The sequence below is a fragment of the Camelus dromedarius genome, chromosome 6 (assembly GCF_036321535.1).
Source record: "Camelus dromedarius isolate mCamDro1 chromosome 6, mCamDro1.pat, whole genome shotgun sequence".
Taxonomy (NCBI): domain Eukaryota; kingdom Metazoa; phylum Chordata; class Mammalia; order Artiodactyla; family Camelidae; genus Camelus; species Camelus dromedarius.
In genome coordinates, this window is record NC_087441.1 from 33,093,494 (window position 1) to 33,381,851 (window position 288,358).

The 288,358-nt window shown below is 38.6% G+C and overlaps 3 protein-coding genes across 8 annotated transcripts; 1 reads left to right on the forward strand and 2 right to left on the reverse strand.

Moving 5' to 3' along the window:
- Window positions 1-490: 490 nt before the first annotated feature.
- HDDC2 (HD domain containing 2) lies at window positions 491-17,368 on the forward strand. 2 transcript variants are annotated; one of them, XM_031456266.2, is made up of 6 exons: window positions 491-627; window positions 1,882-2,003; window positions 3,700-3,802; window positions 8,846-8,914; window positions 14,279-14,417; window positions 17,018-17,368. In XM_031456266.2, exons 1-6 carry the CDS (start codon window positions 541-543, stop codon window positions 17,113-17,115), a joined length of 618 nt encoding a protein of 205 aa, XP_031312126.1. In that variant the 5' UTR covers window positions 491-540; the 3' UTR covers window positions 17,116-17,368. The 2 variants fall into 2 exon arrangements, with proteins under 2 accessions (XP_031312126.1, XP_064342787.1); XM_064486717.1 differs by lacking the exon at window positions 491-627 and adding an exon at window positions 782-967.
- Window positions 17,369-22,038: 4,670 nt separating this feature from the next.
- Window positions 22,039-100,135, reverse strand: TPD52L1 (TPD52 like 1). Of its 5 annotated transcripts, XM_064486720.1 has the most exons (9): window positions 74,873-74,891; window positions 51,641-51,756; window positions 43,561-43,709; window positions 35,054-35,155; window positions 31,787-31,801; window positions 30,352-30,390; window positions 27,281-27,341; window positions 25,778-25,859; window positions 22,621-22,683 (listed from the first exon to the last, which is right to left on the reverse strand). In XM_064486720.1, exons 2-8 carry the CDS (start codon window positions 51,686-51,688, stop codon window positions 25,815-25,817), a joined length of 459 nt encoding a protein of 152 aa, XP_064342790.1. In that variant the 5' UTR covers window positions 51,689-51,756; window positions 74,873-74,891; the 3' UTR covers window positions 22,621-22,683; window positions 25,778-25,814. The 5 variants fall into 5 exon arrangements, with proteins under 5 accessions (XP_031312119.1, XP_064342788.1, XP_064342789.1 ...); XM_031456259.2 differs by lacking the exons at window positions 25,778-25,859; window positions 74,873-74,891 and adding an exon at window positions 99,933-100,135 and having other exon boundaries at window positions 22,039-22,683; XM_064486718.1 differs by lacking the exon at window positions 25,778-25,859 and having other exon boundaries at window positions 22,039-22,683; window positions 74,873-74,904.
- Window positions 100,136-132,173: 32,038 nt separating this feature from the next.
- RNF217 (ring finger protein 217) lies at window positions 132,174-240,593 on the reverse strand. Its single transcript, XM_010988600.3, has 6 exons — window positions 239,605-240,593; window positions 168,592-168,825; window positions 155,105-155,269; window positions 138,908-139,109; window positions 134,315-134,386; window positions 132,174-132,878 (listed from the first exon to the last, which is right to left on the reverse strand). Exons 1-6 carry the CDS (start codon window positions 240,475-240,477, stop codon window positions 132,805-132,807), a joined length of 1,620 nt encoding a protein of 539 aa, XP_010986902.3. The 5' UTR covers window positions 240,478-240,593; the 3' UTR covers window positions 132,174-132,804.
- Window positions 240,594-288,358: the final 47,765 nt, after the last annotated feature.

The following is a 288,358-nucleotide window of genomic DNA, read 5'->3' on the forward strand; positions in this document are numbered from 1 at the left end:
GATTGTTTTCATTCCTTAGTCATTGATCCTAATCTCCAAAGTCCTCTAGCTATATGGCTAGCTCCCAAATCCTCCAAAAGGTAAGATTTTGGTGTATTATGGCATAACTCTCCTCTTCCTCCTCCACACCCTGCTCCCTCTGTCCTTCCCCAGAAAACCACAATCCTTTTAAATGTTTGATGGAGTCCAGTTGAGCAGAGTTTAGCAAACAAGTAATGAGTACTCGGGTGCTCCAAGTACAGTGTCTGCCAGGGATGGTGCAGTGCCCAAGGGCAGCCGTCAAGGCCAGGAAGGTGGAAGACTAGACAGAAGGGTCAGGGAAAACCAGGGTGAAGAAAAGGAGGAGGAGGACGAGAAGGAGAAGACAGAAGGAGCCAGGGAAGAAGAGGTGGAGAGGGAAGGCCGAGACGGTGGGAGGAAGAAGAGGGAGACGCTTCGGGGGCGGGGCTTCGTGGGAGGAGCTTCGGGGCGGGGCCTCGTGGGGAGGAGCTTCTGGCGGCGGGCGCGCGGCCGCTCCGGCCTGTGGGGATCGGTGGCCGCATGGCTTCTGTCTCCTCTGCTGCGGCCCTTTCGAGCCGCGGGGCCCGGAACCTGCTGCAGTTCCTGCGGCTGGTGGGGCAGCTCAAGGTGAGGGGGCGTCGGGCGGGCCTGTGGGGCTAGGGTGGCGGCCGCGCGAAGAGTGGCCGCTGCTGGCCACGGGGACACCGGGCTCCAGTCCCCGCCTGGCCCGGGGCGTGCCCTCTTCCTCCGTCCTCCCGCCTCGCGGGGTCGGGAAGGGCAGCACCGCCGGATGGATGCGGTCGTGCGGCCGGACGCGGGGCGGCGGAAGCCAGTTGGCGGAGGCTGCGCGGCGCGGCCGGGATGCGAGGCGCACCCCAGGCCGGGTGGAGTCGGGACCCGCTGTGACTTGTGTCCGCCTGGTGCTCGGACTCGGCCCTCCCCCCGGGCGGCCCTTCGTTCCCGGAGGGTATGCGGCGCCGTGGTGTGCGGCTGTCCCGCCCTCGCCCACGTCTGCCCCGAGTACTTCTGGGGCTCACGACCCCACAGCTGGACGGTAGGGGTGGGGTTCTGGGCAGCAGGTGGAAAGAACAGAACCCATTGGTCCTGCAGGGTGTAAGTGAAGTGCTTGAAATCTGTCTCACCGTTACTCACAGAAATAACAGGTGCTTTTATTTTTAACAGAGGATTTTATAATGTACACACTGGCGTTACATCACGGGGGGGTCTTCTCCCCACCCTCGCCACACTCAGTGATTTTGCAAGAATTTCTCCAAGTTCAAAACAGATGATCTACTCCATGCCACTGTTACTGCAGTTTATTAAATTCTTTAGAGATGTAGACTTCTGAGGAGGAAATACAGCTTCACGGGACCACGTCATGACCTGAGTGTAAAAGCAGGAGTCATGCCTGGTGGTGGCATGAAGCCGGCAGCGCTGCCTTATCCCTTCCGCTTCGGAATTTGGAAGTCTGTCACTCGTTCAAATTCAGAGCTTTCACCACAGTGTCTTCTACTTGCGTCTAATGGGTTGTTTGAAGCAAAATTTACCAACTCGATACTTTGCAATTTTGGTTTTTTGTCTAAGGACCTGAATATGTTCTGTGTACATCAATACGTCAGTACGACAGAGTAACCTGACCTTTGGACTTCGGTGTTGTATACCTGTGAATTATTCCTCCCCCACCTCTCTTTTTCATTCTCTGTCCTCACTGGTTTATTTGGTTCCACATATTGATCATTTAGGTTAGTTAAGCATTTTTTAGTATGTACTGAAACCATGACCCTGCTTCTGTGCCTTATTCCCTGGACTTCTCATGAAAAGCCAAGTAGATAGTTAAAATACTTATTTTTTTATAACCTTCTTTCTCTTCATTTTTATCAGAGAGTCCCACGGACTGGCTGGGTGTACAGAAATGTCCAGAAGCCAGAGAGTGTATCAGATCACATGTACAGGATGGCAGTTATGGCCCTGGTGACCAAAGATGAACATCTTAACAAAGACCGGTAAGCTGTGGGCTTTGGTGCCAGTTAGGGTCTCTGGTCTATGGGTATGCATGCCTCTTCATGACTGAGGCCTGTGTCAAACTCTTGTAGGTTAGTTTATACATCAAGAAAAGTTATTTGAGATAGACCATACAGATTCAGGATTTGGGAAGAGGGACTGTGAACTGATTGCTTCAGTTGTTGTAAACCGCACTCTGGGTTTTCTCTTGGCAAGTCAAAGAGCCTGCCTTGGCCTCCAGGAAACATTAAGTGTGATATAAGGGTTTCCAGGGCCTTGAAGGTAAGTGTTAATGTCTAAGATTGTATTTATACATATGTACTTTTATCTAGCCTCTTTTCTGAATAGTGTGGCACTCATTTGTAAAGTGGCTTTTTGGAGTGGTATGTGCAGGATGGAGCTGAGAAAAAAATTCTCTCTCCCTTCAGTCAGTGAACAAGTGTTTAAAATGCTTTTTGAGCGCAAGACAAAGTTTTCTACCAATACAGTACAAGATAGTAAATAAAACCCAGATGAATTACACAGGTCCAAAGTGGCTTCTATGCAAAGCACAGAATAAAATATGTTAGAAAATTATTCTAACAGGACAGATCACCCGTTCTTGGGTGATTTTGATGGAGGGGGCAGAATATGAGTTGACCTCTAAAGGGTTGATTAGGTAGAGAAGCAGAAGACGCAGCACACACAGAGGAGGACATAGAAGCCAAAGGTCTCATGGGAGCCTGTAAAGGTGTGTTTTGGAAATGATAAGTAGATCAATTTGATTGCAGCAAAGGTTCATTGGGGAGTCTCATGAGCCCTGAACTCTGTAAATACTGTAGAACTGAGGAGATTTTTGGCAAGTAGTACAAGATGAACATGGTGTTGAGTGGAGATTAATTTAAGAAGTTTGAGATTTGAGTTAGACAAGAGAGCAACTGTAGACAGGGACACCTATGAGGAGGCCCTTAGGCCTCGTTCTGCCATCGCGATAGTGGGAACATAAAACAGACTGGTCCTTTGGGGTGTTTATCTCGTGATCTGCCTTTGTTAGTTTGATGATGATTATCCTAATCATTAATCATTATCACTAATAATTATAGTCATTTGTTGAATAAGCAATGCATTCCAGGAATGTAATTTATTAAATTTAATTTTCATACCAAACTTATGAAGTATTATTATCCCCTTTTTACAGACAATCGAATGAAGGCTGCAAAACTTAGCATTTCAGGAAATTAAATACTTGGCAAAGATCTCACAGCTAACATGTTGACTGCTGGATTCAAACTCAGATCTGCCCAGCTCTACCCATTTCTCTATAAAGGGCCTCATTTTGATATCTAACTAGTACATTGGGGAAATGATTGTTTCTGAATTTTGTATCAGTAAGTAAATGCTATACCCGGATCACCTTCTGGCTTTTTAATCTAAAGTTATCAGCCTTGTAAAGTGACATTTGAGTAAATAGCTATTAAAAAAAATTTTATGCTAACAATTTCCCCTGCACTCTGTGTATTATGTTGAATATTAACTAGCAGTTTTGATTCAGAGTTGTTACAGGCTGGCAGAATATAATTACTTTGGAAAATACTGCGTTAAAACATTCTGTAAGGCTGGACAAAGAAAGCTATATTATGTAACTTCAAGATGGTATAGAGAAGGAACCTGTAGTGAATATAATTCTGTGTAATTATTCACCGTTTCTTGCCTGGTCAGATGTGTACGCCTAGCCCTGGTTCATGATATGGCAGAGTGCATCGTTGGGGACATAGCACCAGCAGATAACGTCCCCAAAGAAGAGAAACATAGGCGAGAAGAGGTCAGTGTTGACTGTTGACTCCACAAAAGACCACCAGAAAAACTCACTGCTGAAACAAAGCTAAGTTTATTAGACTCCTACTTCAGGAGAGTACCTTCTTAACAGAGTCTTAGTGGTGTCTCATGGAGGAAGGTCAGGGGAGAGTATTTATAGCGTATAGAATTTAAGCTCCTGGGCTGAAGGATGTTTGGATGGATCTCACAAGAGGGGCTACTCTCTTACATATGGGATTGCACAGAGCTTAGGACGTAATAGCTTTGTATTGGTGGGGCTGGGGAGGCAAGGTCTTCACAAGGGTCTTGCCCTAACAGCTTACTCTATTTTGGGTGGTTTACAATCTTATCTTCCAGAAGTACGAATTTCCTGGAATAAGCAGTGAATCAGTTTTTACTTGCTCTCAGCCTTGTTTAACGCAGGGACAAGACATTATATTGGTTTCAGTTCTCAAGGAGGGCACAGAGGGGACCTGAGCCCAGGACGTAGACAGGGTGGCTTTCATTAGAACAATGGAAATAGCTGGAACTTGAAGGAATTCTCCAAGCTAGTTAAGCTCTTTGGACAGAAGTTCTATTAATTGCAAGAATAATCATTATTAAAATTATTATTTAGTAAATTTTAAATTAGTCTTTTAATGATTAAAAGTAAAGGGGAAAAAACTGTATTAGTAAGAAGTGAATAACATCAGTAAAACATTAAGTCTGTTGATTTGGACTCTAAACCCAGAGCCCAGGGACAAAGACGAAGACGTTTTTGAAGCAGAGGCTGGAAAATGTAGGAAGGCTTTTTTTTTAATGCGGATGGCTGGTTCCCAATTCAGGGATCATTGAAAACTGCTTTTATTGTAGGCCAGAGAGTTTGGTCCTGAATGACTAAGTCAACAGATCCTGCATCAAGTTGGTTTAGCAGGGCCGGTGGGCTTAAATAGCTGTTCTCAGAGCTAGGGGGAGGCTAGAGCTCAGTAGCCAACAGCATTTTTGCCCTTCTAGAGGCAAGAAGATCCACAAGGAATCCTGATTTAGGAGTTTCAGCACACCCTCAACCATGGGAAAAGGGCTGGGGGTGGAAGTGTGTCAGGAAAGTGTGAGGAATGTGTTCTTCCCATAAATAAAGGTCCAGAGCATGTGAGCTTCCTGCCAGTGAAAACGGAGGAAGCTAAGCAAGTGTTTCTCTGTCGGAGTCTAGACTGTTGTGAATAAAGAATTCCTAGATTGATTGGCAGAATGAATACAAAATGAAACCAGTTAGCTCAAGATACGGAGCAGCAGAAAGGAAGTAGCCCCGAACCAGAGGATGCTGGGTAATGACATGTGACATAGAGGAAAAGAAGGGGGAAAGAGTCCTCAGTTACACAGCACATTTCAGGATGTGTGATAGCTTCCCTCAGGGGGAAGTGTAGACATTGTGGAGGAGAAATCACATACTGAAGTACCAGAGGGTGATCAGAGACCTTAAAGTGACTGCAGAGAAAGAGACATGCTGTCCCCATGTGGGCACACAGGGACTGTGAGGTTTACTCCAAAGAGGAGTGAGTCAGAACCTTCTGAAGAGAAAACTCACTGGGAAGGATCTCCACCCACTGGAGACAGAAAACGTACTGCTGTCCTGACAGGAGTTGAGTCCTGACTGGTGATGCCCCCTCGAGGGGCACGGAGGGCACCTGAAATCAGAGTGCTGCTGCTTCACCAGTGGCCTGGCAGTGGTGAAGCCCCTCCGGCCTCATTAAACCTCCTGCCGGCTGCTGCCCACTCCTTCTGATTCACAGAAGAATGTGTATCATCAGAAGGGACAGGAAAAACATCTTAAAGAACCACAAGTTCTTGGGCAAGAAACCCAGGGCTTGGAGAGTGCTGTTACTTCATTGCCTCTTCCTGCTGCTGGATAGGGTTTGGGAACAGAGAGGAAGATGTGAGAGGTGAACAATTCTTCATGCAGATGGTGTTTATGAATAAGATCTGGATGTCTGAACCATGCCTGAAGGTAATTGAATGAGGGTTTCTTGGCTCCTTCGAGTGGAATGCAAATAATGAGAACCAGAAAGCATCATTTGCCCAGAGGCTGGCCGACGGCATCAGGAAGGCTTTACACTGAAGTAGGAGGGTTGGACAAGACTGGATAAACCTGGCCGGCTGGTTGTCTTGGAGGAGAGCGGGTACTAAGATGAAAGGGAGAATGAGGGCACAGAAGACAAAATGTAGGGGTCCAAGAGTAGTGCTTGTGTTGTGACCCCCACCCCAAACAAGATAAAATGAACTTTATATTAACCTGAATTGGTAAATGATGCCTGGTAGGGATCATCAAGAATAGTGGGGTGGAGCTTGAGGCTGGAACACAGCAATTGCAGGTTATATAACTTTGCAAAGGGAAGACTTACCAAGACAGAAGGCAGAGTCATGGTATGTGTGTACCTGAGAGTAAAGTTGCGAAAGAACTAGAGGTTAAAAGGAGAAGAGCCACACTTTATAATGGGAGTGAATATGGCAAGGTGGAGAAAATGAAGAATACAGTGGGCATTTTATGGAGTACTTACTCTGTGCCAGGTAATAAATAAATATTTATATTATAATATATGTATAAGTATAAACTGTTTAATCCTCACAACAATCCTTTCAGGCAGGTATCACTATTAACCTTATTTTACAGGCGAGAAAACTGAAGGACAAAGAAGTAACTTGCTCTGAGTTCCATAGCTAGTCAGTGGCCAGCTAGGTTTCAAACCCCGTCTGCCTCACCATGATGTGTGAATGATGAATTCTGCTTTCTGGGTGCTTCTCACAAAACTGACAGACGTTTGCTGAAAGCACATTCAGCTTAGAACTTTAGGCGAATTCTTGGCATGCTTTGCTGTCAGGAAGAAGCTAGGGAAATTATCGCTTTAAATCTGTGTGTGAAACAAGGCAGAACTCAGAAATGGGAGAGGCAGGGCTCAGTGTCAGGAAGGGAATCTGGCATCTTCAGCATTGTATCCTGGGGATCAGCCAGGGCCATTTCAGAGGGTGCATTTAAAAAGGTAGGAATGTTTCATGAGGTCTCAAAATGCAATTCTGATTGTATAATAACAAGTGATATGAATGAGTTTCGATCCAGTAAATCATTGCTCAGTTTCAAGAAGAGAGCAACAACATGTTTGTTTATGTTTTGTTTTTTAAAGGATATGGTGATTTTAGTCAACAGGAAGCGTATTAATAAGTCAGTAACTGGACATAATTTCCAAAAGGCCAGTTCAGTCTTAGTCTGCATTTACAGAAATAGAGCATTTAGAGTGATGGAAGCTTTGGTTCTATTGTGTTCCACCTGGGTCAGACCACATGTCAATCACTGTATTCAGTGCTGGTTGCCTCACCTTAAAGGGAGTAAAATTATCCCTTGTCAAAGCAGGACTTTTATGTTTGTATTCTAAAAGTTTGAATTTTGATATATCTGTACAGATTTGTTATTCAGTTTATTCTTTTCAAACAAAAGCAGTGGGCAAACTTGTGTTTCTAGAATAGTGTAGAGAAAAATGATCTGTTAGATGCTTTTAATATTTGAACATGCAGATTATTTTCTCGAGTATTTTGCTGAGATTTATGAAAAAGTAACAAGGGAGAACGCAGGCACAAAATACCTTAAATCTCGTATGTGGTATGATGCTATAAGCCACTCAAGATAGTGACGTTACTTAGAAGAGCAGATTGTAGACACTGGCCAGTATTGCCTTGCTCTGAGTGTGGTTGTGTTGTAGAACATTTCTTTTTCTCCCAGTAATGAATAATTGTATATACAAATATTCATTTTTATTTTCGTTGCTTTTCCCCCAACTCACCATTTGATTTTATGTAAGACCTTTTATATAACCACTTTGCCAAAAGTGGTTCTTACAACTGTGTTCTTTTCAAGGAGCGTAAGCTCTGATTAGAAGAACTGGAGCAGATTAAGAGGTGTAGGGTGAGGATGGTGAAGGAATTTGAAGCCATTCGAGAGTAGGTTACAGACCTCATGCCCCCAAAATGGTACTTTAGGATGTTGGAACAACATGGAAATGAAGGAACGAGAGTGGCTCCTGGAACTTTGGAGACTAGAAATATGTACCAGACACCCTCCACACTCATTCTCTCATCTCTGTTTTTCTTTGGGGTTTGGCTCTCTCGGACTCTACTCATGTCCAGCCTCTGCTGGACAAATAGTGCAGATGGTCCCTAGGTGGCTGGTTTGAGTTACAGGGCCATCCTTTGGACCAGTTACTGTGGCCGCAGAGATCCTGGCCCAGCTGGGTCACTGCCCACCTGTTTGACATAGTGTTTGTGTGAGGGAGGAAGGCAGGAGGCGGGTCAGGTGTGGTGCGAGACCTACAGAGCCGATTTTCAGCTTGCTGTAAGGAAGTGCTTCTGTCAGTGCTGCCTGAAGCCCATCTGGGCAGCCTCTTGAGGTGCTGGGTTCCCTCTACTGGACATGCTTGTGGAGAGGGTTCATGAAGTACCCAGTGATGCTGCTGAAGGGTTCAGATACCACATGGATGGTTTGGCTCATCACCCTTTAATATCTCTTTTCAGCCTGTGAGTCTGCGAGCCTACAAAATGCTATCTAGCGATTTCCTTTGTGTTAAGGACAGTAACTGCCCATTTGTGTAGTGCTTTACATATTGCAATAAAAACATTAATAATAGAAAATGAATATTATAGTATACAAAAAATTTCTTTGAGCTTTGTAATACAGAGTTAGTTTCCTTTTCTGCCCACCTTCAGGTTTCGTTTGAACTCAACTATGCTGATGATTGAAATTCCCCAGGGCATCCCACTAGATGTAAATCTTTGGCCTTACTTCTGATATTTCTATAATCGTCTCACACCCTCCTCATTGTCCTTTTTTTGTGTCTGGTATGCTACAGGTCACAAAATAAGTGCTCGTGAATAAAAACATATGAATAAATACATTTATTTAATGTACACAACTGCCCTCCTATTTATGTAAGCCCTTTAGGGAGTTATTTGTGAGAGTTTGAGCTTTTGTAAAATAGTTCACTTAGATAAATGTAACCATGATTATAATAATGATTTGATGTTTCAGGAAGCTATGAAGCAGCTAACCCAGCTCCTCCCAGAGGATCTCAGAAAGGAGCTCTATGAACTTTGGGAAGTAAGTGTATTTGATGAGTTGCTTTTTATTTGTATGGCTCATCTATGTTTTAGTTGACCTAGACTATCTTAACTGACTGTCTCTAACTCATTGCTTTCTGGGTTGTATCTGTTTCTCACCTCCCAGCTGCTGCAGGAATTTCTCAGGTCTAATAGAAAATTTTCTTCCTTCCAATTTCCCCATGTCCTTTGTCAACATGATGCCTGGTATGGATGCTGACTCACAGCCCCTGGATTTCTTGATGCATTGCTCCCAGCCCGCACCCTTCCAGCCTCGTACCCACCTACCCATTTCTGGTCCTTGAAAAGAGCATGGGCTTTGGGCAGCTCAGAACTGGGTTTAACTCCCACCTCACCACTTTCTGGCTCCGTGACCTTGGGCTCATTCTCCTTCCTGAGTCTGTTGCCCATCTGTGACTCTATTAAGTGTTGTTAGGGCTGAGTGAGGTCAAGGTGAAGTGCTGCCACGAAGCGCAGCACAGAACAGGGACTCTGTCGTGCTCAGTCCCTCCCCAGTGCTGCTGCTGGTAGCAAGGATGCAAGGCAGGTTGGCTGGAGGGAAGGGGCGGAAAGAGCTCGGAAAGCCCTAGTGCTTCCATTGCTCCCTTCCTAGTTCTGTGTTTCATTTGTGATGAGAAAAGAACGACAAACAAACCCCTGCCTGTGGCGGTTTCTCACTTCCCTCCAGTCCCCTCCACCCTTCCTTGTTTGAACCTCTAGCCCCACTCCTTGCTCTCAGGTAGTCCTGCCTCCTGCCTCCCACTCCTACTTCTCACGATTCCTTCAAAGCCCTGCTCCCTCCTCCTGGCTTCAGAGCCTGACCTTCCACCTTTCCTTTCACATCCTCCGGCACTCACCCTGTCTTGCTCTTCTCTGAGCCTCAGAGCTGGTGGAGTTCTCTTCCCCTTGATTCGTGGGCTGGGCCAGGTCTTTCCTGGATGTGGGACGACGGGAACAAGATGGGAAGTAGCCGGGGTCGAAATCATGAACAGATGTTTCTCCTAGAAATGCCATTTACTCAGTGGTCACATGCTTGCTGTGCTGTCGTTTCTGTGGTGTAGCTGGATTATGGATGAAATAACCCTTTTTAGGCTTCAGAAGGGTGTGGCACAGAGCAGGGGCTTACAGCCAGGGAGATGTGGATTTAATCCCACCTTCTGGCTACACGTCCTTGGGTGAGTTACTTGGCTCTAGTCAACCTGTTTCTCCTCTAGAACATGAGGATAATACAGCTCCACATACCCTCAGCCACAATTAGAAAATTTTCGAAGTTCAGAGAGCCTTATTTTTTTTTTTTTTTTTTTTTGGTAAAAACTGACCTAACCTGAACTCATTCAGCAGCGGAATCTTACCTGAATCAACATGAGTCCTCGTTCATCTGCCCTGATGGGAAAGTTAATATGCTTAGGTGTAGAAATATTCATCTGTTTGGTAACCGAGTCTGCCTCACACCCCACTGGAGGTTTTCCATAATATATGCTGTATGTACTGTATTGTTTTCTAAAGTTAAAAAGTGCTGAAAACGGAAACAGTTCTGGCCTCAGAGTTTAAGGTAAAAGATTGTGGGCCTTTAATACTTAGCTTGTCAAATAATTGTGAGAATTAAATCTGGCAGAGTATGCACGGTATCTAGCTGGAGCCTAGCTCAGATAGTGTCTGTTACTAGGTATAACTGGGTTTCTTCAGGGAAGAGTCCCTTGTCCCAAAGGTACGTACTTCCCAGTGAACTTTTTGAGTGCTGTGAATTGAGTAATAATGGAGTGGAGTTGGTTGCATTTCATACATAAAAAGAAAAAACCTGCTTCTGAGCTTATGAAACTGATTTTGCATGTATTGTCTCTTGAGGAGAGCCCCTCATAATTTGAAAACCTCTTACAAGAATTTGTAGCTTTGTGCCTCTTAATTCTTGAAAACATGGGGGCAATTCATCTGCTAAATTATTTTCTTGGCCATCAACAACTGGCTAAATAAAGCTTACTGCAAATTTTGCTTTAATTGCAACAGTATCTTCTAAATGAAAACAGTACAGTAGTCACTTGGAAAGACTTTGGTTTGGAAAAATATAAAGCACAGAGCATTAATGATTTGATAACCCCCAAGCAGGTAACAGTTTTATGATCTTGTAAAAGTCACTGGTTGAATTAATTAAGCTTTTTAAAGAGGATCTCAGGACAGGTGCACAGTGGTCGCCCTCAAGTGTGACAGTGCTTCTTTAGAATTGTTCCTGCCAGGCCAACCAACAGCTTAAAAGCAGACGGCAGTGGGCCAGGTGTCTCGGTTGGTAATGCTGTGGGATGTTGCTGACTGATGTCGAGCAGGAAAACTGTGAACTTTTTTTCCTTCTGACATGAACCTCATCTTTGCATCTTTATAGAGATGATCAAGTTAAAATGAGGTCATTGGGGTGGGCCCTGTTCCAGTGTGACTGGTGTCCTTATAAAAAGGAGAATTTGGACGTAGAGACACACACTGGAAGAATGCCACGTGAACCTGAAGAAGGCCATCTGTAAGCCACGGACAGAGGCCTGGGGCAGCTGCTCCCCTCACAGCCACCAGAAGGAAGCACCCTTGCCAGTGCCTTGATTTCCCACTGCTAGCCTCCGGAGCTGGGCGACAGTACATTTCTTTTGCTTAAGACACATAGTTTGTGATGCTTTTAACAGCAGCCCCAGCAAACTAATTCTGTGTCTGTGTGTCTATTTCTCTCTCTCTTCCTCTCTCTCTGATGCAGTAGCTACTATGCAGTGGTTACTTCTTATATTCTTACTTATTTATCTCTATATTCTGTCTCTTTGGCTCTTTACTGTGTCTGTTAAAATTTTGTACAGTTACAAATGAAAGAAAACCTATTTGCAGCTCCCTTATTTTATGGGTAAGAAGACTGAGGGCTAAGGAGCTTGGCCTTGCCCAGGGCCTCTGAGCTGGCGGGTGGCAGAGCCAGGCCACCACCTGCCGTCCGGGTCAGCGTTTCCTTTACGTCATCATGCTGGATGTTAGCTGAGCAAGCGTTTATAGTTCTGCTGTATCATGGTACCGTGCTAGTTATTTATTATTAGTAAGAGTTTTCAAAGGCTGCTATAACAAACTACCATGAACTTGAATGGCTTAAACGGCAGAAATTTATAGTCACAGTTCTGGAGTCTAGACGTCCAAATCATGGTGTTGGCAGGGCCGTACTGTCTGAAGGCTCCGGGGGAGGATCCTTCCTTGCCCCTCCCTCGCCTCCGGAGCGCCTCTGCTGGCTCTGGCCTTCCTTGCCCTGTAGATGCACCCTTCCAGTCTCCGCCTCCATAGTCAGATGTCTGTGCCAGCTTCTCCTCTTCTTCTGAGGACACCAGTCATTGGATTAGGCTCCATTCTAATCCAGCATGGCTTTATCTTAATTTGATTACATCTGCAAAGCCCCTATTTCCAAGTAAGGTCACATTCGTAGGTCACAGGCAGACATGAATTTTGTGGGGACGCTGTTTAGTGGAGGACACAGACTCTCATATTAAATTAATCATTTTAAAAATTCATGTTCAGCATTAGTACATTGGCTTTTTTTTATTGAGTTATAGTCATTTTACAATGTTGTGTCAAATTCCAGTGTAGAGCACAATTTTTCAGTTATACGTAAACATACGTATATTCACTGTCACATTTTTTTTCGCTGTGAGCTACCACAAGATCTTGTATATATTTCTGTGTGCTACACAGTACAATCTTGTTTATCTATTCTACATTTTGAAATCCCAGTCTGGCCCTTCCCACCCCCCGCCCCCTTGGCAACCACAAGTTTGTATTCGATGTCTTTTCTGTCTATGAGTCTGTTTCTGTTTTGTATTTATGTTCTTTTTTTTTAGATTCCACATATAAGTGATCTCATATGGTATTTTTCTTTCTCTTTCTGGTTACTTCACTTATAATGACATTCACTTTTTCTCCTCAAAGTATCATAGAAAGATGTCTCCTCTGTCACCTATATTTTGCTTTAAAGAAATACCCCTTTGAATCCCAAGGCATAGCAGGGGCAGCTCCCAGCCACATGGCAGATGCCTGGCACACCTGTCTCGCCTGCCCTGGGTGGTTTCTCATCTTGCAATTGAAGATACAGTTGGGTTAACAAGTACCCCTTAAAAAGTGTCTCCTTTTTCTCTCCTTTGAAGCACAGTGCAGTATTTTGGTGGGGAAGTTGTGTATGGCAGCATGAGGGTCCTGGGTCCCAGAGGGAGATCACCAGGAAGTGGGAGAGCGAAAGATGCAAGAGAGAAACTTCATGTATATCAACACTACAATCAGGGCCAGCCTTTCCCCAGGGGTCAGGGAAGGAACTTTTGATCTTCCTCTCCTTTCCTCTCTTTCTCTTCCCTTCTGTCCTCCATTTTCGGGACCTAGAACTTGTATCTCTATCCTGCTTGAATCCTCATCCTTCTGTTGCTCTGCAAAACCCCAACCCGAGCTGCATCTCATAAAAACCAAGAAACCTTCAGTGATGCACATCACATCACTCTCTGCCAAGAAAGAATGACAGGCTCATTATCTGAACACATCTGGGGTGGAATTATAAATGAGAACTTTGCAGGGAAATTGGTTGGGAACACTTTGGTCTTAATAGAAGAATGGTTCCATGTAGTGTTAATTGGGACTTGTGGTTGTGTGACACGTGTCACGCCCCAAGAAGCAGTTTGTCTGTAGCTTCTAGTTTCAGGTCTGCACTGAGAAGGGAGGGGCCACTGGGAAGAGGAAAGGGAGAAAAGCTGCTCCCTGTTCACTGCCTCCACCCTCTCCCTGCCACCAACACGTGCACATGTACACTGTGTGAAGAATTCTCCGATGCTGGCTGTATCCTCAAGAGTCGTAACCCAGAGGGACTAGATTAACTTGTCCCCTATGTGGGGAGCAAGGACAGAGATTCCCAGTGTAAAGTGGTAACCAGAATTAAATGAGAAAACTAGAAATTCACGTAAAAGGGAAAAGGAAATCTGACATAAAATGGAGAGGGAAATAATTTGAGAAGCCTAAGATGAAGTACTAGCTTGAAGTTTAAAAAGACCCACGCCCCTCAGGTAGATTAAAGAATGATGATCTTGAAATGAAGACAAGTTACTAAACAGGAAGAAGAATGCTTGGAAGTGTCTCTATGAACAAATGAGACTTCCCACAGGCGTGGGACGCGAGCCCAGCCTTACGCGGAGCGCTGCTGTTACGCTGTGGAAGTGTGGTGGGGCGTCTCTGTGACGGCTGTGTGTGCAGTGGAGAAGTGTGGCCAGTACCGAATGTGCTTGTAGCTGTGACTCTGATTTCAGGTACCAGAATCAGAATTTTCCTGGCATAACCGATCATGCGGCCCTAATTATGCTGCTTTCATTGCCCCTTGACTTAGGAATATGAGACCCAATCTAGTGCAGAGGCCAAATTTGTGAAGCAGCTGGACCAGTGTGAGATGATTCTTCAGGCATCTGAGTATGAAGACCTTGAGAATAAACCTGGGAGGCTGCAGGACTTCTATGATTCCACGGCAGGTACTCAGTGCTGTTTTCAATAAGCATCATTCCAGCGTGGCTTAGTTAGTCCTCGTGTAATGACTAATATTATGTTAGTGAAATCCACAGTTGTTAACCTCTTCTGACCCTTTCATATGGAGCATCTAAAAAGAAAAATGGGGTTGTGGGGAAAGGTATAGCTCAGTGGTAGAAATGCATGCCTAGTAAACACAAGGTCCTGGGTTCAATTCCCAGTATCTCCATTAAATAAACAAACAAACAAACAAACAAACCTAATTCCCCTACAATTTAAAAAAAAAGAAAGAAAATGGTGGAATTCATGGTTTGAGGCAACCTGGGGCTTGAGAGCATTGTGGCCCAGGAGTCTGAGCACCAGGTTCACATCATACATACCAGCTGTTGCTGTGTGCCCCCGGGCAATCTCCTGACCTCTCTGGGTCCTCTCTGAAAAATGGAAGTTATAATACTTAAGTCCTAGGTTGGTTTTTAGATTCAAAAGAGATAATGTATGTGAAAGTGCATTTTAATCTCTAAGTGCTTTTTAAATATGTAAGTTCATGTAAGTTAGAAGTAGAAATAGAGATTTAAAAAGAGAAAACCCCAAACAGTTGAAGTCACTGTTGTCATTATAGCCCTTCATAGCACAGACCTGAAGTCAAACTGCTTAGACTTGAAACCTAGTTGTGGCACGTATAATTTAAGTAACCTCCAGTAAGTTAATTACTTAACTAGGCCTTTGTTTCCTTATTTTTGTTTTTAAAATGAGCATAATTACAGAATCTACTTTATAGGGTTATTTGAGGTTATATGCGCAGTGCTTAGAATAATACTTGTCAGCAAGCCTTGGCTGCCTTTATTTTGGTGCCGTTTCTAGAGTGAGGAGCCAGGTGTACACCGCATTGGTGACAGCCGTGCCCACGTTGCTTCCTGGAGTAAAACTCCATCTCTCTGCCCTGGGAGTTCTTCAGGCCCAGTGCAGCTTCCATCTCCCCTGAAAGTCCTCTTAGAGATGGGCTTTCTGGGGCCTCTCAGGACCGAGTAGAGGAGAGTCTCAGCTCCAGAATGTGCTCCAGAATATGATTTGCGTTGTGATGAAGTTGATTCAGTTTTCCTTCTCTTTTCCAGCCCCTCTACCTCTGCCCCAGACAAGGCCCTCACTGTTTCTGTACTGGACTGCTGTTATAACCACCTCCTGTAATCTGCCGGGCTCTCTCTCTAGTTCATCCTGTATGTCTCAGTGTTTTCCTCCTTTGTAGGTATTCGTGTCATCACATCTTTGTTTTTAAAGCATTTGTGGCTTTCCTCTTCCTTAAAATAAAATCTTGACACTTTTTAAGTGGCATAAAAAGCTCTGCAGTCAGGCTACTCAGCTTTCTGGCTTCCTCTCCTGATCCTCCCTGCTAGATTAAAAGTCACCGCACTTTCCACCCTGGTGCACTCCTTCCAGTAAAAAAAATCAATGTAGACAGTGTAACTGTACTATTTCTTATCCTGATTTGGACCAGGGTGGTAATGGTAGAAAAAGTAAGAAGTGGTCAGATCCTGGGTTTATTTTGAGGATAGTGTCAACAGGACTTGTGTGTGAGTCTGAGGATTTTGGACTTTCCACTGGATGGGAAAGATGGGGGAAGAATAGGTTTGGGGGAAGAAAATCAGGGGTCCCAGAAGCCAAGGGAAGAAAGTATTTCAAGAGGGCAGGAGTAGCCATCAGACTTAGCAACGTGGAGCCGACTGGTGTCCTCGGTAAGAGCACTTTGGTGGAAGCATTACCTTTACAGAGCATGACCTTTACAGCATGACCTTTACAGAACACAGCCTGGAAGCAACAAAGACCGTGGAGGGCAGGCCCAGCCCGGTGGTAAGAGCCATGTGAGAGAGAAGGCAGCCGGTATGTGAGGGGCTGTGGGGAACGCTGTGTCCTCAGGACAAGCCAGGTGTCAGTTAGGGCAAGAAGTTGAAGGGAACTTCTGAGAAGAGATTGAGGATAGGGAATAAATGGAGTAGAGTTAAATGTGGGTTGAACAGTAAGCAGCAAAAGGCACTGGCAAGAAAAGACAGTCAGGGAAGAGGTGGTGGGTTTAGCAGTCCCCCGTGCTACCCACCATCGACCTAAGGTAGCTTGGAGCTTGGATGCTGCCCAGGGAGGGCTGAGGAGCAGGAAGACAGTGCAGATAGCTGGCTTCAGTGTAGACATTCTTGTTTGCATCCTGGGAGAACCTAGACCCCCTGGTCTTCATACTGATCTTTTTATTAGTAGGTGCTTTGTTTCCTGAAATTAATTGCAGATTCAGAGTGGACAGAGGTTTTTCTCAGTTCTCGAGCTCTGTCCTCCCTGAGTCTCCCTGTAGTTCCTGGTAGAAGAATTCAGAGGCTGCCTGGTGAGGATTCCCCAGCTTTGCCTGATTCTCATCATTCTGCTCGGTAGCATCTTAGGTGATGAAGAATAAGCTCCAAGTGTTCCCCTGTGGCTCCTCTCCAGGACCTGGAATTGTATTCTTCTGTGTTGGAGTGAAGTATGGGTCAGACTACAGAGTGGAGCCCCTGGAAAGCCCTAGGACCAACTTGGAGAAACTGGTGTATTCTCTTATTATTTTGTCCCCCGTCTTCTCGCCTTGCAGGAAAATTCAGTCACCCGGAGATAGTCCAGCTCGTTTCTGAACTTGAGGGGGAAAGAAATGCTAATATAGCTGCCGCTGCCAGCGAGCCACGCTCCTGAGATGTCCTCTTGGGTCCTGCATTCCTGTAACAATCTGTTTCATGGTGTCATGTTTGGCCGCTGTTGGTCTGTTGATTTCCCCAGATGTGAGTCTGCTTATTTTCAGTTGCCTGGACTCCGGCAAGAAACATGATACAATTTGGGCAATAAAGGAAGCTACAGAACGGGATGTGGTCATAAAAATGCCATAGATGAAGACCAGGGTGGGGGGTGGCTTTCATTAACTAACTAAATAAATTATAAAAACCTTAAACTTCGGAATACTTATCGGAGATTTTATATCATCTCATTCTGAGTTAATAACCTACATCCCTGAAGGCCATATTCATTGAACAATAGAAAATTTAACTATGATTGCTTTTAAAAAGATTCTTCAGCTGGTTTAGTGATAAGGATCCAGGAAAAACAAAAGTATTATAATGCATTCTCCCTTCAGATGAAATGCTGCTTTATTCAAATTCTGCAGCCAGATTTTTAATTTCACTGTGACCTGCTTTATGCGCCCAGTTGTAGACTCATAAACCTGTTAACTGATTCTGCCCCTCTCTGCCCTTTCCTCAACCCTTTTTGTCATATGAGGATATAAATTAGGGCGTGCAGTTTCAAAAGGCACGTATCTTCCTCTGCTCAATCTTCAGACCTTGATTATAAGATTATTTATCATCACGTGAGAAATATATAATAAGTTATTGCTGGGATCACTGGACCTTATGTAGAGAACACATCAGACCCAGTTTCTTCCCCTCATTTCCCTTTCACAGGATGAGTAATCTGCCTGCTTGTGTTTAAATGATGCACAGCCATTGAAAAGTGAGGAAAGGAAGGCTGTCCATGCAAACCTGCTCAGTAGTTTGGTGGGAGCATGATGCCTGTCCCTTTAATTCAAATGTCGGTTTCCATTTGAAGAAGGCCTTTTAGGCTGGCTTGGTGAGAATTCTAGGCAGCGTTTCTTTGGAAACTCTATGCGGTATCCATGGATACTCAATCTGCCGGAAGCAAGGTGCATGATCTCTTCAGAAGCAGCACACATAGAGCTGATCTGCACTGAGGAGAGCTACGCTTCTCTGCTCTGAAATGCTGCTGCATCATAGCAACAGTGTGTGAAAAGCAGTAAATGGTTGAAAATCAGCAAAGTTGGGTTATTGTTGATGTGGTTTGTAGGAAACAGAACTATGTCTATCAGTGTTTTGGAGTTTTTTCCTCCTGGCATGAAAATCTGCACACAAAACAACCCCAAATAAAGTTCAGTTATTTATAACTAGAAGGTTTTCTGTGGCTCTGGAGTTTTATTTGGGATGTCTGTCTGCTGTAATCTTCATAAATCCACACACAGACTTTGGATGTCTTTATTGGGTCAAACTTAATACTGGTCACAATTATCTCAGTTTCCCACTTACCTACCAAGTGAGGGTTCACACTTGGTCCTACCCCTTCCTTACTGAGGTAATACATTTAAAAACAAAGAAAATGTAATGGTTCTATAAATAAAATACCCTTAAATAAGGATAATGATGAAGATCAATAAAAGAAGATGGCGGCTGAAATCACCAGCCAGTTGTCTACAAATATTTAAGCACTGCCACTTTAAAGAAATGGGTTTCCTTGTTGCATACCTGTGCTATTTGTCTGGAATTGGTCTTCTGAATAACAAACCCTAGAGCTATGATGCAGAGTAAATAATTGTTCTTAGCTTGAACTGTTGGTTCGAAAACTGGCTCCTTCCATGGAAGGCAAGGAGAGACTGAAGAGGCAGGCCACTCCTGATTGGTAGGTGGCAGGTTTAATAAACAAAGCAACTTATATACGAGGCTTGTCTGGGGTGGCCTCAGGACAAGATCTCTGCACCTGCCTGCTGGAATCTTTATGCAGAAGCCTCCACTGGTTTCAGTCACATACCGTCGAGATGTTCTCAACAACACATGACTCTTTCGAGGCTGTGTCCTTGAAACAGCTCCTAGTGCAGGAATGGTAGGTGGAACATACATGCATCCCAAAGGTGTGATGGGGTCAGGAGCTTCCAATTGCCTGGGTCCAGCTCTCTAGTCAACTGATGGTCACATCTCTTGGATGACCTCCTCCAAAATGAACTCAACAAAAAATTCTTTGTTACCTCTTTGTAATGAGGAAGAGACCAACCCCTCTTGCCAGGAGGATTGGGTGGAAGGGCAGGGCTGCAAGGAACACCTCCAGCCAGTTCTCCTGCCCGTCCCTGGGGCGGACTGGGGTTGGGGGTAGCAGTTCCATCTCCAGAACAATTCCTTGTTTTCCCCTTATTTGTGGATTGCCATTTCCCTAACTTACATAATTCTCAGTGCCCTTGTATTTGAAAAATACTGATTCTAACAGAATGTCCAACTTGTTCAGCTCAAAGCCTTGTAATAGCTGCTCTGGGATAAGTGACTGACGAAGTGCCTTGGGGAAGAGCATCATCTGTAGCTGGCATTTTTATTTAAGTAATTTAATATTCAAAGTGAAATTGGGGATGATTTATGTGGGAGATGTAGGATTATGTTAGTTCTGTTTTGCCTTGGTATATACTCTGGTGTAAACTGAAAGCTAAGTAGAAATGTAGAATAAAAATTTTACCATTTTTAAATAAAGATTATCAGAAATAATCACAAGATTTTGCCAAATATTATGTTTTGAAATTATATGTGAACAACAGGTTTGAAGAAGTTCCTTTATATTTCATATTTAAAACACTTTTTAACCTTATCACCATCTTCCTTTATCGCACACACCCAGACTCCCAATTTGAAAATAAGTGAGAAGAGAGGGTTGGGGTTAAATCACCTTATGCCGTATTTTCTAGTGCAGTTCAACAACTTTCAAGTTGACAGGTAATTCCTGAACCCTGGCAGAGGAGCCGCTTAGATACGCAGTGTTCTCTTCACGTAGGCCACTGTGAGTGGCGTGGCTTGTCATGATGGACCATAGTAAGGTACACAGATTTGTTTTCATTAGTTCAAGAGCAGACTTATAAGGAAATGTGTAATTTAGGGAAGGATGCAGATTGCTTTGCTGACATAACCTACCGATAGTCATAATCTGTGAGAGACGAGTTTAGGATAAAGTTGCAGCATAAATCTATGAGTATCTTGCATTAAAGCAACAGTATTTAAAAGGTGGTAAATCATTATGTTACAGAATAGCTTACTTTCTTAATCAGCTTATTTTGTAATCACAATTCACACTGGAATTTTCGATTATTGAGATGCATTGTCAGTATCATACGTGTCGTGGTATCATTTCATGTATATGATGCTGATCTGACCTGAAGTCATTTTGCTTTGTTAGCAGAAGTTTATGTCCATTGTGTGCAAATACCATTTAGAAGTTGGGGAACACTTGAAACTACCACCTGGGAACTGGGCCCAGTTGGACATAATAGGGCAACTCAGCAGCCAGTCAAGTTGGGATACGCCTGCACATGCAAAATCAGGGAGACACAGGCAGCTCCTGAGTGATTAGGCAGCGAGGAGATGAGACCTCTAGGCTCAGACTCCCACCTACAGCAACTGATTTAATTATTTCATTCGAGTGATATGGCTTATCACGCACATTCATGACAAAATGAAAACAAGATTACTCACACCATGGCCATTACATTACTTCCAGATCAGAGGGAGTAATTAAAAAACTTCTCAATACAGGAGACATGAATGTAGTTTTTACAAAACTGATGACAATTTTTGAAGAATAGCTTAAAATAAACAGCTAAAATATATTTTACTTTAGTTTTGAGGCATTAAAGCTAATTTTCTTGATTATTTTCTACTAATTTTAATATTGTGTTTTCAGATTGTAAGACTGACACTATTGTATGCAGAAATAGGTTGGTGAAGGAAGATATTTGTTTATAGCACCATAACTGCATCTTCCAAATCCACGCAGTGTGCTGAATGTAGTCAAAGAGAAGATGGCAGTGAGTTTACAAAAGGTGACCAGGCAACTGCAGACTGGGCACAGAGAGACCAAGGACACACCATGCAGTGGGAGAGCAACACAGCTACAAGCCAGCTGGACGGGGTTTGGCTTCAACCACCAGGCTGGAAGGATAAATTAGGGAGAATGCCAACTCTTCTACTGGCAGGGCTCCTTTATCCACATTTGTCTTCTCTGGTTCAAATTTACAGCCCCATACCTACTGCTCCTAAGATCCCAAGCCTCAGAGATTATGCGGCCCTCAACAAACTTGATTTTCAGTAGGTGTACAGATTGTCCTACTCCATTAATTTGAATAGAATTTTTTAGGTTGACTTTATTTCACATATACCCACTTCTATTTAATAATAAGTTAAAAAATGAACAATGAACATAGTAACAATATAGATCTATATTATGTATATTACATGGATGATATATTATATATAACATGCAGTTGTATGTTTTATATATATTACTATATATTTAAATTGTGATTTTTTTAGTTAGTAGGTCTATTCTGTGTATATTTAAAAAAATTATCTATATGATGTATCTCTGCTATTTAATAACAAATGTATGTTCCCATTTAGAAGAAAAGAGAAACGTATGATGTGGAAGGTAAACGTTAGTGCAGAAATCTGATTGTATTAGTATATGCTTTTTTCACTCACGTGTGAGCAATTTGCAGACCAGAAGGGGTTGCAGAACTCTGCTTCCCCCATATTCTAGCTATTTCCTTTTCAGCTCTCCGTTGCCTATTTACTCAGTAGTTACCTGAGTTAACTACTACTCTACGTAGATCAGAGAAAATTTTAGAATTGGACATTGTTTCAGCATCCTAAGGTAGCTGAGGTTATAATTACTTACATAACCTCTCTCATGTTCACCAAATTAATAGAAGTTGATTTAAAGTAGCATCTGCAGTATCATAGCTACCACTTTTAAGGTCATCAACAGCCCCGAAGTGTAAAGAAATTAAGAATTCAAAAGTCATCATTAAAATCAATTATTTTAATTGCTGAAATAAACATAAGGAATTGAAGTAAGTGAGGGATATCACAAGCAATTTGATGAAATGTGCCCATTCATTGCTGGAGATGGTCAGAAAGAGCTCCATCCCGCGGAGAGAACTGAAAGGGGGTACTCAGCCTTCTAAGACATGCACTTCGTACAGGAGTCCAAGCAAAACTCATAGCAAATAATAGCTACGTTTTGGAAAATATGTTGAATTACACACAGACAAGGGCCATGGACAATTGTGTACCTGCTGAAGTCAGGACATTTTAAAAGATGACAGTCTATGAATAATTAAGTGTGACGGTCAGGTGGTCCGCCATCAACACAAATACAAATGAAAATCATTTAATTAAAATTTGAAGAGAAGCCATTTGAAGAACAGGGTCGAGGCCTGGGTCTTCCCAGTGGGATTTTGGTCTTGGTATCAGGATGCGGGCGGGCGGGCGGGCAGGCGGGGAGGGGCCTCCGGAGGCGGCGCAGGCGCAGGGGGGCGGCCTAGCACTGCAGCTCCTCCTCCTCGGGCCGCCGCTGGCCGCCGGCCGAGCTCTGCGCGCTGGCGTGGGCCGTGGAGCTGAGCACCTCCTCAAAGCTGCCTCCGCCGTGGCTCGTCCCGCCTACTTTCGTCTGAAAGGGGCAGAGACGCAAGGGCGCAATTAATTCTTGTATCTGCCTTGTTTTGTAAGAGCGATTACTTTCAAGTTCAGAAATGCATTTTTCCTTGAGAGGGGGTGCAAAAGATGTCCAGAAGTTAGTTTCCTTTAGCAGAGGGCTAGGATGTCATTCATATTTGGGTTCTGGGATTGGATTCGAAACTCTTACTTTTATACAACTTTATCAGCGCTCTCTTCATCTCCCCTACATCTGAAATTCTCAATCCCTTCTGGAGATGCTCCAGATCTGTGGATTTGCGCCATCTACGCAGCCACCGACTTCATAAAAACGGAACTGGGTATTAGAAAAATTCCCCCAATTTTACAAATGGATGAACGCCTCTAAGTGACTTCAGCTTAAGTTTTCAATTTGGGATTGAGCAACTTGAGAGTTGGAGAAGAATCATAGTTTAGGCACTGGTCACCTCACATCTTTCCAGGCAGTTGTCTTTATAGGCGGAACATCCCTTAAAATGTAAAGTTAAGATTCTTTGCGAGGCTCCCTTTCTGTGTACCTGTTATTGGCTAATAAGAATATAATCAGAAAGAAATCAATTACAATTAAGAAATACCGTTAAGTATTTTGAAAAATTATTTATTAAAAAAATCCTTTAAAGGACTATTCAATGGTCTACATGTAAGCTTATTTATGGTCACATTGGCCCTCCTTTAACCATTAACGATATGGAAAAACACTCTGAGAAAAAGAATGGTATAGAACAGATAATGTTGGCACTCCCAAAATGCTGCCTACACCTCACTGTCACCAAGGTGATCACTCACAAGGACAGAAACCACACTGAGGAATGTAGCTACTTACTGCCTGACCTGCCCTTTCTAAAACCTTAACCCGGGTTTAAAAGCAGGTCAACCATCGCAAATCACACACACGTTTTTCTCCCAGTCACTAAAACACTTCTCTGCCTCTGTAAATTCAGTTACTAAAGTGAATTTTTCCACTCTACTTGGGGTTGGAAAACTCATTCTGGAAAGTGACAGATTATAAATATTTTAGGCTTGGGAATCACATAGTCTCTGCCACAAATACTCAGATCAGCCACTGTAGAAAGCAGATGAGATAATACGTAAGAGACTGAACACGGTTGTGTTCTATACAGGCTGTATGTATGGACACTGAAATGGGAATTTCATGTAATTTAATTTTCATGTCATAAAATGCTATTGTTCCTTTGATTTTTTTCAGTCATGAAAAAATGTAAAACCACCATTCTTAGCCTATAGACCATTCAAAAATAGGCAACCAGCTGGATATGGCCCACAAGCCTTAGTCTGCAGACCTCAGGCACAGAGCATGGAGTTCTCCTCCACTCTGTGTTATCGCAGCCCTGGGAAGAAGCAGGGGGTTGGTTTCAACTATGTGATTTTTCACTCTGCTTATTTCTTTTCCGAGCAAGACAAGATTAATTCCATGTAATGGATTCTATTAATAGTTCCCATCCTTCTCTTTATTTGGATTCTCTTTTGCAACAGAAGTCACCCATGGTATCGAATTGGGTGAATACCAATGACTGATGTTTTCTTCTAGGTTTTGTTTTATTCTTCTCTTCTAGTTCTTGATTTCTCAAATCAAAATAAGAAAAATAAAGAAGGAGGGAACCACTTTGAAATAAAGCAATTAGCCAAGAAGGGAGTGGACTAAGGGGTTTCCTAACCATGTGGGTTGAATGACTGCACACTACAGTACTTCAGGCAAGGATCTGCTTAAGGAAAGATGTGAACAGTAAGCCTCTCCTGGACCCTTCCCTTCAAAATAGTTTTTCATCTAAGAATTTGTCACTTTGTCCCCAACATTATAATTGCTCTTTGCAAAAAAACAAAAAAACAAACAAACAAAAACCCCCAAAACCTTGAATTACTGAATTAGGCATCCTAATCTCTCATAATAAAATATCTGGTTGAAAGGACACAAAGAAACAGTAAGTATAATATATCTCGCCTTTTACTTTTTTATAAAGGTTTTTAATTCAGGTTTAATGTGCTCATCAAAAATTAGGTGCACTAAAAATATGTTCTCCTTGACACGAGTACAGAACAGTTTGGAAGGGATGTGGTTGCTCATGAATCACTGGAACATGGTAGAACGTTCCAAATATGGTTTCGTAGGAGCTGATTCTGGGTTTGCTTTCTGTTTGCTTGTTTTAGATTAAATAGAAATTGTGCTCATTGAGTGTACAGGTGACACCGCCCAAGATGTCAAGTAATACATTGGTGTATTAAAAGGATGCAGGCAGACAGGACCAAATTTTATATGATTATGAGGCTCTGGCAAGTTTTTCATGAAAAATCAAACCAGCTACACAATTGGGTATAAAATTTGAACAGTCCATTGTGTGCAAATACCAGATGGTGTGACAGACTGGGTGAGAAGATGGCAGGAACGGACCCCACTTCACTGCAGAACATTATTTCTAATAGAACACAAATATGAATACGGTTCCCTTTAAGTGGTGCTGGAAAAAAAATCAAACTTCAAGCAGTGTGTGTGAGTGGAAATACAGCATATAGACTTGCAAGGACGTTCACGCATCCTGACTGATTCACGAGTCACTCCCTCAGCTGGAAACAGCCTCAGGATCCTTAACTGAAGAAAGTTCTAAAAGTTTTGGAGAAGATTCAGAACACGGAAGTAAACTACGCAAAAAATACACTATATAAAGAAGGGTCAAACGTCTATTATTTAGTATGGAGATAAAGAAAAAGGAATGAGAAATTTGTGATTATTGAGGAAGTGGGAGGTTTGACACAAAACATGATTACTAGCTTTTCTCCATTGCCTGTGTGGGCAGAAAAAGAGAAACTAGGCATTGGCCGTGACAGGAGGTGGGTGGGATGTTACTCTTGTTAAATCAATGGACAATCATGCAGATACAGAATCTCCTTTTAGGAGTGCTTGACACAGGCTAGGATCCAGTCGGCAGGGTTAGATTTGTGCACGTGTGAAGGCGGAGGCAGGCTCTATGCCTTCCATCCCAAGAAAGTGAGAAAAGTGAGGGATTGAGGGTTTGGATCAAACACTTAGGATTTAACTATGTGAGCTGTGAGCTTACCAGAGTTTCCTAAAAGCAAATGAAAATAGGCTGTTCTTTATTCTTCTTTTGCTTCTTCATATTTCCTTCTTCCATAGATCACCTAAAAAGTACAACTTGTCCTACGTCAGAACTTGTCTCACAGCAGAATCCACCCTCCTTGGATTGTCTAAGGCTGAGAACCAAATGTCGAGTAATTCACTTCTAGGGTTTTTTGGAATCTTTTGTTTTGAAACGAGATATTTTGGCAAGAGGAATGTCTCTGACACTGCATCTCCCTCTCTATCAAAAGTTTTCCCTATAAATAGGGGCAGTTTCATGGCTCCTACTGGTCTCTATCCACTCAGTAAATGATAATGGGGACACACAGAGGAGTAAAAGTGCACAACCAGAAGCAACTGGTACATGGAACCCATGAAGGCATGATAAATGCTGAGTAATAATTTCATTCTTGGGCCTTAAACACCTAATCACAGGCCCAGTAAAGAGAAGACTATGTGAAAACCCTCCTCTAACGGGAAGGATCTTCCAGTTCAAAATTAGTAAGAGCACCTAGGATGTCGAGTAAGGATTAACTTACACCCTCACAGACTCTTGTCAGGCAGCACATGTAAGGGCCTGATTCAGAAGCAGCCAGTAATCAGCATGTGCCTGTATCTGCTTTGATCTGGTTAAAGATCACATCGTACTTAATTTTTCCAGTAATAGGAAAACACAGAATTGGATTGTATATGAAATAGTGCTAATGATATTAAGCTTAGGTGCTATCTTAAAAAAAAAAAAACTTAGTAGTATCAATGATTTTTTTTCCTGTTTTAAAAGTTCCATACATTTTAAGACTAGACTGATTTTATTTTTGCTCTTTTATCCCCTGTGGATGAACTTATCTATGCTCAAGCAATACATTCAATGAATATCTTTTAGCACCTCCCATACAACAGGGATACTTTCAGTTTATACCCAGGGCACAAATCCACTATTGCAAAATAATGCATTTTTTGACTCAGCTTTATTTCCTTCCATGACAACGATACCAGGCTGTGCTCAGTATGTGAGTGGAGTAAACAAGTCTAGGTGTTGACGGGTGGTGTATGGCAGCATAATGCCTGGAGCCAAGTTCATGTCCAAACCAGAGGAGCTCTGAGCTGTTACTGAATTTTCACTGACACTCTAAATTCAGAACTCACATATCCTTTGTCCTCTCCACAGTCATCTACCATGTATCTACTTCTTGGGGGATAGCATAAAGTTCCAACCAGCAAAGAGATGAACACAAACCCCAATTCACTTTAATGAATAATTCACTTCTGAATGGTTTGTACGAACAACGTTGTATGGATACAGCAACACCATTCAACGATGGTTTTGTTTATAGACTTATATGTGAAGAGGAGTGACTCTGTGCAAGGTTGCCTTCTTGGCTGCACCAAATGCTGGTAGCCCCACCTTTGGAACCAACAGCAGCAGTGACTAAGCTGTCCTGATTCAGTGAACCCAATGACACGAAATTCACTTCATCTGTACCTTAAGGCTTGTGACAGTGGTCTCAACCCTCTCCTCAAATGATTTGAAAGTAGGAGAATTCCTAAAATAGCAAAAAAAAGAAAGGTCAGCTCCAAAGACCTAGCTCTTAGCAACAGTGCTGTCTCGTGTTCTGCGCTTGTAAACATCCCCTCTGCACTAGAGCTGGTTGTTGGTTTGCCACCTCCTCCAACCGTGTTTTAAAATGTATTTCACTTCTACTAGGTTAGATTCAGAAACCATAACCTGATGTAGAATTTTTCTAAGTAAGATAGTCAAATACTCAATTATAGAATAAATAATACAGCATTCAGCAATGACAGAACTGTAATAATTCCATGGTGCACCATAAATCATTTCCAATACGTCCAAGGAGTGATAGCTTAATTTTTTCATTTACTAGTTAATTGTTTCTGTCATGACATTCCTTTCCCAACTCAGTTGTTTTGTAAACAACGGAAAGTCTACCTGAAGAATGTCAGTTGGAATTTTAAGTCATTTATTTTAGTGAATGTGAGATAAGATAGAAATATCTCAAGCTAAAAAAAAAGGTACATATGTTTTTAAAACTTTAAAGTTTTAAAAGTATTTTGTCTACATTCAGGAAGTACTATCTCTAAAAGCCAATGCTTTCATTATTTTAAATGGAAATACACTCATCATTTGTCTAATGCTTGATCAAAATGGTGTTATTACCATGTATTATATTTCCTCCCAAAGAATACACACTTATTTTTTCTTGCCAGACAGAAACCTTGAAGTTTACTGACATTTTATTTATGATTCATTCAGTGTGTTAAATAATCTATATATAATCTTGTTACTTTAATATTTAGATCTTCTGTTTGGTGCTTTTTGGTTTCCTATACTGGATTTGGCCACACATTACAATTTAATGATATCATTTCCATTAAAAATGATATCACCAAGTCCAACCAAGGAAACAGGAACTGAATTAAAAATGTGTCTTAAATCTTGTATTCACGTCAGCTTTCGGCAAAACGACTGTCATCATTTTCAGGTCAAAGAATGACACTATATTTGATAAGTCACTTGCCATTCTCTTTTGAGTGCAGAAGAAATAAAATAAAGGGATGGCCCACAGAAACTTCATAAGGGAGATGGTTATAAATATGGGCTTCATTGTATAGTGTGGGATGCAGCAGGGCTCTAATACCATTAAGAGGAAACTAATGTAGAGAATACGTTTTTGAATGCATTTGGCTTTGTGATGGATTGTCTCCCAGGATGCTGACGCTCCAGATGGTCAGAAATGCATTTGTAGTCAATGTACTGAACTCAGGCTGTATGAATTAACAACAGTGAGTTCAGAGTCTAAGCCTGGCATCACGTCTTGGATCTGATTCAAACATGAGTCAAATTCCTATGAGTAATCCTCCACAGTACCTACCTCATGGTGATATATGAGTGAAATTACACACGAATGTCTCAGAAGATAATTATTAGCACCACACTTCCAAGGCAAGTTTTATTTGGCCCAGCTGGTCACATGACTACCTGTCATCCATCAGTTACACAGGACCACAGTGGGCAGACAGTCCAGTATAATGGTTCATGGGTATATGTTAGTTGAGTAAAATCATTTTTTAAATCATTTTTTAAAAAGTTATTTCAGGCAAGCTCACGAGGGGCACATTTGACCTGTAAGTCACTAGATGGATTCCTGGTTCAGAGAGGAAAATCATATTAATTTTTTTTCAAGCTTTCTTTGGACACCCAGACTTAAAATTGAACAAGAACAGGCGCTCAGAGCCACAGGTTGCACTTAGTTTGGGTGTTCTTATGCTGGGGGAGCAAGTCATTCAAATAGGAACTAATAAGCAATCTGGAACCTATGCTCTCTACTTATTAGATTAGAGAAATCAAATGCTGTGCTTAAATTTCGAAAGTAACCGAATAACCCCAGTGTCGAAGAGACATCATTAGATATAATTAAACAGACTTTCCCTTAATTAAATTACACTAGAGTGCATGCTGGAGAATAGGGGGATACTCTTTATTCAGATTTAATCATATCATACACAAAGCCAGATCTATAGCACTGCAAGTGACCCTAGAAAGAATTCGGCTTCAGTGGTCTCAAATTATTTAGAGTAAGCGAACTCCCTCTAGAGGGTACTCACACCACAATATATAATACAAAGCAGGAGGGAGAGGCACAGTTCTGACTGAAGTGAGGGAGGGTCCCAGAGGCTCCCCTCCCACTGTGCCCCCGCGCAGCAGCCCAAGACAGCGCTGGGGGTCCTGGAAGCACCATGGGGAGAACAGCAAATCTGCTTCCAGGCTCTTATTTTAAATATAGTGAAACGGGTATCACTGAGGTGACCTTCCTGAGGCTGCCAGGTTCATCCTTAGCAGAACTGGGTTGCAACCTGCATCTTCTGATCTTCAACATAACATTCATTCCTCTACACTCTATTACTATTAGTGTGATTTTATCTGACTGTGTCACTGAGTCATGCCACCTAGAAGCAAGGAACATCTTTCTCGGGAGTTTTCATCTGACTAGTCATTTTAATGATATTTTTGCTCAACAGACACCTTGCCTTAATATATACCTTAAAAAACCCTAATGATGCCCTTTCTAGAACTGCATCCCTCTTCGTCTCCTATCTTTTCATTGAAACTCTCTCCTAGGCTTGCATTTAATTCTGTGGAAATAAAAGGGTTCCCACCTTGGCAAGTGTGTTCAGCATGTTTCAGGCCCTGTGCTAAGTGCTCTACCCAGGTTACACATCTCACAACAACCATATGAGGTAGGTCTCATTTCTCCCAGTATATGTGAGAGAGAATGGAGACTAGGCTCAGGTCACACAAAACAGGAGAGGCTGGGGTTAAGCTGGTGTGTCTGGGCAACAGCCAAGCCCATCACACCTGCAATACTTCTGCATGGTTGTCAGCCTTTCTTCCTGAGGGGCATCAAAAAAGAGAACAAGATAGGTCAAGGCACGTCCTTTCAGATAAAGGAGGAAAAAACCCCACAAAGTATCAATAAAGTAACACTTTATCCACTTCCTGCATTGATATTATGTAAAATAATTTACCCACATTACCTCATAGCAGGCATACTTATGGAATGGCGAATGGAGTAGCTTCAGGGCAAAAGAGAAAAAAAAAAAAAAAGAAAGAAAAAAGAAGATACAATATAAGTACATGAGAAACTCCTTACTCACAGTTTCAAAACAGCAATTTCAACTATCTGAAGTACCCCTTGCCCTCCCCACCAAGATGTTTGTTTCTGTTGGGCAGGACAGTCACGTCCAAAGGCATAAAGGAAGAAGAGATGGTCCATGGCTGCATATTATTTTACTTCCTGTCGTTCCCTTTAGGCAAGGAAATCCAGAGACTGCTTTCCCCCAGGTCAGCCCAACAGCCCATGAACATGTTCTCCTGGTCCAATTCCCTTCTCCTGTTCCGGAGACAGTAAGGGGCAAGGGATAGTGCCCATCAGGTAGAGCCAGGCAGCTAAAAGCTGCTCATTCCATCGTAGAGAAGCTCTCCAGAGGACTTGACGTAGTTAACATGAGCCAATCAAGGAAACCCGCCAGGTAGACACAATGTACACAGTCTGACCTGGGAGCAAGGCCTTCTGCATCCACCCTAGGGCATCTGGTACAAAGATCAACTTCTCTGAGAGCTCTAAGAGCATCAGCTTCTCACTCTATTAATCCTGTAGTGGCTGAGTCATCTTCCTTCTGACTGCCTGCCCGTTATTGCTATGTGAGTTCCACTCAGAATCATGCTGGGCGGAGGGAGGAAGCAAAATGAGGTCCATTTTCCTAGGTTAACATTCCCGCATCACACTTTCCAATACAGTCCCTCTCTTCTCCTGTAAGGGATCAAACTCATCACCTTCCCTGACAACACCCACTGAGGCCACTAGTAGGGGCAGCTCTTTAGTAGAACTCAGAAAGAGAAGGGCAGAGAATTCAGGGGATACCTGCAGTCTTACCCTAGACACTCCATTTAGAAGTCATGGGTGAAATATTTCCTCATAAATTACATTAAAAAAAAAGAATTACTAAGAGAAATCCATTAGAATCTTCAATCTATTTCTCTCTTTAAATACAGGCAGTTTTCTTAGGAAAAAAAATTTTTTTTAAATGAATATAAGATTCTACCTAAACGGAGGCTTTATTCAGAGACCTGGGACCGACAATTACACACTACAATCTGGAGAAAATAATTCCCTGTTTCTTGACTTCACTTTCTAGAAGTTTCATAAACAGACACAGCTCTCAATTACCACTTTCCTTTTCTCCTTCTCTCAATGTTAAGGACCTCTGCCAACGTAGGAAGGAATGATAAACACAGACTTAAATGGATTCAGATGCATTAGGTGCCCTCCACTCTGTAGCCCCCTCGGGTGAACCCTCTTAGGAAGATTCGGTTTTCTGACCGAGGCGCATCCACAGTGTGAAGGGAACAGCGGGCTGGGCTGGTGGGGGGTGCGGGCTGTGAGGGGCCCGGGGCGGGGGCAGCGCTTACCCGATGGAGTGAGACCTGCGGCCGGGGCAGCACAGGGGAGAGGAAGAGCAGGGTTAGTTAGCACGGCGGGATACGAGGAAATGCCCGCACTACCCGCCGTCCCGCTTTCAAGAGCCACCCCAAAATGAGAGGACTCCATTCGTTGCTTTTTTTGAGTCCACTGACTTTCTCGTCCTCACAATGACTTTACCAACCTGTGCTTCTCTCTGTCTTTCCCAAGGATCCTTAGAGATGCCTGGACTCTTACAAAGCCCTATGCCCCCTCCAAGATTGCATCTCTTCTAGATCACATGCAGTTGTAACACATTCACCGAGAAGTTCCAAGAAAGTGGAATTATCATTATAAAAATGATTCTAACAGCTTGCGTTTCTTGAGTGCTTTCATAAATGTGCCCTTATTTTAATTTCAGAGAAAACAGTTTGGTTAGGTAGCTATTAACAGTGTTACTCTACAGACCGAGAAGGAGGCGGAGCAGTTCCGTGACTGGGCTTAGGGAATGAGGCTAAAAGGAGAACCTTGCTCAGGAAATATTATTTATTTTTATAAAATATCTAAATTAAATCCTAACATTATGCTTTTCGTCCAATTATTAAAAGGCCCAAAGTCTAGCTTTTCAAAATCTGTTAAGTATTAACTTGTAATTATTTTAAAGAAAAACTGAGAGGTACTGTTTTTCTTCTCAGATATCTGAATTTTGCTGGCAACCTTTTTGAACAAGTTCAGAAATTTGTTCCCAGAATTCACAAAAGGATTTGATGGTGTAACTAACAAAATATAAAATAATATGATATTTTTAAACCAAAAAGAGGTTCAAAGTAAAATGCCTGCAATAAAATTTTTACATTTCCCTGCTATCATTTTTATAAATTGACAAATTAACTTAAATGAAAAAGTTAAAACTTACTAATTTTTCTCACTTGAGAATCCTTATCCTTATTATGTTAAACTTAAGCAATTTTCAAATACGACTTTTACGTATAGTATCTGTTCTAGTATAATTTAAAACTAAAAATTCTTTGTGGAAACTTGTCACTTTCACAGGGGCTTATCCTCATTTATATGTGAATGTTAGCTATTATAGTTTGAGAAAAATATAAGTCTACAAAATATTACAAGGCCATATTTGAATGTCTAGTAACATAAGCTCCATTTCCCAATATTTTTAGCTACAGTTTATAATGAAAGTGTTGTGTCCTCTGCACAGAGCAATAATTAATGAAAAGTTTGGAACTCCTGGGAAATAGGTTATCCATTATGCTAAAACAAAGCCACATTGAAACAGGAGGAAAGGCAGTCAACACAACCTTGGTACTATACTCAAAGAGTATGTCAACTGTGAAAACACAGTCTTCGTTCTTCACAACTTAGAAAAATGAGCAGAGTCTTTATGAAACACAGCATGCTCTTGTTCATGGCTCTCCCTAAGTTTTGGCCTGTGAGGCCACCTTGTAACTGAGACGGTCACTTAGTAAAGATAAAAACCAGCATTTATTTAGTGTGTGATACAGACTCTCTTCTGCCACTTGTATAATAACCTGATGACCGTGTTAAGTCTTATCTTCATTTATAACTGAGAACACCCAGGTCCAGGTGAGCTAAGCTATGCCTGGTCTTCTCATAACCCGACCACCTGAAGTCAGATTACTTGGGAGCTTGTTACAGATTCCTTGACGCCACCCAAGACCTACTGAGGTACAGTGTCGGGTAGAGAGGTAGAATCTGGAAATATGCATTTAAGCACGCTTCAGAGGGTCTGTAAGGGCCTCTAAAGTGGGAGAAACACTGTTCTAGCTGGCAGTTACTATGCTGCGATGCTGGTGTTCAAATGAAAGTTTTCAACTAGTGTGTGAACAATCACACTATTTTCTGTTCTATTCTATTTTATAAACATAGAAAAATATATTTTCTTGGATACAAAATGTGATAAAGTCTTTCCTATTTTTAAGAAATTAATTCATTTAGATAAATGTTTTAATGCCACTGAAATGACTACAAAGTTTATTCATAATAAAATTAGGGTTAATTAATAATCCAGAATGGTTACCTGTTTATCACACGCTGCCTCTGAAGAATTTTAATTGTTTTTCATTATTGTTTTATTAGCAAAAATGAAGCTAAAACAATATACTCAGATTCATGCATATGTACTTACTTAACTCTAGCCTCATGAATGCCAAGTTGTTAAGATGATGCATGAATATTGGGCACAATCCAGCAATTTTTGAAGCCAAAAAAATAACTTAAACATAAAGATATAAATAATTGCCTCTAGGTATCAAAGCTGCAGGGTAGTAAAGAAAGTAACAGTTTAAGAATCCAGTGAAATAGTACACACTTTTTTAAAAAGAAATGTAAAGCGTACTTGAGAAGGTTTTTAAAAATGAACTTGATTTCTCGAGAGAAAGATGACATTGATTTATAAAAAAAAAAAAACTTCCTTGGCCAAATTCAAAATAAACTATGATAGGTATTTAAACAAGCAAAAAATATGAGAGCAGCAATTCTATATAAAATAATTTCCTGGAATATGATATAAAAAATTAAAACGGTCAATACTACTTTTGTTTTTCTAGTGTCTATGGTGAGGTCATTAGGTTCTCAGGTCAAAATCCTGATGTTTACCCTAATTTTATATAATAAATACTGAAAATAACCAAAATGTACAGGGGGCTGGTTTAAAAGTTTTACTACAGCTATGCCCTGGAAGATAATAGCCATTAAAAATGAAGATGTAATAAACATTTATTAACGTATTCACAATATATTGCTAAAGTGAAGAAATAAAACTACCAGAAGCGCACACCATATGGTACTTTTTAGCATAAAAGAATAAATATCTATCCATTTATATATCTATGCATAGAAAAAATATATAATAGATGGCTATATGCAAAAATGTGACCAAGAATAATTTATCAGAGCATATTCCACTGAATGCATATTTTAATTTATTGTTTAAATGACAATGATTAAAATTCAGTGTGTGCTGCATTCTTTCAAAATCCTCCCTTATTACTGGGGATTAAGGGCACCCTCTATCTTCTATTTTTACTAGGTCAGGTCCTAGTGGAAAGGGCATCTCTGAGACCAGCCCCACTAAACTACCTTTAGGCAGAAAACATCTCAATATAAAAATGTATTTCAGTGACTGTCAGCCACGTAACATTTTAATCCATTAAAAAAGAATATGTTAAGAAGACCAGCCAATGGACAGACAATGCTCCCCTTCCCTCTCAGCCCCAGGCCCATGTTTCTCCCCACAGTACCTCATGTCTCCAAACTTCTTGCTGATGGCCGTCCCGACGTTGCTGAAAGCTGCAGTCGCCTTCTGCCCTGCGTGACTCAGGGTTTCATGTGTTTTCTTATAGCTAGAAATAAAACACAAAAATAAGAACACAGTTTATATAGCATGATTGCCTATAAAACATTCATCACCTTTCTCCTGACTTTGAAATTTCCCTTTCTTAAACAAATTTAGGAAGAAGATGATCCATAGAAGTAACTGTTTCTATTTATTATTTGGAGAAGACAGGTTGGCAGCTGCTAACCGGACAGGAAGTCAGACCATTAAATCTGAATTTGGGAAAAACATACAGATACAAGTCTAGATCTGAATGTGTAGATCTTTAATCACAAATAGTGGAACTGCTCTGAGAGTAGAGAATTATTTGTGTATTAACTCTATGAAGAAACAGTAATAGATAAACAACAAGCACCTACTATATAGCACAGGGAACTATATTCAACAGCTTATAACCTATAAGGCAAAGGAATATGAAAAATAATATATATCTATGTATAACTGAATCACTACACAGTATACTAGAAACTAACACAACATTGTAAGTAAACTATACTACAATTTAAAAAAAGAGAGACAATGAAAACTCTAGCCATCAAAGGCAAACACAAATTAGAAAATGCATATTTCAAAGGGCAATTTAAGCTTTTACTATTTATGTGGGTAAAAGCAATGACAAAAAGGCAAAATAGAACTAGCACTTATTTTTCTAATACTTAGAGCTTGGAATAAGAAGGGTATAAAATCTTAAGATAATATAGCGACTTTTTTTTCAACAGTTTTAGGAGTATAGTACTGCAATGGATCTGTTCAGAAACCTATATCAAGATATGGAAGCAACCTAAATGTCTGACAGATGACTGGATAAAGAGCTTGTGGTATATTTATACAATGGACTACTACTCAGCCATAAAAAAGAATAAAATAATGCCATCTGCAGTAACGTAAATGGACCTAGAGATCATCATCCTAAGTGAAGTAAGCGAGAAAGAGAAGAAAAACACTGTATGATATCACTCATATGTGGAATCTAAAAAAAAGAAAAAAGAGGACACTAATGAACTCATTTACAAAACAGAAACAGACTCACAGACGCAATAAACAATCTTACGATTACTGAGGCAAAGGGGGTGGGAAGGGATAAATTTGGGAGTTTGAGATTTGCAAATGTTAACCACCATACATAAAAATAGATAAAAACCAAATTTCTTCTGTATAGCACATAGAACTATATTCAATATCTTCTAATAACCTTTAATGAAAATGAATATGAAAATGAATATATGTATGTATATGCATGACTGGGACATTGTACTGTACACCAGAAATTGACACATTGTAACTGACTATACTTAAATTAAAAAAAAAAAAAAAGAAAAGAAAAAACAGCCTATGTCCCCACTAAACAGACATCTCCTAGGGACTAGGGAACGACCAAGGGGAATAAAGGTCAGAGACGAATCAGGTGAACGAGAGGTAATTCGTGTCTCTGGAGAGAGTAGTGTGAGTAGAACGGGGAAGGTGGGCCCCAGACAGTCCTGGATTGAGCAGAAAATGAGACATGAGAAGATAAAGGGAAGGAACGGCTTTTAGAGTAGTTGCCTAATTCTGCTTCCTGCAGAGGTACAAAAGTATAGTTATTCAAATTACAATTTTATTTTTACATTTTACTACAGGATTGTAGGTATTAATTATGGCGGGAAAATAGTTTTGATCATATGAAATCACACAATTTCAGGCAGTTGACAAAATAAAATATTAACATCTAACTTGTTATTAGTGGTAAGGCAGTTAAAATAGTACTAAAAGTAGACCAGAAATAAAAACCTTAATCATTATTACGAGATTTTAGGAGGTATGATCTTAAAATGGCACATACTGAGAATTCTTCAGAAGAAACATGCCATTAAATAGCTTTCCAAAGCAGTGTCTGAATGCTTGGTTTTAAAGGCATAGAGATAGCTTTTAAAACAAAGATGTAAATGTAGTAGTTTTAGCCTTAAAAACAAAAGAATTTATTTACAAATAAAGAAAAATGTGGAATTGTGATACCAGTTATATTTTTAGGAAGCTGACAAAGTTTTCACAAAGTAGTACCTGGGCCATGACATCAGATCTATGAGAAATGGCACTTAAAAAATGGAATCCACACATGATGGAAGTGAGGAAAGCACTATATTAAACATAGATGAAACATGTTCCTACACGATGGGCTGGGATTTGGAATTAAGCTCAATTCTAATTTTTGAGACTCTTCCTGCATACATTGTGATTTTGAAAAATATGAGAGAAAACTTTTCTATGCAGAAGTTTCTCATGCATATTGGTGAGGAAATAGAGTAATCCATTCAATACCCAAATAGAAGAGTTTGTATCATCTTTCCCCTTCTATTACTTTCATGTTCCATATCCAACACACCAAGAGACCTGTTGGTTCAACCTCAAAAACAGATCTGGAATCTCTACTGTATCACAACCTCCACTGCCGAAATTCCTGAGGGCAAGGATCACATTTTTTTTTTTTTAATGGAGGTACTAGGGATTAAATCCAGGACCTCATGCATGCTAAGCATGCAGTCTACCACTGAGCTACACCCTCCTGCCTCGGACTGCATCTTGTTCATCATCATGGTATCCTGAGTGCCTGAATCAACTAGAGCAAGAGCCACGTGAGGCCAAAGGGAGGAAATAGAGTCCAGGCGGATCTCCAGACTTTAGCTACAGGTGCGAGTCAGGACCTTGCAGCGTGAAGTTTCTAAATCTGGAGAAGAGCCATGGTGACCTTAAGGTGAGCAAGGGGCATTTGTCCTTGAGTGCTCTAAAGCAATTCCAGCAAATATCAGCTTTGCAGGAACCCGCACTTCCCAATAAGGCTTGAATCTGGTCCAGTGTTGAACCTTTCTTTGGCAAAGGTTTAACTGTAATAAGCAAATAGCAGCTCTCATTTATTAAATACTTTATATGCATGAACTCATTGAAGACTGCATACTGTTTTGTTTTGAGTATAAGTAACCTTCCTATTTTCTAGTGAAAGTCAACAGAAAAATAGGCTTTATTTTGCAGGAATTCAGTTTGGCTGCTAGAATAGGTAGCTTCCCCCACTAACCCCCACCTCAACTTTACTGAGGTAAAACTGACAAACAAAACTGTGAGATATTTAAAGTGTACATTGTGATGATTTTATATATATATTGTGAAAGGGCTCCTTTCCATCTAGTGAACTAACATATCCATCACCTCACATATATATATATATATATATATATATATATATATATATATATAGATGAGAACATTTAAGTTTTATCTTTTAGTAAATTTTAATCATACAATACAGTGTTATCAACTACAGTCATAACATTATGCATTAGATCCTCAGACCTTATTCATCTTATAACTGAAAATGTGTACTCTTACCAGCCTCTCCCTATTTCTCCCATACCCCTACCTCCAGCAATCACACTTGCACTTTCTATTTCCAGGAGTCTGACTTTTTTCTAGATTCTATATAAGTGATACCATGGAGCATCCATCCTTCTCTTTCTGACTTAGTTCACTTAGTCATGTCCATCGATGTTGTAAACAGCAATATTTCCTTCTTTCTTATGGCTAAATAATATTCCACAATATCTGTGTGTGTGTGTGTGTGTCTGTACATATATTTTTTCTTTACAGAATGGTAACATTTAACGGTTAGACAGGTGAGCTTCAAAGTGTTGGGTAAGCTTCTCTGCAAGCCAAATAAAAGGAATTCTATTGAATTTTCATGCAGACTCCTCTTTTCATGTCTTACTAATTTGAAAGTCAGTATTAATAATCAAAAGGAGAAAGCATGTCATCTTCTAAAGTGTTCTGACTTAGAGCATTTTTCTACATATAGAAAGAAGACAGATTTTAAAATTCAACACTTTTCACAAGGAGATATTTTCTAGCCCGAATCTACTTTCTATTACAGGACTTAAAAGAGAGCATTATTTTAACAGTGGCATCTGCAGCATTTCACCAAAGGCAGACAAAAAATTTAGGCTTCTTTTCTTCCGAAGATTCCCTAAACATGCTATCAAAACACAGATTTACCACTTGAATCTAGAAAAGTAGAACCTACTTGTGTGATAAGATGAAAGCTGAAAGGTAAGAAGAATGAGTGACCATGTGAGAGACTGGCTACATGATCTTTCAAAATTAGGTTTTTAATCTTCACCGGCACTTCTGAACCCCGGGGTACCACAACAGGCTCCTCGTAAAAAGAGATAATAATCTTTCCAGACCATAATGGTCTGGGAGTCTTAGAGGCATAGAATCAAAGAGTAAATAAATCATAAACTAAGTTTCAATTTTCAAGCATTGTGCATTTTGTCAATGCTCAATGTTAAGAGTTTTACTCCTCTGTTAGAGTTTTACTTTCCAAAAAGATGGAATGGCTTAAATTCCATCCCACGAACTTCTCCCCATTTATACACTTACCATTTGGTCTGTGGTACAACTCAGAGGGGTTTGTTAGTGGGGCAGTTTCATGGGTTAGCAAAGGTTGAACACTTATTAAAATGAAGCCAACACTACACTTCCAAATTCCTATTCCTTCTACTACAGAAGAGATTCAATTTCTCCTTCAGTGGCCTCCCCACCTCTTCTCCCCAAAAACACCCACCTCCCCTGTGCCTCCTCGAAGCCTAAAAATGTTAAAAAGCAGCAGAGAAGAAAAAAGAGGGTGGAGGGAAATTTTTTTGGTGCGTGTTCTTGGATTCTTTCAAATCAAGGCACATAAAAAACGATGACAAAAATAACAGCAACAACAAACCCAGGGACACAGATGACCTCTTGACCTCCCACTGTGTGGTTATCTTTCTATAAAGGACATAATTTTAGTCTGCCATGTAATTATTCCTACTCATCTGGTCCTTTTCCAGTTTGAACCCTACCATAGACTAAAATATGCCAAGATTTTTCATTAACATATCATAGATTTTCTTTTCATTATAAATCAAACTAAATAGGTCATGATTGCTTAATCAGTATGCAAAGCATAGCTTCTGGGATACGTGCAATATTCTGACAGCTAAAATTCTTTTGAGGGCTTTGAAATGTCATTCTATCCAACCTAACCCTACCCCAGCTCATCATTCCCTCACATCAAAGTTTGCATCCTGTGAGGTGTAGGTCTAGTTCTACAATGGGTATCATGGACACTAATAGTAGGAATTTAAATATTCAGGGGAAAAATAGACTCTGTTATCACTGTCCCCCCCTCCCCACCCACCAACACACTATTAGGACTTTCCACCTTCCCTTAGCAGCCATGAAAAAGGGGTGGGAGAAAGACGCTCTCCCGAAATTAAGTTGCTGGTAGACATAAACCTCCATCTTAAGAAGGAGATCTATTCTTTACAAAGGAAAGTTCACATCATTCTTAGAGGTTAGTGGTCCACAATCATTTGTGTCTATTAAGTAATCTCAGAGGAAGTCTCGTCGAGTCCTGTAGCTTTCAGTGCGATACATAAATGACTCCCAAATGTCCATTTCCATCCCGGACTTTTCCTCTGCATTACCCTCTCCACACACAAACTTGTTTCTCTGCTGGGCAGCTCAGACTGCGCACAGCCGAAACAGAATTCTTGGGTGTCCCCACCAGGCCTGTTTCCTAGAATAGCAAACAGGTCTACAAAGTGACGCCGTTCTGCACTCACTGAATCTTCACCTCCTGTGACAGTACTGATAGGACCTTATTTCATGGAGGCCGCGGGGCTAGATTTCAAACCAAGCACCTGGAGTCCATAGCCCATGGGCCTCACCACAATGCTATACCCCGACTGCTGTAACTAGTTCCAATACTCAATGTGTAACCCGGGTCAAAGACCTAAGAGTCACATTAGATTCCTCTATTTTCCTCATCCCTCACCTCCAAACCACTGGGAAGTCCCACTGGCTCATCCTCAGATCCTGTCCCCAGTCTGTTCATGACTCTGTCATCACCCACCTGGGCTACTTCAAGCCTCGTAAACGACTTTCTGGTTTCCATTCCTGCCTCTCCACAACCTATATTATATGAACTAACCAGTGTGTTCTTCTCCAAAGGTGAATCAGAACAAGACACTTCCTGTTGCAAATTCTCCAACGGCATCCAAAACTCTTGGAATAAAATCCTCACTCCTCCCCTTGGTCTGGGAGGCCACAGAGGCTCAGACCGCATCTCCTCTCACTACACTCCAGACACAGCGCTCTCCTTGGCCTCCGCAAACCTGCAAAGCTAGGTCTTGCCTCTGGGTCTTTGGAGCAACTTTTCCCTCAGCCTGAAAGCTCTTCCCCAGGTGATCCCAAGGCCAGATCTTTTTGTCATTCAGGTCTCGGCCCAAAGAAACCTCTCAGGACAGGATTTCCCTGACTGGGACTCAATCAAATCCGTGTCTACTCTCTCCCGCAAGTCACAGTCCATAACCACTTCAGCAGAGGAATTCCTGACAGTACCTCATCGGTTTGTTGCTTGTGTCTTGCTCTTTGCTCTTTTAACAGTCAGAGAGATTATGAGCTCTGTCCATCTGGCTGAGCCCTACATCCTGAGGGCTTAGATTACCTCTGGGTAACAGTGCCTAGTAGCAGACACCAACCAACACTTGTTGAGTGGATGAGCTGTCACAACCCCTTAACAGTTTTCTATTGCCAGTGGTTGAAAAATAACTATTATAAACAGATCACAAGACCCCGTGCAACAGCCCCTGCCCCTTCTCCTCCATCTCAATAGCGCTCAGTAACGAATGGCTTTTCCTTAGAAGGAGCTGTCTCAGCCAGCCTCAACCAGCTGTCTCCCCTAGGATGCTCCTCTGGCCGCTTGTGGCCTGACTAAACTCCAAATTGTCTTCAGAGTTCTATCTAAATATCTCCATCCCCTGCTCTACATCCCCACAAAACCCTGTGTCTCCCTTCACACCACTTTTCCCACTTCTCGGGATCGCGTTACTTGTAACATCTTGTAAAATAAACAAAAACAAAGCTCTGTTTTCCTGACTAGACTTTACACTCAATAACCCCAGGGAAGAAGTCTGTTTTAGTCATTCAACAAAAAGCCTGAAACTAAGCACACTGCCTGACTAGAAAACCAATCTGTTTTCTCAAACACGGGAAAACCAGAAAGTACGTATTCTCCCCTGTGAGAGGCCTTCCTGGAACTCACCCACTCTAATTTCATGGCTCAGGGCAACTATGAATCATTCCCCCCACCGCCCCGTTCCAGCCCTGGCCCTTCAGACCCAGGGCAAACTGGACACACCCTCTGCCCAGTATTCCCTGCTCCCTCCCTCCCTTCAGCCACAAAAGAGCCAGAACGGCCCCGTCCTCCGCTGGGTTCTTGTATCCCCCCAGTGTGGTCAGGGAGGCCAAGCAGAAAGATCCTGCCTGGTTCTGACGCCCCAGAAGGAAGTTCAGATCAGTGTGAGTGGAAGCCCCAAACCTGGATTAAATACAGATGCCTTCAAACCCAGGGAATCAGAGATGGCTCAGCCTCATGCTGTCAGGGCCACCAAACAAAGTATAGGTCACCAAAGTGCAAAGACAAAAACCCAAACTGCTGACATACGCTCAATTAATTCAGTGCCTAAAATTCAGCTATCCTGAATTTACAGGAGATTGTTCATATGGTGTTGCAATATATATTTTAAACTGATCAACACCAACGTGTAGTTTCGTATCTTTTTCCAAAATTGTCATCATCAGGTTGGGGAAGGTTGGTTCACCTCTGGAGATACACTGATGGGCAACCTGGCTCCAGCCCGCCCTGCTCTGGGCTGTGCCCTGACCTGTCTGGATGTGCTCTTGGGGTGCATGAGAACAGAAGCATATAGGACTGCTAGGCTCGTGTAGGTGGAGAGAATATTCTCCTTTACACAGAAACTCAGAGAACCACGGTGCGAGACGTCCCGCTCCTCTTAGACTGAAATCCTCATGCAAAAAGCACCTTCACTAACGCCTTAAATCTCAGTCCTCAGGTACCAGCAGGCAAAGCCGGCCCCAGCCAAACTGAAATAACTGTTGTCCATCACGGGTGCCTTTTCTTACCACCAGGCCCCTCTGTGTTCAGGAGAAAAGTACCAGCAAAGACAAAAATTGCTTCCCACCTAGATATTAGAAATGCAAGAGCCCATTAGAATTTTATGAGAAAACATAAGGAAAAATATATATACTTAACAAATGTTAAAAATATATATATAATTTTTTAGGAGAAATAACTTTATGCAACTCCATAAAAGTAGTCTGAGTGAAAACAGAGTTTTGGTGAAAAAAGTTTGATTTCATGGAGCTACTTGATAGAGTCTGCATCATGTAACATATTAATGATTATTCATATTTCTTATTTTACTTCTAGAGAAATGATTTTTTCCTAGCCACCAGGACCAAATCAACCTCACAGAAAAAAAAAAATAAAACAGAAGAGGCAAGATGGAAGGCTGAGTGGCTTTTTAGATATTCAGTCCATGTACTTACGCAGCGGTGGTCTGCACGTCATGCCAGCTTCTGCTGAAGTTCTGTTTTAATTCATTCATCAGGTTCATGCCGAGTTTTTGTTTTATCTCAACCAGATGCCTTTCTTTTGCTGATAAAACCTGTCGTAATGTTGTAATTTCGTCTTCCAGCTACAGGTAGAGGGAAAACGATGCGGAAAGAGGTCAGACCAGCTGAAACACACACCAGCGAAGGCTCTCTGCACCCTCTTGTTTACGCCAGCCTGAGTGTGGCCTTAGCAAACACATCCTGTAGAGAAGATAGTCTAATATTTAAAAATGAAGATAGATTGTTTTTTAGTTTTAATGATTCTAAAAGTAATCACTCCTTCTTGTAAAATAATTCACTCAAACAGAAAAATGAAAAGAAAATAAAAATCATGTGGAATCTACTAATAGCTACTGCTTAATTTTTTGGTTTCTAGTCTTCCAAATGTTTTTCTAAAATTAAACACAGATATAACTTCTGAACAAAAGATTGGGTTTTTTACTATATGCCTAGTTTTATAAACAACTTATTTTTAATTGTCTCTGAAGAGTGTTGTTTCTTTTTTGCCAGCCACATCTATTGTACCTGGTGGTTTTGCCAAGCTCGTGCCTCAGGAGGGAATGAACAAAAGAGGAGAGAATGTATGTAAGGGAGAGATTTGTCCTGAATATTATTTTTAACAATTTTAGTGACATGTAATTAGCATACAATAAACTGCACACACTTAAAGTGTACAATCTGTAAGTTCTGATATATGTGTACTCCTACGAAGTCATTGCCTCAATCAAAATATGAACATATCATCACCTCCAAAAGTTTTCTAGTTCCTCTTTGTAATTCCTCCCTCCCTTTTTCTCTCCTCTCCCAAGGCAGCCACTGATTTTTCTTTCACAAGAGTTTAGTTTGCATTTTCTGGAATTTTATATAAATTGAATTACACAGTTCATGCTCATTCTTGCCTGACTCTGTTCACTGAACCTAATAATGTGAGACTATCTGATTCGTCCACGTTGCTGCACTACCATGTGGCTGAAATCACTGGGAACCTAGTTTTGTAGTTATACCAGGCATTACTGTAGTTTCCAATGTGTAACAAAAATAATGGGAAAATTTTTAACTTGCAGAAAGAAATTTAAAATGTAGAGGAGGAGAAAGAGCTAAACATCTTGATGGTCTCAACTTTATATCTATGGAACCCAAAATATTTATTCAAAATTAGGGGAGGCAATGGAATATTCATTAGTTATTTGGGGGTAGGAGGAGTGGGTAAAGGATTCAGTTTTCCAATGAAGTCCTTGATCCCAAAAAAGTGATAGAAACATTGAAGTGACCAATTTACCAAGCATCATCCTAAAGAAATATAAAACCCCACGTCTGATAATTTAAAAATCAAAGCATATGTTAAAAGCCACTTCTAGAGAAAATACTTCTAATGATGGAGACACCAACTCAGTTACTCAGTTGGGTCTATTCTCAGATTCTCTGAAGAAATTCTCACCATTTCGATAAAATATAAGACATACCTCCTAAAGCTTTCATTTATTTAGCAGTGATCTAAATATATGCCAAAATATCTATTAAACAAATCCCAGAAGGTGAAGAAAACAGATGATCTTAAATTATATTAAACTGCAAGATTGAAAATGGCCAATCTCATCTCTTTCTGAAGAGCAGAGAGTCCTGTCACAGCAGAAAGGCCTTTAATCACAAATGCTTTAAGTGACTACCCTGGTGAGATTCAATTCCTTATTTGACTAATGAGATTTTTTTGGCCTAGTTACACCAGTGGTTCTCAACTTCAGTTTATATAAAAGTCACTCAGATTCCAGAAGTAGGCCCTTTCTAATGCCCTGAGGTTCTAATCTCTCAAATTTGATGGGGCCAGTCTACATATATTATTTAACAAGCATTTCCAGATATTCTGATGCAGGTAGTATGCAAATACTACATTTTAAGTACCTCTATAAGCCATATCACATTCATTTAGGAATGAGCTGGAGTGCAGGTAAGTCATTAATTAGAGTATTTAAGATATCTTTTGTCCTTTAATTTTAAATTAATCATGTCCTCATTAGAAACTAATGTCTGGTTCTTTGCTTTCTTGACCCATAGAAGATCTCCTTGTAGGATAAATATTTATGCACAAAATTTGATATTTAAACTTGATTACCTAAATATGAATGAACGGGAACTAAGTGTTGGCAAGGATGTGGAGAAACTGAAACCCTTGTACACTGCTGGTGGGAATGAAAAATGGTTCAGCCACTGTGGAAAATAGTCTGACAGTTTCTCAGAAAGTTAAACATGGAATCACCATATGACCCAGCACTTCTACTCCTGGGTATAGCCCCCAAAGACTTGAGAACAGGTACTCAGACAAATACATGTATATGTGTGCTCATAACAGCACTATTCACAATAGCCAAAAGGTTAAAACAACCCAAACATCCATCGGAGGATGAAAGGATAAACAAATTGCGTATATACAATGGAATCTTATTCAGTCACAAAAAAGAATGAAGTACTGATATATGCTACAACACAGATGAATTGCAAAAACACTAGGCTAAGTGAAAGAAGCCAGACACAACAGATCACATATTGTATGATTCCATTATCTGAAATACACAGAATAGCGAAATCCACAGAGAGAGGATGCAGACTGATGGCAGTAGAGAAGAAGGGGAAATGAGAAGCAATTGCTTAATGGGTATGAGGTTCCCTTTTGGGGTGAGGAAAATGGTCTGGAGCTAGATAGAGGTGGTGGTTACACAACATTGTAAGTGTACTAAATGCCACTGAACTGTTCACTTCAAAATAGTTAATTTTATGTTGTTATATCAACTTATCTCAATAAAAATGCAAAAATTATAAATTGACTAATGAATTTAGCTTCAATATGAAATTTATGTTAGAAAACTGAAAATTTACTTTTCTATTTAATCTGCTGTATGACATAAAACATCTAACTGAAATCCAGAAAAGAGAAGTATTTTCATAAACTATTAATTATCAGTATGGTGTTTAAGATTAAGAGTATTTGGTCTCTTGTACACACTGCTTCAAGTCCTGCCTCTTCTCCTTGTTACCCCTGCTTTGGCTAAGAGTATGGAACAATTAAGATTAAAATGTAGATAATATCTGGGAGGGTGTGACAGGCCATGGGTTGCCCCAACATTTGGTTAAACATTATTCTGGGTGTGTCTGTGAGTGTGAGTCTGTGTAAGAGTAACATTTAAATTGGTAGACTGAATAAAGCAGACTGCACTCCCAAAGTGGGTGGGCCTAATCCAGTCAGTTGAAGGTCTAAATAGAACAAAAATGCTGCCCCTCCCCTGAGTAAAAGGGAAATCTATCTGCCTGACTGCTTTTGAGTTGGGACATTGTTTTGTCCTTCTGTTTGCTTGTTGTTTTTTTCTGCCCTGCTTTTAGAGTCAAATGATAACATCAGCTTTTCCTAGGCCTTCGGACTTGAGCTACCTCATCAGCTCCCCCGGGTCTCCAGCTTGCTGATTGTAGACCTGGGGACTTGCCAGCCTGCAGAATCACATCAGCCAAGTCTTTACAATAAACGTCTTTCTCCATACATATGTACCTCCTATTGGTTCTGTTTCCCGGGAGAACCCTGATTAATACAGAGGGGTGTTACAATAAGACACTTGGTTATGAAGACTTTGGTTGTTCACTAGCTCAGTCCAGAAAGAAGGAAAGTCTTGATGAAAAAATCTGAGAGAGGAAGGAAGAACCTAGGGCACTCTGTAAGCCTAAGAGACAGGTGGCTTGAGGGCACTGAGTGTTTTTCTTGGGGAACCACACACCAAAGGAACAAGGAAGATCCAGAAAAGGCCTGCTGACTTAATACTGCTGTCTGGTATTTTTCCTACTCTTCTTAATGCTATTTTTCTTGAGTCCTTTTATCTAGGGGACATTGGCAGTGCATGACTGTTATATAATCATAAATTTACAGTACTGATGCCAACACTTCATCCTTTTCAAAAGCCAAGTCATATTACGGAATACTAAGCATACAATGCAGCTTAGCGAAATCAAAGTGGGAGCGGGATGTTAGTAGTACGGACATATTGAGCAAGTTTATTTAAAAAGGGAGAGAGAGGGAAAAAAAACCCCCACAGAATAGACGTGAAAAAAGATGTTAAGAGCAGCTGTCGGTGAGACTAATGAGAACAAATATCTGAAACAAAATAGTATTTCTTTATGTGTTGGCAAGGTTTGTAGAAAAAACACATTCCATTTCTAGTATTTACAAACATAAATATTTGTCGATGCTATAAAATGATTCGAGGTAATTGTTAAGTCTTAAATTGAGCTCCTTCTGTGCACAAGCCACGGCACCAGATCAGAGGTGATACTGGTCTCACACTGAAGGAATTTTTGAAAACACACATATCGCATGACCACAATACCAAACTCACGACCAAAGCGTGTGAATAACAGGTTCCTCTTTTAAAATGCAGACTTTGTCTGGGATGCAGCCTCTCGGACAGTACTGGCTTATTTTATGTCTCCCCTGCCGGGCACAGGCCTTCCTACGGACAGCACCGGGTATGCACAACAGCATGCTGGCTGTGGGGCTGAATGCAGGTGCAGACTCGCCCAAGGTCTGAGGGCTTCCTCGTGGGGATATAAATCACAAAACAGGGCCAAGTAAAGCCACGTGGGGCTGCGGGGTGGGATCCAGCACAGCCAGCAGATAGTAGGACAATCTGAGGAAACTAGGGAGAGGAGTGCACAGAGGAGGACACAGGGTGCCTGGCACACCCTGAGACCCCTTTTAATAAGCAAAGCAGTCAGCGGTAAGAAGGCCTCCTACACAAAGCTCTCGCTCTGGATCATGGCCACAACTGACTGCCTGACTCAAAAGCGATCTAAGGTAATTATGGATAGGAATGTACTTACTGCCATTTTAAACCTTGTTTTCCAGTTGATTTTGTATTTTTTCTTTGTTCCTTTTTCTTTTTATCTTCCTTTTGGTGGTTTGATGATTTTCTTTGCAATCAACTATACTTTAATTTGAAAAAAACGCAATCTAATAGCATTTTTATAAAAATATAAATTATTATCAAATAGGCTGTGAGATGCCCTGTTACCCAAGTGGCTAACACACCCAGAAGGATCTTCTCTCAAACACAGAGAGGGGAGTTGCTTGTGACTAGGGGCCCTGGGAGAATGTCTGCAGAGAGTTGAGGCAGAGAAGCTGAGAGGTCAGCCAGACGTCTCAGTTCTTCGTACAGCCAGCTGTGGGGCTGCTGAGAGGATGTGCTTTGTATCCTTGATACAATGAAACCCTAGCACCTCAGGCAGTCTGAATGCATGTGTGATCTGATTGGTGTATGTGTGTGTGGGGGGGGGAGGGGTACTTATACAAGCTACAGGCACTGTAGAAGGGAGAAAGTGGATTTAAAAAAAGAAAGAGCATAAAGCAGAGGTGGCCTGAGGTAGAGGGAGAAGAAATGTAAATGTGAAGAGGAAAAACAGCAAAGATACACTTCCTTTGCTTTCGCTGGGCCTGTGGCACACAGGGTGCCCAGGGCCTCTGGAAGTCACGCTGCCACCTTTGGCACGATGCATTCCTTCATCTCTTAAGAATCCAGAAATAAGAGACAAAAGGCATGGAGGCTAATGCCTTCTAAAGGATGAAAACATCAATCCTCGTAACTTGAGCACAGAAACAAGGAGTCTAATGTTATTTTTCAGAAGTCAGGCTCAAAGAGTCTTAAGGATGAGACACGCTGGAAGATTATTAATGTGGTCAAATGAGACAAAAATTTGCGAAAACTGCTGTTTTTTTAAATATTCTATGGGGGCATCAATTGAGAAGTAAGGCTTACTGTTTTTTGATTATAAAAGTAACACATACTCATTGTTGAAAGTTTAGAAAATACAGAACACACACACACAAAACACAGATGTAAGTATGTGTATATATATATATATATATATGTATGTGTGTGTGTATGTGTGTGTGTGTGAGTGTCTGCGTATATTTAGAAGTATAACTCTAAAGGGGTTGGGGGTAAGACTGCTTTCCTAAATTGGCACTGGCTCCACTACCATTTGGCTTTTTAAGGTTCTGGTGTTTGGTCTCTTCACTCTTCACTCAGATTTAAGCCTTACAAAGGGAGAGTCTGTGGTCTTAACATTTTGACGGAGGGAGGCTGTGGCTGTGAGGCTGACACGCTGAAGAAGTTAGCAGAGTGTGAGAATCGTAGAACAGGAGTACAAAAGATGAAGATCTGGGACGCTTCAATCATCTTTAGAAGCCAGGGTGGGCCCTGCCCCTCAAGCATCGGGGCTACTGAGGGGCCGGGTCCTTGTCTTTCCATGCTTTGCCACTTGAGGGCTGGCACTTTTTTAAGTAGGAAAAATGGGTGTTATTCTTATTTACTTTTTTGTAAAGTGATTTTCAGTCTTCTGTTTGAGGTTTGGGGTGACCCTTGTCTGCACTGTGTACAATAATCATTTCGCTCTGATTTATTGCTTGCAGCGCGGTACTGTGTGCTAAGGATTGGTCCCCTCCTGGGACGCGTTGCCATAACAATGGTAATAAAACATCTCTTTGTTAAAAAAAAAAAGGCTCTCTCTCTATATATGTATAGTTATGTATATGTATATATGGTTATATATATGGTTATAGACAGATATATGGTTACATATGTATTATAACCCAGTAATCACAGAACCCAGAAAAATCAAGTCATTTGATGAAAGTTGTTCCGCTACAGAGGTTAGGTACAAACTTAAATTTAGACAATAACAGTGAAGAAGTTAACTTTCAGCTTAGAATCAGTTGGCTGACCCCAGTCTGCAGAACACAATCTTTGGACATCATAGCTAACATGAACAGGTCATGAACCAGGGTTCTCGGCCTTAAGAAAATGTGGAGCTAGGATGTTCTCTGTGAAGGCTGACTTTGGTCTGTGCACTCTGGCAGGTACGGCCAATCTGAAGTAAACGAGGTGGTTCTGGATCAGTGGCCACAGACAGGCCCTGCTAAAGAGCCAGACTACTGGATTTGACACACTGTCCTTACGGAAATAATTTCTGCTGTTCTAGGAGAACAAGCTGCTCTTTTATTTTATCATGAAGTTAATTTAGAGCATGTCCTGTGAAAGCACCTGAAAAGTCTTTAATATTATGAGCTGTCATAAACACACACTATCAGAACCACAGAGGTTGGAGAGTTTGGAGTGGGCAAAGCCAGAGGAGGATAAGGTGCAGCTTAATTTAAAGCTGTCTCCAGCCTGTAGAGGAGGCCAGAGCAGAAGGAAGGCAAAGCCTTGCTTCCAGCTGGACCAGAAGCCTCCTGCCCACTGAGCCAAGGATTCAGAGCGGGGTCTCTCCTTCTTGCACGACCACTTATTTTACTTGAGAAATTCTCTTTCTCCTGCCCCTTTCTCCTAAAGTGTGAATGCTGCTTAGCAAAGTGTTCACAGGTTACTGGGTGCTGTGAACAAATGGCTTGAACCAAGAGCCGTCTTCATGACGAGCCAGGCATCCTCCTCAACTCTAGGTCCAGATGCCCACAGCAGCTGCACAAGATCATTGCAGCTTTCCTCTCTACCCCTAGAGCTTTGTTTTTCTGACAAAGAACATATCAACTTAATAAATTCAGTTGCTTCTATGACTGACTTTTCTGTTATAAAAATAAATCATGTCAAAGTATTTATTGAGCTAAATTGCTGACCTAAAACAAGAACGGCTCTTAAACAGCTTGTATCTGTACCAAGGTCTTGTACGAATTCCATCAGGTTAGTAAGTGATTTATGGTCCCCCTTGCATTATGATACTAAAAAGAGTAAGAGGTGCATATTTACAAATAATTATTGTTGTTTAAGAAGCTTAACCATTTGTTTTCCTACAGCCACCAATGAGTAATGGACTGTTAGCATTACAAAAATACCCTGGAAAAAGGAATCATCTTGCAACATATCACTTACTAAATTTTGTTAAGTGAAAGACAACATAATTGTAATATGGAACTTATATCAAACTATTAATATTTCTCAAAATCCAGAGACAGACATAGTAACAATAGGAAGATTACTAAACCTACCTGAACTAGTTCTGCCTTTAACTCTTCTTTTTCCTCCTCAGAGAGCATGCTAGAGAAATCTGCACCAGCTACCGTGTCTTCATCTCTTTCGTGCAGTGGTTCTGTCTCCAACAAACCTTTAGGTAAGATGGATAAAACATAATGCAATTTAATAAATGAACTTAGCCAACTTCTAGTTCTACAGTCTGGAGGACTAGATACTCCTACAACTAAAAATTCCAGAAAAAAGAAATCTTTCTAAATGTGGGATGAGCTGCCAAGAAAGTAAAGAATACTAAGAATCAAAAAACCAAGTGGAAGTGGGAAGTCAGAGATGTAAACAAAACAAGTCTTCATTAGTTCTACATCTGCCACCCAGAGGAATCCCAGCGTTGGTTTTCTCTGTCCCATGGGGTGCAGGGGCAGAGGACAAAGCCCAGGCCACCCAAGGAGAGTAGTTTCCAGTGAGGTCCCTACATAAACCTGCCTCCCTACAGGGCTACATCCTAAGAATAAGGTGACCCGGAAATAAATACCTTCACTCCCCTCAGGGATCTACTGGGCAGATCGCCTGTCTTGACATTCAGTTTGGAATGGATAGACCAAAAGAGCTCCCTCTGAGAATTCATAACCTCCCTGGGTGGTCCAAAAGAAGCTCGAGATAAAAAAGTATTAAAACTTTTTCCCACTTCGGATGTGGAAACACGCAGCTCTGGGACCCGGAGCAGCTGCAGCTGTGAGGGATGGGCCCTCCTGCTTCCATATACCAGGCTGGGACAAGGGAAAGGGGGAGCTGAAAATAGAAAAATCTAAGCTAGAGGGTCATTTCACTGAGGAATTGAGTATTATTTAAAAGGACTTTAAAATGATTGCATTTGAATGGATGAAACCTATTTTTCTTCCCTACTACCCAAAGCCTGAGGATAGTAGGGGTATAGGTCTAGGTCAAGTACAGGTTTAAAAAACAAAATGGAGCACATGTATATACACCGAGATGTAGTGTGAATAAATTCTGCAATCCTGCTATTGGAGTATTTTGTGCCTAAAGACAGCCATTTTGCTTTTATTTATATACAACAAAGTATATAGATTTGTTTTAATAAAGGTAACAAATGCCCACAGGTCTGACTCTCACGCAGGAACTGTGCTTCTCCATTGGCCAGGTGACATCTTGGAGGAGCAGGAAGGTCTTCAAGTACTTGTCAAATGCTACCATATGCCCTCGTTCACTATACCTACAATCAACCAATGACGACTCACTTAAGTCCCGCGTACGGGGCGGAACCAGATCCAGCTGAGAAGTCACTGTGGGCCAGTCTCAGCCTTTGCTAATGGGACCCTCACTCATGGGACCTGGGTTCAGAGTCTGGCTCAGTCACAAGTCACTGGGCTCTAACTTAGGCTAGTGTAACTCCAAAGCCTATGCCCTTCCCTGTCTTACAACCATTTGAAGAATAGTAAACAAAATGTTGGCAAGTATAATTCAGGAGTGAGTTTGGATTAAGGCGTCTCCCATGACCTTGAAATGAATTCACCCATTGGTATCAACATACTTTTTTAAAACTGAAGTATGGCTGATTTACAATGTTGTGTTAGTTTCTGGTGTGCAACATAATGATTCTGTATCCTGTCAAGCACTCCAATGGCTTGGGTTGTGGCTTCATGCACATGACTGAAACAGTACAGACAGCTATGAATTAAAATGATTATGAACTATGATTTCAGGTCACTGACCATATCCTAAATTGTTGGTAAACATACAAAAGCTACAGAACTTCTTTTAAATGGCAAAATAATCTTGCATGTAGGTCTGTGTGCACCATATTTAGGAATTAACAAACAAATCTGGCTATGTAACCAAGCAAAGAAAGAAAAGTGTGTATTTTCAAAATGAGTAAAAAATTATCTTAGGACTTAATAAAAAATAATGCAATAAAATAGCTTAAATGAAAACTTACCATGTTTTAAATAATAAATTTAAGACTGTAATATTTATTACTTAATTATATTTTCCTCATGATGTTTGGCAAAAATAACTTCAGGCATTCTTTTAACGTAAAACTTCAAAATATCTCCATTTATTCCCTAAGAGAAAAACTATTGCGCTCATATCATTACTGCTGGATTTATGATTATCTCTAAGTGCACAAAAAACTAATACACGTTAGTTCGAGGGGGGTAAAAATTAAAGATATAAAACAAGTTTATATATTAGAATCTCTTCAGCAGATTTACTAAATCTACCACAAAAAAAAAAAAACCCAAAATAATATTTTTTATTCACCTCCCTTATTGGACTCTTTTCATTCATTTACCAATAACTTGAATCGAGCCCATTACTGAATCATATATACAGTAGATAAGACTTTAAATGTTTTCCCTGTTGCCCTGGAGTTTAGGTAGAGACTTCAAATGCTAAGAACAATATAATGGGAACTTTGCACTTCCACATCCTAAAATCAAGGTTTGAACCCTAATGCAAGACACGCCAATAGATTTTATAACTGGTTCTGCCAGGGCTGGGATAACCTATTTCTAGCCTTTGAGACTGGGGGAGACACATAAACCATGGCTGCTACTTGTGGCAGTCTGCAGCTTTCGTATATGCAGCCTCCCCACTGTTGAACACTGGGAAGACCCCAGAGTGGGCTTTCCTCTCCCAGGCACTCTCATATAGGAGTTGCTCAACTAATGTTTATTAAGTTAATCCCCTAGAATAGAAGATCAAGTGATCCAGCACTCTCGATGCCTTTTCTATATCTTTGCATTATCACATTTGTCCATCCTTTTTAACGTTCATTGCTATGACACAGTACTGCTTGCTGTGATTTAGGCTTTTATCACTACACACTCAGACTATTTAAAATCTTGGCTAAATTTTGCTGTTATTGTTGTTGTTTTTTGGTTATTTATTAATTTTTAATGGAGGTTCTGGTGATTGAACCCAGGACCTCGTGCATGCTAGGCACACACTCTACCACTGAGCTGTACCCTCCCCTCTCCCTTAGCTAAATTTTATCTCCTTGCCTGCAGTCTCTTTCCCCAGCACCCAATCTACACAACACTCAAATTAATATTACGAACATGTTACTATCATCATGTCAAAACCCAGTTTTAAACATTAAATGGATGTTTACATTTGAACATTCTTATACTAGCATTCAAAACTTTCCACGGCTGACTACAAGTGATGATTCCAACCAGCCTGCCTATGATTTTCCCACCAAGGCCTCCAAACCCACCAGGCTGCCATATGCAGTGTCCCTCAGCTGGGTTCTAGTCATGCCTATGTTTTTGTGCCACCCTATCTCTCTTGAAAGCCTCTGCCTGCTTCCTCCTCAGTTTCCCTTCCAAGAATCGCACCAAGTTGCCAACAAGAATAACAAGTTCACATGTTGTGTGCCTTAAATTACTCCAAAACGTTGGCTTTTTTGCTTTCTATATTATGATATACATTACTTTATATTTTACTACTAAATATTATATATAGTATAAGCTACGTTATAACTTACATTATAAATTGCAGTAAAACACATAATCTTATATATTACTATAATTACAGTTAAACAAGTTTATGAAGAAAATATTTCAGACACTGCCCTGTAAAAGTTTACTATCCTTCTTAAAATATGAAGCACACATGAGTCATCACTATTAATAGCATTGTTTCCTAAAGCTTTGGTGTCATTTAATAATGTGGCTAAAAAAAGTCAACTCTAATGCTCAGCCTGAAAATGCACTAATCAGCTGAATAAAGAGACTATGCTTTTTACTAAGTATTGTATCTGAAGATGCTCCTGAGGTTGTAGAAGATTAAATTACTTACACTCCATCTTTCCACTTTTTTTTTTTAAATATGCAGTGTAGGTGATAATCCACATAGTTAGATGCTGATTAAAATAGACTCTAATCTCCAAAGAAAAATCTGTGACTGGTCAAAACCTAACTTTGGCTAAGGATGGAAGTGACATCCTATTACAGATAGAGATCAACAAAGTATTTCCTTCCATTTCTCATTCATCCATATGTACAAGGTGGCTGTCTTCTGACTGCAAAAGGAAACATATGTTTGATAGAAGATTTTTAAGTACATTGTGTACTGATGAGGCCACCAAAATTCAACAGAATGCTTAAGTTAGCAGAAAGTATATGGCACCCAATACATAAGTACTGTGAAGCGCTGAAGGGCAGCCTGTCTTCAAGGAGCTCGAACCAATCAGGGATGCATGTAAACCCAAATTACCATTTCTGTGATGACGGTCTGACTAGGACTCTTACTCATCTCCAGGGATAGGAATGCCAGCTAGCCTGAACTGGCCCCATTCACCCAAGGCTTCCCTGGTCTCACACCCAACCCATGACTGCAGGATGCTTCTGAAGGCACTGAGAGCTGTGAGAAATTGAGGGACGGAGAGGCCCTGCTCACTCTATGGCTACAGTGGCATAGCCCCAGGCCATGGGAGTGGCCTACTTTGTGGCATCATTTTACTGGGCTCATTACAGAAAGTATCACTGCATGAAGACACAGATTTAATTACTGTGTAAGACTATGCAGGCTGAGATCCCCAGGTTGGCTGCATATCTGAGAGATGTCATAGTCCACGCTGTCATCTGGGGTTTGTTAGGTCCAGATATTTTACTTTGATACTTCACATTGTGATCAACCTCTTAGAAGACAATTTCTACTAACAAATCTTCTGGGAGGTTGATTTGCCAGGTAGACCAAATTCCTTATGGGTAATTCTGTGCTCTTTATTTTCTCAGAGCAAAATCTACTTGAGAAATCAAATGAGCAGCAAAAGATTATTTGGGAAGAACAGAGAGAGTTAGACGATTTCAAGGCATTGCAGCATTTATTCTGTATTTCAACCACATGATTCATTCTTTCTCCTTTGGATTATGAGGAATTTCATTCCCTGTTAACCCTAGGTGCTCCGTAACTATTTATGGAATCATTTAGTTAGCTAACATGACCTTACATATGTACTACTCAAAAGCTTATCAATTAAATCTGATGTTCAGTCAGGTGAGCGTCTATCTTTTTGTAGCGTTGAAGACAAAATCACCAAGACTTACGACCAACGCAATGGCCATTGACAGAAGTAGTAAATAACGTGGCAGCGAAGTAGCACCAGCACACATCAGTATATCAGCTGTCCTGGTACCATCACTCCATTTTTGTCACTGCATCTAGTCCCTTCAAGGACTGCATTAAGCCAGAGGCCAGTTTTCATTCTATCAGTGTTCTCCCTGAGTTTATACTTTTCTATTCCTTGATAAAACAATTCTAAGTTTCTACTTCCTTGAAAAAGATACAAGTAAATAAAGTGAGAAAGATTGGATGAATTAGGATCCTCAAGACATGATGGGTGACCCTAGGATGCTAACTACATTTGGTAAAAGAAAACACCTATGGCAGGTTCTTGTACAACATCCCAATAAGGTGAAAATTGATGTATACCTGGAACTATTTGTAGTAGTAATGCGTCTCTTCGTATCACCCAGGACATAGCTGTGTTATGCTTTCCAACCTCCATGTTAATTTATGTTGTTTAGAATATACCAATAAAGGAAAACTTTAGTTAACTGTGAATACTGTACAAAAATTTTTTTAAATGTTTTATAAGTGGGTCAAGTGAACAAGAATAGAAGACATTGGGTTTTCTGAAATGAAAGCCAGAAATAGAGAAGCTTAAGTTCCTTACAGTTGATGGGGTGGATGTGCTCCTCCAGGGGCTGCTTCTGAACTTCACTCCCGTGGGGCCAACGTGAACCACAGCCCAAGAGTGAGCCGCTCAGCCCTGAGCTTTTATTCCTCACACGAGGTCACCTGGTCCTACCCACACAAATGGCTTCTGCTGGTTACAAGCATTTCAGTGACCACACTCAAAATCACAGAAAAAAAACACGAAGGTAATTTTCAATTAAAAGATGTAAAATATTTATCGAGAATCTTCTTGGCTTCTCCAACTGCCTACATTTCAAGTAGAAGATTAAGGCATTTGGGATATTGTTCCCATTTCAAACCACTATTTGCGACTCTTGAAAGGCAAAATTTGATACCCACACAATAGATGCGCCCTGGATAAATCTGCAACTCAGACCAAAACAACCCCAAACGAAGTCATAAAAACACAGCCACAAATTTGTGAACAAAAAACCAAACAAATAGTTATGGAAAAACAGAAAACAGTTTATCGTCCTGATAGACTCCAGGAACTTCCTTTTCTGAATAAACTTCTCCATACATGAGGAAAAATAAAACTATGGCAGGAGTGTGTACAGACAAATCAAAAATAGGTAGACCATCTAAACCTTTAGATCATCTTTTTCTCTGTATCCCCATCTTCGTTTCACAACCCCCGCCCCATATACACATATTCAAATTTACCTCTCATGGAACTTATGGAAAAGGAAACTGAAACTGACAAAGCATAAACCCTCCAAATTTAACACTCAGCCTTATATTTTTGCCTCAAACAAAAAAGAAGACAGTCTCACTTTTATTACAAGAAAAGCTCAGAGTAATAAATTATTCAAGCAAATTCAAAAAAATAGAAAGTAACACTCATTTAAAAAACCTCTCCCATCTTCCTTCTTCTTACACCTCAGAAACAGACTTGAGAATTGAGTTTTCCATTCATTTATTTGATGAGTCAACCTGAGATACCTATGCTATAGCCGAGGGCCCTGGGACCAGTTTCTCCTCTCCTCCAACCCCCGAGGGAGGGAGACAGACACAAGCTTGCACCTGGATTGGCTACACTCCAGATCACCCTTGGTCATTCCTTGAGTGATCATGGGTCTTTGTAAAGGGCTATGTCATTCTTCAGGGCGAGTTCAGGAAAAATTGTAAAACCATTCCCTTTGCAATAGAAGACATCTTCTGTGGACACAAGCAGAACCAAATAGAACTTTTTTCCCCATGGCATATTTACAGAAAGAAGTAAACAGAAAGAAAGACTTCCATTGACTCAAGGTTTTTTGTTTTTGTTTTGTTTTTTAAATAAGGTTTTGAAGCTCTCTAGTCCTTACACAACATTATGGCTATGGTGAGGGTTAGAGAATGATGTTAGCATACAGCCTAGTGGTACCACAGCCAGACTTGAAGGCCTGATCATTTAAAAAGTGTTGTTCAGAGGTACAGGCAATCTTCCCTTGACTTTAAGCCATCAGTTCAGTAACATTCACAGTTTCACTTATCAAATCTTTAGCATTTCAAACAGCTGCTCTTGATAATGTCCAGGAGAAAATCTCCTTTTCTCCTGAAATCTGAGTAGGAAAATAAAGGCTAAGAGAGAGAGAAAGATGTGTTTCTGAATCATGAATGTTTAGCAGAAATAAAATATTCAAGAATTAGGAAAATTTAAGGCAAGACATACACAAGAAAATGCAATAACTAAATAAAATATGAGAAGACATCCTTTACTAGCAATAAGGAAAATGCAAATTATAATTGCAAAGTTGTACCATTTTTCATCTAAGAGATAAGCAAAAATACAAACGTTGGAGGCCAGCCTGTGTTGGCCGGGTTGTGGAGAAATGGGTCTTCCATGACCTCACTGGCTTCTGAACTGTGACAGCTGGCGGGGAGAGCCTCTGACCCTGCCACCACACTCTTGAGAAGCAGTCTTATAGGAAAAAAGGAGGAGACCTAAGAAGATAGGTATAAAATATTTATCGCAGCATTGTTGGTAGTGGTAGAAAACTAAAAAACCTGGATGCTCATCAGTAAGAAAACACCTGAAACAGGTACGGGATGCCCACATTGTGTACTGCTTTTCAGTTATTAAAAATAATGAACTGGATCGACATGCACTGACCAGGAGGGCTCTTCATGGCACACTGTTAAATGTGTAAAGCCTGCTGCTGGGTCACGTTGGCAGGGGACTCATTTGGGGACAGGAATGAAAATGCCTGGGGAAGGCAATCCCAAGCAGGCAGTCTCTGGTCCCCCACTTGGCTGAATAAGAATGGGCCTTGGGCCTGGAACCCCTCCTGAATAAGAGATAGAGAGCTTGCCACCCTGTGAGGGACTCTCCCCTGCTCAGGCCTAGCCAGTGCTCTTTTGCTCTGCTTAAGCCTGTGTGCCAGTGGCCCTCAGGTGCACCCCAGCTTTCAGTATTTCACACTCCAGAGGGGTGGGGTTGAGGTCACTTCTCTCTGCTGCTTATGGTGGTAGAAAGGAGAATGAGGTCAATGGCCCCAGTCAGCTGCTGGGTGAGGGAGGGGACGTGAGGCCATGCAGGACAGAGGCACACTGTTGAGGCTGCCCTTGCTCACTTTTCTGTGTAAGTGAAGCACTGATCCATCTGGTGCTTGACTGCACTGTATTTTCCTTGGCAACTCTAATATCATGATACAATGGACAGAAGTGTTTGGAGTCCTCTCCTAGGATTGGTGCACACTGTTCTCCTCCCTCGGGATTAATAACCAGCACACAGTACTTGGCTCAACAAAAATACCTTTTGTATGTGAACAGGAATGTCCATGTGTTTATAAGAGCACTGAGAACGGTGAGAAAAGATAAACACCAAAAGTGTTAATGCAGAAGGGTGAGATTGGCTAGGGAAGAGATGAACTGCTTTACATTCCTCTGTATTACCTGGCTGGTTACAATAAGCATGTGCAACAGATTGCATATTTGTGTGCCCCCAAATTCATGTGCTGAAATCATAACCCCCAATGTGATGATATTAGTAGATGGGGACATTTGAGGGGTGATTGGGTCATGAGGGTAGAGCCCTCCTGAATGGGATTAGTGCCCTTATAAAAGAGACCCCATAGAGCTTTCTTCCCTCGTCCACCACGTGAAGACAGAGAAAAAGATGGTCATCTATGAACCAGGAAGTGGGCTGCACACACACAGTCTGCTGGCACCTTGATCTTGGACTTTCCAGACTCCAGAAATGTGATAAATAAGTTTCTGTTGTTTAAGTCTCTCAGTCTATGGTATTTTTGGTATGGCAGCCTGAATGGACCAATACAGCATGTAATTGTCAAAATTTTTCAAAATTTTATTTTAAATTCCAATTTAAATATAAATAAAATTTTAAAGGATTACAGAAATTTAAATAGCATAAGATACTATCCAACCTAGTCGATTCTGGTAAGAAAGATATTACTTAAATTCTTGGCTTTTTATTTTTAAAATATCCAGAAAATAAGACTAGGTTCAGGAGTCCCATGTCACAAACACCACCTCACAACTGTTATAGTAAGGAAGTCCTTTCTAATGTCTAACTCAAGTTACTCTCACTACCATCAAGGTGAATGCCTCATTTCCATCCAGGTCAATCAACATTCATTTATCACTATCCTTTTTCAGTGGAATTGTGAACAAATAGACAATATCATTGATGTGATATTATTATGTTTTAATAATGTTAACTATGTTTAGTAACTATGTTAAAGGCAAATATTGAAGACTAACAACAACAAAAGAGTGAAATATGTTATGTCCAAAAATAGAGGATTATTTATACATTTTATATGAATCTATGCAAAGGAACATTCTGCATAATAAAAAAAATCATTTTCTAGAAAAACAATGATAACAGAAGCTCAAACTATCATGTTAATTTAAAAACATACAAAACTATAATTTCAAAGCTTGTTTCAAATATGATATAAATTGCATGTATTTTCTATGCATAGAAAAAGACTATGAGGAAATTCACAAAAATCTTAAAAAGGAATATTACTGGGAAGTGAATTTATAGGCAATTTTTAAATTTATGTCTACTTTCCTGTATTCTTCAAATTTTCTAAAATAAGTGTATATTAAGAAAAAAGTATAGATCTTCCCAGCTGGGTTCCATGGGGCCCCTGCATCATATCCACCCCAGCTAAGGATAAGCTGGTCTGTCACATCACAGCAGAGCCCCTGGTGGCTCTTTACGGGATACAGAATAGAGTAACCCTCTTAGCAGGGCATCACGACTGGGCAGAGCCCTTCTCCAGCCTTTCTGCAGCCTCCCCCAGCTCCCCAGTCACCCTCAGAGCACCAGGCCCTCTCTGCTCTCTTCCCTCTGCTCATGCTACCCTTTGCCAAGTCACGCCCTTTCCTACCATCTTCATGTGTCCAACTTTGCTTCATCCTCAAAGCCCAGACCAAATGTTGCCTACCCTACGAAGCTTTTCTCTGAATTAACTGCTTCCTCGTGTACGTGTCTTATCCATTCTCACTGGTTCTGTTCCAGCACTCGTCACATTGGACATAGTGCTTCTTCGTCCTTACCCACGAACTCTTCAAGAGTTGGGACCCTGTCTTAATCATGTCTGAATCTCCAGCACTTAGCACAGTTGTGGCATATAATAGAATTACTGGAACCTCCGGCCAAAAATGTCCAAGAAAATAGCAAAACCAAGAAGGATCACTGGATCAGGGAGTCCTTTCTGAGCAAGAGTGTCACAGAGTTTTGGAAGAGAAACTTTCCTACAAATTGCAATGAAAAATCAAAATCAAGGGCCATTTTTTTTCAGCCATACTCAGAGAAGATAGGTTCTTATACACATAAGAGCAGAAGGAATAGATGAGTCTTTTCAGCTTTGTCAATGTGATCGTCAAAGGACAATATATATACAATAAGCGTATCGACGATTAAATAATTCATTTCACTTTACAGTTTTGGTATCAATGGGAAGCAAGTGCACATTTCTAAATCATGAAAGGTGCTTTTTATTTCAAATATAGAGTGCATGAAAGGATGTGTATGAAGAAATCTTAACAAAGCAAGCAAACTGGACCCAGGCAAAGTGGGTCCAGATTTTATAAGGTGGCTGGGGGGACAGTGTCTTTGGAGAGCAGTAGGGGAGGGACAAGGAGGACACACAGGCTCAAAGTGCCCATTCTCCGTGTTTCACAGACACTGCTCACATCCCCACTGCAATCAGGAGTCACAGACCCCCAAGCTCCCACTGGGGATAAATGACAACTGAGGAACACATAAAAATTAGGTCATGTTGAATTATTGAGAAACTGTGTATCATGCGTCTCCATTTTGTGAAAATATTTCTGATATTTTGAATGCAAATTTTTTCAGAGAAAATATGTATTTAAATCTGTTTGTGGCCAGTACAATTTCATATACACATAATCAATTTTCAACACATTTTTGACAAATGACTAAACCTAGAACTATTATTTTTTAAAGATCAAACTATCTTAGGAATTTACTAGTGGAATTTATGGCACACTAAACATAGAAGCAGGAAGCGTCCTAGATCGCTTTTAAAATCCTTCCCAATTGGTGGCAAACAAAACTAAAAAATCAGTCTTCGAATAAAATGACTGAAAAAAGAGTTTAAATAACAGTTAGTGGCTTTAAAATGTATGTTCTTTTAGAAAGGTTCCACCGCAGAAGCTGAACACAGACTAGCAGCTATAAAACAGGGTAATGTGTCCCAGGTGAACCAACCTGGCGCTTAGGTGGCAACCACTCACTGCAGAACTAGGGAGACTTCATCTAGCAATAAAACAAAGTGGAAACCCAAGGAAAGTTGAGCTTTAAAAACCACCTTATGATTCCAAAGCATTCTTTAAGAGCATTAAGTCATTTAAATTTTTCTCAACATCTGATTTCTGATGTTTTGTGATATAGGTACTCCAATTCTGGCACATTTTACTTGTAAATTTAAGGCAAGTTAAACTTAGTATCTTTTCCCCTTATAGTTTCATTTGAATTGAAATAAGTATCCAAACACGAAATTTTAACACTTGACTTTTTCTTGGTTTCATGAGTCATGAACACATCAGTAATTATTTAGTAAATCACACAATTTAGCAAAACATTTTTTAGGTTATATTATTGGTAAAAATTAAAATCAATAAAATTCAGCTTTGGCTCCTTCAATCCATCATTCCATAAGCCAGTTGAGTAGTTAGGATTGCTTCTTTAAATTAAAACAAACAAACAAAAACACTTTTACTGTTAAGGAAAAGTTTTCTTTCACCCGAATCAGATTTAGTTTCACAGCAATGTCTAGATTCTATATGTTGTCTGTATCTTTAAGTGCCAGAAGAGGTCAGTAATGTTATGTTAACATGTTAGTATGTTAACATGTTCTTTTTCCTAAGGATGAAGTAAAATGAGCCAACCTCCTTTTTTTGCTATGACTTTCCAACCAGGTGGGTTTCTCAACGCTGGCACTATTTGACATTTGGGGCCAGAGGATTCTTTGTTGTGGGAGATGGTCCTGTCCACTGTCACATGTTCAGTAGTTTACATGGCCTCGGCCAGATAGATACCTGTAGTACCCTTCCCCTGGCTGGGACTACCAAAACTGTCTCCAGACGCCGCCGAATGTCCCCTGCAGGGCAAAACCACACGCAGCTGAGAACCATTGAGGAAGCTCTGCTGGGGCACAGGGCAGCCCCATGTCCGCAGTTGCGGCTGCTGGGAGAGGAGTGGCAGGGGTCAGGCACTAGGTCAGGGAGTTGATGCACGTTAATTCACATGGTGAGGTATCACTCGCCCTAATTCATAGATGAGAAAGTTGATGTTCACAGAGAGAAAACTGGTCTCTGGGTTCCCCTGCTTTTTCTCTATTCAGGCAACTTGTCATCTCAGCATGTCCCTGGACCTACCACTTTGAAAGCCGGTCATGTGTTTGTAAATAGATTTCCCTTACCTCATGCATCCAAGCATGTGTGTACAGGCATAAAACTGGGGCAGCCACTGCAAGTGAGTAGAGATGTAAAATAAAGAACTTTGTGATTTTTCTATCTCCGGCGAATAACTGAAAAATCATTTATCAACCCAGCCATTACGTGTTTCAAATACTACACAAAATGCCTTCAAAGACAACAGACACAAAAGACTCAAACTGCTTTACAGGGTTTAAAGTACTGTCAGTGCCTCGCAGTGGCTGCGAGCCTCTAGGGCTGCCTCTGCTGTGTCCAGGATCCACTGGAAACTAAGAGCAGATCTTCTGTCCCTAAAGGCGGACAGACCTTGAGCTCCCCGCTCAAGCAAAAGCAAAGCAAACAAAGCAGACAATCAAGATCACATGCAGATCAGCGCAGAGAGCCGGGGTCTGGGTGTGGAGCCCTGGGCATAATCCTAGCTCCTGTTAGGGCTTTGGCAGTATTGACCTTCCCAGAGCCTGACCCCTACTTGTTTAACTGGAGGCACCGGCTCAGGCAGAGGGCCCCGGGCTCGCGGATCCCTGGGCCAGACTCACGCTGACCTAGGGCTGCAGAGGCTCCTGCCAGCCTCACTCATGTGGACACCAGCAGTGACTGCTGCTAACCATGCTGTTGTGACGTCCCCTACTGTTTCCTTTTATTTCCTTATTTCTGGAGACACTGATGACTACTGTCTCAGGTCAACACCCAAATGCCTCTGTTCAGACTCTAAAAATTGAACAGGGCAGCCCCCATCTCTGAGATTTAGTGGACTCATTTCCCAGTGGGCTCATTTCCCAGCGGGCTCCTCCCCGTCACCAATTCCGCACACTCTCGCTCACTTAGTGCCTGCCACCCATCCGAATCCTGACCGCTAAAACGGAAGGAAAAGCAACTTGATAAGGTTTTATAATATTTGGGGTACAGCTCAGTTGAGAGTACTCATTGGAGCACCCCAAACATTCTTGTCTCCAAAGTGTGGCTTAACTTTAAGAAACTATTAAATTATATGTTATTTTGGAAATAACAAGTTTGCATAACTGATTAGAACGTTATATTTTACTTTGGGTGGAAAACAGACTTCACTTAAAAAAATTCTTCCAACTATTCTGCCTCTTAGAGTTCTGAGTCATACACCTACACTCAAGAAAGTCTTTCCTTTGGGGCCTGGCAGGGAAAAAGAGGGGAGTGTCTCCTGATTTGGGTGACAAACATTTCTCTCCAGTTCACCCTGGGAGAAAAAGAACTCAAAAGAGACATGAAAATGAGAATGCAGAAAAATAAGGACAGTTACATTCTGTGCATTTCTGAGCATGTGGACTTGATTCATATCCCTCTAGACAGAACTGGATGGAGTGGCAGAGACATGTGCTGTTTAGAACCACTTAATTAGAGATTATGAAGAGAACAGACCTACCAAGATCAAAAAGTAAAATGATTCAAGGGCTTAGAAGGTCAAAGTGATAACACATAAAGGAGATTTTAGTCTGGAAGAGGGACCCCTCTAGACTGCTCCTATCACGAGGCGTGTTAAAAGGAAAAGGCAGCAGCCCTTTTTTTTTTTTTTTTTTTCCCAGCAAGCTGTAAGAAAGATGAAATAAGATCAGCAAGCACAGTTATGAGTCTGTTTTAGGGTATATTTTTAGATTATAAATTAAATGTAGTTCCTCCTGGTCTAGAAAAAGTTGGGAAAATCTTTTCTGGAGCTCCTCAGTGGGCGAGGCACTTGATTATTCTGATTAATTGCACAGGCTTGGCCAGGAATAGTTTTCAGGCTGTTGCTTCTCTTTTCCTGCCTAATGATTTCGGAACACGACTACCCCTTTGTCACTAAGGGGGAGGAATCCCAATGCTGCGTCTGCCACTCACTGGGTAGGTGGCTCCGAGCAGGAGTCTTACTCTCACCTCTGTGCCTCACATATAAAATCAGGGGGCAGCAGGTCAGACTTATAAATCTGTTTAGACACCATGATGATGAGGGAGGTGGGGATTCTAAGAATAAAGTCTGATATCAAATAAACAAATGTGAAGAAAAAAGGAAAGTTCTCTTTTCATGGAAATTTGTCGTACAATTTTAATGGAATTTGATAAACACCAAAGCACCTATTATGGATAACATAAACATTTATTTCAAGGACATTACTCAATGTCACACACTTTACATAAGCTAACAGAAAAATAACCATCTAACATGTAGTACATTTCTTGAAAATAATTTGGCGATTGTCAGTCTTGCATTGAGACAGAAGCCCAGATGATAATTATTTACATTTCCTTTATTTACAGGGCAACATACCCAAACTTGTTTCAACATTCAAACTATAATTAAGCTCTCACATTACTGAAACAGTAAAGGAAACTTTGGAACTATCCCAGATGTTTCTGTGGCTAAGGTAAGTTCATGTTTGATCTTCTTATTCCCTCTCTGTGACAGTCCCAAGGATTAAGGGCATGAGATCAGAACTTAAAATATACAAAGTCTTTAAGTAGACTTTGGAGGATAAAATATAGGATTGCTGCAGGATAATTTCATTTCTGCAGGATAAAATATAGAAAGTCTTTAGAACAACCACAAATTTGGAAGCTGTGGAAAGCTTATCTTTCTTTGTTTTCCTGAGTCTTTGATGATCAAGCATTTAGAGACTAATTGAAGGGTATCACTCCAAGCCAAATGAATTGGAATCTTTCAGGTCAACCTTGCACATCTGTGTTTTTTTAAGCCCCACAGGTGGGTGACACTGACAGGCAGTCAACACTGAGAACCACTAATTTCAAATAATACAATGTGATGTAAGTGGGGCCCCTGTGAGCCAGGGCCCTGGCCCTGGTCCTAGAATACAATGATTGTCAGAGCAGGCAGAGCCTCTGCTCTCATGAAGCTTAAGAGAAATGTGATGCGCAGATAATCAACAACTTACCTAGCTGTGGTAGTGCTATGGTTTGACAGGGCTCTGTGACGGTGACTGGAGACAGGGCTTCTGTCTCAACACATGACCAACAATGGTTTGAGAAGTCAAAGGAAGCCTCTCCAAGACAGGGCAGTTGTGCTGGCCCCAAGAAAGAGCTGAAGTTGAAAACTCCAAGAGAAAAGAGATTTCTAGGGAGAGGTAACAGCCAGTTCAAAAGCCCTTAGGTTAAAACCTGTTTGGAACATCGGAGAGTCAAAAGATGCAAGCGTTGATTAGAGCAAGCCAAGATGACAATGCCGATTTGCCCAGTGTTATCAGGGAATTTCACATCAGTGCCTTTTCCATAGATCTAAAGTGTACTTCATGTTAAACTATTTTAAAATTACTCATTTTATACAAGATTTTTCTTTCCTTAAAGGGGATACGAGAAAAGCACGACATGCTTCTTACTCTCAAAGAGCAGAGTAAGATCCTCAGTTACTCAGCTAACTATAAATCAAGAAAGTATTAAACACTTTAGCCAAAGTCTAAAACAATGTACTATTAGCACAAATAAGAAATGTTTAATTCCAAAAGTTATTCCTGAAGGTCTTCATAGAGATAATGTTGTTTGATTTGGGGCTTACAAAACAGGAGAATTCTGACAGGTAGAGATTGGGGTGCTGATCTCGTAGGAGGAGCCCTTGCCAAGTGTAAGAACCAAGAAAGATCAGGAAGAGTAAAAGAACAAAGAGTTGCTTGACTATCTGAAGTGAGGCTTTTAGGAAAACGTGGTAAGAAATACACCAAATAGGACATTTGGTCTAGATCATGGAGGACCTTGAATTGGAAAAAAGATGGAAAGGAGACTGGAGGTAGGAGATGGAAAAGAGAAGCACAGGTTTTTGAGCAGGAGGATGACGGGACAGGAGACTGGCTTAAGGATGAAAACACCGCTTTTGTGGAGCTGGCTGGTGCTCTCTGGAGTCATGAAACCCCCAGCTCCTGGGCTCTCCATGTGCCTGGAGCCGTTGACACCTTAACACCCAACTCCCCACTGCAGGACTCTCTGCATACCTACATTTCTGCAGGATAAAAACACCTTCTCTTGATGTGTGTTTACTCTAACAAAGCTAAACTGTACCCCAAAATAGCCCATCTCACAATGCCTTAGGGGACAGGTCACACAACTGCCTTTATCAAAGTTGTAAACTCCACTGTTCGGAGAAGTCCCTGACAGATCTTACTGCCAGTCAGGTACCTGTGCACAAATTGATCCTGCAGCCCCTACTCCTTGTGTGCAGAGCACCCTCCCCCAATAAAAGACCCCGCACGCCCACCCTCGGTGCTCACACAGGCACCTCTGTCTGTGTGGCCCGCTGCTGCCTAGAGCAGCGTCCCCATTACACTTTCCTAAATTCTTCCCCACCTCTGGTATTTCTTTTATCAACCCGCATCACCAGCCCGCTGCATTGTGCCCAAAGCAACTTTCCTGATACTCTGACGTACTAGTGGGTGACCTCAGGGGCTGCTGAGTTGTAAACGGCCCTTTCATCCTTAAACAGAAAGCTCAGAAATGCTGACAGCGTAGAGTTGATGTTTCTTCCAGATCTTTCCCTGTTGTCAACTGCCGCTTAAAATGGCCTGTAAACCAGATGTTGCCAAGGGAAACCAAGAAGTCACACTCAACATTAATCATATAATTGAGTAAATACGCCTGAACTCCAAAGGTGGTCCCAGTCGGTTCTCAGGGACTAAAAGACATGAGGCCGTGTATTAGTTTTTAATTTTTTTTAACTTTTCAGAAAACTTTTCCACAGAATTCTCTCTAGCTGTCTAAATCAGGACGAACTAGAAGAGCTAATCTAGAAATTGAACTGTCACTATTATCCTCAAGAAAAACAAAAATCCTCTGGGTGGTGAGCTCCTTGAAGGCCTGGGCGACTCCCCGCTCCCTCCTGCTAGTCTCAAAGGAGGACTGCCACACAGGGACTGTGTAACAGCTCTGCACTTTGACTTATGCTGATGCTGGACTCGGGAGAGGCGGAAATACACACTCAGAGTCCAACACAGAAATAGCTATACCTAGATATACAGCGTCACACAGATTCATATACAAAATACATGTTATTAGAGCAGGCAGAGAGCTAGATGTGAGCAGAGAAAGGGGAATGCAGGCCTAATGGCAGGAACTGGGCAGAAAGGCAGGGGGCACAGGCCAAATGCAGGAAACCACACATCATGTAAGCACCAGGGGTCTGTGGTCAGAGAAGGACAAGCAGGAACCTTTGGGCTGAAAAGTGGTCACACTTTTTGGGGTGATGAGCAACCTGGAGGCTAACAAATGTGGGAAAAGGCAGGAATCTCCAGCATCCGAACGTAACCTTTTGCTCATTATGCCTTTATTTCAGTAAAATTAGTCTTGCAGATTAGAAGTACCATCATGCACTGACGCCATGACCCTTCCGATCCAGACTAAATAAGGACAAAAATCCCTCCTCCCTTTGGGAAGGTGGAGTTGGAATGAAACTTGGGGAATACGACCCCAGACCCTTCCCTCCCTAATGAATATTCTGCCCATTTATTTTTACATCCTACGTAAATAACTTACCAAACAAACTCGGGGCAGCTGCTCACCTGAGCCTGCCCGCTCTCTTCCCTTGAGAGTGTACCATCCACCCCTTAATAAATCCCCACTTTACTTTCTTAACCTCTGCATCCTGTCTCTGAATTCTTTCTGGGATGGGACAAAAACCTGGAAACCGGTTACATCTACCAACAACATCTATGTATATTTATATTCTCATATGTGTATATTTTTGTGTATGTATTTTTTCCACATATATATGCATTTTATGTATATGTTTCCTATTTTTTATATACATACGTTTCTCAAATACACAGAGGCTGCTCTCCAGCCTTCCTTAGCACTCTGCAGCTGCGTGCGGCCCCTGCTACGCCATCCCAGAGAGAACGCCTCACACAGGAAGTGACAGAAAAATTGCTTGGGGATTTGTCAGCCTTCCTTCAGCCACTGGTTCTCAGCGATGTTCCATTACCACCCTCTAAGGGCTGTGGCACACTCCTTAGGAACAGTGACTCAGTGCGGCCGGGGGAGTCAATGGTGACGACAGGCACCCCCACCCTGTCTACCCAGGGAAGCCTATCAGAATAGGAAGGAGGCAAGGAGGGAGGAGAGGCCCGGGAAAGGGGAATACAAACATAAGCAGCTTGAAACACAATCCCCCAAGTCCTGGTGCCTCACCCCGCTGGAGGCAGGTCTTAGCCTGTCTTCACTCTCTATATTGAGAATCACAGTGTGACTTAAGAATGTCTCCTCTGGAATAAGCTGGGCCTGAATCTAGTCCCAGCAACATAATTATTAGCTGAGCAATCCCGGCTAGTTCACTCAGCTTCTCTAAGCTCCATTTTCCTCACATGTAAAATAGAGAAAATAATAGTAACTATCTCAAAAAAGTTGTTTGGAGGATTGAATGAGATGAAATTATGTAAACTCTTGGGTACAATGTCTAACACATAAGGATAATGAATAGATGTTTGCAATGATTATTATAAACAACCAGCCAGGCAGAGCTGAAATGCACCATCAGGGCACTTATAATGAAATTTTTGCTGTGGAGGACATGGATGCTAATAAAATCTTTCAAGAAATCAGGTGGTACACTTCTGATGCAACCAGCTCTCACTGGAGTGGCCACACATGGGCCTGAATTGATCAGTAAGATATGTGTGCAAGTCAGGTTCAGAGCATGGGGGAGGCAAGTCCCACAGAGGTCAGTGCAGACTCAGGCCCACCACCAAAGCACAACACTGTTGGTTGGTCTTTGAAACGATGGTTAATATTCTGACTTCTTACTAACTCTCAGAAAAGTGGACTCAGCACTAGATGGCAAGTAAATAAAGGGGGAAAAAATCGATGCCTATTTCCTTAGAACTGAAGATGGACATCAGGAAGACTCACTGTCAGGTGCTGCTATGTGGGTGTGCACATACACACACACACAAACCCAACCCTTTCTTTTTCCCTATGAGGTGCTAGTAGCATGTCCCCTGGTAGCCAGGTGATGTCATAGTAGGTATTTTTCTGTGAAAAAGACTAAGCCTACAAGAGTCATCACATCAGGATGTTCATTTCTCCTCCCCTTAGACTATGTTTCAAGTTACAAGCATGTACATGTGGGGATCCTGCTGAGATACGGAAAAGGAATATTTTCTCTTTTTTTTTTTCAAAATTTTGACTGCTATGGATGAACCCAAAAGAACTTTGTAACGCTGGTTCTGAAACCCTTGGCATTAAAGGGCAGATGTTGGTCTGGGTGGGTGATAGTCATAGCCTAGAGCTAAATGTCTGATGTCCTGAGTGCCTGCCAAGTTCATCAGGAAAACAAAAATTTCCACTTGAAGTCAAGGACATCCTCAACTCTTCCTACCAATCTCCTTCAACAAAGGCTCTTAGGGAATAATGACAACTTTCGCTAACAGCATAGTCAGGAAAGCTTGGTGGCTATGCAGTAAGCTATTTCAAGTCCTTCATTCATAATTCTGTTCAAATCTTTAATGATTCAACTTTGTGCCAAGTTCTGTATGTTAATATACCATGTGAATATTGGTTCTTTTTTATTTTCCTTGAACCTACCTTGTTTAAAAAAAGTAACAGTTCATAAAGACAAGGTGTGTTGGTGTCCAGTGAACAGGAGGAAGAGAGAGAAAAATCAAGGATCTGAAGGCCAGGGAGGACTGTGACATCCCACAGATGTCATTTCTTCCTTTGCTCAGACCCTTCTCTCTCCTTAGATGACAGCGAGAGAGACAGGTTCAGAGTATGTCTGGCTTTATCCTTAGAATATCTGCATCCTGTTTCTCTATTTTGACAAACTGCATGTGAGAATAGCCAACCAAATGGAAAACAGTGCTGTTCTTGGGCATCTGCAATGCTGTGCAAATGATATTTGATAGTGAGTGGGTTCCTCTACACTGCCTCAGTTAGGAGAAATATTATTCACCCAGTTTTGATTACCTTCACCATTTCCTTCTATAATTAAAGAAAAAGAATTAAACCTGTATTTTGATGGAAACTGGAAAAGGACATATAGTCTCTTCTTCATTTAGAAATGCCTGTGCTCAGGGAAACACCTTAGGCAAGTAGATGATGGGTGAGATCCAAGCGTCAAAGGACAGTTTGCTCTCCTGCAAAATCATCCACTAGGAAATAAGGTCAGGAATATTACTGAGAATAAAGAGATGGAGAACATATAATTTGAACAAAATAATCAAACACACACACCAAGAACAAAACAAAATTCCCAGGTCACCAAGAAGTTATTCAGTTTTAGGGAAAATGCTGGTTATAGTTTGGAAGACAAGTACATTTAAAATCATGTTAAAACTCCATATAACATCATATGATATAATATGAACTACTGTAATCAGTAAGTAGAGTGGAGACAATAGTGATGGAAGGCTCCATACTGTTTCCTCACTATAGCAGAAGAGAATATATTGAGGACATCACAAAAATTCTAAAGCATGCTGATGTAATGTGGATGGCCCTCAGCCTCATCGATTTCCTGTCATCATCCTGGTTTTCGCAGTGGTTCCCTTGTGCCACCTATTCAGTACTGTTTTCAGAGAGAATGACCTAGGACTTACTCTGACAATGGAACACCAGAGACAACAGTCTATTTCACTTGGGACCGGTCACAAGTTTGATATCTTATTTTTCAACAGTCCTACAAGCCAAGAAAAGTGTATTAATTCTTGCTAGTCACAAAGTCACAGCTGGTCTGGTAGAAATAGTTCAAATTATGACCAATATAGTTCATAGGACCTATTTCCAGTCTGGCACTTGAGGTTGTCATCATCTATAGAAAGAAGTGGCACATGACTCAGGAGCAGAAAACTCTATCCATACCGCCTTTCTGTCCTAACCTCCAATACTTCAACACTGGTAGAGAATTAATTCTAGGAAGGGAAGGAAAATGGAAAGGGAAATTTGGGGAGTACCTATGATTTGATGTCCAATATCTCAGTGTACCCTTTTTGTTATGTCTTTTGTCAACTGTAAGTATTATTGCTATGGCTTTTACTTTGCATTCTTCTTTCTGTGATGCTCACTAAATATCTTGAAAACAAAAATGGCTCAATTTATTTCAAATACTCATGTAATAAGGAAACAAAATCAAGTTCCTACACTATCAGATTTGGAACTACTTTAGAGTAAAAAGGGAAGAACAATGAGGTCGTCGAGAGAAGTCTGATGGAAAAGTACCAAGAGGAAAGAGGCTGCCAATCCCTATCTCTGCTCTTTCCCCATGGGATGAACTGTCTTTTGACAACACCTGTAAAATCAAAGGCATCAGTGTTAATCACTAGGAAAAACACAAGTTAGATTAAAAAAAATAAAGTCGATGGTAGAATATAAAGTCTTTTTATCCAAATGAGTATCTAAAAATGTTAGTAATATACATCTTAAATTAATTAGGTAACTATAAGGGATGCCTTAGGCAGAGTCCATTTTCCACCTTCTTTTTGAAACTTCTTGCTCCCAATCCCAGTTAGATACAGCACACCTCATTTTCCTTTGCGGTAAAGTATGAGTCAGGTTTTTAAACACTTCCACTTTAAATGCCTGCATCAGCCACCTTATCAATTATGACCCACACAAACCCTGTGTTTGGAACGAAGTTCGCAACTGATCTCTACTGGTCCTAAGAAGACTTAACTTAGTGGTTTGCTCACCTGGGATATTACTATAAAAGAACATACTTAATTGTTAAGTTTGGTATGGAAATTCCTTCCAATTTGAGCGTATAATTTCAAAGTCTAAGTAAGAAAGATAATCCCAGAATGCTTACAGCAGAGGTGAAATCAACTGAGATGCCTCCTATTTAAACCAAGATGACCAGCCTTCTCATGACAGGTCCAACTGTTGGAGAAAAATCGTTACCTAAGGCATCTGTCACAGCAGTAAAAAAAAAAATAAATAAATAAAAATTGCTCCCATTTTAAGTTAATTCTCTAGAAGTATCACAATGCTTTGCCTAAGACTGAAAACTATCTTAAGGTACCTGCTCCCCAAATGTCTCCCACATTTGCTGGCCTTATTGGCATATACTCAGTGAGGCAAAGATGCCTAGGTCTGGATTTGCCCTCACTGGGTAACTGCCTTATCTGCTCAGTGGAAATCTTCTGACGGTGGAACTCCAAGCACTCAGCTTGATAGGAGTCTTTTGATGCAGTCTTTTTTTTCTTTTTTTTCCCAAACCTCAGGTCACTACCCCATTTAGTGAATCATTAAGTCAACTTTATGAGCTGTGAGCAGCATTTTTTAAATAAAATAGACTAGAATAGAGTAGAAACTATTAAGAATGCACAGAGTAAGGGAAAGTACTATTGCATGAAATTTTCAGTGATAGTATTTTACACATATATAAACATACACACACAAACATATACACATACACATATATGCATGCACATACCAATATAACAGTGCAACATAAAATGTATTTGTTACTCTGTACCAACATTTGAAAAGTTTGAAAATCATGTCTAAGAAGGATATTTAATTTTGTTTCATGCAATATCTAAATTTTCACACACTATCAGTATAATTCCCTCTTTGCAACAAGGAAAGGGAGGGAGTAAACTAGTACGAGTGAGGCCGCTTTTAGCAATACTGAGAACATAGCTGTGGGAGGAAGAATCAGCACTTACTACTGGAAGAAGACAGGTCCACTGAGGGATAAAAACGCGCCTTTCCACTTAGACAACAAGCTGATGACGCAGGTATCTTAACAGAGGAGGGAGGCACCATAAAGTTTCCACTGGAGTCATTCATTTTCTCAGCTCTGGTAGCTTGTTCTGAAACCTAACCAGCTGTGAAGGCGCTGGTGGAAGGTACTATATGCTTGGATAACTGTGGGATGTCTTTTTCAACAGGCAAGGCCATGAAACCTGGCCACCTTCTCAAAAGGAACTTTCAAAACAAGATGTCTCTTAACTATTCTTAAATGGGAAATGCTGCCCTCACTCACCTTCTGAACCCCAGTTAAAACCCTTTATGCCTCAACACCAGAAAAAACCTTGGTAGATGAAGAGATACAAAGATACAAGTGCATCTGATGGTTTCTGGCTTTAAGATAATACAAGACCCTGTTTATCCTTTAGCAATGTGTGTGTGTGTGTGTGTGTGAACATGCACTTTTTGCCACTCACAAAATATGGCATTATATTTATATACTCCTCTGTATCTTGCTATTCATACTTAACAATTCATGATGAATATACGTGCTAAATGGTACAGCTATAACTCACTGTTTGAAGTGACTGGTGAATATTCCATGATAAGCAAATACTGTACGTATGCAAACTTTGCCCCTTTGATGGACATTTGTTTACTCCACTATTTTTCTGGATGGAGAAGTGCCTACTATAATCAGTGCTGCAGTGAGTATCTCTGTGCATGCATAATTACATAAGGAAGTTTCAGTTCCGAAAAATTCCAAGAGCAAAATTTAAATTTTAGTAGATGTTGCCTGATTGTTTTCCAAAAGCTGAGAGCAGTTCACACTTCAACAAGCAACGTGTGGAAGTATTCATTTCCTCCCTCCTTCTCAGTTACGGAGTTAGCTTACTCTTAATTTGTTGCCTGTCCAAGATATACAGCACAGTATCATGTCATTACTCAAATCTGCATTTCCATAGCATAATTAATTGAAGCATCTTTTTATATGCCATGGCCAACTGCATCTGCTTGTCTATAAACTGTCCATTCAGATAATTTGCTTATTTTTCTATTGGCATATCAAAGTACTAGCTTTTTCATACTTCATTGATATTAATCCATTAACTGCTATATATGACCAAATTTTTCTCCCACCTATTGTTTGCTTATTGAATTTGATAATACTTTCTGCCATGCAAATATTTTTAAATTGATATAGGATAAAATGTCTATTATTTTTCTTTTGTACCATCTATATTTCTTTTCTTAGTTAAAACAGTCTCCCCAGCTATCACACTGTAAATAGTCATCTCATTTTTCTTTCAATATTTGCATTGTTTAATTTTTTACAGTAAAGATTTTAATCTATGTAGAATTAATTTTGTAAGACATAGAGTAAGAGACAGACTTTATTTTCTTCATAGTCGATTGTATTAACATTCTTTAATAAATAAAGCATATTCTCCACTAAATTGCTTATATTAAATTCCAGAAGATTCTAAGATCCATTCTGGACTCCATTTTCTGGTACTTTTCTACAGTGGCAATACCATGCTGTTTTGATGAGAGTGATTTTATGATATGGATTAATGGTCCATAAGGCAACTCTCCCCTACTTGGTTTTCTTTATCATAATGCCTGTCTAATCTCACACATTTATTCTTTAAAGCTACTCTAAGAGCACTTGCCCAATTCCAAAATATCTTCACTGGGACTTTAAACGGTCTTATATTAAATACAGTGATTGATTAATCTATTGACGTTTTAAATTCTCCTTGGATCAGTTTTGGTAGTTTATATTTTGCTATCCTTCCTCTGGTTCTAGGGTCAGCAAACTATAGCTTGCAGGCCAAATCTGGCTCATGGCCCATTTTTGTCAAGTCTTACTAAATTATAGCCATGCTCATTTGTTTCCATAATGTCTATGGCTCCTTTTGTGCTACAGTGACAGAACAGGGTAGTTGTGACAGAGACCATATGATCTGCAGAGCCTGAAACATTTACGATACGTTCCTTTATAGAAAAAGTCTGTGCACACACACAAAATAAATGAACAAAACAAAACAAACACACAGACACAGAGAACAGAGCAGTGGTTACCAGAGGAGAAGAGGGAGGGGTAGGGTGAAATGGATCAAGGAAGTCAACTGGACGGTGACGGAGAGAAATGAAATTTCGGTGGTGAGCACGCTGTCGTGTATACAGAAGTAGAAATAGAATGCTGTACACGTGAAACTTACATAATGTTATCAACCATTGTGACCTCAATAAAAAAGGAAAGAAAGAAAAAGAAAATGCTTGCAGAACCCTGCTCTAGGATTAAAATTTAGTTTCCAAAAACTTATACACGGTATTCTCCAGCTTCTAAAATTTCTTCAATATTTTAGTTTTCTTGTTTCACTTCTAACCTTTGCTCTCTTTTTTTTTCTGGAAATGGGCTCCCCAGGGGTTTGCATATTTCCAAAAACTAACTTCTGATTTACCTTTTCTACTCTTTGTGTGTTGCTGTTTTCATTAACTTCTGCTTCCATCTTTTAAAATTCTCTCTTCTTTTAGTGTGTTTTTTCCTAATTTCTTAAGTAGTGACTTTCACTGTTTGTAGTTCCTGTGTCTTACGGAGTTTGGAGCATTCTCCTTTTCACTGTTTTGTAGACAGTTCAGAATTTCACTTTGATTCTACCTTTGGTCCAAGTGTGTTTATTTCCAAGTTTTTAAAAATTTAGGGTTATATTTTAATATGTATTTCTAATTTTGTTGGACAATAAAGAATGTGGTTTGTAGACGCTTTTCTGAATTTTTCAGCTCTTTCTTGGGCCAAGCACTTCACTAATTTTCCTGTGTTTCATGACACCAAGGCAGTTAGGCTAAGAATATGAAGTTCTACAGAAAGTTCTATAATATATCTTATTAAGTGAATTTAACTGGATCGTTCAAGGCCCTTATGTCTTTACTTATTATCTACCATCTCCTTATTAAAATACATCACTAAAAACTGAATTACTAAATAGTTCTCCCTGCAATTGTGGTAGCTTTTGATTATGCATTTCTTGTTCTACGCCATTTGGGCATAGACATTTATGACTTCACAAATTGGGCCTCTTTTTATTGTTCTCTGCTTTCTTGCCAATATAAACATTGTTCCTCATGCTTTTATTTTGTTTGCTCTCTGCCATGTGTATTTCTGCCTATCCCTTTCTTCTCTCAACCTTTAAAAATATTGCTTAAGTATATGTTTTGTAGCAACTTTCCTCCATGTTTTTGTTTTTATCCCAACAGCTCTCTTTACGTAGGGGTATTTAGACCATTTACACTTTACTGTAACAATGGTATATTTGATTTTTTAAAAAATCTTATACTTACAATTTAGTTTATTATTACCTCCTCTTTTTCACTTTATTATTTTGCTTGGTAGACTTTCTGTTCATTCCTTTTTTCTCTTGCTAACTTGAAAGTTCTACTACTCTTTTCAATTCTGTAAGTTGTTGCCTTCTCTTCACAAATAGTTGTATTAAAATCTTCTGAAAACAAAATGCGTACTTCTAGCAATCAGACAAAAATCAAATGTTTGCTATCTTATACAACAAAATAACCTTTCTTCTAAATATTTCTTCCTTCCAGATACATTAATCCTAGATCGCTTCCCCCTTTGTCCCTACAAGTTGGGAGTTTGAGCTCTTCTCTCTGTAGATACACTACAAAGTCCCAGGAGCTGGACTCCTTAGAGCCAGAGGGCCATATGGGACTTTGATTTGGTCAGTCGGAGGTTTTCCCAGGAGATCTGTGACAGCAGAGAGGTAGAAGATGTGCTTCAACCACTTCTGCTGCTCCTGCAGCCAAGCATCGTTTTGGCATCCGCTTTTTGTGGCTGAGGTCCCAGTATCTACACCCCCACCCCCTACCTCAGGATATGACTGACCCATTTGCTGGTGCAGACAGGAGCAGGTACAGCACAGCTCTGGAGCTGATGGCAGGAGCAGCAGCTTGGGGAGGGGGCAGGTCCCGATGGCTGTGGCTTCCTGATCCCAACTGCTTCTTAATAGTAGCCACGGGGGCAGCAGCAGTAGCAGCATGGGAACTCAGTTTTGGGGAGTAGCTTTAAGAGTTGTTCCTGCTTTGCAGGCACTAACTAATATACATAAAATAGATAAACAACAAGTTTATACTGTGTAGCACAGGGAACTATACTCAGTATCTTATGCTAACTGTGGTGAAAAAGAATATGAAAATGAATATACGTATGTTCCTATATGGCTGAAGTATTGTGCTGTACACCAGAAATAGACACAACATTGTAAACTGACTATACTTCAATAAAAATAACAACAACAACAACAAAAGCAAAATAATGACTTGGGGATATAAGTAAAATTTTTATAAATAAGTTGGTTTCCTTTCAAATTAAATAACTATTAAGGAAAAAAAAAAAGAAATAAAAAGGGTTGTTCCTGAAAGCTGAGGAATCTATGACTACAGCCCCTCAATGATTCTGTGGCCATTTAACATGGCTCTGTAACAAATTCCTTCCTGTTTAAAACAGATGGATGGATTCTGTCCTCTGCAACTGGACTCTAAATGACACTCCTCCTTTCTCCCCATAGAACTCCCAGATTTTACTAGATGATAATAATTGAGTACATTTGGTTTTATACAAAGTTTCCCTTTCAGTTTGTCTCTTCCACATCAAGACTCCTTATTTAGCTCAGTACACACTCCCAATCACTACCATTATTTATCTACATTTAACTATCATTTGAGTGTCAACCAAGCTACCAGGGATTGGGCTTGGCGGAAAAATAGATAAAACCTGACCCCTGTCTCACTGCTCTACAGTCACCTTCACAAGTTTCTGGGGGTTCCTACACTTTTTCCAATTTTATTCTCATACAATCGAGCAATGCTTTGTTCATTGTTTTTATTAAACGTCCTTCCCTTAAGCAGAGTCATACAGATAAATATAAACTTCAACACGTGCTTCTGTTCAAGGCCCTCCACTAGGCACTCTTCATCTATTTATGCTTCTTTCAAATGTTTATATCCTAGCATTTGTAACTACAAAACCCAGCTCCAAGCTCATGCCTCCAAGAAGTTCTCCTATACAGCTCTGACGCAGGCTGGCCCCTGGGAAACTTCTGGAGGCTTCCGTGTTGTGTGTGCACCTTCACTGCTGCTGCTTTTCATCGCTATTTTTCATTTCTATTTCCTTTTCATTTTTATTCATTGTATAAGGACTGACTCTATTGGAAATTACTCAAAAAAGGGGAATTTGTCTCTCTGGCTGTCTCCATAGTGTACAACAGTGGTTGGCATGAAGTACTCAAAATAACATTCCTTGCATTCGTAATCCCCACTGTGTATGTGTGTGTGTGTGTGTGTGTATTCCTAGGTGATATATAAACATGTACACACATGCACAGTAATTTTTGAGTACTTGGTGCACAGGTTACTTAAATCCTCTAGGCCTCCATTTACTCATCTGCAAAATGGAGATGCTGTCACCTACTGCACAGCTATGTTCTGGAGAACATTAAATGGGATCCTACATGGCCATGCTCATGTTGCAGCGGTGCAGGGTCCTGAGGTGAGGAAGTGGTCGGGATGACACTGTGTGACGGCCAAGCCAGTCCTCTAACATCCTGACTCCCTCAGCTGTTCTCAGCCAAATTAACCGAGTCTCTTCTTTCCAAAAGCAAAGGCTGCTGTAAGAAGCTGTATCCAATGCCTAGAATGTCATCAGGCATCCAAGTGGCAGGTTCCCTCCGCTTCTACCTTCAACCAGCTCTCAGAACCACCCCCTCAGCAAGCCTCTCCAGCTGCCTGTACAGAGGCAGCCACTGCTCTCCACCTCATGCTCTAAAAATGCAACTCCTACAACACGTTGCTCACGACTTCAGCTCACGAATCCCAAAAAAGGCAGCCTGTGCTTATATGTGGTCAAAAGTGACATAGCACTGTGAGTTTATTCATGGCTTACATACTTCCCCTGCGCCTCCACGTGCTTTTGATGTTTGCACATCTGCCTTACAGAAGGCACAGTTGCTGTTTAAACTGATTTGTACAATGTCCAGCCAAGCAACACACACTTACAAATACTGGCTTAATAAAGGCCCCTGGCAGTCACTCAGCCTCTATGCCTCCCTGCCTTCCTAGGGACTCTTGGTCATTTATGCTGAACTGGTTTCCAGAAAGTTCAGCTGCAGAGGAGCACAGTCATGCCTCCCTAAAGCCAGACGTGTCCTGGAGGCAGCATTGCCCGTAGGAATGGCCCTGAAGGGAAGGGGTGATCTAGACGGGAGCCACCAGGAGAGGAGCAGTCCAAACTCAACTTTCCAAACGAAAGCCAACTGCCCCAGAGTCTCCCTAATGTCCTAGAGAATCCACATACCCTGCAGTCAGAGCACCACCCAATACCGACTTGCTCCAGCTGTCCCAGAGAATCTTGCCCTCTGACAACCTGAGAAGAGAGAAATTGTCCAGAGATCCAGAGCTCACACCACACCGAGGGAAGCAGATCAGGCCAGGATGCGCATAGTTACCTGTGCTGACACATTTTAGTGCACATTCTAGGCCATCACTGTATCCCCAGAGTCTCTGCATTGCCCCGCACACAGAAGATGTTCAGGAAATGCTTGTCAGTAAATAAATGTTATCATAAAATAACACATGCTTCTATCTAGTTCTGTCCTTGGCGCTACTGTAAAACACCCAAATTCTATAGCTCGTCATAGTCTAATATTTGTATCCCATGATGCTGGTTAAATCTCGGGTTGGTCTTCCTCTCTTTCTTTTTTCTCCAGAAAATAGACAGCACGTGCAAAATCAGGTAAAACAGCTAGTCTACCTCGATACTATCACCCAACTCCCCAACGACCTTAGTTCTTTTCTGTACCACGGCCAGCATGTTGAGGTCTGTTACGTAGTTCTCTTGGTTATTCCTAAATCCTCTTGAAGAGGTATCTTATATTACGACCTCTCAGTCTCTCTGAATTTTGCTCTTGGCACTGTTACTTAGGCTCGTTATTTAGATTATGTATTATCAGGTTTGCTACTTAACTGCTACAAATTAACCACTATGGGGTATTAATTAATTAATTTGACATCATATTCATTACCTGGTTCACTGCCATCAGATTCTTGACCTTTTAAATCTTAAAAAAAAAAAAAAAAAGTAGGCTTGAACCCAACTTCAAAGATTACTTTAAGCCATCATTTTTTTTCCCCTCTTCTGGTTCTAGTTTTGTAATCTATACAAGGGCAATGCCAGCCTCCTTCGCACCAGCAGAAAGCACTGTGAATACCCACAATTAAGCGTACTGAATAGCATTCAGCAAGTATAAAGGGCCACAGAAATAGCAAGTCATTTGGCTGCCATTCTGTGGGCCCCCAGAGCAGGAAGCTGTGTGATTCTGTTTCTTTACTTAAAAGAACTTTGAGCAAGTAAATAGAAAACATTTTTGATACCTGAATGTATCATTAGACAAACCAGGAAACAATGTTTTATATAGATGCTAAATAGTCCCACTTCACGGGTTCAATTACAAGTTGAACTCAACAGAATGGGGTAATTAACACTCTCCTTTGTGTTCTCTGATAAAGAAAAGCTGAATATATATATATATATATATATATATATACACATACACACACACACACACATATACATATGCCACATTGATTTATTTATTTTAAAATTATGTACCACATTTAATTTTCAAATTCTAATTTGTCAGTAATTTCAGGACCTACAAAGTTCAAGTGAAATTTTGCTCCAATTAACAAAAGTTATAAACCATGCTTGGCACTAACAGTCCAATTAATCATAGCAGGTGGTAGGTAACTCTGGGAAAAGACTCACTTTCTGTCTTTGAAAATGTAATAATACAAGCTTGCCTTTCTTTTCCTTCCTTCCCTCCCTTCCACCTTCACTCCATAACAGGCAGAGTCAACATGCCTTACAACATCATATAAGACGAAATAATAATTACACAAAAAAAAGACAGAGATGGCACAGCAGTTGTGAAAAGACAGAGGGAAACTGAGACGTCCAATGATTCTACCTCAGAACAATTACTCACATGATAAAGCACCGACAGACGAACAGCAAAACCACAGCTACCAGGTAATAAGAAGGTAGTGTCAAGGATGGTATCAGAGTTCTGCATGGTGATGGATTCCGGTGCACTCAGATTCCAGGTAGAAAGTGACTTTCCTTGTTGAAATGGCTTTCCCACACTCTCCCTTAACCAGGTTGCCTGTAAGATGCTGCTTCCCAGAGCAACACAGCCTTCTTAGAAACCATTTCCGATTTTTTTCTTAGAATGCTCAAACAGAGCTAACATGCATGAAAGCAGGAAAGACTCACTTCAAATAAGAGCTGCCGTCTCAGCATTTCCATCCATCAAAAGATTGCTGGCATTCAGAGTAATTCAGTAAATTGAAGGAATAGAAAAAAGAAGTTAGTACCACAAAGTGAAAAGAAAGAAATGAAAGATCTTTCTGCTGCATCAATGTTATCCTGTAGAAAAGGACTTGTGCCTTAAATACATACCAGATACAATAAAATTATCAGCACTGACAGTAGTACAACTCATATTATCCTAAAGCCTACACAGGAAGGGAAAAAGACGATCTGCTTGGGAAATGCTTTGAGTGATTTTTAAAACAAACATTCAACAACAAGGACCTACTGTATAGCACAGGGAACTATATTAAATTTCTTGTAATAAGCTGTGATAGAAAAGAAACTGAAAATATATGTATGTATGTATGTATGTATATGTATAACTGAATCACTTTGCTATACACCTGAAACTAACATAAATCAACCACACTTTAGTGAAATATTTTTTAAAAAGCAATCCCCGTATTCAAAAAAAGGAACAAACATTCAACCACTAATACTGTGGAAAGTTAGCATTCCTATAGGGGTTCTTAGTTAACAAAGTGCTCTGAGGCATGTGGGGCTTATTATAATTCCTACTCACATTTAGGGGAGTCCAGTCTCTGAGCAGTTGCTTGCAACCAAGAGGCTGAGTGGGACAGCCTGTCTCTGGGTAGCACTATACTGACTGCCTTAAACAACACTTCCTGAGGGTCTGCTTGAGTAACGCATCACGTTCTCTAGAATACATGGTAAATGAGGAACAGAACAGAGCTAAGGCACGGTGTTTTTCCTCTTGAAGTTCACTGACGTCTGGAGAGCTAAAGTTGATCAGGAAAGTGACTGGGGAAGCTGTGTTCAAACTTCAGGACAGAACCATGAAGGATGCCTGGAATTCAGTCAGACCTGTCTGTTGAGTGGTCTGAAGGAAATGAAGGAATTCAGAGGTGCATTCAAGGTCTTTAGAGTGGTCTGAAGGAAATGAAGGAATTCAGAGGTGCATTCAAGGTCTTTAGAGTTGGGTGGAGATTATGTTTATATTTTGCAAGAGGCAAAGAAATACAAAACCCAATCAAGTAATGTGGGGGCTGCAGGTTTCCCTTTAGAAGTCATGGGAGTTGTGGACACAGCAATGATAAGTTCAGAGCATCCACCGGGGTCACCAGTGGGAACGCCGGCAACGTCCCAACCCAAATCTCTAGTCCTTGTGCAATCTCAAGTGTACTCAGAAAGCCACCCTTCTCTTTGGAAAGTAAGCTCGGTTAACCGATAAAACCTCTGTACAGCTATCAGTCCCAGAGAGATGCAGAATCAACTGCAAATGCCACTCCACCTGCCACCCCTTTCAGACATCCCTGTTTCATCAATTTATTGTTTTCCTTAGCACTTACCAACATCTAGTATGCTACATCTTTTATTAATTTATGTTGTTTACTATTTGCCTCTTCCCTAGAACCATAGAACTGGGGTATTTGTGAGAAGGCATCTGACTATTTGGTATTTTGTATTACGTTTGAGAAAATTTTGCCTATTGAGAGACTATCAGGTTTATAATTACAATTTTAAATGTTCAGTTAGGTAATTGATTTAAATGTGATCTTTAAGTGGGAAGCCTACTAAATTTATAAGTAATATTAGAACATTTAAGAGAATTTTAGATTTGCTATATTTATATATTTAATTTTTAGATTCATAATATTTAAGTAATTGGGGAGGATAGTCAACTAGAAAATTGAAGTACTTAAATATGAAATTGACTATGTCAATTAAATTTGTGTATCAGTTAACATTATACTACTTGAATAGCCTTCACAGTGCCTCTGAGTAATTAGCATTTGCTAATTTTATAAACAGAATAAGATTTGCAAGCAGAACTTAAGAGGGTAAGTTTTCTGAATCTGACTATATAATGAAAAAAATGTTAATTTTTAAATGAAAAATAAATCTACAAATAGTCTTTTCAACAAGGCATAGGGACAAATCACCACAATGTGCTGCAGAAGGTAAAAGGCTGCCTGTGGAAGGATCACAGGGCAGCGAGGCAGGAAGGAAACTCAAGTTCAGGTCTAGTGTCCCCTGGGTCTGACCCCCACCCCACCGCCCAGATCTCTTGGAGAGCTTCCATCTACAAAACCAGGAGACTGGATGAGATCGTTTGCCGACCCCTCCCAACTCTCGATTCTGATGCTGCTCCTTAAGGACGTAAAACAGATTCAAAGCACTGTGGGAATCGAGAAAAGAGGGCGATTACTTCCAAGGAGAAAATCAGAAGTTCGTTAATAGTTGGATGGGCTCTCACAAGTCGAAATGAGAGGACCAGCATCCCAGGAGGACAAAAATCACCCTAGCAAATTCTTTAGGGTTTGGAAAATGGAGAGACAGGAGAATGTCCAATGATAAGCAAGCCACCCAGTCTGGTCAAGAGAGCACTTCCCCAGTGTGTTGATGACTATGTCTGATTGCTCAAAAGGCTACTGTGTGAGAAGCAGCCTTTACCACATCTGCTAGGATGTCAGAGATGTTTTAGCAGCACAGTGGTATTATTTACATAGGACCTAAACAAACATTTGATTTTCAAAACTATTACATTATTACATTATTAATCTATTTGCATTAAAATTAGATTTTGCAAGAAGGGTATGCTTTTATATTGCACGGTAATTTCTTGGGAGTTTATTTTAAGGTTTGTTTTTTGTTTAAATGGAGGTACTAGGGATTGAACACAGACCTCATGCATGCTAAGCACGTGCTCTGCCAATGAACTCCATTATTACCCTCCCTGGGAGCTTATTTTAAAGTGACCTTATACTGTACTGCTTTATTAGTATAAAGGCTAACCATGACTCAAATATTCATTTTCCAGAATCCATCTTGAATTCTATGAAACTGAAAGAAATTTCACATAATCTGATATTTCTGTAGGAGATTTCCTCTGCCCTACATTCTCAACAAAGCTGAAAATGCTCCCCAGTAAAAGGTCAGTGAAATTTGGAGATGAGTGGATTCACATTCATCAATATTTCAAAACTTCACAAGCTTTCAGCGAAGACTTGGGGGGGGTGGCACATTCAGGGAAGGAAATAAGTGTTTTTCAAGTTTAGTTCAATAACTTCTTGCAACGTGTAGAATAATGTTTTTAAGACTACAAGAACGGGGACTTTTTTTTCCTCACAAATCTCTACAAACTAGCAAGCAGAGCAGGCCACATGTGCTTTATAGAAGAAAGGGCTACCCAATTATCATAGCTTTTATTTATATAAATGAGACTTCCCTCTGTCCAGTTCAAATAATCTGAACAGGTGTTACTGATCCACGGTTTTCAACTGCACTGAAAGTCAGCCGCCTGGACAAAGCATTCCCCGTGGAAGCGGGCTGCTCATTCCCTCTCTCCCTCTGGACCCTCAGCCACCACATGGGACCCTCCATGTGGAGAGTTAGAAAAACCTGGGCACCCAAAGCACACAGTTCATTTGTACATCTCATCCTCAAGTCAGTACCTATTTGTTCAATGGAGATTGGGAGTAACTGAAAATCTATTTCTTTGTAAAATATGTGCCAGGTATACAGTGGCCTCTTTCCTTTTGAGCTGACCCACAAATGAAACTCTATTCCCACAAAAAAAAAATGTGAAATTCTACAATGAATAAAGATCTCATAGGGGAAATGAGGGGGTGATTGACAGCATTTCCCGGGAAAGCAGCATTAGGGGTATCTCTTTCCTGTTCCTCTCCTCGGGCCTCCAGGCATCTCTTCCTCCGACCCACCGCGGTATTCTTTTTACTCCCATTAAGGCTCACTCTCCTGGGTCCCTCCCTGCCCAATTCCCATGTTTCTCCCTCAACCTCTCCTTAGCTCCCTCGCTCGCCTTTTCTTAAGAAGAGTGACTTAGTTCTATCCCAGCTTCTATTTTTATGCCGACATCCCCCAACTCCTAAGCTTAATATGTCAGTTTCCATGCTGGAAACGACATTTCATGGTAATGACAGAAGACTGAGAATTCTTACTGTCACTCTGGCACTTCTTTCACTTGGAGAGCTTTTATAAGAAGTTATAATAAAAGTTTCTAAAAACCATTCATTTCTTATAAAAGTTGAAAGTCTATCCTCTGTTACACCCTGCCACGGTTATAAAAGATGTTATCCACTCAGCACTATTCATCCACTCATCCTTTTCCCCACAAGTATTTACAGGGTGCTTTCCATGAACCAGTCATTGTTCTAGGCACTGAGGACGGAGCAGTGGAGAAAACAGCCAAAGCCCCTGCCCTCAAGGAGTTTAAACGCTCGTTGGGAGAACATGAAAACAAACAGTTATGCGTAAGTATAAAATGCTACTCTGCTATGAAGAAAAATAAAGCAGAGTGAAAGGAATAGATCGTGATAGGGTTTTGTATATATACAGATAGTCTTCATTTGTGCCTTATTTATATTTTGAACCATCTGATACAGCAAGAGCAGAAATCTACACTTGTCATCAGGGGCTTTTCAGAGCACTCAGAAATCTCAAGCACGCTGCTAAGCTGCAGACACCAGGATCTTCAAAGGCCTGTGTCCGGCACACACACCCTGCTCTGCTGGCTCTGCGTTCCTTCAGCAAGGCTGCCCTGTAATAACCAACATCCAAGCCACAAGAGACCAGAAATAAGATCTGCTAACTGAAAAGATAAGCACTGCCAGCCCTTCCCCCGGTGATTTATTAAATTACTATGCGAGAAGCAACGGAAACGTAAGCAAAGAATTTAACCTGTTCCTTCTCAACATGTGTCCAAACAACAAGTGGTGCTTAGTCTGTGTGCGTATCACTAAGCTCTGATCCAAGTAAATAAGGACGGACCAAAAGAGCAATCATTTAAAATAGCCTCTTGTTAGCAAAACCACAGTGTGCTTTAGTAGGTAAAATGTACACTTCAGAAAAGATCTTTGCGTGCGGGCCAGATGTCCAAATTCCATCAAATTATATATTTATTTCTATTTTCAACCTACTCATCTTTCCTTAGCTCCAGAAAGCTATTTTTAATTGTGTGGTAGGTGGTTTATAAAATCCAAAGGATTTTCTAATAGAAGAATGCATTAGAGATAGTAGCTTGACATCTAAGTGTTACAACAAAAATAGGGTGATAAGCTCACAATGAAAGGACTTTGGTTCATTCACCTCTGTTTCCCTAACACCTAGTGCAAAGCCCAGCACAGGAGGCACTCAATGCATATTTCATGAGAAATTAATAAGTCATTCTCACTGTTCCTTTTAATTACCGTGACAGCATCCAAGCACCATCCTACGCACCTCACACAAACCATCTCACTCAGTCGTCACCAGATCCATGGGGTGGCCACCACTTCCACCATTTTGCAACTGAGACTTGGATAAGCGAAAGGTCACAGATCCAAAAAGCGACTGAACTGGGGCACGTATCCAAATTTCTGTGACAACATCCATGCTCTCCACCGCGAGGCTAGAGTCCCTTTATAGGACAGAACCTTTGTTTTCCTTCCTTCTATTTTCTTTCTCCTGACTTCTCCCCACGTGACCACACTCACCTCCTCAGCCTGGAGAAACAGCTTATGTGAGTACACAGTCATTCTCTAAATGAGAAGTTGCCAGCATCCAGAATAAACTTTCAGGAATTACACTAGGAAATGAAAATATCTAACTTGGCTACAAACTTTCCTTATATAAACAGAAGAAAGCATAGTTTCATTATGGTTGCTTTATATACATAGGAACAGCAGCTTTATATATAGATATACATACACACGTTTGTATGTGTGTATATATATATATATATATATAACACTTTTTTATTTTTTATTTTAAAAAAGGAACATATGATGAAAAAATTTGAATGAGCCTCTCAAGAACGAATTAGTCAGGGCCTCAAAGAGCATCTGATCCAATCCCCTCCAGGTAAGAGGTGAGCAAACAGATCCAGGAGGTGAGTAAGAGTGATAGCAAAGCCGAGACCAGGCAGGTCTCCGGGCTCTTGGGAAGGTGCTCTTTCTCTCCATCAGAGTTTGATCAAAGACAAATGACAGAAATAACAAAAAGCATCCACCCAGGGAAAAACAGCAATAGCAGTAGCCATAGCAACATCACTGCACTGGTTCCCTGAGCCCTAATTCCGCAAGGGTGATGTGATAAAGGCCAGGCGTTGCCTGTTTACACAGTGGGGTGTGTTTCTGAGAGTGACACTGAGATTCGGAGGCTCCGATTTGATACAGGGGCTGCCAGCAAATCTTCACGACGTCTGGACCAGAGGGACACCTGATCTTTATTATCTTGTACAGTAAATCTACCTGCCTCTAAGGGAGACAGTCTCTGTCTTCCAAGGCTCCCTGCGATGCAAAACCTCCTTGAGAAGACAATCCAGAGAAAATTAGCTGTGAATGCCTTTGCTCACAAGACCAGTTGTGCAGAAACTTGAGAGACCCACTTAAAACTGTCTCCTGATAACAGAGGTCCAGTTGCCAGGTCTAAGGGTAACACTGACCGGCAACGAAGATAAGGATGCAAGCCAGGAACGCAGCTGAGGGAGAGTTCTTCAGGCAGAGGGACTAGTAAATTGAAAGAGCATCAGGAGATGAGGTCAGGGAGGTAATGGGGAGGAAGGGGAACAGATCTCATAGCACCCTTGTGGCCTTTATTCTGCGTGAAACGAGGAGCTACTGCAGAGTTCTGAAGGGAGGCGCAGTGCGACGCTACATGTTTTGAGAGGCTCACTCTCATTACTATGTTGGGAACAGACTGAAGACAGGCCAGGGCCAAAGCAGGGAGACCAGCCAGGAAGCTCCTGCAGACACTCAGGTGAGAGATGATGGTGGCCTGGGCCAGGGCACTATCAGCAGAGGGGGTGGCAAGTTGTTCGACTCTAGATATATTTTGAAAGCAGAGTGGGCATGATGGACCGGAAATGGGACCTGATGAGGGGGGAGAACCCCAAAACAAAAACCTTTCGTGGGTAGGTTTGGGGCTTCTGTGTTTGAAATGGAGTTGCCATTAGCTGAGATGGGGGCAGCTTTGGGAGATCCTGGGACATTAGGGTTATTGTGGAGGAAGATCAGAAATTCAGCATTAGACATGTTAAGTTCAAGATGCTTCTTAGACATTCATGCAGACATATGAAGTGGGCAGGCTGACACTGAGGGGCCAGGTCCAGGTGGGGAAAATAAATGAGGGAGTTGTTGGTGTATGGATGGAATTTAAAAGCACGAAACACGAGGAGCTCAGCGAGAGAGTGAGTGCAGACGGGAAGCACAGCAGACTGAGGTGGGGCTTGTGAAGAAGGACGGGGAACCAGTGCTTGGCCTCCTGGAAACCAAGAGAACAAAGCGCTCCAAGGAGACGGGAGTGAGCAGCTGTGCCAAGAGACGCTGGTAGGTCAACCAAGATGAGGACTGAGGATGGACCACTGGATTTTTTTTTTTTTTAAAGAGGAAGAGCTCATTTTCTCTTTCATCAAAGAGAACCCAAGTTCAAAGCTATTACATGGGACCGTTGTAACTTCACCACATAGAACAGGTCCCATTACATTAATCCAAAATGTGTATTTTTCCCTCAGCTTTGGGGAAGGGATAAGAAGACCAGACAAAGATCTGGGGAGGGCAGCCTGCAGGGTCAGGCATAGGGCACCATGGGGAGGGGGGGCCACACAGAATGTTGACATCAAGTCTTTTTTTCCCCTGAGGTCAGGTCTCCACAGGAGAAAGTTTTTGTACTTCTAGATGTTGTGAATTCCCAGGTCATTGCAAACAAGCCCATTTAACTGTAAGTACACAACATGTGGGATGACGCTAAATATAAATGGGTTTTTTCCCTCCCTTAGCAAAGGTCATAACAAGTTATATTTATGTCTAATTTTAAGGCTTAGGATAGTAGATTACAAAATGTTATAGCTAATAGCACTGATCCACTATTTGCCCAGTTCTCTTTATGAAGGAAGTCAGCAACCCTATAACGTACACAATCAGAAGAATGTAAGTTGGTGGGCGGTGGGCAATATTGTGACTCTCATTCTTTTCAAACTTACATCTGAATCTCTTTTTAGATGTGTGCTTTCCCTCTGTTTACTGTTATTCAACCCAGCTCCTTCCCCCTACCTTTTTTTTTCCCAATGTAAGATTTGCTTTTCAAATGTATTAGATTTTTTATTTCTAAGTACAAGGGTCTTCCTCCCTTGTGGATGCCAAAACCATGTCTGGAAAGGAGGGGCCAGGGTCTCCAACTCAGCTCTCCCGCATGCCAGAGAATCTGTAAAGCCCACATGTTGAGCTCCGCCGTGAAGCAACGTCTGCCTTCTGGCTGGTGGGTACTCTCCTCACATCTTCACACGCAGTTTTTTCAAAATGGAAAGATCATCTTTCAAAGATTTTTTGCATGTGTTTTCATCTCTACACATTCTCTCAACTGTCACAGTGAAAAAAACCACAAGTCTTAATCCTCAGAATATGCTTCCTTCTTTTAGGGAGAGCATTATTGGTCTACAGGATGGAACCTGATGGAACATCTCATAAATGACTGGGACCATGCCTGGCACACAATAGGCCCACAATATACGGATATCTTCCTTGTTAGTAACACTTTTCATGGATTGGGGAAAATAGAAGAAAGAGATGAATTCATTATAGGAAACTTCCAATCATTTGAAATAAATTTTGCAGGAAGCATGAATATCTTGAAACTTCCAGATGGCGCCCTGCAGTATCTAAAGAGGAATAATGAGGACCAAGGAGTCCACTTTCCTCCAGGCCTGTCCTAACTCTTAAGTAAGAGAAACCATCTTTCCATGATGTCTTCATGTCGAAATGAATCTATTTTGAAACCGAAAATGTTGGAAATATTTGTAGACAATTTTCTTTTCAGCTCTCATTATTAACACTCTCAGCTCATTCATGTGCCTGGGAAAAATCAGTGAAAAACAAACAAATATCCAACAGCCAGAGACTATGAAACTGAGAGACCTGAAGAGATGCCCTCCCACATCCCCCATCCCTAGTTATCTTTCTTCTTTTGAATGAATCATTTCTACTTCCAGGATCCTTGACAAGGTGCTCTTGCTATTGATTGACATAAGAAATGTCTAATTATAAGAAAATTGCATTTTGTAATTTCAAGGGGTTGGAGGATTCTACATTTTTAGATACAAGTCAGGGAAAATGTAATTCGTGTAAGGTGCAAATAACCACAGATAAGTCTGGAGATGAGATGTAACATATATGCATATTTTTAGGGTGCAGTACATTATTTGGCTACAGCACAAATAGCCAAGTGTCAGATTCTTTGTCTTTTGAGAAAGCAGCAGTATATTGATGATGAAGGGGTATTCTTGGAAATCTGTGGTTTTATTCTGGGCATTTCACTACCTCTGTATCAAAACGCAACACTTATAAACAACTCACATGGTGAGAAACTATCTAAAACACATCTTTCCTTGAGGACCCAAAGCTCTCTTTTAGCCAATGCAAATTCATTACAATGTTCTGCTGTCTTCCCTGGTACATTAAAACTGATTCTTAATTTAATGCATATATTTTAAATAAATTATACTTCATTTCTTCAATATTCAATGACAAGTAGAATGACAGGCTTGAAAATCCAGTGTGGGGACATCCTTTATGTGTTCTTAACCGCATACTAGTTCAGTAAGTTTAAGAGGTGGCTTCAAGGTGTTGCTGGGGACGTTCCAGAACCTCAGTAAGGATGAACGTCCACACACACATAGAGCAAGCCAGGCTGATGACTGGGGCTGCTAGCCGCTTTTCTTCAATTGCCATTTTAGACCACAAAATTAACATAGAGATGGCTACAGTAGCTAGTAGTTTAAGGACAAATCCTCTGATCATTCATTTTTTTCCAGTAGGAATTTTTTTCTTCTTTTTTCCTGGTACATGTTGGTTGATATCACTTTTTGTTTTGTTTTGTTTGTTTTGGTCTTTTTTTGGAGGGTGGGGTAAGTAGGTTTATTTATTTATTTAATTCATCTTTTTAATGGAGGTACTGGGGATTGAACCCAGGACCTCATGCATGCTAAACAGGCACTCTACCACTGAGCTATACCCCTCCCCTCACCGTGGAACCTTCTTAAAGTAGGTATTATGCTAACATGCTTGGGAAATGGTTAAATTAAAACATATCTGTGTAAACAAGTAATTACAATACTCATGAGACTATAAACATCTTTCTTTTTGGGGTGTTCATTGAGATTGGTCCTTTTTGCCAGCATCTAGACAGTACAGATCCTACCTTCTGGAAACAAACATGCAGATCCTATGCCTTTCATTTATTTTAAAGTCCTAAGATGACAAGATATGGATGAACAGCAAGAGGAACAACGTATTTCAAACACTACACCTTTCAACTGGCTTCTCCTTGCAGCTACTAGTAAAATTCTATATAGGTTCTAAGAATTATATGTCGTGTGATTTTATAGGATTTCCCATCTTGAAAACAGAACTCAAACAGCAAACTGTTGCTGCCCTCCTCCAAAGGGCCATAATATGGGGCTTATTCTTGCAGACCTCAGCTATTCTGGTCATAGTCCCAGACTGAGATGCGGCCCACATATGGAACAGACAGTGTGATTAAATTCTGTCCCTTAAAGCCCCCTTGACTGTACAGAATGTAATACAAAATCTATTATTTTTAACTTGGCACACTGAATGCTTATACACACCAACTTAAGGAGATGGTATAGAATATTAATAAGATCCCAAGGTATGGAGTCAAATTCCCTGATTCCAAATCTGGATTCCAACCCATCCAAGCTCTATGAATTGGAGAAAATTGTGTAACTACTCTGTCATTCAGTTTCTTCATCTGTGAAATGAAAATAACATTACCTTCCTGGTGACTTTGTTACATTTATTAAAAAATATGGTTGTTTTAAAAAGTGCATAATAGGATGGTATCTGGCACTCAAAAACCCCACTAAAATATTACTGTTTTTTTTAATCACCCTCAATGTGAATTAGTTCTAATTAGTATTTTAATACTCAAAAATCCCATTGAGATGGAAATACATCATCTCATCACTTCCATGTGTCATCACACAGGGATGCCTCTTCTTTGACATCCTCCCTGGAAAGATGACCCATGTCGAACCCGTCTTTGTTCCCATCAGCACGTGCAGCCCAGCACATATAGAGAAGCAGTGCACTACAGCGCTGGAGCTCATGCTCTGCACTCAGATGGACTTGGAGTCGAAGTCTGCCTTCTCACAATTTTCTGACCTTCAGTTTTCCCTGTCTGTATACTAGTATCTATCCCGTGGGGTCATTAAAGGAATCAATAAGATGATGCAGGCAAAGTTCCTGGCATATGCTATTAAGGGCAACAGCAAATGTTTACAGAGCGCTTTCCAAGTGTCAGGCACTGTTTTAAGCACTTTGCATATATTAACTCGGTAAACCCTCATTACAATCCTATGATATAGATGCTATTATTAGCCTCACTTTATGTCTGGGGAAACCAAGGCCCAGAGAGATCAAGAAAGTTGTTCAGGGTCATGTTAGTGATAAGTGACAAAGGCAGAATTAAAATCCAGGCAGTTTGACTTGGATCTGGAATCTTAACCGCTATCCCCTAACTGTCTCTCAATAGTAAGTGCTTGTTGAATGTTTGCTATCACTATAGTAGTCGATAGATATTTGTTGAAATATTTATTTAACAAATCAGTATTTGCTAAAGTACTTATTTATTATTTACTATGGCTCCCTAAGTACCAAATCTTACAATTGACCAGAAAAATGGACTCTTGCCTATAAGTTTTTTGAAGCAACTTCTCAGATGCTGCCTACTGAGAGTATTAAGAAAACAAGGTGTATATTAGGGGAGGCAATTCAAAATAGGTTCCAATACACTGTAATATCTACGATTTGTATAATTTGATTTTATAAGAATTTTAATTGCAACAATGGTATATGATTTGTTGCAAATGACTGACTTTATCTTATGTATACATCACTACCTACTGTAAAACTTTTACTAGGAGGGAAAATATAAGAGAAGGTAGCTTTGAAGACAGTAAGAATGCTCTTCATAATATTTTAAAAAATTGTAAGCCAAAATGTATAACACCTAGCTTTGATAGTTTGAGGTTTTTAATTATATTGTCTGAAATTTGGAAAACAGATTTTTTCCTTGGATAATCTGATCCCTATAATACAAAAGACTTGACCTGTTGCTATTTGGGGGAGAAAGAATTATTTTACTGTTTTGTAAAAAAAAAAGGCTTTGTTTTCACAGCAAGAAATTTGTTTTCATGGAATGTTAATAAAAAGGATATAATTGTACTCATTTTTCTAGAGCTTCATTCCTCGCTTCATTTTCTGTTCTTATCCTTGTTTGTTTTCTTTCATGTATTTCTAATTTGCATTTTCTTGCTGTGTTTCATACACCTGTATAAACTACCCTGAGTTCTTCCTGGAACAAGATGAGTGCCAATAAATGACCTGTGAGCAAAGTATAAAGAAAGGTAAATAAGACATTTTCACTTTAATGGAATCTGCAAACAGGTAGGATTAATCTGACGTTTATTACTTTATGTCATTCAGGGACTTCTGGGAATCCTCCTGAGTTGAATGTCTGAATATAAAAAATAGTTACTGTAATTGGCTGAATAATGGCCCCCAAAGATATCAGGTCCTGATTCCTGGAACCTGTAAATGCCACCTTATATGAAGAAAGGGTCTTCATAGATGTGGTGAAGTTAAGGATCTTGGGATGAGGAGATGATCTTGGATTATCCCAGTGAGCTCTAAATGAACTCACAGGCATTCTTAAAAGAGAGATAGAGGGAGATTTGGCAGAAGAGAAGGCAAGGTGACCACAAGGGCAGATCGAGGAGATGCAGCCAAAGAATGCCAGCAGCCACAGCAGCTGGAAGAGGCAAGGAAATGGAAGAGGGTGCTTCTTGGAGCATCCAGAAGGGTGGAAGCCATGAAAGTGATCTTGAACTTCTAGCCTCCAGACCTATGAGAGAATACCATTCTGTTGTTTTAAGCTAACAAATTTATAGTAATTTGTTATAGCAATCATAGGACACTAATACAATTATTAATCTGAATATATACAAGTGTTAAGTGAAGAGAACTTTTTTCTTTTTAATATTAAAGACATTGGGAAAGACAAGTTATTTCCCAGAACAGTGAAATACTGCAAGATAGTTTAAAAAGGTCAGGAACTTTTTATTTTAAAGGACTGCCATATATTTCAGGAAAATGCTACATTCTTAACCAGTTTCTCTCTCTAATTTATAATTTTATTAAAGCAAAATTCTCTAGTAGCAGGAAGACAGCTGGTACCACTGGCCTCCTGCGGGCTTCGCACTGCACACTGTGCTCCAGCCCCTCACCGTCGAATCGCTCTGCTCCTAATCGCACTTCTGTGTTTCTGTTCTACCAACTTTCTGTAATAGGGAAGAACAAATCTGACTCCATGTTAGATCTGTTCCTTTAGCTCTAACCCTGTGCTCTGTTTCCTCGTCTTAGTCATGATGGTTCTGTACCTTTTGTAAAATAATACTGCCTGAAATATACAGGACAGCCCACTCTCAAGGCTCTGACTTTAAGGGTATAACACTTTTCCATGCATATAGAGTTCAAAAGTTGCAGAACAGAGAATAACATCTGTCTTGTTGGAGATTTACAGGAACATCATGACCTGCCTAGGTGGACAGCTGCAAGAACAGAGAATTTCCACATCAAGAAGTTTGCAACAACCAAGCACACCCCTTTCCCTTTTTAGTATAAAAGGAGCCTGAATTCTGACTTGGGGAAGATGGTTCTCAAGGACTTTAGTCCACTATCTTCTCGGTCTGCTGGCTTTCCAAACAAAGTCATTATTCCTTGCCTCAACACCTCATCTCCCGATTTATTGGCTGGTTGTGCAACTAGCAGAATGAGTTTGGACTTAGTAACCTTCCCAGAATGTCTTCCTGTTTTGCTGAAAGTAATCGGTCAAAGCATATTATTTGCAGCGTGTCACTTATGGAAAAGTTTCTAGGATCTGCTACTGCATTTATCGAATTATGTGTGCAAATCAGGTCCACAGCATGTGGGTGGCCCCCTGTAAAGTTCCGGGGGACATTTTACCAGCAGCTGCCCACTTAACCTCACTCATTTTTGCTTTTCTCTAGTTCAAGAGGCAGAAAGATAAGCCATCCCTACTCTAGACAATTCTAAAGTAAACCATGTTGATGACAGAAACTTGTACGGAGGAAACCACAGGACTCTCTTAGAATCTGAGGCAGTTCATTGAGCCAGAAAAACGTGCCAAGTGGAAAGATTTTCCCTTTAAGATAAACTATAAACATTTTGTGAAAAGTTTTATTGTTAAAGAACTTAATATGTCTGCTGCGTAAATTACCACAAAAGTCTGAAAATGAAGAACTTAAAGTACTGGGAAAATGCAGATTTAAAAGGCAAGTATCATCCACCTGATTGTAAAATATAAAGCTGAGGTCATCCTTGACACTACCATCCTTCATAGGCAATCCAAGTTATTTTGATTTTTTTTTCCTAAGTATTTCTTAAGTCTGTTCACTCTTCTCTTCCCAGGTGACTGTCACCCTAATCCAAGTCTCCCTAGGATGGCTTCACACCAGGTGGAAGAGGGGTGGTGGGGGAGATGGTGGGCAGGGGGGACTTAAGTTTTACCTTTCCTCTGAAAGTGGTAGGCTTTGAGGGGCGGGGTGAGGGAGCGGGAACTGGGCTCTCCCAGCGTCAACTCTGCTACTGGTTACTTGATGTCACAAGGAAGGTACATCTTTTGCTTCCTTTTTTTCTGGAGAATGGGAAGAACACTACCTACCTCATGAGACTATTGTGAAGAAGAAATGAGTCAACACACATAAAGCACAAAGAACAGAAACAGGGACACAGTAAACAAACTCCATTCGATGGATTATTACCCACTGGGCCAGATGTTTTTCAGGCTCTCCCTGCACTCTGGCCCTCTTTCATATCACTAAGATAGTTGCAATTCCACACTTTATCACATAACTATCAAGTTACTATCTGCCTTTTCCTCCACTGTAAATTTCCCAAAGCAGAAATCAAGGCTGTGTTGGTTCATCTTAGCACAGCGTTTAGCAAAGGAAAGCACTGGAATATTTGTTGAGTAAATCTCACAAGTAAAGCAAGGCAGTGACAGTGGGTCCAATCTGTAGTTTCAGAAATCTGATGAATGTTTCCTACTGGCTGCAGTTTTTCTCCAACCTCACTGAGTTATAGATTTACCTGGGAAGTTTTCAAAGATACGGATGCCCAGGCCCCAGGGATTCCAATCTGATTGGTCTGGGATCAGCCAGGGCCAGTATTTAAGATTCTGCAAATAATTCTACTCTGCAAAGCAGGTTGGAAAACTCCAGTGTTGCTCCCACCTGCTTCAGCTTAGGTCCAACCTGACCTCCGGTTTTGAAGTTGACCAATAACCCCCTACCCTTAACTGAATTCTCCTTTCCTATTTAGATAATGGGGAAAAAAATATACTGGAAGCGGCAGCTTTATGGACAGGATCTTGGCTGATGGAATGAACGAGGATGGTTTGGGCTGTTCAGACCATTGTAATTCTGGCAGCAAACCTATTGGGTGGCTCCAGGCCCAAGCACCCGCCGAGCTGCTGGCATTAAGGACGCTTCGGCCCCTAAAGGGCGAGCGCACAGGGTCATGAACCTCTTCTTTTTCCTTCTTTTCCCCCTTTTATTTCCCCCAGACGGGCTTTTATTTATTTTCAAAGCCATCACAGAATTTCCTGCAGTGTGGGAGAAAGGTGGTGATGACTGTTTTAAGGGCTGAAAAAGGCTGATCTCGCATCTCTTTCCTTCTTGGGGGCAATGTTGCTTGCTCCCAAGACTCCAGAGTCAGTGTCCAGCCTCGTGCTCCACATCCGCCCCCCTCTGCTTCTTTCCACCGTCCATTTACTTTCAATCTTGTCCCGATTCCACCGGGATTCCCTAACTCTGGTCGCAGAGTGACCCCAAGACACGAAGCTGCCCTTCGTCAATGTGTCTCGGGCTCCTCGAGCGGGCGACCCCAGAAGCTGGGAGCCGGGCGGCCAGACCGCGGCCAGTGACCCCGCGCGGGTGCGGAGGCAGAGGTCCCTCCCCGACCGTGGGGAACAGGGACGTACGCTTCGATGTGCTGGAGATCTGCGGGTGGGTAACACCCGAAAGGCAGGTCCCAGCGCTAGAAACCCCCCGCGTAGCCGGAGACCCGCGTCTCTGTGGAGCCAGCACCTCGGCGCGCGGCGCGCCCAGCCCCGACCTTGGGAGCTGCCGGACGCGAGCCCACCGCCCAGGGCGACAGGACCCGCGCTCCGCCACCGCTCCCCGCGGGCGAAAGGCGCGGAACGCGGACTCCGGAGCCTGCCCAACAGGTCCTCTGGGCACCCACGAGGCTCGGGAAGCGTGAGGGCGAGCGGCCGGGAGAGAGTAGAGGATCCCGCGGGCGCTCTCTTCCTGCGGAGGGTCGTCTCCCCGTAACGTCTCCTTCCTCGGTCCCAGCCCCACAGCACATCCTGAGTTTGGGGAGCAGGAATTCTCCCACAGGCGCGGGCAGGGGCAGAGCCGCGGGCGTGTGGAGACGTCGCCGGTCCGCTCTGCGAGCAAAGTTGGGTGCTGCTGGGAAAGGGCCTTTCCACGCGCCGGGGCCTGACCCTCAGGGCGGTCGGCGACCACTCACCTCGTGCCTGCGCCTCCATGGTGGCCGACTTCGGACTGAGCGCCGCGGGGACGCCTGGCGCTTGGCGGAGAAGCAGCTGCGGTGCCCGAGCTCGGAACGCAGCTGGCCCAGCCGCTCGCGTCCTCTCTCCGCACGCGTGTCGCGAGCTCAGCGTGGAGGGGGTGGGGACCGCGGGGCGGCCTCCTCAGGCCGCTGCTGGTTACCTCCGCCCCTTCCAGTCTACCTGGCCGAGACCTCGCGGGGACGGCGCCCGCCGCTTTGCGCCCCCTGCCGGCCCCTTCGCGCATTGGGTGGGGGGCGCCCGCCCCGGGCTCAGGGCGCGTGCTCAGCCCAAAGACGCCAGGAGTAGGTTGTGCCTTCATTGTTTTTTTCTTTCAGTAAATCCATTTGTTGATACCTATTGTATATGGTTCAATGAAGTAATCCATAAAGATAAAACATTTTTCTTTTGGATATCACCATGGTCTACGTAAATACTCAAAGTCAGAATCGTCTGCAGGAATCACTTCAAGTCACACGGTAAGGTTTACAGACCTGAATTCGTCTCTCATTAAACAGTGACACGTATGTATTCAAGCCCATTGGCTTTGGAATCTATGACTACTGGGAATGTGGAGTAAAAGTAATGCATAAATCTAAATCAAGGGAGAGAGTATCAACCATCAACAAAAAGAAACAAAGATGAACTAATATCCTAGATGAAGTACCACAGTTGATACTTGGAGACAGAATACTGGAGATGAAGTTTTGTGTTTGTTTTTAATGGGACAGTTCGTTGTGAAGCACCTCCCTATGCCAGGGGAGAGAGCCATGGACCACTGCCTAGTGGGCCATTGCCCTGGGGGAGAGGAAGGAGGGTGGACTTACAATAGGGAACCACTCCTCCTAGTGGAAATACTGTGTTAAGTTCCTCTGACCCTCTGTACCTGAGACTTTTGTCAACCGATCAATGTATAACTTTGTGTTCTGTACGCTTCTGTTTTAACATACCTCATTTAATACACACTGTTAACATTCATATTGTGCTCCCGGCCAACAGCACTGTAACTCACACCTGAATAAAACTTACTAAGCTTACTTAATATATGCATTTCTCCCTAAGGCACATACAGCCTTCTGGCACTGAGGTACTAGACAGCACTTTGGCACTATGCTTGGAGGCCATTTTAAGTAGCAAAGTCATCCTCCAAAACACGCAGACGTCTGTGAGTCTGCGGGAGGGGCACTTGTTTACACTCTGAGAGCTGACACAAAGAAGGTAGAGATCAGCCTTGTTGGGTGCTGTGCACCTGTCCACCCCAATTTTTTCAGGGCTCTGTGCATGTCTGGGAGGAACCATGAAGCACTGTGTTGACTCTGGTGTCACAAAGAAATTTTAGTGTGGAGGCAAATTCACTAATATGGAATCTGCAAGTAAAAAGCTGTGTATGTATTTTCTAATTCGAAACCTATGGGCCATACCTATAGGTTGATAAAGCAGTCCCATTTTCAGAGAAAGGACTAGAAACTCACAGTCCTCTGCCTGGCCTGGCAACGTGACTAGAGAACATGACAGGGACTGAGAAATCTCAGCCCTTGCCTCTCCTCTCAGGTCTTCAGCTGTCACAGAGCTCCCCTTTTCTTGCCAGCTACAGTCTTCATCTGCAAAACACTCTGTAGTATTTATTTACATTTGATCTTAAATGATTTGCTGTATTTCTCAGGGCTTTTTTTCTCCTTTCTTAGATGGTAAAGGCTGTCAGGGTCCAGTGTGGGTCTTAGGTTGAGCCTCTCATATTTCCTGTCAAAGAGCCTTATACAAATTCATAGAGCAAACAAGATTTACTGAATAAACAGTTAACTAACCAGTAGGTTCCATTTTATCTCTCAAAGCATAGTTACTCTCAGAGCACAGACTAATAAACATGAATGGGCTCTTACATTTTTGCTTGAAAGAAGGAACACTCATGATTTCCCGGCACGTGTATAAACATGGCAGTGTTTTTTTGTCATATTGAAGATACCCCTGGTTTGTAATCATTGCCATGAAAATTGCTGTACACAACACCAAGCATAGGGCTTTTAAATGGCTTTCGGTGATAGAGACGATGGGTGCGCCAAGTGACGAACCTGAATCAATGATTACATTGCTTTTAGAGTCTATTCAGTTGTTCTGGTCCTCTCTACCCTGGACATGAAACGCGAGGTCAGAGGTGACTCCTGGCTATTAAAAGGAACTAAAAATAGTTCATGACTTCGCAGCTTGAGTCATCTTCACCTTCTTCCAGACTCTGACTCATTTTTCTGATATTTGATGTTTTAAGGTACTGCCCCCTTAATGTCTTTTATCACAATTTATAATTATAAAATATTAATATTTATTCAGAAATAGCTACTGGATATCTTCAATGTGCCGGGAGTGTGCTAGATGCTGTGGATGCAGGTAGAGGCATTGTCCTTTTTACCCAGGGAGTTCATGGTCTGGTGAGAAGGAGGGAAGAGTAGATGCTTTATAAAGCAGGGCAATATCATGCATCTGTAAAGCCGAGTGTGCAAGTGAGCACACTAACTCAGACAAGGGAGGGGATAAAGGGAGGATGCTCTGAGGGTACTTGCCTCAGCTGGGTCTTGAAGGATGAAGGAATTGACCAGGTACATTTTGTTCGTCTCCACACAACGGCTTAGCCAAGGGAGGCGGTCCTTATGTCCTCTCTCTTTTCCTTGCCACGTAGGATGGTGAATTTCCTTCACTTCTTTAAAGCTTAGTGAAATATCTGTCTGCACCCTCTTGTTCTTCGTCTCTGTAATTGCTTCACATGGAAAACCATGGGTGGGTGTTTGGTTAAGTCAGCGAAAACCAGGTTCACTCCTCCTGAGTTGATCTTTCTGCAGAGGTGGGGATGAAGTGGAAATCTTAAACGTCCAAAGGGAAGGTGTGCCCAACAGTCCTGCCTAAGTCAGTTCTGGGTCACTTGTAACGTAAGGCACTGAGGGTGCCCTTGGGAGATGTGCAGGGCACAGAAATTTGAGAAAGGAGTAAGAAAGGACAGATGAAACTGCCGCTCTGTGATCGTTACTAATACACTTAAGGGGAATGTGGGCTCTGATTCCCACTCTGAAAATGACTAGCTGTGTAACCCAAGGCAAGTTTCTTCACCTCTCTGTGCCTGAGTTTCTGCATTTTGTAGCAGGATGCTCTATGAGGTATTAATTAATGTGTTCTTTCCCTCCTGTCCCACGGGGCTAGAGCAGTGTTTCCCGGCCCACTTGTATATCTGCACCACATGAGGGGCTTTTAAACATTTCTAATACCCAGACCCCATTTCCCAGGCATTTTGATTTGATTTATTTTTTTGAAAGCTCTCCAGGTAATATTAAGGTGCTTCTAAAATTGAGAATGACTGTTTTAGAAACTCTCCACAGCAATAGGGGGTGGGAGGCATAGCTCACTGGTAAAGCTGTGCTTGGCATGCATGAGGTCCTGCGTTCAATCCCCTGCACCTCTGTTAAGAAGGGAAAGAAAAAAGGAAACTATCCACAGCAATGATGAAGCTTTTACAAATTAAAAAATTGCCACCTACATAGACGGAAAATAATGAAGTAGAAAAGAAATGTGAGCAGGGCAAGGATTTTCTGCCCCTACGTCCAAGGGAGCTGGGGAGGGAAGAGAAGTTTGAAGGGGAGCTGAGACATTGGTCTGTCTGGATATCTTACCCTGTCCTTCCCTCTTCCCAGCAGACAAAGGGGACTCGGCCTTGACAGTGCCATAGGTCAGAAAGTTTTGAGAAATAGTAGGTCAGTGTGAATGTCACATTGAACTTCCCACCTTTCCAAGAAGTGTGGTTTCCTACACCACTGCACCTACACCTACATCTAGGTGTTCCCTTGAGCTGCGTGTGGGTTGTGGAAGTTAAGCAGAGAGAACCAGCGAGTGAGCCCACATTCCCAGGGGGCTGGAGAAAGGGACCCATGTGGCTTTGCCCTGTAACTCTGCACGAGGGAAGTGCTAGATGTTCATTCTTTTATTTGAGATTGCACAAGTCCATATCCATTCTGCCCAGGGAGACACTTGACTTTGCAGTGACAGCGTTCTTAGCCCAATCTCTTTTCTTGAGAGACAGGTAGCAAGGAGGTTGGGGAAGACTTCACTTACACGTTGGAATATGACCATCAGACACGAGGAATCTGAGATGCTGGGAGGAGGGAAGCCCCACCTACACCAGTCATTTTATGGTTAGCGTTTGGTTTTCTCAGATCCCAAAATCTGTGGTTTGCAAAATTGGCTATTTTCAGGCTGCTTATATTTCTTTTGTTTATTGCTTGGTATTTTTTTCCACTTAGAGTTTATTACATTTCCTTTCAAAAACGTTCAACTCTTTCAGGAGCCCTCAGGAAGAAAAAAAGGAGAGTGCTGTCAACTAGGGCTGGGCCACCAGGGGAGGTGGCGGGGGGGGGGGGGGGGGTGATAGAAACAGGAGAACTCCAAGAGAGAGACACAAAAGGACAGAATGAAAAGACAAGGCGTCTACCATGCAGTCAACTCCCTTCTTACTTGGTTTTTCTCATTCCTTAGAGGATTTCTGACTTGTTCATGCAGAGGTGCTATTTCTATACAAAAGCCTCTGGGATGGCTGGTTGCTGTTCGAGCGTCTGTGGTTAGTGCTGTTTCCAGGGTCGCCCTTGCCGGGGTTTGGCCTCTCCATAAATGGTCATTACCATGCATGCTTGTAAAACAAAAACAAAGAGGTGGATTTCATTCATTCCTTTTCAAACACAGCGCACACTTCTGGCTTCATTGTTTACAAGTGACATTGAAAAATTAGAGAAAGGTTAAGTAGAACATCACAAGGATTATTGGTAAGGTCTTTAGGGATCGTTTTACAGGAGCCAGGCGGCTCGTTTATTTGGGTAAGCAGAAATCGGGGTGATAGCTTAATGACAGTACTCACATCTATTGTCTACGGCCACAAGGTCGATCACAGACGACACTGCACTATGGCAAAGGTTTGTTTAGTGACTGCAGTTACTACTTTCTAAAGCTTCAAAGTGACTCTGACACTCTGAAATAATCTGACCTGGGTCTTAAATAAATGTGATAGGCAATACAAATTGTTCATAAAACCTGCAGTAGGTCAATAAGAGCGCACCAATGTAACCTCTGTTACACCAGGGAGCTGGCCTGGTAGGTAGGTTTGTCTCAGGTAAGGTCAAATCAGAATGTCAGCTCTGCTAGGGATGTAAGTGAATAATAGTAACTTCTGACTTCGCAAACTATAAAATGGAATAAAGCAATTTAAATTTGATTTGAAATACTGTATATTGCCCAATATATTATATATATATAAAATATATACTGTATAGTGCCAACATATTTGTGCAAGAAGAAAAAATAAACCCATAATTAATAGATTATTAAAAAGAATCATTTTGGAATTGAAAAATTCTTAAAAGCACTGTAAACCTCAATTCTTCAAATATTCTAATATTTTATATCTAATATTGTACTATTTAAACTTTTTAATAAAAACTAGTAGGGAAAATGCACTTACAGAATTGTTCAGAGAAAACTCTCATGAGCTTTCTCTCAGAAGTTGTTGTTTGGTAGGAAGTCTTCCTCATGAGTGAGGAGAAATCTGTTTCTACAGAGAACTTTTCTATAATAAGTTGATGAAGCAAAATATACAGGAAAAATTAGCAAGTCAAATATATCCCATGTAGTATTAAGTCATAATTAACTCAGGAATTATCTGCATTTTACCTTCACTAATTTCAATCAAACACATACTCTATGTAAAAAAAATTTGCAAATTTTCTTTTTTGCTCATGGATCCAGAGTTGTTATAAGTTAATTTCAGAACTTAAAAAAATTGTTTAAGCATAAAACAACCATGTTATATTGTGAAAATCTGTGAAATGATTTTACCAAGACTAAACAAGACGTTTTTTGAAGTTCATTTTTAAAATGGGAAAAAATTGAAAATTTTTGGAAAGAAGTGGAGAGATCTGAGAACTATTTGGAAGGTTAAACAGTAAGGCATGGTATTGGACTACGTGTGGGCGTGAGGGAAACGCAGATGTCACGAGTGTCTCCCAGATTTCAGACTTGCACAACCAGGTGGAAGGCGGTGTTATTCACCCAGATCAGAAACAACATCAGAGCTGTAATTTTGTGTTTTATGAGTATGATCCCACTTGCTAACCCAGTGCCAACGTCCCATGAACCGGGTAATGTGGGACAGTAAGTTGGCACAATTATTCTGATAAGTAACACTGGCCCTGTTATCCCACTTACGATCATCTCTCCTAAAATCATTTCTAAGCACAGAAAAAATATGCACAGAAATCCACTTGTGGAAAGTGATCATCATAAGAATTTTCAAAAACCCCAAAGTTCCAACTATGGGAAAATTATGAAATAAATTGAAAACATGAAATGTCCTTTAAAATTATGATTCCAAGGAGTAGATAATAAAACAAAAATGTATGGTACCATGGAAAAGAATATGATATAGGGTTCACAAAAGAAAATAAAAGATCAAGGTAGAAATATATAGAAAACTCCATTTCAATCATGTTTAAGGTCAGGCAACCTATGTTTTTAAAAGATGAAGGGAATACAACATGCCAATAATAGTTGTTTGAGTTACTGGACTACAAATGATTTGATTTCTGAGTTTTTCCAGTTGTGCTTTAATGAACATAGATTATTTTTCCATTGAATAAAATAAACATTTAAATTTTTAAAATTATTTTAGGGAAAGGAACACATATAATTTTTGTTGGGCTAAATACATAATGTAATTTATATAACCATTTTCCCTTCAAATATCATTTAAGTTGTTTCCTTTTTTTTTTTTTTTTTTTTTGCTATCATAAACCAGGGCTACTTTGCACATTTTTGTAAATATAATCTGGTGCAATTGTACAACATTTTTGTAAAAGTGTATACTTAGGAGTGAAATTGCTGGCTTGAATGGTATAAAATATTCAATTTTATGATATAACTAAATTATTTTTAAAATTTTCTTTCCCTCTCATGCTCTCAGTGTATGAGAATTCTACTTGTTCCATATCCTTGCCAATATGTAAAATGTGTTGCAAATTTTTAGGCTGTACAATGGAGTGGACTAATATGATCAGTATTAATCTTTATAATTATCTGCACAAATGTCATCAATAGGTTTTTCTTTATGAACCTTTTTACTTAAATAGAATGTTTCTGAACTGTTGCCAATCTAGTGGGTATAAAATTGTATTTCATTGTGGTCTTCATATGCATGTCCTAGAATAATGAGATTAAGTATATTTTCATATGATTATTTACCCTTCTGTTTCCTCTTTTGTAATGCACCTGTTCCTTTCTCTTGCCCCCTTCTCTACTGGGTTGTTTGCGCTATCTGGTTAACCTCTGGGAATTCTGTGCACGTTCTACGTACTAGTCGTTTGTCAGTTACGTAGATTGCAAACATTTTCTCCCAATTTGTAGTTTCTCTTCTCACTTGTTTTTTGTGTTTTATAATTGATTGGCATTCTGATTTTAATATGGTGAACTAACTGATCTGTTTTCACTTACTTTTTGTGCTTTCCTGTTTGGTAAAAGAAAATATGTATTACCCTGGAGTTATTAATATACCCCCACGCATTTTCTTCTAAAGGTCTAAATATTTAGTCTTTCATATTTAAGTAAAATTTTCTTTCAATTTAAGTGAATTTAACTTCACTTAGAGTGTAAAGAAGGGATCCAAGTGTATTTTCCCCCATACCATCTCAGGTCAATTATGAGTACATCTTTTTTTCCAATAAATTTGCAATGTCAACTCTATCATATATGATATTTCTATAAGTATATGATTTAATTTCTGGAATATCTATTCTGTTCTGCTGATCAATTTACCTATCCCTAGGCCCACACTGTAGTATCTTAATTAATACAATTTTATACTAAAATTTAAATCTACTCAGGGACGTCTTCTAGCTTATACTTCAAATGTGTCTTGGCTATACATAGCTCATTATTCTTTTGCATATATTGCAGAATTAGCAAGACAAATCCTACAAAAACTGCCATTAGAATTTTGATCAAAAATTCATAAAACCTATGGATCTCCCATCCATAATCATAGTAACTAACTCCATTCATTTACGTCTCCTTTAATAACTTCCAATAAAGTCTTATTATAGTCTTCCTAAAGACCTTAAACATCTTTTGTTATATTCATTCCTAGGTACCTTGTATTTTCTGTTGAGTTTCAACTTTATGAAGACTATTTTTCTATTTGCCCCTCTGTCCATTTTTTGTAGTTTCAAGACCTTTTTTCTTATTTCTCTCTGAATGGAAATAAGAATCTGAAATATGCCTCCAAGGTATCTCACTTCCCCAGATATTTGCTCATAATCCACTCCTGTCCTCATATCTCCCTTACTAGTTTTTAGCCTCATCTTGTCATTTAAAACTGCATTTAACGTTTTCAATAATTTAGGAATATTTATATTTTTACCTGTGGGATGGTATAAGGCTCTCTGATCTATCGTATTATGAGAGTTAGAAATTTGAAGTTTTCATTTGCCAAATGTAAATTTACTCGTGCAAGATTTTCTCATTCCTAGTTTTCCTTATTTTCTAGTCTTTGAAGAAGCAATAGACCTCACATTTAAATATTACCCTATTGATCTAGGATGAGTTTATATATGGGCAGAGTAGACAGGCAACCACTTGGAGGTGTCAGTACAGCTCTTTGCCAAAAATTACTCCTGACTCTTGATGCCTGAAATTCTCCCAGTAGGCAGTTTTCTAGATAACTTAAGGCAGCTGTTAAAAAAAACAAACGTGTTCTTACAAATGGGTACTCTAATGATTTATGATCATATATGGATACCATAGAAGAGAATTAGGGACCTGCCTTGAAAGGAAGATCCAGCTGGAATCCCTAGAAAATGGCAGTTATTTAAAGCAAGAAAGATAATTCCAAAGACTATCCAGAGAAATGTTAGAAACAAGCTTATCTTTCGTCATTTATAATACAGTAGTAATATGTGCAAAGAAACATGGAAACGTTCCATACCATGATTGGGATCAGAAAGTTTCAGAATCAGTGTGTTTACCAGCCAAATCAGGCAGGCATCCGAGGACAAGTAAGTAGAGCGTTGCACAGTCAGAAATGGTTGGTGGAGAGAAGGAAGGGCTCTCTAGGGAGAGGGAAACGCATGGCGACAGGTGTAAGGATGGTACAGGAGGAGAAGGCTGGTCAACAAGACCAGCCGCAGTACAGTGGAGGGTTAATTCTGGGAATTAGTTGTAGATAAGGTTGGATACATCAGCAGAACCAAAAGAAAACCTGGAATGCCTGATGGTTCATTATCTGTACTATTAGAGGTCACATTCTAATTTTCATTTAAAAAAAAAAAAACCCAAAGTAATAATACTGATATTAAGTCAAACATTAACAAGTTAATTTTAGACTATGCCAAAATAATAAAATAACCTCACACACATAAAATCTCCTTGGAGGGAGGTATTATTTTAACCCATCTTACAAACAAAGAAACTGAGTCTTAGATTGTTTAACTGGCTTAGGTCAGACAGCTGATGACAATGGAGCTGGTCTGTGAACCCAGATTAAATTCCTCAGCCTGTGCTCTTAACACAGATGCCAGACTGCCTCCAATTTCTAATTTTCTTTCCCTTCATTCCTGGGAACACTTAAAAAAATTACAATCAGAGTTCACCATGTAAACTTTTCAGTGAAAATATAGGGGATATTCAGTGAAAATATAAATTAAAAACCAAATTTAATTGACAAAATTCATCTGAAATAAATGTTGCATAACATCAGTGGAAGAATTTGAAAGAAAAGAAAAAATATGCTGACTTTCTCTTAAAAATATTGACTTACATCTATACCAGGATGCTTCACTTTCTGCATATCCAACGACATCTGTTAACCAATCATCTTTGTTCGGAGGAGGAAGAAAAGGGCTATTCTATTCATGAGCTGGGTTAACAGTTTAAAACATTCACTAGGAAAAATGAAGAGCATTAACATGATCTGACAAGCTGCAGGAACTCTCAAGCAGTGTGACATTCCAAACCAGTTCAGAACGGAAAATGAGTAATTATTCCCCATAACTGTCAAATGAGGAGAGCAGCCACTCTAAATGCTAGTTAATAAAATCAATTTGAGAGCAAACAGGATCCATCAAACTGCTTGAATAATTCAATATCTGCCGGAAAAAGGATTTTCCTCCCCTGTTCTCTTCATATATTCAAGGAGCTTTTCTTCCTACCTTATTAGATTTTTTCATTCCACCTCTCTTTATCTCCAGCTCACTTTTGTCAAAACACTGCCCTGCACAGACGTACACGCACTCACATGCCCTCTGGTTCTGATAACTCACAGCTAGGAGTCACAACTGATTTCTGCTTTTCATAAGCTGAAGTGTTCCACCTACATCTGTCATCTTCCATAAAAGCAGCAAAAGACTTTTGAAGTGCAAAATATAATTATTCAAATAAAAAGGAAATAATTTTTCTATAATTTGAGTGTTACTGTTGAGCATTTATGATACCTTTTATTCTATCATCGTGATTCTCTGTTTTCTGTTACTCGGATTTACTTGTTGTTGTACTAATTTCTGCTTGGCGTGTGATTTTTCTCTCTTGTCCTAAGAAGTCTCTCCTTCTATCTGTTCTTTTTATCTCTTAGGTTTTGTCATGTCTTTCAATAAGCTCTGTTACTTTATTTAATGAATTTCTTTTTACTTTTTTAAAGGCCTATGTTACTGACTTCAAACTGGTGTTGCCCTAGAACCATTTTTAGCTCTTATAGTTTAAAATTCATGACATATGCATATTATAATTCTCAGAATTTTACTGTGCTGTTACTATTTCTGCATTAAAAAAATACTGTGTAATTTGGTTTAACTCAGCGTTTTACAAACTTGACACACACACACACATTTTCAGGGGTGTGAGGAGAAGTATTTGCTAAAATCTTGGGAAACTCTATTCTTGGGAAAATGATGACTTTACATGAAACAAATCCACAGTCTTCTGCATGACACAGGAGGCCGTCCCTGGTATGGCCACGTCCATGCCAATTACTCACTGGTACCCTGGGGTCCAACCATCTGTAACCTTTTGCAGTTTCTGCAACGAGGCAAGTGCTTCCACAGATCTCTACATTTACACGTACTTTAATTTCTGTTGGGAGAGTCTTTCGTCCTCGTGTCCATCAAACTAATGTCTCATAATTCTTCAAGATTCAAGTTTTAAAAATTGCTCCCTCTTTGAAGACTCCCCTAACACTTCATATCATGAAATCTACTAATATAAAATAAGATTTCTCAAGTGTTGTATGAGATATAATTCTGGTTGGTACCCAAATTGCAATTTTCTCTGTTAGCAGTTATGTATTTAACAAATGTTAAAAAATACTGTTTTTCCATTTAACATGATAGAAAACTGGTTGGAAATATATTGATTTTCCCTTAATAAATGTCAGATTAAATAAAAATATTTTAAAAGTAGCTGCTCTTTTGGATATGGAAAAGTCTTATGTAAATGATACTTTGAGAAAATATGGACCTAAATTAGCTTAATTCTACCAATTCAAAATTGCAGTGTATAATATAAACGCCAGAGGGCTCCAAAGCTTATGTCTTGAAAACATAAGCTTGTAAAAGATGACCTTATTTCAGTGGCAACAAATGCAATGATGACAATAGCTATCATTTCTTGATTATCTATTTTGTTTTAAGCATTTTGCTAGGCAATTTACATATATAAATTCATTTACTCCTCACAATATCCCTTGAAAAGAGCTATTATTATCTCTATTTTATAGATGAGATTATTTCTGATAATAAAAATGCATTGTTTCGATTTGATCTTTTGAATTTGACATTGTTCCATACACTGTGCTTAGGCTTTGATATAGATCATCTGAGTTATAATTTACAAGAATTATAACTAAGATGTGAGTTCGGTTATATTGCATTCTTTGCATTCCTTGTTTATAGACAAAGAGACTGAGGCTTAGAGAGATTAATTTGCCCCAAATTACATGGTAAGGCAGTTATTAGTTGAGACAATTCTGTCTGAAACTAAAGCTTCCAATTTCACTGTCAACCAGCTTCTCAAGGACCTCACCATACATCTTTAAGTTCATCTCTTCTTCTCTTCATGTGCATTAAATACATCACATTTAGCATATTCATTACATCTGGCCTATAGCAGTGTAATATTATGCTAAAGTGTTAAAAGCAGTCATCACACAAGCAATAACAATGTCAATACAAGTGTTGGAAGTTTGTTACAATATTCTTTTGCTTATTTTTCAGAGAAAAATAAAGAAGCAAGAGAAGAAGCCACTTAAGTTCACCATTGTACACTGGATGCGTTTCATGATATAATAAAGTGACATGTAACAAGGTAGGAATAAATTCAAACCGAAAGTCGTTGTTGGCTATATGACTCTGCGTCATTTTGGAAGTAAGAGGACTGAATGCCTTTTTATCAGGACCAAGAGAGTACTCTATTAAAGAAAAGAGATAGAGATCCAAAGAGAGATTCCATTGTAATCACTATAATTATTATGGTTTTAATAATCATGTCTTCGTTCAGCTACTATATGCGGCTGACTGCATTTCACCAGAAGCTAAAGTGTTCCCCACAAGAAGCTTCCATTTTAAGTTTATATTGAAGTGGAATTATCACGAAAGAAATTTAAAATGTGGTAGTAGTCCTACATTAGAATATTTACTAAAAAATCGCTCGGTAAAAACGTGAATAGAATAGCCCTGGTTCCTGACAGCAAAGATAATCACAGAATTGAAGTAGTGGCTTTTGTCAAGTTTTTCCCCTTTTCGTATGTTCTGGCTCTTTGGACAGATACTTTTCTGTGACAAGCCTTGCTGCCTTTGGCCACCACATTGTCCTCTAAATTGATTGAAGCTTGTGGATCGTAAGTTTTAAGTAAAATCTTTCTAAGTGCCAGAAGTAATAAGCCATATGATGAGTTTAATACTTTGAATTTAGACCCCAAATGGCTATGTTTGAATGATAAAAGCACACTTGGTTTTAAATGAGAAACTTTGAAAGGATTAGAGGGCTACTGGTACCATGTGGCTCCGTCCTTGAATGTCTGATAAATTTCATGAGTGCATTGTTCAGGCCGTAACAGGTTGTCATGTGACTGTTACCTCAGCAGGGCCCTTTCTCTCCTCCTCCATTTAATCTGTGGGTTGGTAGGTGGTGGCATTAACATTTTACTCATGTTTTCAAGTTTATTCCTTCAAGGAAAGTCTCCTGTGATAGTTTCTATTTTCAAACCAACATGGTACTATTTAAAAATTTTAATTTATTTTTATTATTTTAGTAAAGTACAATTTTCAAATAAGTTATATGTCCTTATTATGTGTGTCTATGTGTCCACACGCACGTGCAAACATATACACACACATAGTAGTCGGGCACCAGCAAACCAGCTCTCTGCCCCACTCTCATCAAATAAACAAAAGTGCTCTGGTGTGTAGAGATCGCCAGTTTTTGTAGTGTAAACACTCTCATCTTGGCTGATTTGAAACTACTGACTTGATACTGAACAGGGGATCTGAAAGAGATGAACATAACTGACTCTCAAAATCTGATGGAAGCCAGCGTCAGGACGTGCACAAGCACGTGTACTTGTGTGTGTGTGTGTGTTTTGTGTGTGTGTGTGTGTGTGTGTGTGTGTATCGGAGGCTGATGTGATTTTTCTTGCCTAAAATGCCTAACAAATTGTCTTATTTCTCTTTTTGGCTGGTTTGTTTATCCCTACACCGTTACATTGCTGCCTCTTATGCTCTCACGTCTCCTTAGCCCATCCTTTGACTTCAGCCACACGGAAGCCATCAGTTGCTGGCAGGAGTAACCTGGCGGCAACTGCCTCAGATTTCCATCTTGGGAGTTCTCTACTTTTACTTCATTGGATGCCCTGAAGAGACTGTTGAGTCCTTGAGATTCGTGTACGTGGAAGCATAAGGGAGTTACTGTTCCATGGAGCAACCCTCAACTAGTGGGGATTAAAGCAGATGGATGAATATCAGAGCAGGTTGAATAAACTTCTGCCTTTGGGGTGGGCATCCCTGAGGCACATCTTACCTGGCTCTTCAGAGGGACCTGTAGATTGATGGAGGCTTGGTACTCACAGAGGCACCTGTGCCTGGATAAGGCATCCTTAAATAAGCCTGCCCTCCTTTCCTGTTTCATTCTCCCAGCTGCTCACTTCTCTTTTAAAAAAAAAATTTCTATATATATTTTTATTGAGTATAGTCAGTTTACAATGCTGTGTCAATTTCTGGTGTACAGCATGCATGAACATGCATATATTCTTTTCCATATTTTTCACTGTAAGTTACTATAAGATATTGAATATAGTTCCTTGTGCTATACAGTATGAACTTGCTGTTTATCTATTTTATATATAGTAGTTAGTGTGGGCAAATTCACTTCTCTTTCTTGAATTCATATCCCCAGAATAAACTATGACCTTCAAGCAAGATGGAATCTTGGGCTCTGCTTTTTTGGAGGGCATGGCCTGAGACCCTAGGCCTAGTACTAAGGCTAATATGATAGTGAGGTGAGGAAATGTAATCACCACCGGCAACACTGAATAGGTTATTGCTAAATTGTTGTCTAATACTTAATTTGCTTTCTCTTCAGTTTAACTGCAAATTAAGACCACTTGGCTTAGTCTGTAACTTCTAATAAAGAAAAAGATAGCTATGTGATAAAATCCAAATGGCCCCATATAAAGAAGAAAATACTTGCAATACAATGGTTTATAAAATCCGTTGCCTTGGGCTTCTTCTATTTAAGGTTTATATACCAGCCAATTGTCAAAGACAAAGAAATACACACTTCCTCAATAAGTGATCTATTCCTCCTGCCCACATTCACAAAGTGTGAGTTCTTATAGTTACATATGGAAACTAACAGTTTTAAGAACACACAGAATTCTTACGTAATGTTTAAAATGCCAGTGGAAACAACTGTCATAGTTTTATAATAGGAAAGCGTGGTGATTGTGCCGGTTTTCACATTGTAAGTAAAAAAAATTAATCGTTAACTTAGAAGGTAATTTTAACCCATACACATTTTGGGTTATAGATTGGGATATACTATTTTGGGCTTAGTTTGAACCCTTTACAAATGGTAAAACACTATTTTTGATTCATGCATTTTTGTGATTTTCTTCTCTTTCAGATACCACAAATCAAAACTTTATTCTAAGGCGTGCTAATTCAAGTAAACTAAAACAAAAAACACTAATCATGCAACATATCCAATAGATAAGACAAATATAAAATTTAAGTCTTCTTTAAAACGTTAATGGAAAGTACCCAAATTCATAGCCAGATGAATGATACTATATTTAACCTAACTCATTTATTTAGAATAAAATAGTTTTAATTTTTCCCAATTTTAAAACATAGAAACTGAATACAAAATAAGGACATGTATATAATGAGAATTTAGAAAATACAAAAAAGAATACACAAGAAAACAAAAATCACTCTAATCTTATTTGGGTGTAAGAACATTTATTTTTCTTCTTTCTTTCCATGTACATGTAATTTTAAACTTCTAAAACAACTTTATTGAAGTACAATTGACATTAAATTTTATATTCAAATTTAAAGGGTACTATTGAATGAGTTTCCACACATGCATAAATCATCACCACAATCAAGTTAATGTCCTCCAATCTCTGTCTTCTCTCTGTCTGGGGGTCCAAGTGCACATACATTAGAACTTTTGATATTGTCCCACAGATTCTTCAGATTCTATTCATTTTCCTCGAATCATTTTTCTTTCTGTTCTTCAGATAGAATAATTTTTATTGATCTATTTTCAAGTTTATCAACTTTTTACTCTGCTATCTCCATTATGAACTTTTGAATTCATCCAGTGAATTTTTCCAGATATTGCATCTTTCAATTCTAAAATTTTAGTTTGGTTCTTTAAAAAATAGTTTTTATTTCTCTGCTGAGATTTCCTCTCTTCATTTATTTCTCCTTCTCCACTTTTTCCCCTCCAGTCTCCGCTCCCGCCCTGTCTTATTTCTGTGGTTCTGAAGGCAGATAAAGAGGGCAGAGGGTTCTATGGGAATTTGAGCAGCTGTGTCCTCTACAACCATGCCTTTGGGGCAAAACATTAGAGCAGAACAATGGAAACCCTTACCACCTTGAGGGTTGCTTCTTCTTGTTTTGATTCCCCACCACAATCTGCTTGATCTTATTTATTCTGACCTTTTCAGGTAGCTGTTTTTTATTTTTGTTGTACTCAACAGGGAGGGGCCAGCACCAGCTATAAGGGATTTAAACCATCCTAGCAGAAACATTTATTTTTGCTTTATAAAGCAAATTTTAGATGAAACAAAAGCAAAGAGCTAGACTTTTATAATAAAAAATGGCTGCCTGTAGCTTTAAGCACATTTGTTCAGTTCCAAAGAATGTTTTGATGTAAAGACTTGGGGTCTTTTCTGGCTTATTTAATAGCAATAGCATCAAGTTAAAATAGTTGAAGTAAGTTTCAGATGGTCATTAGGTCACACTTGAGACTTCCTGGTTCTGCTCCTGGACCCGTGACTAATGAATTATATTACTGCAATTTTCCAGTCCTTTGTTAACTCATTTGTATAGAAAATAAGCAACAAGAATAGTGTTTTTAAGGGCTCTCAGCAAGGATATGAGAGATGTTTGATGCTGTTTCCTAATGACCTGCTAATTGTTTAGCAGCAATGTGTGAAGTGTCCATAATAACCTCTTATTGCCTCGAGTGGCCTTAAAAATCTGATTCATTTTTTAATCATTAGTGTTAGTCTAATACTGGGCAACGTTTGAATACAAAGTCATGGACAATAAGAACAATTGGATCAATCCTTTTTTTTTTTAACCCCTGCTTTTCTTTTAACAAAGCACCATCAGCATTTAACCGTATTGTAGATATTTGATGGTCGTTCTGAAGCAACTCTGAGAATAACGGAATGATTCTGAGTGCCCCTGGTGGTTCCAGGAAATGTTGCAGTGACGTGTGTGCTGTTGAGCTCACAGATTTCCTCCTCAGAGGACCAAATGGTTCTAGCAATGAGCTAGCCACATGACTCCAAAGGTTCTTTGAGCAGCCTTTATTCATGTCGCTGGGGACTCGGGCTTATGGCCTCCTGGAGTTAATTTCAGCAGCCAGGTTTTCCTGCAGGGCCAGCTGCTTTTTATGGTCAGAGGAGATAAACAGTGGCTCAATGGGAGAGCTATTTCTGGATGTTGAAAGGGCCTCTGTGCTGCTGGCTGAGGGGGGAAATCATCCAACCTCCCTCATGGAATGCCTGGATGATTTCTCGGGCTGTCCTCATCCTGGCACTTCCTGTACCCAATTTAAATAGCAGATAGGCTAAGAGAAACAGGCCTTAAAACGTCCTGAAGTATGCAATCATGTCTAACTTGGCAAACCAAAATTCTACTTCTTTAAGCCAATATGTGTGATTCAATGTTGAATTAATGACCAGGGTCATAAGCATGTTAATTTGGGGTCACTGTTACAACCCAGTGATTGTTAAGAATATTCCTTGGGTCAAGAGTGATTTGCTTGAGGGAAGGGAAAAAGGTGTTTCCATTCATTGAATACTACTTTGCGCCTCCTGTATGAACAGTATCCATGGTATATTTATTTACATTGTGAAGTTGTTCAAGCAAAATTGAACTTTGTAAAATTGTGAAAGAGGCTTTTTAATTGCTGTTCGATCTTATTATGTATTACTGTTTGTGTGATATGTGATCGTGTATTAGAGATCTAAGTACGCCCGTATTCAAGGAAGGGAACTTGGTTAGAGATTGAACAGCTGCTCCAAGGCCACAACACCCATGAGCAGGCAATGGAGGCCAGGACTTTGGACTCAAGACATGCTCTTTCACTACCCGAGACCACCTTATTCATGTGTTCCTTGGTTGGAGGAACTTAGTCAGCTGGGAGTTTGCACCTCTCTGCAAACTTCCAGTTGCAAAATAAGCGAGTCACAGGTGTGAAATGTACAGTATGGGCTATATACTCAGTAAATATGTAAGATCTTTGTCAACATATGGTAACTGGATTTAACAGTTGTGATCACTTTGAAGTATATAGAAATACTGAATTACTATGCTGTGAAATGGGAACTAACATAGTAGTTGTAGGTCAATTATACTTCAAAAGCAAACAAACGAACTCACAGAAAAAGAGATCAGATTTGTGGTTACCAGAGACAGGGAGTCAGGGGAAGGGGACTGGATGAAGGTGGTCAAAAGGTACAAGCTTCCAGTTATAAGATAAATAAGTACTAGGGATGTAATGTACAATATGATAAATATAATTAATACTGCTGCATCTCATATATGAAAGCTTAGGAAAATAAATCTTAAGAGTTCTCATCACAAAGAAAATTTTTTTTCTACTTTTAAACATTTTGTATCTATATGATGGATGTTCACTAAACTTATTGTGGTCATCATTTCATGATATATGTGAGTCAGATCACGATGTTAAACTTCTACAGCACCTTAAACTTACACAGTACCATATGTCAGTTATATCTCAATCAAACTGGAAGAAAAGTGATTAATGGAAATAGCTTCTGTAGAAATTGAAAAGAAAAAAGAAACTGTACTGATGCTACAAATCATACCTAAGTTGCCATTTGCACGTGGATCAGGGCTAGAAAGGATTAAAGTTCAGTAACAGTAGATTTATTAGAGCAAGTAAATCGAGAGTGATCTTTAAAATTTTTTATTACTGTTATGTTTACACACTGATATTTTATTTTATTATTATTATTTTTTTTTTTTGAAGTTTAGTTGATCTACAATGTTAGTTTCAGGTGTACAGCAAAGCAATTCAGTTATACATATATGTACAAATATATATATTTTCAGATTCTTTTCCATTATAGCTTATTATAAAAAATTGAATATAGTTCCTTGTGCTATACAGTAGGTCCTTGTTGTTCATCTACTTTACATATAGTAGTACACACTGATATTGTACAATAAATATAAATTTAAAAGCAAGATTATATATACATAAAAATTGGAATAGAAAATACACTAGGGGCTGGAACTATGGGTGATTTATATTTTTTCTCCTATGTTTCTGTAGTCTGAAATTTGCTATAATCAGCATACATTATTTTCTTAATAAAAATATACTATGAAAATAAATGATTTTTCAAAATAAAAAAATGCAAGTCAAGAGCAAAATTCCTAGTTGAAAGTAGCATTAAGAAAAAAATTCTTTTACAATGAATTTTATTTCTGAAAAAAACAACCTTATGTCTATAAATAATATAATTTTCTGGTAATTTTCACTGTTAATAATTGATCATACAAAAGTGCATCCTGTAAAGGGAAGCAGAAAAATTTGATCCCAGATCTAGAAAATAAATGATTTCTTTATGAAAGGGGGTTTGCCTGTATTGCTGTCTAACAACAGTTTAGGTTCATTTCAATTAGTTAGGATCATCTTCACAAGTAGGAGGGTGCTTTTAATTTCCATGCAACACACTTAGAAACAGGCCCTGAAAGGTTAGGTGGCTTTTTAATGTGAGATGTTGCTGCTTTTGTATGTAACAAGCAGTCACACATTTTGTAGAAGGAAATGCCTGTGTCCAACAGGTGGTAGTCTTAGGAAAGAATTCCCCTGCATCCTAGAGGTGGGCTATTCCGGGGAACAGAGGATGTGGAGTGGATTTTCCAGCAGAAGCCTGGGGTGCTCCCCAGATTGTGCTGTGGCCTGTCCTATGTTCTGTCTTAGGGGTGGCTGGAAACTCTCCCAGTCTTCCAGAGAGTTCCATATAGGGAAGAAGGGAAAGTGTTCTTTCACTCCTTCAGAAAGTATTTGTTCAGCCTTTGATTGCTATGTATCAATGTTCTAGTGACTGAGGCACCACATACCAGATGTTTTAATTCCATAACAACCCTTCCAGGTAAGTGTATTCTGATTTTACCGATGAAGAATTTGAGGTACAAAGAAGTTATGTAACTAGTCCCAGTTCCCTGAGCTAAAAAGCAACCCTAAATTTGTGACCTTGCCTGCCTGAGTCCAATGTCTGTCTATGCTCTTTCTATTAAGCCTGGCATAAATATATATATATATTATATATATTTATGATATAATATAGATATAATCTATATCTATCTATCTAATCTATAACTAGATACATATCTCCTATAAATATAAAATATTTGGAACATAGTTATATTAAAAATTGTTGGTTGATCTACAGTCAAAATTTAACTGAATGCCCTGTATTCAGTCTGGTAACCCTAGCAGAGTGTTCTCACTCCAGAAAGGAGGCAACAGGATGTCCTCTTGTTGCTCCCATTTTTTTTTTTTTCATATTGGATTAGGGCTCACGCATCTGATCTCATTTTACTTTAAAGACCCCATCTCCCAATATAGTCACATTCTGAGTTTCTGCTATTTAGAAATTCAACATATAAGTTTGCAGGGGACACAATACAGCCCATAGCAAGGTCATACTGGGTGAGAGTGGGACCTAAATCCAATGATTGCAGTGAAGAATCTACAAGAGACAGCACACCAAACACTGCTGGTAACCATCAGAAGCCGGGAGAGAGGCATGAAACACATTCTCCCTCAGAAACTCCAGAAGGAGCCAACCTTGTTGATACTTTGATTTTGAACTTCTGGCCTCCGGGACTTTGGGAAAACACAATTCTGTGATTATAAGCCACTGAGCTTGGAGTACTTCATCATGGCAGCCCTAGGGAATGAACACAAGGGCCTTGCTCAGTAGTGATTTGCAGAGTGCTTGTCCACAGAGGCTCGGGTGATATGCCTTGTGAGGTACGGGCAGGACGGCATCCTGCTGGGTAAGATGCTGGGCCTGAGGACGATGGAGCTGAGGGGGTTCGGTAAAGCAAGAGTAGGTAGAGAGCTGGTCTGTGCAAAAGCAATGGGGCTTGCCATCCACTGCCTGTCCAGGCTGGAGAAATACTAGAACTGAATAGTTTGAACTAACTTTAAAAATAGGTTGCCCAGATCCAAATTTAATCACCAAAAGAGAACTTAAAGATTGCCATTGCACTCCTTAATTTAGACTGAAGCCTGGAAAGGTATGTGGCTAACCAGATATCACAGAGCAAATGAAACAAAGAATTCAAGAATGGAATCCATTTGTCCTAAACATCTGGCTAACACTGTCTCCTCTAGACTAGTGTTGAGGCCTGGCCTTCTCCTAAATGCAAATACATTATATTTCTTAGAACACAGGAGGGGTTCAATACATCTTTATTAAAAAATAATTAACTGAATACAAATATTGCAAAGATTTTTTCAACAAATGAATAAATCAAAGAGAAAATAATTGGCTTTAGACTGTGTGCTTGCAGATACACTGTCTCAATGGGAGCCTCAACTCTTTATGTGTTTTTATTCCTTATTTTCCAAGTTTCCTTTGTAAAAACTGCAGACATTACAAGACATTTGGGTAACTTGCCTCCAATTCCCTGGGTAATATGAGGAGACTGAGAAGCGGTGCAGTGCTGTGGCTCAGGGGTCTCAGCCTGGATTCAGGTCTTAGCTCTGTCCTGGGCAGGCCGTGTGACAGGGCAAGTTGTTCAGACTCAGTCAACATTAGTAAGTATGTTAACAGTGGTAATTTTAACGTTTTGCTGGGGGTTGGGTCAGTACCTGTTGATGTACTGGAGAGAAAATTGCTTTTGGGATTGAAATCAGATGGGGTTTGCAACTATCCTGACTTCCCCTCAACCCCACCAGGATCTAGGCTCTTCCAGGTAACTCCTGGCTCCTCTTTCCTGGTCTAGCTTCTTAAATTTCCCATTCTTTCCTCTTTCCTTTCCCTTCTCCCTTTCATCCTGTTCTCCTTCTGTTCCTTTTCTTTTAAGTAACTTTTTAAATGAGATGTAGGAAATTAATCGGCCAGGTTGATGAGAAAGGATCTGGCAAATGGAAGATGCAACCAGGACACTTTCAGGCAAACGTCTTCTAGCCTCCCCAAGAATCAGCTTAATTTAATTTTAAAATTTACCTTCTCAATTAAAAAACAAACGAAACAACTTTCTTCCTTTAAACACTCAGGTAAAGGAGATAGCCTTAGGATGTGTTGCTGGAGCCCAGATGTCGTTCCGCTTGTGCACACGGAGACCCGCTTCTCCTGGGACCCTCGTCCAGATGAGGGAGCAACAGTGGAGACGAGCCGGGGGAGGGAGCGGCGAGCCCGACACCGGAGGAAGGTGGTCTCCGCCCTCTCGCACCCAACCCGACTGCCTGCGCTCGGGCAGCCGCTGGTCTCGTGCGGGGGTTGCTGGGGACCAAGGTGCCCCTGAGCACTGGCTCCGCCTCCCCAGAGGAAGGCTTTTGCCCCCCTGGATCCCAGGGCTGTACCGGTCCTCGGGGCGCCTCCCCCTGGACCGGGTGTGCCTGGCCCGGCCTGCTGGGCGCGCTGGGAGAGGATGCGCAGTGCGGGTCTCCGCGTGGAGACGCCTGCCCGGAGCCGCCGTCTCTGCTTTGGACAAAGGCAATCCCGATTAGTTTTTGTCAGGGACTGGGGAAAAGGATGTTGAAATTGTGAAAGAATATCTCCCCCTTCCTTCCTCCCTCCTTCCTCTTCCTGCCCTCTCTTTTCTTTTTTCTTTTCTTTCTTTCTCTCTCCCTTTCTCCCTCCTTCTCCTCCTTCCTTCCTTTCTTTCTTTCCTTTTTTCTTCTTAAAGGATGTCAGAATTTTCACAGGGGAACGCACTACCTACTGGCGGGCAGCAGCCCCGAGTATGAATGAAACCTTTGCCCCGTGACTTCAAACAGATCTCTGAATTTTTATTTTTCATTTCTTTTGTAAAGTTGGTAAAACGGGGATAATATACCACCACAGGGTGGCTGTAAGGACTGTATAAGAATACATGTGAACATACTATGTGAACACATATCCTATATGAACACATAGCAGGTGCATGTCAAGCATTATCCATTAAAATAATTTGCCTTTCTGCAAAAGACGGTGTCTATGAATGATACTAAGCTAGCATTTTCCACTACTTGTGACGGATATCAAAGAATCATTTGTGTTGGCCGACACGTTCATAATGAAATGGTCACTAACTCAGGTAACTTTCCAGATTTACATACATGTGATTTTGGCACTGCCAAATTTTACTGTTTAATTTCTTTAACTCCCAAGTCTATTGGGGGAAAAAAAAACCCCAAGAGTCTTCTCTTAAAAACTTTTATTAGGCATTGCTAGATGATGCAGCACATGTCTTGCACACATCATGCAAGTAAACAGCACTCCACAGGAATCCATACAACAGTTCATACAGTGACAACCAAAGTAGTTGATTCTCATCATAGTTTTCATCCAAGCAGAAAGAATGTTGTTATACCCCACCATGAGATCTAATCTCAGGATTAAGATTACTCTTCCATTCTAAAACAATCAACCAAAAACAATTAAACAAAGAAGCCCAACCACAACAAAAAGCCATAGAGACCTTACCGAAAGTTCAAAATTGAACTCGAAAACATCACAAGGTATCCATCTTTTGAAAGATTTGTCCTTAAAATTTGTGTGATCTGACACTTGGGTTGCTTTTACCGCCAGCAGCAGGTGAGATTGTATTTATGAAGAAGGAGCAGTACATGGATACATATCCATTGAAAATTCTTGAGGTAATAGATTTTTTAATTTCACTGCTTAAAAAAAAAAAGATCTGTAAATTTCCACGTCCTGTCCAGCAGGACTTATCTGTTGGCAGGAAGATTTGTTTCCTCTTTTTTCTTTGTCAAATATTTACACATATTTGCATATACAACCTGTGTCTTTGTCTTTTCTAAGCACATGATTTATTTTAATTATTCATTATACATTCATCAGGAAAAGTTGAGTTATATTCTATGCTACATAAAGAATACAACAAAATCAGCTTTTTGTATAAAACTAACACAAAAGACAAAGACCAAGAAGAGCAAGGTAATATATTGTACAAAATGTCTCAATGTCGATAAAGCCCACTGTGAATGAATAACTTTGTGTAAATAGCAAACACCATCATTCTTCAGCATCCGTGTGAAGTAGATTACAGATAAAATATTGCCACAGACAAAGGTAGGAAATGGGTCAAACTCTTGAAGTACCATATGATTACTTTTATTTCTAATACTTTTTGTAAAGTAATTTTGTCCTAATTGGAGCTATAAAGATTGATAGCCATTCTAACTCCCATTTTAAACTTTAATAATCAGCATTCTTTTTGGTGGTTTAAAAACACATTTCAATTATAATGGCTTCAATATTCTTTTAAAAAATACTTAGCTTAAAAATGAGCAATGAATTTAAGAAAAATATATCGGCTAACCTGCTGTTCTAGAGCTAATACAGTGAATGAAAGTAGCGAATGCAGTCTCTCTATATATATTCCTAAAGATACACTGTCTCATCAGCACTTTAAACAGAGGGATCAAGGAACACTCACAAAAAAATTATGGCTCTTTAGATAAGAAATAAAGTCAAGTGAAAAAAATAAGGCACTAATAATGTATATAAATGTTTTATACTCTCATCACACAAAGCACCATATGGAAGGTTAAAGGGACTATGTATTAGTGCTATTTTAAAATGGAAATAAACCTAGTTTCCCCTGACTTCTATTCACTAATTTCTTCTTTCCTTTTCAGTAATTAATGTAAAAACACTAAAATAGCAGGGGAAATTACGTATTATGCTAAAAGCATAATTCATGGAACCGGCAGCATTAAATAATCATTTGGAAATAAAATGTTGATTACTCTAAAAATGTAAGAAATTAAAGTCTTAAATACTCCTGATTTTTTTTAACATTTTCATCGCCACAGACTTTGTTTTTTCCTTTCCAATTTTCTTTTATGGATTTCTACATAAGGTATTAGTAATATTTTCTAATTTTAAAATTTTATTTCTACATGCTTCTTTCTTAAAATACATTCAAAATGGTTTCCTCCACATAGTTTTATGAATACCAAAGTTAATAGTATGACTAATGAAATGTAGAAAAAGTTAAAAAATAAAATTACATAAATATTTTCCAATATCATTGAAAAAGTAAAGAAAATCTCTTTTCAACCTGGCTTGTATATAAATATGGAAAATATTATGACATACTATTTAGAAAATGGCTACATATTTTACAGAAAATGAAAAACATGTAATGTAATGAAACTATGGACAAGATCTCGTACAAAGTACTAGTTAAAGTCATTCATCTTAAAATTAAGAAATTCTTCTCATTTGCAATTATTTGTCAGAATGTAATTAAAATGGGATATATTCTTGTAATTCAAACAGGAGATGACAATACTCTTTAGAACTGCAGTTTCTAAACATACAGTAATGAGATTAAACACCCAAACATTTTTCTTTTTAGCATTTTAAATTCTTTGTGGAAAAAGAGACTATGAATAATAGGCCCACAGTTTCTCAATATATATATACATATAAATATATTTGTTTCACGAATATATCTGATAATCAATTTGTTTAAAATAGAAACAAGACAACTAACTGTTGTGGCTTTTTAATAAATAATGTGTTAACATTTTTATGCTACTGTGTTCGTGTTCCTTCTACACAGTTATTCTGTGACCTCTCAGAATTTACTATTTATTAAGTTAAAAATTTCTTTCATAAGCAACAAGACTGTCAATTAATTTTCATATTAAAAATCTGTAAAAGATTGTCTTTGTCAAGGTAAATAGTTATATATGTGTATCAGTTAGTGTTCTAGGTTTCATATGAAATGTTTGGTTTACTTTTTTCACCATCATCTGTAGAATTTTAATTATGATGAAAATGATCAAATAACAAAATTAATCTGTTGCTGTACAGAACTTAAAAACATGGCCTTAGAAATAGGGTTTGGAATCAGCTGATATAAATTCATAATTTATCTAGAATTTTATTTATAAAGGAACATAAAGCATGCTAATTTTATATAAACTGAAAAAAATCAGATATTTCTATCAAATATTTAGAAACAATAAAAATGTAATATGTGGACACAGAGGAAGTAATATGTTAATGAAAAATATTCTTTTTAGGAACTTGGCTCTATCATTGAGACTACTTCTCCACCCAGGGCATGAGGTGACCGCCTAACTTTATATGGAACCAATGACCTCCAGCAGTCAATGACCTGCCAGATATAAGGAAGAAACTGAAGTGACATTATCCGAGCAATTTTTGAGGCTTTTTAACACCCAAGTTTGATTCTCGCTTGAACTTTTCCATATCATATAATAAACCTATACTAACTATATCTTGAGTGTGTTTTATATCTAAGTCATATGAAAAAGTAGAACATTTGCAAATGGCACATAGTTTCTCTAGAATAGGGCTGATTATCAGTTATAGCCAATGCCACCTACTTTAGATAATCAAAAAGTCTAATAATGTTTACGGAGTAAGAATCCATGGTCAAGTCTTACATACAAATGCTACACTATTATTAACCAGCCCTAAGCTAAGCTGTAGGACTTTCTGTTAAAACAAAAACCCCAAACCACACATCTGGCCATCCTGGATGCATCAAGAATGACTTGTGGTCAGAATGGATGATTGACCACAAATGCTTTCTGTCCAACCAATATGAAAACACAATATGGACCTTACAATATTCATGAATCAACTTCTGAAGCTTGGTTGTAGAGTACTTCTAGGCTCTTTGATCCAACTGACATCTTTTCATTCATTTTACTTCTTGTCAGAGGGCTAGGCAGGGTTCTCCAACCCCTATGAAGAAGAGGGACAGTGTTCCAGGTATCCTGAGATGCTTCAACTTACAGATGAAAGAAACCAAGATAAATTATGTTTACTATGCAGGCCAAATTACAGAGTCCTTTCAGTTTGAATGTTATTTCATTAGAGTCAAGAGTTAATGGTGAGACAGAATTCACCCCACACTTGGTCAAGATGGGATAGGGGATTGCAGATGAAAAAAGCAAGATAAATAGGAAATCTAAAAAGAAAACAGAAACTTGATGTTGAAGTATGTGTCATTTAACAAGCAGGGAAGAAAGTCATTTAATATGATGGAATAGAGTGACAAAAATGTGAGATACACCTGAAAAACAAACAAAAAATTTTCTATGCTATTAAGACTGTGCAATCTAAGTGATTCAGAGTTTAATACACCTACTAGAATTTCTTTTATAAGCTAAAAGGAAGTGGCAAAAAAAAAAAAAAAAAAGGCAGTAGCAATCTTCCATGGGTTTTTGTTTTTGATTTATTGCCTTTAAGTCTATATTGTTTTTCTCAAAATAGTCACTTCTTTAGCCAAAAAAAGAATATAGTTCAGAATATGCATAATTACATGCTGCTAAAATTAGCACTACGTATAGGGATATGTTAAGTATGTGATATACGGAGGCTTCAGCTAATGCTCCAAACAGACAGTTACAAGTCTCACACTACTGTGACTCTCTTGCTTCTTGGGTTTTGATAAAGGTGACTACAGTTCCAGCCCCAGAACAGTGATGTACAATAAAAGCCCCACATAACAGCTGGCTATGAAATGAGTATTAGTTCTACCCTCTAAACCAGAGCTACAAAGGAGTGCCTTTCTGTTTTAAAGGTTTATATCCTTGGTTTGCATTGAAAAGGTACCATTTCACAATCTTGAATACTCCCCAAACTGTGATTTTGTTCAGACTATTTTTTAATGAGAATATAACATTATTTCAGTTTTATTAAAGTAAGAATTATAAATATTCATACTAAAATGGGATTTGCAACTTATTTTCCAAAGGAGGAGGAAAATGTCAATTAAAATACAATGATCTGTAAAACAAAATATGCTCAAACTGGCAGTTAATGGTAGTGTTGATTACTAGTCAGCAGAATTTAGAGATTTCATTTTTTATTTTTATAGATTTTAATGTTATAGAGTTCATGAAAAATGAAAATGCCATTAAAACTTACAGTAAAAGTTAACATTTTAAACAAACATTCCAACTAGGTTATTAGGTAACATTTATTAATTACTTGCTATGTTTCAGCTCCTAATACCAATTTCTAGGCTTACTGTAATTTTAGAAACTTGGCCACATCTTTTTCAGGTATGTTTTACTGTTTAAAATTTTTAGCTTCTGATTCTACCCCTCCCCAGCAATTTAAAGAGGTGACATAAATTGGCTAACGGTTATTCTACTGTCTCTTCAAAATATCGTAATTAGTATCTTCAACTCTGTCAAATTATTCAAATGGCACAACTTTTTAAAGTGCATTATTGGATCTTAAGGCTATATTTGTAATAGACATTAACACAAAACAATAAAGCTGACTATGAGTAAGATTACTTTCAATAGCTGGGCTAGATTTCAGCCACAAGATTTGAGGACAAGCATCCAGTCCAATGGGAAGATTGACATTGAGGCATATGTGCAGCTTGCTTATAAAATTCAAATATAAAATGGCATTTGGCATGAATTTTTTTATTTTGGTACTTAATGAAATATACCAATTAATGTTATTTAGGCCACTAACTTTTTTATAATTATGAATTGAGCAGATAGCATGGAACAACTGCATTGTTGAACACAGGAGAAACTGGATCGATGTGTTGGGCTATGGGGGGATGTCCTCAAGTTTGAAAATGGTTGAGAAGGAATGCTAATGCTTTGCCTGTGCTGCAGTGAGTGTTTCACCCCCCCCTCCCCCGGTCTCTCCTCGTCTTTCCTAGTGCAGGAGCTGTTAGAGTCTCAGAGGAGTGTAGAAAAATGAAGTCGGGGATGAGTCACTAGGAACCGGAAGTGTAGTTTGAAGGTCTTTTAGGGGAGCGATGGGCCATACATTTGGGGGGTAGGATTGAAAAGTAAAGACTCATCTGGGGACTTAGGATTTAAGAGATCGGGGGTGGTGCAGGACAGGGAATTTCCTGACAGGCACCACTGAATCCTGATATCATGGCAGAGAATAGTACAATTAAAGATATCAGGTTGTAGCCTGATAGGTTGTAGCCTGTTTGATGATCTCTGATTGTTTTCCAGTCTGTTCTACCTTTAGGGTACAATAGCACCTATCAGAAAATCAAGGTGATGGCAACAGAATGCTGTTTGTGCCAAAAGATTTGACCCCTTTTTTTATTCCTAACTCCACATACAGAAGTTCTTAGGGAACTGATGAGATTCATTATAAAATAAATGTTTCATATTATTCCAAATTTATTAGCATCCCAACAAACCACCAAGCCTTACATATAGTCAAATTTATTTTTCTATGGATAACTGTGGTCATTCCTAATTGCCAACGTATTGCTTCCTACTTTTCACAACGGCATAATTAAGTTCCTTTGGGGAGCAACATGCATGAACATGGATAGTGTTTTTAAAAAATGTGACAAACATGATCACTTTGGCTATTTCATTTAAATCCCTCAAGTTTTAAAACTAGGCAATCCAAATATCAATGCATCTTTCTCACATTATCTTACAGACATCTCACTGCATTTTATTTTTATTAGAATAAGATGAATTTTCTTTTATGTGTTGGCAAGATATTTATTTGGCTAATCAAGCACAGGAAGAAATTATCCTGCACAAGATGCTTTTCTTTAAAAATTATGCCATTTTACACATTCTTTCTCCAAGAAAATTGTCTAAAGTATATTATCTCTATGATCTCGTTCACTGAAAATGCATTAAAATTTTATTACAAATATAAAAACCAAATTAAAAAGCTTACGGAAATGTTCACACAGTGACAAATACATATATAAAGGATCTTCACTAATGCTTTGTAACAGAGAAGGGAAAACGATACGGATGTCCATTCAATGGGGGACTAATTAAATAAATTAAAGTATAGCCCCACAACAGAATATGTAGTAATTTATAAAAGAATGAGGTAAATCTATTTAAGATTTTATGGAAGGGTGTCTACCAATACATCGTAAAATGAACAATAGTCACAGGGCAGTAAGAATATTATTATTCTCTTCATACAAAACCAACACACACAGATACACAACACACACACTTGTTTACTTACTTGTATATTTGTAAAAAGTATCTGGAAGGACACTTAGACCAAATCATTAACAGTGGTCACCCCTAGAAAATAAGGGGTGAGGAAAAGCAGAGGAATTTGTGTTTTATAATTCTCTACAGTTTGACTTTTTTAAAAGGAGCATATATTAAATTTACAGTGAAAACATATAAAAAAAAAATGACAAGCCTTGTATAAAAAAGGTCTTCATTGTAAGTGCATGCTTCTTTTTTTCTAAAGTCGTTTTTAGAATTTATCCCAAAAGGTACGATTGTTTTACCTTCAATGTTGGCACTAACATATAAATAATCTCTTTTATTTTTCTTCTCCCTTTTTAAGATCTTGATGATACTTAGTAAAAAAAAAAAATTCACAAATAACTGCTTTAAGTCACTAGCAGGGAAAGGCCTAATATATACCAACTTTGAAAGCAAAAATGGCTACGTTAATTTTATGCAATAGAAAAATGAAAATCCTGTGCAACACTGTGCACACTATTGCAAGCGTTGAGGAAAGAGCATTGGCTGATGACAGATGCCACTCTGTAACTGGAAAATTGGAACGTTTCCAAATAATATAAAAATACCTCCAAAAGATAAGTTATTCAAAGAAAGGAATAAAAATCCCTGAGTAGGCAAAAGACAACAGATACAATAACCTAAGAAAATAGATTATCCAGGACCAGAGAGTATATTATTTAGCCAGTTGGTATATATGTATTCATATGCAGCTATGTACATATATCTAAATATAGACACATACATATACCATACATAAACACACCCACTAGATTTAGAATTCATCATATGCACACATCATCAAACTAACACCTAAGTCCAGGAAAAGAGAGACCGATTTACAAAAATTAAGCACTCTTACAACAGAATTACATAGATTTAGGGCTAGAAATTCTATTCTCTCAGCTTTAATACTAGAGCACATAGAATAGGCACTCAATAAATATTTGTTGGATGGATAGATGGTTGGATGAATGGAAAGATGAATTTGTGAAGCCAAGGCATTGCTCCTTCTTGTTATCATACTATGCTTTAGAAATTGCTATTCCGGGACCATCAGTGGTACACCCTCCTCTAACTGGAAATAGACCCGTCGAGCAGTCTAGCTTTTCTGAGTGTCATTCAGAAAGAATGGAAGTGCTGGCTTGTTTATCCAAGCAAGTAATCTTCACAATCATGGACTTTTTAGATCAAATAAAAAAGATACATGTTCTTATATTCTGGAGCCCAACAAGAGAAACCATCCATGTTAATGCATGTTTTATCACATAATCTATTTCAATTCAGAAGAGGTTGCTGACAGATAAATGCTACATCTATGCCAATAGCTAATGCTAAGGATTTGGAGACAAGTGGGACAGGCTTCTTAGAGTCTTTACTTCCCTTCTGCTGATGAACATTCGTGACGAAAACAAACAAACCCCATAGTTTTGTTACTTGTTCTTTTCTTATTTTTAAAGACTTCTCAGCTTGGTAAAATGTCCTGAAAATATTTCCTTCATTTTTTATTTTTGTTTTCTTCTCCAAAAGCAGTTTATATTTTAGATAAGCCCAAAAACACAAAGTTTCGTTTCAAATCATCCCTCTGTAAGAAGATACCAACACATTTATTATGTGTTTAAGCAGTAAACATAGAAATCCTTCAAAAATAGTATTTGTTTTTATGAAAAACTTGGGGACAAATGAGAGAGACAAAGAGAGCAGAGGTAGAGGGTGGGGTTTTAAATAATATATGTTTAACCTAAAGCTTAATTATTGTAATTCTATGTTGGTTAAAAAATTAGCAGAATAGGGATTTGTTTAAAGGCTGCTTTCATCAGTTCTCTCTACAGCAAACTTGTTATTTAAATTAAATATAGAGTAAAGCAAGTATGCCAACAAATAAGAAATCTGAAAAGACTGATGGTCAGGTCCTGAGCATTTCCTAAAAGCAGTCTATCGGTTTTTTCAGTTTATAAAGTTTGATAATCCTTGAGGAGACATTGCACAAGTGTCTGTGTGTGTGTGAGACGGACAGAGAGAAGGAACAGAAAGGCTCAACATTGAAGTAACCTGTTGTCTATGTTGGCTTTAATTCAGTATGAGAGCAGATTATGCCCACAAAGGAACGAACGATCATCTTTAAATATTTCTATGAAAATGTGGAAAAATAGTGTAGAGGCATGGAACTTGACAAGTACAAGTTATTGGACCTAGTTTTAATATAGATACGGATACACACATTCACAGCCCTGCACATATACGCCTCAGTAACTCACGATTCTTCTCATTAATTTAGTTTCATTAGTTCCCTTTTGGGCATTGAGATTTTTTTTTTTAACAGAGATAGCATTTGAAGGATGAAGGAATTACACTGCTTGGGCCACAGATGGAAACAAGGGCATACGGTGAGCCTTCATCTTCTGAAAAATGGCCTTGCTTGTTCGTACAGGTGGGGCTTCAGTTATTCACACCAAGTCTCAGAAGAGGGCCTGGAGGGAAGTTCAGGTACAAAGACAGTCCAAGCAATGCTCAGGAGAGGCATGCTCAGACAGTGCTGAGGATAACTGGTTCTTAATGAAAATATTTTCTTCCAAGAACCATTAAGAAGATCAGAGTTATGATACAGATGTTTCTAGTCTACGAAAGTGACCATTTTGTAAAAGCAGCAATCTGTATAAGGAAAGGACAGGATACCATGGTGGGAATGCACCGGAGCTAGAGGCATTGTGGAGAAGAGATGGTGGAAGGGTCCTCTTGGCGGTTTTCAGGACGAGTGTACAATTCTGTGCAGCTCCTACCCGGCCCTGCTGACTTAGGTGAGGTCGTCTGCATTCACCAGTGCATTCCTGTCCGTGATCGTTTTCTCTGTTTTTTACAAAGGCAATAGATAGGAAATACAAATAAACCTGGGGATTAAAAAAACAAAAAAAAACAAAAAAAAACAAAAAAAAAAAAACAAGATTAAAGCTAATTCAGAGGACAGGCATTTAGTTTTACACATTTGAAAATTTTCTAGTTTTAAATTTTCACTTTGCAAAACTGTTTATAAATCATCATTATTTAGTAAGACAGGAAGACAAAAAGAGGGAAGATACCTTTGCTATGAAATGTACTTAATTCCTCAAGATTTCATTCTTTATTATTTTGTGTTAGGTCTCTCTCTCCCTTTTAACAACCTCTGTAACACCAGTGTGAATATGAAATAGTTTTTTTTTTTAAATCAAAATATCCAAAGTCAGGTCTAAGTCTTCTTTATCAGCCTTTGTCACGTCACTTGCACACTGGTATTCACATCTCAGTTTCAGGCAGTGTAGCACATTACTTAGAAATGTGCTGGGGAGCAAATGTCATGTTTGTTCCCCAGTTCTACCTCTTCTGAGGTCCTAGTCAGCCTTCATTTCCTTGACTGTAAAATGCAGATAGTAACAGTATCTACTTCAGAAAGTCTCATTTACTGTAAGAACTAAAGTATCAGTTACTTTATAATTCTAGCTGTTCTGCACATACAAATTACTTGCTAAATAGAACTTTATCTATAAAAATCACTGTATTTAGGACAAAAAAGAAATCCCATCAACCACGTGGAATAATCACCAAAACAGCCTGTAGGTATAGTGTTTAATTTAAAATTCTCTAAGGCAATGGTTCCCAAACTGTGGTCCCTGGACCATCACATGAGCATCACCTAACTCTTTAGAGTGAGAAATCATGTGCCCTGAACCTATACTGAGTCAGAAACTGTGGGTATGGAACCAGCAACCTGTTTTTTATCCAGCCCTCAAGGTTATTATGAAGTACTCTAGAGTCTGAGAACCATTCATTTAAAATACACATTTTAATATACTTGTATGAATAAAACTATATTTATCACTGATATATTTTCTATTTGTCAGTGCTCTAGCATATGTTGGGAATGTGTTTTTATACACATCAAAAGCATCTTTTTGACCCAGGGAACCCTTTTATCAGAACAAACCGAACACCTAAAGGTGCACCAAGGCCTCTTTTCTTTGATGCTCCAACCTGAACTCAGAATTGGAAAATCTGGGTTCTAGTTCACTGGACTCTTTTGCTAAAATACTAGTTTTGGAATTAAAAAGGGCTTAATAATGCTTTATAAGAAATATGAATCAAAGTGTTCATGAACTGAAAAATACAAATACATCCTATGTGATACAAGCTTCTCTGAAACTGTAAATCACAAGCTGATGTCTTATCTAGAGCAAGCATGGAGCAGGTACTGTGTCCACTTAATCACCGGCTCACACTGTTACATTTACACTCATATTCTGTCTGTGGCACTCAGAGAACTCTTATCTCAGATACGTTAAGTGCTTCTTACCGATTACAACTGCTATGGCCCCTAGTGCTAATCCCAAGACCAGGATTAGAGGTGCAACGAATAGTTTTCCAGCTGGAAAATAAAAGGCAAAACCATTTAGAGAGTTTTAAAACTAAAACTAAAAACAATTTCCGCAATGCTTTTTAATATCACAGCATATGTTATTTTAAGGAGTCTGTTTATTATTAAGGCAGTATTTCTCTAAGGAAACGTATCAGGGGTAGAACAAACATACACATGTAAGTTCAGTTACTTGACTCAAGTCCTGGGCACATGAGCCAGACATCTCATAGATCACTTATCCTTTATGACCAAAAAAATTCCAAAGCTACTGGCTCACTTTATTCTACCACGACCATTCATCTTTGTGTTTTTCCTTTAGATTCTTCCATTTTTAATTTTTAAGATTCTGAAAGATTCAAGAAAGGAGTGACACATTCTGAATTGGTAGCAGAAAATCTAATTAGTTTGCCAAATGGAGAGCTAGTAGGTAGGAGTCACAGAGGGCTCTGCCCAAGCTCACATCTGAGAAAGTGATTTATTTACTTCTTCCATCCAAAGGAAGCTAACACCATGAACACTTAATACACTGGCTTACAAAGGGGATGTTTCAACACCATTGTTTAAGAAAATTACCAATAAACATACATTATATTAAAGGTTATTCAGGTGAATCATTTCACAAACTTTAAATGGAAGCACTTTTTAGAGGGCTGGATGCTGGCTGATGCCATCTGGCATCCTAAGTGAATAACTGAGAGATGATTAGAAGAAACTCTAGTTCCAGCACAGAGTTCACAGCTGGAATCCCACTGATGCTGAAAGGCACTAGCACAACAGTGGAGGCTAGTAGTTAACATCTTGTCATTATGTAGTAGTCTTGCCCTTAAGGCATGTGATGCAACAGTACATCTGCACAACCCAAACACAACAAGAGGTGAGGAAGGGACGGAGGGACTTCACAGCAGATTACATAGCTGTTGAAGAATAAAGCAGTGACACCATTCAAAAGGACAGTAACTTGGAATAACCAATCACATTAAAAAATAGAAACAGAATGCAGTCGTTTGTTGGAAGTTTGTCGGAAAAATATTAACCTTTTTATTCTTAAGAAACAGTCTTTGAAACCATAAAAAACAGATAGAAAATACAGTTTTTAATAACTAATTTTGAAAAATTGCCATTCAGTTGACACAATGTCTGTGTTTTTACCTACATTTTTCAGCACGGACAGAATCAATCAAGTAATACGAAATCTCACTGAACTGTTACATTTCATACATTCTTAAAGCTATGCTTGAGTTTAGAAATATTGACTTGCATATTCTAAAAGAATCTGTTTTTTTCTGTACATGTAGCTCAGTATGTTCATTTATGCTTCCTTTTTAGGTAATTATCAATATATTTTCATAATAGTGATGGAACATGACTATAAAGTAATGGCACTGAATTTTTTTTTTCCCTCCAAATATCACAGAACTCAAAGAACCAGACATGCACACTCTCTCTTTGGGAAGTAATAAACTTACTACAATCATGTAATCAATGTTTGATACATGTTTGAGTCTACTTTTGAAACTGTCTTGAGGACAGTTAAGCGGACTCTCTTATTTGTAGATCAGTAACAATTCTTTTAAAATACCATTCTCAACAGCTGAAACAATGTTCTATCACATCCATATACCCTAACTCATGTAAATATTTTAGTCTTAATTTTTGTTCCCTTTTCTGCTATTTTAAATTATACTTGTGAATAAACTACTATCAGCCTAGATTTATCATGTTTTAAAATGTCCTTCATATTACTGTCACATTTCTTTCTTAAAGAATTGCACAAAATTTCCATTTCATTCAGTAGAGTATGGAAGGCCAGCATTTCGTATTAACTTGACAAAATATTTGCTAACCAATAGTCAAAAAAAAATTTCATTTTATTTTAATTTACATTTCTCTGAGTGGTAATAACATTCAACCTTTTAAAACATGTTTATTGGCTATTTGTATTTCTTCAACTTTGGTTCCTACTTCTTTTCTTTCTACAAAAATATTGATATTTATTTTTGGAGGGGTTTCCATTGCTTTTGTTCATCATATAAATTATTTGCCATCTAGAAATCAGTTAAAGACCTATATTTCCTTTACTATTTTATGATTTAATACTTTGAATATTTGTATGGAATAATAAGAGAATTCAGCATTTATTCTGTCACTTTTATCCCCAACAGTATTCACTGAATAACCTCCCTACTTCTTACCAGGGAGACACCTCCATGTCAGAAGCTGCTATGTATCCTCAAATCTCTCTTCTCCCTTATTCTCTAGGGGTAGAACCTCTGTAGTTGGGCACATGATCACATGGAATGTAGACCATTTTTCCATCCTCCAGCTGTGAGAGGAGGGCAGGCGGGCAGGCCCTTTCTCTGTCTCTGTCCAAGGACCTCTGGAGGCTGTGGTCCCAAACTGAGGAGCAAACTGGGTTACATCACACAAGGATGGTGGACAGGAGACTTTGCTATAATCCATCTTCTCTCTTACATGGCAGGGAAAAGGTAAAGCTTGAGACTTCCAGAGTGACTCCTTTCCCTGCCTTTTGTGGGGATGGGAGCAGTGGGGACCATCTGCTTGCAGCGGTGGTCCACCTGCAGTTGGAGGCAGCCAAGCTAGAGGCAGGCTAGTGTGTGCAGGACGAAGAGCTCATTGTAAGGCCAGCTGCTTCCTACTTTGTCAGGCTTGTCCTGACACACACAACTACACACACATACAGAGAAGAAAACAGGCCAAAAAGAGAACCATTTACAGAAAGCTGACCATAAAACATTTCAATAAAAACAGAAAAGACTGTACAAAGAAAATAGTTCCCTGCTGACAATGTTTATAGGCTGTCCATTCCACAGGCTATTCAATAACTGGCCTTTAATTTTTATTGACCCGAGAAGAGGATTCTAGTGGCATCTAGGCAAACAGTGAGAAGACTCAAAGAGAATGCATCCAAAATATTACTGGACAAACTGTGCAGGAAATAACTTTCCTTATTTAAGAATGACTAAACAGAAAAAACAAGAAGGGAAAAAAAGATGGTCAAATCAAAGACTATTTAAAATAAAAAATGGAAGGAAACATCTTGCCTCAAAGTGACATTGAACTAGGGAAGAAAATAACTAACAATGTAGGAAATTTAGGGTTTGGTGGTTGGGTTGCTCATAGTATATATAGGCTTACAAGTAGGTTACAGCTCAAAACTTAATTTGCAGTTAGTTTTCTCATTGGAGTACTGTTATAAATAGGGATTAGATTCCTTAGCTATTTCTCCAAAGTGTATTTAACTAATAAGTGCACATTGGTTGTATAATTATAATATATACCATCACAACAAATAAACAGAAAAGCACTGAAAATCATTAAAACCAATTTTGTCTATATTGAATGCTGTTGGCTGTGGAAAATTATGCTTAATTAAAGCTCAGAAATGGTGTTTTTATAGAGATCAGGAAAGACTTTAGAAAATGATGGCACTGGTTTCTACCCGACGAAGTGAAATCTAAAATATATGTTCTATCATTTATCTGACCGAAGTATATCATTACCACTAGCTTTGTTCCGATTTGCCATCACACGATTCTAGCGAGAGGAGTGGTTCACAACAGTAATGAAGTGATGGAGGATGAAAGAGAGATATAAAGAGAGCTTTATGAATTATAATTAGCACAAGCAAGTGGAAAGGGAGAAATGTGAAAAATGTTAGAAAGTATTGCCTATACATGAGAAAGACTGCCAGAGAAAGAAAGAATGAAGCTCTGCATGATGAAAAAGAAATGTGTGTCAGGTCTGTTCCAGAGGAGTAGGGAGCTATTGGGAGAACTATTAGGCCAGAAGAAAACTGCACTGCAAAGAGGTGGTGACATGAGGCCAGAGCAGGAATCTGTGTTTATGTCTGTGTATTTGTTTATAAGACTATATATTGCAGAGGATGAAGGCAGGGGTATAAAAGTCCATCCATAAAAGCATTGCACTTGGATGTTTAAACTTGAGTTTATATGCAATGTGGGCATTAGATGGTCACTTCACTAACTGTTAGCTATTACTATTAACTATTAATACAGTAGAAAATATACACAAATATATACAATGGCTTATCAACTATATAGATAAAATGGAACTTCATCACAGACTCTGAAACACAGGGATTTTTAAAATTGGACTACAAGTCTTCCATGGATGAACAGAGGACCTACTGCTAGATACTGCCACTAGAAAAATAAAAATAAAAATAAATGACACTGTCCTCTCCCATCAAGAGGTTTACAGTAGGGTTTCAGAAGATTAATGACTTCATATTTCTGCAGTGTAAATAGTTATTTGTTTCTCGATCAAAGTCTGCTTGCTCATGTAAGTAATGTCCTGCTAACAAACTTTTAAATTTTAAACTCAAAGGGACAGAAAATACCTCCCAACTATTGTGGGGGGTTAAGGTTCTACTAGGATACCTGGCAGGTGCCCAGATTTACCATGGCTACTCTGTTACATTCCTGAGTTCTGTTATCATCATTGCTCACTTCCCAGGGAAGAATCTTGCAAGTCATGTCCGACACTCACCACAGACTGACCCTCGCACTAGTCTCCTTAGATGAGGTCTCTCTGGGAGGTAGCGATATTTGCATCCAAATATACTGAGGTTTGATGTGTGGTCTCCAAAGAAACGGAGCTGGCGATATCTCTCCCCACATCGATAACAAAAATTAGTGTTACATTGTGAGCAGGTCATATGGTCACACCCTTCAGTTCTCTGGATGTGGATCTGTACCAGTGAAAGAGGGGAAGAAAACAAGTTATTAAATTTTTTAAAAAGCAAAATCTGGCAAATGTGTGGAACAACACTTTCAAGTTTCACCAAAATAAAAGCCTTACATTGTATTTCTGAGGCTGTTGGCTTGTCTCCAAGGCCATTTTTGTATCAAACCCTTTAACACATATAAAGCTCAATATTTCAGGTGGCTCAAGCTGTTGGCTTATTTTGACTAATACAGATATAAACAACCACTTCCCAAAGGAAACTCGATTATCTTTCTAGACGCAGACCTAACTCAATCATTGCAAGGCAATTTAAAATGCTGTGAAAGTATATTTTGTCGATGCCATGATCAGCAAGGAAAGGTGACTTGGGGAATAAGAAGAGATGAAGAGGATTCCTTAGAAGAAAGGATGATGTAAAACTTTTTGTGAAAATCAAGGAGCAGATGTCTCTTTTCGCGGGAGGAAATGACAGCAGGTGTAAGTGTATTCACAATACTATTTTAGATTCCAGCTCAAATACCATTTGCAGATGCCTTTACAGGACTGTGTAGACAAATGCCACCTGTGCAACTAAACACCTCCTGCTGCTGTTGCTATCAAGTTCCATGTGAATACAGCTTCACTCAGAGTGTAACAAGGATTTTCCTCTTGAATAGCCCACCTCAATGGGGTAGTCACCGTCTCAAAGCACTGAGGCCACATTACAATCAAGTTACTACCCGTTGAGGTATAACTGGATATTTGACTCAGAATCCTCACGGACACTGCGTATACACCAGAGACATCTTTCACTCAAGTATGTGTATGCTTTGTTTGTTAGGGGAATAATTATGAAACAAAACTTAACATTATTTCATTTAAAAAAAATTTGGTTACTTGGCCCAACTTTCCTGTGATTAAAACAGGATCTCCTGAAACAACAGTCTTCCCATTTCACCATAGAGTAGGTACTTACTACACTCAAGCCACATCTCATTCATCCTGATTTATTTATATACACATATATTTACTTGTAAGTTTTTCCCTTAGAAAATTTATTTAAAATGTTCCCAGTGCTATTTTGACTACTTTCAGTTTCTATCCATGACTTTGCTTTAGGACCAGTGTGTCAGGGAATATTTTAATGTGATTGGGAATGTCACAGGTAACCTGTGAGACAAACCCTTCAGTGGCTGCTTGATTCTTTCCAGTTAAGCCTTGGCCACAGTCCACACCTTTACAGATTTCATTTGAAATCAAGCTCTCCTTCCCCTGCTGCACAGTGTAGCTTCCTGAGCTTCTGCAGTAGAGCAGTTATATTTTTTCAAAAACTAGCCAATGATTATGGACATGGGATAAAAAGCATCCAGGAAAAAGACAAGATCTTTAATGTGAAAAGAGAAATTAAAAAGTTGAGAGTTAAAGAAAATTATCCATTTCAAAATACAGCCTTATTTTATAGGTTTTGTGAATAAAAATGTTGAAGTTGCTAACTCCAGATCATGAGCAATATTTAAGTTTTAGTGATTAACCAAAATTGCACACTTCAATTTAAAGGAACAATATCAATTTTAAAAGGACTTCTGAGGCTTTGAAAATAACAACAGATATCATAGTAAGTGTGAAATTTTCATTGGAGTAATATACATATTTGTGAATCCATCCATCCATCCATTCATTCATCCAACCATTCATTTACCTACTTACCTACCTACCAACCTGGAGAGTTTTTAAGTGATGATGACAAATTCTGAAGATGTAATAACTACATAAAGGGCAGCACATTGCAGGCAGAACAATCACTGGCACACAGCAGGCACTTAATAAATGATAGTTGAACAAACCAAAAAAGAAAAGTTTACTAAATGGCTGGCAGGATCTTAGGTATTCAAAATCTGGGTAGACTGTAGGTTAAATGTCCATTCCTTCCCACTGGCTGATTGATTCTTGGGCAGGTAAGCCTCAGCCCCACAGGGAGGCTGAAAGGACCTGAGCTTTGACTTCAAGAAGCCCTGTGTTTGAATTTTGGCTCCACTAGCTGTAAGAAAAAGAGGTTACTTCTTGTCTCCCAAGCTACAATTTAGATGATATTACTTATATGAGAATAAAAATGTGATAAATATGTACAGTGCCTAACCCACTGTTTAGCACATACTGAGTCGGATCAATATAATATTGGTTCCATCTATTTCTTCCCCTTTACCCACCTAAAAATGTCAGAAACCAAACACCTGGGCAATGTAACTGCACACCCCCTGATTGCCAGGTGGTCCCCTTTCTCACTTCTTCATATCGGTGGTTCTTAGGCTGACCCTGGACTAGACAGCGCCTTCCTGGATAGGCCAGGGCTAGCTTGTGGTCAAGGTCATATGAGCATCTATGGTCAAGGGTAATGACCAATCGTTATTTTGTCAATAGAAGCAAAACTTGCTTTTCCTGCCATTGGCCATTTCATCTTTTCAAATTACATTGAATTTTTTTTCTTTTACCTACAATCTGGTCAGAGTGGATCCAGATTTGAGGGGCTTGAAGGTTATCTAATTGGAGAGGTCCTCTTAAAGTAGAAGCATGCAAATTTACAAACATAAAGTAGACACAAGGTGTAAGAAGGGACCTGTGCAGGGGAAGGTCTCTGAAGCTGAAGCCCTGTAGCTTCCTGGTAATCTCTCCCCTGGTCCAGCACTTCTCCCCGTTGTGATGTGAGTGATTCTGAAGAATGATCCCTGTGACCATATCCACTTAGCACAGCAGACGGCATTAAGGAACACTTAGGCCAAGGCCCTACTGAATCCTTGAACTATTTCTCATCCTTTAGACCTCCCAAGCACTAGGGGAACACATGCTCAGAGGCAACCACTGAGCACCCAAAATAAAAGTTACTTCATCATGTGCTCAACGTTTTAACCGTATGTTGAATCAGATCTTAATAGGGAGATAACAAAGCTTAACAAATTTCCTGGTCACATAACATTGTGTTGTGTGTGACCTATAAATGGAAAAGGACTAATATTTGTTTAGAGCCCATTATATGCCAAGCATTGTACATAGATTAGCACCTTTAAGCCTCAAAACCGCACCACGAGACTGGCATTCTTATTCATAACCAGGGCTCAGAAAATTAATCTGCTTGAGTGAATGGAGAGGGGATTTTGACTTCTGTCTGTTTCTTTATTATGCTAAGCAGCCTCTTGTTATAAACTTACAGATAAAAGCAGAGGGTCAATGGCACTCTTTGCTAACTGACCGCACAATCATGCCCGCTCTCCGGCACAAGGCATGTCCGAGTCTTTCTGCTTATTTTAGTTGCTCTCTAGGCCAATTCACATTCTTCCTTAAAATAATATCAAAACTTTCTCTGACTGGAAATTTGTTCCAATAAGTTAAACTTGTCACGGACAGTTCATTTGCCTCAAAATTGCACATACAATTTTCAGTCTTTTTATATCTGCTTGTAATATTGTTTCATTGTGTTCTAAAATCTTTATGTGGTACACCTATTATTTAAATAGTGAAGACTGCAATTTCTAGCCTCTTTTAACAGCCTTTTCTTATTTCTAAAAGAATATTTGAAACGCGGCAGGCAACTAAAATACTGTTAGTCCAATAATATTTCTGCATAGGAAGTGATAAAATTCTAAGCCCTGACAATATAGGAACCTTGTACGTTGAAGGATTTTATGGTCCTATGGATTAACCTGAATATTTCACACACACAGTGGCTAATTTCTAGCTCTCAAGTACACAGTGCTTCCTTTAATATGACTGCAAATATATATCGATTATATATGAATATTTTATAACTACATGCTAAAAGAGAAATGAACTGACATAATGCAGGTTAACTTGTAACAGGAGATATTACTTTTCACATTTACTAAGTGAGTTGTAATTTTGAACTCCTAACACCCAGGGGATAACAAATTTCATATGCTAAATGAGTTCCCTGAGAATATCTTTAAAGGTCACACTTTGACAATGCCCTCTGTTTCCAAAACATAGAGCCTTAAAAAGTAGGTTTAAATTATACTTATGCAAAGTCCATTTTATTTCTCAGTGAAGCTTTAAAAAATGTTAATTATAGCTTCAAAACATTAATCACTTTAGCTCTTCTAAAAACACAAACGAATCACCCAAGTGGCTATAATTTAGTATCAAAATTCTGTTTTTACTTAAGAGATGGAGACAGAGCAGGATAGATGAGATATTTCTAATCCATTAGATTAAATTGACTACTCATAAACCACAAACATCATTTGATTTGTTATCACCCACAAGGTTTCTTCTCACCATCTATACTGAATAAGGATGGCTGGTATGCAAGGAGTTGAATATTTAAACACTAAATGCTGCTTATACCTCTCTACACTTATAAGTCATGAGATAAATTGTTAAGGATATGCCAGATATTTCTTTAATAAGAGTTTGATATTAAGTCCACATTGTAGTAGACAGAAATGACAATGTGGACCCTGTTTGAGCCTATGACAGCCTTCATAATTCATATCAATACCTGTAATAAGAGATTAATCAACATATGTACATGACTTCTTCAAGTTTACATTTAGTTTAATAAAATGACCACAAATTACTAAAAAGTACAACAACCCAAATGTCCATCAACAGAGGACTGGATAAAGAAGATGTGGAATACACACACACACACACACACACACACACACACACACACACACACACACTGGAATACTACTCAGCCATAAAAAAGAATAAAATAATGCTATTTGCAGCAACATGGATGAACCTGGAGATTATCATTCTAAGTGAAGTAAGCCAGAAAGAGAAAGAAAAATAACACATAATATCACTTATATGTGGAATCTAAAAAAAGGACATAATGAAGTTATGTACAAAACAGAAACAGACTCACAGACATAGAGAACAGCTTTATGGTTACCAGTGGGTAAAGGGGGTAGGAAGGCATAAATTGGGAATTCAAAATTTGCATCCCTTGGGGAGTGAATGGAAATGCTAGCTGTCTTGATTGTGGTGGTGGTTTCATTGGTGTACACATGTATCAAAATTCATCAAATTGTATATCTGAAATATGTGTAGTTCAGGGTACAGGAATCATACCACAATAAAGGTGTTTTTAAAAAAAGAATTCAGCTTGTTACTTTCATACAGATTCTACTTAATTATAAGGTGGAAGAATAACAATAAATGAACTGCTAAATATCCAATCCATTTTATAATTAAATCAGTACAGTCTGCCCATAAGTATTTATCTCCCCTTTCACGAAGAACTGAAGGCTTATTTTACTTTAAGCAGAAATTGGTAACTAAATTAATTGTTACGTATTATTGTCATCAACAAATAATTTACTATATGTTTAAAAGCCTTTTTTTTTTTTAACATATGTGCTTGCCTCAATGGCTCTGATATTTGGAGGAATTCATTAGAAGCAACAATTATGAGGAAAGTTAAAAAAAAAAAGTCCCATGAATAACTCTTGAGTTCTTTACTTGGGTCACTATACCAATTCTCCACAACACTGGGATTTTGAAAAAGCAAACATATACACAAAGCCTTTGAAAATCTGATTTAAAATATTATGAACCTAGAATTCTTGTCCACCTATAAAGTAAATAATAATGGGGGCAAAATTCAAACAGTTCCAGAGATGCTAAGACTTCTCTGTTCCTTTTCTGGGACCATGACATATGGAAGCACTTCATTATGTGAATGTGCAAGTCAAGAAAAGACAATGTTAGCACATACAAAAAACAGTGTAGAAATTTCAGAGAAAGAGCTAAAACACAATCAGTCCAGTTTAGAACAGGAAGTCAGCTGGTTTCAAGAACATCTTCAAAAAAATAACAATGGAATATACACCAGGCAATAAAGTTCCTGAGGAGCTAAATATTAAATAACATGAAAATGAAGTGCTTATTTCTGCCCCCAATAAGGAAGAAGGACGAACAATGAGAAGTTTCAGACAAAACAAAACAAAATGAAAAGCGTGTAAGTTCCAAATAAGAGGCATAAACAAATAAGGCATGATTGAGTAATTGACAGTGAGCAAGTGTACAAGGGGCATTTTTCCTAGAAATTTTGATCTTATAGAAAAAGAAATGTAATCCTTGTTCCATAATTACATGTTCTTGATTTTGTAAACACTCAATTGATTTTCAAATGTTAGACCTGTCCTTTAGAAAAGATGCAAGTATTAAAAATTACATTAGAAGAGAATATAATTAAATTTGACAATGTACAAACAAAGTTATGGCTTACAGAAAATGGGAAGAAATAGAGAAGCAGCGGAAAAGAACTGCAGAAGGGCTACACCCTCATACATCATCCAAAATTGTTAAATACTGAACAGGGGTTTCAGTATACTATTTAAAGGTAAAATATAATCAAAAGAAGAACTAAAATAATAAGTATCAAAAACTGGAAGGAGAAGAAAGGGAAGGGACAAATAAGTGGAATGAATCCTCATCTGTTGTGTCAAATTAAAAGTGGCTGCCTCTATTATGGTAAATCATATTGCAAAAAATAAATAAGGCATTGATTTCAAAACTATTCAGTGTCTCCTGCCATGTCAGTTTTTTAAAGCAAATACTCTGATTTTAATTGTCCTCCAAGGTACTGGCTTTCTTTGTAATAGGAAATTTCATACATATTTGTCTCATGATTGATTTATGACAAATTCTTTGAAGGAGACTGTACTGTGCAATTCTCATTTCTCAGGGTAGAGCTGTATTACAATTTAGCCCCTAAGTTTTTACCTTCTTCTTTACCATACTTCCCTTAACCCCATGCCCTGCCCTTTCTTTGAGAAGAAATCTTCAGATGCCAGTTTCCCCCTCCTTTCCGTTCATCCTCACCCTTTCCCCTCTGGGACTGTGACGGCTTAGCCGGCTAATAATTCAGGTATCTCCTCATCCTAGTAAATCCTTCCTTTGATTCCAAATGACCATATAGCCAATGTTTGCCCTCTCCTTTCCATTTTAACCAAGCTTCTTAAAACAATACTCGATACTCTCTGCTTTTCTTACTAATGTCTCAATTCTTCCTCAGTTGACTGCAACTCCATGTTACTGAAACATCCAGATCAGCTGTGTTTCTCCAGGAACCATTCATTCATTCATTCAGTCAATATTTATTTGTTCATTGATAAAAATCTGACACAGCTTCAGCCCTTAAAGAGCTTTTAGTCTAAGGAGTAGATGTAATCAATTGTACAAATAACTATACACTCAGAAGCCACGACAAATGCTATGAAAGAAAAGAACAAGGTATGAAGAGAGTACTTAGTAGGAGGAGCTTGATCTGGTCTAAGGGTCACAAGAGGCTCCTCTAAGGAAGTGACAGTTGATCTGAGAAATGAGGAACAAGTGGGTCTTCACTTCACTTGAAGACTCAGAGGGAGGGAGACTATTCCCAGCACAGCATACTTGGGAAACGAGAAACAAGCTGTACTAGACCGGTCACAGCATTCCTCGCTCTCCATTTTAACACTTTTTAATTATCTGTTTCTCTCTCTGCTCCAACCCTCTCCTCTCAGAGTTGATAAGATTTGAAAGGACACAGATCATGGACATCTTGTTCATTATTTTAGTAAAGAGACTTGTACAGAACCTATCAAATAGCATGTTCTTAGCAAATATTTATTAAAAGAACAAATGAGTATTATCCATGACCCTTTAATTGCCAAATCCAAAGACCATGTTTTAAATTCTTATCTTATTGTATCTCTCAGTGTCATTTAATCACTTGATCACTACTTCCTTCTGACCTCTGATATACTCTTGCTTCAATGACAACTTTTTTTCAGGTACTTCTCTTATCTCTCTTAGGTTCCTATTTCTTCACCTGTCTCTTCATTCTGTTCATCAGTCACCACTCTGCACATACTCTTTGGGTGAACTCTTCTATACTCAAATGGTTTCAACCTCCCTCCTCTAGATCTTATTTCTTAATTTCTACTGTGGATCTGGCTCCTGAGCCGCAGAATCATGTAGCAACTGTTTTGGGGTCACATAAACCTTATGCCTTACAACCATTTCAAAGTCAAATAAGCAAAACCAAACGCATCATCATTCCATGGCCTACTGGCCCAAAAACAACAAAACTAGGTCCATCTCCATCATTTTATCTCAGTTTATGGTATCACCATCCATTTAGATACTCAACCTAAATAGCCGGCTGCCATCCTCTTCTTACTTCCCACCTCCAGATACTCATCAAAATTAGACAGTTTTAGCCCCAGGATGTTGATCTAATCCTTCTCTTCTTCTCCAGCCTTTGATCACGACCTTAGCTCATACAGTCATCACTTCCTTCTAGATGTCTACAACTACCTTCGGATAACCAACACCAACCAACCTAAAATATAATTGGATACCACCATTTCCTTGTTTATAACTTTTCAGTCTGGAGGGTAAAATCCAAGTTTCTTAACATTGCGTGCAAAGCCCAGGCTTCTGTTCATTTCTATAGCCTCATCTTTCACCACTTCCTTCTGTGAACCTTACTCTAAGGGAACCGCAGAGTGCCCGTGGCTCCGGTATGCAGCACTCATTTCCTGGCTCTGTGCCCTGTACTTTCCAGGGCAATACTCCCATCCCTGGATATCTTTCATCCTGCCAAAATCCACCCAGTAATCTTCAACAGCCTAGCTCTCCCTGGTTTCCCCAAGATGAACTGAGATGTTCCCATTATCATAAACTTCCTTATAACACTTCATGCAAATCCCTACTGAAGTGCAACAGTGTTTTATCATTTTCAGTTTAAAGACTGTCTCCCCTTCTGTGAGTTTCAGGAGAAAAAGGACCATGTTGTACAGAGCACAAAATGGATTCTAAAAGCGCATACAAGGAGGAAAGAAAAGTGACATTCATTCATTCGACAATTTTCTATTTAGTGCTACACTGTGCCCAGCACTGCTTTAGATGCCAAAGGTATCTCAAGGATCAAAGCAGATCAAAAGATATTTTCCATTAAACGATCAGGGTCTTCACACAACTAAGGGCTAGACTTTGACACTCCAAGAAAACAGTAGCAGTGATAACCACTGCTTCAAATTTAGTGATTTCAAGCAATCTGGAGAGTTAAAATGGATAAATAATGGTCAAGAATAAGTTATTTTTTTCTTAATGGGCACTATTTAAAAAGTCACCAGCCCCTGACCGTGCTTTTGAAGTGGTGTGTAAAGTGCTAGAGACTTCCGGGATTAACTGTAAAATCCAACATCAATTCCCTAAATTCCTTCTTCAGCCACCGTAGGCGACATAGCTATAGCTCAGTTATAAGAGCCCACAGACATGGCTTTTTTGTGCTAATTTGATGTGAATAGGATCAAATCAATCATTTTCTCTGAATCAGTACATTCTTGCCCAAAGCATCCTACTACAGGATTGAAGAGAATGCAATACCTGAAGGGAAATACCATGAGAAGTAAATCCCTTTAATTCCAAATTCACAATAAATTATGGATGAATATAATTCACTTTCCCCTGCCTGCCCTTTGGTCCAGTTACTTAACCTCTCTGAAACTGTTTCTATATTTTGAAATGGTGGTAATTACCCCCTTTTCACAACTTTCTTTTGAGATTTAAATGAGACAGCAAATGTGACTTACGTACTCAAGCCTATCGTTTTATTATTACTGTGGAACACCTCAAAGTTTTACCGAAAGGCACTCAATAATTACGATCTGGATGGCACATTGGAACTGAGCATCTTAGTATCACATCTGAAGATCTGATGAGACGGCATATGTATATAACTACAATAGAGAGTGATATGTAGTAAACATAGGTATACGTTAGGTAGTATTGCTGTTATCATTACAAAGGAAGAACATTGTACAAAGGCATTTTCAGAAGAAAATAAAGATGGCATATCAGAACTCAGCACTCGCTTTTCATATCTTGGCATTTCTTTTAAAAAGAAATGTCCTGCCTCCTAAATATAAGAACTATGCTCACACTCTGAAATAAAACAAATGACTCAATGATCCATTAATTCATAAACCATATTACTTATAAATTAGCCTATGAAAATGTATAATTTCCTAATTATCTCTATGCAATGTCTTATAAAATGTCCAAAATAGAAATATGAGATCATTTATATAAGAGGAATAAAAGGGGGTCAGCTACATGTCATCTAGTTGGCTATGACTATATTTGTACCACATTATATAAATGTTTATATAAATACTTCTCTTATCTGACATTAAGGAATAAGGTAATTTGGGGAGGGAGGTTTGAGGAATTCCCCTTTAATTTTCCAAATTTTAAAAAAGCTAACTATTCTGAGAAATATTAACCCCAATTTTGCTTCAGTAAGCCCAGTATTCTGAGTAACATTTAACTTTTACCTAAGGAAGGGAACAAAATATAACAGCCAAATCTTTAGAGATTGCATAGGCAAACAGAGGCGTGTAAAGTAGCTCCAGAATGCTGTGATGTTCAAGTCCCTCTGTTCCTTGTTAGATTTTAATTTTATCATGAGCCATTTACAACATTTAAAAAATTAAAGATAATGACATACCAGACATGCATGGATTTGCCACCCATATTTAATTATGTTAACATATTATGATATTTCTTTTAGAAATATTCTTTGAAGAGATAACACTTTCTTTATATACTGCCTTTTTTAATATAGTTGTTTCTTAACTTTTAACTTCCTGCTTGCTTTAAATTGGCTTGCCTTAAATTATCCGGTAAAAGGGCCTGAAGGTGTGTCCACCTCTCTTTTGAAAGTACATACGTTAAAAAAATATACTCAGGCAGAAATCTGACCTTTGTGAAGTTTTGAATATTAAAACCCCATTTTTTTTTTTTAACATTTTAAACAGAAAAACATGATATAGCTAATATACGAAACCTGGTTAAGATAAGTAACACTAATTGACCAGTATTCAACCTTTTGAACATTGGAGGTTGGATCATTAACAATTGTTACAATTATTCACATTCTTGAAGGTTTCATGACTGGTTTTATCTTTAATGATGCTTGTTATAATATTAGATAATAATATTAGTGATTTCTAATTTTTCTAAAATCTAAAATTGTTCAGGCCTGTAGAAACATCCAGCTGGGGTTTTTCTACAACCTGACACATATTTATTAATAAATTAAAGTAAGTATTTATTTTAAAATTTCCTTTAAATAAAGAGACTTTTTAAAAAGTATGTGTTGAACAATAAAATCATAGGTAGCGGCTGCTTCTGGAAAAAAGGAAACAATAAAATAATTACTTTTTAAAAAATTTTAATTTAGTTAGTGGTGTATTACTCTACCATTTAAAGAACTATCAGTGTACTCTTTGGAATAGTTTAAGTATTTCAAACTTTCAAATAAAAACATAAATTTAATAAACATTCACACTTTAAAAAGGTTAAGGTGGTAAGTTTTATGTGTCTTTTTTACCGCAATATGAAAAAGCACTATCTGACTCAATACTGTTTCCAAAAATTTTCATAAAAAATTTAAATCTAAAGTGTACAAGTGGAAATGCTTACAACAGTGTTTACTTATTTGTTATATTTATAACCTCATGTTTGTTAATTTTTTAGGTATGCATCTCATTTTTCCCTTTCTTTGACTTAGCAATTATTTTCTTATTAACTAAGAGTTTAATATCTAATCTGTGCTATAAGACACTAGTATCAAAATAAATTGCATAATATTAAATATTCTAATACCTCCAACAAAATTTAAATCTGCTACTTGCTTTAAATATAATTTAAACTTAAAATGATCATAAACTAGATTTAGTTTTGTCATAATTATTTTCAAGAAAGACATTTTAAAATTAGCATGTATTTTTCTGTAGGTTAAGAATTTGAAAATAGAAAACATTTTTAGATAAAAAACGGTGTCTCACAAGTGATTGAAAAATACGATGACTTAAGAAGCAATGAGACTCAAATAAAAATGGCTAAGTAAAGTTGAGCTTACTATGGTGCTATTAACTTTTCATAAAAATACCCTATAAATAAATAACTTCCAGAAATGTTCATATACTTTTACCCTAGTATAAAGATATCACACTTAGGAATAAGTATCTTGATCATGTATGGGAGGAAAAAAATTTTAATATTCATACTGATTATCCGCCAAATTCATATGTAAATAAAAATTTTGATTTCTCAGCATAAGTCAAATCTCTTCATAATACTATACCATATATTAAACTGGTCTTTCCACTTGAGATAAAGATAAAAAGTCATTATGGGAGAAACAAGAATTATAAGTGAATGAAAGAAAAGTTGATTTATTTGGATTACTAATTAAAATAATGAATTGTTTATCAAACCTTGTATGGATGGGCAAATTTTACAAAAGCATAATCATTTAACTCTCACCACTAAAAGCACAAAATTTTCTTCAAAAATTAGCGATAGTAAGATTAGGGAGCTCAGAAAAGAGACTATTATATTTATTAATTTAACATGTTTTTTTGAGAAAAATCGCAAATCACTGAGTAGGGGGACACAATTATATTAGCTAGTTTTAATTTGAAAAAAATTAGTGTAGATATCCAATGCATAATAAGCATCAAAACAAGTAATGTGTGGATCAAAGAGCTAAAATATTTAGAAATAAAATAGATTTACAAAAAAGAAAAGAAATAGACCATTTATCAAACTTCTGGATGATAGATAATTTCTAAGCTTAGGAACAAAATATTCATAGAATAATGTAAACATATATATGTGTGTAAATACATATATGTGTGTGTTTGTGTTCTTTCTTTCCAAAAACAAAGAGTGATGTTTTTGGTCAAACAAAAATTTTTTTAAATTAAAAAAAAAATACACACACATATTAAGTTAGGAAAAAAAAAAAACAAACAAAAACCTGTACTGGCATAAAAGAAAGTAACAGAAGACCAGAGAAAATTGTCAGAAAAGGAATTAATATTTTCAAATAAAGAGCTCATATAATTTGATAATAAAAAATATCCACAACCTGACTGAAACAAATGGGCAAAGGATATGAACAGATACTCAAAAAGGGATATTTCAAACTCAAAAATACATGAACTTATACTCAATACAAAAGCAAATAAGACAATTCAAAATATAAGAACAAAATATTTTTAAACTATTAAATCAGTATTTTAAAAATGCTTGAATAAGGAACGATCATACAAAAATAGGTTCTCAGATTTTCTGGTGGAATTATAAAGTTTCAATCTTTTTAGAAAGCAAATTGGCAGTATGTGCCAAATGCTAAAAGCATTGATATTCCTTAGTCTAGGGATTCTACCTTTAGAAATATAAGCTTTTAAAGGCCCAAAATATGGAAAAATACATACTCAAGATGAATGTCATCAATACATTACTTATAAAAAATACAGATTTCAAAAATATCCCAAACTCAAAGCCAGCTTTAGTATCTAATAGCAGAAGGATATTTAAACAAATATTACATAGATAATAAATGTTACATGAAAACGACTAACATAAGAAAAGCTTGACATGTTAAGTGGAAAAACAAAGGATATCAGATTATCTTCATACTACAATTAAAACTTGTTTTTTTAAGTTACTTAAAAAGGGGAAAGATGGAGGAGACATTAAAATGTTATTAGTGAGTGTACTGGAGTGGCAGGATTCTGGATGAATTTTTTCCCTTTCTTCCAAATTTCTATCATATGTCATATGACCTTTGTAACCCAATCATTTAAAAATCAGAATAATTGTTAATATTATGAATCAATTTAAGCAAGTATACCTACCTATGTAGGGTACATAAATATACTTTGGTCACAACAAAATTTTAAACACATTTGATTATCATTATTGAAAACATATTCATATGAAAATTTATGATAATTGTTCACCTGGAAACATTGTGTGATTTTTTTTCATTAACGCCTAGCATATTCCTTTTTCATATTTATAAATTTTAAAGGATTATTTATGAAATAAAGCTTTGGAGTATAAAATAAATATTAATTCATCAAGTAACATCTCATGGATTTCTTTTATAAGAGTAGAAAGCCTTCTCATGGGAAAATACAATTTTATGGTCCAATTAAAAAAAAAATCACAATTAAGAAACTGTAAAACTTTAAAGTCATACGCTTAAAAAAATCCCTGAAACTATCTGTATTCAGAACAAATCATAAAATATGGCTTAAACCGACATAAATTTTATTGAACCTGAATCTTCCCAGAAAGTAGATTCTCTGCTACAAGGTAGTCATGTAAACTGATTCCATAGTTCCTTGGCTCCTTTCCCTTCAGCTTTTAAAAAGATAATTCCTTTTAAAAGCCTGACCTTTTGGCTATAATTTCAAAAAAGAACCAGCATGTATGTTTTCTTTAACTGCTTGTCCATGTTTGTAAAAACTGTGGGCAGCTGTTAGTGCATTCAGTAAATTCCTGACAATTGGGTGCTTTTTCTTTCAAAACATCAGAGTCCATTTAATGTCAGATTGTGGGATAACAGTAATAAATGTATATTTTTCTGTATTACCTCAACCTGTTCAGATTTTCCCTAACACAGAATGCTGCAGTATTCTTCATTTAGCACAGACGCGTAGAGCAGCCAGGCTAACTGGTAGTTGTTTCACAACTTTCCAGAGAGATATAAAGTATACTTCTGAGCAGTGTTAAAGCAGAATGGCTTAAACAGCAGGCCCGAATTCCTGCCAGCCTATATTTAGTATGAAACTGAGCAGTAGCTTTGAATAAACTGAGAAGGCAAGAGAAAGGGGGCAAGGCCTCATTTTCCCATTGTTCTTCAGTGGCTGAAAAATCAAAGTGTATAGAGCAATTGATGCAGTGATCTGAAGTAGCTCTAAAATCAAAAGGATAGCTGTGGATGCATTTGCCTTCTACAGGGAAAACAAAGGAAGCTTTAGCTCAAACATCTGTAGACATAATTTTTAAGAGAGCCAGGCCATCCAAACTATTTCAAAAATGTCTTCCAATTGTTAAGAATGCAGCGTGTTATTTCAGGCAATGCTCTGACTTACTATATATATAAACTGGTATGTGATTTTGGTATAGTGAATCTGTGCATTGTATTTATGCTCGTTTATAGACTTCAGAATACACTTTTACTAACTTCAAGTTGGGGGTCACATGATTAATTTAAAAAATTTTTTTCTAATAATTTAAATTTCATTTACCTTGGTGCTAAGTCTCCAGGAAGAAACTGCCGAATTGTTCTTGAAAGAAAACAGGCCCAGTTTAGACATGATTTCCAAAAATAAATTCGGCAAAAAATGGAAATCACATATGCTCGACTGCACATACACGTATACACACATATCATTTTCTAAAGTGAGCTTAAAAAAAAAAAAACTTCAAACTTCAGCAGATCCCTATCCTGTAAACATCAAATTCAAAGTTTTCTGGCTGGATTTACTTGCTGATTTCTCTATAGGCGACTATTCCCTGGCCGTCTGCGTGGTTGAATTTTAACATCTAGGTCTCTGCTCAAATGCCTGCTAACTCTTGACTACTTGCATAATTATCAAGAGAAAACTGAAAAATGAGATTCAGAAAGTCTTGATTTTAGCTATTAGCATCCACCTCACCAGAGTTGCAAAAAGGGAAATGACCAGTTTAATGTAATCCTAAAGCAATAAGCAATGGCAGAGGGAAAAACAAAAAAGCAAAGCATTGCAAGGATTCAGAGTCTATCCAACTCAAAAGTGATTTTAGTACATGTTGACAAACTAGAAATAATACTTTCATATCATTTTCATACTAGCTTTTTCCCGTATACACATCTCGATTTTTAAATGGGAAATAAGAATTCTGAAGTTTAAGGTCCATATTTATATGTAGCCTCCTTAAATTTGGAAATGTAATGCGAATAAGAATATACATTGTTTATATTAAAATCTTCAATTTTAGTTATGTAATATAATTACTCTTCTAAAATGAAACACCAAATATTCTTTTCTCCACACCTGCATTAAGAAAGTTACACGCAGAATCCACTTCAACATAGTACGCAGTATTGCTCAGTGATATCCACACGCACATGTTCCTTTCCTTTCCTCCTAAGGGTTGTCTCACCTTGCATTTTGGACACTTCTGGGCATTCCTCTGCCCATGTTCAATCTCGCTGGCCCAGTGGCGCAACAATTTGTCTCCTTTTTTGTATTCCTTGCAGCTAACTCCTTCATGCCAAGGAGAGTGGCACTTGAAACACCAGACGAATTGGCAAGTAGGGCACTGGATCTGCGTAAGGAAAAGTAATATTAAGTACTAGGAGATATAGTTGAAGTGGCTAAAAAGATAAGCATGGTGATGCACAGGGAAATTAGCTACAAGGCTATAATATGTCCAGATGTAAAATACCTCCCCCATTCAAGACCAAAACTACGATAAGATACGACTACTCTGTTATTAAAGGAGGAAAGAATTGTTTTCACATGGATAAGTGGCTGTTTGTAGACCACACGAGAATTAAACACTCAAGATATTCTGGAAATCAATTTGGCCTTAAGAAAACCTCCTAGATTGAAGGACAGAGTAAAATCTGAAGGCTCGTGACGCCCCAAATCCACACTCAGGCTGCGGCCCGTGAATTCACCTGTCCCTTGAACCAATTTCCCAGGCACTTTCATTACTCTTCTTACTAATGGCTTCATTTACTTTTATAAAATCAAAGCCCCACAGATGCTTCATCAAATGAAAACCATGCTGGCAAATAAACTGCTATACCAGCATTTGCTATGAAACACCATCTAAAATAATGCATGTCCCTGGCTTGCTATTAATCTAAGGAAGGTTAATTATAAAAATAATACAAAGAATCATATTAGAAACATATATGTATGGTGGTCCTGTGGCCTGTACCTAGGAAAACATCAGGAAGATGCCTTTGTACATTCACCACGTGGAGGTGTGTGTGAGCATGTGTATGTTCATGGAAAATACTTGTCTTCCACTTGACATGGAGGACATCTTATCTGACTTTCTTTTGAACAACAGCGGAGTGTCCCATTCTCACACAGTACTTCCCGCCCGCACTCTCTAAAAGCACACGGGCATCACTTGACCTTCCTAGCCCTATTTGTGAATTAATAAAATGTCTCACTACAAACAACAGGGATAACTGACTCTTCCCTGTGCTCCTGTTTATTACTTCACTGAGCCTGAGTGAACTGACTGACAGTATTTTGAAGATTAGTTAGAATTTCTTTTGGTAAACTGTGCACAATATCATTGCTTTCTTTTTCTGAAAACCACTTTTTTGACAATGGTGGTTCCAATCTATAGATTAACTTTGCGGCAGTTACAATCACAGCACTTCCGTTTGTAGCTCGAAGCACCACAGCATTCACCTATGTCAAGAATAGATGACAATGCAAATGTTCTTCCTATGCAAATGCGTGTGACAAAAGCAATTTTGCTTCTACTTTACATCAAAACACAATAGTATTTTGTCATAAAATTTTAAGAATCTTCCTGTTTATTGAAATTCTGTTACATGGTAATGTTTATACTGCTGTATTACATGCATTATTTATTTTTATCAACAAAATAATGCTGCAAAGTGAGTATGGACATTGTAGGTTTACAGACAAGGAAACTAATGCTCACAGAGATTAAATAACTTGCCCAAAGAAACATAGGAAGTATGTGTTAAGAAGAAATTTAAACATAAGTTTGTCTGACTCCAAGGCCAGCATTCTTTTCACTGTACTAAAACACTTCCTCATACTAAACAGCACTCTTGCCTTGACAGCTGAAAACCAAAATACAGAAGTCAAAGAAGGTCATGTGGTAAATCTATTCAGCGAGTCAGAATTCTACATGACTATCAACATAAGGTGAATTTTGAAAATCCTTTTCAAGATTTTACTCAGATAAATTAGGAGACTCCTGGTTTTTTTTTTTTAAAGGGACGATACTATTTAATCATTAAAATTGATCATTTCTGCCTCTTCTTATCATTAAAGTTAAAATAAGTTATTTCTAAGGTAGAAAGAATGTGATGAAGTGGGTATGCTCCAGATAATGAAACAATGGGAAATGATCATTCAAAAACAATGAAGAGCAGGTGTAAATATCACACAGGGCCTATATGAATGTAATTTTTGAATGTAATGACTGAAATGGAGAAAAAGTTAAAAAGATTCACTTTGCCTCATGCTTCTCCTATTAGGTCAGAAAGGCTTAGATATTTAATTCAGTTCTCTTCTGTTACACTTACACATAATTCAAAATCACTACTGAACTCTAGCACTGTTAACTTTTTTAAAAAGCCCTTTAGTTTTTAATCAGTCAGTCTTAGATTACATTTATGAAATGAATAGTAGGAGAATGACTGTAATGGGTGCTTTGAAACTGGAATTAACTCAAAAGACGTCTGACATTATAATGGTTCAAGGAGCTTCGTGACCGAGTTTCTGAGCTATCATATCCATGGATTTCTACTGAAGACAATCAGAGATGCATGATTCTCCAAAGGCACCAGAACGATAACGAAAAGGATACTCAGTGTCCACACCAGGGACTCTGGCTTCCAAGTTCACATAATAAACAACTAAGTCCCACTGTGGATCCTCCTGCCAATCCTGACACACAACACAGACTTTGGTGGCAAACTGAGAAAGGAGTTTTGCAGCAAGCTCTCAAGTGAAGATAAATAATTTAAATTCAGACTCACCTGCTTACTGTTTCTCACTGAAAACATTAAAATAACCACTGCCTTGCTTTAGATTCAAATAATATAAAGACTAATGACCCATCCCAACAATCGTGTTATTCCGAGACTACGCCTGAATTGTTTACATACTGACTTTTTGGTTTGAAGAGGCCTTACTCTTTCTGATCTTAACCATATTCAAAATTGGCCTTCTAATAAAACACGTGTAGACATTAACACTACATCTTCCTCTGCATGAACCGCACTCTCACAACCACAGACCTCCTGCCTGGAGTGCCTGCTTTCTGAGTAATTCTATTCATACAGTGGTCACCACACCCTGTACTTGCCACTCAAAGTGTAGCTGGAGGAGCAGCAACGTCAGCATCACTTGGGAGCTTGTTGGAGACAAAGAATTCACGTCACTCCCCAGACCTACGGAGCCAGAGTCTACATTTTCTCAAGGTCCCCACGTTAAAATTTGAGAAGCACTACTCTATACCATGTGACCCTATCACACTGGCCACAACTGGTTACACCAGGACATCGTAAGTTTACAGACAAGGAAACTAATGCTCACAAAGATTAAAGAGCTTGCTTTGAGTCTAAGCTAAAAGCATGTATCTACTGGACGGCAGGAGCTGTGTGTAGAGAGAGCTCCTTGTTGAACAGAGATTAGCCAAGACAGCTCTTCTGTCTTAAGGAGTGAAAAAGGGATACACAGGCACCCTATCCTTGCTGTGCAGGCAAACACAGAGAAAAGCTGAGTGAGCACAGTGCAGATCACTGGAGAAGGGAACAACAGACACTCACTCCTAGGAAGACAATGGGGGCCCTCATGCTACCAGAGCTAGTGTCCGACTCTCCGTGAGGCCCACCCGGGTGGCTGCTGAGACTGCTTTCCTGTTCTTCCTGCTTCCTGTGCAGCCTTATAGTAAAAGGCATTAAGTGAGGGAGCTTGAGAGAGCATAGCTCTGCTTCTTGTAATTGGAGAAAGTCCAAAGAACACACTCTGTCTATTGAAATCTTAACCAGATCAAATGCTACTTGCTTCAAGATGTCTTTCCTATTTCTCCCGACCACATTCAGTACCTGTCCTGTAGAACTTACCTTAGACACGTGGATGCCTAATCTCCCTAGCAGCCTGCAAGTTCACTGTATCTCACTCATTCTGCATTTCCTGAGTTAAGTAACACGGAACTTCTGGCACATGGTAGGCACTCAGTTAAGTTCTTTGTAATGTGAATTATTTTGCACAGAGTGAGTACTACATATGGCTAACATTATGTGAATTCTAAGAAAAACTAACACATCTAATTTATGACCAGCGGTTGAGATGGTATCATTACTTCTTAGATTACTAGCTGATGCTTACTAAATATTTTATCCACATGACACGTTACTGAACATCATGATGAATGTGCAACTCTTCTACAAGAGGCAAGGCTACAAGTATTTCAAAAATAAAGTTATTAGAGTTAGGAATCTTGATTAACTTGTTCCAGAACCCATGAAAGATAAAATAACTTCATATTACAGTTTTTACTTTTGAGTTCTTTTAGCTTTTTCTAATCCTGGGCTACAATGACACTCAGATGACCAATTAAACTAACCCACTTGCCCTAAGCGATTGGTACTTTCTCTTGACAGTTCATCATGCCAATTAAAAAATAACCTACAAAATAAAAACAGAATTCAAAGCCAAGGAACACCTCAGATAAGTCTTTTCTTGCCTAAATACCATACACTTATGTATATCTATCTATCTATCTACCTATAATTATTTTAAGTAAGTCACAAAATGGTTACTTATCAACTCAAAAAATTACACAATATCCCTGTATAAATGTAGCATTGACAATATGAACTAACTAATTCAGTTTTCCAAGAATATACACACCTACAGTCAATTAATCTTCAACAAAGTATACAAGAATATACAATGGAGAAAAGACAGTCTCTTCAGCAAGTGGTGTCAGGAAAGTTGGACAGCCACAGGTCAATCAATGAAGTCTGAACACTCCCTCACATCTACACAAAAATAAACTCTAAATGACTTAATGACTTAAACCTAAGTCAGGACATCATAAATCTCCTAGAAGAGAGTAGGCAAAACATTCTCTGAGATAAATCGTAGCAATGTTCTCCTAGGTCAGTCTACCAAGGCAATAGAATTAAGAGCAAAAATAAACAAATAATTGAACTTACAAGCTTTTGCACAGCAAAGGAAACCATAAACAAAATGAAAAGACAACCTATGAACTAGGAGAAAATATTTGCAAACAATGTGACTGACAAGGGTTTAACTTCCAAAATACACAAACAGCTCATATAACTCAATAACAGAAAAACAAACAACTCGATCAAAAAGTGGGCAGAAGACCTCAACAGACATTTCTCCAATGAAGACATGCAGATGGCCAACAGGCACATGAAAAGATGCTCAATACTGCTAATTATTAGAGAAATACAAACCAAAACTACAATGAGGTATCATTTCACACCAGTCAGAATGGACATTATCAAAAAATCTACAAGTAATAAATGTTGGAGAGGGTGTGGAGAAAAAGGAACCCTCCTAAACTGTTTGTGGGAATGTAAATTGGTGCAGCCAGTCTGGGGAAAAGCATGGAGTTTCCTCAAAAAACTAGAGTTACCATAGGATCCAGCAATCCCACTTCTACACATATATCCAGGGAAAACTCTAATTTGAAAAGATACAAGCACCACAATGTTCACAGCAGCATTATTTACAACGGCCAAGACACGGAAGCAACCTAAATATCCATCGACAGATAACTGGATAAAGATGTGGTATAAATATTCAAGGTTCCTAGACTCTTGATGTGTCTCTCAGAATATGCTGTGGTCCAGAAACTCCTTATATGAACCATGTAAAGTTTATGGCTGTTAGACTAGAGTGTGTCCTAAAGAAACTGATCTATATGTATGTAAATAGTAGAGACATATTGTAGTTATAAAAAGTTTTGTAACAACTTAAGGTGGTTTTCTTGAAGAAAAGATTATGAAGAAGGGCTGGGTATAACAGAGAGAAGAAAAGAAGTCTGAGTCATGGCTTTAAAAACTTTCAAGGAAGCATCATCTGCTCCCTAAGATTAAATCCCACAGCAAGAGTGGCAGTGGAGAAAGGTTCTCCACGTGGGAAAGATGACTTGACTTCTTGCCTTGATTTTTAGGCCCTCAGATTTTACCTCCTACTTGGGAATTTCTCCCCGAAGATAGTGCCAATAACACATGGGCTTCCAGGAGGCACTGCTCCCTGAACATAGTCCAAACATGGCCAAGTGACCCTTCCCTAAATTTCTCACAACATAGCTTCAACTAAACTGGAAATGAAAGGGAAACTTCCCTGAAGATTGAGGATCTAATGTGGACAAAAATGCAGAATTAACACATGGCAGAATAACCTATATGGACATAGAATGTTTATTCATATAAGTAATATTACTGACCACCTTCATACTGGTTTCCAGGCTCCTTTTACATATGCAACACACTATTTATTGTGCAATACAATCACTCCAATACTAGCTTTTATTCTCACCCAAGAGGCATGCTTGCTTCCTGGGCAGTATGTCCAGTCTTGGGAATGGGCACTTTGTCCTTTGAAAAGAGTCCTTCCTTGGTCTCCAATTTGAGAATCACTACTTTATACCAATCCATCTTGCTTCTACCGCCTGGAAACATCTTTAAATATTTATAGATTCTTTCTCTAAACCTAGAAAGCAAAGCCCAGAGAAGTATCTGAGTCTGTTTCTTACCTGAGGACCCCTTCATCAGAGATGAATATAAAGGGTACTGGAAGATTCTGCTCTGACTTGCATAACTCAAACTCACTAGCCAGAACAGTATAGCATCATCCTGTTTTCAAAAGGGTACCCTATGCTGAATACAACACAAAAGGCTAACATCTCACAGAGATACCAACGTAAAGAAGTACAAGGGCTGTATTAAGTATACAGCATACACGAGAAAATGGGAGTGTTCTCTGTGACCAGTAGGTGAAGCAGGAGAAAGATGTCTGCCTGAAGGTTACAATGAATCTTTCAAAGTGGAAGGGATCAATTCCCTAAGCAGCAAGTTCCTTAACAACGGAAGTGTTCAATCAGTGTCTGAATGGCCACTTGGTAGGCATTTTGTAGAGGATTTATGCACATGTAGACTGATGCATGAGGTTTCCTTACAGTTCTGAGAGGGTAAATATGGCAAGATAGGAATTCAGAGTACGGTAGGTGAGAAATGGACAGTTGTAACGTCTTCCAGCCCATTTTGAAATGAGCACCAGACTTGGCTTACTTTTACCCAGTCTTCACAGGTCATCAGAGACAAATGATTCTTCACTTGTCTCTTGTGCTGAAGATCCAAGGGATCACATGATGAAGTCAAAAAACCAAACACTTCTCAATGCCATGGAAGGTCAATTTATGGTACCTGTGAGCCTCTATTATTACAATTTTACACTTATTGTTGTTTTTTAAAAGTCAGATATAGACTCAAATTTCAAATGAATTCCAATATCTGGCTTTGGTTGTCAGAAGTTCCAAGCACAAATAAAGAGTCTATAAAATATTACGGCTAATTTATGCAACAAGAAAGAAAACACAGAGTAACTTTAGCAAAGCACCTCACTAGGAACAGAGGGAGAAATGCATCCTAATAAAATTCAGAGGGCCTGCATCGTAGGTGAGCGCTGCGTGTCTTTTCAAAGGTCGCGTGTATAACACAGCCTTTGTTTAAGCTGGCTTCTTTGAACTGGGCTTGACGACTTTATCTTTATCTCCCTCACAACTCTATGCTAGCAACAATCATTTAAGAAACTACACTTGTTTTCTGTCAGCTCCTGACGTCAATGATGTGTTACTGCCAAGAGCATTCAGTGAGTGTCACAAGCTAAACTGATCTTGTTGGGCTGATGCAGAATCTGATTCTCAGTTTGTAGACACTGTCAACTGAAAGTGATGGTGTCAAGGGAAAACTGAAAAGCAAAGCGGCATGCTTACTGCACTTTCATGGGAAAGCTCTCAATATTTTTATGGGTGGAAAAAAAATTCTCAAATCGTCTTTACTAGAAGGAAGCTAAAACTCATTTTATTTATTTACTTGGTATCTGTTTATTTATAAATGAAAATTGTTCACTGAAGTACAACTGAAGAGGAGCAGCTGGGCTTTGGACAAACAAGGACCCCCCAGAAGCAGAAATAGTGGGAAGCCATCAACACCCCTGGAGCCCAAGAGACAAGGGAAGGGAAGAAAGAAGCTTCCAGAGCCCGGTGAGAATTAGAAACATGGGGGAGGGACCACCTAGGGGAGCCACAGTCCTGGAAGGACACAGCTACTGCCAGAGCTTCGCACTGAATTAGGAAGGGAGTGAGGAAATAATGCATCTACTATGTCTCTTTTCATCCTCCGATTTCCTGCCAGTGCCAACCGCTGGCTGAACCCCAATAGAAACTGAGATGGTAAGGGAGTCTGGAGAAGCAGTTCAAAGAGGCGACTTTCTGGAGTACAAGACAGGTCATCGAGGGTTGACTAACAGACACAGAGAGTAAACTGGGTATTACCAGAATTCCAGCCTTTCACCTGAGCACATTCTAAAGTATACCAATTAGGAACAACAAACCTGTTGACTGAATTATATTATTAAAAAATAAATTCTTAGAAAAGTTCTTCTCTACATGAGAAAAGAATGCATTTGCATCGCTATAGAAAATGTGATTTCTACCCAGAGGATGTATGATTACAAGAGAGAAAAAGTAATGCATAAGATATAGGTAGGAACATGGAGTTTCCCCAGGACATTTTATTGAATTTTTTAACCTGATGATGAGTCAAAGCACCATTCTGTGAATTATCAGGGTTCTGCTTAATATTCATGGGGACAGTGGGGATTATTACTAGTTTTGCCTCAAGGAAACCATAAAGAGAATTACCTCCAACATGTTCCCTAAGTAGATACATGCCTGCTTTTCAACTCACTCCAAATCAGTATGAAAGGGGGATGGTTTCTTGATCTACTCTTGCAAATAAGAAGTTCAGATCACCCAGAACTACCCCTACCTCAGTTAAACTCCTAAGAGTAAAATAACTGCATTTAATTATTTGCAATCCTCTCCTCTCTTTCATGCAAAACTAACCTTTCCTACCTCCCCAAATATGTATTTTTTCATCTCTGTGAATTCAATGACTTCCTCCCCTCCTCAAATAATGGTTTCCATCAGATCACTCCTAGCATTAGATCCATGCTTCTTGGACATCTCTTTGATGCCCTAAGGGTTCTCCAAACGTGGTATTATCACACATGTCAAAATGAATTAGTTTTCCACTCCCCAAACCTGCTCCTCTCCCTCAAGACATAACCTGTTCCATCCCTCCTTTACTCTGACTATCCATCAGTCACCCAGTCTTTTATTCCACCTCTACTGACTCCTCCATCTGCTTCCTAACAACCCTGGGCTGTTCATCCTGCTGCCTTTGCCTAATAATGATAACAAGCACAATGATTCCCAGCGCTGTTGAGCACTTAGGATACGTTAGACACGGTGCTAAGCACTTTATACACGTGATCTTGTTTAATCCTTATTACACTCTTATGACAGGTACCATCACTACCACCAGTAAAAGATGCAGAAACTACTCAGGGCTATAGAGCTAGCATGTGGTGGGCTGAAAGTTTAAATCTGGTTTGAAGCATGTGTTCTGACTCACCTTTTCCAGCAAGGCAAATTCAACATTTCAAGGCTTAGTTTAATGTGTCTGCCCTTTAAGGAAGCCTTCCCAATCTCTCCTGGCCTTTATTCTATGCTCTCAGCCTTTTCCACCCACCTTTAATACAGTACACAGTATTATTTATGCGTTGCCCATTTATTATTTCCCTCAACAAATATGTTTTGAGAGAACACTCCACCAGACGCAGTGCTTGGCACAGGTTATCAGCAGTAAGCAAGCCTGGACCTGGCCTCCTAGAGACCAGTGGGAAGGAGAGACTTTAAGCAAACAACCACGCAAATACACCATAAAATCCCAGATGATAATGGCTATGCAGAAAACCTTCACGTGCTCGTGATGTGTCTGTCTCCAGGCATCACATGAGCACCATTACAGCCCAGCCATAACTTCAACATTTTTATTTTCTTGATGCTAACTTGTCCCCCGTATTGACATGTAGTTGGAACTGCATTAATAAATTATAGGAACTGTTTAGGTTAGAAATTAGATTTCTGATTGGAAATTGAAATCAAGCTTGTAGAAATGGAATGGTAAAACTTTTTGGCCTCATGAGTTGTAGGGACAAGAAGACAAATATTATGAATGGGAAAGACTGGATTTGACCAAAGGCAAGGTTGCCTTCAATATAAATTTCTCAGTTCAGGAATGCACTTGTTCTACTTCACATAGTATGAGTTTGACAGAATTTAGAACATAATGAAAAGCTCTATTTACTCAAGCTTTTGCCAGAAGGAGATGCTGAATGAGCACTTAGGAGGACAAACTGGTCCCTGAGATTTCTTGTTACTGCTTGTTGATATATTCTGTTTATCACTTTTCCATCTGTGGAGCACAAAAAAGTTACAAAAACCTATTCAAATGAAATCCCCAAATATAATATTTTATTTCTCAAATTTCATTCATGATACACTCAAAGGTATTTCCTGCTGAAAATAGCTATAATATTTGCATGTTAAGTGTTTCTGAATTGACAGCGGAAACCATAATTAATGCTCAAATAATGATATCTTGGATCAGGATATTGTAACTCAATGACTCAAAAAGTTTAATATTGAAATATACATTACAAGGATTTTATCAATTGATACAAAACCCAATTTAGGCTGTAAGTAGTATTATGAAGAGGTTTTAAATTGCTCAGACATGATAGACATTAGTAGTAAACTTTTTTTCTGTTTCTGTTTTTTTACGACTCAGTTTATTGCATTCAAGTACTTGAATTCACTGCTCTTAAAGTTATGACAAATTACTCCAATTTGGAAATGAGTACTATTATTGGGGAAACTAAATTTAAAAAAAATACAGCAAATCTAAAAAAAAAATCCATTTATTAACCACAAAGAATGAAGATACTACTCTCAGTTTAGGGTGCTATATTGTAATCACGAATGTCATGGTTGGTTTGCTGGAGTATCCACTTCGGCCCCCCACTCCCCTTACTCATAATATCCAGACACATATGGGCAGGTAGTTAATGGTAATGTGAGAGCTTGGAGATTAACGACAAAAATGTTGTGTAAACATTGTACTAAGTATTAAAAATCATTGCTTCGGAAATTGTTCACATTATCCCTGGAACTCCATAGAATACAGAAAGGGGGTTATTCGCCTTTTCTGTTACAGATCATCTTTTCTACAAGAGTAAAGAAGAAAACAGCAGTAACCATCCCCAAAGTCTGCGCTGGCTTTGTTTTTCTTGAAAATTGCTTAATAGATTCACTTTATATTATGATTTTCATCTCTCTCCCATTCTAAGGATTCTGCTACATAACCGATAACATTTAGTTTGAATTGAATTCCTCTTCTCCCAGAAGCAAATTTCCTATGACCTTGCTCATCAAAAAGTAAATAAAACACAAAAACAGAAGTACTGTTGTGTCCCTGCTTCTCTTCTCACCTACAACCCAACACCGGAGGAAGCCTGACGTTGAGAAATGCTATAAGAGTGCCCTAGGTTCACTCAAATTATACAAATACAGGAGCTTATATTTTTAAGTGTTCCCATTTCACTCTCAATACATGTGCATTGTGATAAATTATGCTCATCCCAACATAATTTGATGCTTTGAATGAAATGAGACCTGTAACATTTTACTATTGTGATAATTGCCCCTTCCAAAAAATTTTTTTCTTTTTTTAAAATTAAAGTTATGATTGCCCCTTAAATTATACTACCTTTCACCCATTAAGAACAATATATTTAAAAATTATTTCCACTTTGATTCAATTACATATACATGTTTTAATTACCACAAATTCCAGAATAGTATAGCCTGAGTTGTGTATATATGTGTTTGTATGTATGTATTAACTATGTATATATTTTATAAACATATAAATAATATAAACATATAAAATATAGCAGATAAAACTGTAAACATCATTTATAAAAAATCAAATGTTCTAAGTTATGGAATAACAAGTCCTTCTAAAACTAGCAATTTCTGATAACATCAGTAACATATAACTGGAATAAAAATAATTTAAAATTACCTAAGAATATACAGTCAAATAAAAGTATTCTATTGTTATTGTCAGCATTCAAAATCACTGTGAAGCTATGTATTATTTTAGTTACACAATTTTGTAACCTCATAAATACACTTTTTAGAGGAAAAAAAAATTTTTCCTAACAGTTATGCCTTGAAGTAACTAGCCTGCCCAGAAATAGTAGACAAAAAAATTAGTCGGCAGGTATAGTTCAGTGGTAGAGCACATGCGTAGCATGCAAGAGGTCCTGGGTTCACTCCCTAGTACTTCGTTTAAAAAAATTTAACTATGAGAGTCAAGCAGTTTCAAAGATCAATCACTCATTAAGAGGCTTTGACTAACTTACTCTACCAGTCCATCATTGCAAAAGTGCAGGAAGACACTTGCTAAATCATGGTCACCTCAAAGTGACAGAGTGAATAATGTAGCGACTACCACTTCCAAGACACCAAACAAGGGCAAAAACTTACCTTACAGAGCCTTTGAAACCACTTCATCTTGCCATTCTGCTGTAATGACAAGGATGAAAACTACCGCCACTGGCCTCATCATTTTTCTGCTTCATTCACTGCAAAGGTTTCCAATTCTGCGGCACATTAGAGTCACCTGGCGAGGTTAAAAAATGTGCAAGACGTTTGTCCAGGGGTGAGCCTGGGGGCTGGGCTCTGATGTGTCTCAAAGCTCTCCAGGTGATTCTAATGTGCAGTCAAGGCTGTGAATCAATGAGTTGCTCCCACAGTTGTTGCTGTGGTTTCCCTGCCTTCAGTCTTGCCTTCCTGTGACATCCTCTATTATGCTGCCAGAATGATCTTTCTGGGATGCCTACAAATGAAATTCAAACCTGAGCACAGTATAAAAGACTCAACATGATGTGCTCTTAAATACTTGACCAGCCTCCTCCCGCCTTCTCCCTCCCGCAGCTCTACCAAGCACTCATTTCCATCTTGGCTGCCTCAGCCTCTATGCCCGAAGCTTACTTATCCCTTGCTCTGAAATGCTCTCCACTGTTTATCTGCTTATCCGCCTGGAGAACAACATCTTCTCCACGACCCTTTCCTGACATGCTAGCTTCCCCTCCTCCGTCAGTGTTCTCAAGGCACAAGTGTGCTGGGTTTCACGTTTTTGTGTTTTGTTTAGAACATATGTCTCTCTCACCTTCATTAGACACTTCTGAGCAAGGACTATGTCACATTTGCTACTGTATGCCCCAGACTTAACACACTGCCTAGCATATACTGGCACTTCGCATTTGCTGAATAAATGAACGAATAGCACGTTATACTATTTTCACTTATTACAGACAGAACCAGGGGACTCACACTGGGTCCACTGAAAAAGTCAAGCTTGTACTAAGGTTTTTAAAAAGTCTTAGTATTTGTTTAATATTCAATAGTAGCAATGACAATTACTTTAAAGACTAGCCTTTCAGTTAGGCTCCTAGATGAATTTTAAACAGGCTAAAGTCAAAGAAAAACTTTAATTAAACCTCAAAAATATTCTCGTATCAGCAGCATCCCCAAACCACACATTTTCAGAATCACAGCCAGTATATACTCACCTTGGACTCCAATAAGAGAAGGAAGCCCACTTACTGCCTACCACCAGTTGGCCTAATTTGGCTGCTCCCATCATGTGACATCTAACCCACAACTCTGGTGAACATGCTTACTTTGTATTTGCTTTCTGATCTGGAAGGGGTGGGAATATGTCCTTTTTTCTTGAAGGTTGTAAAGTGCTTGCACTGAGGACATGGCTTGGTGCTGGAATCAATACGGCCAAGTTCCAGGAAGTACTTGTATTTGATGGAGTCTTCATGCGTTAAGTTATAGATAACTGTTGTTTCTTCCAGGAATTCAAAACATTCTGTGATGGGGCATTTGATTTCCACTTGGCCAAGTTGTACCTGTATGAAAGAGAAAAAAAGGCACTGGTTATTAAATTTCACTTTTTTTTCTTTTTTTTCATACGGTATTGCTTATTTCATGACTATAATAAAGGATTATCTGTCCTTTTTCATGATTCCTAACATAATAAATGATAATCATTTCAGTCCCTATCTCAGGTGGTACCAAAATAATTAATTACTATCTAATATTTCCAAAATGATTGATAGCATGTTTAAACATTCTCTATCATGAAATATAATGATAATCAAATATTAGAGCTTAAAAGGACCTAAGCCACAGGCTCACCAAAGCAGCAAATTATCATCCCATCCTCTGGAAACCACAGGGTGAGACAGCATTTAGACACTGAGCTAAATAAAGGAACAGCAGGATGAAAAGGTGTTTCAGATTTTTCAGCCTTACCACAACCTAACTCAGCACTAAACTTAGGGCACATTTAACTACTTTAAAAAGGCAGACAAAGAAAATTTTGAAAGTATTTATATAAACAGCATCCAGTAGTTTAAAAATCATCACTAAAAAAAACCCCTCTATTTTTCCTGATTCTTCCAGGTAAAGAACATATAACTGTTCCTATGTCATCAGAATCATAGGAGCAGGTAAGTAAGAACAAGGAAGAAAATTAAACCAATTTCATTTAAAAAAAATCCCTATGAGATCTGGCTAATTACTGAGGTAATTAATAAAATGAATTTCTTCAGATAATCACAGAGCTGGATAAGGAGAGAGGAGGAGGAATATACTGGAATACTACACTTACCATTCATTTGGTAGGGGATACTAGATGTGGCTAGCATTGAAAGTTACAGTATAAGATTCAGGTACAAAGTGTGGACACAATTAAGTTTTAAAATATGAAGAAAATAAACTACGTTGAAATAGGGAAGACCTAGAACTGTTTTCCATAAGCAGTGGGTGAGAACTCTTTACGTTCATGGCACCATAATCTCTTTTTGCCCAACTTAGTGTAGCAAAGGGAGGCAGTGAAGGCTGCAAATGGCAAACAATACTAAATAACTTATTTTTCACGTGGGTGACCTTGACATTCTGAGAAAGCAAAACACACTGACTTTAATGAGAAAAGCCCACTATGAAGACCAAGGGAGGAATGAGGAAAAGTCTCATGATCTGAGAAAAAAAAAAGCCTCTACTACAAGCAATTAACAAAAACCCTAAACTCATAGTGACTTTTTTTTCCCTCAACTTTGCTATTTATCTGGCACAGACTTGAGGAGACATAAGCTGCCTAGCGATGATATATTTAATACTAGTAAAGGACACAAGCCAGACAGATAATGAAATTAAAAAAAAAATCAGGCTTTGGATAAACCACCTTGCTATAGTACTGACCTGTTGAAATGGAAGATGCTACATCATTTTATGCTACTTTTGTACAGAATATGGCCCAGAGAGGTTTTTTAAATGTTAGCTCAAAACAATTTTTCTACTTTTTTGATGAGTCTGCTTATAATTACAATCATATTTTATTTAGTTAGTTTCTTATTTTAAGTATATTTTTTAAATGAGGGGACGTACTTTTAGGTTTATTTGTTTTTGTTTGTTTGTTTGTTTGTTTAAATAGAGGTACTAGGAATTGAACCCAGGACCTCGTGCATGCTAGGCATGCACTCTACCACTGAGCTATACCCTCCCTGTAGTTACAATCAGATTTTATTATTGCACTTATTGCATGGTTATTATAACCCACATTATGTTTTATAATAAATTATTTTCAGTTACAGCTTAAGGCAGAGGCTGTACAGATGAACTGGGGTCAGAGCAGGAGGGCAGAGCATGAAGACATCTTAGGAGTCTGTACTTTATTCCTATGAAAATAGAAAACTTCAATCTTTAGCACGTAAAAGACAATTTCTTTTTGTTCCACAAAGGAGTTCCCTTGAGCCTTGCGCCATCTCAAATGACTCTTGCTTATTGGTGAGCCACATACTTTGGGGTGCAAGAGCTGGAATATTTTACTTTCAGGTCAATGTTTTAATCTGGCCTCCCTTACCAATAAGTTTATTTACTTAAACTGTATAAATGAGAACAATGGAAGCAGTAATTTCACAGCCATCCAGAGAGACAGGTCTTATAGAAATGGAATGTAGTTTAGGGACCAGAGCAACCCAAGGAAGCTCAAGGGAGCAGGTAACTTATTACTCCTTCAGCAGCGGATGTAACCACACCACACCACACCACATTGGGATACCTACAGCTAACATCCAGGCAAGTCTCTTGTCGTCTTCCTCAGTGTTTCTCAAATCCGCCTGAAAATCTATTCCATTTCTATAGAAAACACAATTTTGTATGTTTTACACCCTCTGCATTCTGCCTATTCCACGCCTTCTCTTCTTTCTGAAATCTCCAAAATCCCTACTCCGCTGCCGTAAGCCAAAGGATCTCATGTTTTATTAAACAGATAGAAGCAATATGATCATATTTCCTTAGCCTCCCACGGCCAACTCTCCCAGTCTGTGTCTGTCCTCATCATCTCTGTCTTCCCTCCTTTTACAACATAGGGCCTGAATCTACTTCCAGGATGATTGTGTGAGTCTCTTGAACTGTCTGTTGAGAATTCAAGTTTCCTGGCCCACCTAGGGCCTATAAAATTTGAATCATTGCTGGTGAGCTAATAATTGGCAGTTTGGAACAATTACTCATACAAGCTTTTGAATTACTCATACTTCTTCATACTAATAATATCCCCTTTTTCATAGTAAAATGCTACTCACAACCTCTGTAATCTCTTGGCCTCTACATGTCTATCTTTTCAGAATAATTTCCTCAAAATATCACTAGAAAACAATAATCATGGTTAAGCCAAGTATATTCATTTATTTACTCAACAAGATACCTATTTCATTAATTCAAGGATCTATTTTCAGCGGATTAATATTTCAAAAGTCAAGACTGTCTTTCAATTGATGATAATCTTTCACATTGTGCCATAGTTTAATTTTGCAGTGTTTTTATTTTTTGTGACACATCATATGATACTGCATCCTACAACTGATCACATCTTAGATTTCAATGAAAGGTGGTTTTTATGGGTTAGGCTTTGTGATGGATTCTGGGGAGATGAGAAGAGAGAGACACGGGGCTTCTATTGGAGGAAATATATGCTAGAGAAGTAAATAAATCAGGCAGACTATAATCATTGTTATGAAGGAACTACACATTGGGGAAGGTATCTTCTGAGGATGGGGTAACTAAGAACAAAAAGGGTCTGTCATGCAGAGAACTTGGGGAAGGGACCACTTGGCAAAGGAAACAAGGACGATAGCTCCAGGGCAGAAAGTGCCTGATGCGCCTTGTGCTGGAAACAGAGTTGAGCGACTGAAACACATACTAAGTGAGCCAGAAGCACGGGCCTTGTTAGCTGTGATAGGAAGCGTGGATTTTATTCTAAGTTTACTATGAAACATTGATTTGGAGAGAAGGAGTGACATACCCTGACTTCCATTAAAAAAAAATCATTCAGGCTCTTCCTGGAGAATAGACTGAAGAAGGACAAAAGGGGATCTTAGGGAAATAGTAGACCTCCTCACCGCACCTGTTCTTCCTAGCAGTGCTTCTGACCGTGGCAGCTGTCTGCGCAGTAGACGACAGATGATTGAACTAGGCTGCAAGAGGTAGCCAGACATGGGGTGTACTGTGGAAGTGGAACCAGTGGGGTTTCGTGATGGACCAGATATGGGGGATGAAGTAAGGGGAGGAATCAAGGACGACTCTAGGCTTTGGGCTTGAATAATCTGATGATTGGTGGGTGATACTTACTGAGACATTTCTAATAAAATTCAGTTTACGTGGATATGTGATATTTGCTGGAAGTGATTCACTGCAAATTTAGTATAGTGAAGATGATTAATTCACCCCAAAACATATATTGAACTCCTACAATATTACACGTAAGGGATATAGAGTAGCTTATTAAGTCACGAATCCTACCCTAATGGAACTTGAAAATAGAGTAATTAGATTTGTGTTGATAGCCTCTTCTAGCAACTCAGGATTTAATGGTAATAACTTATTTTATATTCTACCCAAAATTTTAAAAATTATTATGAATAATCATAAACATATACAAAAGTTGGCAGATTGGTATTATGAATCCTTAAGTACCCCTTCTTCAGCTTTAACAATTATCAACTCTTGGCCAATTCTATTTTTTCTCTGCTCTGACCCATATGACCCTCCCATATTATTTTGAAGCAAATACCAGACATCATGTTATTTCACTCATAAATATTTCAGTTTGGGTCTAAACAAAATAAGAAGTGTTTTAAAAAAACAACCATGATACAAAGTATTTCCCAAAATGACAATAATTCTTTAATATCAATTTAACAGTTTAAAAAACATCATCTAACTTCTACTTATAGGATTTTATGTATTTTATATAGGTAAAACAAAGGCCTAAATTTCTGTTGTGTTCAATGCTAATATCACCATTTATATCACAGGAAAATATGCTCTCCAATTCTGAACAAAAACATGCCCACTCTTGTAAGGCAAAATTACTTAATTCTAAAAGAATCGCCAAGGGTATTAGTAAGAGACACTATTATCTACTTAATACTCAAGCTAGATGGCTAATTTGCCAACTGGGAGAACTCAAAAGTAATTTAGTGACACAGGTGAGGGAGACCTCTAGAAAAGTGACAGATTAATTAATAAAATCCTCCAAAGAAAAGGATAGAGAAAGCATAAACTTTGCACTTCGAAGCTCACTTTATCAAGTGTATGGTTTACAAGTCTGATCCTGGTTTTAAGAGTTGGTCATGATAGTTTAGAGAGAACCTTGGCCTTTGTTCACTTAATAACAAGAGATTTCAAATTTCCTCTAGCATTAAAAAGGAACACATTAATATGGCAGAGAAGAGAATATACCACAACAAAAGCAATAACAACAAACATGAAATGGATACAGCACCTCCTCCACGCCAGGCACTGTTAGAAACACTTCCTGTGCATCAATTACTTTGTGGAGCACCACAGAGGCAGGTTCATTTTCAGGTTCATGGATTTCCCCATAATTTTATCATTAGTGATTATAACAAGATGGCTGCTGTATTGATAAATATGCTTGTTTACTCAGCAGATATTACAGAGCATTGTGCTAGATGCCTTTATAACTAAAACAAAACAAAAAACCCAAAAAACTATGGAAAAACATCAAGACAAATATGCCAGAAGTTCTCTTAACCTCAAGCAAGAAAAATATAAAGAAAATCACTCTTAGGCACATCAAGTAAAAGTCCCAAGTACCAAAAACAAAGAAAGTATCTTAAAAGCAAGAGAAGAAAAGGGACATTCCCACATAGAAAACTTCAGCCTCAGGTGCCTAGCTCATAAATTCTACTGAGAATTTAAGAATGAAATAACACTGATATTATACAACTACTCTTAGTGACTAGTATAGAAAGAGGAGAGGATCACTACTCAAGTTTTATGAGGCCAGCATAATCATGATACCAAAACCTGAGAAGGACATTGGTAGAATGGAAAATTACTGACTGATCTTTTTGTAAATAGAGATGCAAAAGTCCTAAACAAAATATTAGCAAACCAAACTGGACAATGCATAAATATATATATATATATATATATATATATATATATATATATATATATATATATATATATATATCATAATCGAAACGGCTTTATTCCAAGAATGCAAGGTTGGTTTAACATTCAAAAATCAATTGCTATAACTCACATATTAATAAAATAAAGGAAAAACAGCATATGATTATCTCCATAGGAAGAGAAAAGGTTATTTATAATTTCAACATTGATTCATGTTAAAATCTTAGCAAACTAGGAAGAGATTAAAAACTTCCTTAATCTAATATAGAGTATATATAAGAAAACCTATAGTAAACATAATACTCAATGGTGAAATATTGATAGCTTTTTTCTTAAGACTGGAAATGGGGCAAGTATGCACTGCCACCATTATTAAATATTGACTAGAGTGCACAGCCAGTGTAAGAAGAGAAAAAGAGAAATGAAAATAAAATTATTAGAAACAAAGATATAAAATCCCCCATTTCTTGCAGACTGCATAATTGTATATACAGACAATTGAAAATAATCTACAGATAAACTATCGGGATAAATAAATGAATTTAGGAAATTTGCTGACAGGTCAATATACAAAAATCAAAAGTACTTGCATCCACTAATAGCAGGCAATTTCAAAATAATATTTAAGAAATAATATCATTTTTAATATTAAAATATCAAATATGAATAAATGCAACAAAAGATGTTCAATACTCTTAAATAGAAATATCTGAAATATTTTGGGGAAAATGAAAAGAAGAAAATGAATGGAGGAATATAAGAGGTTCTTGAATTGGAAGATTTAATATAGCAAAGATGTAAGTTCAGTCCAGATTGCCCTATAGATTCCAGAACCATTTCAATAAAATTTCCAGTAGTTTTCTCTCTCTCTCTCATTCTCTCTCTCTCTGTCTTTTATGAGGTGAAGGTGGATTTAAAATCATAGGCTGATTCTAAAATATATATGGATAGTCATGATATGCCTGATCTAGAAAAGCAAAGTAGTAAGATGTTCTACCAGATATAAAATGAATCATAAAGCTACACTAAGTACAACAGTGCAACACTGGTACAAGGATAGATAACAGAACAACAGAACGGAAAAGGGTACAGAACAGAGCCACTTACATATGGACACCTGATGTTTCAACACTATAGAGCAGTGAGGAGGATAGCTTTTTTCAATAAAGTGTGTTGGGTCACATAAATATCTATTTAAAAAAAATCTGTCTTGATTTCTACCCCAAACCAGGTAGACTGCAGCTATAATGATAAAAGGTGAAATAATGGCATTTCTAAAGATGATCAAGAAGAGTATTTTCATGACCTTAGGGAAGGGAAAGATTTCTTACACATTAAAAAAAAAACTCAACATTTTAAAAATTGATAAATTTGACTAAAAATAATTAAAAACCTCTGTTCATCAATAGATACTGTTAAGAGAATAAAGATGCAAATTATATTTGGAGAAGATATTTGCAATATATAAAGAACAAGATTTTGCTCATCCAGAATATATAAAGAGCCTCTCCAAATCCACAAGAAAGAGGCAGACAACCAACCCAGAAGAAAAATGGTCAAGGCATTCCACAAAAAAGGATGTTCAAATGACCAATAAACATATGAAAAAATGTTTCACTTCATGAGTTGTTAGAAACATGAATATTACAACCAAAATGACATATAATTTTGAAGGAATTGAGTTCTCAAAACTCTTAAAGATTCAGGAAAATAGTGTTAAAATAGTTAAAACAATAACTATACAATTGCAATATTAATTTTCTATTCAATCACTTCAAATGTATTTTTCTATGTATACTCATCCCTTTATGTTACCTAAACTTCTTTCCTCTTTCCTCTCTACCCAAACTTTCATGACGTCTTATCTGCTTAAGGAAATTCTTAAAATTTTAATTCAGTTTTTTGAATAAGATCACAAACTATGAGATAGTTCAAAAACCAAAAAGTGCAAAGTAGATCTAAATTAGCAAGTTTCTTACAACTGTACTCTTTTTCTATCCATCCCACCAAATGGTTGCTATTTAATTTTTTAAGGCTATATAAGAAATGTAAATAAATATATATATATATATATATAATTTGTCTCTTTCAACCCAAATGTTAGCAAATAATGTTCACCTTGTTTTCTTTATTTGACAATATACTGTGGAGATATTTCATATCACATATGAAGAGCTTCCTTGTTTTTTGTTTGTTTTTAATAACTGCCTAGTATTCCACTGTTCTATAGCCACTCTTATTATTTCCCTTATAGATGGACATTTAGATGGTTTCTAGCATATATTTTGCTATAGAAAATAATGCTGCAATGAATTATCTTATACGTAAATTATTCACATGTGTGCAAGTATATCAGTAAGACAAATCCCTTAAATTAGAATTGCGAATCAAAGGGAACATACTTGTATCTTTAATGGACAGTCCTAATTTGCTTTCAATTGGACAATTAAACAGATATAAAACTCACACTGAAGATAAAACAATGTAGCACAAAAGGAATAATTTGTGAATGCTTACAATAAAGTTTTATCCAATAGGTGAATTACACATTCAGACTTGGGAATTCAAAAGGCAATAAATGTTTCTTCCTTAATTTTTGGAAAGAATTATAAACTTAATCCAATTTTTCTCCTTGAAAAGTACACTTATATATATTGTTAGATTATAAGCAAATAATTTGGGGGGATTCAATAGCATATCTTGATTCTTTAAGAAGATAACAAATTCTAATCAGTCCCCAAAGAATATTAGTATGAATGGAATTTTCAATGCAAATTACTGAGTGGCTATTTAGACTGAAAGAGAAATGTATAATGTGTGCTCAGATAAACAGAATGAATATATATTCATTTAACTATGATAAAAGTTGCCTTTTGAAAGGCAGAAATTTTAAAACAGACTAGATATTTGGTTACTCTTTAGAGAGGGAAATATTTCTAAAAGAAAACATTTAGGCTTTCTTAAATCAACTCTTCTTTTCCATCATTACATTAATTTAAATCAGATATTCCAATTTATAACAATCAGAAAATACACTACACAGGTGACTTACGAAAAGAACCCCAAAAGGGGAATCAAACACAAGATTCTGGTGCTATTTATGTGGCTGCATGTCCTTGAGTTCCAAGGATACACGCAACCAAATCTCTTAGAGATGGACTAATTCCTTGAAGATTCCCTGCTGGCTCTAAGATTGTATAATTAGAATATGCGCTGTAACTTACAGAAAGACCGAAAGTGCATGTGAGCTCTGAAGGTTTAGCTCTAGCTTAAAAAGCTGTAGAGTGTAGTAGTTAAAAGTAGATTCCAGACTCAAAGGGGCTCTGCACCTCACTGCTAGTTCCTCAACTCTCCCTTGTGCAGCGTCTACGTCTGTAAATTGACCAAGCAAATTTGGTTGTTTAGAGGACTGTGTAAATTAATTTACATAAAATACCTGGAACTGTACCTGATAGGGAACACTCAATTAAGTCTGCTAACGTTTATCTTTGTTGACATTCAGAAAGCAGTATTTCACAAAATTAATTTCAGAGATTAAAAACTCTTCTATGCTTATTTCTTATGTAAGACCATTTCAAATTCTATAATCACTCGTAATTCATAATTCAGTATTCTCATTCATAATTCAGTGTTCCTCCTCCAAAGCAAATATTTAAAAGAAGGTAAATAAGAGTACAAACTACCTGAATATACTGTATTCTAATAAGTAGAACAGGATGCTGGGATACAGAAGAAAAACAAATCATATATGTTTACATCAAAAGTATAAAGTAAATTTAACCCAAAATGGAAATACAGATGCATAGTTATGGAAACGTAGATATGTCATTCATGGTAACAGACATGAAATAGCATTGGAAATATTTCAGTCGATCCAGTACCACAGAGTAATAATCAGCTTTACTCTAGTGGGAGAGGGAAATCTTAAATTTTGTGTTACCCAGAAGTTTAATTTCAGTTAAAAGGGGCAAGTGAAGATTTCAGAGACTAGAAACAACTTTAAGCTTTAAAAAAAGTTTACAGAGCTCACAAGAAACCTTTTATAACTTCTCTCTCCCTCTCTTCATTCATGTCTTTCCCTTGGCCTTCAAAATATGCTTAAATATCCGAAAAATGCCAAAAGCAAACAAAAGCAAAAGCCATTGGTGGTTTAGTTATGGAAAACTATTCTGCTCTTTCACAAATCATATTAAATTTGTTTAACAAGACTGAAAAGTGAAATAAGAAAGCAAAATTTTGCAAATACAGGTGATTTTGAGGATTTACAAGTATTAGTACCTAATTAGAGCCATTGACTCAAGTGTGGGCATATTTAAGGTAATTGATTAGAGGAAAATTATTGCAAAACAGACATGTTGGCCCAGAAGAGTAATGCAGTAGCTCCCATAGTTTTTCGTCTGTACACAACAAGGTAGTTTTAATTCCCTCTTGGGTCTTATAGAATGTGTTTAACCATTCTTCTTGGTAAGGGATTGTTAAGCACTTGCAGACAGCTATCATGTCCCTTTAGTCTTTTTTCCCAGGTAAACATCCCACTCCTTTAACTATTCCTCAACTATTGTTTGAAGACTTCCCTTCTTCCTACCTTGTTGGTTTGTAAAAATGTGATAACTCAGAAACCAAAGCCATCGTGCAGGTGTGGTCTGGCCACGAGGGAAACAGGATTATCCTTAACCACAGTAAAAACCGAAGGAAAGGAAAACCAAAAGGAAAATAGCTCCCAGGAATGATAAGTTACCAAAGTTAGCCTAAGAAGTGGAAAATCTGAACAGGCCAATTATAACAGAAGACATCTGGGTATGTCTCCTAGGAAAGCATCTATTTCCTAGATTTTCATCTTTGTTGCAACTGAATATTCTCTTACTGATATTCTTTCTTTCAGAGGGTTTAATCTTTCTCATCTTGTCTGTTTTTCTCACCTTGTCTCTTTCTCATTTTCATTACTTTTACTTTGGTCCTTAAATTAGGCTCCTAAAATAATCAGTCTTTTGTTTCTTAAAATAATTAGCTTTTGAGCTTGCTTATCCTTTATATTTTTTTCTTTTAGTTTTCCTTTCTTTTGATTTTTAATTCAATAAAAAAAACTTCCTGCTTTTATTGTTTCATTTTGTTGTCTTTTCCTAGTTTCTTAAGATCACTTTGTTTTTTGCTTTTTACTCTTTAGTAATGAATACGGTTTTTGTTACGTTCCAAAAATTCTGGTATGAAATGTTCTCTCTTCATTATTTTCTAGGCAGTTTATGATCTGTTTTTACTTTCTCTTTAAGTCTTTCTTAATTTCTATGAAGCTAAAACTTTTTGTGGTAACTGTTTCTAAAATTTATTTTCAACTACACTTGATTATGAATAGAGTAAGTGGACCGTAAAAATACTAATTTTGAAATATTAAGGTTCTTTTCTAGCCAATTACATAATCTTTAAAAAACGTTTCTGGGACATTAAAATATTTAACCTATATAAGATTCTACATAGGTTTCCATTAAGTCACTGCTTTGATGTTTAGTCAAATTTTTATAGGCTCATTAATTATTTACCTACTCAATCTGATTCTGAAAGAGGAATATTGAAATTGCTTACTATAACTTTTTCACATGATCTCTGCACTTCTAGTTTATATATTTGGGGTTTATATATTTGAGTACAACATTGCTTGGTGCATCCAGGCTTATGGCACCGCTTCACAAATAGCCTTCTCTCTATTTGGTGTTTTTACTTTTAAATTCTACCGCTACCTCATCAGAAATTAATACTACCACTTCTTCCCTCTTGTTATCGTCATTTTCCTCCTGTGGCTCTGCTCCTTTCTTCTCTCCTCAACTTCAGTTTAAATCACTTTTGCTGTCAATGATTCTGTGAGTTAATTCAGTACTCAAATATTTATTCAGTGCCTACTGTGGGCAAGGCACTGTACTAGCTACTGGGGGGAATTTACAGATGAATAAACTAGCTTCAGGTGACTTTCAGTTTATTAGGGGAGACAGACTTGAGCATGAATAACCATGGTTCAGGCAGAGAAGCACAAAGGAGTTTTGGTTTTGACCGCTCATGGAAAAGGAGATATTTTAGCTAAACCATGAAGAATGAAAAGGATCGCAATGAGTAGATTTAACTATGTCTTATTTCTTAAATAGAAAAAAATATAAAAAATAATATAAAATACAATCTGATAATATTAGGTAAGAAAACCTAGTAAACATTGTACTCATATATTATAAGTATGTAAAACGTATATGTGAAAAAACCAGAAACTGAGAGGGAAGAAGAAAAATCATTAAAAATTATTTTTTTTCCATGGAATTATTTTTTTCATATTTAATGTTCTAGTACTTTTGTTAAAACTTTTATTCAACAGTAAATTTTTTTTTGCAAAAGTGTTTTTTGAACTATAATAGATGACAGATCTGGAATTGATAGCAAAACCAGTAAACCCAAACTTTTTGCACTGGTCTTGAAAACAAGACAGAATACTGAGAATTATGGGTACAGGATTTTACTTATCAAAACTGAATTGTGAGCGTTACTCAAGTTTGCTTCTGAAAACACTTGGTAGTCTCAGTTCCTAGCCTAACCACTGCACTCATGAGTCCCAGGCTCTGTCCTGATCTTACGCGGCGTGCCAGGGAGAAAGCAGACATTGCCTAATAAACTAAGCCCTGGGGAATCTCACCGCACGCAGCTCTGCCATCATCTCGGCTCATTCACAGAAAGCAACATTCCTTTCATGGAGCTGATGTCAAAATAGTTTTTTTTTTTTTTTTAAATCCAGAAACCTTTTTTCTTGAAAACCGTTTAACAAATAGAACAACAAATCATTCCTTGCAATACTACTTGTAAACCTGGAGGTGGTCCAAGTTTGACACACTTTAAAAATATATGTTCTGTAGTTTTATTCACAAGCATTTGAATGTTTGGGGTTTTTTCCCCCTACAGGTTTTGCGCTTTCAATATTGGCAAGCATCAATACTTTCCTAGACATTAAACCAAGTTAACATAGTATTTAACTTAAAAAAGCAATTTCAACAGAGCCTTTTCATGCCAAAACAAAGTATCTTTGTGCACCATCTACCCAGTTCTAGGAATAGTCTGTTCACTACCTGGAGTTTTTAGATTCAATAAAGAAAAATATAATTCCCTTCCTGGCTTTTATTCATTATTTCCAGATATAAAACATTGTTTAGTGTAGAGTGGCCAAATTTTCCTTTCTATCTCCCAGGAACAAAGTTACAGTGTTCATAACTATGAAAAGAGAAAAAATGTATTTTAAAAAAAATTGGTCTCCTCTTTTGATGTTTGAATTTTAATACCTCCAAAGTAGGGAGAAATTTTATCCCAGGAGTATAGCAACCTCTTTTAAAAGTGTGATCAGGCAAGAGAGGCATCCCCGAGACCTGATGGTGAATGAATAGACTAACTATGCATGCTCTCTGAAAAGGTTTGTGATTAGACTGAAAAAGGCCTGGAATAGCTGGAACACCCACAGTGTTAAATGTCTTGATTTACTGCAAATACATTTTAGAAAATCCCACTCTGCTTCAACTGAGCATTTTCACTACTTTAGGTGCCTGCAATACACAGATGAGAAGCTACTGACTTTGCCAACAAGGTAAATACTGCTCATGCATTAGAATTGAGACAGCTCAAACGGGAGGTGTTTGACTGAAATAACAATTCACTTAAGAAAATTAGCTAAGATAAAGTAGATAGGAAGATGGAAACACAGAGCCCACATCAGAAGATGGTGCACTCTGGGAACAGTAGAACACACCGTGGCCTTCTAACACAGAAAGCAATTGGAGGAAAAGTGAAAATCAAGTTGTTTTTAAAAACTCTTACACCTTTCTCTTCTAAACCAAACACAGGAAAAAATGTAAAGGAAGAATAACTAATAACATGATTTTTTAAAAGTTTAGATAGAGTATTTAAATGCTATACATAAATTATACATAATTGTACTATTTTGTATTAGCATTTCCAGGTTTATTATATGTTCTTACCTCTTTTTTATATTGAATCACAATAAATTTTGCCATAATATATATTCTAGAAATTAAGTCTTCTTGGAACTACACAGAATGTATATAAATCAGGGGATCTTAACCTGGGGGCCTGAAATTACCTTTTTACTATTACCATTACTTTACCGTTACTCTTTGCATGTGAAAGCAATGCTACTGTACTATTAGCACATCATGGTTCTTTTGTATTCGTTTTAACTTTTTTTATCCAGCAAGGGAGATAATTTTGAACAGTTACATCATTCACACACCCATCCTGCTCTTCCATGAAATCAAGGGTCACTCAGGAAAGCAATGTACTTTCTAGAGAGTAGGGATTGGATATGGAAGCCTGTCTACCAAAAAGACTCATTTGATGAACATCTAACTTTGGTCTCTCTCTCTTTTTTTTCAAAGAAAGGTTTTTAATATTGTTTTAGTTTTGTCCTCTCAACACAGGAATGCACAGTCCCTTGTGTCATTCTTTCTACCACAGAAAAGTGAAGCATGGAGGACATGTTCCTGCTCTATAGTAAAGGTTTAAATTGTAAACCTTCCAGAAACTTCTGGTACTGTCACAGTGAACTGAATGATGGTGATGATGATATTAGCAGCTAACATTTATTGAAGCTTTAATCCAAACCTAATCACTGCCAGAGCCTGGATGCACTGTCACTAAACCCTGAAGATGCCTAGCCAGACTTGGCAAAATTAGTCACTTAGAATAATAATGCCATGTTGCTAGTGGCCACCGAGAATTCTTAAATGCTTAATCAAAAGCAGTACATGCCTTTCTAAACATGATACTTGGGCAAGCATAAGCAGCCTCGCCCTCATCTTCCTCCTCACACAGTCCTGCAGACAAGCAAAGGGTCTGCAAGCTCATCCGGGCTGTCAGCATCCAGCAGGAGCCCTTCTCTGGGTCCCTGTGGGTCACTCCTCCCTTTTTTATGAACCGTTTCCAATTTCCACCTCCTCCTCAAGGCTTCACCCTCAACCTTCCCTTTCTGCTGACTCATATACACGCAATCAATAACCTCACCTCCCACTTGACAGGGTAAATTCCAAGGTGGTCAGGTGAGAACCCCTTCAAATTTCTGTTCTCCATCCATAACAAGGTGCGTCCTCTTTCATCCTTCCTTCCTCTTTGGTAGAAAGCAGGACCTTCCAAGCTTCCTTAGATAAGTATTTCTACTCATCTTGTCAGAGATCTCAACTCTCTTTGGTAACTCCAGATGATCAAGCATATAAACATGCTCAAGTTTTTCCCATCATAAAAGCAAAACAAAATAAAAACTCATTCAGACCCCTATATGCCTTAGTCTCTATGTCTTAGTCTCCCTCCATTTTCAACCAAGCTAAATGAAAGATTATTTATGTTCTTGTCTCTGTCTACATTAAAAAACCCACTACTATCTGTCTCACCCCTCCACTTTGTCACTCTCTACAAAATTACCAATGATCTCCTTACTAAATGCCCTTGTGAATCCCTATCTTAACTCGCCTCCTCTGCAGCACTGACACTGCTGATCTCTGCTTTCTTGACTCTTCGGACATCATGATCTCTTGGTTCTCTGTATTTCCTTCTGTCCCCTTTGTGGATTCTTCCTATGTCTGTCTCATAACACTTCGTGAGTCTCCACGGCTCCATTTACAACAGATTGTTCTCTGAGTAACTGCTCTGAGTGTTACTCCTCCACACCCATGTTCAACTTCACACAGATGCTGAAGGCTTCCCCCTGTAAACCTCCGGCCCTGCTCTCTCTGCTTAGCTTCTGACACCAATGTGCAATTCCCTACTTGATATCTCCAGTCAAATAACTCAAACTCAGCCTAAAACCGAACTCACTGCCACCTCATCTCTCCCTGACAGCCCACTTTCCCTCCTGTTCCTTGTCACAGTGAATGGCCCAGAAACCAGAAAACAAAGTATTCTCTCTCCTGACTTTTCTTTGCCTCATCTCTCCCTCAACCAATCAGTCATCAAGACTACTTCATTCACACTTCAGAGAACCACTTACATCTTTTGATCTCCACGGCCACTAAGTTAGCCCAGGTTCTGGAGTACCCTTTCTAAAACACAAATCTGATTCTGACCCTCCACTAATTAAAACTTCAATAATGCCCTCTGGCTCAGGATTAAGTGAAAAACCCCTAGAATGTGAAATAAAGCTCCGATTAGTGATCTGACGACTTTTCTGGATTCCCTATTGCCACTTCCCCATTGTAGGGGCAGGCTTTGCCCCAGTCATACAGTGGTTTGCCTCTGGGACCTGCTGTTCCTTCCACCTGGGACATTAGTCATACACACTTGTGTTGCCTAAATTCTGCAGGTCTTAGCTTAGATGTCAAATCCTTTTGGAAGACTTTCCCAATCCCTCAAAACTGCATCCTTAATCACCTGTAGCAGCCTGTGCTCACTCCTGTCATTTTATTTATCCCACTCCAGAGTGACTGCTATTTTTCCTATTACCTTATAAAATCTGTGAGGGCAGGAACTGTGCCTTGTCTATTCTTGCATCTCAAATATCTCACTCACCCCCTGGAACGAGGTAGGTGCTTAATGAATATTTGCTGAAATTCAAAAAGAGCTAATATAACTAGTGTTGGTTTTCTATGTAATGTAATGGGTCTCCAGCCACAGAAGGCTACAGGTCAAGTAGGGAGATACAGATTTAGATACAAGGGAGCATGGAGCCACGTGCCCAAGGGCAGCATCAATCATAGGGGAGGAAATATGATTTGGTTTGTTTGTTTTGTCTGGTGTATAATGTAGCCTTGTGCGTAGAATAATTAATGTCCTGTTCTGAACCATTCTAACGGGTTCCAGGAATAAGGCGGGGAGGTGACAGTCAAATTAACCTCGATCAGCAGTTCTAAGAAGATAAAAATGATCAGTTGTAACTATCAGGGCAGAGAACTTCCACGGGCTAGAAGCCCAGCCTTCCTTAAGGGAAACAGACACATCCTTGGCCGGCCACAGGCTCAGCTGCTGCACTCAGTGTGTTAACGGAAAGAAAAAAGGTTGGGACGTAGGTAAGGACATGCTTCTCGGCCCCTCTGTTGGTCAACCCATCCTTCCTAATCCAGCTCCTCTAAAGTATTCCTAGGCTGCTTTGATTAAAGGACACCGATTTTTTTTTTTTTTTTGCTTTTGTTTTTGTTTTAATGCACCAGTTGCCAAAACTGCTACTGGCTGATCAGACTTTCACTGGGTCCTTACTATACATAATGGAACTACGTTAATTTTACCTGTTGAATAATCTCATCTTGAGGAAGAACAGAAACATATTTTCCCCCCTTAAACCAAATAGGTCTGGTTCGAGCCTCACTTACTAGAACTAGTTGGAAAACAGATACTAGTCTTACTGGGGGCCTGGAGTGTCGGGAAGTGTTTGCTGACAGTCTTGGGGGCTCTTGTGTTTATGCAGCTAATAAATGATTTTATAAATGAAATTTGGAAGACACAAAAAGGGAAAAAATTAGGACATGTCTTATCATCCACATGTGAACAATATTAACAGTTTCATATATTTCCTTCTAGAATATACTGTATTCCACACGCACTCAAAATTCATTTTGTATCTTGCCTTTCCACATAACACAACATGAGCATTTTCCACATTATTACCATTTATAATCACTGTTTCTGAATGTCATATAATATTTCAGAAAGTAGAGGCTCCAGTTAACCTGTGGAGGCTGTTTCCAATTGAATGCTATTATAAATAATGTGGTGCTGAATAACTGTATGCATGAAGCTTCTTCTGTATTTCAGATTATTTCCTTAGGAGAGGTTCCCAAAACTGGAATTACTGGGTCAAAGAACATGATTATTAAAAAGACTCGACACATAATGCCAAACTACTCTTCAAAAGCTGTATTTGTTTACAGTCCATGATAGTAACCACTTTACCACACTTGCTCTGGTGAGTGCCATCGTTAAAAAAAAAAAATGCATGCAAACGAAAACAGCATGAAAACCCTTCAAAACTTTTGCCTTTAATGCAATAAGCAAAAATGGCAAAATTTTTCTTTTAATGTGTGTGGTTTAAACATTTTTTTCACTAACTGTAAACTTCAGTATATATTTGTATATTTGTTTGTTGTTTTCTTCTGTGAATCTTTTAGCCATGTACTGACCTGTAAGAGCTTGATGATCTATACACGCTATGCATTATTCACGGAGATTATATAAAACTCCACGTGAAGTAAGAATAGTTTCCAGCAAGATGCGCCAAAGCAACAAGCCTGTATCCAGAATCCAACCCTGAACAGATGTCTGCTTGGCAGCCTACTTGGAATAATTAACATCAGAAAGCAGGGCAATTAAAAAAAAATACAACCAGATCTCACATCCATGCATCATGGTTCTGTAAATGTCTCCAACCATCTGGGTGACTGGGCTCCAAGCCTCCATTCTGAGCAAGACCCGCATGATAGTCCTAAAGACAAGGGACCTCTGACTACCAAATGCTCACAGGACATTGTCTGCCTCTTCAATCACTTCTCATTCTCCACCTTTTAATAAAAGATATTGATGTAACTGTCTCAAGCCCTCTTTCCCTGGATTATGTCTGTCTCACAGGCACACACCACATTTTATTTATCTTGGTATCCTAGGGAGCAGCAGGACCCTGCCTTGCATACAGAAAGCACTGTGTATTTGTTTATTGAAATAAATTGAAATAGAATAATCAAACCCTTGGCAGATGTCTGACCCCAAGCCAGAGGGTGTCTCTTAATTGCACTGGTAGTTGTTTATCATTAGGATAAACAGTTCTGTCTAAAGCCCTGCTGGTGGTGGGAAGTCTGGCACAGGAAGCGCACAGCAGCACACGCAAAGAGAGAATAGCGCTTGGCTCTGAGGCAGGTGGAGCGCCTTTGCAACACGCATAGTGCTTGGCCATGTGGTTCCCTATGTGGTTCTTGGTAAAGCTGACTGAGCTGGGAGGCAAATGGTGACTTCAATTTCATATGCCAACTGGCAATATATTATTATTTTAATATATATTATTTTAGCCAAGGTTTATTCATTTCCCCAATAAACAGATGGTGACAGGCAATTCTCTACAGGAAAGAGGGGAGTGTCCAACCTGCATTAGCAACATAGAGAGATTTACATTTTAATGTCTCAGTATTATTTGATCACATATTTTCAAAACATTTAGCTAACATCTATCCCACATTCTAGGAAATATGCTAACTACATCCAATCTATGCCATTTCTTTTGCAAAATCAAAATAGTCACTAAATCTGTACTGGCAAAGAATTTGCTAAAGTACTTTAAAAGAAAAAAAGAATGCATGGCATAATCTGTCCCTCAAATTATTTCTTTTCAGCTTTCAATTGTGAAGCATTTCAACTGTCTCTCTCTCTCACACACACTTTAACAATAAGTAAAACATTAACATGGTTCAGAAGTCAAAACACACACACTCTCACACACACACCTCTCATATTTTTCTTCTTTTTTGCTTTATCATTTAAGAGAATAGGGGCTTTATTTTACTTAATCACAATATAATCATCTCATCAAAAAACTCAGTGCACATAAAATTTTCCTATCCAATACACAACCTATCTTCATATTTCCCTAATTGTCCCCAAAATATTCTTCATAGCTGATTTTTAAAAATCATTCAGGATCCAGTCAGAGATCATTTAGTCCATTTGGTTGTCATTTCTCTTTCATCTATTTGAATCCTTGTTTTTTTAATAAGATAAAACAATTTTTTATTATCATTTTAAGAAATCGAGGCCAATTGTTTCATAGAATGTTTCACAATCTGGAACTGTTCATATTTCCCCATAAACAAATCTGACTTAAACATTTTAGGTGATGTGTACTTCCCATGGTGTCTGATCAAGAAGCCAAACTTTTGAGTCTACTCCATTACGCATGATGAAAATTTGATCACTTGGTTATGGTGATGCCTGCCAGCTTTCTCTATCGTGAAAGTACTTTCCCCCCTTGTAATTAATATGTAATCTGTGATTGATGCTTGACCATGTGACTGTATTTTGTTCCCCAACGACACTTTACACAGGGGTTTCACCATCCATTGATGATCCTTTCCTAAATCAGATATTGCTCCAGGGGCTGCAAAATGGTGATTTTTCTAGTTCTGTGACTCCTCCTGCACATATTAGCTGGCATTCTTCTTAAAGAGCATTTTTCACATCACATTTAAAAAAATCATTATAGACTTACAGATTTATGAGAATGATAGATTTTTTAATTCATTGTGTTACAATCCATTACCATCAAACTGTCCCAAATTTGGCCATTGGGGACGTCTTTTGAAAAGTCTGCATTAGTCTTGAATAATTCCTTGTTTTAGAGCTGGAATTAGCTGAGTCTCCAAAGAACACCTCTTCTTTTAATGGGAAATGATACCTCAAAATCCAGATCCAAACTTTAGATACTCTTATTTCTACTGGGGTATCGTTGTCTATAGGCCCTTTCAGTCATCAGTTATGAAATATGTGTATATGTATATGTATATATACACACACACATATAATTTTATAGATTTATATTATATACATGTAATATATTTTAAAATATAAATGTATATTATTAAATTTTTCATTTACTTTAAATCACCATTTCATACTGATGCTTCCACTTTTAACCCAATACTACAAGGGTTCTTTCTTACATTCCCATAGTCCATATTCATAATTCTTCTGCAGTGGTTAGAAAGCCGACATCAATATTTACTTTATCTTCCAACACATACATAAGAATTTCCTTATTACCATACCAACAAATTAGCAACAACAAACCACTGTAGAAAGATCAAAATTTATTTGAAATTTGTAAACTTAAAGAGTTCTCATAAATAACTCTGGCTTTAGGAGTAAACACTTTATTAGTGATATGTCCTTTAGCTGGAAATTGATTAAATATCTAGACACAATCATTTCTGGCTTTAAAGGTTAATTAAGTAAAGCCAAAGTGCTATTCAGATGTAATCTGATTTTCAATAGTTTATCAAAACCTTAATGGATTAGAGAGCCAAATACATCTGTATTAAAGTAGCATTAATACCCAACATTGATAATATGTACCAAGAACTAGACCAAATGCTTTGCATGCGTCATTTAGTTCTCTCTTTATAACACTCATATAAGGGTTTTTTTTATTGTTACAATTATTGTAATTGTCTCCATTTTGCAAATGATGGAAACTAAGGCTTCTCAAAAGTTAAGTAGCTTTCCCAAGGTCACAGAGCAACACAGTACTGTCTATGCAACTGAAAAATCAGGTAAGTCACCTATAGATGCCTGTTCACTCTATTTTATTAATATTATACTTGTGTATTATTTTAAAAAGTCAAATGATTCTTATAAGGTAGATCATAAAAACAGAGATCCAACTCTAACTCTGTTCTGAGAGGGAAACAGTTTTTGACACATCCATTTCTTTTGTTTCTACCTTTTTGGGTCTAAAGAATATGCTTATGCTCCTAATATTAGAAGATTAGAATTTAAAATTCTTATACTTTTCTCACCATTTTACTTATTTCCATCCTCCCTATAGTTATAGCATAAGTTTTTCTTAATTAAAAATTCACATTTAAAACATTGTGACTATCTCAGTCACATTTACTATGTACTGCTGAGCCTACTAGTATATAACAATGCTACTTCATTTCTCACATAACTCTTGCATTTCTAGGGCTTATAATTTATTTATTTTTAGTATTTAGTTTTCTATCTCCCTATTACTAACATTTCCTACAACTTTCCAGCTGAATTATAAGCGTCCCTTGAAGACTTTTTTGCACATGATCAGATGAACTAGTTTATCAGGCTCCATTTCTTCTTTCTCAGAGCACTTTCTGGAGGCTGTGTCCTGCTTCAGCATGGGCTGGTGCTAAGCTTGCTACTTTTCTCCTATATTGGAGCCCTTAGCTTTCTGGAGTCCATGCTACCCACTCTCTGGCTTCATTTTCACTGTTTTGTTGAAGAACATCTCCGTGGAGGAGTCCTGCAAACCACACTTCAGAGCAAGGCAGTAAGAAGTTGATGGGGACATCTGTGAGCCAGCCTCACTGGCTGATTGCACTGCTGTGATCAAGTGGCAAGCTGGCTTTTTTTTTTTTTTTTTTTTTTTCTGTGAAATCACCAAGTACCAGTAACCTTAGGTATTTTCCCTGGAGCTAAACTCTTTCTCCAGAGAAGAACCCTCTGGTATTATTATGCCTGGAAGCATATGTCCAACTGCCAGTGGTGGAGCATGTGGCCAAACAGGGTCTTGGGGGAGTCGCTGCTATTTATGTGGACTTGCCCACAGATCAGCTTTCAGTGCAGTGTCTCTATCTCATCACACTGGTCCTGCAGCATCCCTGCTAGACCTCTGAGGACGCTGGGAGAGGCGTAATCATCTTTCTGTACAGGGTTCAGAAAGGTCAGGGGAGGGGGGTTCCTACATTTGATTCAGATTTTCAGCTAATCCTACTACCTTCAGCCCCACAAATCACCATCATTTTAAAAGTAGTCTGATGCTTCCTATTCCAAAGACTTTCTGAGATTCATTGGTGCAGACTGACCTCTTTCCTTGTTTTAATCATCTAAGTTTCAACTAGCCCTAAGTCAGTTATCCCTCCATCCATTTTCTCCTTTTAAAAATGGGTTTGGATTTCTGGTCCAGTGTTGTCTTTCCCTTGTTCTCATGGTCCTTGTGAGTTAAAATCCAAGTTTTGTGAATGCTAATGTATTTGGAGAGCCTTCAACTAAAACAAACAAGATGTTATGTTTTCAATGAAAATTCTTGAACTCAAGGAGATGTGTCCTTGAAATAATCCAACGAGCTCATTCTATTGTATCAAAATGAGGTATGAATTCAGCCAAGTTTTGGGGAAAAAAAAGGTAAATAATCCTAATTTTTTACACAATACCAATGACCCCAATATTTCCAGCAAGTCACGTGTCTTATGAAAATAAAGATAATTGTAACTTCAAAGGTAAAATGGAAGGCTTGACTAAGAAATTATTAAAAATACTGTACAAAATACAGATACAAGGCAGTAGCACTTTTTGGTTCCATACTTAACTGTTTTGATGCGAATGCCAAAGAAGGGAGCTCTCCTACCATGCCTCTACAAAGAATATAAAACTTATCTTTAATACTTACATGTTACTCTATCACAAACTCTTGAATAGCCAGCATTAGAAATGGCCAATGGTTATACCATAAAAACTCTAATTTTACTGATTGTGTACTGTTAGAAGGCTGGGTATAAACAAATAGTTTAAATGTATCAGAAAGTCTAGTTTTAAGAAATAAGTGGTAACCTTTTTTGTAAAGTGAATATATGCTTCTATCAGTGGCTTTGTAATTCTGTATGTTTTATCTCAACCTTTCACCAGTGAAAATGATAAACCATTTACAATGCTATGCTTGTGCCAAAATACTACTGAATACAATCTGAATCGAAAGATTAAAGTGATTGGTGCCCACACTGTGAAAATATACACTCAGTTAAAATTTAATAATAATTTCCCAAAAAGTCAATGGCATTTAAATATACATAACTAAGGAAAGAATTTAACCCCATTTTAATCATAGGATTATATGCACGTGAGCTTAAAGGCCTAAAAAACATATGATCCTAGTACCATGTGGAGAGAAATATGTACATTTCCTAAAATAACATTACCTACTCAGAAATCTTTTTTACTCCATGTAGGTTGCTTTCATCATTTTATGACTCCGTGTATGTGTTCTATACCTAATTTAAATTCCACAGAATCCTAAAGCAGCTTATGATAAGACAGACAAATAAAATAAAGCTGCAAAATAAAGACAAAATATCCCCTGCCTGTTCATCAAAGAGCTATTACTATTTATTGGAACACCTTGCTCAGGACAACTCCAATTAATCTCCTAATTTAGTTCTGCTTCCCAGTGCAAAGACAAACGTGAAAAGCAATGGAGTAAGCATCTATTAGTGTCCAATAAAGAAAAGCATAACAACTTACTGGGAGAGAGGAAATATTTTTTTCTACATAAAATTCTAAGAAAACTTGTATGACTCTTCATATAAAACATCGACTACCATGAAAGGCAGAGTCATCAAAAACAGTTTTTGAAAGATGTTTCCAAATGGCATGTCTTTTTTTTCCTTTTTAGTTGTGCTCACAGCTAAAGCTTATTCCACCAAAAGGGGAAACAAGCAAAGGAAAAGGCACATGGAGTGAAGTCCAGGGGAAACCAGGTGCACGTGTCTGAGTGCTCTCCCAGTGCAGACACACAGAAGGTGTGGGATTCCTCCAGCAATTCCTCCAACAGACAATGTGTGTGAAGTAGTCCATCAGAGACTCAGTGCCCAAGGCTTTCCTGGGGACCGCTCATGCTAGCTCCCTCTGCCCAGCACGTACCAAAACTCCAGACTCTCAGAAGACAGGCAGGTTATCAGGAGAAACTGTCTTCTGTGCACAAACGATTTAGGAACAGTGACCCACTCTTACCATTTGAGGAAAGGTTTACATCAGTGTAAGAAAATGCTTCCCACTCAAGTTCCCGTATGTCAGCCAAGGGTCCAACTTGCAAGTAGAGCTTTCTAAGCTGATCGGACTCAAGCCTGCTATCTCAAATCCTTTCTGCACAGATTCCATGAAAATAATGCACTAATGACCCACTAAATTGACCCACAACCCATCAATGAGTCATGACAGTTTGAAAAATCCAGCTTTAATATTTTCCATCTTAAACAAACAAAAAATCCCTTTCTTGACACCACATTTCCTGAAAGCTTGTTTTTTACCCTCTGCTTTCACTGTAAAAATTTTAAAATCTAGAAAACTACAAAATAATAAAAGCAGCATATTCCTGTTACCCAGTAATAATAATCATTAAGTTATTACATTTGCTTAGACTTCATGTATGTGTTATGTATGACTGATTGGTTGACTTAAAGAAAGAAAATAGTACAAATACTGAAGTCACCCTAACTAGACTCATTACTCTCATTTCCTTATTTCTTTTCTCAGTAGTATCTCCTGTCATGAGACTGGCAGGCCTCCTTCAAGTCCTCTTTATACTTTTATGTAAAAGTACATCCATTTGACTGTATAGTTGACATACACTGTTCTATACTGTGCCTTTTTTCACTCAACATTTTTTGAGACCTACTTATGTTTGTAGATAAAGTTTTATTTTTGGTTGAAATGCTATATTTTATTACCCAAATTTGTCATATTTTATTAATCCAATATGTTTTTGGTGGACTTGAGGTTGTTTCCAAGGTTAGTTCTTCGAAACGGTACAACAGTGAAAATCCCTGTACATGTTAATACATGTGAGTGAGTATCTTCAGAAGTAAAATTCTTGGATCTTGGGGGAACAATGTCTCTTTCTACATTACTGTTGTCTTTAGGAAAATATGGAAAATACAAAAAAATCCAATATATAGTAGTAACTACATTTATAATTCTACTGTATCCATATTTATAACCCTATATGATTATATATGAATATATAATTTAAATAAATTAGGAATCACACTATATGTACTATTATAACTTGCATTTATATGTATTATATCATAACCATATTTTCTAAAATATTTTAAAGTGTCTGCATATATGGGTGTCCCATTACTTATTTAACCAATATCTACCATGCAGCACTTAGAGTTTTTCCATGTTTTCTCTATTATATAATATAGTGATGAATACCCTACGTGACAAGGATTTGTGTGTGTGTGTGTGCATTTCTGATTATTTTCTTAGCAAAATTCATAAAATTGCTGACTTTAAAAGTATGAATTTTTAAAGACATCTGATGCATCTAATATAGCTATTTTAAAAATCAACACCAGATCTATGAAGAGATTTTTTTTTACAAGGACATAAAGTAATGCAGTCCAGGTTTGTGGTTTTCTGAAGATGTGACTTCAGACAGGACACTTAACGGGTCCCTTTGCTTCCTCTTTTGGAGTATCAACATATTTTATTGACCCTCTAATAAAAACTAGATAGCACACACATTGATACCAAGAAAACTGCTAAGTGGCCACTAAGTGTTAGGTGAAAGTCTGTAAATTTAGGCAGTAGGTTTTAAATGGTAATGCCAGTGGCTTTCTGTGAAAATGAGAACATGCGGTTAATAAAGGTGTATAGTCGCAGGACCAGTCCATCTCAGGCAGCAGGTGGCCCAAACAATACCACAAGCAGGGTCAGTATGATTCATCAGGAAGCAATTTTGGATTTGCTCAAAAGTTCAATCAAGCAAATGACTAAGTTCCTATCAATACTAAACTATACTGCATATTAAGAGATCATCTTAACTTGAAATAGTATTAATTTTTAATTAAAAATGTAATTTCCCTTCATTAAAAAAAAAGGATTCTTCAGACAATTGTACCCCCAGGTAAATGAATGAGCCACTGGAGGAATGGGAGTCTTTATTACTGTTCATCAGAATGCCAAGCTTCTAACCAATATGAAAAGCTTGGTTTTGATGTGTTTGATTTTTGAACAGTTCCTGACAATAATTGGCTGGAAGATTCAGTTATCTCTTGAGGCTAGTTATCTTATCAATTGTTGGATGATGTAATCTGTATAGAGAAGAATCCACATCCTATTTCCAAGAAAGGATACTGTTCAGTTAATAGCTATACCAAATAATTCAATCATAATTTTAAATATGGGAAAGCAGAGCTCAATAGCAATTATAATTTTATGTTTTCTACCCATACCTTAGTTTTGTCATCTATATGTACCTCATAGAGTTTTTCCAAGGATTTAGTGAGTTAATCCATGCAAGGCATTTATAGCAGAGCCTGGAATGCAGTACAAACTCAATAAGAGTTAGTTATTATCGTCATTATTCAAAATCTCTTCCCATCTACTCCACAGTAGTACTTTGATAAAAGCACAGAAGAGCTTCCAATCTATTCTGGGATCACTTAGTTTAGTCAGGGCCATCATTCTGCCCAAAGCCAGGGAATACAATATGAATGGTACTACCTGGGGCTGTCTACCTAAACAGTGCCCTCTGGAGTTGTGTAACATATTAGCCCTGACTTTGGTCCAGTGACAGTTCCCACTTAGAGAATAACAAGCTGAAGAGTAAAAAGGGCTGGCTGATTCAGGATACATAACCTGCATGTGTAGCTTGGAGAGCATTATATGTCTCAGATTTACACTGATGTTTTACAAATTAATTTTCTATCTTACAGCAACAAATAACTGCATTTATTTCTTGGTGCTGTTGTATGTCATTTACCTTATAAACATTACTCAGTAGGTAAATAATGGCCAGGTGGTGATTTGGACCTTGATCTGCTAGATGAAAAATACAGTGCTTTTTCCGGCTGCCACTCAGTGAGATGGCACACTGAATGATTAAAATGCAATGAGTACACATGGAGTATTCTTGCTACGCCCTTTCTTTCAGAATCCGCATACTTCTCTTTTACTATTTTATCTAATATGAATTAGACATTATAGATGAATAAGAACTGTGCAGTGAATAAATGGGCATTAAACACAGCCAAAGCTTCTAGGCTTTTTTTAGCTCAAGTATACTCTGGCCTCAGCACTCTTGTTCCTGCTGACCCTTCTGCCTGGAAGGCTCCTCCTCCGGGTGTGCACATGTCTCATTCCCTTGCTTCACTCAGGGCTCTTCTGAACCATCCCACACCCATGAAGCCTTCCATGACCACACTCTCAAATACAGCACATGGGCACACACACACCTACCTGACCTACCTTTCTACCTTGGTCTTGTTCTTCTGCCAATAACCATTATCACCACTGTCCTGCTATCTGTATTTATTTATTACTAGAATGTAAACTCCAAAAACTGAGCAGGGACTCCTTTTGGTTACCTCCTGTATCCTTAGAACCATGACCAATTTATGTTATATATAGTAGGTGCTCAATAATATAATGATGCTGAATCAATAAAAACATCAAAATTAAATATCAATTATTTCAAATACTTTTCTATATTCTTTTTCTTATGGGTCTTTAAGAATAATCTTTAAGAAATGCTAAGTTTCAGGGAACAAACATTTAATATTCTATGTCTGAAAAACCACCCTGTCAAATTAATGTGTTGTTCAAAGATACTTTACTTGAAGCTCTGAATGCATACTTTCAACTTAAGGAGTTACAAAATAGGCATTCAAAAAGGACACAGTATATAGTCATCAAAATGTAACGAACATGAGTAGGAAATTCAAAGATGATCACAGATTTCTCAATAAAGCCAAAAATCAATTTAAACTGAACGATTATTTCTAATTTATTTAAATGCTAATGACACAAGGACATTACAAAAGTAAAATATAACTTTAAATCCCACAGGCTGTCTGTTGCCATATTTTGCTAAGAATTACCAAGGGAAAAAATGTGATAAATTCTTGGAAAATTTTGAATAGAAAAAATTTTGCTAAAACAAAAAAATTAATGTTTCTAAAAATATATAAAAATACCTGAGTTATAAATCCACCTTTATCAATAAAACTCATGTTAAATTATGATAACTATTAAAATCTATTTTAAATAGAAGCCCAAATGCAGTACACAAGATTGTGAACCACTAGGCATAATGGGTCTGTGTAATGTTAACACAACTAATATGGAAAAGCACACTCCGGATATAATGGAGTACATTTAAAATATTATATTTATTATAGCTACCTTATATTTATCAGTGAATGTTTATTTACAAAAACTTCCCAAATTCTGTCAGATGAGCTACTCAGACTTAGAAATCTTCATTCTGTCATGCTTACCAGGAAAAGTGTTTTTAATGCTTTCTATTTTAGTATTATATATACTTAAATATATTTTAAATATTTGGAAACATCTAGAATGCCTCACTTCCTTTTTATTTCTTGGAAATTTCTTATTGCTTCGTTTTAAGGATGTTTTCTCTTTTAAAGAACAAGATATCAAACTACTTCTATTATCTCTTTTATTTAATCAAGGCCTTTAATCAAATTCAGTATATTTGTTCAATGAGTGTCCTTTTAAAAGAAGAAAGTAGCTTTCGATTTAAAATGGACATCTGGCCAGCACCTCCTGATGTGACTCTTTCCCACTAAAATGCAAGTGAAGACAAAGGAAAAAAGATAAGAACTCAGCACCAAAAACTAGGGCTGGCAGTTCATATCCTACCAGGAAGAATTTCTTTAAATACCAGAGCTGATGGAAGTAGATACAGAAGAGGAAGAGTAAAGAAAAAACAAAATGCAATGGCAAATAGAGAACTATATGGAAAAATACCATGACAGAAATAATACTGGTTCCCATTAAACACTCATTTTTAAATTAAAAGTGACTTTTTCAGATCCTAACATTTCCTTGTTCTCTCATGTGAAACTTTTGGATCTAATTCAATGAAAGATGCATCCAAACTAATGAATGTTGGCAGATGTTTTAAGACATTACCTAACCAAGTGATTTTTGAGTAATTACATAAAGAAAACTGTTAACAAGGCTAAGATAATCAGATCGAGAAACTGAAAATCACAGACAGTGGCATCTGACACACAGCAGATCCTCAGTAAACAGTGGCTATTACTATCATCTGTATCATCGAAAGCGAGAGCCCACTTACACTTGGTATTTGCGTTTAGTCTCTAGCTTTCTACCATCCCTGAAGATTAAAATTTATGTGGAGAAAGACGTAGGCAAACTTTAAAATAAGAAAAATTTGTCTTACGTGTTCTGCTTCCTTCCCTTTTAACTTTTCCGTGTCATTTTTTGAGTCCTTGGTTCCCTTTTATCAGTACCATTGGTATCCCTTCAAAATCATTGCTTTCCAGAGTGATTTAAGACTGGGGGGGGGGGGTGGTTGCCAATGTGTCTGCATGCTATTAGCTTAGTGGGTGAAACTTCCAAGGTGATTACTGATTTTCACCCCCAATCTTTTTGAAGGCACATCTAAATTGAAATCATGAATTTAATAGCAGAATTTTAGGATCCATGGCAGACCAGAGAGGGTTGGACTTGGGAGCTGGCAGATCTTAAACCATTTCTCAGATCTCTAGTTTGCTTCACGGACCAAGCGTAGCAGCTAGGGAGATTACTAAACTTGAACCTCTGCGTCCCTGGTTTAACTGTGATGTCATGGGGTGGCTAGGAGCAAGGAAGCAGAAAAGTATTCTTTCTATAAAATTTTGCTTAAGGTATTAAACAGCTGGGTCTCAGGGCCATGTTATATTATAGAGTCTTTAAAAATGGTCAGATTCCTATGTTGCTCTAGTTATTTTAGACTAGTTTCAGTAAGTCGTTTTTTTTTTTTTTTTGGTTCATGCTTGTCTTCACTTGTTGTAGTGTGCTAATTAAGTATAATGGATGAGCTGATTTTATATTTAATATTTACTTAAATATCTGCATTACTGTAACTGCCTTTAAAATAAGCAGTTCATGAAGTAACTCAAGGGAGCATTGAATTTTGCAGATTCGAATGCCGATACCAATTTCTGTTCTGATAAACAAACTATTCCACATTGAATCTCTAGGAAATTTTGTTCAAAAATGCTTCAGTGAGGTTTTTGTTTAATTCAATAAAAAGTTTGTTGTGTAAAAAATGGTGTACCGTTTAGAATCTAAGGGGAAAAAAAAGCAAGTGCTTTTGTTTAAATATATACTGGCCCCGAGACACAGCTATTTAAGAAGAAAAAACATTTAAAATAATAACACTGAATGCTAATGTCAGAATGAAGAAACTAATAAATATTCTCATGTATTGCTAGTGGCATAGTAAATCATAAACCTTTTTTGGAAATAATTTAGTGACTTCAGCTCAATATGATGAACTGAGCTGACATGAAAAATCTATTACACATGAACACATAAAAATACTAAATAAAATAAAACATTTTAAATACTGAATTAAGCTTGAAACCAAGAGAGGGAAAACTCCAGGATCCAGAAGAAAGAGGGATCTCTAAGGAAAGGGCCAGATACAAGCTATCGGTGAGGGCATTCAAAGGAAGAGAAAGGAACCAGCCTCAAGAGACCTTGACCTGAGCTAAATGCACAGGGCCACAGAGGGCTGCTCCATTTGCAGGACTAGCCAACACCCCACCAAGGGCAAGAGGCTTCCCATCAGCCTTGAATAAGGGTAGAAAGAGAATCATTCAATTAAGTTGGAAACCAAGGTGTGAGCTGTGCTTAGGATAGAGATGTCCAGACTCAGTATTCTGTTAGACTCTGAGCAGAAACTGGATATGATGACTAGTCTGGGATTAGTTAATGCTTAACTTCTTTGTGAGTATGGCTCTCTGACCTGGAGTACTAGGGATGTCTATGGAACACAGTCCCAGTAATGACGCATGTAGCCATAAGAAAGTGCAAGGTTAAGCACAAGGAAATACACAAGCATGAAGCAAGTCACCACAAGCAAGAGATTTCTGCATCCCAAGTAATGGACACAGCAGAATGAATGAAAAAAGATTTTAAAATAAGTAAGTTTAAAACCTTCAAATTGAGTAAAGGAAGAACAGAAAGTACTAGGCAAGAATAAAGTTGCTGCAGGAAAAAAATAAAAGAAGTTAAAACAAAGCATATAGAAACTCTAGATGAAAAGTATAGTCATTGAAATAATTCAACCAACAAGTTGATTTATAGGCCCAACAGAGTTGAAGACAAAATCAGAGAATTAGAAGATAGATCTCAGAAAATTACCTAGAATTTAATTTTATATACACATTGAATATATATAGTATATGTATACATTCAATAACTATATGTAGCCAAACAGAATGAATCCAAAATATTGATAAAGCTATATATACAAAGATGTTCATCACCAAATTCTATATTAATAATAAAAATCAAACCCAAGAATGGGGGGTATAGTTCAGTGGTAGAGCATGTGCTTAGTATGTGTGAGGTCCTGGGTTCAATCCCCAGTAATTCCATTAAAAAAAAAAAAACAAGAATAATTTTAACATACATTGATAAAAGGCTATTAAATTGTTATAAATCCATTTAGTAGAATAGCATGCTTTCATTAAAATTAAAGTCTGTGGAGCAAATTGATAAATTCATATGAAATAAATCTAAGTGAAAAAAAAGGCTAGTAGTTTCTATACATTCATTAAACCTATATAACATACAGAAAAATAGCATATATAGTAAAACAACGTCATGCCAGTGACTATGCTAGGGAAGTGGGCTTACATACTTTCATCTTTTCTGTAGTCCTGTACTTAGGAGTTGAGTCTTACTGATCGCCTCTATTAAATAACTCCTTTAAAATTTCTCAACTCCCACATCACAGTTATCATGTAAATTTTGGAATCTCAAGAAAAATGTTCAGGCCTCTTTTCTCTTCATTAAGTACAACTTAACATCTCCAACATAAAGGGCTACTCTACTTCCATGCCCCATTCTTCCTTCACACTTTGAATGACACCAACGGGGGTGAAAGGCCTCTCTGAGGAAGCAGGAGCTCCCTAGGAAGTATTCTCAGGCCGCTGTTCATTTGCAGGAACTGCCAGAGATGGTGCCAACTTAGACAGTACTCTCCGAGGCCTGGCAGAGTGCCTCAAGTTATCTGCTGGAACAAGAGCCCATCACTGGGTCCTTAGAAATGGACACCTTTTCTTTTCTATTTTTCAAGGCTGTAGGACACAGTATAAATCATTTTTACGCGCAGCTTAAATATTACTCCTGGAAAGTGTGATATGAATCAAGCCTGAATTTGCTACATAAATAATAATTTCCCATAATTCCCAATTAAGCTTGAATGCCTTATGCTCTAGAGAAAACCATACGTAACTAATTAGCAATCTATACTTGAAAGCTTTCTACTGCATGTTACAATTCAAAGAAAATGGAGTGAAATTTGAATTTTTAGAATGTAACATGGTACATGAATTTCTACTGTTACCTCTTAAAAATTCTTGAAGATTGTTTCTTCAAGATTTCAAAGATTTGGATTTAAGGAAAAAATTCTTTCAAAAGATTTTCAAAGGAAACTTTGAAGATCTGTTATTGGAAGCTGAGGGGATGACTGGGTGATGACTGAAAACCCAACCCAGATATCTGCTTTTATCATGAAAAATTTTCCTGCAAAGATCAAGTTTCTTTGCCTGCAAAACAGCAAGTCTTTCTGCTTTCTCATCATCATTAAGACGGTTCCCCTTATACCCTTATGTTATGCAAGATCTATCTTTAAATTGCAGAGTCAACATTCTTGCACGGAATTTTTTATCCTTTGATGTCTCAATATGCTGATATTTCAATGTCAAAAAGCTTCAGATACTTCCCTCAATGACCTGAGGCACCACGTTTGAGGCTGAGTTTACAAACTCAGTCCTTTCCATTGCAGCTATAAATCCTACATACAGGCCTTCAAAAAAACAATCTTTTATTTGTCTTCCTTTTGTCACCTATTGAAAAAGCCTAAATATTCATGTGACTATGAAGTAGTAAGACCACTAGAGTGTATACAGAAGTTGAAATATAATACTGTACACATAGTCGTAATAAAATTGCATTGAAAAAACCCAAACAAACAGGGAAAGTCTGAAAAACTGTCACAGCCAAGAGGAACCTAAAGAGACATGATAACTAAGTGTAGGCTGGTAACCTGGATGGGATCTTGGAAGAGAAAAAAGGACATTAGGGACAAACTGAGGAAATCTGAGTCAAGTATGTACTTTGGTAAATAACAATGTATCAATATTGGTTCAAGTGACAAATGTACCATACTGATGTAAGATGTTAATAACAGGGGGCACTGAGTATGGGGTATACAGAAACTGCTATCTTTGCAATAATTCTGTAAATCTACAACTGTCCTAAAATAAAAAGCTATTTAAAAAATTAAAAATAACCTAGTGTGACTAACTTTCAAAGGAACAAGTCAGAATTAATATTTCAAAATGAGATGTGGCCCTTGTCCTTTGTACATATATTTTGCATTTATAATTTACCTCTACCTTTACACTAAAAGGCTTGTATGAACATGACAGAGGATCACTAAAAAAGATTCAGACCCTCTGAGAACCTCACTAAGAGCCTTGTTCTCTTTCCAAAGATGCTATCAGGATTCAGGATGCTTCTATACTTGCCTTTAGGGATAATTTCCTAGCCAGGCAAGAATATCATTCTCATTACCCTGAATCTGCCAGGCATTTATTCTCCCTCAGGCTGGGGCCTTATTGCTCTGCTTATCTCCCTTCAACTTCCACCCCCGTATCTCTTACCATGTGACTCACCGGCCACAGGAAAACCATCCTAGCTGGACGCTGGTGGGTGCTGTTTGAGGATGAAGGCAGAGGAAAAGGCTCAGATACAGGGCAGAACTGTCCCATGATGACAGCCATTCCTGCCCCAGCCGCCTCCTACTCTTAGGTACACAACTAGATGGTACCTCAGTAACAGGGTTAAGACAGGATGTGGACCCTTCGTCAAAAGAAAAATAATATCATTGGTATGCCTTGTTTCTTTTAATAATTGCTTTTGGAACTATTATTTATATATAGTCTCTAAAACATTCCTACTGGATTTTTTCCAAAACTACCTCTGAGAAAGGTAACCTTATTTGATTGCTGAATATTATAGAAAAAAACTTTAACTCACCAGTAAAGAGATCAGAAGCAACTCTGAAACATGCACTTCAAGTGCAGAGGTTTGCAGAGCCTGACGTCTGTCATTTGGCTGCTGGACAACAAGACTACACATAGAGGCTGGAATCAATTAGTTCTCAGTTCCCATCACAGGCTTTTGCTAACTTCTGTGAACCTCAATGTCTTTTCCCCAAACCACATACCTCACAAGGAGACTTCCAGGACTAAAAAGGACAGCATAAATGAAGGGGCACAGTGTGAGATCTGACAGCAGCTACTCTTAGACTCACAATGAATATTTGGCTTTGCCTTTGTTACAATTACCTTCTGATGATAATGACGATGATGCTGCTGACTACCAATCCTTGAGTGTTTATCATGCACTAGCTACTGTTTCTCCACTATAACATGAGGACCCTGGGACTTGGGGAAGTTAAATACCTTTTCCAAGGTCACAAGGCCACAAGCAGCAGTGCTGGGAGTTTAATCCATAACTGCCAGACTCCAGTCCTGCTGCCCCTAGGATATGCTTCCTCTCTTTACTTACCAGTTATTATAGAAACATGTAGCCTCCCCATCTGCTTCTCACTGACCTGAACCTGAATAAGCCTACCATGTATAACAATGCACTTCAGATTGATTTTAAAAGTACAAATCCTCGGTTGCCAATCACAGTTATGTATGCCACACTTTGATAACAAATACAGAAATATATTCAAATGGGAGAAAAAGATGAAAAAAATGAGATTTCTGTTTCATTCTGATCAGTGCATTCTAGACCAAATGCAAATGCTAATCACTATATCATATGATCACAACACTGCAAGTCAAGGCTTTAAACCTCATTGACTATTATCCACATATCTGAGTCTCAGCCACCTTAACATGTCTGAACACGAGTGTGCATGTGTATGTGCGCGTGTGTGTCTGTAAAATCACAGGAAGCTCGCTCTTCACCAGGGTAAACCACTCCATCTTTGGCCACCACTATTACTAAATCAATCTTTCCAATATACAACCACACATTCTCACTTTCTCCTTATCCTACAATAAAGTTTCCAGACTCCATGGCATGCTGGTTGCTCTTAATTATCTGACACATCTACCTGATACCTATGACTCCAGAACTGTAACAGTATAACAAGTAGCCTCCTCCAACTAATTGAGTCAGCAAGACTCCTCCAACTGCCTACAATAGAACCAAACAGGTTCTACACCCACCAGTGCCACGGCGGGTCAGCTATGCCAGGAGCACCACGAAGAAGACTTCTTTCTAAACATTGCCTCCAGTGATGAAAGTGTCTGTGATCTGTGAAGCTGTGGCCCCTGACGAGGGGTCCCATTCTACAAAGAGAGAAGTGGTCCCCCTTCCTTGACCTACTCCTCCTTGGGCCTCAGACACCACCTCCTTTCCTCAGGACCTGCATTTCTTAATTTTGAGACTCTCCTCTGGCCCCTCTTAACATGAGGGCTAATGGGGGAGACGGCCTCCAGCATGTCTCCTTCCTCCGCCCTTCCCCTTTCATTACCACCTTTCTCACTCTACTCCACATTCCTTGATTGTCAATCTCTGTCACATCAGTGATTGTTTTGATTTCTGTTCCCTTTCTAACTGCCCAAGGGGCTCAGAATCCCAACAATCCCTTCTTTTCACTACCTTATTTTTGGGATAGATGGAAGAGACTGAAATTGTCAGGGGGAAGGTAGCAAGCACACCAGTAAAGAGGAAACCACTCTACATATATACACATACCCCCCCACACACACATTCAGTACTTAGTTACAAAAATAACATAACAGGGAAGAGGCTACTATAATAAAGCTATGAAGTTTCACAGGCCAGCACAAAAGTCACAGGGACATTGCAGAGAGAGAGAAGAGGACGGAGGGCTCGGTGAGACTTCCAGCAGGGACACGCGGGGCCAGAGGTGTGAGCTGACGACGGAGAGCAACAGAGCAAAACAGGGGGCAGCAGTAGGTAGCAGTAAGTAATAGGGTCAAAAGAAATAATGACTTTGGGGATAAAATTCAGGGAGGATATCCAGACTGGAAGTAAATGAGGAAATGAAACCAAAACAAAGCACAGAGAAGCAAGCGATTCTTCTAAGTCCCACAGGCAGATGAGGAGCGGCCGGGAGAGCATTCAGACACTGAGCTGGAGGCCGAAGCAGGGCAGTCCCTCCCAGCCACCTGGGCAGCTAGAGACCATGAAGCCTGATGAACAGGATTAGAAGCCTTAAGGTCATGGTTTACTTAATCCACAAACGAGCACATTGTTCCAGTGCCTGGAAAGTGGCAGCTAAATTCCTCAGCAGCCGAGCAAGCTTCCTTACACTCAGTAGCAACAGACCAGACAGAAAGACACTTCATTTAGAAGCTAACCACTAGACAAAGACGTTCCAGTCACGATAACCAAAGTAGGCCACTGTGAAAATTGTTATTCCTTCCAGTGCTTCACTCTCTCATAATACCGAAATAATTCAAGGTGTGCCACCCTTAGGAGTTTGGAGCTTATAAAAATTTCTGTCACTTAAAATCCTATTTCATATTTAGAACACAAAAGCGCTTAAAATATGCCTGCACCCATTGTTTTAGTATACCCTGCCTGGATGGAAACACGGTAATTCTAGAAGTCCGCCTCACTCAGAACACCCCTCATCTGTCAGGGATAATTGATGCGCCAACATTTGTCCTTCAGCTGCTGCACATTTTTTCACTTATCGCTGCTCTGAATCGCACCACTCAGGATTAAAAGATAATCATTCTGTTTCCCTCTCTCAGCACAAATAATACAAAATCCATGCAGTGATACACGGAGGACTCCACCACGGTGCATTCCTATCACACAAGGAGAAATCCTACACTTCGTTCAAAATTTGTAAAATTAAAGGAGAAATCCAGGACAAGTGTGTGAATTCTGGACTCAGAAGCAAATAATCCCTCACATGAACAACCATGATTCAAGTTTTAGCCTCACATGTTAGCACTAAAAGAGTGTATGAAAGTGTATTTATAATTAAGATGAAACTAACTTATTTCAACTTATATCTATTGTCACATTTTAATTACCAGTTATTACATCTTTACCACATCATCAGATACTAATAGTTGGTAACAATCTGCATGGGACTTACGTACCTCAGCCTTTACCACATCCTTCATCCCATAGTTCTTAAATGAAGTCCCACAAGCCTAAAAGCACAATTCTGTTTATCACTGACCTCAAAGGCACATAGCCTCTAAAATAAATGGTAGCAAGAATCTCCGTTCTCAAAACACAGAAAGACCAGTCACAAGAAAAAAACACAGTGAGAATACTGGAAAATTAATTTAAAATTCCACATAAATATTGGACTCAGCACTCCCTAACAGAATTCAAAACTTCAGAATACTTTTGCCTTCTTTTATTTTCCTCATGAGAAAAATCTCATAAATAAACAGTAGGTGAACATTAATCAATAAGGAATCAGAAAGAGAAAGAAAAATACCATGAGATCGCTCATATGTGGAATCTAAAAAAGAAAACGTGAACATAAATACAAAACAGAAACAGACTCATGGACATAGAATACAAACTTGTGGTTGTCAGCGGGGAGCAGGGTGGGAAGGGACAGACTGGGAGTTCAAAATTTGTAGATACTGACAGGCATATGCAGAATAGATAAACAAGATTATACTGTATAGCACAGGGAAATATATACAAGATCTTGTGGTAGCTCACAGGGGAAAACTGTGACAATGAATATATGCATGTTCATATATAACTGAAAAATTGTGCTCTACACTGGAAATTGACACAACATTGTAAAATGACTATAGCTCAATAAAAAAAGTTAAAAAAATAAGGAATTCAAAGGACAATTTAAAAATTAATAGTTTTCAAAATGTCAAATCAATAAGTAAAAAGTAACCTCGAGTTGATGATTGAAAATTTGAGGCTCTACATTCCAAAGTCGTTTTGGAAGGTTTAAATTATGTGTAACTGAAATATAGTTCTCATATATTAAACCTGTATACATTTGAAACACCTTATAATATTAAAAATGAAAGAACAAAAAATGTTTGCTAAAAGTATGTTACTCTTCAAACTTAAGATTTAAGCTTACTCTATTTTTTAAAAATTCTTTTTACATAATCATTCAGAACTATCTCTTCCCACTAGTGAAACATGCTGCTGGACAATAAAGCCTGATTCATTTTCAAATAAGGAAAACTTCCTCAAAATGTATGGGGCCACAAAATTATTTCCATTCCTTTTAAAACATGCAGACGTGCCATATTTTTGTCAACATATTAAGATATAATACATTCTGGAGTGCCTATTTCTCTACTATGAATACAAATCTAAAATGCACCATGTTTTCCTAGAATACCTGATTAACATAGGACCAAACAAAGGAACAAAATTTTCTTAGGAAATCATGGAAGACCAATATTTAAGGATGAAAAAAATCAACAGTTGTGTTTTTTAAAAAATAGTAAGAAGTTTTCTTTACAGCATTTATATTGATACAAAAATGACAGTGAACAAATTGTAACTGCTGTCTGACACCTCTATCATGCCTTGCATTTATCCAGTGTGTGTTATACATAACACATCATGTGTTATAACATTATGTGTTAGTGTTTCTCAAATTGGAACCCAATAAACAGTGACCACCAATGTACTCAGAGTTTTTTTTTTTTTTTTTAAAGAAACAGTTTTAAAAACACAACTCCTTTTTGGGTGGTCATCCATGTCTTACCCCACTGAAATACACTTATGTTTTTAGCTTCCAGATTCTTAAAAAAATTAGAACACTGATTTAATATCAAGATAATGGTACCACATGGCAAGGTTTTGTATTACCAATTGCCGGGGCTAAAGAGAAAGGAACAGAGATGTTAATGCAGAAAGTAAATATTGATGATGAGACCCCATTATATAGACCAGGGTTTCTCAGTAGTCGGAGTGGAGAAAGGCTTGAGAGAACTGAGTCATCACACGACCAATGGCAGGATACTATGGCTAATATTCACCTGCACTGGTTTAGTTTCAGGAAAAAAAATATTCATTACATTAAACTGACCTGTTAATTCGCAGTTAGGTTACTGGCTGTGCAGCTGTGTTGGGACCTGTGTTATAATTCGTTTCAGGTGTACAGCTGTGGAGCTGTGTGGGAGGAGTCAGTGCGAAGTACGTGGAAAGTATACCTGGATGCTTGCGTGTATCATGGTGTTACGTCAACCGCAGGGAGCCCATGGTAATTTTTTCCTTTAAAGGTAGTCTGAATGTTTCTCAACTTTAAGAAATACTGCTGCATACTTTCCGAAGCAGCTTTATCACTTCGTCTGACCCTCGGAGCAGCCCTGCAGGGCTTATCTCCACATTTCAGGATCAGGAAGCGGGGCACAGCAGGGCCGGCTGCCCTGCCTGCAGGGGCACTCGGCTCTGGCTCCGTGCGGCGCTCTGTCCACAGTCCCACAGACATACCAGGGAGTCTGAAGCACACTTCTAAACCTTGGGAGGGAAAAAGAGAGAGACCATTTTTATTCGCTGTTTTTCTAAAAGAAGTGGGAGAAGCGAGAGAAGAGATACATTGGAGGGATGCACGTGGCACAAGGCGCCCCGTGAAACAGGAGAGGAGCTCCGCCGGGCCCGCCAGCTCCAGGGCCGGCCGCCCGAGCGCTGCGTGGGGCGCGGGGTCACGAGCAGGCTGAAGATGGAATGGCGTTCCTGCAAGAGGTAATTTAAAAAAAAATATCCCAAGACCAACCATGCTCAGGGCTCGATGAGGAGGCTGAGAACCAGAGCTCCCAGGAGCCGGCAGGCCCTGCTGGTCCTCACCAAACACGCAGTGCTCTCCCTGTGCGACCATCACAGGACCCGAGTCACCTTGACACATGAAGGTGTGCTTGATGTCAAACCCTGCTGTACATCAACTGCGGGTCTGGACCACAGGCAAAGGTGTAGGAAGATGTATTTATACTTGGAAACAAACAGTGGTGGTGAAACGCACTTACGAAGCACTAGTTCAAGGAGTGCTTATTTAGCGCCCATTGTGCGGAAGGTATTGTCTTCACCGAAATGGCGATGCGGTTCCTTGCCAACTACAAGCTTACACCTGATAGGTGCTTATAATCTTATGTTGACAAATGGTTACTATAAATTTGATAAGGGCTATGATCAATATAAACAATGTGTATGGAAAATGGTATTCACAGAATTCAGAATTTTGGGATGTTGTGCAAAGTAAAGATCTAGGTGAGCTTAGCAATTTACGTGGGCATTTATGAAACCTGTGGTCAAATTAGTCTTCACTCCCCCTTGTCCATATCCCACGGCATGGTGTACCTGTCAGAGTCCAAAACTGGGGAATGGAGCTGGGGGAAAAAGGCAGACATGAGTGACTCAGAAGGTGTTCTCCCTAGGATGGGATAACGAAGGGGCAGAGGGGGAAGTGAAGTATGAAGAAGTGAGGTAACAGAGATGACCAAGACTGGAGGCTAAGCGACTGGGAGAATGAAGATAACAGTAACTGAGAAAGGAATGGAGGAGGATGAAGTGGTGAATGTTCTAGAGAAAACATAAAAACTTCCTCTCTGGACGTATTTAATCTGCAATATGTGAGGAGGTGCTCTTAGGTAGGGCCCCCCCAGCTCTTGGTCAGGAAAGGGACTCTGGAGCATGCAAGACATATCAGGGCTGAACACAGAAATTGGGGAGACCCCCTGCATGAGGGCAGCTGAAGTGATGGGAACAATGAGGTCAAAGGAGTATGTACAGGGTGGAAAAACAAAAGTCTGGAGGCAGACCGTGGAGAGATAGATTAATTGAGAAGACAGGGTCAAGAGATGCCATCCAGAGGGAGACAACAGTCAAGCCAGAGGTAGAGAGAATGGAAAGACAGCAAAGACAGCAGTGTTCAGGGCTGCAGGGAGTGAGCAGACGGGAGACACCAACGCCAGGGTCTCTCATGTGCACAGGCTCCCTGCAGGGACCCAGGAGTGTACTCACATGGTCATGTTTTTGCAGAAATGTTTCAACTGCAGTTGGCTAACACCCCTGTCCCCTTCCACTCTGACTGCCCCTCCATCACTGGCTCTGCTGTCATTAATGCCCGAGTGAACGTTTCTCAGATGTGCCTGAGGAGAACTGAGCTGGGGATCTAATAAGTCTGAGTTTGGGGGATATGTCTATGTGATTTGCAGTCACTACTGAGAAGAGCTAACTAACTGGTAGGGCCGCGGGGTAGGAGCAACTGCCAGGAATGTCTTACTTCCTTCTGTAATGAATCACCTGGATCACGACATTAAGGTACAAGGACTGTATCACACACAGTCATGTCCTACAGAGCCCAGGGTAGGAAATAAGCATGCCGTGCAGGAGAAACAAAGTTTGAAGTATATGGAGACAGGAATTTATCTGTGGAAACCTCCTTCTCATCATCAAGCACAAAACATTTAAGGGATGCTGTTCCCTAAGCCTAGGTCAAAACAGAAGTTCTCTTCAACCAGCTTAACAAGTGAAAACACATCACACGTTTTCTTATTTTTCACAGAAATATGACATAGAATTTGTCAGCACGCCTGTGTCTGTCAGACACAAATTTGTAGGAGTCCACAGACAGGTCAGTATGAGGAGGTGCATGCTTCACGCAGCCCAACTATCAATTCTAGAAACCTATTACAGGTGTACGGAGCAGTTCATGCCATGTTACATTCCAAGTTGTGTGACTTGGTAGTAGTATTCAGCTTTTTGAGTTTGTAATTTTTTTCCCCAACCATTTTCTTTTGTACCTAATTTTATATTCACAACGTAGGGTTCCTTGTCTTAAAGAGTACACCCTCGTGGTGTAAGCTTCAGATTCCACAAAATCTGGATCTACCCCCTGGTTACGGACCTTATCTTTGAGAGGAGAGTATCAGTATCAGAATGATGGGGGCAGAACTCAGATTACAATGGATTAAAGAGAATTAAAGCTCTGTGTAAATAGAACATGATAAAAATAACAAAAAGAAAACCAGGAACTGGGGAAAGATATTTCTCAACACATAACTAACAAAGGATTAGTACTCTGAGTATAAAAATAGAACTGCTATGAATCAATAAAGAAAAGACAAATAACCCAAGAGACAAATAGAAAAATGTGCTAGATGTGAAAAGACACTTTAAAGAAAACATGAATGAACCATAATGTCCAGAATTCAAGAATGCTCAACCCTACTGTGATGGAAATCAAATTATGAGATGTGTTTCATACCCACCAGATCGGTCAAACCCAAAGTAGCATACTACAAGACCCTGCTGAGGTTATAGAGCAGCAGGACTTCCGTCAGCTGTGAGAGCAGGTATAAACCGGCACAATGACTTTGGGAAACAATCTGGCAATCCCAAGCCAAGCCAAAGATGTGCATTCTTGTGAAGCATCAGTACCTTTCCCAGACATAAACCCTGGAGAAATTCCTGTCCATGTGTGTTGTCCATAATAGAAACAGCAAATAATAACACCAGAAACAATTCAAACGTTTATCAACAGTATAATGTCTAAGTCCGTTGGGGTTTATTCATACAACAAACGACACAAAACAGCAGTGAGAATGAGCAGACTGCTGTCACACACTTCAACACGGATGAATCTCAGGAGTTTAACTTTGAATTTAAAAAGCCTGGCATAAAAGAATATACAACATATGTTTTCATTTATATAAAGGTGAAGTCAGGAGAAAACAAGCAACTCTGTTTAGTGATACATACATCTGGAGTGAAACCATATTAAAAAATGATGCAATAAAATCCAGGATACTAATTCTCTCTCAAGAAAGAGCACAGAATGTTTTGGATGGGAACCAAGATGAAGTGGACAGAACAGAGCATTATTGTTGTTCTGTTTCTTAGGCAGAGGGTGACTAGACAAGGATTCATTTTACCAGTTTTTTTAAGCTCTAACCATGTGTTATATACACTCCTTTCTATGTGTTTCATAGAGACAAAATTTCACAAGACAAAAACTGAAAAAGATCAGAGAAAGGCAATAAAGTATATTAACTTCAAAAAACAGAGTCAAGAAGGTAAGGGTAAACAAGCCATAAACATCTCCCTATTTGGGTTTATAAATACAGTCAAACCTTGCAGTAATCTTGTTTCAGTTCTTTCTTAATGGAAATATGTTTTCCTTAGGTAATATTTGAGTGCTTAACATCACGGTTTTGCACAATACTAGCAGCTTGGATTTACAAATGATGTTCTATATTCCTAGATCGTCAGAAATTCTTGTACTTTATCTTTGACTGTCTCGATGTTATCTCTTTCAGACAGTGAGCTCCAAATCCCTGAGGCTGCCAACAGTCAGCCACAGAGCTATAAAATTCAGACTCAAGTTAGCAGGTGTCAATTTTCAAGTACAATTATTATTCCAAAAAAGATGAAAGCATAGTTAGAAATATGATGCCACACAACTACCCACTGTAGTGCTATGAGCACTGAAGGAAACACGAGGCAGCTTACAATACGTTAGTTTCAAAACACATTCAAAAGTACACTGTAGAAATTTTTGTTACCGACTTTAAGTCATGCTAGTAACTAAACTTCCCCAAGTTAGAAGCAGCAATTGCAACTGAGTCAGAATTGGAGATTTGGAATCAGAAGTCTGGGTGATCTTAGTTATTTCACTGACAAGTCTGTGAATTATGGCACTTCTGAGGCAACTGAAAATGTGAACACTAACTAAATATACGATGATACTAAGAAATTATTGCTAATTGTTTGTGTAATAATAGATTTGGGGTTTGTTTTTTTAAAGTCCTTACTTTATAGAGAAAGATACTGAAATATTTGAAGATGAAATAATGTCAGGAAATGTGTTTCAAAATAATAAAGGGAGGGGAAGTGGGAATAGAGATGGAACAAAATTGGTCACAGGTCACGACTGCAGTTGGGTGATGGGCACATGGGGGTTACACTAAATCTGTTCATTTTTTATGTTGGAAATTTTCCATAATAAAAATATGCATACACATATTCATAACACACACATATCCCTTACATATTTTTTTCTCTAGGCTAACATTGAAAAATTACCATTTCTGCTAGCCTCACTTTTTCCTCCTCCTCCCATCATGACCCCCTCCCTTTCTCCCATCTCTGTACACTCCAGGGAGAGTAATTCATTTTCTAAAATGCAAAACACTGTGGCTTCAATGACTCCTCAGTGCCTGCAGGATAAAGGCCCTGCCCTCAATGACAGACAGAGCTCTCTGTGACTGAGTCCTCCTCACGTCTCCAGTTTCTCTTGTTTCTACTGGAGTCACTTCAGTTCATGGAAGAGCTATGTTCTTGCAGCCGTGATTCCCTCAGGCCTGGACACTCTTCGGTAGCCCCTTCCACACCTGGCTAATTTATTCTTACCCTCAGATCTCACCTGAGGCCTCACTGCTCTTTACAAAACCTTTCCTAACAAACAGCCTACCTATCCCTCCTGTGTGCCGTCCCAGCACCTGCACCCACCTCTCCCGCAGCACCTACTACACTGCAGGACAGGTACTTCCCCTTACAGGTCTACCTGTCTAGTCTGTAATTCCTCGACTGAAAAAACATGATATGATTGTTTTGCCGCCCAAGGACCTGCGCTAGTATATGTGGTATCTAGAAAGCACTCAGTGAATATTTGTGCAATTAGGGAATAATCTTATTCTCTCATATTTCCTTAGCCTTTTCATCAAAAAAGGAAGAACTAACCAAATGCTAGCCAACAGATGGACTAATGATAATAATTTTAATAATAACAAGAGAAAGGAGGGAGAGAAGAGATCGTATCGATTAGAGCTTACTACTTGCCAATCATTGGTCTAAGCATTCCATTTATATTAATTCATTTAACCAGAAAACCCAGGACACTTGTTAAAGATACAGATTCCTGGGCCTATCCCAGAATTACTGAATCAGAAGTTCTTAGGGCAGGGCTCAGGAATCTATTTTTAACAGGTGCCTCATGCATTTCTGATGTTAAGTCAGCTTTAGGAATAACTGGCCTAAGTAGTACAGAGCCAAAGAAAGCTCTTATGACACCATGTACATTTTTCCTTTCGTGGTGCACTGTTACATAGTATTTATTATTCCATGACATTCTATAAGTTTGTGACTAATACTAATGTAGACAGAGCCAATGACACTGGCTTCTTAGCCTATTAAATGGAAAAATATCCTATTAAATTGGAGAACTTAAGAGGCTTCATAGTGTTGCCTTTTTCTGATCTCTCTGATACCATCAGAGAAGCAAACTGCTTTAGGTAAAAGATGGCTGGTCAGCTTTGTGAACAAGGATAAGATCATTAAACTGTCAATTAGTTAGAATTCAATTAGAATCCAATAAAATCAGAATTTGACAACAAATTACATTGCAACAAAGAAAAATATCCTGTTGAATAATTTATAAAGATTTGGAATAGAAATCTCCAATGTTTTATCATTCAAAAGTTAATTTCCTACTTCTTGAAACCAAATACAAATTCTGAATAAAAACAACAAAAACAAATACAAAAAATGCCAATTTCAAAAAGAAAATGCCCCCCTCCTCCCACTATTCTAAACTTTCATTATTTTGCTCTAGGAATCAGCAAAGTGGCCATTATGTCACAGCTGCACACCATTAGAAATATACGCACCACGAAGCATCCTATCAAATGCATTCTTAAAATGAACGTGCTACAGCTCCCCAGTTTCTTGCTTGCTCCTGATTGACTATGTATTATTTACGAAGTTTTCATTTAAGAATAGGGAACATGTTTTAATATACGTAGCTGTCTGTGAGACCAGTGTTTAAGATACCAGCTAGTTTTTTTCGAGAAACATTATCCTAATTACAAAAGTACACCTTTCTGATAACAGTGAATAAGTGTCCTACTAAAATAATTTCAAAATGAAGTATTCCTCAATATTTATAGAGTGCTCTAACCTTGCTACTCAACGTGCGATGCCCCAGACCAGCAGCACTGGCATCACCTTGGAGCTTGGGAGAAATGTAGAGCTTGGGCCCCATCCCGGACCTACTGAATCAGAATCTGCAATGTGAACAAGATCCCCTGGGCCGTCACATGAGAAGCACTGCTTTAAAGATGTCATAAATCACTTGTGTCCCCTGAGTTCCATCCCAGTTCTGGACTGATGACCTCTGTGACCTTGGGGAAATCCATCTGACCCCGAAGGCCCTAAGCAGTGCTGTCCAATAGAACTTTCTGTGATGATGGGGATGTTCTATACGTGGGCTGTCAAACACAGCAGCCACTGATCACACAAGCACTTGAAATGCTATTGAGACAAAGGAAATGAATCTTCAATTTTACTGAAGTTTCAATTTATATTTAAATAGTGCCATGTGACTATTAGTGTCAACCTAGAGCCTACCGATAGTATAAAATCCCTTCCAGCTCTAAAATCTTACAAACTAGATCTAGAAAAATGATTTACAAAATCATATTCAGGACTGTATTTAAAACAAGTACCTGTCGAGTTCTTACTGTGTGTCAAGTGCTCGGGCTTCGTCAGTGAACAAAATGGAACAAAATCTTTGTCCTCATGTCTTATAATCTTGCTAGGAGAGAAAAACAATAAAAATGAATACAGTAGATAAAATGTAACATTATTAGAAGATAATAAGGCCATGGGAAAAAGGAGCAGATAACAAAGAGTGAAGAATGCTGGCGCAAGGATGAGGGCTGGTAGCATTTACATAGGAAGTGCTTGCTAAGACAAGGCCACCAGGAGAAGCTGACACTGGAGCATGGCCTGGAAGCAGACAAGACTTAAACACGTAACTTTCAGGAGGAAGAATGCATCCAGAGAGAGTAAAAGTCTCCTGCAAAGGTCACAATGTCAGTAAGAGCCTGATGTGAGTGAGGAACAGTAGAGTTCCAGGAAGCTGGATCTGAGTAAGACTCGGACAAACTAATGGGAGATGGAGTCGGAGATGACACAGCAGGGAGGAGGGTCATGGACCCTGCAGGGTGTTCGGGCCACTGTGAGTCTTTGACCTTGACTCTGAGGAGCCACTGTAAAGGAGTGATGTGTCAAATCACACACTGTTACATGACCTCTCTGGCTTCACTCTCGAAATCATTCCACAAAGATACCAGGGCAGAAGCAGGAGGAATAGTTAGGATCTTAATGCTGGATTCCTGGTCAGAAGAGATAGTGGCTTGGTTCACGGAAAGCAGGGGTAACGGTGAAAAGCGGCTGGATTCTGGATCTATTTTAAAGGTAGTGCTAACAACAGTGCATGAAATACAAGAATGTAGCAAGAGAGAAAGAGAATATTCAAAGCTGATTCCAGAGCTTTTGTCTAAACAACTAGGAAAGTGTAATGGCCGTCAACTGAAATGGGAAAAACTACGGGTGTAGCACAGTTAGAGGGAAATATAGAGAGGTGAGTTTTTAGGATGTTAAATTTGATGTGCCTGTTTCACATCCAAGTGGAGAGAAGTGTCACACAGAAGGATTAACCAGTCTGGATTTCAATGGAACAGCCTGAGCTGGAGATATAAATTAGAGAATTCAAGGCATACAGAGAATACCTGCCAGAAACTGGACAAGATGACAAGAGCAGTGAACACAAACAGAGAAGAGAAGAGGACCAAGACTGTTGGGAGTTAAAACAAAAGTTAAGAAGTAACTCAGAAGGGGAGGAATTTTAAAAAAATCATAAAAGAAATATCCAAAGTAGAAGGGAAAAAAGTCAAGAGACTACGGTGTCCTTGAAGCAAAGTGAAGATCGTTTCAAAAGGGAGAGAGAGAGTGATCGATTCCGTCAAGTAGTGTTGAGAAATTAAGTAATGTGAGAGCAAAAAAAGACCGTCAGATTAAGCAAATATCGAGGCCAATGGTGACTTTTACAAGAGCAGTTACAGTGGAGAGGTAGAGGCAAAGCTTGACTGAAGCGTGTTCAAGAGACGATGAAAAGAAAGGAAATAAGAGATGAGGAGCATAGAGATGAGGAGTGCACTTTTGCAAAGAACTGGCCTGTAAGGAGAGTGGAGAAAAGGAATACTAGCTGCAAGGAAAAATGGGGCCAGATGAGAGTTTTTGTTTTTATTTTGTTGTTGCTGTTTGTTTTTTTTTTTTTAAGAGAAAAGAGCAATAACAGAGTTTGTATGCTGATGAGAGATCCAATAAAGGGAAAAATCAATGATGTAGGACAGAGTTCAGCAAACTACTTGGCACATGGGCTCAATCTGACCTGTTAACTATTTTTACATCCCATGAGCTAAAAATGATTTCTACACTTCTAAGTGGTTGAAAAGAAAAATCAGGAGAAGAATAATATTTCATGAAATAAGAAAATGATGTCAAATTCAAATGTCGCTGTCCACAAATAGAGCTTTACTGCAACACAGCCATGCTCACTGTGCATTGTGTATGACTGCTTTTGCTCCATGATGGCCGAGCTGAGTTGTCGTGGTAAGAGATTACATGTAACGCTTTCATTGATCCCCACTGCTGCACCGTGCTCTGTGAATCATGATGGAGTTACAACTTGACGGCATTACAAGTGCCATGTGTATTGCCGTACACTGACCTTTACTTATTTATTTACTGATGCAAAAGGAGATAAAATGGACTTGCAATGTCATGCTTTGACGTCACAGGGGAGTGCGGATTATTTTGTTATTGAATTTGATGGGAAAGCATTTTGTTTGCTATGTAGTAACACCATAGCTATGCTAAAAGAATACAGTACATGTCAACATTACCAGCCTACGCACTCATCAAAATATTCCCAACTCACAGGAAAGTAACAGTCAGGAAAATTAGAAAATTTAGAATTTCCCATTACAGCAGAACTTCTTCACAAAATGTAAAAACTAAAATGAGACTGTATGTAACTAACCAAAGTTTTCAAATGGCACATCTGTTAGACAAGCAAAGAAAGCTGTTTACTAATTGTACATTAATCAAATTATATTATACTGCAGGTGTCAAATAAATGTTTCTAGAGAAAATAAAGACAATTAACCTTTTGATGAGGACACAACTCACAAAGAGTTGAGGAAATTGGAAGTGACATCAACAATCAATTTAAAAACAAGGCAAATGATTTCAAGTCATTTTCCTTAGCTCTTTCTGTGTCAATAGAGGTACAGATACCACTTAATTGCTATGTTTTTTTTTTAAGGAGTCAATGCAGAGTTTGAAGTGATAGGAAAATTAGCTTCTATAAACAGTCTGCATGAAATAACCTACAGGCAAGGATATTTTTAAAGAAATTGAGAAAACATAAATTCAGTACGACCTAAACAATCTGCTAAGATATGTTAAAATGGATTTGTGGTAAATTATGTGTAGAATAGAAAAAGGCTTAGTTTGACAAATTTATAAAAGCTAGTGAAAGTTTAAAGTTTTTACAGGCTAGGATTACTCATTGTATTACTCATCAACAGGTACTTTGTGAAACATATTTAAATCTATCATGTTATTGAACTAGTAGTGTTAACAGTAGAATTCATTTGCTTTCATAAAGTTAACTCTGATTAGCTCTGTGTATCTTGTCAGAAATATAAGCTGATTAACCTGACTCATCACACAGCAGTGTGATGGGCTCGCAGTGCAAATTTAACTGCAATTATTTTTTAGCTCAGATTAGGTTGAAATTTTTCTGAATGAGACAACCCACCTTCAACCATCAGATTTTGCTGAAAATTGTATGTTTATTAATGAATTCAACCCAAAATCACAGGAACTACAGCACTTGTTTGAAAAAGTTAGACTGCAGTAAAATCATTTTGACAACCACTGTCTGAATCACAAGTAATGTCGAGTTGTTCTATAAACTTCTTGTACTGTTAACAATTAAAACAAGTCGTGTGTTCCTGCACAAATTTGCAGCTGATACACTTTCTGAGCTCAAATGACGACTCCATCAGCATTTTTTGGACCCTGATTACAGTGCAAGGAAAATGTCGCATTTCAAAATTCATTTAAGTCAGTCATGAAAGACCCCATGTTGCATGATGCTACTCACACGAAATGTCCAGCATAAGCAAATCTATACAGACAGAAAGCAGATGAACAGCTCCTGAGGACTGGGAGGGATGCAGACCGCTAAAGGGTATGAGGTATCTTTAAGAGAGAACTCAACTGTTATAAAATCAGATAGTGGTAATGCTTTTACAATGCTGCCAATATATTAAATAATGTTTAGGTGAACTTCAGGTGAACTGTATGATACATGAAATACATTTCAATTAAGATGTCTTTAAAAATTCATTTAACTGTGCGTTGAGAAGCTTCCATCTAACCTTCAATGCGAGGTAATTAATATGCAATGTAATGACGTGCTGAAAGGCAAATAATCAAGAGAAAAATCTAATAAATCCCATAAAGGACTTACAAAGATGAGTATACATGCGTGCTGGCAGGCTAATACCAGCGTCTGACAATGCCTATCTGTGTGGAAAGACATTTTAAAGATGAAATACGTAAAATTTCAACACAGGTCAGCATTGTGAGAAAAATTATTTGCAATTAATATTGATGATAGATACCAGCAACTTTGAACCCCAATTAAGCAAAATGTTATCTCAAAAGAAAGATTCTACTCTTATTAGTGATCTGTATTACATGTAAAAATATCCTTTTTATTTTCAAGTTTGTCAACAAAAATATGTTGAAATTTGTTTTATTCTCCTAAGTTCTTCTATAATATTCTTTTTTTAAACTGAAGTACAATCAATTACAATGTGTCAATTTCTGGTGTACAGCACAGAAATATTCTTGATTTTGCCTCTTGGCCTGCAAAACCTAAAATATTTACTATCTAGCCCTTTAACTGAAAATGTCTTGTCAACCCATGATACAGAAGAAAGAAGATATAGATGTTAGAAAATTATTCTGAGTAAGCAAAAAAAAAAAGGAAGTTCAGGGAGTTCTTGAACCAATGGAGAGATTGGTTTAATTCAGACTTTAAAAAAATCTATTTGAAATGATTGGGCACAATGACTAGCATGCAGATAGGACTTACAATAACCAAAATAGACTGCAGCAAAGGCCAGAAACAACTAAGGGGAAGGAATCAGTGATGGAAGCCACACGTATAATATCTACGTAAAAACCCAGAGGATACTTGAGATCAGTATTCGAGAACAATATCAAAGGAAGTTTGTAGTCTGATGGTTGTCCTTCTTTTCCTCGAACCACAAAACTGCGTTTTCTAAATGTGAAAAAAAAAAAATGCCAACATGGCAATAACCAAAAACAAGGTCACAGAAGAAGGTAAGGCATTTATAGAAACAGTGATCTTTGGCTTTATAAATAGAAATAGTTTAAGATCAAGAATAATACCAACTTGACAGTGAAGACAGATGTGTACTTCCACTTGGAAGGGAAATTGAGAATTATGCTCATTTAATGGAGATGAGTATTGACACTTTAGTAATCTACTTAAAATTCATTTTTTAAAAACTGAAAGAACTGAAGGCAGAGAAAGGTGAAAGGTACGATTTTAATTAAAAACATGGTGAATAATTATGGACTATCATCCGTAACTTCCTTCAGAGACTTACTGGTCTACATGCAGGCTTACACTGGTAGCACAACAGACCCAGGAGGGTGAGTTTAAACCCAATTATCTCTACCGTGACATGCTGCATCATACTTTGCAGATGTGCACTAGCTAGTCAAAAATGCTAGTTTACTTCCAAGATAAACCTAGATTATCGTCACCAGGGATGCCATAAAAGGACAATGATTACAGAATGTTAGAGTTAGAAGAAATCCTGGAGATTGTAGCATTCATACCCCTGATTCTAGAAGGGTACCACAGAGAGGTTAAAATACACTTAAAAAATAAAAATACTTACTTTCCAAAAATCAAACACATTTTAAAAAGTAAATTAATGTAACATACATATGTTCACAACACTCACTATTAACATATGTTAACACTTCATCATTCTGCTCCCTATTTTTTATATAAAAAATAGAACATTACAGATAAAAAGTACAACTCCTTATCATTCTTCTCTTCCTTCCCAGAATTATTCACTTTTATAAATCTGGTTTATGTTTATTTTTTAATATTATAGTAGAAACATATATTTGAACAATACATCATGACTTTATATGTTCTTTAAAATTTTATTGCATTGAAACTGCTTAAATTCTGAAATTTGGTTGTTTTTACTTAATACTATATTTTAAGTATATATATTTACATTAATAAATATAGAGAGATTTAGTTAAGTTTTAGTGCAGTTTAATAGTCTACTTTATAATATACTAGAATTCACTTATCAATTTCCTAATGACAGAAATGTGTTTTGAATTTTTCAACTATTATAAATAATATTGCAATACATATTTCTCTCACACACAATGTGTAGGAGTTTTTTGGGGAATAAGCAGTGTCTAAACATCCATCCCTTTGCCCCACATCTTAACCAGCACTTGGTTTGTTTCAGACTTTTCGATCTTGCTACTTTTAAGAGTGAAATACTATCTTGTTTTGCTGTTGCTAATTTGCGTTTTTCCTCATTAGTATGACTCAAAATGTGACCTAATAATGAGTCTGAATTTTTGTATACACTTAATGGCCATTATGAAATTAAGCTTTACATTTTCCAATGAGTAGTTCATCTTTTCCTTATTCATTTGTAAGAGTTTTTATACACAGGATAATAATCCTTAATGACTTATATACTTTATAAAATGATTTTCCCAGAATGTGACTTAAAATTTAGAGTATGATTTTCCTCCCTCACAGATTTTTCACTTAGATGGAATCAAACAGCCATTTTCTTTTAGAGTTGTATTTCTCAGGTTTTACCTAAGAAATCTTTTCTTACACCAAGGTTACACAGACATCTGAAAATCTATTCTACTAACAGACTTTAAATTTGATTTACACATACAGACCTTTAATATACATGGACCTTATTTTTCTTCATGTGTTGAGATTAAAAAATCTTACTTACTTTTTATATGGAAAGCCAATCATCCTTGCACATTTACTGAATATCCACTCTATCCTCACTGATTTATGGGGCAATCTCCATTATGTCCCCAGTTCCCTTATACAACTAGGTTTCATTCTAAGCTCTTTCTTCTGTTTCATGGATTTGACTGTGTCTATAAAAATACTACACTGCCTTAGTTGACTTATCCTTAAAACATGTCTTGATATTCACTGGGGCAAATCTGCCCTTCCTCCTTACACAGAATCTTCTTTGTTAATCTTGTACCTTTATTCTTCAACACATATAAACCTCTTGACGTACATTAAATTTGTAGATTAATTCAGAAAAACTGACATCTTTATAATATTGCATCTTCCCAATGGGACATATCTATTAATTCACATATTCTTTTATTTCCCTCAGTGATTAATCATTTTCTCTGTAAAGATCATGTGTGTTTTCAGATTTACTTCTGGGAATCTATTTGAATGTAATTTGTTTCTCCTCTTGGTTCTGGCTGGTGAATAGTACACCAAGACTTCTGCGGGCTACTCCTATATCCAGCAAAAATAACCTTCTTGTTGTTTCTGATAGTTCATCTCTAGATTCTCCTGGATATTCCATGTAAGTAATCTTATCCTCTAAAAATAATGGCCATTTACTCTCTTCCTTTTCAAACTAAATGTCTGTCTTTTTTATATTATATTGGCTAAGCACTACACAGTAAAGATAAACAGTAACAGTGACAGCAAGAATCAGTGTCTCTTTTATAACTTAGTGGAAATACTTCTAAGGTTTCACCACTGAGTTTGATATTTACTGTAAGTTTTTGATACATCCTTAAAGGCCTAATGAAATTCTTACTTTTAATTTTAAAGAATGCTTTTTCTTCATCTATTGAAATTATTATTTGGTTTCTCTATTTCAATCTATTAATATGATAAATAATGTGAAATACATTTCTCAGTGTTAAATAAAGCATTTTGCATTCCTGAGATAAACTGTCCTTGATCATGATGTAACTGTGGTTTTTTAAAAACCATTTGCTAGATTTTATTTGCTGGCATTTTATTTAGGATTTTTAAAATTAATACTAATGATGGAAACGGGACTACAATATCCTTTCTCTTACTCTTATTTTTGTATTCTCCAAGTCCACCTGTATTTAACAAGCTCATACTAACTTCATAATATAAGCACTTTACCACGTGTAGAGGTTTCACGTATAGTCAAAGGATTATTACATGGCAAATATCGAAATTTAAATGTTCTAACTCCAAACCTCTTATTACTGGTCCAGTATGGAGGCACTACATTTGAAATAGGTCCACAAAGCACTGAAGGAAATTAATTAATTATTTTCCTAGGGGTGAAAGGTCACTATTATGCACCCTCCCTCCCTTTACAAAAGCAAAGGCTACCATAGGCTAAGGAATAGAATGACCCATATTAGTGTTAGTATTTCTTACTGGTCATCTCTGTCCACCTAAATGTATGACTGGAAAGAAAGTAGCTTTGATACCCCCAAATTAGATGACCTCTAAGGTTCTTTTCAGCTGTGCGAGGTTACAACATAAATCCACTGAACTGCCACTCCTGCTCTAAATTTACACTTTTCCTTGCCATATTCCATCCACTACCTGAATCTTCTAACTGTTGTGACTTCCTCTGTCCACCAAATAGACTGAATATTCAAAGTTCTAGCCCATATCTTGGTTATCATGAAAACCAACACCAAAATTTGATTGTCTTTAGTTCCTAAGACATGAAAACCTTTCAAAGGTCGTGGCTCTAAACCTTTTTTGGGTAATGTTCTGAAAACTCAGTAAATGACCTACTCACAAGAGACAATGGATTTTGCAGAAGATTTCAAGGCATTTATGACCCTTCTGAAGACAACCAATGAACTAACAAGACCACCAAGTTAAGAACCCCTATTTGGGAAGGCAGTTGTTGATGTTGAACAGGAAATACATAGAAAGGCTTTCTTTTCCTTTAAAACAAACTAAGGAGCCTGCAGAGTGTCCCTTCCACTCTGACAGTTATATCTGTGTCTTCCCTTTTCCCACCCAACAACAAACCTGCTAGCCAAGGAAAGATGAATGACTTCCCTTCACAGTTCTTCAGTCTTATTCAAAGAAAACATGCAAGTAATAAGAGCCCATTTTCATTCTTCTCACCAGGAACTGAGTAAATAACTTTCACAGACTATAAAGTCATCAACTTTTGATTTTTTTTTTTTTACAAATTTATCAATGGTGTAGACAGGTGATCTGGTAAACAAGTGTTTGCATATCATATAGAAATTTTTAAAGCCTTGAGAGAGTAGGTAGGTAGGTAAAACAATTTTAAAATTTGTTTTCAGGTAGAATCCACCATAGAATTTTATGTAAACAGATTATTAACGATGAATAGTCTACAAGATGACAATGGCTATAATTATTATGTAAAATGTGTTATTTATACAAAATACAATGCAGGAATACTTTTTTTGGTGGTTGGGGATGGAATTTAGACTATGGAATTTTTGAGGCATCAACCACATTTTTGCTATAGGAAACTCAAAGCATCTATAAAGTGAGAAAAACACTGAAAACATATCTTGTATCACTTTATGAATTAGCTTTTATTTTTCAATAAAAGAGGTATTTCTAACAAAAAATGTTAAAGTGTTGAGATCCAAAATTAAATCCCATTCATACTTATAGAAAAAAACAATGAATTCACTCTGAAATGAGTTGTTCTTGACAAGAAGATTAATACAGAGGAAAAAAGAGCTAAATTCTTTGCCAGGAATTGAAATGAGATATTACAAGCTTAATGGGTGTTCTAAACATAAAATATAAAGTCCATTTTTTCTAACTACTTAAATTTTTCTCAAATTGTTTTACAAAGATTAAAGTACTTCTAGATGCTACCTGGTATCTGTGATTGCTCACACTACCTGATCTGGAAATATTTTAAATGTAGTTAAGTGCTACTGGTCCTTAAATTACTTTTGTCCAGTGTAAGTGTTACATGGCAAGAGAACTGAAAAACCTGTCATGGTACAAATGTATTAGGTGTATAATCTTCTAAAATGTACACAGTCTACACGTGGAACAAATCTACTTGAGGTTTTCTCTTAAATATTAAAAAAAATCACATCGATATTTTATTACCTCCAACTGAAATATTACTGGTTTTATGACGAATAGTAGATGTAATTAGAAGAAACACTTCAGGACTTTGAAATAAAATGGAAGTTCATATAGGAGGGAGGGGGAACTCAGTTACACAGCATAAAATCAATGAAGCAAATCTTTGTTTAAGTAATTACTTTATCAGTGTATCCTTACTAAAACAAAGGACAGTCACCATCAAAACAAAACAGCCGTTGTACAGTTACACCATGACCCCAGGGCCTTTCCCATTAAAGGCAGAGGAAGTGGAACTGACCCCAAAAGAGAACACTGTTACAAAAACAAGAATTAGAAGAAAGAGGTGAATATGTGTAATTAGATAGATATTAATTGAGGAGGCAAAGGACAGCCCCTCAAAACAACTGAAAAATGTAAGGACAAAAACTCAACAGATTACAAAGAAGTTCTAACTTCCTCTCAGAACTTGTAGACCAGTAAGTCCCTTGTCATCTGTGAGAAGGGGAGAGTGGGAATTCCTATTTGTTTTAAGTAATGATGCAAGCAAACGGTTGAGAGTAAAATGACGAAAGACTGAAAACAGCAAATTGCAAAAAACTAGGTAGCAGAGGATAGGCTCAACTTCTCTGATAAAGTGATTCTGACAATCAATAAAATAACAACTATGGACACCTATTCAAAAGATGTCTTTATATTTTTCTGTCAGTGAATTTCTACACAGTCTCTCTGGAACCAAACAATTAAAATCAAACCAACAAACCCATTGCAGACAGGCAAAGTGCCAGAGGGAATCATGTCGGACAGAGGTTAATCCTACGCTGCGTGAAAAATAAAGATGGCAGCTGGTCCACGGAGCTACACAACAGGGACCTCTGAACAGTAAAAGCTGCAAGGACTGGCTGGACACAAGGCAAAGCCCTCTACACCTTTTAACACCAAAAGCCCAGTAAGTGACAGGACAGGAGACAGAACCACCTCCACGCCAACGCAGACCATAGACCTCTGCCCTGGACATCGCAGCTGCCCCCAGCCCACGTCCCCACTTCTCTTCCTGCCACCCTGCTCCTCAAACACAGTTTATTCTCCACACCGAAGCCAGACTCTTTCCAAAGCATTAATTTTCATTTACAGCTCTACTAAACCATCCAATGACTCCTTATCATAGTTGGAACAGAGATCAGCTCCACAGAGGGCAAGCCGGCTCTGCGTGTTCTGGCCCACACCCACCTCCGGGAGCCACCTCCAGCCAGGCTGCCTCTGCTCCCTGTTCCTAAGCACAGCACACCTGTGGTCCTGGCTTTGTAGACAGACTCTCGGTCCCGCTGCCTGTGATGCTCTGCTCTGTGCCCAGGCCTCTGTTCCACAGCCTCCAGCTGCTCACCATTCAGCTCCCACCTCTCCACCTGTATTGGTCACACTGTCCTGAGCCCCTTCTCTCTAGCCTGGGTCATCTGCGCACTCTCCCTCCTTATTTCCACTGATGTATTTTTGAGTGCATGTGTGTACCGGCTCACTCCACCTCACTTGGAGAGATGCCCCACCCTACCACCCTTCTCCTGCTCTCCCTGTGTGTGCATCAACAACCACTCAGACAATAGCCAAGTTCCAGTTTTTTCTACTCCCATAAACACAGCTTCTTCTTCTGAGATCCACTTAAGTCAACAATTCAGCAGTTATAACATTTCCCTAATCTTTGCCTGGAGAGCTTACTTTTCACCTATTCAATTTCAAAACTTGCTAAGAGGATGGATCATGGACTATACTGTCTCTTCACATAGTGATCAGCATAGTACTAGACAAATTCCATGCTCAGTAAATGTTTTTAATAGAATAAGAACGATCTTAGCTCCCCCTGTGCTTTGATTCCCTTAAGCCAGCTGAGTACTAGAGAATGGATATTCTACAGTGTGACTACAGAGAAAGAAAAGTCTTGACCAGTGGAAAAGATTTCTCTTTGCAAAAACCTCTGCAACTCACTAATTATCTATCAGAACCTGTGCTTCAATTTGTTTTTCCGGAAGTGGTGATGAGGTTACTAGTAATTCTTCCATCTTGTCGTAGCTACAGTTTTATGGTCAGAAGCAGACACGCTGTAATATGACTGTGTAGGGTTAGGGTAGTTTATGGCCCCAGATCAGCGTGTCGTTAGCCAGCCTGTGATGAGACTGCCAGCTTGACCTTGGCCGCAACAGCACCCTGAGCAAACCAACAGGGTTTTATCAGATCTGTGTAGATTATAACAAACCAAAAGAATCCAAAATTTCTGTGATTTTTTTAACATCTTAATTTTATTAATGATACAAAAACATCTTACCATCACTAATAACATTATAGCAATGTTTTAGAACCAGCTTCCTTCTTTTTAAAAATCTTCGTTCAGCATTTAGTGACACTGGGCCTCTGACGTCTATATTCAATTTATTTTGATACATGGTTTTAATGACTGTATATACTGAAAAAGCACCCACACAGACAGAGCTGCAAAAAGATACCTTGTTGCCTGTGCTTACTAAATCATTAAACTTATTTTTATGTCTCACCAACCAAGTATTCAAAAATTGTTGATGAAATTCAGCTAGTAGAAGTACATCTTCCCCAATGTCAGCTGTTCTTGCAGCTAATCATAAAGTGCTATTTTTTAAACAAATGGGGTCAAAAACTCTCTGAAGCAATTTATTTGGGTAATTTTTAAGCATGATTGAAAATTCTGCTTCCAAATTTTGTAAGTTTGTAGTGATTTTAAAGAGAAAAGTCATATCTGAACAAACAGTATTTTTCAGAAGTCCTAAAAACTAAAAAAAAAAAAAAAACCCAAAAAGCAGCAGCAGCAAATTCTTGGGAAAAGAATTACTATTGTTTCAAATGTTTTCTTTTCAAGCATTCCTCTAAGTTCTCCCTTTATCTTAAGGGTGAAGTCTCAGTGCCTCACAAAGTGACATATTAAAAACTAAGAACAACAACAAAAAAGCTACACCCAAGGGATATCTATTTTTGGTTGATTCCAACTAAACCTGAAATATATGAATTTACCTGGAAATGACTATACTTAGATTTATACAAAACAAGATCAGCAAATAATCTTCTTGTGACACACAAATAAATAACCTTGAGACTTTCACACACACACACACAGTTGCCACATAAAGCACCAACACACTGGCCACAAAGCGTATTTGTTTTTAGGAGCCTATTCATTTTGAAGTGTTTCTTTTGCAAACAAACAACCTTGAGAAGGAAAAATGGTAATTTAAGGAAAAAAAAAAAAAACACTGACGTTAATGGTGAGACTAGTTACAAGCAGGATTGAACTAGAACTCTTGGGATTGGACCTGTCACTTGCCACCAAGGGCACCTCTGGAAGAATAAAAACCCCCTACTCTCTATAGAACTAATGAAAGAATTTCACCTTCCCCACCAAGGTCTCACGTTCATACAAAAATGGCACAGCAAGATCCGGCCATCTCAAAGTCATTTCTGATTTGATCCAACAGCTCTACCTAGACACAAACTAATAACTAAACTGTAAACATTAGGGGAAATGGCATTATCAAAGGAAACAAAACACTAGTGAAACACGATGACCAACTGTCTTATTTTACCTGTTGTTTTAAGTTAAGCAACCAGGGGCAAAAGCTGTGGTGATTTAACTTGCCGCTGGCATCTCAGAGCCTCAGGAACACTGTGTATGGCCAATAATCATGTGAGGAAATAAGGCAAGAATCAACACCACAAAAGGGAAGTAATTTGCTAGATAGCCTACAATTAGCCTCTGAACCTTACAGTAGAGAATATTATTGAGGCAAATGGTTTAGGAAGATTTAAAAAGGGATTAGTCATTTACGTGAATGAATAAGCACAGAATTTAGTTACCTGAGCTGGGGACTAAGAAAAGGCACATCATAAAAGCAATACACCCCTTCTGTTTCAGGGTGCACGGATCCTGAACCAGGAAGAGATTTCTGAGCATAACATATACGCTCTGGAAACCCAAGCGGTTACCTATTTGAGAGGACACTAATCAAATGATAAAGTCACCCAAAGCAGAATATCATAAACCATAAAAATCCAACAGTGGACCAATTTAACAAATATTAGCTAGGGTCATTAATTCTAAGATGTCATTAGGTATAATGTAATTTCTGTATAGAATATCCCCTGATTACAAAACTGTTACATCAAGTCTTTTTATTCAGAAAACTATTCAAGTTTCCCAAATATTATTTTAACCACTACTGAAGCTGAAGTTTTGACATAATGGAAATGAAATTACATGACATAGAATAATTTTAAGTGGTGTCAATAATCAGAATAATTAAAAGCTGCCCCTGATCTCAAGATATTTCAGTTACAATGAAATTATGTAAAATATTTAATTTTAAATGGAGATAGCTTTTATGTAAGCTTTGCTTAAAACTAAGTGAAGCTTTATTACTAAATTATTCAAGGATAAAGCACCAAAAAACCTCCCACAACAGCAAAGTATATTAATCAATATAATAATATGAATAGGAAATACGCAATTAAATGGTTGACAAGACATGAAATATTAAAAATGTTGAAGTTCAGGTCAAAAGCTTTACTACCTAAATTCATAACATTCTTGATTTTTATTTGAGGTAGTGTAGTGGTTTAAAAATACGACCCCCAATCCTTTTATATGTTCACAAAAAAAGTTGGGGTCTAGGTCTCTTCACCTTGAATCTAGGCAGATTGTGACTCTTTGCCCAAGTGATGCTGAGTGACTTCCAAAGTTTAGGCAGAAGAGATCATGCAGCCTCTTCCTGGCTCCCTCGAGAACTTGCCCTGGGGAAGCCAGCCTCCATGTAAGAAGCCCGCTGCCCTGAGATTGCCATGCGATGCTGTCAAGGCCACGTGTCAGCACGTCTGCAGGCAGCCACAGCTGAGCATCCTGACAACAACCACATCAGCTGCCAGCCAAGTGAGCGAGCTCACATCTGACGACGGCCGCATGAGAGGCCCAAGTGTGAACTGACCAGCTGAGCCCTTCCCAAATTCCTGACCCACATGTCATGACCAAAATAAAATGGTTGTCTCAAGTCCCTAGGTTCTGGAGGAATCTGTTAAGCAGAAGGCGTAGTAACCAGATGGGTTTTGTAGTTAAAGAAGCATCTCAGGGATAGATGGGACGCCAGGACAGACTCAGGACACAGCATCCCACTGCATGAAAAATGTAAATATATTGCAAAGTAAGACATCAAAAATTCAGGTTCAAAAATCTACCTTAGTGTTTCTACCAACCTAAATACACTATAGTTTACTCTCAATCATTCACTCGGTCTTTTTAACAAACATTTATTGAGCACCTACTCTATTTTAGGCTCTGTGCTAAGTGCCAGTTTATAAAAGCAGCTCAAATAATGCTGGCAAGGGGGAGATAATTAATCAAACATCATATCATCACACAAACATATAATTACAAAAGGGGACACAAATACAATGGCTGCAGAGTAAAAAGGACTCTAAAAGCATTAACAGCAGGACTGGTTCAGTCTGGAGCCCAAAGGAAGGCTGAGATCTGAAGGATGAGGAGAAATGAACAGAGGGAAGGACACTACGCCTGGAGAGTAGCAAGCTGGAGTGACAGAGAAGAGACAACCGAGAGGAGCAGAGGCCAACCTCATCGGCCGTGTTATGAACTGGAATCTTTCTGTACAGAAATGGGAAAGTCTTGCAGGTTTTTAAGTAAGATAACAAAATGTTGAGATTTTCACTTTAAACACCATCCTGGCTATCTATTCGGATGCTTTATATTGACAACACTAGCCTCTGATTTATTATTTATAGAATAACTATATAAGTCCACTACACAAGTATTCATTTCATGCCTGCAACATGCCAAGGGCTAAGAAATAAATCAGGAAAAAAAAAATGAATAAGGGCTCTACACGCATCAAACTTTACAGTTTAGTGGGAACATACATGAGGCAGTTTAAAAATAGTGATATAAGAAGAATCTCATAGTGAGTCAAAAGGTTGTCAAAGAATATAGGAAGGATGCTTAATTCAGACCTAGGGGGTCAAGCAGAAATCTCAAAGGAAGAAATGTCTAAGCTGAGAGAAGAATGAGTGAGTGTGAAAGAAGCAAACAGAGGCAGGGGAGTAAAGAAACGAAAGTAGATCTCCCTAAGACAGAATCTCATGTCACTCAACTGAAGGCTCTTCATTAAGAGAGTCACAGAGTGTTCAATGAATAAAAAGAAGTTAAATATGGCTATAGCCTTGGGGTGGGCACTTGATAAGAAACAAAGTTAAGAGTGGTAAACGGGATTCAGCTCACTCAGGCACATGTAAACCATGTTTAGATTCTAATCTAAAAGCAAGAGTCAGACACTGAAAGGCAAACGAGGGGAGTGCCAAGATCAGTCTTGCATCTTATAAAGCAACTCTGGCTGTAGTGTGAAGAATAGGTTGGAAATGGTCAAGACTGGAGCACTAGGGCCAAGTAGGAAACCATGGTTATAATCCAGGAAATAGTGGAGACTTAAGCAAGGGTAATGCCAGCAGAAATGGAGAAAAGTAGAGGAGAATATAGAAATAATTTTAGGAGGTAGAATTGAAAAAAAAAAAATTGGTGATTAATTAGAGGTGGGAGGTAGGAAGAGGAAGAACTCCATGATGACTCCCAAGTTTCCAGCTTGGGTATAACTGATGGAAACAGGGAACCCCAAAGGGAGAGCAACACTTGAAGGGTATGGGAAGGAAGAGGAGGAAAGGGAGATTTAATTTTGAGAAGTGTAAGGTGGCTGTGGTGGAACCTGCAGGTGGGCATGTCGAGGGGAGGGACAACTATATGGTACCAGAGGTGAGAAGAGTGATCTCGGTTAGAGATAAAGATTTGGAAGACAAGAGCACATAGGTGTTACCTGAAACCATGGGAGTGGATGACATGGTCCCACTAATAATACCCAATGTGAGAAGAGAGAGGGTTCAGTAAGGAACATGCCGACACCAACATTAAGAGATGGTAACATAAGAGAGAGATCAAATGGAAACAAAAGGAACGGCCAAGGGAGTGAGGAAGAAAACAGGAGAGTGTGCTGCCGTTAAAACTTAACATTAGATCAAACCATAGCTCTTTTAAACTCAATCCCTCTTGACTTCTTAGGGATCTTTCTCTGGATCTAAATTTGGGCAAGAGCCTTCCACTTCCTCAAAACATGTAATTAAGTTCTTCTTTTTGGACTGGAAGACTTGGGATTTTTGTACAATATAGATATAAACTCAAAAGAGAAATAAAATAAACATATTTAACCTATAAATAAGATAATAAATACAAGACTGTAAAAAGGCCATGGGTTTTAGAGCCAAGTGGCCCTGAACTGAAATCCCACCTTTGCCTTCCTAGCTCTGTGATTTAGGGCAAGTTATTTAATCTCTCTAACCTTGAGTTTCCTCATGTAACATTCTACTACCTACAACACAGAAATTGAGCTGTTCCTGTTTTCTTGAACTCATTCTACTCAGAAGGCCAATCCCACCAGTGCCAATGAAAACAGCACTGTTCACAGTTACAAATAACCTCTCTGTGGGGAAATCTGATGGTCAATTTTAATCCACATCCTGCTGAAACTATCAGAAACATTAGACAAAAATGAATACTCTTTCCTTTTTAAAACATCAACTTTTTTTGGCCTTTGGGTAACTGCTCTACCTTGGTCTTCTTCTTGCCTAACCAGCCCATTCCCTTTCAGACTCCTTGGTGGTCCTTTCATATGCCCCAGGCTCTGCAGGTGTCAGCACTGGTATGCCCAGACTCAGTCCTCAACCCTCCTTCGCTGTCTGCTATCACGCCCCATCTGGCCTCATGGCTTTATCATCTTTCTGTCAAAAGCATTCAAATTTACATCTTTTGCTCAGATCTCTGCTGAATGCCACACACCAACTGCCTATTCGATATCTTTTTGTGAATGTCTAAACAGCTTTTCAAACTTAGCACGAACTCCTGATTTTCCTTAAAACTAGTCCTCCTACAGTATTCCTCACCTTATTAAATGGCAAACCCATTCTTCCGATTGCTTGGGCTCAAAGCCTGAGTCATCCTGGACTCTTCTTCTCTCAGCCCACACCCAGCCATCAGCGCACCCTGTCAGCCTGATTGTCACGATATATACAAAATTCAACAGGTTCAAACCATATTCACCTCTATCACCTTGGTCTGAACTATCACATCTCCCCTCTGAGTAACTGGCATAGTCTTCTAATGGATCTTTGTACTTCCATTCTTGACTCCCATAGATAATTCTCCAAAAAGAGCCAGAGTAATCGCTCTTAAAGCTTAAATCGTACCTGATTAGCTCAAAACCCTCTTCTACCTTCTCATTTCACTCAGAGGAAATGCAGATTCTCTACGGCCTTAAAGCCCTTTCTGATCAGCGTTCCCCTTCCTTCTGCTGTCTCCTTATCGCTCCCGCCTCATCCATTGTGCTCCAGCCACGTGGATCCCGCTACCATTCCTGGAACACCCCCAAGCATGCTCCTGGCTCTGGAACTTTATACTTGCTGTTCCCTTAGACAGCCTCATGGTTTGCTCTCTCACTGTTGCCATTGAAGATCTCTGCTCGAAAGTCACCTTGTGAAACAAACCCTCCCTGACAACTCCTAAAAACACTATACATATACAAAGAAAAACCTCCTCCCCAATACTTCTTATCACCCTTACCTTGTTTCTTTTTCTCTATAGCCCTTATTACCCCCTAAAGTACTAATTTACTTATTTTACTATCAATCACCCACCCCCCAGCCTAATATATAAACTCCGTGAAGTGAGGGGCTTTATCTGTTTCAGTTCTCTGTATCCCCAACACTGCTAACAGTGCCTCATATGTAATAAGTATTTACTATGTAAGGGAATCAAAATTAAATAATAAAATGTGTAAAAATGATTAGAATATAGATGTTCAATAAATGGTTATTATTTGTGAAAACTTAACAATTCAAGTATAATTACCCCAAAATTGATGGGGCAAATGGTACTGATAAAGTTGAAAGAGAATGTTATATTCTAGAAATTATTTTCCTCTAGACACTGAAATTTTATTTTAAGACAGAACTTGACTTGGGAAGGTTCATTTAGTTTATCACATAAAACCCTTCTGATAAAGTGAATTTGAAAAAAAAACAATTTTTTTAAAGTATCATAACTTTAAAGATTTGGCATGGTATCATGAACGATCCAAAACAATCTTAGCAAAATTATGTTTTCTTTTAAATAAAGGTAATAAATATTTTGAAAGAAGAAAATTATTTACTAACATTCTATTTCTAACAATTAGAAAGAGCTCTGAGACATATGTGTATTAAGAAAAAAGTAATGAACAGATTTATTACTTTGAAATAAACACCATAGGAGGAATTGTAATATTCCTACCAAAAGGTTAGCTGGTGTTCCAGAATTGCCTAGATAAAATCCTCCCAGAAAGAAAGCAGAAGAGAAAAAGAGACCCACAGCTGACTGGGTACTTAAAGGAAAGCTCATCTATGCCACCAGACAAAGCTTGAAAGAAATACTGCCAACCAGGCTGTAATGTGGCTCCTTAATACATTTATAGAGTATCTCAAGGTCCTTGACATGCAGGTAACCAATAAAGGTTTGTTAAATGGTCAATGGTACCTTAATAAATAAATAAGTTAATTATAAGAAATTATCACTCAAGTATCTGTCTACATGCCCAACACAAATTCTTAATAAAAAGTTAGGAGCTCAAGTTCTAATGTTCTCCTTTTTCTGTCTCTCACATGAGGAGTAAGGAAGAGCCTTCAAGTATGAAAGTTGAGCTCTACTCTAGGGAAAAAAAATCAGTACTCTAAAGGTTTCAGCTGACGCCTGAGGTAAGCAGTACTAGTCTTGTTATTTGAGATCTGGTAGGCAGTGGCCCACAACGCAGGGTTTTTCCACGTGGCACTGTCATCTCCAGATGTTGGAAGAGATGGGAAGGGAGACGCCCAGGCAGAGCCCGGATCAGGTCCTGCTGGCCCAGAGATCAGCCCTTGACAAGGGATTGATTCTTCTGTAGAAATCAAGTGGCATTCAAAATCAAATTTTGAAAAAGTAAGAAAAAAAAGAAAAAAATTATTAAAGAGAAATGAAGACATTATTAAAAGGGCTATCATAAAAGAGACAGAAGAGGAAAAAAAGTGCATGAGTCAGCAGGGGTGGGAGCAAATGTTACGCACACACACACTCCAAACACACGCACACACACACTCATTCTGTACACAGAAGAATAAACTTACATACGCCTTAATTCTCATTTTTCAAAGTGGTAGAGTGATTTAACAGTGTTCAGTCTCATTCCTCACATTTTCAGGACTACCAAAATCACACCTGGCATGACAGGATCTGTAAATTCACCTGTGTGAAGGAGCTGCGTGCAAACTCCATACTGAACATGACAGTTTCTAAAAATATGCAGGTAGCTTTAAGGTGTAAAGGGGGAAAAGTAGGTTACACTTTTACCCATAAAAGTCTGGATGACTCAGAGTGTAATAATAGGATAGAGAAGCCTTCACCCCTAGGTCACTGATTCTAGGGTAACTAGAGTAGACAGTCATTTTAGGACATTACCAGCTAGCAGCTGTTTTGTTCACAAACTGTAGAAGAAGTGTGTTGCTTGTCTCTATTAATACTCATCTGACAGGTGTGTACATTCCAATTCATATGCATCTGCCAATCGCGAGCACTTTGAAGCAGGGCGATGAAAACAGCAACAGCTGTTACCTTTAGAAAGCCCTGAGCATGCCCAACTCTCTCCTTCCTTCATGTAAACTACTAAATATTAATATTTCACATCCCAACAGATTTTACTGTCTAAAACCAAAATCATAAAGAAAAAGTACCTGTGGAGGATTTCTGAAATGACTGCAATATGATTCTATGAAACAAAGAAGGCAACAATCTTTCCTCCTGGAAAATGTGGTAAAGGCCAAACCAGCCAGGAAGGTCAGGACTCATAATGGTCAGTGACCTGCGAGGCTGCAGACATCCCTGGGGCTGCATGCTTTGGCCGCTGTCATACATGCATGCATGCATAGGTTACTGGGAAATGTACTTCTAAAATTTAGGTACCAAAGATTTACGTACCCAGGCAATATAAAACAATTAAATTCCCACTATCTCTGCCATGGTGCCTTAGGACCTTTAAGTCCACCTCTATGTAGTGCCAAAGATTATAAAGTGTCAGTACAACCCTTCACCATGGCAACTGGAAACTGGATGGTAGCTACTGGCCTGTAAGAATTTCCACTAAGAAGGGTTCTCCACAGCCCCAGTCACTGTGATAATGGGAGAAGAATTACATTTTGAAAAAAATAAAACTATTATTTTAAAACCACAGAATGGAGGTATTTAGGTCACCACCTAATCTGCTAGGTCTATACTGAAATAATGAAGACACACCCATCGGCCTTTGCCACATATTCAGTCCATGGCACTAGCACAAACAAAACATCATCTAAAAATCTGCATCCCTAGCTTCTAACTTCATACTTTCTCTCAAAGAACTCAGCATCTCCTTTTTGAAGAATATTAATTTAACTAGGCAATATTCCAACTCACATTTAGTATGCATTTTTAATGTTTGCATAAAACGCTTAATAGGGACTCTGATCTATTTTCTTAAATGATGTTAAATAATGCACTATTTGGCACAGACTCAAAAATGATGAAAAAAAAATCACCAAAGACTTTTTATTTCAAATATGTCATTTTACTTTAGAAGGTCTTAAGATCCCTGCAAGTTCAAGCCTGACAGATTTCCTTCTGTCAAACCCAAGAAACCTTATAAAATAAGAAGAGGGCTCTCACTATGCCCTTTTGATCTGATTCAGTAAGGCAAGAAAACAACTCTGCAGTTTGATTTTGTTCTGCTTTAGAATTGGTGTGTCATTACAGATCATGGTCTGTAATTCCATTTCATTGATGAAGAAATTAAGACACAGAGAAGTCAAGTGACATGGAAACACAGACCCTCTGAGTAGAAGAGACCTTAGAATTAACAAAGATCAGAATTACAAACACAAGCTTCGTTTTACCCAAGTGAAAAAAATAACATTTTCATATAAGCTAAAAGCTTGTTTAAAAGCTCTTTCATTCTAAGTTTAATAACAAACTTAGAGCAAACCTATTATTTTTGTCTACTTTAGGTCTTTGTCTCTTGTCTTAAACACCAGGAGTCTCAGAATAGAATTTAGTGCTTAAGCAGGACACCACTTTCTAGCCGTGGTTTCTGGGGCAATTTCATCCTCTCTTTGTCACTCAGCTCTTCACAAACTTGGTAACTATTAGTTGAGCATGTATTATGTGTCAGACAACACTCTAGGGGCTAAACACATGGTAGGGAAGAAGTCATGTGAAATCTCCTGTCTTCATGGAAATTAATTACGTAAGTAGAAGATATAGAGTATTTTTAGCACTGTGGAGAAAATAAAGAGCAGGAAAGGAGATCTGGAGCGCGGGGCTCAGCTTTAAGAAGGGTGGTCAGTGAAGGCCACACAGTGACATCAGCATACAGAACTAAAAGGGAGAAGGGGGAGGCGTAAGCAAGCAAAGGGGAGGCCCTCAAGGAGGATATTCCAGGCACAGGGAATAACACATGCAAAGCCCTGAAGTAGAAGCATGCCTGGCCTGAGTGACTCATCTTTCTGTTGTTGTTTATTATTTTAAATATATTTTTCTTTATTGGAAGTTCTGTCAAATACTTGGAAGAAGGTCAGGAACATACACACCGCCATCAATACTGCAGACAACCTTCAGATACTATGTCACTCCAGAGGAGGTTTTAGTGGTTGTGCATTGCAATGACACTTCACTCACCTTGCCATCCTCCCCTCACTCATTCCTCCTCCACTGGAGATCAAAACTCTGACTTCCTAAAACTAACTTATGGAGGTAAAAAAAAATTATTTTTGCTTTGGGGAAAGGGCCACCTTAAGGAAATCAAACTGCAAGGCAGAGTCCCCCAACCTACAATGACCTCACCTAAACTTCTAAACCCACTGAATTTGTACCCAGCATTTAAGAGTAAGTGCTACATAGTATTGTTTCTCTATCTGATTATATGCTACCTTGTATTGTTCTTACCTACACACACATCTTGTATACACACAAGGTGGCTACCCTGAAGCAGGGCCCACACCTTGGGAATGTCTGAATCCCACCACAGGGCTTTTCACACGGATGGCACTGATATCTGTTTGACAGTGATGTCATAGGAACTGCCACAATGAGCAGTGGGCTTTCCTCTTGTTTGAAGTATCTGTTTATGGATAAAGCATGAAAGAGACATAGTCCCTTAACTGGCGTTTGGATAAACTCAACCATCTTGGCCAAGCCACTGTTTGTGTAACATTCCATTCTGTCTAAATTCCCCTTTTCGTTTTCCGTTGGGCACAGGACGCACTTTCAGTCCAGACACAAGCATGGATTAGCCACAATACACAGAGGAACTGCACCTTGTGAAACCCTTCAGCCAATGTAATTAAACACTATTACGGGAATACCGACATGAAACTACCAGACACAGGGGCTATAAAACATTGTCCCATAGAGTTCAGCCAGACAAACAGACACATAAGGAACACCTCAGTGCATGCAAGACACGCAGAAGTTATTTTGAAAGTACACAAGCAGTGGCCTGGAGGGGGAGGTAAGGCTTCACAGAAAAGCTGGCACCTGAACAGCCTCAGGTTTTGAAAGATGAATAGGCCTGGGACAATCAGACATGGGATCAAAGGGCATTCCGGATTGTGCAAAACACTGGCAGAAACACAGCAGACTGAAAACTGCTGGAAGGACACATTCACCACCCGCAAAGGAAAGTCTGTCTACTGCACTCTTAAACTTTCCAAGAAAAAAAGAAAAAAACAGGCTTTCAAATAAGGAGCTGAGGGAGGAAAAGTCTGACCAGCGCTTGTTTTGTTAAACCTCTGAGCTTTGCTTAGCTTTGTTTTGCTCTTTCTGTTTTGTTCCCTCTTAAAGAAATAAGCACTCTGCTGGCGTAAACTTCAGTGAGAAAAAAATACTTCAACTTCACCGTGGAAAAAGAAACTGAAAAGTGGACCAGGTCTGAGGAATAAACAAATTAATAACACTTTTTTTTTCTGGACTATTTAGGTGGAACAAAACTTCAAATTCAGTTATCATGCATTGCAAACCTTCTCTTCATCAACTCAATACACATTTATTTTCCGTCCACTGTTTGTTAGTTTCTGGCATACCAGGCCTCTGAGGTACTCTTACTGCCCTCCTCTTTGAGCAAGCACTTGGCTGCAACCTAATAAAAGAAAGCAGCAGAGGGCAATTCACTTGTACCTGTTCCTTCTAAGGTTGCCAATCAAAGCCTGCAGCTCACGCAGAGTTAAATTCCAGTTTAGTTAACCGGTGAAGACAAACACACTTTTCTAAGGACAACAACTGAGAAACTGGTAGAGGTCCTGGGTAATGGTGTTCATCACCTCTTCCTGTGAGCAGGGAGCTGGCGAGCCGGACTTCCTGGCCAGCGATCTGGAACGCTGAACGGGGAACAGAGGAGGGACGGGGGGCTGAGGTTACCTGGGAGCTCAAGTAGACTCGGAGGCACTCCTCGCACACGGCCTTCTTGCAGCAGGGCAAGGGCTTGATGGGCTTGTCTTCCAGGCACACCCGGCACATCAGCACCATGAGGGGCGCATAGGGATCCCCAACCCCACCCAAGCCAGAGTAGGGTGGAGATCCCAGCAGGCTGGGCACGGAGAACGGCTCGGGCGCCAGGTAGAACTCCAGCTCGATGCTGCCACCGTCGGGGGACAGGGGGTCCGATGGGAGCGACAGCGCGGGGCTGGGGAAGGAGGAGGGCGTGCTGGGAGGGTTGGTCACCGGCGGAGCCCGAGGTGGCGACGCAGGCAGCGAGAGCCGCTCCGCAGAGGGGACCTCGGGCAGGTCGTTCTCCACGCAGAACACGGAGCAGAAGACTTGTTTCTTGGCGGGGGGCGGGCGCCGATGGCCCAGTACGTCCAGGACCAGTCCGTCCGGGGTCCCGCGGGTCCTGGGCTCCGGCTCCTCGCCGGGGGGCGCCTCCTGCTGTTCATCCTCTCCCTCGTTTCGGTCCCCTGCTTCCTCCACCTCCTTCACCAGCTGCTGTTGCAAAGCCTGGGGGTTGAGGGGCCCAAGGATGGCCAGTCCCGCGGGCCGCCCCGGTGCGTGGCTCTTCCTCCAGCTCTGTGTCCCCCGGCTTCTCGCGGGCTCCGGGGTGCTCGGGTCCCCGCACCCCGAGTCGCTTCCGCAGCTGCAGCCGCTCGGGTCGGAGGAGGCGGCGAGGGGCCCTGGAGCCCCGGGGCTGTCTCCCCGCGGCCTCGGGGGCTCGGGGTGGCCCGTGACGCCGCCAGCAGGGGCCCACGCCTCCTGGGGCCCGCCGTCGCCGCTCACGGTGCTCTGCTCCTCGCCCATCGCCGCCCGCGGCCCGCGCCGCCGCTGCCCATCCAGCCGCCGGGACCCCCACCCGGAGCCGGCGGGCAGCGGGGGCAGCGGCTCGGCTCGACTCGAGGCTCCGCTTCTGCTTCCGGGTCCCTCCTCCGGGGCTGGGACGCCCCGAGCTCCCTCCGGGGAGCCCGTGCTCCCGGGCGGCGGCGCGCTGGGAGCCCGGCCCGGCCCGCTGCTCCTCCTCCTCCTCCTTCTCGTCCTCCCGCGCGGCGGGGCACCGCCTCGGGGGCGCCGAGGGCCGCTCGCTCCGGTTGCCGGCGCGCCCGCCCCACATGCAGGTCCGGGCGGCGCCGCGGCCCCCGGGAGCCCCAGGCGGGACAGAAGGGTCTGGAGGGAGGCAGCCGTCAGTCCCGCGCCATGGCCAGTTCCCGCTGCGGGCCCAGCGGCCGGAGGGCGGTGGTCAGAGTCAAGGGGCCTGTGGCGTCGCCGCGGCGCGCACCGGGAGGGGCAGCCGGGGCGCGAGCCAGCTGCCGCGGCCCCTCGGGGAGAGGCCGGAGCGCGCCACCTCCCTCTCCCGCTCCCGGTGCTTCACCTAGAGCCTCCTCGCCGCCCCTCACCCCACCCTTTTGGCGCACACCTCCCCACACGTACACACGCGCGCGGCCACCGCGCACTCACTCACGCACACCCGGAGTGGGTGTGATCTCAGAGCCACGATGCGCTCTCGCGCCCAGAGTTCACACTCGGTCTCAACCAAACCGTCCAGAGGAGGCAGACGGCCCTCAGGGCTAGGCTGTGAGTAGAACTTCCTTCGAAACTCCTCTTTACTGAAAGCTGGAACTAGAAAACACTGGCTACTTAGGATTTTGGTTTCGCTTGTTTCTCTTGGGTTCGTCCAATTTTAAATCCTCCAAACAGGGAGTTCAGAGAAATGACGCTAGGAATTATTCAGAAAGCTGTATACACAACTGTTTTCTGCTTAATGAGATAGGAAGGATGTTTGAAACCCACAAATATACCAAAAAGTGCTTTTAACCTACCTAGGGGTTATCCAACTGGAATCTTTACGAGAGCTGATAAATAGCGAATTTAAGATTTATTCCTTTTTCCTTCTTTTCAGTATCCTCTTAGGAACTTTTTTTTTTTTTAATCCTTTGAATATTACAAAATGGGTAGCATAAATTAGTAAGATGGTCTGGCCTAATTAATAAACGAGATCATTGGTGGAAATCATGAAAAGTTTCATTAGCGTAACCATATTAATCTCCCAAACTGTTTCCAAGACAACAATTACATTTGAGCCAGAACTTAATTATGTGTTGATCTATCTTTATTTTACAGGAAGTGTTAGTCACCCAGACTGGTGCATTTTAGTTCCCCAAAGCCAATGAAAACATTTTTGGGAAGCCAACCTTTGTGTGTTTTCATCTTGAGAGGGAATTCAATTTACACATTCATGTAATAGGAAGGAACTGTGAAGTGTGTAGAATTTTTTTTATCTCGTGGTTGTTATTGGGTTGTTCTAAAATATTTTCCAAATCAGATACAAATTCTAGAAAGGTGACTAGCTATGCTGTACTAAGAAAGCAGAATAACACCAAAGAACCTTTCCATCATGTGTGTCTGATGTTCAGTGGCACCACAAAGGGATGAATCCAATCAGTCAGCCTAAATGCCACCTCATTTATCAGTCTGACCCAAGAATAAAGAATTCTTACTTGGAAGATTAAATGCTATCAGGGATTTTTGTCATCTTGGCTAATTGATTTCCTGGTAACTGCTGTTTTCTCCAAATGATCCCAGTGTTTATTGTTTTAAAGGCAGGGACAAGAAGCCCACATGTATCTGTATTTTGTGTATGGCATCTGATAACTACTTTTCTATTGTTTCTAAAGGGATATAAAAGTAATCTGTGTTTTCTGGGTGACAGAAGGCTGAGAGTAAGACCAGAGTGACAATAATGGATACAGAAAAGTATATCTACGTAGTGTCCATAGGAATCAAACCCCTCAAGGTCCTTCTATGGTTTTTGGATTCCCTCCCCAGCACATATTTGTCATAGGTGTTCCAAGAACTTGTTCTTGCAATGCTCACCATTTTGTTCCTTATCCCTCAGGTGCAGTTCACTGGCAGTGAGTGACTTTGCTTGACACTGAACCAAGTCACTGCTAGAATTCCTGAAGGCTGCCCATAGTTCTGTAGTCTTTCTCCGTGCCATGACTTCTTCCTGATGGAATTCATCCAGCCTTTGTGAAAATAGAACCATGGCAGGCCATATCTCCACCCTCCAGACAGACTCAGACTTGCCTCAGTCCTGAGCCCAGCACCCCTGGTGTTCAATCTGGCAACCTTGGGACACCAGTAGCTTGAAGTTAAAATGGTGATCCTATCATCAGTTTTCCCTGAAATGAAATACATGAAGCACCTATGATAATTGTGCTGATAGGATTCATTTAAAAACAAACAAAAAAAATATTGGTTGAAAATACAGTTTTCATAGTAAAATTTTCACTTATCTAACACAAGCTTAATATTCTCAAATCTGTATATGTATCAGGCTGTATATAGTTATTAGAACATTCTAAATGCTCTCACCAATATTCTGCCACTACTAGTTTCAACTTCCAATATTTTGTAATTTGCAGTGAGCCATGTACCTTCCCTAAAACCAAGACTTGAATATCAGGAGACAATGTCAAGTTTGAGAACTGACATAGACAACTGCAGTCAACTGTTTGTGACGGTTACTGAACAGTATTTTTTCTGTTACCACCTTTCCTATCCTGGTCTTCAAACATGACTTGATTTTGCTTCCCTGGAAATTTTTATTCAGACTTTAATTAGATCATTAAAGAGCCTAGATTTATTAATTTATTAGAAAACTTATAAAATATCAGAAAAGCTGTGAATCACTTTAATTTTACATATTAAAAGCAAAGTTAATTTCTTCACAACTGTTGTGGAGAAGAAATACATGATGTTTAAATAACGTGAAATAATTATACAGCAGATACCTGACTTGTTTTTCTATCCGTCCTTCAACTATCAAAACAGGTAAAAGACCGATATAATTTAATTTAAAAAATTCATCTTCCAAAGAGGAGTGAATGTGATGGAATAATTTTCTAGGTCTGCTTCTGAAAGACACAGCAGAATGTTGGTCTTCACTTTCTTATTTTCTCTCTTCTTCACTCATGGAGGAAGAGAACTTGGAATCATTAAGAAAAATAACATTTTGTACTAAATAGTACAAAAGAGGAAAACAATTGTTTTCACTTTCCACCTAAATTCCCTAAGGAAAATCCAAACAGCAGATTTTATGAGATAAAGTTGAAAATAAAACAAAATGGTATATTCATTCAAATTATAAAATAAAAGCCCAAATGCTTAGAAAACATGAAACCAGGACTAAGAAGGAGGATGAGGAGGGAAAAAGAGGACAAATGGAAGGGAGGAAGAAAAAGGAAGGGAAGAGAAAGGGAGAGAGAGAGGAGGGAAAGAAGAAGGGAAGGACTTTGTTATCCACTACCCAAAATAAGCACTTAGACTACCGTGACATATTGATAAATTTCATTCTAGTGTTTGCATCTATGTGTATAAAAGACAAACCAAATAGTATATGATTTTTATTTTTTTCCTTTTTTAACTTAATAATATATACTGACCATTTTTTCACAGTAAGACATCTGTACGTTATAATGATCTGTGACTATATAGAATTTTACCATACTGATGCACCACAATTTATTTAACCAATTCCATTTTATTTTTAAAAATAAGATTACTGTTTTTAGAAAACATATAAACACTATATACATTAATATGTATTGTAATCTTTGTGTATATTCCTAATACATCATAGCATAAAGTCCTAAAAATTAAATTGCTGCTGAAAAGGATGGATGTAATTTTGAGGTTTTTGGCACACAGTATCATAGAAATTTAGCACCAATTTATAATCCCACTAACAGTGAGGGTATGAAAATCTACTTCCCTAATCATTCTAAGGAGATTTTAAAAAATTAAAAATGCTGTAAATCATATCTTACTTTTTAAATAATTAGCACATTCTGTTAAATAAAAAGGGCAAAATCAAATATTAACTGTCAGTTCTCTATTCCTGAGGTTATGATGCTAACAGCTTTCTTTCCTCATCTTTTAAAAAATCTCCACATTACCTCTTCCAGTGACAGTGTGCTCTAAAATATTCAAAAATAACCTCAGTCATAGGTAATCCTTCTAAATCCATGATTCCATGATACCAATCCCTCATTTCCTGAATACAGGTACACTTATTTGAGTGCCCCAAACTCATTCCCAAATGAATACTGTGCCAAGGACATCCCATCCCTCAGCCCACACTGTAGAAGCTCTTTGAATTAAGACAAGAAGAGGTCTACTAACAGTGTAAGACTGACCCTTCCTGACCTGAGATAACCAGTTCCCTTCTCACAGAAGGAGTCATTGAGACCTTGCAGTTTAAAGGCAACTCAAAGTTTCCACTACAGTGGCTTTGGTTTACCAGAAAGATATCAGCCCTGGCTGTGCATCTAGGAATCTCTGGTCTCCTCTCCCCAAGGCACCGAGTGACATACAGAGAGAGGCACGTTTTCTCTGCTTCCCAGCTTCCCTTTCTGCAAGGGGTGTCAAGTCACAGCCTCCTCCTGACAAGCTTTGTTTATAGCAGGAGTCAGAAAAATTTACAGCCTGGTCCTCCCTGGCCCTAAGACTGGAATGCCTCTTTGGTTTGGTAAGCAAGAGTAAGATAAATCTCTTCTTGTACAACCCACAGTATGTAGTACCTCATTGCTGGGTGATTCACAGTGAAGGAAATCATTTTGTCCAAACTAAAGGATGATCAAATGTCAACATTACAGAGCTGAAGATGCACTTGTACAAAATGACACTTTAATTCTGAAAAGAGTAGAGATTTTCTTAACAAAAAGAAAAGTAAATCTCTTCTAAATTAGGGAAGAAGTAAAAGGTAATTTAGAGATTTATTAAGAATAATGGAGCAGTGCTTACAAAACTATGCTAAATAAAAAAGACAGAAACAAATCTAAAGTATAATATGATTACAACTGTGTAGGCATGTATAAGATAAAATAAGGACAAAAGTAATAAGAGTTATTGTTTGAGGGTGATGAGGTTATGATTTTCTTCTCCATTTCTTAAAATTTCTAAATTTTACAGTGAACAAAAGAGAAGAACCAGATTTTTTTTTTTTTAAAGAGTGAAACAGTTTCATCTTAATGAAGAGGGAAATTGATTTGGTGTTAATAGATGTTATTTGTATCCACACTCATGGCAGTTAAGATAAGCAAGACTTCCTATTTGTGTTACAATTCAATTCAACAGATAGTTCCTAAAAGTCTATTAGATACTGTGTCAAACTTGGGAAAATACAATTTACCAATTTGTTCAATGGAGAAAATAATACTTGCCCCAAATTTAAAAAAAAAATTTGACTTCATAACATCTATGAAACACTTTAAACTGTCCGGAGCCAAAGCATAGCTTAGCTATATATGGAAGCTCAGTTCCTAGCATTCTGCACGTATTTCATTCTCAACAGAACATTTTTTAAAGGAAAGAAACCACGAAAGAATAGTTTTTTGTAGTGACTTAAGCATTGTATAGAGCTGTGGTTCTTAAATTGTGTGCAAAGGGCCCCTGAGGCACAGCAGTAAACTCCTAGCTTTTAATTTATTAAAACTCTTGGGATATTTAAAATTCTTCAGGGAGCTAGAGCATCACCCTTTGGACATCACACAAACTACTACCGTTGAGCTTGGACCTAATCATGGCCAGGAATTTCTTTTGGACTCAAGGGCACCTTGAAAAATAACTGAGACACAAGGGTGCTGTCATCTGGGAAAGTTTGGAAACCCCAGGTATAGGGTAGAAGCAACAAGGTCGGGACCCTAATCTGTTAGAGATTTATATTTTAAATTTACGAGATACCGCTATTGTAAAGGATTAACCTTACCTAAGAAAAGATTTGGTCCTTGCTGCCAGCTCCTGGAAGGTAACTCTAGGCCCTGACTGCAGGAATGAGTCTTTCTGTTTACATGGGGACCTTAGGCCATGCCACATATTCTTGTTAACAATGTCAGGTATGGAGGTGGGGAGTGGGTGGGGCTTGGGCCACATGGTAGCTTGACCTCTGGAGGGGCTGGGAACTAAGGTGAGCCACGTGGGTAGTCTGCCACGTCTATATCATTGATCTCCCATAAAAACCCTGGACGCCAAGGCTTGGTAAGCTTCTGTGGTTGACAGTATTCCATGTATGTTGTCACACATCATTGCCGGGAGAAATAAACACTGTCCGCACAGCTCCCCTGGGAGGGGATGACTGGTGGCTCCATGTCCGATCTCCCCTGGACCCTGCCCTGTGTTCCTTCATCTGTTGCTGACTTTAATCTGTGTCCTTTCATTATAGTAAACCATAACTGTGAGTAACAGTTTTTGCTAAATTCTGAAAGCCCTTCTAGAGAATTATTGAGCCTGAGATGGTCTTGGGACTTTCCTGAACTAAATCACTACAAAAATGGAAGTTTGTTAACTTTCATGGGTTTTCATTTGCCCTGCTCTCCCCAGCAGAAAGATATTATGGGGAAGGTATGGTATTCACTAATACACTAATGCAAGAATAAGACAAGTCTACTATTAAAAAAAAAAAGCGTAAGAGAAAATGCATTACCTTGCTGTTGTCATACATGAAAGTTGATTTTCTCAGCAAATATAGATAAGTAACTGACCCTTTTTAATTTATAAACTGCTTGAAATTGGTTATGACAGTTTGCTTGACAAAATCTAGTGAAAGATTAAGTGATTCTGAAATTTTCTAAGATGACAGTTTAAGCCATTCAGTTATATTTATTTTTAAGTTATGGCAAATAATTTTATCTATTTATCTCTTAACACACTTGCTACCAAGTTGGCATGGGAGAACCCAGGTGCCTTTGGGGGATGTTAAATATCACAAGCTGTTTGTCAAACACTGTCAAAGCAAACAATAAAGCTCAAAATATTTTCTCGAATACTTGAAAAAAGTTCCTCAGCATGCAAGTATCTTAAAAAGCTTTCTATTCACAAATTCTTAGCTTATTTACATTTTATATTTTCTTATCTTTGTAAGACTTTGGAGTTGTTATTGTAAGCTTTATTAGAATGATGCCTTATTCCATAATGATATAACAGAAAGAGCACAAGACTGGACATATTAATATTTGCATCCTAGTCATATTTTGCCATTAATTGTCTAGTCCCGGGCCTCAGGTTTTCCTTCTATAAAATGGGCGGGTTGAACTGAAGGACTCATTTCAACATCATTTTCAATTTAACCAACAGATATTAATCTCTACTATTAATCCCTACTATGTGTTTCACAACTGCATTGTTGTGAAATGTATAGGGCTTATAAATGGTGACTATAACTCAATTTATGCCCTGAAGAATGTTGCAATTAAATAGAGAAGACAGAGGCCTAATGATAATGTCAGATGGCTTTTGGCAGATGCCATAGAACCATAAATTCAGGACTTGTGGGAGCTTTAATGCAGAGGGATTTCTGCCCTGGTGGTTCTTAGAAGGCCTGGAAGATAAATTAGATTCTTACAGATGGAGAAGCTGGTGAGAATAGTAAACATTTCAGCAGGGAGACTAGATGAGCAAACACTTGATGGCAGATCACATATGATGCCTCGAGTGGCAGCTTGTCGTCCTGGGTGTTTGATCATATGCAACGCAGAGAGGAAGGATGGGAGATGAAGCAGAAAAGATAAGCTGACACAAAGTTGTTTAGGGACTGTGAACTGCATAGTTCTATTTATTCTCTTAGATCCCTTTCCAGTTTTGTCTACCCTCTCTGCCTCTGGAGGCTGACCCATAGGGAACACATCAATGGCCTTAATTGTCCTTTGTCTTCCAATGCAAGTCAACCAAGGGAAGGCAGTGGGAGGTGATCAGAAGTTTGGCGTGTTTATGTTTCTGGCTCTCAATCTGCCAGGTCCCTGTATGCTGTCTGTGCCCCTCTATCAAAGGCCACAGGTGCTATCATCTGGGCTCTGAGAATTTCTCTTTTCAGCCCAAGGGGAGGTGTATTCATTTTCCGGGGCTGCTATAACAAAATATTGCAAATGGAAAGGCTTTAAACAGCAAAAATATATTGTCTCATAGTTTTAGAGGCTAAAAGCCTGCAACAAGATAACATTCTGAAGTGCTGAGGGTTGGGACTTCACATGTCTGTTTGGGGATGCAGTTCAACCCATAACAGGAGGGAAGGCTCTCCACAGTTGCTAATCCCCAGGCACTGTGCTGTCTTTCATGCAAGTCCTAAACCCTGTCCACACCTTCGTAATCAGTCCCATTACTAACCCCTGCTGTGTTACCCTGTGTGTTTGTACCGTCTCTTTTATTCAGAGATTCTGATTATATAGATTTGATTTCCATGACAATGATTGGACCAGGGGTTTTGTTTTGTTTTAGATAGTTGGATATATTCAGTAGAAAATGATCAGTTCAGGGCTTTAGAAAAATAGATATTGTAGCAAAGTAAAATGTGCATTAGAGGAAGGAGACACAGGAGGCAAGATATAAAGGAGTGGCCCATTGTTATGTTACGCTGCCATGTTGGGACATGATGGGGTCTCAGGTGGGAAGGGGCACCAGTGATTTCCTGTATCCCAGAGTAAAATCCAAAGTCTTCCTCAAGGCTTTGCTCATGATTTCACCTTTTTCCACCCCAGACCCTCATGTCCCCCTCACTTACCACACAGACTCTCACTGGCCCTTCGCTTTTCCTCAAATGCCCGCGTCATACTCTTACCCCAGGGCCTTGATCCATATTCCCTCTGCCAGGAGCGTTCTTGCTTCCTGGCATATGCCTGACCCCCTCTTACTGTCTTCTGCTCTCTGCTCCAGATGTTCCTTTGTAGAAGGTCTTTCTTAACCAACTTTGATAACATAAGACCACCTCATATGCCTCGTCCCCAGCCATCTCTAGCTCTTTATTTTTCATCACAATCATCACCAAGTGGCAGGGCCTTTATTTCTTTAAGCTCCATGAAGATCAGGGATACTTTCTGTTTGTCCGCCGGTCTGTCCCCAGTGGATAGAACTGTGTCTGGCATATAGGAGGCTCTCAACAAGCACTTATTAAATGGTGGTCACCATTAGAGGTGGAATCTGTGGGATGTGGTAATAGATGTAACATGGTGGAAAAGGTGACAAAAAGGAATTGATGTGGCTCCAAGGAGTTTTTTTCCTCTTAGGTAAATCTGATTTCATACAGGTTAATTTTTATGCCTTTCAAAACCAGGAATGTGTACTAACCCAATTTAGTTATTTTTTCATTTTGCATCTCAAGAAAATTTTTTTTTATCTTCAATGTCATTTTAAAAGTCTATGTTAGTCATAGAAATCAGTAATTCCTATGAGGAATGTGAGTAGCTTGTGACTCATAAATGCATTTTTAAGGTGATGCTTCTGATTCGTACGCTGTTATTCTGTTATCAGATTCTGTGGGTATGATTCTGTCTGTGGGTTGTGGTGGGGAGTTCTAGTGCTTTTTGTTGCCTTTCTTTCAACTTCATGTAACAGTCTTCTTATGCCTCATCAGCTGACTCACACTTCCCTCTGTACGTCAAATAGTTAAGTTAGAGAATCAGTCAATGTGTTTGACATGATTACTCAGCTTGTTCTGTGATGCATTTTTTTTCTTTTTGTGATGCATGATATTTGTTACTTAATTACTTGCCTTCAGATTTAGGTGTGACTAAGAGATATATTCTAAATCAAATTCACAATGATGCTGCTACTGACTTTAAATACATTTTTCTCCAAATATTTATTTCCTAAAAATTATTTAAATTGTATATTTTATTATTTATCAATAGAATCATGTTCTTAGTATTAGGGAAAGAAAAGTTTAATGTTTAAAGTTTATAATTGTCTCTTTAAGCAAAGTGTGCCCTCATTTTTCCTATTCTCTCTGGATTGATTTGAAGTTATCCTTGGATTGTATTGATATTCACTTTCACAGCAAAAAGATTACGACTTGCTGAAGACTCAGGTGATGGTTAGCATTTGTTAGCAGTAAAGTACTTTTTAGTTTAGGGAGGTACCTTCTTTAAGACATAATGCTATTGCACACTTAACAGACTGGATTGAGTATAGTGTAAACATAACTTTTATATGCACTGGGAAACCAAAAATTAGTGTGATTTGCTTTTTTGTGATATTGGCTTTACTGTGGAGTTGGCAGTATCTCCGAGGCATGCCTGGATGGCCTCCTCAGTAGTGAATGTGTGTTGATTGATGGAGGTCCGTGCAAGGGGAGGTGCCTGCAATCAGCTGGAAACATGAACCTACTCTGCAGTAAGGAACAGGGCATTCAGGTTGGGATTACAAACACAGGGATGAAACTAGGGGACGAAACTCTCAGGGACAGTTGAGTGCAGAGGGCAAAGAGCAGAGAATCTTAGCTGGGAAAGTAGGAGAGGTAAGAAGGAAAACAGGAGCATCCTGACTTGGTGGAAGAAAGATGTTGGGGGTGGGGCAGTAGAATGTAAAGGAAGGTAGTTCTATGGAGTAATTAATAGTGATTTGGCTAGAAGAAGTATTTTCTCCAAAGCTGCGGGGTCAATTCATGATTGCAAAGTGTTCTGGAACAGAGAGAGTGTTCAGCCATATATTTGACATTCAAAATTCCTTCTTTACTTCCTTAGCAAGCAAAATATTGACTAAATTATTATAAGTTAATGGACTAAGTTGTCTGACCTGATTTTCCAGAAGGAAAATCCACACAAAGTTCTTTCTCTTGCCTTAGATTTATTGGTTCCAACTGTAATGGTATCTGGATGTTCTCCATTTATCTCTGCTTTAAACATTTCCTTTTGTGATAGCCTTATAGTTTTTAACTGCTTTTTCTTTTTCTTTTTTTTTTTTTTCCTGCCTCTACACCACTCCTGAAGTCATTTTAAAATGCCAAGTGGGGTTGATGCTTCCTTGGGAAATATTAAAGAGATCTCAGAGAAGAGACTTCATGTCCACAGAGGAGGAGGTAAAATACAGTAGGTTACATTGCTCCACTCTCACTTCACCAAGGGAAGCATGCTATGCCCACTGGAGAGCTGCCCAGGGTATGCTGGGATGCCCTTGAGAAAGTGACTGGGAGGGGACAGAGCTTTCCAGGAATAATAGAACCTCAGAGCAAGTGTGAAAATATACACAGAATTGTGCTTCTTTCAAAGCAATTAATTTATCAATCCAATCAAGTTAGGGTTCTACTGCCAAATCTGTCATGGACTGGTTAGATGATTTAGACAAGTCATTAAACTTTCACATCTTCAGTTCTCATGTTTAAGTCAAGAGGGGTTGGACAAGGTGACCTTTAAGGTCTCATTGAAACCTAACATTTGCTGATTCCTTGGAGAAGAAACTTGGAATATGCCAAAATAAATAATAAATAAATAAATGGAAAAATCAGCCTATTAGCTTTCCTGTGTGGTTATAGAACCCACTGAATGATCTTTCTTTCTCTTTTTTTTTTTTTCTTTTAGTTTCCACATTTCTAGATCCCTTAATCATTTCTTAACTTCTGAATTATTTTCATTGAGAAATTTCATATTTCTTCTCTTTTCTGCCAGAAAAATAAAACATGTAGTACACTAAGAATTCTCAAAAATAAAAGAAGATAAAATGCCAAATAAAATTTCCCAACTAAGTTTATTCCTAAGTTATATTTACTATTAAAGACCAAAAATGTATAGTCAAAGCAAAAGAGAGAAATGAGGCAAGAATTGATTTTGATTGCTACAAGGAAAAGAAGGGGAAAAAATCCACAAATGACATGACATAGTACAAAGAGACACATTTCTTCCATCTAAGCCCACAGACAGTGAGAGATTGACCTGCTTGCCTTTTTAATTTACTGAACCCCTCCTCCCTTTCCTAGGTAAATTGTAATTCTTTGTTTGCTAGTAACATTGAATGTCTTAGCATATCTTTATTCACTAATTGTAGTTCTCCTGTCATAATCTCTGGCCATTTTTCTATGTACTGATTTATATATATTAAAGATATTAAACTGTTGTCTACTATAAATATGTTAATTTGCTTTGGAGATCAGCAATGTAATGACAGATAACCACAATTTATTTCATTTAACAATTATTTCTTATAGGTACCCATGGTTTTATTAATGCAACAAATCAGACATCAGTCTATAGGTCAGTAGTCATAGGAAATATCTCTAAAGATCTCATATGCACTATCTAATTGGGTACATTTTTCAAAGCTCACCATTGCTAACGTGGACCAGTAGGATTATAGCACAGTGCTTTCACTGTGAATCCACTTAAACTGGCCACTCCTGCCTCTCTATGTCTCATGGCCCCCTCCCAAATAATCATGTTTGATGTGTTATAGTTACTCTGTGAATGCTTTCCTGCATGCAGAAATTTTTCAAGAATTTAGAAGTTTAATAGTGCCAGAATTGCAACAGGGACCTGAGAAAAGTAAGTGAAAGAGAGGAACCTTTGTTGGCAATGATGGCAAAGACATGGAAGACTCTGTTATCGTTGCATTACTTGACTTTATGTCCTCCCTAAAATAGTCCAATAAAGAGAGAGCATAGAACTAGAATTGTAAAATCAGGATGAATAGAGTTGCTTGACTTTATGTTTTTTGGAAAAGCTTTTAGAGAAATCTAAAATGATAATCTAATTTGCTGAGAGTTGCCGTCACACGGAGAATCTGTACACTAAGAGTGATTTTTTGTTCCATAAAGAGAGAAACACTGGGAATAGTTTTTTATGCTGTATTAAAATTAAGAAATATTTTCATAATATTACATGGCAAATAAGGGGCAGATGAAAACTATAACCAAGAAGCAAGTAAATTATAGCAGACATTATTAAATTAACCAGCTGTTCACTCTAATATACAAGTGAATGTTGGAATAAATTAAGACTAAGTCACTGTATTATCCAAATTAGATCATGTATAATTCTCAGCAGAACAGCTTATCATTTCCCTCTTTTATTCCTTTTTTTCTTACTTGAAGCCTTATTAAGCACTGAACATTGGTAAGAAAATCATTTAGAGTGGTAATATTACAAAAACTTCATTTTGTCATTCAGAATATATTTCCTAATATTAGTAATTGTAAACTATTCTAGAAGATAATCAAACTAAGCAGTTAAATATGATCAATCTGTATGGATACATGGGATGGCTCAAATTGTATTCCTATTCTGTTTCAGGCAAAAATTTCAGAATTAGATGTTTTTTAAAGCCTTTATACTTACATGAAGAGATAAAATAAAACTTCCTTTATCACTTGACTTTATATAATCTATTTGTTTCCTAGAACTTATTCTGCAAAGCTTTTCTGCTAATTACAGTGCACATCTTCAAATAACAATAGCTAAATTTCAATAAATTTAAAGTTAATTCCCCATGTTATACAAATCCAAAAATAAAATTATCTTTGATTAATAAGGAAAAAATTGTAGTTTATGTAGTTATGTAGTTTATGTAGCTACTTCTTATGAATAGCTTAATCCCCCGGATATATTATCTACGTATCTTTTTACATTTCATTTAAAATAATCCAATGATGTCTTAAAAAACTGACCAGGTAATCACAATCAGATTGATCACAATGTTAGAAATAGTTTTTAGATCAGATTCCCCCCCTTCCCCTAGATTTTTGTTTTCATCAGCACATGTAAACAATTTAGGGAGGGTCTTGGTGGCCTGGTCCACTGGGGAATGTGTCAGAAACTGCGCCTGGGGTGATGCATATCTCTGTCACCTCAAATTAAAATTACTCTTCTAGGTCATTGCTTTACACACTTTTTGCACTTGAGACATCCTTTTGAATACAAAAATGTTGAAAATTTGGAACAATTAAAAGTCTCAAAACAAATCAGCAAAATGTACAATAAAAACATCCTGCATATAACAAGATCCCACAGTGCTTAGAAAAACATCTGTAGAACCACATTATTTATTTGATGGTTTTCTGAAACATGCTTCTGAGAAACATTCTTTACTGCTATGAACTCTGCCATACACCCACAAAGCTAATTTCATGACTATCCTTGTAAATACATGATGTTTCTTTAAAACCAGAAAGCATTATAATATGCTTTCTTCCCTTAGAGCCAGCTTTATCATCTAAGTTACTCATCCAAGTGTTCACACAGTAATATTTATGTAGCTTCATTTCTAACAGAAATGATTTTCCACGGTATAAAAAATCTCACAGTGCCCTTCAGAGCACTTTGAAGTCCCCAGGGAGACCACGGAACACAGCACGAGAAACACTCTTCTGGATTTAGTCTTTCGTGTCCATTTCCTTTCCTTCTGCTTTATGCTTTTGTACTCTCTCTGAATTTCCTATTGTTCTGCATCATTTAATGTTTTCCAGACATGCAGTGAGCTTGGCTTCATTTCCTCATTTTTGTTGCTGTCGAGAAGGAGCCCTTCTAATTCTCTTTTTTTCTGAATCCACTACCAATGATTACTTTTCTTTGGACTCACTCCAACTCTTGTAGTCGATTTATAATAGAGCTAGAAGGAAAATTAAGAAATCTTTGGATTTAGGCTCCTAGGATGGGGCAGAAAAACATAGCAGTGTCTGGGTTGCGCGTTTCTCTTCCATTCTTAACATGGTCTAAAATCTAGACCGTTCGAGTGGCTCTGGAGGCAGTTCCAGTTTGAGGCTGGGAGGCTTGGAGGGGGTCCAAAACCACAGTGCTTAGGAGCATCCCAAGTCATAAGCATGACTCATCACGACAGTGAAACTGCTCCACTGTACAAACACCAGCAGTATCTGGGCTCTAATCCTTTCGCTCAAGCACAGGCAATATTGTACCTTGTGCACTGACTGTCTGGAAAAAACAGTGTGAACAGCTTGAGGTCTGGATGATGGCCAACCTTCAACCTTTCTAAAACTGCCAAAGAGCTCACTGTTTTTTTGCAGAATTGTGTCTGTGGACCCACATTTCCATTAGACTGGAGGACCTCCAGGTGTTTGCTTAAGGAAGTCATTGAAATTCAATGTAAATTAAGGCCAGATTTCCAGAAGAAGAAATTTAGCAGTAAGAATTTTCCAAGCACAAGATTTCAAGAAACATATTATTTAGATGTTCAATATGTGCTTATAATATGAGGAGTTAAAATAAGTTTTAACTTTCAGAATTACAAGCTACTTTGCAGTTTAATATGAGGAACACTTAGGTTGGGGAATATAATCAGCATAGAAAGAAATTTTTAGGTTCAGGAGGAACTTGTTTATTTAATGGTAATACAGTACCATTACATCATTTCCCAGGGATTTGTTCAAGATACATTTTTCCATTGAGATTTGAAAGCAGTATATTATCATATAGAAAAATCAAGAAGGTTAACTTTAGTAGAATGTAATACAGATCAACAAATAATATTTATTTAAAAATTTCATTTTCACCCTACAGAAAGCTACTCAGGTGTTACCTATGAAAGAATGCCCTATATAAAAAGTTTGAAAACAATAAGTTAAGGGATATATTAGAGAAAGTCAGACTAAATGATAAAAATAAATGAGTAATTGACATGCTGTATATGTTAAGTTGAATGTTTGAAACTTGTCTAGATATAACATTCATAGGAAAAAACCGATCATTTTCTATCTGGCATCCTCGTTTTGAAGATGAGGAAACCCAGGCAGTAAAAGAGTAAGAGACACTTGCTGCCACACAGCCGGTATGGTTGAATGGTTGGATTGATTTCTTGGCTCCTGATCTAATGCTTAGTAGAGCAGATAATAAAAAGTTACACATTGAAAAACAAACCTTTAACCAATAATGTCGAAAACAGTTATAAATTCCAGCATTTTGATTAAAGAATATATTTTTCACGTGTATAGAATAATTAGCTTCCAATAACATCCTAACTGATACATTATATGAGTATTTGAGCAAACTTGTAAATATTAATAATAATGTGGAGAAAACACACAAAACACTTTATTAGCCTAACTAAAATGATCAGTTTCATTTTAAAATGTTAATGTAGCATATTCGATTGCAAAAAATGCCATTTCGTCCCAAGACATCCTGAAGCCAAGAATATTTCCCCATCAGAAATATGAAAAGAAAATTTATTTTCTCTTGAAATTGTTTTCAGACAGAAACAGAAGTCTTTTTGGAAAGAAAATGGGTGCTTGGGAAAAGATACATAAAGGCACAGGAAAGAGAGAAAGAAAGAAAACAAACAAACAAAAACATGATACAGTTATCCTTTAGTTTAAAGAAGCCCTGGGGAAAGAGTGTTGGGAGGGATAAATTGGAGTTCAGGATTTGCAGATACTAACTATTACATATAAAATAGATATACAAAAAGGACCTACTGTATATCACAGGGAACTATATTCAATACTTTGTAACAGCCTGTAGTGAAAAAAATATGAAAAGGAGTATATATGTAAATGAATCACTAGACTGTACACCAGAAGTTAATGCAACATTGTAAATCAACTACACTTCAATGAAAAGTAATAATAATTAAAAGCATTAAATAGTGATTAAAAAAAGCCACAGAATGATTTTTAAATACAAAACAGATCAAGTCTTGCTCTTGCTCAAAACTGTTCATTAGCTTTTCAAAGCTGAGTAAACAAAAAGCCTTTCTCGTGGCCTACAAGGTCAGCCTGCCTCCACTGAGATGGCCCTTCTCTCCTCCTCTCCTGTGAATAACTTGGCTTTTTTCCCCAAAGTCATTTCCTCCTCAGGGCCTATGTACTTCCCTTCCTGCTGCCTTTCTTGCTTTGCGCCCAGATAACAGCATGGCTGACTTCTGGCACGCCACTTAGATCTCTCTGCAGATCTCCCCCTTGCAGAGCAGACTTCCCTATCTAGAACATCCTCCCACACAACTCTATCACTCTGGAATCTTTATCCTGTTTTATTTCCTACCCAGCACTTACCACCACCTGGAATTAAGTTATCTACTGCTATATATTTGGGACAGGATTCAAACTTTGGTCTTTTGGGTTTTAGACCTTGAACTGAAAGCAGTAAGGAAACTGGGGTTTCAAAGCAGGTAAGTGACATAATCACTCTTGTATATACAGTGATAGGACTAAAGCGATATGTGTATATAGTGATTTTCAGAGAATAGAATCACGAAGAGAATTTTAACACAGACCACACAAAAAAAATATATTATGTCGTCTAAGATAAGCAAAGCTGAAAACACAGTAAGCTCCTAAAAATATTTGCTTACTTGATGCAAAAAAAATTTTTATGCTATTATCAAATCCAGTGTACTGTCATGTCTGAATATAGAATTATGGATCCTTAGAAGTGGACAAAAGATCTCCTCATGCTTGGGCTTCCTGCCTCAGTGAGGCTAGTATCTAAAATAGCGGAGAGAGACTCTTCGTGTATTAAATATTCCTGGAGTAGATTTTTCTTTTCTTTCTTTTTATCAAATAAATCCTTCCCTCTTTTTACCTGTACTTAATTTTTCTGAATGAAGTTTCTTTCTTTTGGTGAATGTATTTGTGGAGTTGGGAGAACAATTGATCTATGTTTTCTTATCATAACTCATCTTAATTACAGATGTCTTCTATTTACTAGAACTTCTATCCTCTAGAACTTCTATCCAATTCTATTGGCAGTAAAGAGACCCTTTGTTTCTTAGTAACCAGTTCCTCTCTTTCCTTGAACCATGAAGCTTAAGAGCTGGCTGCAAGGTGTGAAAGAATTTCTCTTGTCTCTGGAGCAGTTGGGAAATTACTAACTGGTTTCTGGCGTGAGTACGTTTTCTTGGTTATCCCTTTGGGATCCTCATGGATTCTGGAGTACATCTTCAGAAGACTTAAGTCCTGGCAACACTAGACTGCAGCATCAACTGCCAAAGTCACCAAATTAGAGGACTGGGACGGAAGTTCAATCCATTTTGGCTAAATAAGCCTGATTAAAGCGAGTTCCCCCAAGTCTGCCTTCTGTTTTAATGCACAGATTGCAAGCTAATTATTCTACATGAAACGCAATTGGCTCATTTGCCTTTTGATGCTTAAATAGAAAATCAATAGTATAGATGGGCTCAAATTAACTTCAGTGAATCGAGCTTCCTATGGAATGAATCAGACAACGATACCTAGTCCTGGCCCAAACATGCTCTCAGGGGATTTGGATAGAGGATGCAGTGATTAAGAGTGGGTGCTATGGCACTAGACCATACAAGCACATCTACACTAACCACAAATATTTTTTTTCTTAGGGCACAAAGTGATTCTTGTCTTTAAAATCTCTAATGAAATCCCTAAAAACATGGAGTATAATTAAATTCAGAGTTATTCAGGTGATTGAGGTTGTCTGTGTGAATAGACATGCGGTTCAATTGGATCCACACAGAAATTCCTTGGTTGGCTTGTCTGTATTTGCTTTTGCTGCTCACGGTGCTTTAAAATGGTCCAGTCAGATCAGACTGTCAAAACGGCGAGTTTCCCTGTTTGATTTACGCATGCCACCCAAACCCACGCAGACTGTTATGAACGCCACATTTGAGAAAATCTCCCATTTGTGAAAACACATTGGGTCACATTAAAAAGGAGATTAAATGAATCCCTTTTTCAAAAAGTTTTCGGTAGGTAGAAAGGAATGCTGAGGTGACGCCTGTGTGACGGCAGAACTACAGATGTCTCTTTCTCGTGGAAATATTCTCTAAGGGCTAAATTTCATCATATTGGGTGAGGGGGGGAGCTCTAAAAAAGCATGAAATGGAAGGCTGGCAAATTAAATCCCGACCTTCTGCAGGGCATTCAGAGTGCAGAGCAGAAACAGCCCACACGTTTTCAAAAGAAACCCCATTGTGAGGTTTGCTATACCTCAGCCCTGCAAGGAATGCCCTCCTTCACCGTTCTACAGTGTAGAATGCTGGCAGTTCTGTGTATGACCTACTGGTTTTACTTCTACAGCATTTATAGCGGGCGCACTTTGTTTAAACATTCTCAATGCCATTGCTTGTAAGTGGAATTATATAAGCCAGTGGATTGAAATGCTTACGTAGGTGCAGGACATAGATGTGCCCTAAGGTAGATGAGACGGGTTTTTACAGAAGCTGGAGTGTCTTCCAGAGTGGAGTGGGCAGCAGTGTCCAGCAAGGTGCATGGGGGAGGATGGGAAGACTAATGACTCCTCCTGGGGGCCTTAATCCATGGGGAGCAATGGGGATGCAGAAAGGGATGGGATGATTGGCCACACCCTTCAGTTCAGTAACCCTCCAAGTCGGACTGGAGTCCGGCCCATGAGGAGTGATTCTCAACACTACCAGCTCTGCTGTAAGTGATAGTGATTGGAGAAATAGCTTCAATTCTCTTGAAATAATTGCTAATAATCCTCGAACTGAAGGATTTTAGATTGAAGGTTGATAAACAGCATTGCTGTGTTTGAAAGCAGAGGGGCAAGCAAAATTGCCGTGCATTTTGGTTATAATTTTGCTGCTTCAAGACGAATTTCACAAGCAATGAAAAGGTTTAAAGGATATACTGTTTACTGAAGGCACTTGTTGGTGTCCTTTAACATAATTTGCTCATCATTTGAGTCCTCTTAGAGTCATAGCACAACCACAGTTCCAAGCCGTCACCCAGTCACTGCACCGTTGGAGTTTAATGGGATAAGATGCCCAGGCTGCGCTTTAGGAGCTCTGTTTAGTACCTCCTCACCCTTAATTTTGCTTCTGCCACTTTAATATTATGAATCAAGCTATTTTCCATCGGACTAACGTGTCGTTCAAGGCTGATATTTCCTTATTGATTTTCTGTTTGGATGAGCTATCCACTGAAATGAACGGGGGTATTAGAGTCCCCTATTATTACTGTATTGCTGCCCACTTCTCCCTTTAGGTCTATGAATAGTTGCTTTATACGTTTAGGTGTTCCTATGTTAGATACATAAATATTTACAAGCGCTATATCCTCCTGTTGGGTTGACCCCTTTATCATTATGTAATGCCCTTCTTTGTTATTACAATCTTTGTCTTAAAGTCTATTTTGTCTGACATAAAGTATAGCTACTCTGGCTTTCTTTTGGTTTTCCTTTGCATAGAATACCTTTGTCCATTTCTTCGTTTTCAGTCTGTATGTGTCCTTACATCTAAAGTGAGTCTCTTGGAAGCAGTATATAGCAATATATATATTTTTTTCATTTAGCCACTCTGTGTCTTTTGATTGAAGCATTTAGTCTATTTACATATTTTGTTACTTGTTTTCTGGCTGTTTTGTAGTTTCTCTGTTCTTCTCTTCTTCTCCTGCTCTCTTCCTTTGTGGTTTGGTGATTTTCTTTAGCGGTATGCTGAGATGCTTTCTCATTATCTTCTGTGTATCTGCTGTAGGTTTTTGCTTTGTGGTTACTATCACGTTTACATATAACACCTTGTATCTCTAAGGGTCTATTTTAATTTGATGACAACTTAAGTTTGAACACATTCTAAAACTCTACATTTTTACTTCCCCTGCCATGTTTTAGGTTTTTGATGTCACATTTTACATCTTTTTATCATTTGTATCCCTTAGCAATTATTGTAGTTTTAGTTATTTTTACTAGTTTTGTCTTTTAACCTTCATACTAGCTTATAAGTGATTCATCCACTACATTTGCAGTATATTTAGCTTTACCAGTAAGACTTAGACTTTCATATGCTTTCTTGTTACTAATTAACATCCTTTCTTTCCAGCTTAAAAAAAAAATACCTGTAACATTTCTTGTAAGATCAGTTTAGTGATAATGGACTCCTTTAGCTTTTGCTTGTCTGGAAAACTTTTAATCTCTCCTTCAATTCTGAATGATAACTTTCCTGGGTAGAGTACAGTAACCCCCCCGTATCCACAAGGGAAACATTCTAAGACCCCCAGTGGATGCCTGGAGCTTCAGATAGTACTGAACCCTAAATACACACACACACACACACACACACACACACACACATACATATACACACCATGTTTTTTCCTGCACATACATACCTATGATAGAGTTTAATTTATAAAACAGGCACAGTAAGAATTAACAACAATAACTGATAATAAAATAGAACAATTAAAACAATATGATGTAATAAAGGTTATGTGAAAGTGGTTCTCTCTGTCTCTAGAATATCTTATTGTACTGTGCTCACCCTTCTTCTTGTGATGATAAGAGATGATGCAATACCTACATGATAAAATGAAGTGAGGTGAATGACGCTGACATTCCGATGTAATGTTAGGCTACTACAGACCTCCTGACAGGGTGTCAGAAGGAGGGTCATCTGCTTTGGATGATCCCAGATCATAGAGCTGTGACAATGCCGGTGGTGGATGTCAGAAGCAGACCAGGTCAGTGGTTGGGGATCCCAGGCGAAACAGAGAGGGATGATGTGAGATTTCATCTCACTGCATAGATGGTGCACAATTTAAAACTTATGAGTTGTTTATTTCTGAAATTTTCCATCTAATATTTTTGGACTGCGGTTGACCATGAGTAACTGAAACTATGGCAAGTGTGACTATGGATAAGGGAAGACCTCTGTTTTCTTGGTTGGAGCCATGATATATTCAAAGTTCTTTCAGCACTTTGACTATAACATGCAACTCCCTCTGACCTGCAACATTTCTGCTCAAAAATCTCCTCATGCTCTTATGGGGGTTCCCTAGTATGTATCAAGTTGTTTTTCTCTTGCCGCTTTTAAGATTCTCTCCTTGTCTTTAACTTTTGATTATAATGTACCTTGGTGTGGTTCTGTGTAGTTTCATCTTTTTTGGAACTCTGCAGGCTTCCTGGATCTGTATATCGGTTTCCTTTTCCAGGTTAGGGAAGTTTTCAGCCATTATTTCTTTAAATAAATCTTCTGCCCCTTTTTCTTTCTCTTTTCCTTCTGAGACTCCTATAATGTGAATGTTAGTCCACCCGGTGTTGTACCATAAGTCCCTTAAACTAGTTTTTTTATTCTCTTCTCTTTTTCTGCTCTGACTGGGTTAGTCTCTCTGCCCTGTCTTTGAGTTCACTGATCCTCCCTCTGCCTCATCTAGTCTGCTCTTGAATGACTCTAATATGCTTTTCAGTCCAGTTATTGTATTCTTTAGCTGTGTGACTTCTATGTGGTACTTTCCTATGTTTTCTGTCTCTCTTTCTCACTGTGTTCATCCATTTGTCTCCCAAATTCAGTGAACATCTATATGACCATTACTTTGTCAGGTGAATTGCTTATCTCTGTTTGATTCAGGTTTATTTATTTTTTCCTGAAGTTTTATCTGGTTCTTCTGTTTGGAACATATTCTTCTGTTTCTTCACATTGCTTGACTCTCTGTGTTGGTTTCTATGCATTAGATGAAACAGCCACTACTCCCAGCCTTGAAGGTGTGACCTTGTGTGGGAAATGAAACATATCCTTCAACCCTGCCCTAGTTCTTGGTTGTCTTGCAGACCTTTGTGATTGTCCAAGCAGCCTGTTTTATTTTTAATAGCTCCCAGGAGTTGAAGGTGTGCCAAGACCAGTCAGTGTCCCAAACAGGAGGATCTCAGTCAGCACCTAGAGTCAGGCTGGTTGGAAGCCAGACCTGGGCAGCAGCTTTTAAAGAATGCAAATGTATGCACTTCTCTGGTGCCACAAGGGTAAGCCCTGCTGGCCTCCAGATCTAGGCAATCTGGAGGCGTCCCCTGGGTAGCAGCTGCACAAACTGGGACTCCAGACAAAAGTATGAATTCTTTTCTGAGAGATACTAGTGAGCTGTAGTGAGGTAGGGGACAGTGCAAAGACAGCACCCCCGGTCTGTGTTCCCTGAGAGTGGCCCAGTAGCGTCTGATCATGTGCCAGACCTGAAGCCTGCCCCTAAGGCCGAAGCTCCAGGACAAGCAAGAAGGCATCTTTCACAGCAAGGCTGAGGTGTGTTTCATTCTGCTGGCTGTGCAGTGCCCTGGGGTGGTAACCTTCCAAAATCTCTTTCCAACTGTTACTGTCCTGTGAGACCCAGGAATACAAGGACCACTGGCACCAGAGCCAGCCAATCACGGGGTATCTCTTGGGCAGCAGCCGCAAAAACCAGGGCACCAGGTATAAAGTCTGGGACACCAGACACATAGAAGAACTCCCTTCTGAGAGATGCTGGTGCTCTGGAGGGCGACAGAGGAAGAGTGTGACAATAATGCCCATCCTCCAAGGTCTCAGAAAAGGTTTACAGTCAGTCCTTAGTTGTGTGTTTAATTGGGAGCCTGCCCCTCAGGCTGTAGTTATGATAATAAGCTAATGGGCTTCTTCCACAGAAGGACTGAGCTCCTGGGTCTGTCGCCCGTTACTGTTGCCTCTGGTGCACTAGGGGTGGTCACTGTTTAAGGGTGCTTTCTCCCTGTGGGACCCATAAGCATAAGCCCGACTGGCCACCAGAACCAGGCAGGGTAGAGGCGCCAGCTGCTTGGTTGCGGTTTCCTTCTTGTTTGCCCAGTGTGAAGGGGTTGCTCTGCCAGGTTTCAGGGTTTTTTTCCCCAGAGGAAATTATGCCATATATAGCTGTAAAATCAGTACGTCTGTGGGAGGAAGTGAGTTCAGAATCATATGTCACCATCTTGAACCGGAATGATCAAACTGTTATAAACCAAAATACTCAGTGTTTGAAACACTTATTTTGGAGATTAAAAAAGACCTAAGTAAAGTGAACATCCTTAACTTTGTTTATTGCTATATATTTTCCCTCTCAGACAGGAAGAGAGTGGAAGACTCTACCTAGAACTGGAAAGAAAACTGTTCTTCATGATCCATTTGTAAAATCCTTCACACTATTGCTGTAAAGCCTAGTGGAGTGGAGAATCAAATATATATGAAGACTATATTTCATTTGCAAAGTCTTTGGGGTTGTGTCTACAGGCCCCTAAACATGAAGGAATGTATGCAGATGAGAGTGGGCATTATAATTTGAAGATGTGTCTGGAGGGTGGTTAAACATAGCAAAAAACAAGATTGGCCACGGGCTGCTTTAACACTAAGGGCTGCTAGCCAGGCAGATCCCCTTAGCAGGGCCGGGAGCATGGCCGAAGCGGGACTGTCCTGAACTCGGCATTGTATTTCCAAAGGAGACACCAGGACCTCGTGGTGACACTCCTTCCTAAGAACAGACTTTGGTTTCACTCCAATCAATACTGGACCTTATCCAGGAAAGTACTATGTAAATGTACCAAAGAGATTAATTTGGTTTTTAAGTGATTTCTCCCAGAAGGGAGACACATTGCAAAGACTTAAAGATCAGCATGATTACACATCTACTGTTTTATTTTATTATTTGGGAATGTACAGTTTAGCTCCATAACCAGCTGCCATAAGACTGTGTTTTCAGTATTGACTTAACATCTTTGAGAAGTGGTGAAGGCCTTTCCACCAAGAGAAGATTTTGGTGAGTTCTTGGCATGTGGGGGTGTAAAAAGATAATAATTACCTTATTTTCAAATTCCAAGATCACAACCAGATTTTTCAGCCAAACAGATGGGACCTAATTCACTGTTCCTTAAAGGTTGCATAACTTTAAAAACAGACAAGCAGAACATCTTGGCAAGAGAACATATAGCAGAAGCAGAACTTACCCAATTATATTTTGTCATGGTAGCACAATGACTTAAATATATTGAAGAATAAATTTAGTCAAACAAATTTTAAAGTTTACCACATCAATTATAAGCAGCATCTGGAAAATAATAGAAGTGTTCAAAGGAATTTCTATTAATGTATGCTTTATTTAGAGTTTACAATCATAACTCAAAAAAAATTTGTTTAAGTATCAGGACTTAGGGACAGTTTAGTAAAAAATCACCCATATGCCATCAATCTTTCATTGATAGAAAATTTGAAGATGTGCATAAATTAATTGTTTAAAAAGTGGCAATGTTTAGACAAATACACTTATAGTAGCTAATGTTCTGTGTCGTAATTTTTTTTAAGCAAAACTAGTAAATGCTCTCTGAATTCATGGGCAAAGTTTGATAATACAGGACAAGCTGATGAGCTGATTTTTTTTTTCTTTTTAAGGAACTAAAAATTCTTAATAATATGAGACAATGTGCAAGTGTTAGATGCGGGAAATGTGGTAGGTCTCCAGTAGAGGGAAGATCTGGTTTTAGAACAGTTGGGAAAAACTTCAGAAAGGAATTAGGGTTCCATTTGGATCTTGAATTGACTGAGGGGCCCTCTTCCTGCAGGAATTTCAGTGAGATGTGTGGACAAGACTGCATAGGGGCTGCAAATAGAAACAAAAGCAATAGAGATGATTTCTGCCCTCATAAAATTTGCATATTAATGAAAGACTATTTGCAGAGAAAAAAAATCCCATGAAATATTTAAAAGAACCCAATTTTGTGGACAGTGCAAATTAATATTGTGGACTATCTCTCTACAATGCTGAAGAAGCATTAGAACGGCAGTACTACTCTGCGTTAAATTAGAGGAGGATTGTGGAGAAAGTGGGTTTAGAGTTACAGTTTAAAGAGAGCCTTTGGCATGAGTTTCTTAGACTTAATTCAACATTCTCACTGCATATTTGATTGCCCAGTAAATATATCTTGACTGCTCGTTCTGTCTCAGGTTTCCAAAGCCTGACAAACTGAATTTGAAAGGTTTTTTTCCTTTTATTGTTCATTATAAATGTAACTTGTAATTGCGACAATGAACCGTAATTACCTAAAGCCAGATTAGATGAAATCTAAGTGCCATTACTATCTCCCTTAATTAGAGAAGGCAAGCTTCAGGGAAAGGGAAAGTGGATTGGTGATGCTGGCTTTTACTTCAGAGCGAGGACGCTCAAGGGAGGTTACACTACAAAATTCTAATTCTAAATTTATTAATGCATTACAAAGTTTACCATTTAAAACCTGTTATTACTGTGATGCTGGAGTCATATCTCAATTCCCTGAAACCTCTAGTTTTACTTTTTCTGTTAAAAAGTTCTTTTTATGTGAATGCAATGAAAATCTCTCTTCTGACAACTAAATGTAGAAAGAGAATGACTTTAGGGTTGGAATCATAACCGGCTTCCCATACTTAATATTCACATATTCATTGTTCTCTTTAACTGTATGCCAATTGTTTAATTTTTTTTTTTCCCCAGTATTTTGTTTTCTAAGGGAAGATAATTCTAACCCAGCTTAGACGGAGGAGACTAGAGAATCAACCTTCTGCTTTTGTGCAGAGAAAATAGTTCTGCAAATGTAAAGACTTGCCATCTTTTTCTGTTTTTCTAGGTCTCTTTTGTTACTGAGATGGTAAGTAAATCTCAGAGAATTATATAGATAAAGTGCTTCCAACTGTCAAGAAAATAAATTCAAAACCAAGCAAAGAACGGACGAATGATGCAGACCTTCCACTGGCGCTCTCTCAGAGCATCATTTCCCCGCTGTGTCACGAGGCAAGGTCTTTCCATTGGCTCCTGGGGGACTGCGAGAGCCAGTCTCAGAAGGCTCAGCAGGAGCATTTTCACGTGTTTTAATAACATTAGGGATTTCTTACATATCTTTCAGTAAACAGCACTTCGTTATGGTCAGACAGGAGCTCAAGAACTTTGATGAATGAGTCAAAAAGAAGGGAGTAAAGATTTGTCTTCTACATATTTTATACTGGAGTTGGGACTCAGTATGATGCCTAAGGGTATAACATTTGCAGTAAGAGAATTCACAGTTTGAATTACTCTTGCTGTGTGACCTTGGAGAACTTTTTTTTTTTTTAAGCAAAACACTTTTGCTATAAAACAACGCATGATAGTTGTAATAAAATTATTCAAACCATATCTAACAAATACAGGGTGAAGACTGATCATTTCTTTTTCTCTTTCACTCTGACTGCCCAGAGAAAACCACATTTGCAATATGCCCACAGGGACCTGATTCTATACACATCCTTTTTGCTGTCATGTGGATGCTACTTTTTTAAGCAACAAAAACAAAAAGGATTTTATTTCTTTTACAGAAATACTTCTACTGAAAATTATGTCATTGGCTGGTTGAATTACTTAGCCTCACTAAGCCTTAGAGTTCTCAACTTTAAAATAAGGATGTTAATTCTTATTTCAAAGAAATGTGATGAGGAGTCAATGAATTAACAAAAGCCAAGTGCTTAGGGGAGAGACTGAAATATGGAAAGGGCTCAGTAATGCTGAACATTATCCCCAGGTGAGCTCACTTTCCCTTCTCTGGTTGCCCTTCATCTCTAGGGCTCCAGGATGGCATAAGCCATGGGACCGATCTGTATCCTTCCAAATCTTAGAGCTGGTCGTGGCTCCTGGAAGGTGCTCAATCAGTGACTACTGAGTGCATGAAAAGACCGTAGAGCCAATACATATGGAGCTGCCTTGCAAAGGCATGTCAAGTTCCTTTTGTGCTAAAAGCTTCTTGAAGACAGTGGCCTCCTTGTCCTGTCCATTTTCTTCCCTTCAGCACACAAAGTTTTGGTCTTAACCAAAACTTGGTAAATATATAAGCATGCTCCTAATCTAGTCAAGCCCAGAGCTAATCTTTACTTCAGTGGGAAGGAATCAGAAGGAGCAACTTCTTTAAAAAAAAAAACAAAAAAACACTATTTAAATGTATTTATTTTAAATTTATTTTTAGAGATTTATTGAAGAATTTTGACCTACCTTAAACTGTACATACTTAAGTAGAGTATAATACAGTGGCATTAAGTACTCATAATGTCATGTAACCATCACCACTATTCCCAGAACTTTTTTGTGATCCTAAACAGAAACTTACAATGGGGCTTTTTATTTTGAGGAGGGATAGTAATTAGGTTTATTTATTTATTTTTAAATGGAGGTACTGGGGATTGAACCCAGGACCTCATGCATGCTACGCAGACACTCTACCGCGGAGCTATACCCTCTCCCCAGGACTGTTTTGTTTTAAACAGACTTTATTTTATAGAGCAGTTTTAGATTCACAGCAAAACTGTGTGGAAAGTACAGAGATTTCCCACAGACTTACATATACCCCCTCACATGCCTAGCTTCTCTCATTGTCAACATTTCCCACCAGAGGGGTACATTTTTTACACTTGATGAACCTACATTGATGCATCATAATCACCCAAAGTCCACAGTCTACATTGGGGTTCACTCTTGGTGGTGTACATTCTATGGGTTTGGACAAAAGTATAATAACATGTGTCCATCTTTATGATAACATCTGGAGTATTTTCACTGCCCTAAATACCCTCTGTGCTCCACCTATTCATTCCTCCTCCCCCAGTCCCTGGAAAACACTGATCTTTTCACTGTCTCCATAGGTTTGCCTCTTCCAGAGTGTCATATAGTTGAAGTCATACAGTATGTAGCCTTTCCAGATTAGCTTCTTCAGATTTATTTCTTTTTAGTACAGAATAATCTATTGTCTGGATATACCACAGTTTATTTATCCATTCACCTATTGAAGGACATCTTAATTGCTTCTAAGTATTGGTAATTGTGAACAAAGTTTCTATAAATCCATGTGTAAGTTTTTGTGTAGACGGAAGTTTTTAGCTCCTTTGGGTAAATACCGAGGAGCATGATTGTTGAGTCATATGGTAAGAATATAGGCTTGTAAGAAACCATCAAACTGTTTCCAAGGTGGCAGTACTATTTTGTGTTTTTATTGGCAATGAATGAGCATTCCTGTTGCTCCATATCCTTGCCAGCATTTGGTGTTGTCAGTGTTTGGGATTCGGGCCATTCTAATAGGTATGTAGCAGTATCTCATTGCTTAAATTTACATTTCCCTGATGACATGTGATTCACAGCATCTTTTCATTTGCTTATTTGCCATCTGTATATTTTCTTTGATGATGTGTTAAAAAAGGATTTTTAAATAAGCTTTAAAAAATCATTAATTCAGAAAGCATGTTGAAATACTTACACAGTTTTTCCTTAAAGTTGGCAAAGTACATGAGGAGGCAAAGTATAGAACATTATCTAAGCAGTTATTTGTGTTTTCTTTTTTAACCACAGCTTTTAAAATAATATAAGGACAAATTGGAAACATCTTACACTGCATGTAGACCCAAGGTAAAAATAGAAGTAGACGAACCGGTTAATCAAAAAACATACCTTTCCTCAACTTGGTCTCCTATTTTTTTAGACCTAGTTCAAATTGTACTTCCTTAAAGAAGTCTTCCTTGTTAATTTTCACCAGAAATACTTTCTTATGTCTGTGAAATGGGCTTAGTTATTAGGTTTTTTTTTTATTACACTTTTATTTTGTATCTTATTTGGAATATATCTCTCCCACCAGAGAGCTAGCTCCTTGAGAACAAGTTCTTGTTCATGAATAGAATATTTTATTGTATGCCTATGATAAAATGCTTATCTTAATCTTACTTCTAAGTGCGTTTGCTTTTCCATTAAAAAAATCAGTTTTTCCAAAATAGCCAAAAGAATCTTTTAAAAAAAGAACAATCAGTCTCACACTTCCTGATTTCAAAATTTACTGCAAAGCCACAGTAGTCAAAACAGTGTGGTACTGGCATAAAGACAGACATTAGACCAACGAAATAAAGTAGAGAGCCCAGAAGTAAACCCTCATGTACACAGTCAAAAGATTTTAGACAAGAGTGCCAAGGTCTCTTAAGGGACAAAGGACACTCTTTTCAACAAATGATAGTAGAAAAGCTGGATATACACATGCAGCAAAATGAAGCTGTACTTTTACCTTTTGCCATATACAAAAATTAACTCAAAATGGATCGAAGACTTAAGCATAACAGCTACAATTATTAATTTCTAAAAAGAAAACATAGGGGAAAACTTCATGACATTGAATTTGGCCATGGTTTCTTGGATATAACATTAAAATCCTAAGAAACAAAAGAAAAAATAGATACATTGGACCTCATTAAAATTAAGAACTTTTGTGGATCAGAGGACAATAACAACAGAGTGAAAACATAGCTCACAGAATGGGAGACAAAAATTGCAAATCCTATAGTTGATAAGGGATTGATATCAGAACATATAAAGAACTACAACAACAGCAAAAACCCTAAAAAACCTGATTAAAAAATGGGCAAAAGATTTGAATTGACATTTCTCCGAAGAAGGTAAACAAATAGTCAACAAGCCCGTAAAGAAATGCTCAACATCACTAGTCATTAGGGACAAGCAAATCAAAACCACAGTGAGCTAGCACTTCACACCCATTATAAAGCTTTTATGAAAACACCCAGAAAAATGCTAAGTGTTGGGGAGTATGTGGAAAAATTAAAAACTTTGTGTATTGCTAAGGGGAATATGAAATGGTGCAGCCACTGGCATTCCTCAGGAAATTAATCATAGAATTACCATATGATCCAACAATTTCACTTCTGGGTATATACCCCAAAGAAGTGAAAGCAGGAACTCAAATTGATATTTGCACACTCATATTCACAGCAGCATTATTCACAATGGCCAAAAGTTGGAAGCAACTCATGTATTTGGTGACAAATGGATAAACAAACTGTGGAATATACATACAATAGTATATCATTCAGTCTTAAAGTGGAAGGACATTCTGACATCCTACAACATGGATGAATTTTGCAAACATTATAAGTGATAAAGCCAATCACTAAAAGACAAATATTGTATGATTTCACTTACATGAAGTTCCTAGTGTAGTCAGATTCATAGAGACAAATAGTAGAATGATTGTTGCCAGGGGCTGGGGAAAGAGGAATGAGGAGTTAATGTTTAAAGCACTTCAGTTCGGGAAGAAGATGGGAAAAGATGGGTGGTGGTAGTGATTGCATAACCATCTGAATGTACTGAATGCCACAGAACTGCACACTTAAAAATGGTCAAAACGTCAATGTTATGTTAATTTTACCACAAAAATTTAATTTTTGCTGTTCAGCCTTTTATTTATTTTTCTAGCTGTCTAAAAGTAGACAGTACTTTTAGATGATGAGAAATCAAGAGAAATTTTTTCTTTTTATGTTTACTAGCATCTTTCTGGACCTTGCTCTTGAACAAAAATGACCTAGTGAGATTTAATCAATTATACTCTGGAAGCATCTGTGACGTAGATAATTTTTCCCAGAATGGAAAATCAGCAACAGAACCCTTGAGCTCAAAGTTAGATAATCTAATCAATCTAATCTAACTCCTGTGTTTTACAGACAAAGATGCTGAGACCGGAGGGGGATTTCGTGACTTGGGGAGATAACACAGTTGCTCTTTGATGATGTGGGTCCACTGGCATCACTGCTCTAACAGAAGCCAGGTTTACAGGCTGTACACTTCTTACGGTGCAAATCATATCAGCCAGGAAAATAAAGTACTGACAAATGCAGTAAACAAAACAGCCATTAGGAAAACAGGATTAGGGAAGGGCTCAAAGAAGCCTCAGGGCAGTACATTTTAAGATGTTCAAGGCTTTGATCCCCAGTCACAATACTCAACAGTTGCATGACCAGGGACACGCAACTGCTCACTTCCTTCTGCGGCAAATTGAGTTTAATTGCAGGGCATCTGTCACAGAGCTCCTGTGAGACTAAATGAGATCATGCTTTTAGATGAGATTGTGCTTTTAGATGGCTCTGTGGAATGGTCTAGTATTGTTGTTTCTGCTTCTTTTGTTCTGAAAATGGAGCAACCCAAATTCATAAAATGGGTATGATTTCACAACCTCCAAACCATAAAATGATTGTGCTATAATCTTGGTGGGTTTTTTCTTATTTATGGATTTTGTTTACCAATTTGCTGCCTTAAATGTCTGTGAAATAGTGCTAAGAGATATTATTCTTAGATATTTTCTACAGAATTTGAAAGACTTAAGAAGTATTAAATAGTCAGCTTATTCGCAATTATTTAAGCCTGCTGGAAATGTATTAAACTTATTATCTGTGGTAGTAAGGTTTGCAGGTACAACCAGATACTAGACTGTAAAATCTTTAAGGAAAAGAACATTATCTCATCTATGCTTCTCTAATAGTAGTTGTAAGCTATGCTAGGTGATTGTTGAGTGGTCAGATAAGTAAAAGAATGAATAGAGAAATATTGAGCTGCCTGTTCATTGTTCGTAACATCAGTATAGCCCTGATTATTTTTTCTCATGTGTATTTCCCATTCATCTTTTATGTACTATCATTTTGATTAAGGTCTTTCATTAAAAAATTAGTTAAGGCAATAATGCCGCAATGCTGGGCATTCTTTAACCCAGGCCTCAGTATCTCTGTTCTACAAAACATATTCATCCTGGCCACAACCCCAAATCCTGTGTTCATTAAGAACATGCAGCATCCCAGAGACTGGAGTAGGGAAAAAAGCAGTTGGAGGACATCCCAGAGAGAGTTGAAGCAATGAACTTACAAAATACATAGAAATAGATCTCAAGTTTAAGGTGAATCAATGAGTATCAGACAGCCATGGGGACTGGTCTGAAAAAGCTGCCACTTGCCTATTGTGAACTTGCTTTCTTTCTTTCTTTAGCCATCTTAATTGATAAACTTTTTACATTAATTTATATTTGTCTGATTATTGATTTTTTTTTCTTTTGCCCCCCACTTTCTGTTTTTGGCTTTTTCTTGTATCATAAATAAGATAAAAGTTTCTTCTGGCATTGTTTTCTGACCCTCAAAGCCTATAAAAATATTCACAAAATGCAATTACTTTGTGAAGAAAATGTTGCAGATATCTGACATGATTTACAATCATTTTGGAGCTGGAGTAGAACCAATAATTACTCTTGTATAGAAAAAAAATAATTGTTTGCTTTTGTCTGGGAAATAACTTTTAAGTCTACTCTTCTGTGTGACTTTTCCAAGAAAAGGATTACAATTATCACAGAAATTAAAGGTATAGTCATATATTACTTCTAGAAAAAATAATTACAAACTCCATTTGACAGAAGGATATATAAACGTTTGGGAAATATAGAAGCATAATTAAATAAAAAATTTCTAAAAGCCTAGTTGGTCAAACAATTTAACATTTAAACGCTAAGCTATTTTTAAAATAAGAAGAACTTGAAGAATTCGGTTGATGTTAAGGAAAAGGTAGAGAGTCAGCACCTCTGTGACCCTGGTCACATGTCTTTCTCTAGCACCATTTTATTGATAAACTCATGGATCTCTCCTAATTAAGACATGGATTAATTTACTGAAATTACTTCCTTGAAATACTGATTTGTATTTCTGTTTTCTAATTTTCCTATTTCTATTGTCTAACTTCCCTATTGTCTATTTTAGATCCGGCCCATTTGAAAAAATTTGCTTTTTATCCAGAAAATGTTATTTGAGTTATTACTGAATTTGTCGTTACCTCAGTTAAGCTTCCCTTTGGTTCATGTTGACATCGGATTTCTGGGCAATCGCCAGAAGCAAGGGCTGCTAATTTCTCAACGGCTTTCTGCCAGGCTCTCATTAGCATTTAGTTAAGGTAATTCAGTGACATGCCTGGGCATTACCATTTACTCAGCACTAAGACGATGAGTGCAATTGGCAACACAGAGTTCAAGGGAATAGTGGAACAACTCATGCAAAGATATGGAAAATGTGATGTGGGGAAGCAGGTGGCGAAAGGCAACTACGGAGGGGGTGGTAATTGATTGTCCTCGATGCAAACAGAGAATTTATGATAATGAAATCTAAGTCCCATTGAGAGGCCTGCATGTTCTAGGAACAAGCTGAAGGGGAAGAGCAAAGAGCAGGAATAATAGGAGATGACATCAGAGATAGGTAACAGGATCATTGTGGGGTCTGTGTTAAGAGCAGACTCTGGGCGACAAAGTTGAGTCAAGGATGAACAAATGGGAGGCCACTGCAATACTGCAGGGTGGAAATGCGAGTGGCATTGATTTAGTGACAAGTGGTTAAATACTAGGTAGGTTTTGAAGGCAAAGCCAACAGGATTTGCTGATACTTAAGGTGTGGAAATTAAGAGAAAGTGAGGATCCATTCTATATTTATTGAGTCAGTATTTGTGTCAGACATTGTGCTAAGTATTTTGGCCCAGAAAGATAAAAAAGCACAGTCCCTGCTCTTAAGAAACAGATGACCTAATACATTGTTTTCCCTGAACTTTTTGACTGCAGCAGTGAAAAGTAAATTTTTCCTTGTAGCCCAGTATGCACATACATATATCTGCATAACTTAAAAATTAATGTAAAATATGATTTTAGTAATTACAAAATAAAAAATTTTTAATATTCTATTTCATGAAAAAATACTGGTCACAATCCATTAAATCAGTGGTTCTCAAACATTTTGATTTCAAGAACTCTTTACACTCCTAAAAATTAGTAAGACTCTAAAGATCTTTTGTTTATCTGGGCTATACCTATTGATTTACCACATCATAAATTAAAAGGGGTAACTAAAAATATTTAATTGACCTAAAAATGACAATAATAAACCCATTATATGTTAACATAACTGATTTTTTTAATGAAAAATGTTCTTAAGGAAAGCTATAAAAAATTAGGAAAAATGAGACATTGTTTTACATTTTTGAAAATCCCTTTGATGTATAAGACAGCTAGATTTTCATACCCATTTCTGAGTTCAGTTGGTTGAGATGTGCTATTTAAATTGAAGTGCATTTGACCCTTCAACAATGCAGAGTTTAATCTGCATTTAATTTAGAGTCAGCCCTCCTCATTTGCAGTTCCTCTACATCCATGTATTCAACCAACCACGGACTATGTAGTACTGCAGCATTTACTGTTGAAAAATATCCATGTGTAAGTGGACCCTTGAAGTTCCAACTTGTGTTGTTCAAGGATAGACTGTATATGAAGAAAGTCTGGCTTTATACAGATACTAGTTAGAAAAGGAAGGAGCATTCTAACGGTCTTTTGAAGGTAATTAGCATATACTTTGTTACTACATCACAATTCAATGAGTGGTAGTTTCTTAAACGTCACTTGCATCATAAAATCTGAAACTGTGTCTATGAACTTTTAGTACATTTTAATTTAAATCCACTGGCCTGTCTTGCACTTTAGATGAATCTTTTACTCATGCATGATATTGGAATATCATGCATTGGTCATTAGGAAACTGGTTCACTGAGTTATGAAGATTTTCCAGATGTTTATACATTTTATTATATAATATCAAAAAAATTACATTTGTTAGTAGCACCATCTATTTAATCAGAAAAGTAGTTTTGACCTCATGGATCTCCTGAAAATATCTTGGGACCCACCTCCAACCCCCACCAGCCCTGGGTTCCACAGATCACACTTTGGGAACTGCAATGCTAAATTGGTTTGGCAACCCACTAACAGGTGGCAAACCACAGTTTGACATAGAGAGCATGCTAAGGCAGGAAAATTTAAAAAAGAAAGAAATTTGAAGAAAATGAAATAAATATCACTGAACTAGATTTTAATTTTATCCCCACCAACCAAGGTCATGACTAATATTTGGAAGAGAGGAAATTTAATTTAAGTTTATCCAATTTCAAAAGATCGTATTTTTTCTGATATAAATGCCATCCTTTCACAGGAAATTGCTGTGAAAAAATGATCATTTATTTTTTCAACAAATATCTGTTGGGTATCTGCTATAAGCCAGAAGCTATTTATCATCAGGATTCCTGTTATTCTAGGTCTTATAAGAGGCAAAATCTGCTATTAGTCCAATGGTAGCATTATTTTTTAAAAAGTAGATAAAAAAGCAAGCAAAATAATTTTTCATATAGCATTAACGCCTACGATAGTATATAGAAAGGGAAGAGTAGTACCATGCAGGCCTCACATTTTAAAGGACTCCACGGTGGTTCTTTAGCCTCTGCCCACAAAGCAAGGAGTCCACGCAGCCAGGCCACCCCAAGTCAGCAGTCCCAGAATGCCCCACTCCCAGCACCTCCTAATGGTGTTTGTGTTCTAAAGGGAAGAATGAGCCACAACTGTGGACATTCCTAAGGTGATTTTGAGGCAAAGAGTCTGGACTGAGCTGTCTGTTAGTGTATGCGTTCTTTCTTGGTGCAGGATGAAGTGGAATGGGGAAGGAATGGGGTCATGGGGCAAGAAAACCCATTTATATTCTGCCTTGTCCTATAAATGTTAAGGATGAGCCTGAGTAAAGGGACAAAGAGACTGGGTGCATAGTTTGGAAACTGCTTTTAGTTAGGTGGCTTAGTCGTTACTTTTGAACATAAACTAGGCACACTTGCAGACGCCCCACCTCATATCATATCAAACATATAAAAAGGTACCTGTTAAATACTAATTTTTGCTATAAAAATTCTAGAGTTCTGTTTTTCATAGAATTTGGCCATGGGGGACTCATTTAATTTACCATTGGCTATGATTTGATTTCTTGGCAATTATTATGTATACTTGGGATTCTTGTGACGGGGAAAGAATAAACAATAAATTATTTGGCGATATAATGCTATTTTCTTGAGTCCTTAAATGATTGTTTAAAACTAACATAGTATGTTTTGTAATATTTAAACATTTATTAATTTTGAATTTGAGGTTTACTGTTATTTTGTAAGAATATTTTCTTAAGGTCTCATGTATTTTCCCAGATCCTTGAAGAGCTTATTGTGTTTAATGGGTTGAACTCTCATAGAATCATTTGATAGCTTAGGGCCTAGAATTAGACTGCTGTCCAGTAGTAACCACTTGGCACATGTGGCTATTTAAATTAAAATTATTTAAAATTAAGTAAAATTTAAAATTCAGTTCCTTAGATGCACTAGCTATATTTCAAGTGTCCATTAGCTACGTGTGTTTAATGGCTACCATATTGAAGAATGCTGGTATAGAACATTTCCATCATCATAGAAAGTTTTATTGGACAGTGCTGATCCAGGCCAGTGTTAGCCCTAGAAGTACAGACATTGACGCTATGTGCAGACTACAAATTAAGTTAGTTATGAAGTACTGAAAATTCTCTCAACTGGATTGCAAAGGAAAGGAGTGTGAAGAAGACAGATAATGTCTGCAGAATGCTTTGAAAGAAGGTCTCCAAACCAAGTACAAATGAAATAGAACTGAATGAAAGGGGAAAAGAAAGGCTGGAGGAAAATGTGAACAAATAAGTGGGTGGAAAATGTGCTACAGACTGATAATTAAAAAAATTCAAAACTTCGAAAGTGAGAACTTGTGGCTCAGGAAAAAGCCAATTTAGTCAAAGACAAGAAAATCTGATTCAGGTATCTGTCTGCTCTGTTGAGAGGAAGGAACAGATCTCCAAGATAATACAGAGGAAATAACAGTAGAATCTGGCAACTGATAAAGTGTAATAGAAAAATAAAAGCTTCTAGGAGACAGAAGAGAATGGAGAGATGATTCTACAGAGTCAGCATAATTGAGAAGTGTTCTCTTGTGAGACTGGACAAAACTTGGGAGGAAACGGAGACTTCGATGTTTATTTTTTTCAACTGAGAGGATAGTTAGAGGGTGTCAGCATCAGAAAGCAGGAAGAAATGTGGGGCTGGATGGGGTCAGGGGTCAGTGGGTACATCATTCACACACAGACACGTGCACGCGCGCACACACACACGCGCACACACACACAAACACACACACACACACACACACACACACACAAAACGATGGCTACAGACCTGAAACAGATAGACTTTCTCAAGAAAGGAAGAAAATAATCAGTAATCCTTGATTTGAGGGCACTCAGCTCAGTGAAAGGAAGGAAAAGCCGTGCAGAAAGGAATGTGTAAGAAACGGTCAGGAAAGGTGAACAGTTCGGAAGAGAAACAGTTGGGAAAGTGGGTAGGAGGGTCTTAAGAGAAAGGAATGACGTGGAGACCCACAGGTAGAAAAAACTTTGAGATTAGAATAGCAAATAAATAGGCCTATACCTGTAACTGAAAACCTTTCTCATAGTGCTTGAATATGAGGGGAAGAAAATGCCTTGACCCCAGGGCATGATCACATAGAAAATTCTGGAAGCAGGACTTTTCCTTGCAAAAAGGACATACACACTGATTCACAGGGTGACAGCAGAAGAGATATGAGTCTGTAAGCCAATGTTTAAAAGGCAGAGGCATATGTTTACATGTAGTGAGAACAACCCAAAGTTGTAAAACACGGTCTTATTTCCAGAGTGCTTTTCTTGAGCATATTACCTCCTTTATGCTCCAACATGTGTCACGTAAAGAAGACTCTCCTCTTACTCTCATTTCATGCATTGACAATGAAGTAACTGAAATAAAAAGATGATTACTTTTCTGGGGCTCTCAGTTCTATGTTTTGTGGCCCTTCAACTTTGTCTTTCCATGTTCTTAAAGCTGCATGTAAGAGTTTGCAACATAGTTCCCTTCCAGTTATAACCAGGTTCCACCTCCCTGTTTTTTTTAAACCCATCATCAAATTTTGCTGAATTGAATTCAGTTGCCCTAGGACTATGTGATGCTTTAAAAATTCACCCTTGGCCAAGAAAGAATAGAAAGAAAGAGTTTTCAAAGCTGCTTTCCTGACCATGTTCCCAAGTCAGAAAATTATATTTTGGGTCAAATCTTATGCCTTATTCCTAGTGTAGATTTTGTGTCTCTCTGATCTTAAAGAGGCTATTTTGTCACTGAAGGAGAGGAAGAATTTGGAACCCTATTGATAGCAGCAGATTTTGGAATAATAAGGGAAACTTACATGTAGATGAAGCTATACCTTACTGGTAGCTTCCACATAAAAACTGTTGAGAAAAGTATGTTTCTTTTTCATGAAAGTATAGTTGACTTACAACATTATATCAATTTCAGGTGCACAACATAGTGATTCAATATTTTGATAGATTATACTTCATTTAAAGTTCTTATAAAATTTTGGCTATATTCCCTGTGCTGTACACTATATCCTTGTATCTTTTTTATTTTATATATAATAGTTTGTACTTCTTAATCCCCACCCCATCTTACCCTTCCCCTCATCCCTCTCCCCACTGGTAACCACTGCTTTGGTCTCTATATTTATGAGTCTGCTTCTGTTTTGTTTTATTTTCTAGATTCCACATGTAAGTGATAATGTGCAGTATTTGTCTTTCTCTGACTTATTTCACCAAGCATAATATCTTCCAGATCCATTTGTGTTCCGGCAAATGGCAAAGTTTCATTCTTTTTTATGGCTGAGTAATATTCTACTATATCTATATCTCCACATCTTCTTTATCCATGCTTCTATTGATGGGCACTTATGCTGCTTTCATATCTTGGCTATTGTAAGTAATGCTGCTATTGGGAAAGTATATTTATTTAAGAGTGAAATAGGGCAGTAATTTTTATTTGAGTGCTTTAATCAAGAGCAGTTCTCTCCCATTAGAAACATGGGTGAGAGATTTGTCTTTTATTGTTTTTCACTGTGTTCCTAAGAGAATGTAAAGGAGACTCAGAGGCAATGCATCTGATCAAAACTTTTTAAAAAAGGCAAACAAAAAGAATACCTTTAATTATCATGAGCTGTTTAAAGAAGATGGTTAAAACTTCCCTGAAGCTTTTATCTCCTTTGGGGAAGAGTCTAGATCTCCTAGCTTGGCAGATGGATGGTCTTATCTGTTAACCCCAACATACCTCTTGCATCAAATTTAACCCATACTCTCTATCTCAACTACACAGAAAACCCCAAATACACAATCATGTTTTATGCCTCTGTCTTCATGGTCCACATCACACTTCATCTCCTCTGTAAATCTCCCGGAGTTCCCCGAGGCTGAATTACTCTCCACTGTACTGACAAGGAGCTTCCTACAGACCCTCACTACAGGGCTGATTACACTGCTCAGTCATTATCTGTTTATGCATTTTCTCCATCTCTAGTTTTTAAGCTCATTGAGGCAAAAGAGCCTACCTCAATAATCTTTGTAGTTAAGTGACAGCGCCCACATATTTTCACATCGAACATCATTTAATTTATGAACTAGGTGTCCACTGGAGAGAAATATGACTGTGTGATAGGAGTTGAGTGAATTAAAAAGGGGCTAAAATCTGAGGATAGCTAGTAAATTTATATATATATTCAGTAAATATATAGGAGCAATGGAGAAGGAGCAGTGTTGATGTCTCAGAAAAATTTGCTCTAGTATATCCATAGTTTTAAAATAGTTCTTATAGAGCTTGACTTAATAAACAGTTCAGTTTAACAGAGATATTAATTGGTGGCTTATTCTCTGATAAGACATGGGACTTGCGTTTTGGATCACTTGAAGAATGCTCTTGTGGTTGTGATGGAATCCTTCAGTCATTTCAGTAGAAGAACATGCATAAAAGCACAATAAAATTTCTTGGGTTGAACTTGAAAGAATAATTTAAAATGATGGCAAGTGTCCTAGCAGCCACAGCATGGCAGCCCAATGCAGTGAGCTAACCAGGAAAAAATATGTAATTTTTAATCTTGAATATTAAAGCCAACTGATTTTATGATAAGAATTTTTCAAGCACAGTTTACATATGTTCCAAGTTCATTATTATTAAAAGGTATTTTAAAGAACACAGACTCTGTAGAGTATTCATAAGCATTTTTTTTAAGTTTCATTGTCAACTTAAGAAACATTGGATTAAAAAGGAATGAAAGTAATTTCTCTATTATTGTTTTTAACACTGGGTGATGCATTATAAATCTCCAAGAGATGTATGTGGTGTAGAGAAGTTTTAAATTTTCTTCGCAATAGATATCTCACTCTCTCTTGCTTTCTTTGTGTGTGTGTGTGTGTGTATTTACTGAAGTATAGTCAGTTTACAATGTGGTGTCAGTTTCTGGTGTAATGCTTCAGTCATACATATATTCATTTTCATCATAAGTTACTACAAGATATTGAATATAGTTCCCTGTACTATACAGTATGAACTTGCTGTTTACCTATTTTATGTATATTAGTTAGTATCTGCAAATCACGAACTTCCAATTTATCCCTTCCCACCCCCTTTCCCACCAGTAACCATTGGTTTGTTTTCCATGTCTGTGAGTCTGTTTCTGTTTTGTAAATAAGTTCATTTGTCTTTTTGTTTGTTTGTTTGTTTGTTTTTTAGATTCCACATATAAGTGGTATCATATGGTATTTTTCTTTCTCTTTCTGGCTTACTCCACTTAGAATGACAGGTCCATCCATATTGCAGCAAAAATCATTATTTTATTCTTTTTTTTTTTATGAATGAGTAGTATTCCATTGTGTAAATATGCCACAACTTCTTTATCCAGTCATCTGTCGATAGACATTTAGGTTGCTTCCATGTCTTGGCTATTGTAAACAGTGCTGCTATGAACATTGGAGTGCATGTATCTTTTTGAATTAAAGTTCCCTCTGGATATATGCCCAGGAGTGTGATTGCTGGATCGTATGATAAGTCAGTTTTTAGTTTTTTGAGGAAATTTCATGCTGTTTTCCATAATGGCTGCACCAAACTATATTCCCATTAGCAGTGTAGTGTAGGAGGGTTCCATTTTCTCCATACCCTCTCCAGCATTTATCTTTTGTGGAGTTTTGAATGATGGCCATTCTGACTGGTGTGAGGTGGTACCTCATTATAGTTTTGATTTGCATTTCTCTGATAATTAGCAGTGCTGAGAATTTTTTCATGTGCCCTTTGGCCATTTGTATGTATTCATTGGAGAATTGCTTGTTTAGGTCTTCTGCCCAGTTTTGGATTGGGTTGCTTGTTTTTTTATTATTAAATTGCATGAGCTGTTTATATATTCTGGAAATTAAGCCCCTCTCAGTCTCCTCTTTTGCCAATATATTCCCCCATTCTGTAGGTTGTCTTTTTGTTTTGCTTATGGTTTCCTTTGCTGTGAGAAAGCTTGTAAGTTTAATTAGGTTCCATTTGTTTAGTTTTGATTTTATTTTTCTATTGCCTGACTAGACTGCCCTAGGAGAACATTGCTAAGATTTATGTCAGATAATGTTTTGCCTATGTTTTCTTCTAAGAGATTTATAGTGTCTTGTCTTATATTTAAGTTTTTAAGCCATTTTGAGTTTATTTGTAAGTATGGTGTGAGGGAGTGTTCTAACTTCATTGATTTACATGCAGCTGTCCAGTTAGCCCAACGCCATTTGCTGAAGAAACTGTCTTTACTCCATTGTATGTTCTTGCTTCCTTTGTCAAAGATTAATTAACCAAAAGTTTGTGAGTTATTTCTGGCTCTCTGTTCTGTTACATTGGTCTATATGTCAATTTTTGTAACAATATCATTCTGCTTTGATTACTGTAGCTCTGTAGTATTACTGTCTGAAGTCTGGGAGGGTTGTTCCTCCAGCTTCATTCTTTTTCTTCAGTATTGCTTTGGCAATTCTGAGTCTTTTGTGATTCCATATAAATTCCATAGGATTATTTGTTCTAGCTCTGTGAAAAATGTCCTGGGTAATTTGATAGGGATTGAATTAAATCCATAGATGGCTTTGGGCAGTATGGCCATTTTAACAACATTCATTCTTCCAATCCAAGAACATGAGATATCTTTCCATTTCTTCAAGTCATCTTTAATGTTCTCAGTCAATGTTTTGTAGTTCTCCATGTAGAAGTCTTTCACTTCCTTGGTCAGATTTATTCCTAAGTATTTTTTTTTTTGGATGCAATTTTTAAAGGGACTGTTTCCTTCTTTTTCTGATATTTAATTGTTAATGTAAAGAAATGCAACTGATTTCTGCATGTTAATCTTGTGTCCTGCTACCTTGCTGAATTCTTTTATCAGCTCTAGTCGTTTTTGTATGCTGCCTTTAGAGTTTTCTGTACAAAAAATCATAAGAGAATACTATGAGCAACTATATGGTAATAAATTGGACAACTTAGAAGAAATGGAAACGTTTCTAGAAACATACAGTCCACCAAAACTGAATCAAGAAGAAATAGATTATTTGAACAGACCAATCACTAGAAGTGAAATAGAATCAACAATAAAAGACCTCCTTGCAAACAAAAATCCAGGACCAGATGACTTCACTGGGGAATTCTGTCAAACATACCAAGAAGAGCTCATACTGATCCTTTTCAAACTCTTCCAAATGATTGAAGAGGTGGGAATACTCCCAAACTCATTCTATGAAGCCACCATCACCCTGATACCAAAGCCAGACAAAGACATCACCAAAAAAGAAAACTATAGTCCAATATTGTTGATGAACATAGATGCAAAAATTCTCAACAAAATATTAGCAAACAGAATCCAAAAACACACAAGAAATTATACACCGTGATCAAGTTGGGTTCATCCCGGGGACACAAGGATGGTTCAACATACACAAATCAATCAATGTGATACACCACATCAACAAGAGAAAGGACAAAAATCACATGATCATCTCAATAGTTGCAGGAAAAGCATTTGATAAAATTCAACATCCATTTATGATAAAAACTCTAACCAAAGTGGGTATAGGGGGAATATATCTCAACATAGTAAAAGCTATATATGACAAACCTACAGCCAGCATAATATTCAATGTAAAAAGCTAAAAACCTTTCTGCTAAAATCTGGAACAAGACAAGGATGCCCACTCTCACTATTTCTCTTCAATATAGTATTAAAAGTCCTAGCCACAGCAATTAGACAAAAATAAATAAGTAAATAAAAGGGATCCAAATGGGAAGAGAAGAGGTAAAATGGTCATTATATGCAGATGACATGATACTATAGATAGAAAACTCTCTTGCTTTCTTTAACTGTGACTTGATACCTTAGTCTATTCAGCTGCTGTAACAACAACAATAAAAAAAAAAAAAACCCACAGACTAGGTGGTTTATAAACAACAGAAATGTATTTACCACTGCTCTGGAGGTGGAGAAATCTAAGATTAAGATGCCAGCATGGTTGCACTCTCATGAGGGATCTCTTCCTTTTCTAAAGCTAGTACCTTCTTACTGCATCCTCACATAGTGGAGGGGGCTAGGGATCTCTCTGGAGCTTCTTTTATAAGGGCACTAATTCTTTTATAAGGGCACTAATTCCCTTCATGAGGGCCCCACCCTCATAGCCTAAGCACCTCCCAAGTTCCCATCTTATTAAAGATAATATTGCTATCTTTGGGGATTAGGATTTTAACATATGAATTTGAGAGGAACAAACATTCAGACCATAGCACCTGAGCATCAGAGAAAGCTATCTCGTATGTTGATGTTCATCTGGATATAAATTGTACAGGCAATTACTATTCTGTCTTCGCCTGATTTAAAAGAAAAAACAAAAAAATGTAAGCAAGCTGACATGACATGATGCTGTTAGATTTAATCTTGGTTTAGCTAGCAAAAGTGGGAAGCTAGTGGATACTTAGTGTTTATACACATATTTGCTTGAGACAAAATGTTACAACTGGTATAATATGGGTGTGGTGTAGTTATAAGGAATTAAATTCTTCTAAAGCTCTTTAGAACAGCTTTTCCCAAAGAGTGTTTCATTTTACAGTAGTACCTCCTAGATATACTGAGAGAGAGAGAGAGAGAGTGGCAGTGAACAACTCAGCAACTGTAATGAATTTTTGAGCTAGGGAAATGCCAAGAACACTTCAAGTAAGCAGAAATGGCTGAGACCTTCAGGCTACTGCTTAAAGGATTTGAATGGCACTGATGTGGAAGTATTAAATATTGTACGTCAGAGATCGAGTAAAAGAGAGAGAGAGAATCATCTAGGTAAGAAGGCAAATGACCCACCTAGTTCCATGAATTTATTTATTTATTTTTTTCTTGGTGTGGAAAAACATTTTGGAAAATTTTTCTTTCTTAAACTAAATACCCACATCTGTGTCAACTGAAGATTTCCTACTTTCACAATGAACAAAAACAAGACAGGGATGAGATTGGAGAGAGACAGTGTTTTTAACAGTAAGTCACCCAGGGTTTGATATAAAGCCTAAACTTTTTAATAAGTGAAATTTATTTTGAGCAATGATTACAAGATGGAAATACCAGTTCATAACAATGTAAGTAGTATAGTTGACCAAAGGATCAATACAAAACACAACAGAACAAAAGCAACCAAGTTAAAGAGCAAACTATAGAATAGTGCTTATCTCTCTTAAAAATTATTTTCCTGATAAGATTTTATGTGACAATTTGAACATTTCTATTTTGGGCTGTTTCGGGGGTCTGGTCTTTTTTCTTCCTTGAAAGACCCTGACAGGAAATGATTCTTGCCACCAAGTCAAAGGAGGCATATTTACATAGTTCCTCATGATGTGATCAGGAAATCCTGTTGTAGAAAAAAGTTGCAGAAAAAGGAAGGGGGAAAATGTAGCCCGTTATGTTTTCTTAAACTTCCCCTGCCCCACCCAGGGAGACATTTAAAATAAGGTCTTACTTTTTTTTTTTTTTTTAACCACAGATGTTAGCACCAAAGTTCGTATTTCTCTTGTTGATGAAAAGCTAAGAAGGTAAAGATTTCAGATGCATTTTCCCCTCATTTCTAGGTCTATCCAGTCTCAAGAGGGGTGGCTGAATCCCCATGTGCTGGAGAAGGCATCACAGCTTTGCAGGTTTCTAATCTCTTGCCTGACATGCCATCAGGTCTCCCGTTGACCTCTGTGAGCTGTGCGTCAATGGCAGAAAGGATCAGGGCTCTGTGATCTCTCTCCTGACTGACAGCGACGCTGCCAGCCAGGAGGGGGCTGTCACTTCAGATTCCACCGCAACGTGAGCAGCTGCAGCTGCCGCCTGAGGGAAAACCAGATGCACCAATATTTTGAACGTGCTGTCAGGTTTGCTAGGAATGTACGGACTTGTTGCAGTTGTTTTGCAGGATTCTGGTATTTGAAATCTGTCACAAAGCCAATTCCAATTTGAGTAAGAATATAACTCTGAGCACTAGGCGCCGTTGTAGTCAGTTTTACATGAGGGTTCACACATTCCTACTGACAAGTTCTATGAACCCCGCGTTATAAATAGGGAAACTCCCCAGCCCGTCTAAGGACACATGGTGAGTCAGTCCTATAAATGGTAATCTGGCGGCACATCTATTCTCCAGTAACTGTCAACCATTAGCGTTCTGCGTGTAACATATTCTGTCCTGGGGAGGATGGGAGTCACTTGTTACTACCTGGGAATGAAGAATTAGCAAGTCAAGCCAACTGCTTTAAAGAAATTTTACTTGGAAGGAAGCATTGTTGTTGTAATCTAGAGACAGAAAATCACACTTTTCCTATTATATATATGTTTGTCTATGATTGTTACTGGGTATTTAAATGGCACTCAGTCTCAAATTCCTTTTTTTTTTTTCTGTAAAGAAGGCAGACTTTGCAGTCTCCTGATCTGATTTTCTCTTTCTATAGCTGCTTCCCAAATTTGCTGTTTTTGTCACTTGAGAAAGTGTGAGCATGACAATATAAGATCATAGCACAGAGTTCACAATTTCAAAAGCTGTATTTCTCCCTTGTTTTGTTGACTGTGTATCTTGACTCTCAACCTAAATGGTATTTCATACTTTTGGAACTTTGCGGAATTCTGGGACCATTAAGGATTTTCATTAAGCGAAAGCACAAGCAGGAGAAACTGAGGTCCTAATGTGATGAACTTCCTCTACAGGGATTTTCCTTCCAAGGAAGAGGACATGGGCCCACTGCATAAGCAAAGATGATTTGCCTTGTCTTCCCCATGTCTCTGACACATAGAACAGTGCCTGGCATGAGACAGGAACTATGTCATATTTATGGAAGGAAAGCATGAATGAATGAATAAGCAAATAAATTGTAGATTTTCAGGAGGAGCTTTTGGTTTTATTCTGGGAAGAAAAAGGAAGAAGACTGGGCAAACTCTCCCAGTAATTTCTTTTTTCCTCACCTTTAATAACAGAAATGTATATTGCATGCAGTAGAGGGACGAAGGTAAAGTCTCTGTCCTCAAGCCATTTCATAACAGCTACTGACTGTGGTGGTTAGCGTCAGGTCCTCAGGTCCTCCTGATGTCAGAGACAGACCACTATTCCTCGGTAAATGTTCTTATATGCTGTTCCCACAGATCAGAAAACGTGAACTTTGTGGTCTGCATCATCATTTTTATTTGAGGTTGCCTTCAGCTCTAATTCCTTATACATCCTTGGTATTCTACTAGTATTATTGTTGAACTGAATTATTAAATTTCAGAAGCATAATTTTAAAGACAATTTGAATAATATTTCCAGATTGTAAATAGCTTTTTGATTACTTTTTGCTCAGTAGGGATGGTTAGAGCATTCCAAAAAATTTTCTTATCACTGAGCTTCTTTTGCATGGACACTAATAATTTTTTCGCATCTGTATTCATTTTTTCTCTCCAGTTTGTTGTGTATCTTTTCTGATCTTCAGGTTTCTCATGTATAAAATGGGGATAATATTTACCTTTGGAAGAGTTAATAATATTCAAGAGAGCCTATAAAAAGCACTGAAAATTTCTGCACTTTGTAAGTACTCTACTCAAACTTGTCAATTATTAGTATTGGATTATTAACTTGGGAGTTAAGTGACAGAGACACTAAAAATGAATAATACATTGACTTTACCGTCAAACACCAACAGTCACAGCACTTAAATAAACGAATATAAAGCAACTGCGTGATAATGATAAATGAATAAAGTGCTTAGGAACATGGTGATTAACTTCCTCCAAGGATACTCCAGGAAGACATCCTAGAGAATGGAATTTTGATATCAGACTTGAAGAATGGGTATAAGTGTACCAGGCTTAAAACTAAGAAGGTCATTTTAGGCAGTGGATATTCATGAAACAGAAGTTCAGAGTGACCAGAAGCTTTGATGGGGGTTGAGTAAAAGTGGAGGTGGGAGAGAAGAGGCTGAAGAAGTGGGGAAAATTTTGAAGACAAATGTGAGGGAACTTGTATGGTAAGCCAAGGAATTTGATTTAATTTTCTGTAATTAGACCCAAGTTTTAGGAAATCAGCTTGGGAAGGAGTGTGAATAATAGCATAGTGGTTAAAAGGATGGACTCGAGAGCTAGAAGGCTTGCGTTAAAATCTTGCTTCTGCTATTTACTAGTTTATGACTTTCAGGCAAGTTACCGCATCTCTC

What these genes read in the sequence shown, in the direction of transcription:
- HDDC2 (XM_064486717.1), top strand. Translation starts at nt 791, where the DNA reads ATGGATGCGGTCGTGCGGCCGGACGCGGGGCGGCGGAAGCCAGTTGGC. An exon ending in CGGCCCTTCGTTCCCGGAGG is followed by an intron (nt 968 to 1,881) that starts GTATGCGGCGCC and finishes CATTTTTATCAG; the next exon opens with AGAGTCCCACGGACTGGCTG. An exon ending in AGCTCTATGAACTTTGGGAA is followed by an intron (nt 8,915 to 14,278) that starts GTAAGTGTATTT and finishes CCCTTGACTTAG; the next exon opens with GAATATGAGACCCAATCTAG.
- TPD52L1 (XM_031456259.2), bottom strand. An exon ending in GACGTGCAGACCACCGCTGC is followed by an intron (nt 35,156 to 43,560) that starts GTAAGTACATGG and finishes TTTTATTTCTAG; the next exon opens with CTATAAGAAAACACATGAAA. An exon ending in ATAAGTATGCCTGCTATGAG is followed by an intron (nt 27,342 to 30,351) that starts GTAATGTGGGTA and finishes TTGCTATTTTAG; the next exon opens with GAATTCTCCTACTTTCAAAT.
- RNF217 (XM_010988600.3), bottom strand. Translation starts at nt 240,477, where the DNA reads ATGGGCGAGGAGCAGAGCACCGTGAGCGGCGACGGCGGGCCCCAGGAG. An exon ending in AGTGCGAGGGTCAGTCTGTG is followed by an intron (nt 134,387 to 138,907) that starts GTGAGTGTCGGA and finishes TTTATTTTCCAG; the next exon opens with CTGGAAAACTATTCGTTGCA. An exon ending in GGCCATAGCAGTTGTAATCG is followed by an intron (nt 132,879 to 134,314) that starts GTAAGAAGCACT and finishes TTTAATCCCCAG; the next exon opens with GTTTATTTGTATTTCCTATC.